Consider the following 207,263-nt stretch of genomic DNA (forward strand, 5'->3'; position numbering starts at 1 on the left):
CTAACCCTCACCGTGATGTATTAGGAAGTGGAGGCCTTGGGAAGTGATTAGGTCATAGGGGCAGGGTCCTTAGGAATGAGATTGGTGCCCTAATAAAAGAGGCCGGAGAGAGACCCCTTTCCACTTCCACCTTTTGAAGACACAGCCAGAAGGTGCCCTCTGTGAACCAGAAAGCAGGCCCTCACCAGACATTAAATCTGCTGGTCTGGATCTTGGATTTCCCGACCTTCAGAACTGTGGGAAATAAATGTATATTGCCTATAAGCTACCCAGTTTATGATAGTTTGTTACAGAAACCCAAACAGACTAAAAGAGAAAATGATTTACTTATCCAAGCTCACTCATGTCTAGGAACAAAATCCAGAAATCCTGGCTCTTACACTTTATCTGGAAAAGCACCAGGCCAAAGAATCCTTGCAGGTCAGAACAAGGATCTCTGAGGAAAAAAAAAAAAAAATTAAGGGGGGTGGGGGAAGAATATTTGCAGGGACTGGCTTATGTAAACTATGGAGAAAACCAGGTATCATCTGGTTCCTAAATAATTCCTGTAGCCCTTATAGTAAACAATTAATAACATAAAGATAAATTATTTCCTGCAGTTTTTCAACTTAGGGAAATGTTCCTGTGAAGGACTCACTTGCTGGAATTGAGAAGCTGTCTTGGCACTCTCTAGGATAAATTTGAAAGTGTCTTAGTGGCTGGCACTGTTCCTGCAACATTGTCCCCTCTAGGCTTGCATATAGAAGTCACAGTGTGGCTGGGGATTATTTATGAAAGTATGAACTCTTATCTGAAGAGGTAGCCTGGCAACCAATTTATTTGAATGGATCACCCATAGTAAATGACTAACCTCTGGGTAGTCAAAAGGTGTCACCCAAAGGAATGCCCTTGGTCTCCAGGGAAAATGCTATAAATCTTAAGACTTTGAGTCATGAGGCCTCATGGCCAGGTGTGGTACCCTTAGAGGGTTAGCCATTGGTAATAAGAAAAGTAGATAGCCAAATGAATTGCTGTGGAGGCAAGGGACGGATCACACTCTTGCCTTTTCTTCTGGTCATTTCAAAGATAGACAAAGTTCATGCCATGGCTACTTAGGGGGCTTGCTTACACCTGATTGTATGATCAGACATCCTTTTGGCTTCACTTCCTTACTTGTACATCCCCATGAATACTTTGGTGCCAACTTCATGCCCCACAAAGCTAATAAAAGGATCCTGCTATGATCAGGGTGTGCCTGGGAATTTATAATTTATACACATGCAATAAACGGCTCTTTATTACCCAATCCAAAGTCATATCCCTTTTCTAAGATAAGCGTAAAAAAGAACCCCATAAAATCAATTAAGGTATCATTGAGTAACTTCTATGTACTGCTCACTGTGTTATTTGAAATAAGGGACAAGGCAAGAATTAGCCCTCAAACAAATAGGCTGGCTGGTTTCTACGGATGCAGAGATTGTAGGCCCCTGATAAAAGCAAGGATTCTAAGAGAGGCATCTCCACAGGAGGGAAAGGAAGAACCTTGGGAAAGCAGGTGGCTGTCCGGAAGGTCAGGAGGGAAGCTGGGTAAGAACTTCGGTTAGAGCCAGAAGAGAGTAGGAGATGAAGATGAGAACAAAAAGGGAAAGTCTTTAAGGATAAGCAGAAAAGAGAAACGAAGACAGTAATTGGAGGAGAAAGAAGAGCCAATTATTTATTTATTTTTTATTTTTTTTTGAGACGGAGTTTTGCTCGGCTCACCGCAACCTCCACTCCCGGGTTCAAGTGATTCTCCTGCCTCAGCCTTCCCGGTAGCTGGGATTACAGGCACGCACCACCACGCCTGGCCAATTTTGTATTTTTAGTAGAGACGGGGTTTCTCCATGTTGGTCAGGCTGGTCTCAAACACCCTACCTCAGGTGATCCGCCCACCTCAGCCTCCCAAAGTGCTGGGATTACAGGCGTGAGCCACAGTGCCCAGCAGCAAAGCCAGTTTTTTAAAGTCACCTTTTAAATAAGAAAACAGAACCAGAGAGAAAGGAAAAAGAGAGGAGAATAGAAGAATTATGAAAATATAAAAAGTGAGTGAACCTGGAACAAGCCAGAAAAGAGGAGAGAAATTTCCCAGAAATTAGCACTACAGTGGGCCAGATAGGGAAAGAATGTCTCACAAAAGCTGAAGTTCTTATGAAATATAAACAAAAATCTTGATATTAAGTCATGTAGACAGCAGAATACAGGAACAGCCAGAAAAGAGCAAAGCGGCTGCTTTCCAGTTTTCACATTTGGACCCTGGGGAGCCCAGGCAAGTTTGGCAATTCTGTGTCTACATGGTGTTAACGCATCTGGGTGACAAGTGAAGAGTTGAGTCAGGCCTCAGGGCACTTGGTCTTTCTGGTGCCAACAACTGGATTCTGGGTGGCTGGCAGACTTAGGGACTGAAAGAGAGGCTGAGTGTTCTGGGGAACCATTTATGCGTTGAAGACAAAGTAATTTCCAGTTCCAGAACGAAATGACTGTGGCTGTCTGCTGTTTCTAGTCCCAGTTATCTACATGTACTTACTCATATCCAAGGCCTTTAGTGGGGGCCTAATATATGCCTCAACTATCTTGCAAAATCCACCCCTTCTAGCTCGCTGAATGAACAGGCTCACCAAAACCTGGTCAACAAATGAAATAGAGTTGGTGGCAGTAATGTGCTCAATGATGGTTTACAAGGTCTTACCACCTGGGTGGCAACTACAGCCCCTTGGGGACAGAGTGAGAGCCAAAACCTGCTTAGAAGGGAGCAGCCCCTCCTGCCTTGGATGGGCAGGCCAACAGCATCAGGGAGAAGAGGTGTCCCAGGTGCCACTGCAGGTGTAAAGCCCCTTCTCCAGCCCAACCTCAGCCCTGGCTACCTCAGCCTAACCTTCCTTGTTTGTCCCTCAAGCCTAACCCAGGCCTGTCTTCAGCACTAGCCACCACCAAACCCACATTCCTACCAGTCACTTCTGTCTATAGACAGGAAGTGGCTGCTGCCACTACTTCTGCCCTTATTGCAGCCACACCCAGGGCTATGCTTTTAACCACGCTATAGGGCTATGATCTTAACCATGCTACAGCATTAAGCTGCCTCTTGAGGAAGTATAAAACCAGGGAAAGGGATAGAGAATGTGCGAGCTTGCTAAGGCTGCCATAACAAAGCACCAGGAACTGAGTAACTTAAATAACAGAAATTTATTTTCTCCCAATTCTGGAGGCCAGAAGTCCAAGATCAGATGTTGGAAGGGTGGGTTTCTTCTGAGGCCTCTCTCCTTGGCTTGTACGTCTCTCTATACTTCACATGGTCTTTCTTATATGCCTGTCTGTGTCCTAATCTCCTCTTGTTAGAAAGACACATTCGTATTAGATTAAGACCTCATTTTAACTTAATTGCCCCCTTAAAGGCCCTGTCTCCAAAAACAGTCACATTCTGAGCTATCCGGGGCTAGGATGGTACTGATATAAATGTTTTTGCAAAGAGAGAGGGACACAATTCATCCCATATCAGAGAAGGGCAGGGGAGGAGCTGGCTGTCAGTTCAGCAAGTGTGGTCAGCAGAGATTTCTCCAAGGAGGTGGTATTTGAGCTGAGACCTAAATAAGGAGTAGGGGCAGGCTTGTAAAGATTCAAGAAAGTGGGAATGGCAAGAATAACACTGAGTTGCAACAGGGACCTGTGCCAGCATAGACACCCATGGGGCACCTCCTGCCCACTCCTCTCAGAATCCCTTCCCTGCCATCCTCATAAAGTGGCCCAGCAGCAAAGCTAGCACTTCGTGACCTCTCACCTTAAGTGGAGTTGGGAGAATTGTGGAGTCCTAATTGGGGGCTGGGGGAAGTGGAGAATTGGGCTGGTGGGATCAAGGGAAAGCAAAAAGAGAAAGCAGGCTGGGCGCAGTGGCTCACGCCTGTAATCCTAGCACTTTGGGAGGCGGAGATGTGTGGATCGCTCAGGTCAGGAGTTCGAGAACAGCCTGGCCAACATGGTGAAACCCCATCTCTACTAAAAATACAAAAATTAGCCAGGCATGGTGGCAGGTGCCTGTAGTCCAGCCTGGGCAACAGAGTGAGACTCAGTCTCAAAAAAAAAAAAAAAAACAAAGGCAGATAAGCTATAAGTCTGCCTTTTTGCATGGTCCAGGACACATAGCCCTCTTGCACAAATAACTCACAATCTTCCTGCTCCCAGCTCTCTCCACCCCTTGGGGGGCTCACTGCAACCTTGGCATCATCAGTACTGCACAAAACCCTCTTCAGCACGCAGCACGCGCTCCATCCTATAAAATCCCCAGCAACCCTTTGTCTCCTTTCACTCAGCTTCTCTTTTGCCAGCCTGCCCATTGCTTCCTTGCAACATATTTTTATACTTTTTCTAATAAATCTGCCTTTCTTTACCTACAACTGTCTTGATAAATTCCTTCTACCCCCCACGCCACTGGCCCCAATAGTCACGGCTCACCTGCAACAAGAATCAGAAGGAACTAACGCAGCTGAGTATTTGGTTTCTCTTACCTGAAAGCTTGAGTTTGGGCCCCTGATGGATTGTGAGTCAGTTGGTATGTGTGGCTGCATCTGCACCATGTCAGCCTGGGAGCCATGCACATTCTGCCATGATAAAGGAAGAGTAGAGAAAGCCGGTCTGCGGAGATGAGTTGAGAAGCTGTACAGAGAGAAGGGACAAGACAGAGAGAGTCCTGCAGTATTTAAATTCCTGAGGCCTAGTGTCACGTCTGCATTTGGATTTTGTGTATTGCTTTTGTCCCGACACCCGTCCTCTTTTTTTCCTCAGATTCTAAATCCAAGGAATCCAACCCCAGATTCCCCCAACACTTTTTTTTTTTTTTTTTTTTTTTGGAGACAGGGTCTCACTCTGTTGCCCAGGCTAGAGTGCAGTGGCGCGATCATGGCTCACTGCAGCCTTGACTTCCTGGGCTCAAGTGAATCTCCCATCTCTGCCTCCCGTGTAGCTGGAACTACAAGCACGTGCCACCATGCCGGTTAATTTTTGTATTTTTTGTAGAGATGAGGTTTCACCATGTTGTCCAGGCTGGTCTTGAACTCCTGGGCTCAAGCCATCCATCCACCTCAGCCTCCCAAAGTGCTGAGACTGCAGGCATGAGCCACCGCGTCTGGCCCACCTCCCTTTTTCGCATCCTTTTTCTGCTCAGGCTTGCTGACGCTGGTCTCTGTCACTTGCCACCAAGGAGCCCTCATACAGAATATAGACCCAAATGGGGCCTCGCTGGAGGCCACCTGACTGTGGAGGGCTGGGTCCTGTGTGTGTGCTGGTGGAGACATGAGCCAGAGAGAGCTGACTTTCAGTGTTGTCACCATGGTTACTGCTATTTGACTCATGTTGTAGGATTTCCCCACTGAATCCCACACCGCCGGCTTACAATTCAGGGGGAAGTCTTTCCTGGGAAGCTGGGTTGGGCTGCACCTTCCCTGCGAGGCAGCTCATCCTGGCCCACTGTCAGCTCAGACGTGCCCGGATCCACTGTGTTCTGGCCTCCACCTGTGGCATTCTCCAGGACTGTCATCCTGCCTCCTACCTGTCCCTCTGCAGATTCTGTCCTCTTTTCTCTACACCAAAGTCATACTCTTTTTCTCCCCAAGAACAATAGACTTGCTTATATGGATTTCCTCCAGCCTTTTACTAAAACTGGAATAGTCAAAATCCTCTCTGGGCGCTGCCAGCCTGTTATGTTACAGAGAGCAGAGGGAGGAGGCCAGGGCCGCTATTGATAAGCATCTCCTGCAATGAAGTGGGAGTGTTCACAGCGCAAACTGACCCATGAGGCTTGCCAGGGCTGTGGCAGGGTGGGGTGGAACAGGACTGACAGGCTCCTGTTTCTTCCAGATCTGCACATTGGCAACGTGCCATGCATATTTTCAATATGTCTGCTAGCCAACAACCATAAATATCTCTGTGGAATGAGCTGGGGAGATCTAGTTTGTGCAGAAAATCAGGGAACATGGAGGAGGATTTGCCCCTCTCTGCACTTTTGAAGGGCGTGCCATGTGCTTCTGCCAAGGGCAGAACCAAGGTTGCAAACTTCACAGAGAAGCTAAGAGACGTGTAGTTAGGTCTGGCTGTTTACTATAAACTGTGGAAGTCTATTGACTACAAATGCACAATCTAAATCATAGCAAGAGCATGAGGCAGGTAGTTTTCAGAAAAGAGCTAATTCTTTCTCATCCAGGTTGCAAGTCAGAGCTCTCCAAATGCCTCGTTATCATTAGCAGCAATCATGAAATCTTCAGCACTACTGGCCCCTGGTACCTTTGAGAGTAAAGGTCAGAGGTCTTACAATCAAGTAAGAAGTTTCTGTTTGTTCTATACCTAGCACAGAATTACAGATGGGGGAGGAACTAGGCCATATAGGCCATAAAAAGTGCAATTTATGTTTATAGAGATGAGAATGAGCACGATTACATTTAAGTTAACATGAGCCCTTTCTAGGGGCAAAGGAAAAGTCAGAGCTGGGTAACTGATTCCTGGAGATGTACTGGTATTCAAGAAAGAATTTATCTGCTATGGAGATAGTATTCCAGGAGGTAAACTTTTGTTTATTATCTCCCTTGGAGATAAACAAGTTTCCACTATAACCATTATTAGCACCCAGTGCTCGTTCTGTCTCTGCTGCCAATTCATTCATTCATTCATTCAGTTATTTAACATGTCGTCATTCACACATTATCATATCTACTGTCCTCCAGACTTCTACTCTGGTAGAAGTAGAGGACACAGGCTGGGCGCGGTGGCTCACACCTGTAATGCCAGCATTTTGGGAGGCCAAGGAGGGCGGATCACAAGGTCAGGAGTTCGAGGCCAGTCTGGCCAACATGGTGAAACCCTGTCTCTACTAAAAATACAAAAAAAAAAAAAAAATAGCCAGGTGTGGTGACAAGTGCCTGTTGTCCCAGCTACTAGGGAGGCTGAGGCAGGAGAATCCCTTGAACTTGGGAGACGGAGTTTGCAGTGAGCCAAGATCATGCCACTGCACTCCAGCCTGGCAACAGAGCGAGAGTCTGTCTCAAAAAAAAAAAAAAAGAAAAAGAAGTAGAGGACACAAAAGTAGGAAAGACATGTTCCCTGCCCTCAAGGATCCCCCAACTGTTGGATCAGACATACACATGAACAACTAACCCCAGTGCAATGCAACAACTGCTGGAGTAGAGGAATATTACCTGTGCTATGGAAGGACAACGCAAGGAACACTTCGTTCTTCCTGAGAGTTAGGAAAGGTGGGGCAGGGCCCGTGGAAACAGCCTCACCAAAGCCAATGAGGATTAGGGTGCAGGTGTGGTAGCAATAAGACTGAACATTGACATTCGATTTATCATATGCCCACAGATATTCTGGGCATTTTCTATACTTTAACTCATTTAATGCTCACAACAACCCTATAAGGTAGATCTTCTCATTTTGCTGCTGAGAAAACAGAGGCACAGAGAGTCAAATAACTTAATCAGGGTCACACAACTGGTAAGTGTCAGATTTGGGGTTTGAAACTAGGCAGGAAGGCCTCAAGTCCATGCTGTGAACCACGATGCTCCACTACCTGATCCTGGAACATGCAGGATGTTTGGAGGAATCGGGGGTGCTGTAGTCAAATTTGCAATGGACTTTAATGCCGTGTGCTTTAACCTAGTATGAGAAACTTGCCCTAAAGGGATAATGCAAGGGCTGGATGGGGAAGGGGAAGAGAGACAGAAAGGAGAAGACCAAGAGAGGTTATTGCAACACTCTAAGACAGAACCCAGGGCAGTGGCGATGGGACCCGGAGGAGCTTATCTCCATTTGCTTACTGGTGAAGTTTGCAGCCAGATGGCAAATGCCTGCCATGCCTTCCACCACCCAAGGCAGAGGTGATAACAAATCACGCTACTTTTTCTTGCTGGGGTCAGATGCTGCCTCGGAATCTTTCTCAACACAGTGCTCCAGGCAGCCACTTGCCAATCAGTCACAGCTGGTACATTAGATGAAACCTATTTGTCATCTGTCATTGTGACAGACATTTTCAGGTGGACACAATGGCAGACAGAATGTCCCAATAAGGTGAAAAAAAATGTAGTCGCAGATAGCTTGGAGGTTCTGCTGTGGGTCCCTGAATGGAAAGCCATGCTGTGGATGGTGATGGAGGACAGAGAAAGACTGGGTTGGGAGGGAAAGCCATGAGGTTTGTTTTGCACATCTTCTGATCTGAAGTCCAACAGGGCATTCAAGAATAATGGCTGACATGAAAACATGGGTCTGAGCTCAGGGGAAACTCAAATTGGAGGTGTAGGGGAGAGTGTCATTGAAGGCTTGAAACTCAGTGCCTTCTCCCAGAACGGACAGAAGACAGAGTAGGGCCAAGACTGGAACCTGGGGAACACCAGTCCGTATGTGGTGTAAGGAGAAAGAAGAGAGGCTTGTCTGATGGGGGAAGAACGTTTCCAGGTGGAGGTAGTCAGGGCGTTAGACACAGTGGAGAGATCAGGAGCAACAATGAAGGCTGTGGTGAGGATTCAGTAATGGCGAGGACTTTGTGGCCTGTCCTGAGACAGCATTTTCAGTAGGTTGGAGAAAGCCAGTGGGCACCAACTTACACGGTTTGTTGGCTAAAAAGAAGGTGAGGAAGGTAAGATTATTTGGAGGCAGGGTTAAAAAGGGAAGCCAGAGCATGCTGCTGACTGGGAGGAAGGATCAGGTGAACAGGTTAAGGCTGCAGTTGCAGAGGGACAAGAGGGGTAGGAAGAGATGAGTTAAGAACAAGGAGGATTTCTCCTTGGAAAGAATAGGATTTGTCAGAGTGTCATTTCATATTTATTGGTATGATTCTTACCACTTAATAATAGGGCTCTGTCCTTTTTTGGTCACTCTTTTATCCCCAGTGCCTAGCAAAATACCAGGCACTAAATGAATACATGCCAAATAAAGTGAATAAATGCCAGAACATCTCTTTTTCCTAGATATGAGGGAGTCACCAGGGCCGATGTTCTATTTATTTAGAGACAGGGTCTTTCTCTTTGGCCCAGGCTGGAGTGCAGTGGTGCAATCATAGCTCACTGCAGCCTCAAACTCCTGTGCACCACTTTGCCCAGTCTGCCAATGATCTTGATAGCAGGAGATGGAGAAAATCACCTTTAGCTGGTGAGAAAGAGGGTGGTGGGAACAGGAGTGAAGGAACTGCTATAGTCATAATCAAATTCCCCAGAATTAATATAAAGCCACACCAGAATTTCCACTCTTAAAGGCAAAGTAAGGAAGGGAAGGCCATGGTCATTATTTCCTTTAGAAGGACACACTAGAAGTCATGTGACAGGATTTCTGAAGCTCGGTAATTAATAATAGACAAGTACTTCCATTATAATTTTCTCTTCTTTCAAGAGCTAACACCCAAGATAAACACAAAGTAACTAGCCATAATTTCTAGCATTTCTCCTGGGGGGTGGAAGCTTCCCTAAGATAAATATGTTAAGAGATGTGCTACCTTTTAAAATGCAAGTGTGATCTGGTCTGAAGAAAAAAAAATGTTCCTTCCACTTGTGTCTTTTTTCCCCTTGAGACTTAAAATTTTTTTAACGTTTTTTCCTTTGCTACAAACCTGTAAGGAAACAAAATAACATAGCTGTGTGCCAGGAAACACAATAGTGACAGCTACATCATCACATTCATGCATCTTTGTAATTAAGATGAAATTGATGTGAAAAAAGTATTTTTATTCCTTTAGCAATATTAGAGACTCTGTTATTTTGCCTGCTCCTTCTTGTCGGCTTTTTCTGACAGGTAGGCATTTTTACACATGAAGAATTTCTGGATTCCCAAGTTCTTTAGAGAGCTCTCTCTAACTGCGTCACTCCCTGTTCCTCAGCGTCTCTTCACATTTTCAGCTGTCAGTGAATGCTGGGGCAGGAATCAGTCCACCACCAAGGAGGCAGAACAGGCCACAGGGCTCAGATCTTCTACTTCCAGAAGAAATGGAAGCCCTTTTCTTCTTAAGTGTTGTCAGGGAAGTGCTAACTCCTTAACGCTCTCAAAACAAATTTGAAATTCTTAGAGAAAAGGTCTTAGTAAGGAAATCCAGCAAGGTTTTGCCTCAGACTTCAGTTGGCCTTGTGGGAGGCCCCAGTTTGGGTCCCCCCAAACTCCAAGCTGTAGAAGAAGCAGATTCCAAAGAAATGAGTCCCTCAGATCCATTGTTTCCTAAAACCAAAATCTGGTAAATGTATTCGTATTGTGGGTTAGGTCTCTTTGTTGTTTTAAAAAAGGGCGCTGGCAGTTCCTCATATTATCACAATGGAAATCAAATCATGTGCTTCTGTGTTTGGACATCACAGCACCTCCTATTTCTGACTCTGTGGCTTTAGAGGAGTTTATCATGTGTCCAAGCAAAAGAAGTTCCCTGGGGAATCCCTTCTTTCCCTATTGCTACAGATGAGCATGTCCAAGCATATGCATAGAGGGTGTTCCCCACAGTTCTAATGCATGTGGGGAAACCATAGATATAACTCAAGCCAAATAGCATGGTTTACTGTCGGCTGGGCGGGAAAGGCTTTCCCAACCCAGAAGAGTTGCTTCAGACCAGAACAGAGTCCTGCATCTGAGTGTGAGCCTCTCAGGGCAGATCAAAGCTCCAGGCTCAATTTGAAGTCAAAGGGAGTCTCCTCTGTGGTTGCGCAGGAGGTGGATAGTCTGGCATTAGTCTAAGACATACGTAATAAGCCACAGTTCAGCCCTCTGAGCATCATGACATGGTAGGGGAGATGATGGGGGATGGGGACAAGAGACCAGCCATGGGTGGGGATAGATCCAGTCACCATATCCATAAAGGGCCTCAAATATGGGCTTTTGAGCTATCTGCAAGTGAGTTGTGAACTCAGACACAGAGGTATACCTATAGGAAGGAAAGGCAATATTCATAATACAATTTTAATTTTAAAAATAAATGTTAAAATATACCATAATTTTAAAATGTTGTTTAGCCCTTTGTACTTTAAAAAAAATTTTTTTTGAGATGGAATCTTGCTCTGTTGCCCAGGCTGAAGTACAGTGGTGTGATCTTGGCTCATTGCAACCTCTGCCTCCTAGGTTCAAGCGATTCTTCTGCCTCAGCCTCCCGAGTAGCTGGGATTACAGGCATGTGCCACCATACCCGGCTATTTTTTTTAATTTTTATTTTTAGTAGAGATGGGGTTTCACCATGTTGGCCAGGCTGGTCTTGAACTCCTGACCTCAATTGATCCACCCGCCCCAGCCTCCCAAAGTGCTGGCAGTACAAGCATGAGCTACCGTGCCCGGACCATTTGTACTTTTTTTTTTTTTTTTAGTATACTATGTGCCTCAAAAGTAGAATGGGCCGGCCTTCCCTCTGCTTCTGGGTTAGCAAAGGAGCTTTTAGTGATTGTTAATGAATAAGCAGGACTCATGGATCCCGAATAACCCATGCTCATGGAGAGATTACCAAGGAAGAGTGTTTTACACCCTTTTTCTGGCAGTCAAATGTTCCCTGTTCACCCCAAGAGTATGCTGCTCCAAACAGACCCCAGCCAGCTTCCCCCACCTGTTTCAGGGCTGCTGAAATGACAGTGGGAGCCACACAGATGCAGCAGCTCCAGCCCAGGACTCAGCTTCCTCCTGACACTGCTCCTTGAGGGGACACACTCAGCAACAAGCCCATTGACACGTTGGTGGGAGGGACTGGAACGTTTATGGCATATCTGGAAGAGAGTGTATGAAAAGAAAAACAATAGTGCTGGTTTTGTAACCATGGGACCGGCTCAAACCAATTAACCATTGCCTAAGTTGTTACAGCAACAGCTGAACAGCTGTTAGGGTGTTCAGCCTCACCTTTGACTATGTCACACAGTCAAAATTGCCCTGGTGCGTGCCATGGGAAGAGTTTAACCTCCTCATTGTTAGCACCGCTAGCATAGCAGACTGGCTGCCATGGGGGGCTGGGACTAGTTAGAAATGCCACAAAAGTTTGACCCAACCACCCAGATCCTGGCGATAGAGTTGAATGTTGCCTCCTGTGTCCTTGCCAGTCAACTGGTGATAAGGTTTTTACTTATCTCAAAAGCCATTGCCATAGTATTGGCTTCTCCAGCCCTTGTTGGTAACAGTTTCTTCTGCACCAGAAGGAAGCAAGTCTCATGACTATTCATAGGTAATGTTTCACCACAGTGCTGAGTTCTCACTGCTCCTCAAGGGCTCTAGGATGAAAGACGACAGCACAGTAACGCTGCTGGCTTGCCACTTCACACCGGCACCAGTTGTTGAAGCTGCGTATCAAGGCTTTCATCTAGAAATGCATTTAGGTTAATGAAATCAGAATATTAACATAATTGGCCACAGAGCTCTAGTATTTAGAAGACAATTCGGGCCCAGGACACAAAAAAAGTCACCCATGAAGACAGAGAAGAAAACAGTGTTATCCATGGGATGATAACGACGATAATCCCTTTGCAATTCTACCCAACAAAAACCTGTCAAGGCCTGCTGTGTGCAAGCACTGTGCTAGGTCCCAGGAGGAGACAGAATTTGCATCTGTCCCTTAGAGACCTTGGTGGTAGTTTGGTATCATTCAGAGTTTAGGTTTTGGTGCCAGATGGATGACAAGCAATGGGTTCCCTAGAGTACTTTCTTCTTTTTTTTTTTTTTAATATACTTTAAGTTCTAGGGTACGTGTGCACAACGTGCAGGTTTGTTATACATTTATACATGTGCCATGTTGGTTTGCTGCACCCATTAATTCATCATTTACATCAGGTATTTCTCCTAATACTATCCCTCCCCCCTTCCCCCGCCCAGAGTGCTTTCTAGGGAACCTGTCACACAGCAGGAACTGAGTGAAGAGTAACACCTTTTATTTGCTGTCAGAAGCTCAGCTCTCATCAGCCTCCCAGGGATGGCCTCCTGCTCCCAAGTCCCAGTCCCTGGCTGTGTCCCTGCACTGTGTTCCCGCCAGGCACTCACTGCTCAGGCCTGCCCCTTTTACCTTGACACCGTGTCCCTCCTGCTCTCCAGCACACTCATCTGTAGCCAAAGCCAAGCCTCCCAGATGCTGCCTGCCTGCATTTCTAGAATTCATCCATGGTCTGGCCTGATACTAATTATATCCAGGCTGTGTCCATTTTACTACTGAAGTAACCTCTTATGTCCCCAGCTCCAAGTAAATCAGCCTTCAACCTCACCATGTTTTTTTGGTTTTGTTTTTTTTTGAGACAGGGTCTCACTCTGTCACCGAGGCTGGAGTGCAGTGGTGTGATCTTGGCTCACGGCAACCTCTGCCTCCTGGATTCAAGCAATTCTCCTGCCTCAGCCTCCCGAGTAGCTGGGGTTACAGGTGCCCGCCACCATGCCCAGCTAATTTTTGTATTTTTAGTAGAGACAGGGTTTCACCAGGTTGGCCAGGCTGGTCTCGAACTCCTGACTTCAAATGATCCACCCGCCTCAGGGCTCCCAAAGTGCTGGGATTACAGGCGTGAGCCACCACCCCTGGCTCAACCTCACCTTTGAACATGTCACACCTGCCCAGAAGCTAGCCCTGACTCCCTATGACTTCTAATTTAAGGTAAAATCTCAGCCCAAGGCTCTTGGTTTGGTGTGATCTAGCTCAACCCATCTCAGGTAACACGCCAGCCTTCGTGTCTCTGGCCTTAGTGGACTAATTGCATTCCTCGAGTAAGTTCCTACCTTTCCTTCCTGTGTCCTTTGCTCTTGTTGGACTTTGTTGGGATTTCAACACAGGAAGATAGAGGGAGATGGAGGACTATAGGGAACAACATTAACACAGATAAAGACATGAGATTGCACGGACACCAGAGAGGAGATGTGTTTGGTCATTGATATTGGGTACTTACAATCCCAGAGTCATAGCTCTTATAGATAAAGAGAACTAAATGGACCATCTGGTCTACCCCTGGCTTCCAGGCTAGGGAAGTATTTTTATTACCATGCAATATATTAGACCACCAAGACCTGGACAGGTTAAATGGCATAATTGGAGGTAAGGAGAGAAATGTTTAGACAGACAACTTGGGGTCATCCCATAGAAGACTTTTGATGCCAGGTTAAACTTGTACTCAATTCAGTGGATGCCAGAGATAATTGAAAGCTTTCCCTGGAGCAGTGGCATAATCGAAGCTGTGCTTTGAAGCAGTGTTTTCAAACTGTGGGATATGACCCATTATTGAGCCACAAAGTCAGTTTAGTGGATCATGAATAGAATGCAGTATTGCTTTGTGAGTTTTGTGTGTGTGTATTGGGTTGTAAGGTAAAATATAGTTCTTGGCTGGGAACAGTGGCTCATGCCTGTAATGCTGGCACTTTGGGAGGATCGCTTGAGTTCAGGAGTTTGAGACCAGCCTGGGCAACATAGCGAGACCTCATCTCTACTAAAAATAAAAATAAAAAATTAGCCGGATGTGGTGGTACACACCTGTAGTCCCAGCAACTGGAGACGATCACTTGAACCTGGGATGTGAAGGCTGTGGTGAGCTGTGATTGTGAGCCGTGATCATGCCACTGCACTCCATCCTAGGCAACAGAGCAAGACACTGTCTCAAGTATATGTATATGTTTCTTATTATGAGTCATGGTCAAAAAGGCTGGACAGCTCCAGCTTTAGCCAGGAATGGTGGTCCATGCCTATAAGTCCCAGCACTTTGGGAGGCCAAGGTGGGCAGATCACTTGAGCTCAGGAGTTCCAGACCAGCCTGAGCAACATGGCGAAATCCCGTCTCTACAAAAAATTAGCCAGGCATGGTGGTGTGTGCCTGTAGTCCCAGCTACTTGGGAGGCTGAGTCTGGAGAATGGCTTGAGCCTGGGAGGTCGAGGCTGCAGTGAGCCGTGCCACTGCACTCCAGCCCAGGTGACAGAGTGAGACCTTGTCTAAAAAAGTCTCAAAAAAGAAAAAGAAAGAAACAAGAAAGCTCCAGCTTTAGAGAGATTCATCTGAATGAGGGTGTAGAAGAGCCTGGGGGTCGAGTTAGGAGACTCCTGTCACAGCCCAAGGGGGAGGAAGGAAGGTCTGAATGGGAAGAAGAAGCCAGGGGAAGGGAAAGGAAGGAGTGGGCATGAGGGATTGGCGGGGGTAAGAGTGTCAGGATGTGGGCGCTCAGGGAGAGGGAAGCATCAATTAGGCATGACTAAAAGTCACACCTGGGTGCTTGAGGAAATGTTAGTGTCTACAGCCAAGGGAAGAAGCCAAGGAAAGTTCAGAGAAGGTGCTGGTTTGAGGATCATCTCAAAAGACTGACGGAAGGACACACAGCAATTATCAAGTACTAGATCTGTTGAGGTCCCATCAGGAGACAGAATCCACTCAGATGGCTTCAATGAAGAGTCCTAAGTGGGAGGGGCTTGGTGGCTCATGCCTGTAATCCCAGCACATTGGGAGGCTGAGGTGGGTAGATCACCTGAGGTCAGGAGTTCGAGACCAGCCTGGCCAACATGGTGAAACCCCATCTCTACTAAAAATAAAAAAATTAGCTGGGCGTGGTGGTAGGTGCCTGTAATCCCAGCTACTTGGGAGGCTGAGGCAGGAGAATCGCTTGAACCCAGGAGGCAGAGGTTGCAGTGAGCTGAGATCACGCCACTGCACTCCAGCCTGGGCGACAGTGCAAGACTCCATCTCAAAATAAATAAATAAATAAAATAAAAAGAGTCCTGAGTGAAGGGAGGATTTCCAGAGCTATAGGCAGGTTGAAGAGAACCAGCCTGGGATCATGATGCCCTCAGAGGCTAACCACAGTAGGAAGCTCTTCCTCTCAGATTCCCTTGGGCCTCAAGCTTGCAGGACAGCCCTTCCCCACCTTCCCATCCACTCCCCCATCCCCAAACCAGCACACAACCGCTATTTGGCTTGTCACCATCACTATTTCTCTTGCTACTATTGTTTCTATCTTCACCATCACCCTTACCCATGCCAAGGGCTTTATACGCATTCTCATTTAAACATTTTTACCTCAAGAGTTGTTGGGCTGGGAGTGGTGGCTCATGCCTGTAATCCCAGCACTTTGAGAGGCTGAGGCAGGTGGATCACTTGAGGTCAGGAGTTCAAGACCAGCCTGGCAAACATGGTGAAACCCCATCCCCACAAAAATACAAAAGTTAGCCAGATGCTATGGTGCATGCCTGTGGTCCCAGGTACTCTGGTGGCTGAGGCAGGAGAATCGCTTGTCCGGGAGGCGGAGGTTGCAGTGAGCCAGGGTGGTGCCACTGCACTCCAACCTGGGTGACACAGTGAGATTCCGTCTCAAAAAAAAAAAAGAGTTGGTATCATGCCAGACCCCTATTAACTCCAGTAGGGATGGCATCAGGTTCAAGAGGCTGAAGAAGAGACCCAAAGCCAATAGATGAGACACGGGGTTTATTGAGAGGAACTTATACAGGGTGGTCCAGTGGCAGCAGGCTGGGCCAGAGAAGCACCAGCACCTACAAAAAGCATGCAGTTTCTATAGTGTTTTCATTTAGTACCCTTCCCCTAACAACCTCCACCTGGCAACCTTCATTTAACCCAAAACGAAGGTCCTTGATCCCCCGCACAGCCCATTCCACAGGATGGCCCAGGCTCTCAGATGTTCCTCATAGATAAAATATAATGATGCCAGGCGCAGTGGCTCACACTTGTAATCCCAGCACTTTGGGTGGCCGAGGCAGGCAGATCACTTGAGGTCAGGAGTTCAAGACCAGCCTGGCCAACATAGCAAAACCCTGTCTCTACTAAAAATACAAAAATTAGCCAGGCCTGGTGGTGCACACCTGTAGCCCCAGCTACTGAGGAGGCTGAGGTAGGAGAATGGCTTGAACCCAGGAGGCAGAGGTTGCAGCCTGGGTGACAGAGCAAGACTCTGTCTCAAAAAAAAAAAAAAAAGATATAATGAATCTTTGGGTTGGCCGCACTGGGAACTCTGAACACACATTCAGGTGCATCTGCCATACAGGGTCATTCTCAGGGTAGGCTTAAGTTATTGCTGTCAGGTGCATCTGCCATGAACAGGTGCATCTACCATACGCCCCACCCCAGCACGCCCTTGAATGGCTCTCATAGTCTCATCACATTCCCTGGGGCCAGGTATACAGAGGAGCACTGGCACCAGTGCAGCAGCAACACAAACCAGCACAACAAAAAGAACAGCGAATACAATAGAAAGTTCTCCCAAGCTCTTGGGAGCCCATCTTGGATGTGCCACAGCAAGACCCTGGTGGAGGAGGGGGCGGCTCTTTGTAGGCTCAACAGTCCATTTTGTCCTGAAGAGAAGCCACCATCTGTGCCCAGTTGGACCGTTGCTTGTGCTGTGAGCTCAGCCTCTATGGCTGCTTGGAGCATGGTCAGAAGCGGCCAGCCAACTACAGCTGCCACAGCTCAAGAATCTGAGCCTTGCTCAGTCAGATCTACCTGCTGCAACTACCCTTCCAGACCTTTCAGTGTTTTCAGGGCATCCCTGTACTCACACATTAGGCCCGATCCATGAAGGATAGCGGCTCTCGGGCCCCATATAGACATGGACAGCCAACCTAGGATTTCCTCCCGCAGATCTCCCCTTTCCCAATCTCATCATCTGCGGCTTTTCTCCCACCTCCTGCTGGGCTCACCACCTATCATACTGGACCCCATTAACTCCAGTAGGTCAGGATGTTACTTTTGGGACTAGAAAAAAATTAAAAATTTAAAATATTTTAAAAATTAGAAAAAAAAAAAAAAAAAACTTCCAGTAGGGATGGTACCATGTCTGAGAGGCCAAAGAAGAGACCCAGCGAATGAGACATAGGGTTATTTTTTTGTTCTTTTTCTTTCTTTTTTTTCACTAGAGATGGGCCTTGCTATATTGCCCAGGCTTCTTTCAATCTCCTGGGCTCAAGGGATCCTCCTGCCTCAGCCTCCCAACGTGCTGGGATTATAAGCAGGAGCCACTGCACACAGCCAACATAGAGTTTATTGAAGGGCATTTACATACAGAGTGGTCTGATGGAGGTGAGCTGGACAGGAGAATTGCCACTGCTTGTAAAAATGCATGCAGTTGGCCAGGCGTGGTGGCTCATGCCTGTAATCCCAGCACTTTGGGAGGTCAAGGGGGGAGGATCACAAGGTCAGGAGTGCGAGACCATCATAGCTAACACGGTGAAACCCCGTCTCTACTAAAAATATAAAAAATTAGCCGGGCGCAGTGGTAGGCGCCTGTAGTCCCAGCTACTTGGGAGGCTGAGGCAGGAGAATGGCATGGACCTGGGAGGCAGAGCTTGCAGTGAGCCAAGATCAGGCCACTGCACTCCAGCCTGGGCGACAGAGCGAGACTCTGTCTCCAAAAAAAAAAAAAGCATGCAGTTTATATGGCATTTTCACTTAACACCCTCCCCCTAACAACTACCACCTGGCAACCTTCACTTAAACCAACACAAAGGGCGTTGATCCCCTCTACAGCATTCCGTGGGCAGGACAAGAGCTCAGATGTTCCCTATAGATAAGGAATGAATCTCTGAGTTGGCATGCTTGCGACTCAGAATACACATTCAGGTGCCTCTGCCATACAGTGTCATTCTCAGGGAATGTTTAGGTTATTACTCTCAGGCGTGTCTCCCATACACAGATGTATCTACCATATAGTTGGTCCTGTCTTTTTTTTTTTTTTTTTTTTTGAGACAAGATCTTGCTCTTTCACCCAGGCTGGAGTGCAGTGGTGTGACCATAGCTCACTGCAGCCTTGAATTTCTGGGCTCAGGCGACCTTCTCACCTCAGCCTCCTAAGTAGCTAGGACGACAGGTATGTGCCACCACACCTGGATAATTTTTTATATTTTTTGTAGAGACAGGGGGTCTCGCCATGTTGCTGAGGCTGATCTCAAACTCTCGGCCTCAAGTGATCCATCCACCTCAACCTCCCAAAGTGCTGGGATTACAGGCAAGAGCCACTGCTTCCGGGTAAGAGCTAGTCCTGTCATTATTACAACTTTACAAACAAAGAAATTGAAATTGGACTGGGCACAGTGGCTCATGCCTGTAATCCCAACACTTTGGGAGGCTGAGGCAGGTGGATCACCTGAGGTCAGGAGGTGGCTCACGCCTGTAATCCCAGCACTTTGGGAGGCCAGGGTGGGCGATGGCTTGAGCCCAGGGCTTCAAGACCAGCTTGGGCAACATGGTGAAACCCCATCTCTACAAAAAATACAAAACTTAGCCAGGTGTAGTGGTGCACACGTGTATCTCAGCTACTTGGGAGGCTAAGGTGGGAGGATCCCTTGATTCCAGGAGGTGGAGGTTGCAGTGAGCTGAGATCACGCCACTGCACTCCAGCCTGGGTGACAGAGTGAGATCCTGTCTCAAAACAAACAAGCAAAACAAACAAACAAACAAACAAAAAACCTTGGCCAAGTTCACAGTTAGTAAATGACAAAGTTGGAATATGAAGCCAGGCATCTTCTTGATCACTCCTAATCACTATAGTGTACTACTAATTACCAAGAAATAGACAATAACAAAGGTAGCAAATAACAAGACAGGTAACCAAGCATAGTCATCAGTGATGTCGCATACTGTGAGTGGGACCAAGCCTCTCATGATCCCGCTTCCCTAATTTCTTCTTAGAAGCACTAGTGGGACTCGGCTGGAAGCTGTGGCTTATGCCAGTAATCCCAACACTTTGGGAGGCCAAGGCAGGAGGATCATGAGGTCAGGAGTTCGAGACCAGCCTGGCCAACATAGTGAAGCCCTGTCTCTACTAAAAATACAAAAATTAGCTGGGCATGGTGGCACGCCCTGTAGTCCCATATGCTCAGGAGGCTGAGGCAACAGAATTGCTTGAACCTGGGAGGCGGAAGTTGCAGTGAGCCGAGATGGTGCCACTGCACTCCAGCGTGGGTAACAGAGTGAGACTCCGTCTCAAAAAAAAAAAAAAGAAGCCTGGGGTGAAATTGGATTACCCTAGTTGTGGACCTTGTGCCCAGCAGCCTCTTTCAGAACCTCCTCCCCAGTGTTCATGTGGTTAGGGACTCTTCTACTCAGCAGTTGCTTTAAGTAAAGACAGGCTGCTGTCTGGTGACTCATCTGGGGCCTCAGGAGGCTGCATGGATGGCAAGCTGCCCTCTGCTCCCTTGTTCCTCTCCCCTAGCCCTCCTCCGTGGAAGTCCTGCCAGGAAGTCCATGGTTCAGCTCACGTCTCTGCTCAGGTGCCTCTGGCATGTGTTACCTAACTAGGGCTAAGGCTGGTTCTATCCTACTTCAGACAGTCCAAACAACTCTGAACCTCATTTTCCAGCAGCTGAGTGGCCCTAGGACCCAGGGCCTGTGGGCCTTCTCCTGTGCCTCCACCCGCCCACGCTGACCACCGTCCTATAAGTCAGAAGCAACCACTCCCACCCCCGCTCCCCGCCTCTCAGTAGGTCTCTTCTCACGGCAGAAGGCCCCAGTGGCCTGCTCCACTCAGGGATCCAAGCCTGTGGAGGATTGAGCCAGAGCTCCCCGGCTCACGCCTGCAGCCTCGTGCTGCTGCCTGATGACTCATCCTCATGCCCATGACTTCCTCCCACGCTTTATTTCGGGAAATTACTTTGGAGAATGACCTCGATTTTTTTTTTAAACAATAGAGAAATACTTTTCGTCTATAGGGAACAAGCGACAATCCCCAATGCTATTAACTGCCCCGACCCCTGCAAAAGAGGCTTTATAAAACCAGGCTAACAAGGCCAAGGAAGGGGCAAATAGGGCTGTCCTGGTGAAAGTGGAAGAACGTTAACCATTTTGCTTCAAATAGAATAGGAAAGGAACAAGGGCAGTCAAGAAGAATGTAAACCTGAGAGAAATTGCATGTTAAGAGAAGCTCATCCAGCTACTTGAAGCGTCATCAAGTCTCTATGCCCAGACAAATTATGTCCTTGAGTGTGGGCTGCAAATTTTTTAATAGTGTAACTTTTTCAGATAAATCTTAGAAGAACTCTAATTAAAAAATACCGGCCAGGCACGGGTGGCTTACGCCTGTAATCCCGGCACTTTGGGAGGCCGAGGTGGGTGGATCACCTGAGGTAGCGAGTTCAAGACCAGCCTGGCCAACATGGTGAAACCCTATCTATACTAAAAATACAAAAATTAGCTGGGCGTGGTGACGCACGTCTGTAATCCCAGCTACTCAGGAGGCTGAGGCAGGAGAATCGCTTGAACCCGCGAGGTGGAGGTTGCAGTGAGCCGATCGCGCCACTGCACTCCAGCCTAGGGGACAGAGCGAGACTCCGTCTAAAAAAATAAAAATAAAAATACCAAAGAGTCCGGGAGCAGTGGCTCATGCCTATGATCCCAGCACTTTGGGAGGCTGAGGCTGGCAGATCGCTTGAGGCCAGGAGTTCCAGACTGGCCTGGGCAACATGGCGAGACCCCACATCTACAAAAACACAAGAATTACCTGGGTGTGGTGGTGGGCGCCTGTAATCCCAGTTACTGGGGAGGATGAGACAGGAGAATCACTTGAACCAGGAGGCAGAGATTGTAGTGAGCTGAGATCAAGCCACTGCACTCCAGCCTGGGCAACAGAGTGAGACTCTGTCTCAAAAAGCAATAAAAGATAAAAACACAAAAGAAATAATTTATGAATCTACATTTAAGTTAAAATTCATTTAGCATTCACTTCTCATAAAGTCAATCTATGAGAAAAATTACCATTTTGATGAACACCAAAATTTGAAATAACACAGGCATAACCACTGCAATCTTTTATCAAGCTCAGCATTTAATTTACTTCATATTGTTTTAGTTGCAAAAGATAAACAAATATTTAAAAACTGCCTGCCTTGTCATCTCTCTCATCTTTAAACTGATCCAATTTGGAAAAGGAAGACCAGAACATTTTTTAACTTTCAAAGTGAATTATTAAGACTATTGAAGCTGGATGCCATGGCTTATGCCTGTAATCCAAACACTTTGGGAGGCCAAGCAAGAGAATCACTTGAGTCCAGAAGTTTGAGATCAGCCTAGGCAACATAGTGATACTTTGTGCAAAAAAGTTTATAAATTAGCTGGATGTGGTACTTGGGAGGCTGAGGTACTTGACCTCACTTGAGCCTGGGAGGTGGAGGCTGCAGGCTGCAGTGAGCCTAGATCGTGCCACTGCATTCCAGCCTGGGTGACCAAGGAAGACCTTGTCTCAAAAAAAAAAGACTATTAAATTTCTTGTCCTAAATAAAAAGTTGGACACAAAACACAAAATACCCAAAACTTTTCATAAGCAGTAGAGCCTCAGGGTGGGTTACACATCACTCGTGAATACACAACTGAGGCATGACAAGAATATGAACCAAAAATCCTGAGCCTTGTGCAGCAGTTGTCTTCTCAGGAACATTGTTGCAGGAACAGATAGAAAAGGCCAGGGCAGACCCATAACCTTCCTAATCAGTGGCACAACTCAGTAATTTTTGGTGACAGAAGTCAGAATAGTAACAAGAGGCGGTGCTTGTGACTTGGAATGGACACAAGGAAACTTTCCAGAGTGTTGGACCCTGTCTGTATCTTGTTATGCGTAGTGATTATATGGAGTATATATGTGGGAAAATTCATGAACTATACACTTAAGAATTGTGCATTCTGCTGTAGATTAATTATACTTCAATGTCCTGTTAGCTGAAAGAGGCAGTGAAAGAGAGAGGGACAGAGAGAGAGGCAGGGAGGAAAAGAGGAAGGGCCCAGAAAGCTTCAATCCAAGATTTGCTCAAAAGACTGCCAGCAAAAGTTATGTGCCAGCATTATTATAATTTGGTACCTAGCACAGCAACACATTGTGTTTTTAATTATAGGTTTTTAAATTTTTTTATTTTCATTTTTATTTTGTTTATTTTTTTGAGACGGAGTCTCTTAAGCCTCCCAGGTTCAAGTGATTCTCCTGCCTCAGCCTCCCAAGTAGCTGGGATTATAGGTGTCTGCCACCATGCCTGGCTAATTTTTGTATTTTTTTTTTTTAGTAGAGAGGGATTTCACCATGTTGGCCAGGCTGGTCTCAAACTCCTGACCTCAAGTGATCCACCCGCCTTGGCCTCCCCAAGTACTGGGATTACAGGCATCAACCACCGGGTTAAAGAAAAAAAAAAAAAATTTAATGGAGGCTGGGTGCAGTGGCTTACTCCTGTAATCCCAGCACTTCGGGAGGCTGAGGCAGGAGGATCACTTGAGCCCAAGAGTTCGAGACCAGCCTGGCCAATATAGTGAGACCCCCATCTCTAGTTTTAAAAAATAAAAATAATAGAGATAGGGACTCCCTACATTGCTCAGGCTGGTCCTGAACTCCTGGGCTCAAGTAATCCTCCCACCTCAGCCTCCCAAGGTGTTGGGATTATAGGCATGAGCCACCATACCTAGGCTGTTTTTAATTATAGTTAAAAAAATTTTTTTTAATGAAACCCAAGTATATTTAAATATAAAATTCAAATCAAATATATTAAAAAATGAAATTCAAATCACCATTGACCTCACAATCCCTCCTGGCAGTCTTCAAGAAATCATGGAAAACTGAAGAAGTAGTAGGTGACCAGGGATGAACAAATGACCTTAATGTCAAACCAGTGTCAAGCACAGCATGCCTGGTCCCATGGAGAACACACAGGCTTGATAAGTAGGTACCAACCTAAGTTCACATCCTAACTCTGCCAGTTACCTGAGGTCCTGCAACTAGCACCTTGCCAAATCCACAGCCCTAGTTGCCTCGTCTGTAAAACGGGTACAAGGCCATCTGCCTCAGAGTTGGTGGCAGATTGAGAAGATAGCTAAAGTGTTCAGTACAGTTAGCCAGCCCCCAGCCAAATATTAGGTTTCTTTTCTGCTCTATTCCATAATGCTATACAATATGCTGGATTTAGAGAGGATATGCCTGCCTTCAGGAAGGCATGCCTTGTGACTGTTTTTCCAGAGGCAAAGATGAATTTTTATCTCACCATCCACAACCACACCTGGCCCTCCTTGCTTGAATGAGACATTCCAGATGTCAATGATACCATACACAGGCCCCTGATAGAAACATTCCATACAACTGGAGGTGCTAGCCATCCTTGCCTTGTAGAGAAAATGATCAGAATGTGAGTGCAGCAGGCCAGTCACCCTATCTCCTGCTTCCACCACTATAGGAGCAGAACATAAATGTGTCGAAGAAGGGAAGGAGCTGCTCTTGCCTTGCTGGGTTTCTCCTTCCTTCTCTTTTCTGTCGCTCCCAGCCCAGCTCAGGAAGCAGGAGAAAAATAACCAAAGGCAAGAAGACAGAAAGCAGCTATTTCCCCATACTTTGACCACAGGAGTGAAAACAAGTGTCTCATTGCTAATTAAATGTCAGGTTGGTGATGTCCTGGTGGGGTGGTGTGTACACTTTGGGGACAGGTGTGGCTGTCACACCAAGGTGTTAGTCTCAGTGTTCTTCAGCGGAAGCTCCCCACCTTGATCTGTCAGAAGCATTTACTCATAGGGACCAGAATTTAGGTCCAGGGCCCAGTGTCCCCTTTCAGATCATGACCTCAAAGAAATGGTTTTGAGCTCCAAGGAAAACAAGCCAGGCTACCAAGACTTCTCTGTGAGTCTTCAGGTGCCAGGAAGCCTTCCTCTCAGGTGCTGCTGATCTCTAATAACCTGGATTTCGTCTTCCAGTTTCAGAGATCTAAACCACTCATGCCCTGAAAATATCTCAATTCCAAAGCATTCCTCTTTGCCTGGGTAAACTGGGGTATAAACGGCTACTTTCTGCTTCGATAAATTCTGTTCAGCTAGGAATTCAAAGACACCAGAAACTTGGAAAAGACTTGCTGAGAAGTCACTGCCCCATCACTTTTTCCTGATCTTAAGGGTCAGCCCAGGGCTAAACTGACCCTGTGTAGCACTGACTGGCCTTGTGTTCTGGCACTGGCGCTGCATTCACCTTTTATTTCACGCTCACAGAGTAGGGAATGCTTCTGTGAACCGGCCTTGAAAAAGCTTTACAGAATCCACAGTCTAGATGTTCTCTGCCTGTCCTGTTTGCCTGTTATGTTTCAAGAATGTGACCCAACAGCCTCCACACCCAGATGACTCAGCCCTAGCTTTTTTTTTTTTTTTTTTGAGATGGAGTCTCGCTCTGTCGCCCAGGCTGGAGTGCAGTGGCGCGATCTCGGCTCACTGCAAGCTCCGCCTCCCGGGTTCACGCCATTCTCCTGCCTCAGCCTCCCGAGTAGCTGGGACTACAGGCGCCCGCCAACACGCCCGGCTAATTTTTTGTATTTTTAGTAGAGACAGGGTTTCACCGTGGTCTCGATCTCCTGACCTCGTGATTCGCCCGCCTCGGCCTCCCAAAGTGCTGGGATTACAAGCGTGAGCCACCGCGCCCGGCCGACTCAGCCCTAGCTTTAACGAGTGTTTTTCAGGCCTTTCTGGGGCAGGGCCTCTTCAGTCATGTCGGCCAGGTGCTCCCCAGGCCAGCACTGCCCCGCCCCTGCGTGAGCCGGGATGGGAGTTTGGAAACTGCTCCCCATAGGCGGCCGGAGAGGAACGTGAATCTTTGTCTGTTTCACTCCTCAGCAGCTCACTCTTGGTCCCAGGAGGAAAACAAGAAGGTTAACCAGGCACAACCCGGAGGTGTAAGTCAGAGGTTAGGAAAAACGTATGTAGTGGGATTGGTTTTAGAGCTGGCCACCTGGCCTCCTGTTGCTTTGAGAAAAAGACAGGTTGATAGCAACTAGGGGTTGTGTGAAGAAGCCTGTCTTTTAGCTAATTGGCCTTTGATGTGTGGGACATTCAAGTTGCTCAAAAAACAAAGCCAAAAAATCAATAATTGTTAAGCTTCTGGGGGTAAAATGGAAGAAATAAATAATATTTAGCAACTCAGATTCTCAGAGACTGGCTAAAAAAGAGATGGAGGAGAAAAAGAGATTCCTGTGTTCTAGAGCCATGACAAAACTGGATAAACAGCCTCAGAAGAGACATTAATGAATTCTCTTTAAATGTGTGCTCCTCTTTGAAAAGGAATTGCTTAGGGAAGGTGTATGTCTTAATTACTACTCTTACTAAATGGGAAAACTTTAACTGATTCTTGCTCTTTGGTAAAGATGATTAGATGTTAAAAATTCAGGCCTCCTTGCAAAAATGCAAATACATTCCATTTATTAGTGAGCTGTAACAAAAGCAGACTTAAACAATAATAACTTTTATGAAAAGAGATGAAATGCAAGTGCAATCCACACATTCACCAATGATTCTTTGGTTTGCTGCACGTTGTCTGTGAATCATCTAACACGAAACAGCTGTAAGGCCTCTCTGCTCTAAGGACATAATGAGCTCTGCCAGGAACTGCAACCCAGCTTGTGGTCTAGTTGTTGACAGAATTTGCATAATACGTGCTCTTGCCAACCAGGCCTACCCTGCAGGGTTGCTATTCATACCCTCCTGCAGGCCCTGGGTGGACGCATTTTGGGCTGGCTCTGGCCCCAGCAGGAAGCACAGGCCTCCTGGTTGCTCGTGCCAAAGTGTTGCCTGATTCCTGGCCACACTCATAGGTTTGTTTGCTTTGTTGGAGGAGGGCCTTTTAATTTGATATAATTTCAATCTTGCAGAAAAATTACAGGAACAATAGAAGGAATTCCTACAATCTTTTATCCAGAGTCACTGATGGTTGGCATTTTTGTCTTATCATTCTCGATCCATAAATATGTATGTGTGAGATATATATATATATATATGGTGCTCACTGAACCATTTAAGAGTAAATTGTTGGTTGGGCACAGTGGCTCATGGCTGTAATTCCAGCACTTTGGGAGGCCAAGGCAGGAGGATTGCTTGAGGTCATGAGTTTGAGACCAGCCTGGGCAACATAGGGAGACCCTTGTCTTCACCAAAAATAAAGTTAGCTGGACGTGGTGGCATGTGCCTGTGGTCTCAGCTATTCAGGAGGATGAGGTGGGAGGATCACTTAAGCCCAGGAGGTTGAGGTTGCATTGCAGAGTGAGCCATAATCGTGCCACTATACTCCAGCCTGGGCAACAGAGCAAGACCTGCCTCAAAAAAAAAAAGAAAGAGTAACTTGAAAACTTCAGTGTGCTTTTTTTTTCTATTTTTTTGAGATGGAGTCTCACTCTGTCACCCAGGCTGGAGTGCAGTGGTATGATCTCGCCTCACTGCAACCTCTGCTTCCGGGGTTCGAGTGATTATCCTGCCTCAGCCTCCCGAGTAGCTGGGATTACAGGCACGTGCCACCACACCCAGCTAATTTTTTGTATTTTTAGTAGAGATGGGGTTTCACCATGTTAGCCAGGATGGTCTCAGTCACCTGACCTCGTGATCCGCCCTCCTCAGCCTCCCAAAGTGCTGGGACAAAAAAAGACAAAAATGCAAACCATCAGTGACTCTGGATAAAGGATTATAGGAATTCCTTCTATTGTTTTGTAGAGACCCTGTCTCTAAAAAAAAAAAAAAAGTGGGGGGTTCTGGGACAGGGTCTCACTCTGTCATGCAGGCTGGAGTGTAGTAACACAATCCTAGCTCACTGTAACCTCAAACTCCTGGGCTCAAGTGATCCTCCTGCCTCTGCCTCCCAAGGAGCTGGAACTACAGGCACTTGCCACCATGCCTGGTAAAGTTTTACATTTTTTTCCAGAGATGGGGTCTCATTATGTGGCCCAAGCTGGTCTCAAACTCCTGGCCTTAAACAATCCTCCCACTTTGGCCTTCAGTGTGCATTTTCCAAGAACAAAGACACTCTGTTATATTCCCTTACATTTTCTTACATGGTACAGTTAACACAATCAGGAAATTAAGCATTAATACAGTACTACTATCTATCTCATCCATTGCCCTAACAAGGCTCTTACTTTTTTTTCCTGTGTCCAAGATCACACAATAGCATTTTGTTGCCAGGTCTATTTATTTTCCTTCTCCAAGCATCTTACTAGAAGGCACATGATACTGGATATTGGATATTGGTTTATGCCAATATAGTGATGTAAGATTTGATGACTTGATTAAAGTGGTGTCTGCCACTGTGGAGTTATTATTTTTCCTTAGTAACAAATAAGTAATTTGTGGCAGCATACTTTGCAACTGTGTAATTATCCTATTTCTTATCAAACATGTACTCACCAGTCTTAGCATTCATTGATGATTTTCTCCCTTCATCATTCCTTCTATATTTATTAGTTGGCATTCTGTAATGAAGAGATTTCTACCAGGCATAGTGGCTCACACCTGTAATTCTAGCACCTTGAGAGGCCAAGGCAGGAGGATCACTTGAGTTCAAGAGGTTGAGACCAGCCTGGGCAACATAGTGAGACCCTGTCTTTACAAATAATTTAAAACAAAAATTAGCCAAGCATGGTGGTACATGCCTGTAGTCCCAGCTACTCGGGAGGCTAAGGTGGGAGGAACGCTTGAGCCCAGGAGACCAATGCTGCAGTGAGCTATGATTGTGCCACTGCACTCCAACCTGGGCAACAGAATGAGACCCTGTCTCAAAAAAAAAAAAAAATGAAAAAAAATTTAAAAAGAGAGATTTCCCCTCCCTTCCATTTAAAAAAATGCATTTATTTATTTATATCTATATGGATTCTTATTTTATTCAATGGGATAAGGCCCATTACAAATATTATTTATTTTGATACTTAAATTGTTTCAGATTCGGCCAGTTAGGAGTCCTCCAAACTGGCTTCTGAGTCCTTACAACGTCCCATTTTTCTTGGAGCACTTCTTTACATTTTGGCACAAGATGTTTCAGGCTAATCCTCTCCAGCTTTTCCTGCTCCAGCTTTGGAATAAGCCATTTCTCAAAGATCCCTGGTTCTTTTAGTGAAGCATGGTATTTAGAAACCAAGACCTGGGTGCTTAACATGCTCATTCCTGTTGGTGTGTCATTGCTTGTAGGCCCTGTCAGCAGACAGGATTAGGCAATACACACACATATATACACACAGAAATAGCTATAGAGACATAGATGTATATTAGAAAACATGAATTCCTACTGATTAACTCCAGTTCCAATGCAATAAACTTTCCATATTTGTAACTTCTTTCCCCAACAGTGAAAAATCTGGTTCCCCTTAGCCTTAAGCTCAAGAATACACAGAATATAGTTTCAGAATTGCTAGTCCATAGCACTGCTAAAAGTAAACCTAACCAGCGTTCAATTTGCTAACCTTTTTTTTTTTTTTGAGACAAAGTCTTGCTCTTGTAGCCCAGGCTGGAGTGCAATGGTGTGATCTTGGCTCACCACAACCTCTGCCTCCTGGGTTCAAGCAATTCTCCTGCCTCAGCCTCCCGAGTAGCTGGGACTACAGGCGCCTGCCACCATGCCCTGCTAATTTCTTGTATTTTTGTGGGGTTGGGGTTTCACCATGTTGGCTAGGCTGGTCTCAAACTCCTGACCTCAGGTGATCCGCCTGCCTTGGCCTCCCAAAGTACTGGGACTACAGGCATGAGTTATCATGCCTGGCCTGCTCACATTTTTAAAGGTAAAATTTATATATAGAGAAATGCACAAGTCCTAAGTATACAATTCAACAATTTTTTATAAATAGATACACCCTTGTGACTTATACTTTTTTTTTTTTTTTTTTTTGAGACAAGGTCTCATTCTGTGCCCAGGCTGGAGTGTAGTGGTTGACCATGGCTCACTGCGGCCACCACCTTCCAGGCTCAAGTGATCCTATCACCTCAGCCTCCAGAGTAGCGAGGACTACAGGAGCACACCACCACACCCGGCTAATTTTTGTATTTTTTGTAAAGATGGGGTTTCACCATGTTGCCCACACTGGTTTCAAACTCCTAGGCTTAAGCAATATGCCTTGGCCTCCCAAAGTGCTGGGACTACAGACATGAGCCATCACACCTGGCCCATTCTTCTTTCCTTTCTTCTGCTTCTGCTGCTTCTTCTGCTTCTTCTGTTTCTTTTTCTGCTTCTTCTGCTGCTTCTTCCTTCTTCCTTCTTTCTTCCTTTTCTTCTTTCTTTTTTTTTTTTTTTTTGCTAGAGATGAGTTCATGCTATGTTGCCTAGGCTGATCTTGAACTTCTAGACTCAAGCAATCCCTCCTGCCTCAGCTTCCCAAAGTGCTGGGGTTACAGGCACTAGTCATCATGCCCTGCCTAAATCTTGCTTCTTTTTTTTCCAATTTCTTGATGGTTACAGTCCTCTCTTCCAGTGACAGCCAGAGACAGAAGCTGGTGAGGTTTCCTCACGAGGGTTCCTTGTGAGCATGACTGAGATAGACAGGAACCATGTGTCTTCTGGGTGATTAGTAAATGTGAAACCACTCAGCCCACCTAGAAGATGTGGCATGTGGCCAGAGTTGGGAGGACAAAGAGAGAAGGTAGGTGGGCTCCTATGCACCCTGAAATGCTTATGAATGACTCTCAGTAGTGCAAACGCAAGACCTCTGGTGCACGGTAGAAACTATGGTTCCTTAGAACCAGAAAGTTACACCCAGGTTAATATTTAGATAACAGTGGGGTTGTAATAGCTTATTTTCCAGGCCCCCTAATGAAAAGGGTCAGTGTGGTTCAATCATGAGAGCTTCTGAAAAGGCTCTTTGACATTAAGGCACTTAGCTCTGCTCTTCATGTTGGCCCTTGATGATGTTAACAGTTTAATAAGCAGTTGCTTGTTCTGTCTGTGGCTTTAGTGTGCTTGAATTCCTCCCAACAAGGCTAAAAGCTTCTTGAGGGAGGTGACAGTATCATGCATTTTTCTGTTTTCCTACCTTGTCTGGTGACCAGGAAATGTCTAGTAGATACTTCCAAATTGAATTGAGTCTTCTTAGTCACCTTGGCAAGTTCTTGTTTCTATTGTATCTGACTTCCTAGTGAGTAGGCACTCACACTGGCTGAATACATCATAAACCAATTCCACTAAATTTTTGCTAATCAAATTGTTAGCCCTTTCAGGAATCTGTGTTTTAGAAGATGACAATAATGAATGAGGGATGCTTACTAATCCAAGTAGAATTGGCCCAATAGTGGAATTACAGGCAATAGGGAGCTGGGGGGAGAAGGACTTTGATGAGCAGGGGGCTCCTTGCTGCCTCACCAGTCATGCCACATCACCTGTGTCACTCTTCCCTGAGGTCACAGAATGTTGGGCCATAAAGGGATCATTATCTTTTTCTGATGGACCTCTTTTGCTCTCCTGACTCTTCTCTTTCCTATTCAATTTTAGTTTGTTTCCTTTGTTCCAACAGCAAATTGTTAGCACCTTCTTCTGAAGAGCCCTGTAGACACCAGCATCTCTTGCCAGGATCTCCTAGTGCAAACCCTCTAAGCTTTCTGCTTTTATCCCCTCTAGCAAGACTATGCAGACACTAGCAGGCAGGCAACCAGGGCCTCTGTAGGGCTGGGGTCCCCTCCACAACAGGCCAGATTCATTCCAGAATTTGGTTCCAACTCTGTAGATCCTAGATTTGCTCAGCTCCTCAGTGGTGTGGGTTCTGCCTCTGCCTGCCTTCCTCTGCTGCCCTGACCCTGGTCAAGCCCTCACTGACTCTTACCTAGATTATTTTAACACCTACTTCCTAATGAGTCTACCTGCTGCTGGCTGTGGTAAGATGTAAAACTATTCGGCCATGATCCCAAATTTATGATTAGCCTCCTACTGGGGCCACCACTGGCCCCACTACTCCTTGAGAGGTATGTGCAATTGACAAGTCTAGGGAAACAGACCATTTAGTACCCCACTTAGAACTCCACCCAAACAAGCTAGAATGGGCCACAGCTGAACTTGGTCAGCGGGCGGGCGGAGGGAGGGTCTTATTTGGATCCAAAGCTAATGGTTGTCTCGCAACCTTGGCTTCAATTAGAATCATCTGGGGGACTTTAAAAACTACCAACATTTCATGATGAAATTTTGCTGTGTTAAAACAAATTTTTGAAAAACAAAATAAATAGGGCTGGGTGCGGTGGCTCACACCTGTAATCCCAGCACTTTGAGAGGTCGAGACAGGCAGATTACTTGAGGTCAGGAGTTCGAGACCAGCTGGCCAACATGGTGAAACCCTATCTCTACTAAAAATACAAAATAAATTAGCCTGGCATGGTGGTGGACACCTGTAATCCCAGCTACTGTGGAGGCTGAGGCACAAGAATTGCTTGAACCCGGGAGGCAGAGGTTGCAGTGTGCTGAGATCATGCCATTGCACTCCAGCCTGGGCAACAGAGTGATACTCCATCTCAAAAAAGTAAAATAAAGTAAAAATAAATAAATAATAAATACCAATGATCAGCCCCTACTCCCCAAGTTTTGACTTAGATTATTAGACTGGGATGAGGTCTAAGCATGCTTATTATTTATTTATTTATTTATTTATTTATTTATTTATTTGAGGCAGAATCTCGCTGTGTCGCCCAAGCTCAATCTCGGCTCGCTGCCACCTCCATCTCCTGGTTTCGAGCAATCCTGCCTCGGCCTCCTGAGTAGCTGGGACTACAGGCACACGCCACCATGCCCAGCTAATTTTTGTATTTTTAGTAGAGACAGGATTCACTATGTTGGCCAGGCTGATCTCAAACTCCTGACTTCGTGATCCGCCCACCTCGGCCTCCCAAAGTGCTGGGATTATAGGCATGAGCCACCGCACCCGGCCTATTCTTTCCTTTGAAATGAACTTTCATAAAAGCACAAAAACACTTAAGTCCAAAAAAAAAAAAGATTACAAGTTCATTATCAGTATATTTTATGTAGTATTACAAATTTCCATTACAGTTTTAATTGCTGCAAAATGTCCAATGTAGTAAGCATCTGCCATTTGTTGGTTTAATTTGTTTCCAATTTTTAGCAATTATAAGAAGAATCATAATGAGAGCAACTGTCACACACATTTTCTTTAAAAAATATTTCCTTAGGAAAAATTCCCAGAAGTTTTATTGCTGAACAAAATAGTATGAAAATATTTTTGGCTGGGCAAGGGGGCTCATGCCTATAATCCCAGCACTTTGGGAGGCTGAGGTGGAAGGATTGCTTGAGGCCAGGAGTTCAAGACCAGCCTGGCCCAACATGGTGAAACCCCATCCCTAGAAAAAAAAAAAAAAAAAATTAGCAGGGCATCATGGCATGTGACTGCAGTCCCAGCTACTCAGGAGGCTGAGTTAGGAGGGTTGCTTGACCCTGGGAGGTCGAGGCTGCAGTGAGCCATGATCATGCCACTGTACTTCGGCCTAAGTGATGGAGCTAGACCCTATCTCAAAAAAAAAAATTAAAAAACATTTTAGACTTTGGTATTGTCAAATTGCTTTTCAAAGGGTTCTTAACCAATTTACACTCATTCCAGAATAAAAGAAACGTTCTATTTATCCAGAATTGGATATTTGCTAAAATAACAAAACATTTGTTCTGTACTACAGTGTATATGTCTATACACTAAGCAGCATAAATGACATCTCGGTTAACAATGAACTACATATATGATGGTTGTCCCATAAGATTATAATGGAGCTGAAAAATTTCTATTGCCTAGTGTCGTCATAGTTATTGTAATGTAGTAACATGACACATTACCTTTTCTATGTTTAGATGTGTTTAGATACACAAATACCATTGTGTTAAGATTGCCTGCAGGGTTCAGTACAGTAACATGCCGTATAGGTTTATAGCTTAGGAGCAAGAATAGGCTTTATAGTGTATCCTAGCTGTGTGGTAGGCTATATCATCTAAGTTTGTGTAAATAAACTCTGTGATGTTCATCTAATCACAAAATCACCTAACAATGCATTTCTCAAAACACATCCCTGTCTCTTATAAGTGATGCATGACTATGCGTGAGGTTTACGTATTCTTTAAAAGCTCCCCAGGCAATTCTAAGGAGGAGTCTGGGTAGAAAACAAGTGGTCTCCACTGGAAGTTAGCCAAATTATTGTAGCCTCTTTTCCTCAGCTCCTGGAGATCTTTTGCTCTGATAGCAAAAGGCACAGGAAGAGAACCTCAAGGAAGGCTGGGCGAGGTGGCACATGCCTGTAATCCCAACATTTTGGGAGGCTGAGGAAGGAGGATCACTTGCATCGGGAGTTTGAGGTCTCACTATGTTGCCTAGTGACATCATAGCTATTGTAATATAGTGGCACAACACGTTACCACGTACCACCTCACCTGGCTAATTTTTTATTTTTTGTAGACACAGGGTCTCACTGCGTGCCTGTAGTGCCAGCTACTCAGGAGACTGAGGTGGGAGGATCTCTTGAGCCCAAGAGGTCGAGGTGGCAGTGGCCCGTGATTGCACCACTGTACTGTGAGTATCTCAAAAACAAAACAAAACAAAACAAAAAACAAGGAAATGGGCACTAAGGGAAAGAAGGGGTTTCTTCTTAAGGTCTAGGGCCAAGCCAAGCCAAGCCATCCTCTCTGAGTTTTCCTAGGGAGGGGTTCTTCTCTAGCTGCCTGGGTTTGGAAAGAGACCCAGGAAAGGGAAAACAAAACAAGAAAAGGACATGCGGTGCATGGTCGGGAGCTTAGATCCTCTCACCCAGCTTGCAGTCTGCTTTCCAGCCCTTGGCCCTGACTCCCAGAAGCCTCTGGCTGTGCTAACATCCCCATCAAATGTGCCTCCATGCCTCCTCCATACTTCATCCCCATAGTTTTTACGGGGAAGCACTATTGGTGCATCCTAAATAACATAGAAATAAATATGGCAAAATTGGAAAGTTCCCCTCACCAACCCCCACTTCCACTCCCTTGCCCAGAAATAACCTGATAATAGTTTAGTGTGTATCCTTCAAGACCTTTCTCCCCCTCCTCCTCCCCCTCCTCCTTCCCCTCCTCCTCCTCCTCACTTTTCCTAGACATTTTTCTATCAGCTTATCAAGTCTAACATGTGAAATAGTGTGTGCCTGTGTGTGCATACAAATTGTTTTAATCCATATGTGGGATCATGCTATATGTAGTTTTCTGCAACTTGCCTTTATCATTAACAACATAGCATAGACTTCTTTCCATGGTAGTTAATATAGAGCTGCCTCATTTCTTTTCACGGCTGTGTGATAATCCATGGTATATGATTATATATACTTTTTTTTTTTTTTGAGACAGAGTCTCACTCTGTTGCCCAAGCTGGAGTTCAGTGGTGTGATCTCGGCTCACTGCAACCTCCGCCTCGCAGGTTCAAGTGATTCTCCTCCTGCCTCAGCCTCCGGAGTAGTTGGGACTACAGGTGCATGCCACCATGCCCAGCTAATTTTTGTATTTTAGTAGAAACGGGGTTTCACCATGTTGGCCAGGTTGGTCTCGAACTCCTGACCTTAAGTGATCCACCTGCCTCAGCCTCCTAAAGTGCTAGGATTACAGGTGTGAGCCACCGCACCAGCTGATTATATGTAATTTAACACTTCCTGTTGCTGGATGTTTTCGTTCTCTTTTCTCTTTGATGACAATGCTATAATGAACACCTTTGTATATGTCTTTGTGCCATCTACCTGGCTTTGAGTATTGCCACTGCAGAAAATTCCTGATGTTTGGCCCCAATTAAGCAAGCAGACCCCAAGGTGTCTCTGCTGCCCCCAGGACTCCTTGAGACTCTGGCAGAACAGCAACCTGCCTCAGTTCCCACACTGTGATCCTGCACTTGTGGTTGAAAATGTACCTGTGGCACAGCCGGCCAGAGATCTGAAAACCGCCCCCTGCCCCATCATGGACAGGTGCAAAAATTACAGACACATATCCCGTGTCCCTGTGACCACTGGGAGGAAAGAAAGAGGGTCAACTCCTCTGAAAGCAATCTAGCTGGAGAAAGTGTGCAAGTGGATTTCTAGCAATGTTTTTCAGGATTTTTACTCTTTTGCTTGTGGGATGGGAGAGAATGAGTGAGATGGAGGATACGAGGAGCTCAAGTGGCAGTAGCAGTCCAAGTCAGCAGAGGGAATGAGGGAGTGTGTATGTGTATGTGTGTGTATGTGCGTATGTTTTGTGTATATGTGCATGTGTGTGTATTATGTGTGTATGTGTGCATGCGTGTGTGCATATGTGTGTGAATGTCTATGTATACGTGCATGTGTATGTGTGTGTATATGTGCGTATGTGTGTACGTGTGCGGGTGTGTGTGCATGTGCACGCGTGTGTATATGTGTGTGTATGCGTCTTTTTCATGTGTGTGTGTGGTGTGTAGCCATGAACAGAGACAGCCAACCCCTGAAGGAATATGTTGTACTTTTGTCCTTTAATGTTGTCAAGTCTGCTGGTCCCGCAAAAGCAGTAAGAGCTAATGAGAAGCAGGTGTACTTGGGGAAACAGGAAATCTGGTTCCATTTATGACTTCACTGCGGCCTGCCATGGAGTTTTGAGCAGTTTTAGTTTGCAGCTCCGTTTCTCATCTCTGTCTTCTCTGGAGGTACCATCTGCACCGTTAGGATGCAGGAGTTGGCTTTCTTGCTTTTCCTGAAAATAGTACTAGTGCCGTTGGCTGTTAAAAGTGGGATATGGGCCAGGTGCGATGGCTCACACCTGTAATCCCAACACTTTGGGCGGCTCACACGGAAGGACTGCTTGAGCCCAGGAGTTCAAGACCAGCCTGGGCAACATAGTGCGACCTTGTGTCTACAAAAGAATTTACAACTTAGCCGGGTGTGGTGGCATGCACCTGTAGTCCCAGCTATTCAAGAGCGCAGGAGGTCGAGACTGTAGTGAGTTCTGAGCTTTGCCGTTTGTGTGAGATGTTTGCTGTATCTGGCCTGCCCATTTAGAAACTGTCTTCTTCCTTACTTTCTGGACACACAGAAAGAGCATATGTTTGTAGTATTAAAGGCAGAGGATGAACTTCCTGTGTGGCAGCTCTCCCGAAATGTATGCTTGCACTCAAAATGCAATGGCAGATGTTGAGCTGCTCTCACAACCTTTCAGAAAGTCTTCAGGGAACGCTGGTGTGCTCTCTGTCAGAGCGTAACAGTAAACAAGGCTGCTGCTCCTTTAAGCAGGGATGAGCTAAGTTTTGGTAGTATTAAAGTCGGCTCATGTAAAAGTAATTTGTGTAAACAAATCAGGATTTAAAACAACTTTTTATTGAAGTGTAACATATATACATCAAATAGCACACCTCGTCAGTGTACAGCTTCGTGAATTTTTACAAAGTGAACTCATTACATAAGCCAAGAAGTAGAACACTAGCGGCACCCTAGCCAACACCCTCATTCCCCTCCCAGTTACTAGTCCTGTGGGTGATAACCACTCACCTACATTCTAAAAAAAAATTTTTTTTTTTTTTGAGATGAAGTCTTGCTCTGTTGCCCAGGCTGGAGTGCAGTGGCACAATCTCAGCTCACTGCAACTTCTGCCTCCTAGGTTCAAGCGATTCTCCTGCCTCAGCCTCCCAAGTAGTTAGGACCATTGGCACATGCCACCACGTCCGGCTAATTTTTGTATTGTTAGTAGAGACAGTGTTTCGCCATGTTGGCCAGGCTGGTTTGAACTCCTGACCTCAGGTGATCCTCCCACCTCGGCCTCCCAAAGTGTAAATTCTAAAACTTTATATTAATTTTGCCTGCTTTTGAACTTTATGTATAATATATTTGTGGAATTTATTCACATTGCACATAGATCTTGTTATTTATTCTCATTACTATATGGCATTCCATTATATAAATATACTGTGTGTTTATCCATTCTATGTGGATGGAATTTGAAGTTTTCTTCAGTTTGGGCTATTACAAATTATGAACTATCTTGTACCTGTCTTTTGGTGCTCGTGTGCATGCATTTCTGTTGGTCAGATTCCTAAAAGTAGAACTTCTGTGTCACAGTGTAGGCATACAGTCAGTTGGTGGACGTCGGGAATCGCAGAGTGTGAGAGTTAGGAACATGTTTTTGATAGGAGAAAGAACACAAAGCTAAAATCAGGCCCCAGGCTTCTGGTCCCCTCCCAGGGTTGGCTTACAGGAAAGCCAAAGCAAACCACCTACCCTCTGTGTCTCCTCAACTGTAAATTGGAAATAATTAGTAGCTGCTCTGTTCCTTGTGGGATGGGACAACCTTCCGCAAAGACTCACACTGCACAAATGTAGGCTGTCATTAAAACAGAAGCAGAGGAGGAGGGAGATTTTAATGATTAATGAGAACTAAAGAATAACTATACTTATGTGAATTTCCACCTCCAATTTAAGAATCCACAGATTAGATGAACTGCTGTGGTAGGCGGCAGTGTATTGCCAGAGGGGCCTGCAGTATTATTCTCTCAAATCACAACACAAAGTGCAACCTTCCAAACCTGTCCTCTCTATTTTATTACAAGATTCCTCAGCTATCTGGAGGTCCAGGGTTCCTCTCAGTTTCTTCTCTCAATCTCTAAATACCCCAACTTCCTTCTTCCCCCAGCATCAGCCTGCGTTTGCCTGATCTGGAAAAACTGGGCTCTGCCTTGTTGGACCAGATATAACACACTAGGAAAGCCAAAGGATAAAATCATTCCATGTCTTCTTCTTATTATGTTTAACTTTTTTTAAAAGATGGGGTCTCACTATGTTGCTCAGACTGGTCTTGAACTCCTGGGCTCAAGCAATCCTCCCACCTTGGCCTCTCAAAGTGCATGAATTACAGGTGTGAGCCACTGCGCCCTGCCCTTCTTGCATTATTGAACATAAACGTTAAGTATTGCCAATGAGGTGCTTTGGTCCCACAGTGATACTAAAATCTCACAGGCATTTATTCTATCAAAGGTTGTGCTAAGCTAAATGAGAGGCTGTAAAAAATAATAATTAGGCCGAGGCAGGCAGATCAACTGAGGTCGGGAGTTCAAGACCAGCCTAACTAACATGGAGAAACCCTGTCTCTACTAAAATACAAAATTAGCTGGGCATGGTGGTGCATGCCGGTAATTCCAGCTACTCAGGAGGCTGAAGTGGGATAATTGCTTGAACCCGGGAGGCAGAGGTTGCTGTGAGCCAAGATTGCGTCATTGTACTCCAACCTGGGCGACAAGAGCGAAATTCCATGTCAAAAAAAAAAGTAATTAATTGAAAGTAGTGTCCAAATCTCATCCATCCTATTGGTTTCCACGTACGTAGTCATACAAGTAGGAGGCAGTGCCCTCTTCTGACCAATGCTACACTTGCATGGCTGTGGCTAAAGGATTGCCAACTCATGAGACTGGTTTTTCACTTGCGGCAGGCTCATCTTGGGGTTATTATCAGTCTTGAGTGAATCACATTTGAGGATTCATCCTCCCCTTTCTCTTCCAAGAAGAAAAATGAAATCTATGACGCCTGATTTTATGCATCAACATGGCTAGGCTAGGGTGCCCAGTCGTTTGGTCAAACACTAGTCTAGATGTTGCTGAGAAGATACTGTTTTTTTTGTTTGTTTGCTTTTTGTTTTTTTGAGATGGAGTCTCGCTCTGTTGCCAGGCTGGGGTGCAGTGGCATGATCTCAGTTCATTGCAACCTCCACCTCCTGGATTCAAGCAATTCTCCTGCCTCAGCCTCCTGAGTAGCTGGGTCTACAGGCGTGTGCCATCACACCTGGCTAATTTTTTTTTTTTTTTTTTTTGTATTTTTAGTAGAGACGGGGTTTCACCCTATTGGCCAGGATGGTCTGGATCTCTTGACCTCATGATACACCTGCCTTGGCCTCCCAAAGTGCTGGTATTACAGGCATGAGCCACCGCGCCTGGCTGAAGATATTGTTTTAGATGTGATGAATATTTAAATCAGTAGACTCTGAGTAAAGCAAATTACCCTTTATAATGTGGGTTGGCTTCATCCACTAAGTTGAAGGCCTTAAGAACAAAGACTGAGGTTTCCTGGAAAAAAATCCATTCTGCCTCAAGACTGAAATATAGAAACCCTACCTGAGTTTCCAGAGGGAAGATTTTGAATTTAAGATGGCAACACTAACTTTTCCCTGAATTTCTGGCAAGCTGGCCTGCTCTGCAGATTCCAGACTTACCAGTTTGCACAACTGGGTTAGTCAATTCCTTAAAATAAATCTGACTCTGTGTGTGTGTGTATCCCTATATGTTCAGTTTCTCTGGAGAACCCTAACTGATACAAAACCCAACTCCAAAACCTATTTTGTGTCAGTGACATCATATTTAAATAACTATCAAGGGACCTGATGTATAGCAGTTGACCTTCTGGGTTCCAGTTTAAGTCCCAGCCCTACCCCACTTACTAGTTTCATGAACTTTTACTTAATCATGCTTAGTCTTGGTTTCTTCATTTGTGTAAGGGAGAAAATGGTAGCATTTGGCCAGGCACAGTGGCTCACACCTGTAATCCCAACACTTTGGGAGGCTGAGGGAGGCGGATTGCTCAAGCTCAGGAATTCGAGACCTGCCTGGGCAACATGGCGAAACCCCATCTCTACAAAAAATACAAAAATTAGCTGGGCATGGTGGCACAATGCCTGTAGTCCCAGCTACTCAGGAGACTGAGGCGGGAGAACCACTTGAGCCCAGGAGGTGGAGGCTGCAGTGAGCCGTTTTTGTGGTACAGCACTCCAGCCTGGGTGACAAAGTGAGACCCTGTCTCAAAAAAAGAAAAAAAAAAATAGTATTTGCTGAATAGGCTGTTGTAAAGATTAAACAAGAAAACACGTCCACTTAGAATAGTATCTCACTCAGAGTAGGTAGTCAATGAAAGTTAGTAGTTACTAAAATTATTGTGGGAAGCTGTCACAGAAGGGTAATTTACAAAGTGAGGAAAGCTAGCTAGTTTAGTTCACTTTCCTCCCCCACATTTCTCTCCCAAAACTCTCAGGTACAGACACAGGCAGCATCTGTTTTTCACTACAACCTATTCCTGGGGTATATTATAAATGTATATCACACATTTCTTCTAAAGTGTCCTATCTCTTCCCATAGGAATCAATCAAATTTAAAAGTTGGTTTCCAAGACTATACTTTTAGGGATCATTTCTATAGTTTTTTACTAGAGAAGTTTCTCTGAAAGTGTAGAGCAAAAAAAAAAGGGTTCCAAATTCCAAATCGAGGACAAAATCATCAACAAAAGCATTATTATGTCGCAAAGGCAACTTCAGTACATCTTGGTAGTCATTTAAAACAATAAAGTTTTTTGTTGTTGTTGTTTTGTTTTGTTTTGAGACAGAGTCACTCTGTCACCCAGGCTGGAGTTCAGTGGCGTGATCTCGGCTCACAGCAAGCTCCGCCTCTTGGTAAGAGGTGAAGCCAGCTGAGCTTCTGGGTGGGGTGGGGACTTGGAGAACGTTTGTGTCTAACTAAAGGATTGTAAATGCACCAATCGGCGCTCTGTGTCTAGCTAAACGATTGTAAACACACCAATCAGCACTCTAAAATGGACCAGTCAGCACTCTGTAAAATGGACCAATCAGCAGGATGTGGGCGTGGCCAAATAAGGGAATAAAAGCTGGCCACCCAAGTCGGCAGTGGCAACCCGCTTGGCTTCCCTTCCATGCTGCGGAAGCTTTGTTCTTTTTGTTCTTCACAATAAATTTTGCTGCTGCTCACTCTTTAGGTCTGCACTACCATTGTGAGCTGTAACACTCACTGTGAAGGTCTGCAAAGGTCTGCGGCTTCACTCCTGAAGTCAGCAAGACCACGAACCCACCAGAAAGAAGAAATTCCAGACACATCTGAACATCTGAAGGAACAAACTCCGGACACACCATCTTTAAGAACTGTAACACTCACCATGAGGGTCTGTGGCTTCATTCTTGAAGTCAGAGAGACTGAGAACCCATGGGAAGGAACCAATTCCGGACGCACTGGGTTCACGCCATTCTCCTGCCTCAGCCTCCCGAGTAGCTGGGACTACAGGTGCCCGCCCACCATGCCCGGGTAATTTTTTGTATTTTTAGTACAGACGGGGTTTCACCGTGTTAGCCAGGATGGTCTCGATCTCCTGACCTCGTGATCCACCCGCCTCGGCTTCCCAAAGTGCTGAGATTACAGGTGTGAGCCACCGTGCCCGGCCTTTTTTTAAGTCTTAATATGGGGATTTCCATAAAACGTAATCCGTACTCCACAATGCAACTTTTTATAATCAATAAAATTGGCAGGTTTGTTTGCTTCCTAACAATTTAGAAGGACTTAGAGAAAATTTGGCTGGTCAAAACCTATTTTTACATCTAGCCAAATGGTTATCTCTAGATGAAGGGATTTGGGTTAATTTATATTTTCTTTTTCTTTTTTCTTTTTCTTTTTTTTTTTTTTTTTTGAGATGGAGTCTTGCTCTGTCACCCAGGCTGGAGTGCAGTGGCATGATCTCGGCTCACTGCAAGCTCCGCCTCCTGGGTTCACGCCATTCTCCTGTCTCAGCCCCCCCAGCAGCTGGGACAACAGGCGCACGCCACCGTGCCCAGCTAAATTTTTTTTGTATTTTTAGTAGAGAAGGAGTTTCACTGTGTTAGCCAGGATGATCTCAATCTCCTGACCTCGCGATCCGCCCGCCTCCGCCTCCCAAAGTGCTGGGATTACAGGCGTGAGCCACCGTGCCTGGCCATTTATATTTTCTTTTTTCTTTTCGTTTAATTCAGCAATGCACCAGAAGGACTGAAGAGACTCACTGGTTGGCCAGGCATGGTGACTCATGTCTGAAATCCCAGTACTTCAGGAAGCCAAGGAGGGTGGATTGCTTGAGCCCAGAAGTTCGAGACCAGGCTGGGCAAAATGGCAAAACCCTGTCTCTACAAAAAATTAGGTGTGGTGCCACACACCTGTGGTCCCAGCTACTCGGGAGGCTGAGGTAATAGGCTCACTAGAACCTGGGAGGTTGAGGCTGCAGTGAGCCAAGATCGTGCCACTGTACTCCAGCCTGAGTGGCAGAGCAAGACCCTATCTCAAAAATAAATTTTAAAAAAGATTATATACTCACTACTAAGGTTTATTATAGCAAAGTATACATAGCAAAAGCAGCAGGAAAAAGACGTGCATCAGCAGGGTCCAGAGAGGTTCAACACAGGTTTCCAATGTTTTTCGTTGTCTGAGGCCACACAGGAGTACTCGCTGTCTCGAGCAGTTAACTACAGGGACATGTGTGGAATGTCTTTGCCCGTGAAAGCCTGTCTGAATCTCAGAGTCCAAGGCTTTTATGAGGAGCTGGTAATGTAAGTATATCCTGCTATGCAATTAGCCATGGCAAGCAAAACTCAGGACCCTAACAATGAAACCTCAATCTTGGTGTTTACGGAAAGCAACCTGACAAACCAGTATGGCATGGTTCGATGCTCCAGTTGTATATAACAAAATCACCAATCAATAACACAAAGAACTCTCTAAGGACTATATTCCCAGTGATAGGCCATGGGCTAATCATGGATCCCTTGGAGACCAGCAAGGTTATGCAACCTGACCTGCTGTGTTAACTCTTTCCTCACAGTCTGTATTTTCTAAAATGTCTATAATTAACCTATATTACTTTTATAATCAGAAAAGTAACTATTAACATAAAGGCATCCAAACATAATGATTTTCTTTTTAGTTATTTAATGATGCTGCTTTGTAAGCTCAGTACATTTTCCTGTAGTCAGCAGAGCTGCTAAGGGTATAGTCACTCTACTAGACATTTCATAGATGCCCATCAGAGCCTTTATATGCTTTGGGAAAAACCATAAAAACAGGCATGAAAGCATATGAAACCTAGGAGGAACCACAGCAACATCTAGTTCCACTTCCCCATCTTAGAGATGAGGAAATGGGAATTCTGAACAGTGAAAGCACTCTCCCCAGGTTCTAAACCTTAGGGCTTTCAATTAAAAACCTGTCTTGGAATTGCTGAAATGTTTCTTCAGTTGCTTCTGAATGTCTTTACCATGGGCAGAAAAAGCTGGAGCCCTGAGTGATGAGCTCACCTGGACCAAGCACACATAGTTTGTCCTCCTTCAGTCTGGATAGTGACTTCCCTTCCTCCCACTGCCCCCGTGGCCTGACAGAATCCCACGTCAAGAGCATTGCCAGTGCTATTGGGTCAGTGTTCCAGCTTGGAACCTAACAAGAGGATAGGTTCATCTTCACTAAATTTTCCTTTTCTTTCACCTTCATTTACTCTCTTGTAAGTTGCAGGGAGGTGCAAATTCCTTTTAGGTCTCCCAGAACCAGGTCTTACAGTGGTTATGACTTTAAGTAGTAAAGTCAAATGGTCCAGGATTTGAATCCTGTTGTTGCATCTACTTGTATGATTTGGCTTATGTGATTTGAGTGAGTTACTTGGGGAAGTTACTTAATAAAAATAGTAGTACCTTCCTCCTGAGGTTACTGGGAAGATGAATGTCTTTCATGTAATAACTCTCAACTAGCATAGGGCTTGGCATATAGTAAATGTTCAATAAATATGAGCTATTATTTTTTAAATAGATGCTCCATTTATTTTGGAAAACTCTATTCTCTGATTTTTAAGACCATTTTATTGAAGTAATTGACATGCAGTATAAAGTGAACACGTTTAAAGTATAGAATATCATGTTTTGACGTGTATACACCCATGAAACTATCACCATAATCAAGTTAATGAACATATCCATAACCCCTACAAGTTTTCTTTTTCTTCTCTTTTTTTTTTTTGAGATGGAGTCTCGCTATGTTGCCCAGGTTGGAGTGCAGTGGTACAATCTCTGCACACTGCAACCTCCACCTCCTGGGTTCAAGTGATTCTCCTGCTTCAGCCTCCCAAGTAGCTGGGATTACAGGCACCTGCCACCATGCCCAGCTAATTTTTTTTTTTTTTCTGAGGCGGAGTCTCGCTCTGTCACCCAGGTTGGAGTGCAGTGGTACGATCTTGACCCACTGCAATGTCCACCTCCCGGGTTCAAGTGATTCTCCTGCCTCAGCCTCCCAAGTAGCTAGGATTACAGGTGTCTGCCACCATGCCCGGCTAATTTTTTTTTTTTTTTTTTTGAGACGGAGTCTCACTCTGTTGCCCAGGCTGGAGTGCAGTGGCCTGATCTTGGCTCACTGCAAGCTCCACCTCCCAGGTTCATGCCATTCTCCTGCCTCAGCCTCCCGAGTAGCTGGGACTACAGGCACCTGCCACCACGCCTGGCTAATTTTTTGTATTTTTAGTAGAGACAGGGTTTCACCTTGTTAGCCAGGATGGTCTCGATCTCCTGACCTCGTGATCTGCCCACTTGGTCTCCCAAAGTGCTGGGATTACAGGCATGAGCCACTGCACCCGGCCCTAATTTTGTATTTTTAGTAGAGATGGGGTTTCGCTATGTTGGTCAGGCTGGACTTGAACTCCTGACCTCAGGTGATCCACCCACCTCGACCTCCCAAAGTGCTGAGGTTACAGGCATGAGCCACCGTGCCCGGCCAAAGTTTTCTTATACCTGTTTATAATCCCCTTCTTTGTCCTCAGGTAACACTATCTACTATCTGTTTCTACAGATTAGCTTACATTTCCTAGAATCTTACTTATATAATTGGAATTAATATAGTATATACCCTTCTTTTGGCTTTCTTTATTCAGCTATGTTGTGAGATTCATTCATGTTGTTTAGAGTATCAGTTACTAAGTAGTATTCCATTGTTTGGCTATATCAAAATTTGTTTGCCCACTTACCTATTAATGGACATTTTGCGCTGTTTCCAGTTCGGAGATATTAGATATAAAACTTCTATAAACATTTATATATAAGTCTTTGTATGGACATACACAAATGATCTCTGATTTAACATTGATTCGACTTACGATTTTTCAACTTTACAATGGTGGGAAAGCAATATGCATTCAGTAGAAACTGTCCTTCAAGTACTCATACATTCATTCTGGTTTTCACTTTCAGTACAGTATTCAATAATTTACATAAGATATTCAACATTTTATTGTGAAATAGGCTTTGTATTAGATGATTTTGCCCAACTGTAGGCTAATGTAAGTGTTCTAAGCACATTTAAGGTAGGCAAGACTAAGCTATGGTGTTTGGTAGGTTAGGTGTATTAAATGCATTTTCAACTTACAATATTTTCAATTTATGATGGGTTTATTGGGATGTAACCACATTGTAAGTCGAAGACCATTGCTACTTATATTCCTCCTGGGAGTAGAATGAGTGGGTCATTAGGTAGGTATATGTTTAACTTTTTAAGAAACTGACAAATTGTTTTCCAATTGGTTGTACCATTTTACATTCCCACCAGTAGTGTATGAGAATTCCGTTGTCTACATCCTCACCAACAGTTGGAACAGTCGACGTTTTTAATTAAATTAATTTTATTTATTTATTTATTCATTTTTATTATTTTATTTTATTTTTTTGAGACAGGAGTCTCGCTCTGTCACCCAGGCTGGAGTGCAATGGTGCGATCATGGCTCACTGCAGCCTCAACTTCCCAGTCTCAAGTGATCCTCCCACCTCAGGTTCCCAAGTAGCTGGAACTACAGGCACATGCCACCACACCAGACTAAGTTTTTCTATTTTCTGTAGAGACAAGATCTCACTATGTTGCCCAGGCTGGTCTCGAAATTTTGGGCTCAAGTGATCCTCCCACCTTGGCCTCCCTAAGTGCTGAGATGACAGGCGTGAACTACTGTGCCCAGTTCTGTTTTTAATTGTACACATTCTAGTAAGTGTGTAGTGGTATCTGTTTGTGTTTTTAATTTGAATTTCTCTCATGACCAATGATGTTGAGCAATTTTAATGTGCTTATTGACCAATGTGTCTTTTTGATGTAATGTCTGCCCTAATCATTTGCACATTTTTAATTGGGGAATTTTTTTTCTTATTGTTGTTTTGTGACTTCATTCCATATTCTATACAAGTCCTTTATTAGATATGTGGTTTGCCAATAGTCCTTCCCAGTCTGTAACTTTATCATGCTCTTAACAGTGTCTTTCAAAGAACAAAAATTCTCAATTGCAAGTGAAGTGCAATTTATCATTTTTTTTTATCGATTGTGCTTTTGTTGTTCTAAGGTCATAAAGATTTTCTCTTGTATTTTCTTCTAGAAGTTTTATAGTTCTAGGTTTTACATTTAGGTCTATAATACATTTTTAGTTTTTGTACATGGTATGAGGTATGGATCAAAGCTAATATTTTTGCCTATGGATAGCCAGTGTTTTAGCATTGTTAAAAAGACTATCCTTTATAAAATCACTTTTGCACTTTTGTTGAAAATTAATTTACCATATATGCGGTATTTTTACACTCTTTTTTCCCCAATGATTCATTTGTCTATCTTCATACCAATACTATAACGTCTTGATAACTGTAACTTTATAATAAGTTTTGAAGTCAGGAAATGTATTTTAAAACTTTTTCTTTTTTTGCAAAGTTGTTTAGCTATTCCAGGTCTTTTGCATTTCCAAATTATTAATAATTTTAAAATCAGCTTGTTGATTTTTACACAAAAACCTGCTGAGGTTTTGATTAGCATAACATTGAATCCAGATGCAAATTTGGGGAGAAATGACATTTTAACAATGATGAATCTTCTGATCCATAAATATGGACTATCTCTTCATTTAATGAGATCTTTTAAATTTCTCACAGCTATGTTTTATAGTTTTCAGTGTACAGAACTTGCATGTCATTTTTTAGTTTTATTGCTATGCATTTGACATTTTTGGTATTAGTGTAAGTGGCATTGTTTTAAATTTCAATTTCCAATTGTTTGCTAGTACACAGAAATACAACTGCTGGGCACGGTGGGTCGTGCCTGTAATCCCACATCTTTGGGAGGCCAAGGTGGGTGGATCATCTGAGATCAGGAGTTCGAGACCAGTCTGGCCAACGTGGTGAAATGCCTGTCCCCACTAAAAATATAAAAATTAGCCAGGCATTGTGGCACACTCCTGTAATCCCAGCTACTCCTGAGGCTGAGGCATGAGAATCCTTTGAACCCAGGAGGCTGAGGTTGCAGTGAGCCAAGATTGCACCACTGCACTCCAGTGTGGGTGACAGAGTGAGACTCCATTTCAAAAAAAAGAAAAAGAAAAGAAATACAACTGGTTTTTTTATATTGAACTTATATCCAGCAACCTTGCTAAACTCACTTTTTAGTTCTGGTGGCTGTTTTTGTAGATGCCATGGGATTTTCTGAATAATCATGTCATCTATGAATAGACAGCTTTACTCCTTCCTTTCCAGTCTGGTTGTCTGTTGTTTCTTTTTCTTGCCTTATTGCGCTGGCTCAAACCAGCACAGTGTTTAGAGGTGATGAAAGCAGACATCCTTGCCTTGTTCCTGATTCTACGGGAAAAGCACTGTCTTTCACCATATAGTATGATGTTAGCTTTAGATATCCTATAACAGGCTGAAGAAATACCCTTCTGTTTCTAGTTTGCTGAGAGGTTGGTTGTTTGGTTGGTTTTTGGGTTTTTTATAAATCAGTAGTTGATGCTGGATTTTTTCAAATGTTTTCCTGCATCTATTGAGATCATTATTTTTTCTTTTTTAGTCTGTAATATGGTGAACTATATAGATTGATTTTTTAACGACTTTATTAAGATATAACACATGTGGCATAAAGTTCACCCTTTTAAAGTATATAATTCAGTGGTTTGTACACAAGTCACAGAGTTGTGCATATATCATCGCTGTCAAATCCCATAACATTTTCATTTCCCTGAAAGAAACTCTGAACCCTTAGAAGTCATTTCCCATTTTCTTCTCTCTCCCCATGCCCTGGCAGCCACCAACCCACCTCTATAGATTTGACTATTCTGAACATTTTATATACATAGAATCGCACTATATGCAGCCTTTTGTGACTGGTTTCTTTCACTTAGCATAATGTTTTCAAGGTGCACCAAGTTATAGCATGTATCAGAATTTCATGTCCATTTATGGCTGAATAATATTCCATTGATGGGAATACCATATTTTGTTTATCCATCAGTTGATGGACATTTAGGTTGTTTCTACTTTTTGGCTGTTATGGACAATGCTGCTATCAACATTTGTGCACAGGTGTTTGTGTGGACATATATTTTCATTTTTCTTGGATGTATATCCCTAGGAGTAGAATTGCTGGTCATACAGTAACTTTATGTTTAACCTTGTGAGGGACTTCCAGGCCAGTGATGAGGTTCAAGCAAGGGAAGGAGGAGGTTCTGGGTCAATGGTACATATTTGCTCTATTGGAGAGAAGCAATTGGCCAAAATTGTAGCTTGTCATTAGTCTGTTGAACAGCCATGGATTTTCATTACTTGGGCAGAGAACACATGAAGCCAGGCTAGGTATCACCAATGGGTGACCATATTAAAGACTTGTGAATATTGGTATTTAATGTATCACTATTTAGTGCCCAGGTCCCCCTTATGTATGTTTATTACCACGTGTACTCTTGGTTCTCCCAGCTCTTTTCATCTATGTTTAACCCACACATTTTCTATATGCTAATTACTGATTTATGCTTGATATCTTATGAGTTCATCCCATTTCTTCTATGAAATAATTGAATATTTTGAAACTATATATCAAATGCATATTAAACCCTTCCCCTCTGTTATTCATTTCTCTATGACACCACACTTACTTTGCACACAATGCTGAATAAATGTTAAATAAAAAATAAGCAGGGTCGGACCTGTAATCCCAGCACTTTGGGAGGCTGAGGCAGGAAGATTGCTTGAGCCCAGGAGTTTGAGACTAGCCTGGGCAACATGACAAACACCCATCTCTACTTTTTTTTTTTTTTTTTTTTTTTTTTTGAGACGGAGTCTCGCTCTTTCACCCAGGCTGGAGTGCAGTGGCGCGATCTCGGCTCACTGCCGGCTCCGCCCCCTGGGGTTCACGCCATTCTCCTGCCTCAGCCTCCCGCGTAGCTGGGACTACAGGCGCCTGCCACCTCGCCCGGCTAATTTTTTGTATTTTTAGTAGAGACGGGGTTTCACCGTGTTAGCCAGGATGGTCTCGATCTCCTGACCTTGTGATCCGCCCACCTCGGCCTCCCAAAGTGCTGGGATTACAGGCGTGAGCCACCGCGCCCGGCACATCTCTACTAAAAATACAAAAATTAGCTGGACATGGTGGCACACACTTGTGGTCCCAGCTACTTGGGAAGCTGAGGTGGGAGGATCACCCAAGCCTGGGAGGCGGAGGTTGCAGTGAGCTGAGATTGTGCCACTGCACTCCAGCCTAGGCGACAGAGTGAGACTTTGTCTCAAAAAAATAATAAAATAAAAATGAGCAATAATCTCAGGTAGTCTTGCCATAGAAATAAGCAGTTATTCAAACAAAAGTTTCCTGTGATTAAGTACTTGGGAAATACTGTTTTGTTGTTGTTGTTGTTGTTTTTACTATAGGACTTGCTAGCCCCTTAATGTACTAATGTGGTGGTACTTCTTCATGAATGGATTTCACATTCAGCATCCTCAAACTTACCGATCCGTGGAACCCTTTACTCAGGGTGCAGCTCTAGAAATTGGTGTTGTATAAAATACATCTTGGGAAATGCTGCCTTGGGGATTGCTCTGTGCAAGGCCTTGGAAGTATAGCTGTTTACTACAGCAGCCATAGACCGAACAGCTGAACTGAAATTCCTCTGGGTACCTTTTATAAAGTATAAACATCCCACTTTTCTGGTTTGTTTTTTTTGTTTTTTGTTTTTTGTCTCACTCTGTCGCCCAGGCTGGGGTGCAGTGGAGTGATCTTGGCTCACTGCAACCTCCGCCTCCCAGGTTCAAGCAATTCTCCTGCCTCAGCTTCCCAAGTTGCTGGGACTACAGGCACATGCCGCCACGCCTGACTAATTTTTTGTATTTTAGTAGAGACGGGGTTTCACCATGTTGCCCAGGCTGGTCTCGAACTCCTGAGCTCAGGCAATCCACCTACCTCTGCCTCCCAAAGTGCTAGGGTTACAGGCATAAGCCACTGTGCCCAGCCTATTTTTTAAAACAATAATAAGAAGCAAGATAGGGAAATTGAAGTGACTTGGGGTATGAGCTGACTAAATTATGCAATCAAGGGTTTTTCTAATTTCTCCTTTTGAGTAAATATAGGAATAATATCCCATCCCCTAAACAGGACAGTGCTGAGACTAATTCTTTGACCAATATTAGGCACGTTGAAAGATATTAGGTTCATAAAAAGGAGACTTCAGGTGAGCCGTGGTGGCTCACACCTGTAATCCCAGCACTTTGGGAGGCCGAGGTGGTTGGATCACCTGAGGTCAGGAGTTCCAGACCAGCCTAGCCAACATGGTGAAACACTGTCTCTATTAAAAATACAAAAATTAGCCAGATGTGGAGGCACATGCCTGTAATCCCAGCTACTCGGGAGGCTGAGGCAGAAGAATCACTTGAACTCAGGAGGAGGAGGTTGCAGTGAGCCGAGATCGCACCATTGCACTCCAGCCGGGGTGACAAGAGCAAAACTCTGTCTCAAAAAAAAAAACCAGAAAGACTTCCTCTTCCACCTGGCTGGAAAAATATGCCTAATAGAACACCAGGGAACCCAAATCTCTGTGCAAAGCATCTCCCTCATGTGGTTAGCCTGGAGAGCCAAGGGATCCTAAAACTTAAAACTGAGTTTATTGGAGCTCTCTGTATTGTAGATGGGAGAACAGCTAACTTAATCTAGTAGACAGAATATAGGGACAGAAACAGAGCCAATCATAGGTCTCCTACCCTATCATGCTCCATTTCACATCCTCTGGCCCCAACACTATCAACATGTAGGCAGGTATTGCTGCCCCTGACCCGTACCGTCCTGCACACAGGATTGTCTCTCCCCCTTGCCTTTTTGCAGTCTCTTCTTGCACCCTTCCCTAAGCATATCTCCAGCCTGAATCCTGCTCAGCCTTCAAATTTCAGCTCAAATGTCATTTCCTCTGGTGACCTTTCCTTGACTCCAGAATACTGGGTTATACATTATTTCTCCATCGCTTATTACAAATGTAATTTATATTATTTAGTGATTGTCTCTTCCACTAGCTTGTAAAGTACACAAGGGCAGAAACCATTTACCTTGTTCAGTATTGAATTTCCAGGATGTGGCACAGAATAAGTAGTCAAAAAAATACCAGTTAGTGGCTCAGACCAGTAGCCCCAGCTTCTCAGGAGGCTGAGGTGGGAGGGCGTATCGCTTGAGCCAGGGAGTTTGAGGCTGCAGTGTTCTATGATCGAACCACTGCACTCCAGCCTGGGTGACAGGGCAAGACCTTGTCCCCAAAAAATAATAATAAAATAAATGGGCCCGGCACAGTGGCTCACACCTGTAATCCCAGCACTTTGGGAGGCTGAGGCAGGCAGATTACGAGGTCAAGAGATCGAGTCCATCCTGGCCAACATGGTGAAACCCCATCTCTACTAAAAATACAAAAATTAGCTGGGCATGGTGGTACGCACCTGTAGTCCCAGCTACTTGGGAGGCTGAGGCAGGAGAATTGCTTGAACCCGGGAGGCAGATGTTGCAGTGAGCTGAGATTGCACCACTGCACTCCAGCCTGGAGACGGAGTGAGACTCCATCTAATAAAATAAAATAAATAAATAAAAAATAAATAGGACGGGTGCAGTGGCTCACACCTGTAATCCCAACACTTTGGGAGGCTGAGGCGGGCAGATCACCTGAGGTCAGGGGTTTGAGACCAGCCTGGCCAACATGGTGAAACTCCATCTCTACTAAAAATACAAAAATTAGTCAGGTGTGGTGGCAGGCGCCTGTGTAATCCCAGCTACTCGGGAGGCTGAGGCAGGAGAATTGCTTGAATCCGGGAGGCAGAGGTTGCAGTGAGTTAAGATTGTGCCACTGCAATCCGTCCTGGGTGACAAAGTGAGATTCCATCTCAAAAAAAATAAATAAAAATAAGTCATAAATACATACATACCACTAAGTTGAACGACTGAAACCTAGGTGCTAAACTCATTTATCTTAGGCCTATTCTTTTTTTTTTTTTCTTTTTTTTTTGAGACGGAGTCTCGCTCTGTCGCCCAGGCTGGAGTGCAGTGGCGTCATCTCTGCTCCCTGGAAGCTCCACCTCCTGGGTTCATGCCATTCTCATGCCTCAGCCTCCCGAGTAGCTGGGACTACAGGTGCCCGCCACCATGCCCGGCTAATTTTTTTGTATTTTTAGTAGAGACGGGGTTTCACTGTGTTAGCCAGGATGGTCTCGATCTCCTGACCTCGTGATCTGCCCGCCTCAGCCTCCCAAAGTGCTGGGATTACAGGCGTGAGCCACCGCACCCGGCCTATCTTAGGCCTGTTCTATCTTTCTTTGTCCTAGGAGAAAATCTTATCAACTCCTTTGTCCAAAGCTCAAATCCCTCGAGACTCATTCGAGGAAGGCTTCTCTTGCCGATTCTCTAGTCAGAGTAGTTGTTGGCCTTCATGGACACAGGCTAGTCTCTCATGTAATCCCAAATGAGCTGGGAAAAGCTGTGCTCTTTTAGAATATGAGACATTCAGAGTTGCTAGTGGGCCTGAAACTCTGTAATGAATAGCTCATGTGTACTCCCAAAACCCAGCAAGAAGGAACAGTGCAGCTGTGGGCAGCAAACAAGCAAGTTGTGTTCGCAGGTATGTGGCTGACGTCAGTGCGGATAACTCATGAAAGCTGTTCCAGGGTGGAGCTGTTCTCTGGAATGTTGGGAACACAGCTACTCAGAGGTACAATTTTTTTTTTTTTTTTAAGTCAAAAATGCATTTAATACACCCAACCTGGAAAACACATAGCTTGATTAGCCTACATTAAACATGTTCAAAACACTTACATTAGCCTGCAGTTGGGCAAAATCATCTAACACAAAGCTTATTTTACAATAAAGTGTTGAATGTCTCATGTGATTTATAGAATACTGTAATGAAAGTGGAAACAGAATGGCTGTATGGGTATTTAAATTAGGGTTTCTACTGAATGAGCATTGCTTTCACACCATTATAAAGTGGAAAAATCTTAAGTTGACCCATCATCATAAGTTCAGGACCGTCTGTCCAATAAGAACAAATAAGGCCGGGCGCGGTGGCTCACGCTTGTAATCCCAGCACTTTGGGAGGCCGAGGCGGGCGGATCATGAGGTCAGGAGATCGAGACCACGGTGAAACCCCATCTCTACTAAAAAATACAAAAAATTAGCCGGGCGTGGTGGCAGGCGCCTGAAGTCCCAGCTACTCGGAGAGGCTGAGGCAGGAGAATGGCGTGAACCCGGGAGGCGGAGCTTGCAGTGAGCCGAGACTGCGCCACTGCACTCCAGCCTGGGTGACAGAGCAAGATTCCGTCTCAAAAACAAACAAAAAAAAGAACAAATAAAACCACATTATAGGCTGGATGCAGTGGCTCACTCCTGTAATCCCAGCACTCTGGAAGGCCGAGGCAGGTAGATCACCTGAGGTCAGGAGTTCAAGACCAGCCTGGCTAACATGGCAAAACCCCGTCTCTGCTAAAATCAGCCAGGTGCAGTGTCATGTGCCTGTAGTCCAAGCTACCTGGGAGGCTAAGGCAGAAGAATCACCTAAACCTGGGAGGAGGAGGTTGCAGTGAGTCGAGATGAGATCGCACCACTGCACTCCAGCCTGGGCAACAGAGTGATACTCTGTCTCAAAAAATATATACATATATAAAACCACATTATATAATAACAATAAATAATTCACATTTGTTAATATCACCATTAATCTCATCAGAATTTTTATTTTTTAGTACAGCATAATTTTTTTTTTTTTTTAATTTAGACATAGGGTCTTGCTCTGTCCCCCAGGATGGAGTGTAGTGGCACTATCATAGCTCACTGCAGCCTCCAATACCATGGATCAAGTGATCCTTCCACCTCAGCCTCATGTCTCAGCGTTGCCTGTAGCTGAAACTACAGGCGCACAGCACTGTGCTCAGCTTATTTTGTTATTTTTTGTAGAGATGGGGTCTCAATTTGTTGCCTAGGCTGGACTTGAACTTTTGGTCTCAAGCCATCCTCCCACATTGGCCCCTTAAAGTGCTGGGATTATAGGCATAAGCCACCGTGCCCAGCCCAGAAAATTCTTTTTTTTTTTTTTTTTTTTAATTAATTTTTGCATACAAAAACAATAAACATTTTCTAAAAATACATACAAACAAAAAGATGCGTATCAAACATATTAGGAAGGTTGCACATGGGAAGTCGGGGAATAGAAATGGGGGGTGGGAGTTAAAATAAATGAGAGAGGGACTTTATATGGATCAGTGATAATAACTCAATCCTCTATTTGACAAAGAAGAGGGAGAAGGAAGAGGAAGAAAAATAAAGTGGGATAAAGGATCAGAAAGGGAAGAAAATAGAAAAAATTAGAGTATGACTCCAGGGTAGACCTGTTTTGTTGTCATTGAGTTGGTTGGTTGGTTTGTCTGTTGTATTCTTCATGTTTTGCCAAGTTGGCCAGACTGGTCTTGAACTCCTAGCCCGAAGTGATCAACCCGCCTCGCCCCCCAGAGTGCCGGGACCACAGGCGTGAGCCACCACGTCCAGCCCCCACATTGCTTCTGGCCTCCGTGGTAGACCTCCCAGACGGGGCGGCCAGGCAGAGGAGCTCCTCACTTGTACCCAGACACAGGGCGGCCGGGCAGAGGAGCTCCTCACTTCCCAGACGGGGCGGCCAGGCAGAGACGCTCCTCACTTCTTCCCAGACGATAGGTGGCCGGGCAGAGGCGCTCCTCACTTCCGGGCAGAGGCGCTCCTCAGTTCCCAGACGGGGCAGCCGGGCAGAGGCGCTCCTCACTTCTTCCCGGACGGGGTGGCCAGGCAGAGGCGCTCCTCACTTCTTCCCGGACGGGGCGGCCGGGTAGAGGCGCTCCTCACTTCTTCCCGGACGGGGCGGCCGGGCACAGGCGCTCCTCACTTCCTCCCGGACGGGGCGGCCGGGCAGAGGCGCTCCTCACCTCCCAGACGATGGGAGGCCAGGCAGAGGCGCTCCTCACTTCCCAGACGATGGGTGGCCGGGCAGAGGCGCTCCTCAGAGGTACAATTGTGACACTGGAATTCCTCCCCAGACGGGGCGCCTGCCTGCCCTTCATCTCTTGCCGAAACTCACTCACATACCCAGGTCTGGGGCTTGCGATTTTCCTAATCCATCCCCAAGGTGAGCTGCTTTCAAACAGGGTGTGGAATTGATTTGGAAATATGGCCAGGTGCAAAGTAGCATGAGGTGAGGAGACAGATGTTCTTTTGGACTCTCTTTCTCCGAGACAGGTCTTTTTCTGAAGAGCCTTAAAATATTAATGGTGCCCTGCATGATAAAGGGGAAAGAGCATGGCTCTGCACTCCACAGGCTGTGAATTTTTACCCCTTGCTTACGTTGTTGTGAGGACACAGTGTGAGTAAAGGCCTTGGGTAAGGGGCGGGGCTTATAGGGCATTGCTAAGGGAGAAAACAGAAAACAAAGCATGTGGGTGACTGTCTGAGACATCACTAGTGTTCAACAAATGGTAGCTGTTTCACTATTAGGTGCTCCTCGGGTGTACTCAGAGCAATCCGTGCCTGCTGCATCAGTAACATCACACCAGATGAAAATGGCCTGCTTATTTTTCTGTTTCTTCTGCTAAACTGTAACACTCTTGTAGGCCCAATACCTAGAAAAATGCCTTTCAGCTCCCATGATAAGGTCATATCTGATGTCAGGTGCCAACTGCTTCACATGGATGACTTCATTTAATTCTCGTAACCCTGTGGAGTTAGGCGTGAGTGTAATCCTCATTTTATTTTATTTTTTATTTTTTTGTGTGGAGTTTCATTCTTGTTGCCCAGGCTGGAGTGCAATGGTGTGATCTTGGCTCACCGCAACCTCCACCTCCTGGGTTCAAGTGATGCTCTCACCTCAGCCTCCCGGGTAGCTGGGATTACAGGCGCCCACCACCACGCCTAGCTAATTTTTGTATTTTTTAGCAGAGACAGGGTTTCACCGTGTTGGCCAGACTGGTCTCAAACTCCTGACCTCAGGTGATCTGCCCGCCTTGGCCTCCCAAAGTGCTGGGATTACAGGCGTGAGCCATCACGCCTGGCCCTCATTTTATAGCTGAATAAGCGAAGGCACCACAAGGTTAAGTAATTCAGCCAGCGTGATCTATGTAGTAAGCAGTGGAGTCAGGATTTAAACACAGCTGGCCAGGTTCCAGAACCTGTGCTCTTTACCTCTGTTTTTGTTTGTTTGTTTTCTTTTTCTTTCTTTTTTTTTTTGAGACAGAGTCTTGCTGTGTCGCCCAGGCTGGAGTGCAGTAGCACTAGCTCGGCTCACTGCAACCTCCGCCTCCCAGGTTCAAGCAATTCTTCTGTCTCAGCCTCCCAAGTAGCTGGCACTACAGGCATGCACCACCACGCCCAGCTAATTTTTGTACTTTTAGTAGAGATGAGGTTTCATCATGTTAGCCAGGCTGGTCTCAAACTCCTGACCTCAAGTGATCCTCCCACCTCGGCCTCCCAAAATGCTGGGATTACAGGTGTGAGACACCATGCCCAGCCTGCTCTCTACCTCTGTACTACGCTGCATCTGTCCTCACTCTAATTATATTTTCCTCATTTTTCTCCCTAATAGCACAGTGAAAAATACCATCCCTATTGTCTTCCATATTCATGGGGCTATCTTTATTCTACGGTTCTCGTTGTACTGGCTCAACACAATGCCTTACACAATCGAATGCTTGACAATCGCCTCCCCATTGGTGCAGAGCTGGGTCTGGCATGCTGGGTTTATGACCCAGTTATGCTCTTTCACAAAAACATTTCTAGATGCCATTGTCAGACAGGACACTAAACTGAGTGGACTACTGGGAAGACCCTTTTATGCTCTTGTGTTCTAAATGACAGCCCTGTTTCCTAAAGTAATTGAGATTTTCAGTTATCAGCATAAAAGGAAACCGTGGATGCTAGGCACAGCCTCGTGCTACTGTTACATGCCTCAGACATCAGTCACCACTGAAGTTAGACCTGTCTACCTCTCTCAAAGACAGTCTGAAGGCCGGGCGCGGTGGCTCACGCTTGTAATCCCAGCACTTTGGGAGGCCGAGGCGGGCGAATCACGAGGTCAGGAGATCGAGACCACGGTGAAACCCCATCTCTACTAAAAATATAAAAAATTAGCCGGGCGTGGTGGCGGGCGCCTGTAGTCCCAGCTACTCGGAGAGGCTGAGGCAGGAGAATGGCGTGAACCCGGGAGGCGGAGCTTGCAGTGAGCCGAGATTGGGCCACTGCACTCCAGCCTGGGCGACAGAGCGAGACTCCGTCTCAAGGAAAAAAAAAAAAAAAAACACAATCTGAGTGAAACTGGAGTTTTCTTTCAATATTAGGTGCTCAGGTCCCATATGCTTTTAAAAACATGTAAATTATATATGCAAGAGAATGACATACATTTGGAGTTAAATAAGTCAAATGAATACTCATGTATAGCCACCATCCCACTCAACTCAATAGAATATTACCAGAATCTCAGGCTAAGCGCAGTGGCTCACGCCTGCAATATCCCAGCACTTTGGGAGGCCGAGCTGGGTGGATCACTTGAGCCCAGGAGTTCGAGACCAGCCTGGGCCACATGGTGAAAACCTGTCTCTACAAAAAAAAATCAGCTGGGCCTAGTGGTACATGCCTGTAGTCCCAGCTACCAGAGAGGCTGAGGTGGGAGGATTGCTTGAGGGGAGGTCAAGCCTGCAGTAAGCTGTGGGTGCGCCACTGCACTCCAGCCTGGGCGACAGGGCAAGACTCTATCTCAAAAAATAAAAAAAAAGTGTGTGCTTGTGTGTGTATATATATGTGTATGTGTTTATATATATATCCAGAATCTATCCTCTCCCCACTGTGTCCTTCTCCCACTCCTCCCCTTGGCAATGCTAACATGCTTTTCATTATAAAGTATTAGTTGTTTGAAAGCGATAATTTTTCTGATGACTACTGTATATCAGATGTGATTCCTAAGTACTTTATGTTATAAAAGGTGCTAGCAGCAAAAGAATATTCAAACTTGTATTTTGAAGTTTCATTTTCAACGTGAACTGATACTGTCAGTGAGCTGCTTTCTATTCTAACTTTACAACCACAGTGCTGCAGCATAATAGTGTGCTGAGAACAGATGTGTCATTAAATTGTCGATGTGCAAAATTTTGCCACAAATTGGGGACATGTACTTCTGTGGCAGTGACTGCCAGCATGTTAAGATGACCGGTGCTGCAGATGGGGAAGAGCAGATGCAAACAGCAGGAGTGAAGAGGTGACTGTAACATGAAGCCAGGGCCACAGATAGATTGTTTCCTGCAACATGTAAGAACTTTGCTGTGTAACTATGTGAGAGAACTTGGCCATGGCAGCAGATGCTCTCCTCAAACACCCTGATGAATACTAGTGTGGTCACACCTGAAGCATTTAATCCTTACAGGAGAGCCACAAGTTCTAGTATTCAAAAATGCACCTCAAGCACCAAAAAGTTGGCAACTCTTACTCGGCCACTAGATATTTCTGAAATGATTTAACAAGTTTTTGCTATTTCCCTGCCATTCAAGTATCGTATGAAATAATAATTTCACTGTCCCGTAGTCCCTCTTTACTGTGAATTAGAAACAAAACGTGTATGTCACCCCAGGGTTGGAGGAAATGAAATGTAATTCTATTACATATTTGGTAATATTTGTATGCAGCAGCCAGAGACCCTCCAAAATTGGACATAAGCCAGGCGCGGTGGCTCCTGCCTGTAATCCCAGAACTTTGGGAGGCCGAGGCAGGAGGATTGCTTGAAGCCAGGAGTTCAAGACAAGCCTGGAAAACATAGCAAGACCCCATCTCTAAAATAAAATAAAATGGACGTAATTTTTGGTACTACTCAGTTTGTAAGGGGATTAAGTTGGGGGAAAAACTTAGGGCTTTAAGGGAAATTGCTTTCTGACTTGGGAGGGAAAAAGACATAATTTTGGCTACGTGGCAGAAACCTTTGGAGAGATGTCCAGAAAAGTAGAAAGCCCTGTTCCAACCCTCTTTCTCTATCTAGCTCCTCTATCTTAGAAGACATGACTCCCTGTTCCAAGACTGGAACGTGCTTGCTTCTTGCCGTTGGGACTTACTGAAGATAATGTAGCTACAATTCAGTGACTTGGATATGGTTCTTCACCTTTATAAGATGCAGTATGAGTAGTACCCTAAAAAATATAGTCATCTCTCAGTATCCACAGGGGACTGGTTCCAGGACCCTCCTGGGATACCAAAATCCACAGGTGCTCAGGTTGCTGATATTAAATGGTGTGGTATTTGCCTGTAAACTACGCACATCCTCCCTTATACTTTAAATCATATCTAGATTACTTAGAATACCTAATACAATGTGAATGCTAGCACAGAGTTGCTATATTGTATTTTACATTTTGTATTATTTATTGTTGTTTTCCTTCGAAATATTTTCCGCCTGAGGTTGGTTGAATCCCCAGATGCAGAACCCACAGATACAAGTGGCCGACTGTTTGTGGATGAAGGGGTAACTTCTACAGTAAAACATGCTTTTTAGGACAAGTTTTTTCTCTGAGGAAATAAAATCTTCACTGGTACTCTTTTTTTTTGTTATATTTAGGACAACTATGTGACTTATCACAAACATCAGGACACTTTTGCGGATGCAAAGGAGGTGCTTTAATAATTATACCTGGAGGCCGGGCGTGGTGGCTCACGCCTGTAATCCCAGCACTTTGGGAGGCCAAGGTGGGTGGATCACCTGAGGTCAGGAGTTCGAGACCAGCCTGGCCAACATGGTGAAACCCCATCTCTACTAAAAATACAAAAATCAGCCGGGTGTGGTGGCAGGTGCTTGTAATCCCAGCTACTTGGGAGGCTGAGGCAGGAGAATCGCTTGAACCCAGGAGGCGGAGGTTGCAGTGAGCCGAGATCACGCCATTGCATTTCAGCCTGGGGGCCAAAAGTGAACTCTGTCTCAAAAAAAAAAAAAAAAATTATACCTGGCAAACAGAAACCGGAATGTTTCCAGGCCATATATCCAACTGGGATGTATAACCATTTGCTTAGAGCACAAGGTTGGTGGTTGATAAATATTAGGATCACATTGTGTACTCCCTGCTCCCCCCGCCATGTGAAGTAAGAGCTAATCGCAGTGTAACATTTAATCCTTAACGTCGATCATCTAATTTTTATTTTTTTGAGACAGGGTCTTACTCTGTCACTCAGGCATGGTGCCATCATAGCTCACTGCTACCTCTGCTTCTTGGGCTCATGTGATCCTCCCGCCTTAGCCTCCCAAGTAGCTAGGATTATAGGCATGAGCCACCACGCCTGGGTGATACTCTGATTTTTAAAAAAGGAATATTCATATAGAGATACTATATTAGATGTGCATTGTTTGGGGTATGCTAACATACCCAGTGGATCTCTGGCTAGAGGGAATGAAGAATGTTTTTTCCCTCATGGTACTTTGAGCATTATTATGTTTATAGGTAAGGGAAGTGAGCACAGGAAGCTAATCAATTGCCGTAAATCACACACCAGAGCTGAGCTCAAAGCTCAAAATAAAAACTCTAAAAATAAATTCACGACCCAACACTGATTTAAAAAGAAAAGTAAAAAATAAAAATACAAACTCTGCCTTGTGAATCCCCAGCAATTGTGTTGCTCGCTGAACCATGAAGGGCTGTCCTTTAGAATTTGATCACAGATGCATCGGAGGTGGAGACTTATTACCACATTTCAGACGAGAAATCTTATGTTGGGAAGCTGCTTTTCCTAGTTCGCACAAGTCCTCTTCATCCCACTTCTATAAAAAGCCCAAGTAAGAGTCCTAATCATTAGTCATGCAGTTTAGTCTTTTTGTAGATTTGAGCATTCAAGAAAGGATGCAGGTGATTCATTAAGCTTAGTACTTGGGGTTTTTGTGTGTTGCAGTAACTAAGCAACAGTTAAGGTATTTTAACTTAGCATGTCCTGCATTGGCACGTTTAAAAAAAGAACTGTCACGCTGTGCTTGGCAGAACTTCACTCTGACTCTTCCACACTCTGTGCAGTTCCTGTACATCTTGGCTGCCCATCCACTGCTAACAGAGACCTCTTCTGTCTCAGCTGCTCTGACAGCCTTAACCTAGTGTGTGCCACTGCAGAGTAGCTGGATATCCATGTCTCCAATGACTGGTAACTGCAAAGGCTGGACCTGGAACTAGTGGTTTGATCATCCACTACCTTAATTCTCTCATTCACATTTTAAACCCACTCTTAACTGCTACACCTTTCAACATTTGCCTTTATGAAAACACAACTCAAGTTCTAGGTTAGCACTTGAAGACTGTGATTATTCACAAAACCATGCATTTCATGGTTTTGTGAATAATCACAGCTTTTTTTTTTTTTTTGTGAATAATCATTAGCTTTTTTTTTTTTTTTTTAACTGAATATCCAATGAAACTCACTAAATGAAGTGTGAGAGGTCTGCTACATAACATTCAATTTAGATAGATTTGATTGTCCAGAAACAGTTTTGGAAGAACTGCAGTACTAGATGCCTGAGCAAAAAAATAGAACCTAGTGGATAAACTCTAAGCCTTAATAACAGAAGCACTGGTTCATTATTTATGTGGTATGACTCTGAGAATTTAACCTCTAGACAGGATCTTGCTCTGTCGTCCAGGCTGGAGTGCAGCGTAGCCTCTAACTCTGGGGCTCAAGTGATTCTGCCACCTTGGCCTCCTGAGTAGCTGGGACTAGAGGCACACGCCGCCACACCTGGCTAATTCTTCAATTTTGGCTTGTGGAGATGGGGTCTTGCCATCTTGTCCAGGCTGGTCTCAAACTCCTGGCTTCAAATGATCGATCCTCCTGCCTTGGCCTTTCAAAGTGTTGTTGGGATTACACAGGCATGAGTCACTGCCTATCTCTTTTAAACTTGGTTTTCTGGCCAGGCGCGGTGGCTCACGCTTGTAATCCCAGCACTTTGGGAGGCCAAGGTGGGTGGATCATGAGGTCAGGAGATCGAGACCATGGTGAAACCCCGTCTCTACTAAAAAATACAAAAAATTAGCCGGGTGTGGTGGCGGGCGCCTGTAGTCCCAGCTACTTGGAGAGGCTGAGGCAGGGGAATGGCGTGAACCCGGGAGGCGGAGCTTGCAGTGAGCCAAGATTGCACCACTGCACTCCAGCCTGGGCGACAGAGCGAGACTCCGTCTCAAAAAAAAAAAACAACTTGGTTTTCTTATCTCTAAAGTGGCTTTTAAATCTACATATTTTTAAGGAAAGCTAGACTAAATGACCCTTAAATAAAACGACAAGCTCTGACATAAAACATAATCAGAGCAAAACTTAAAATGTTCTATTTCTTCTTTTCTTACGTAAAACTAAGTATGGCTTAGAATCTCATATGACCCGATTCTATTATACTTGGGAACCTTTGACTATGATCTAAATAAACCTCAAGTAGCAGACATGGTCATTTATACTGGTAGTTTTTTAAAATTTAAAAGCAGCAAATCTGTCCCCTTCCTGAAGCAACTTATCAGTAAGGAAAATACACAAAGTGCAGAGTGGAACTGCTCTAGGGAAAGCAGGGAGAGACTAAGCATTATAAGCTCTACTTACTTGATCCTCTCCTCAGCACTGGGAAAATCAATTTTCCCAAATGAGAGAAAAAAGTTTAAGTGCCACGAGGGCCAGGCATGGTGGCTCAAGCCTGTAATCCCAGCACTTTGGGAGGCTGAGGCAGGCAGATCACCTGAGGTCAGGAGTTTGAGACCTGCCTGGCCAACATGGCAAAACCCCATCTCTAGTAAAAATACAAAAACTAGCTAGGACTGATGGCGTGCACCTGTAATTCCAACTACTCGGGAGGCTGAGGCAGGAGAATTGCTTGAACTCAGGAGGCGGAGGTTGCAGTGAGCCGAGATTGCATCACTGCACTCCAGCCTGGGTGACAGAGTGAGACTGTCTCAAAAATATGTAAAAGCAACAGGAATAAGCTCTATGAGATGACCCAAATCCTCTTCTGGCACTAGAATTCTATTGCATGCCTTATTTAAAATAAGTGAGCTACTATTTAGAATTCTATTTTGCTTTAGAGATCAGTTGCAAAAGGATTGGTGCTAAGAGTATTAATACGGTGATAAAAAAGGACTTGCCTGGGTCAGGTAACCCACGATAGCATGTTTGTCAGAGCAATGTCATCCCACAACAGGAAAAAGAAACTGGCCCTGCTCCAGAATGGTCTTATTCTTTCACCATCCATTTCGTAACTCCACTTTAGGTGAATATTTTCATGGGATATTGAATAACATCAAAAACAATTTAAAATTTTACAGCTGCATTTTGTCCAATCATAAGGCAAAACGCAGAAACTCCTTCCAAAAGCAGCACTGCAAAGTATTCATTCATTCATTGCCCTACTGAAATTGGGAGTTCCAAGGAATGCCAGCAAAACCTCCTGTGGGAAAATGGTAAATTCCAAGTTTAATAATGTGACCCTCACTAAATGCGTAGCAGTTAATGATAAAAGTAGAACTATCTTTCATAACAGAAAGTAAGGGAGTGAGGGGAGTAGGGACAGACAGAGAAAGTTCCCTGACTTCATATTATCGTATATACAGATAATCTGGTTACAAAGAGTAGCCTAGCCCTGAAAGAAGAGAAAATCGCCACAATGGACACCATGTTGCTGAGAGGGTTTGCAGAGGAAGGGTGCTTTCCAGACATCCTTAGTGAAGGCAGGTCACATGCAAAGAGGTATCTCAGGCCCTTTTTTCTTCCTTTTTGACAACAAATTTGCAGTTAATTAGGCTCTGGACTTGCTCAGAGAAGCCCAGAATTGGGCCTAAAGAATAAAATAACATGAAAAATCTGTGAAACCATGAAAATACATTTTTTTAAAAAAAGTTTCCAGGTATAATACACAAAAGCAAACAAGTTTATCTTAAAAAATATCAAGTATCACATCCATAGCCTATTCCTAATTATAATTACTTCTTAAAGCAACATTTGTCTTTGTTTACAAATACAGCAGCAGGTGATAAAACCTAGTATCTCAAACTGATTGCTTGCAATTTATAATACAAACAAATGTATATGTCTCAAATCACATTTTAGGCAGTTTAACTTAAAATGCATAGACAATTACACACATTAAATTTGTCATTACTGTCAGTGAAAAATCACAATTTCAAGAAGAAAATTACCACAAACTTTCATAGAGCACACATAAGAAGTCAAGTTTACTTAATGGCAACAAGTCAGTATCCGCTAATCAGTGACAGGCAGTGAAAGTGCCTTTATCCAGGGGTAAAGTGAAGAGGCAAACTATCCTGTTACTTTGCACACTTGAATTGTTGCGCTGATCAGCACTACAATCTTGAAAAACATTAAATTCTTAAAAAAAAAAAAAAGGTATGCCACATGTCGCCCTTTAAGATGCCCAAAGGCTGGTTACAATCTCCACCAGCAGCAATCCTAACACATTTATCTAAACTAATAATGAATGGGTGTGCTAACGAATTCTGTAATGTTAGACTATGAGTCCCTCAAGGACAGGGATTCCCTTATAGCTGGCAAAGAACCTGGATCAAGGACATATTATCTACTGAATAAATGACTCAGATGTTTTCGATAGCCAGAAGCTTGCCTGGCATTTACAAAATACTGATTATTTTGTTGGCAATTTGTTTTACTTGGCAGAATTCTGAAAATAAAAAGTGTCTTCAATACTAAATATTGCTTTATTAAAATCAAAGTCTTCCCTGAACGCCACCTACAACTTTCTATGCATAGTACAATATATCAGTGTGATTCATCTGAATTTAGGCTTATGCTTTTGAAAAACTTGAATGTCTGTGCTTAAGTTTTACTTCCAGGCTTTCTAACCTTGGCAGTTGATAAAGCTAGCTTCTATCATTCAGGGTGAGAAAATTGAGACATTGGCACTTACTGTTTTGAAGTGTAGGCAATTGACTGATATTCAACCTAGGCACAGTCTTAACAAAAACTCTGAGTAGAGCTTTTTTCATCTACACAAAGTTTCAAAAGCTGTATATTTGAGTACCACAGGTAGCACTAATTATTTGTGAGGTAATCATGGGCAAATTGATTGGTTTTTTAGAAAATATCCCAATAGTCCATTGTGGTGGTGGGACTGACTGAGGCAAAATATATACTTTTCTCTGCCCTATTACTATTCTCTGCTGAAGACAACCAACAGTAAAATGGACAAAGCAGTCAGTACTTGGGTAATTAAAAAATGTATTCTCTATTTCTGAATAATCAATATATTACTTTACACAAAATAGGGCTGAGTCAGAGCTGTAAATGGTGTCTTCAAAAGCATGAAAAGATGAGAAGGCGGCAGGCTGGGACAGACAAGCCAAGGTCTTTGAAGTGCTCCACTTGATTCTTGAGAACCGGGTGTGAATGAGGACCTAAGGTCTATGTTTTAATTTTTGTCTTTTTGGTTTCAACATTTCAAAACCTAAGATTCCAACTCCAGAAACAGTATTCCTGAACACATCTCAACTATTTCCATTAGATTTTATTTGAAAATTCTTCCTCTGAAGCCCAAATGTCAGCATATTCTATAATCTGTATCCCCCTCAAGACCAAATATACTTGCTAACAAGCAGTCTTTTCCATAAATCAATTTCAGCCTAGCATGTCTTGTTTTGAAAGCAACATTATTCCCTTTTAAAAAGGAAAAAAAGGTCACGTGTGGTGGCTCACACCTGTAATCTCAGCACTTTGGGAGACTGAGGCAGGCGGATCACGAGGTCAGGAGTTTCAGAACACCCTGGCCAACATGGTGAAACCCCCGTCTCTACTAAAAATTACAAAAATGGGTGTGATGGCGGGCACCTGTAATCCCAGCTACTTGGGAGGCTGAGGCAGGAGAATCGTTTGAACCCAGAGGCAGAGGTTGCAGCGAGCCAAGATCACACCATTGCACTCCAGCCTGGGTGACAGGGCAAGACTGTCTCCGAAAAAAAAAAAAAAAAAGGAAAAAAGCCTTTCTCGATGCTGCTCCCCATTTCTCCACTAAAACTCCTGCTTTTCTTAACTCCACACTGAACCAACCTGAAATACTTTTTGGCCCAGAATGCCAACAAGAATTGAAGAAAAGATGCTTTACAAAAATAACAATATGAAAGCAAATTCTATTATCCCTTTTATCTCCATTCTTACATTAAAAAAAAAAAAAAAATTGGCCAGACATGGTGGCTCACGCCTGTAATCCCAGCACTTTGGGAAGCCGAGGCGGGCGGATCACGAGGTCAGGAGATCGAGACCATCCTGGCTAACAAAGTGAAACCCCATCTCTAATAAAAATACAAAAAAATATATAATTAGCCAGGCATGGTGGTGGGCGCCTGTAGTCCCAGCTACTTGGGAGGCTGAGGCAGAATGGCGTGAACCTGGGAGGTGGAGCTTGCAGTGAACCAAGACAGCACCACTGCACTCCAGCATGGGCGACAGAGCAAGACTCTGTCTCAAAAAAAAAAAAAAAAAAAACTCCCCGAAATACCAGTTGTAAAGTCCTTGAAAACAAAGGGAGTACAATAGTAGTATGATTTAGGGCACACTAGACAGTATGGGTCACTAGCAAAATTATTATACTTATTGGGAGTAGTAATCCCAAATTGTGTTCATGGCCCTTCAAATCCTTTAGCAACAGATTTTCTCCCAAAATCAATGGACTTCATAATTATAGATTCCCAAACCTGCTATCTCTTCTTCCTAGTCAAATTATATTTGCTGTAGTGTTAAACTAAATACTGCTAATTTGTCAGCTTATCCCAATGTAGGACAGCCAAGATAACTGTAAGGAGAGCTATCTTTGCAGCCATCTCACTTTTCACATTACTTTATCCCTCCATGGTTAACTGACATTTTGATATTGATAATTCAAGCCAAGGCTACCTGCCTTGTAGACTGGGGGCTACTTTGACAACAGAGTTCAACAGTATTGTAGATAGCTAACACCTGTCCTTCAAGCGCAGTGAAAGAAAAAGCTAACAACGCAGTCTGAAAATATCTTAATTAGTTTCTACTTTCTCATTTCTAAAAGCTTGAATCTATCATCCAGTTAACATAAGGGAGGATTAAACACTGAATGTTCCTCTCAAAGGTAACCATTTTGCTTTCTTAAAAGGAGGTAGCTATCAAACCAAAAAACTGGCAGCATTTGGCATTCTTGATGTTTTAATTAGAGCAGAAATAAACTACTAAATATTTTATTTCTAAGCAAAACAGAGCTCCAGCATAAATCCTGTTTGTCTGAGAAATTCACAATACATTTTAGAAATCCAATGGATACATTCAAACTGTTATCTAATAAATAACAAGGTCAGGTCTACCCCAAATCTAAGAATCTGATTTAAACATAAGGTGCCAAAAAACTACTAGGGCTTTTTTTTGGTGGTTATAAACAATACTTAATATTTAAGCAACACAGTCACACTGCTTTAAACTTAGTTGCAGAGATCTACAATTTATTATTATTTTCAGTGTTAGAGCTAGAGGGTAATTTTTTCAAAGATGGCACTCAGCTCCACTTATTTACCTGTCAACAAACACAGAACTGAACTGTTAGCCATAAGCACTTTACAAACAGACTCAGGAAACTATGCAGTAGACAATGACATAGCTTAACCAGACTCTGAAAAACAGATACATATTTTGATTCACACTTGTACAAAGAGAACAGTCATGTCTGCATGACTTAAGGTTCTCTAAACACAACTGTTATGTTTTAGACCCCTAGAGTGTGCCAGTTTACCACATCAGGGAGGAATCAAGGAATGTGCTCCTTCTAAAGAACCAAGGGCAAGTGGGGTGGGGGTGGCTACAGGGAACGCTCTGGGCAAAAGAGCTGCCTCAGGTTTTTGTGGGAATGAAAATTAATTGTTGCAATTAAGCAATTCCTAGGGTTTATCTAGTTTGAGGTTCAAAACAAAGGAGAGAATTATTTCCTTCCTCGAGCTCTTCCCAAAGCAATATGCACATCTCATATCAAATCTCAAGTAGTACAAAGAGATAATCAATTATCTAAAAATTTAATTTACATACATGCTGGCCTGGATTAAAAACAAAAAAAGTTAGTTTCCATAAATAGCAGACTTTAGTGCTGTATGACCCAATGACTAAAAATAAAACCAGGAAGTTTTTACTAAAAGCTCAAGGATAAAAATGAACACTGGCTGGGTATTGAACTCCACATGTGACAATAATTACTGACAGTTTAAAAATGTATATCCAAAATACAACCTCAAGAGGACCAGGTTTATTTGTCCAACAGAGCAGTTCAAAATGTTGAGGCATCATTTGTTTGGATTACGATGGGTTATTCTTAAAGTTTATTTATTTAGAAGGGGAAGTGATTATAGAAAAATACTTGAAATAATTTGCCAATGAAGTTGCAGATTCTAACAATAATCCACATCTTAGATTTTTAAGTGTGTAGTTTCATAGTTTAAACAAATTCTGTCAAAGAGCTATTCAATATACTTTATCACTTTAACTTTCCATGAAAACCAAATAAAAATCACATCTGAATGATTTACTTCTATGCTTTTATCTGATTGTATACATATGATGTACTACACATCCAAGTACAAGAGGCAGTTATCTTCTCTGAGAGGTGCAAGAGTTGTTCTTTCATGAATGCCCTCTAATAGTGAAACCAGCAATTTTTATATATGCATTCATGTGCATATATATGTACTTCAAAAAGCAAAGCGTCATCTCTTCGTCCATTGTTAACTTAATGGTAAGACTGCAACAGAAAAAAGAAAAAGTCAACTTCTAGATTTTGCAAATGGAGTTTATTAACTCCTTACTGTGGCTTAAAGTAAATTTATTGCTTAATAAATCCAAACAGCGAGTCTTGTCATTTACTCTGGTGTACACTTTGCAAAATAAATATTTTTAGATAATATATATAGCAACAAATTACACTAATACAAGGAGGAAGTTTTGGGGGTACTTTAAAGATTTCCTTTATAGCTGGATTGGATGTTTGACTAATCTAATCAGAGATCTGACTAGTTATTTGCGTATTAAGAGTTAACAGATTTTTTTTTTTTTTCTTGGCTGGGCGCGGTGGCTCAGGCCTGTAATCCCAGCACTTTGGGAGGCTGAAGCAGGCGGATCACTTGAGGTCAGGAGTTCAAGACCAGCCTGGCCAACATGGTGAAACTCCATCTCTACTAAAAATACAAAAATGAGCCGGTGTGGTGGCGCACGCTGGTAATCCCAGCTACTCAGGAGAATCGCTTGAACCTGAGAGGTAGAGATTGCAGCGAGCCGAGAGACTGCATTCTTGACTGGGTGACAGAGCAAGACTGTCTCAAAAAAAAAAAAAAAAAAAAAGTTAACAGATTTTTTTCCTAAGGAAAATCTTTTTTTTTTTTTTGAGACGGAGTCTTGCTCTGTCGCCCAGGCTGGAGTGCAGTGGCGCAATCTCGGCTCACTGCAAGCTCCGCCTCCCAGGTTCACGCTATTCTCCTGCCTCAGCCTGAGTAGCTGGGACTACAGGCGCCCGCCACCACGCCCGGCTAATTTTTTGTATTTTTAGTAGAGACAGGGTTTCACCATGGTCTCGATCTCCCGACCTTGTGATCTGCCTGCCTCGGCCTCCCAAAGTGCTGGGATTACAAGCGTGAGCCACCGCGCCCGGCCTCTAAGGAAAATCTTTACTCTGCGTTTGGATACTCGCTTGGCTTACCTCACAGGGGAAGTGGGGTACTTTTCCATTCAGTTATGTGACCAAGGCAGGCTCCTCAACTAAGATGTTAACCCCACTCTGGCTTGTCTGACAGTAAAGCATAAAGCGTTACATGTAACTGACAATAAAGAATAGGGGTGTAATCTTGAGCTCGAGAACTGCTTGAAAGATGAACAACATTATCTACTTATTGCCTTGGATTCTCTAAAAATCTACCTCTATCAAGCTAGGCAGGTAGAGACTGCTTTTACTGAACTGTACTTTAGTGTGATGCTATAAAACAATACTGAGAAATAATAATAATAAAACAAAAAGCCCAATGAAATGAATCTCAGAGTTTACCTAATGCTATTGAGGACACTGCTTACTACATTACGAAGTCTTTGGGGGATCTTTGGAAAATTTTTCTTTTTAGCACAAGGAATACTTAAAACAGTGCTTTCATCCTTTTAAATGCTTTACCTGAAGGTTTGAAATTTACTCATTTAATATACACACACCCTCTTTTAAAAACTTAAAGGCCTTCTTAATCTTCCATCCAAAACTGGGGAGAAACAATCTTTCAGTTGTGCTATGTACAATTAGTACACTTTAAATAACAAATTGAACACTCACATGGGGGCCACCAGGCATTGGTGGAGCACCAGAAGGTCCTGAAGGCACTTGGAAAGGATTACTGGGAGTAGGATAGAGTCCTGGTGTGGGATACGATCCTGTAGGGGCAGGATATGGTGCTGGTGGTCCCCAGGCTCCTGGTGGAACGGTGCCCCATGGAACAGGTGGTGCTGCCCCAGGGGCTTGGGGAGGAGGAGGAGCGGGATATGGGCCTGGAGATGGATATGGCATATTAGGAGTAGGATACTGCCCTCCCATTCCTGGCGCCCAAGGTCCAGAAGACATGGATCCCCATGGACCTAAAGGACCAGCTGCAGCTGGATCTGTGGGTGCACCATATGGTCTGGGTAGCTCTGGAAAGGGCATATTTGGTGTAGGATATGGCCCTGTGGGGCCAGGGCCTGGCACAGTTGGGGCTGGATAAGGACCACCAGGTGGGGGACATGATGGTCCGGAAGGAGGAAAGGGTGCTGGGGGTCCTGGAGGTGGTCCTGTGGGAGGCACGGAGGGATACATTCCTGTTGGTGCTGGTCCAAAAGGCACAGTGGAGGGTGTTGCACTTGGTGGGAGTCCAGATGGCACTGAAGATGGAGCACTCGGATTATTCCAAGGGTTGGAGCCTGGCCAGCCTTGAGGAGGTTGGCCAGGTTTTGTATTGCTCACAGCAGAGGTTTTGGCAGGGGAGTGTTCAGGTAGTGCATCTGCCAACTGGAATACAAAACAGATACGTCTTATCTAGGGAAAAGTTATACCAAACACCATTATAAACCCAGAGAATAGTAACCTATAGGGCCAGGGATTATAAACCTCAAGAATATCTTCAAAAGCTAAGCTAGTCATTTAAAAAATACTCTATTTAACATAAACCTTGATATGTTACTTTGCATATCAACTTTACAGTGCAAATTCTTCAGAGAAACTCGTTTTCTAAATACAACTAATCATATTGTGCTTCATTTCTCTGCTGTATTAATATAACAAAGTACAGTAATTAAGAAGATAGAATTAACAGTCAAAATATGGATTTGAATCCTGGCTTAATCTCAAAGGAGCTACATACTCTGAGATAGAGCCTCTTCAGTTTCAAAAACTGTTTTAGGGTTAACTTGAGGCTTAAATATGATAGTTCATGTAGTACACTTTAACAGAGTGCCTGGTATACAATAATTTCTTTTTTTTTTTTGAGACGGAGTCTTGCTCTGTCACCCAGGCTGGAGTGCAGTGGCGCAATCTCGGCTCACTGCAAGCTCCGCCTCCCGGGTTCACGCCATTCTCCTGCCTCAGCCTCTCTGAGTAGCTGGGACTACAGGCACCCGCCACCACGCCTGGCTAATTTTTTTGTATCTTTAGTAGAGACAGGGTTTCACCCTCGATCTCCTGACCTCGTGATCCTCCCGCCTCGGCCTCCCAAAGTGCTGGGATTACAAGCGTGAGCCACTGTGCCCGGCCTAATAATTTCTAATAAATGTTGGCTATTAATACTATCAGGGTAAAAGAGAACAACAGAAGTAACATCTTCAATTTTCATTTAAGGATTCATCAAGAAATATAGGAAACATTTCCAAACATGCTATTATCTCAGTAAACTAAGGCAAATCACCTATCAAAATCTCTTTCCTACCCCCAAAGCCAAGAATCACAAAAAGCATCTCTTTTATTTATTTATAGACAGTCTCACTCTGTTGCCCAGGCAGGAGTGCAATGGCACGATCATGGCTCACTGCAGCCTGAAACTCTTGGGGTCAAGGGATCCTCCCAAGTAGCTAGGACTACAGGTGCATGCCATCATGCCTGGTTAAAGCATCTCTTTTAAGTGAAAAGATTTATGTAGCCATGTTGTTTTTCTTAAGAGATGAAAAACTTATCACAGATAAACTGATCAACTTACCGAAAATTCATCAGACATTTTCCTAAAAAAAGAAAAGAAATGAAGGAAGAAAGAAAAATTTCAAATCAGCGTTCACCATTTCTTAAATATTCCTTAAGGAACTTTCTATGCATACATTATTATTACTTAAACGGAATCTTATTTATGTAATGGGTTTTTCTTTACATAGGAAAGTTTTCCATAATAGTTCATACAGCTCTATTAACTTCATCTCTTTTAATGGCTGCACATCATACAAAAATGAATTGCAATTTAATTTACATTCTTTTTGTAGCAGTGTAAGTTGTTTCAAGTATGATACAGTGAACATCTCTGAACACTTCTTTGTTCGTGTGTGAGAATCTATCACCAGGAAAAAGCACTGGACATGGAATTTAGAGTCAACAGATAAATTTATCTAAAATCCATTTGAAAAGTCCATGCCAATTTACACTCATTTCTCTAACTCCTCTTTTACCACTGGATATTATTAAATTTATTGTTTATAATGACAATAGGTATTAAAAATTAGCGTCTTATTTTAACTTACATTTCCTTGTCTTTTCTTTTGGAGACAGGGTCTCATTCTGTCACCCAGGCTGGAGTGCAGTGGCGAGATAGATCACAGCTCACTGCAATCTTGACCTCCTGGGCTCAAGTCATCTTCTTGCCTCAGTCTCCCTAATGGCCGGTACTACAGGTGTGTGCCATCATGTCCAGCAAATTTCTTAAAATTTTTTGTAGAGACAGGTGTCTCACTATGTTGCCCAGACCTGGTCTCAAACTCCTGGGCTCGAGGGACCCTCCTGCCTCAGCCTCCCAAAGTATTGGGATTACAGGCACGAGCCACTGTGTGTACTCCCAAATTTAAATTTGTTGATGTCCTGGAGTACTTTTACCAATTTTTAAATTGAAGTATAATTAGCACTCAACAAAATGCAGAGATCTTAAGTGTTCAGATTAACAAGCTCTGATAATTGTATACGCCCCTATAACCACCCCAAGATACGGAACATTTCTCACTCCAGAAAGTTTACTCATGCTCTTTTCCAATCAACTGCCTTGCCTCATGGCAGTCAACTTTTGACTTAATTTTGCTTGTTCTTTGACTTTATATAAATAAAAGACTGTATGTACTCTTTGCCTTTGATCATTTTATTACACAGTAGCACATCTTTTTCTCTCACTGCTTTCTAAGGTACTAAGGAGACTAGCTTTCATATATGAGATTGAAATTTTTTGGCCGGGCGCAGTGGCTCATGCCTGTAATCCCAGCACTTTGGGAGGCCGAGGCAGGCGGATCATGAGGTCAGGAGATCGAGACCATCCTGGTTAACATGGTGAAACCCCATCTCTACTAAAAATACAAAAAAACAATTAGCCCAGTGTGGTGGTGGGTGCCTGTAGTCCCAGCTACTTGGGAGGCTGAGGCAGGGGAATGGAGAATGGCGTTAACCCGGGAGGCGGAGCTTGCAGTGAGCTGAGATTGCACCACTGCACTCCAGCCTGGACAACAGAGCGAGACACAGTCTCAAAAAAAATAAAATAAAAAATTTCTCCCAAATTCCTTTTTTCTGTAGATCTCTTAAATGGCATATTTTGGTAATACAAAAGTTTAAAATTTCATGTCATCAAATCTATCAATCTTTTCCTATACGTGGCTTCTGGATTTTGTGATATATTTACAAAGGCCTTCCCTACTCTGCCTTGCTTTCATATAGTATTTTTATGGTTTAACTTCTTGTTTAAAATCTTTAAATTCTTCCAAACAAAAATTACCAACTATCGGCCGGGCGCGGTGGCTCACGCTTGTAATCCCAGCACTTTGGGAGGCCGAGGCGGGCGGATCACGAGGTCAGGAGATCGAGACCACGGTGAAACCCCGTCTCTACTAAAAATACAAAAAATTAGCCGGGCGCGGTGGCGGGCGCCTGTAGTCCCAGCTACTCGGAGAGGCTGAGGCAGGAGAATGGCGTGAACCCGGGAGGCGGAGCTTGCAGTGAGCCGAGATCGCGCCACTGCACTCTAGCCTGGGCGATAGAGTGAGACTCCGTCTCAAAAAAAAAAAAAAAAAAAAAAAAAAAAAAAAAAAAAAAAAAAAAAAAAAAAAAAAAAAAAAAATTACCAACTATCTATCTTTTCTCAGCTAATTGGACAAGCTACCTTTCCTACACTCTACTGCTGCCATTTATAACTAGCATCTATCCAATATTTACCATGAAACATGGAACATGGTGGTATACTGTGCACCACCTCACTTGGTAGCTCCAGAACCCAGATACAAACTTTATTTTCACCCCCAGTTTACAGCTGGAGAAGAGGAAGCTTGGCAAGTTAACTTGTTTAAGGTCCCAGAGCTAATGACAAGGAGAGAAGCAGTTCAAACCCAGTATGACTCTAGAGCTTAGGCTCTTAGTAAGCAGGCTATAGAGCTTCCTTCATTTCCCACCGATATTGTGGACTTTATTCTCTTCTTTTTGAGACAGAGTCTTGCTTTGTTCCCCAGCCAGAGTGCAGTGGCACCATCATAAGCTCACTGCAGACTCGACCTTCTGGGCTCAATCGATCCTGCCCAGCTAGTTTTTTTGTAGAGATGGAGTTTCACCATGTTGCCCAGAGTGGTCTTGAACTCCGGAGCTCAAGTCATCTGCCTGCCTTGGCCTCCCAAAGTGTTGGGATTACAGGGGTGAGACACTGTGCCCAGTGACTTTATTCTTTTCTACTGGTCTGCAACTGTACCATTCCATTTTAATTACAGAAGCTTTATATTTTAAATAAACATTAATGTGGTTCACCCTAGTCTTTTTTTTTTTCAGATTTTCCTGTCTATGTATTTTTATTTTTTCCAGATCATTAAAAAAAAAATTAATCTGTTAGCATTCTGTTGGAAATGTATTATATTTACAGATTAATCTAGGGGAACATCTATTTAAAATGTCAAATCATCTCGTCGAAGAACAAGGTATAGCATAGTCCCTCGGTACCTGAGGGAGATTGGTTCTAGGACCCCTGTAGATACTCAAATCCCAGGATGCTCAAGTACCTGATGTAAAATGGTGTAGTATTTGCATATAACCTATGCACATCCTCCTGTATAAATCATCTCTATATTATTTATAATACTTAAAAGTGTGAGCACTATGTAATTATATTAACTTATATTTTCTATTGTTATTTTTATTGTGTTTTCCCCAAGTATTTTTTTTTTTTTTTTTTGAGACAGGGTCTCACTCTGTTGCCCAGGCTGGACTGCAACAGCATGTCAGCTCACTGCAACCTCCGTCTCCTGGGTTCAAGAGATTCTCCTGCCTCAGCCTCCTGAGTAACTGGGATTATAGGCACGCGCCACCATGACCGGCTAATTTTTTGTATTTTTAATACAGACAGGGTTTCACCACGTTGGCCAGGCTGCTCTTGAACTCCTGGCCTCAAGTGATCTGCCAGCCTCAGCCTCCCAAAGTGCTGAGATTACAGGCATGAGCCACGGCACCCGGCTCCCTGAATATTTTCTACCCGCAAATGCAGACACAGAGGACTGTTTAGTTCCTGTCCTTTTCATGTAGTTTATTTTCTTAATCAGATCTCCTCTATACATTTCTTTTAAGGGATTTCTGTTAAATTTTTCCCTGTGGTTGTAAATAGGCTCTTCCACTGTATTTTCTAATTGATCGTTCATATATGGGACAGGGTTTTAAAATTTTAGTCTACACCAGGTCCTTGAAAGATGTTTCATTCAACTTTGTTTTGTTAAAATGTTGATGAGAAGAAAAAACAAAAAGTCTCAGCTGAGGTCACTGTCTGTGTGAAGCTGGCTCATTCTCCCATCTTTATGGGTCTTCTCCAAGTACTCCAGTTTCCTTCCATATCCCAAAGATGCATGTGAATGGATGTGTCTACACGGCCCAGTCTGTGAGTGTGGGTGAGAGCACCCTGTGCTGGGATGGCGTCCAGTTCAAGGCTGGTTCCCAACTTGAACTCTGAATTGATAAGAAAGGCTCCAGCCATTGAGACTCTGAACTGGAATAGGGAGGCAAATAATTACCTTTTTATTATTCTTTCTTAAATGTATACACAGCTCACATTCATTTCAATTTTTTTTTGAGACAGGGTCTTGCTCTGTCACCCAGGCTGGAGTGCAGTGGTGTGATCACAGCTCACTGCAACCTCAACCTCCCAGGCTCCAGTGGATCCTCCCACCTTAGCCTTTTTTGAGTAGCTGGGACCACAGGCATGCTAATTTTTAAAATTTTTAGTAGAAATCATTTAATTTTTTTTTTTTTTTTTGAGATGGAGTCTCGCACTGTTGCCAGTCTGGAGTGCAATGGCGCAATCTTGGTTCACTGCAGCCTCCGCCTCCTCGGTTCAAGCGATTCTCGTGCTTCAGTCTCCTGAGTAGCTGGGACTACAGGTGCGTGCCACTACACCCACTAATTTTTGTATTTTTAATAGAGACGGGGTTTCACCATGTTGGCCAGGATGGTCTCCATCTCTTGACCTTGTAATCCGCCCACCTTGGCCTCCCAAAGTGCTGGGATTACAGGCATGAGCCACGGCACCCCGCCCATTTAAATGTTTAATACTACAAGTGTTTTGGGTTTTATTTAAAAGTTTAGTGATGTTTTTGTTACCAGAAACATGCCATAGGAATTTAACTCTTCTTTATATTAATTAACCTAGGGTAGGAAGCATCATTACTGAATTATTTTATTCTTCAAAGTTTCTCACTTGATTCTCTGGGATTTCCAGATAAATATGCCATTTGCAAAAAATAATTTTCCTTCTCTAATATTTATGCATTTTTTCTCTTTGCACCTGCTAGGACTTAAATAATGAAATGTTAAGGAGTGATAGTGGGCACAGAGGTCTTGCTCCAACTCTCCAATGCTTCTAATGTTTAAGTATGATTCCCATTTTTAGTTTGAGATTTTAAAAAATTACATTATTTTTAATTTATGCCTATGCTATTATTTATTCCTATTCTGTTAATAAAGAAAGCAAGAAGACATTAAATTCCCTCAAAAGACTTTTCAGTATCTAATGAATTGATCTCATGCTTTTCCTCCTTTGACCTATCAATACAGTATTAAGACAGAGCCACCTTTGTATTCTTAGCATCTTATTTCTAATTATGATTTGGTTATCATGAGGAAAGGACAAGAACACGAAGGACAAGAACCCAAGCCTATCCCAACTGCTATATCCTTTTTATTCAGAATATCAAAAAACACGGCTGGATGCGGTGGCTCACGCCTGTAATCCCAGCATTTTGGGGGGCCGAGGAGGGTGGATCACTTAGTCAGGAGATCGAGACCACCCTGGCTAACACAGAGAAACCCCATCTCTACTAAAAATACAAAAAATTAGCCAGGCATGGTGGCGGGTGCCTGTGGTCTGAGCTACTCAGGAGGCTGAGGCAGGAGAATGGCGTGAAGCCAGGAGGCGGAGCGTGCAGTGAGCTGAGATCAAGCCACTGCACTCCAGCCTGGGTGACAGTGCAAACTCCGTCTCAAAAAAAAAAAAAAAAAAAAAAAAAACCACATACAACCCATTCCCATGTTAAGGTTTAACATCAATCATATCACACAATAAAATTTTTAGGACTAACAGTGTAAAAAATATATGGTAAGTTGTAAGGCTAACATGCTTTTTAAACAGGGTTAGCCTTTCTGAAATAGAAAATGATTTTGTATCAAAGTTAATTCTGGAGTTGAGAATCAAAGTGAACCAAATGGTCTTGACTGTTCAGGTTTTCACAATTATACAGTTACCTAGTCATAGAATTACATAAATTATTCTACAAGTTAATAATATTCAACTGATTCACAATACTACTGCAAAACTTTAAAGTTCAAAATCCAAGTCTGGAAGATAGGGGAGGTGCTAGAATCTTGTGATTAAAAAACGAAGCCCTAAGCATAGGAATTAGTAACAAGTTCTGTTCTATGGCACTGTCTTAGTAAAGTGACCAGCTCTCCATTCCTAGAATAAACAGCATTCATGTTAGGGTGATCCCCCCTTATCCGTGGTTTTAGTTACCTGAGGTCTGAACATATTAAATGAAAAATTCCAGAAATAAACAATTCGTAAGTTTTTTGTTCTGTTTTGTTTTTCGCTCTGCCACCCAGGCTGAAGTGCAGTGGTATGATCTCGACTCACTGCAACCTCCGCCTCCCAGGTTTAAGTGATTCTCCTACCTGAGCCTCTCAAGTAGCTGGGATTACAAGCACGTGCCACCACGCCCGGCTAATTTTTAATTTTTGGTAGAGACAGGGTTTCACCATGTTGGCCAGGCTGGTCTCGAACTGCTGGCCTCAAGTAATCCGCCCACCTCAGTCTCCCAAAGTGCTGGGATTAGGCATGAACCACTGCACCTGGCCAATTTCTAAATTTTAAATGGGGCAAGAGCGTGTTCTGAGTAGCAAAATGAAAGTTTGCACCCTCCTGCCTAGGACGTGAATCATCCCTTTGTCCAGTGTATCCATGCTGTATACGCTATCAGCCCGTCTTGGTTATTAGATCGAAAATACATGGTATACTTAGGCTTCGGCAGTGTACATAGACTTCAGTTTCAGGGATTGATTGGGGAGTCTTGCCATGTGTCCCCCTAGGATAAGGAGGAACAACTATAATTGGAAGCATTCCAATTTGCTCCTTGGAGAATACTTTCATTAGAAAAGGTGAAAAACAGCTGGGTAGGGTGGCTCATGCCTGTAATCCCAGCACTTTGGGAGGCCGAGGCGGGTGGATCACGAGGTCAGGAGATCGAGACCATCCTGGCTAACATGGTGAAACCCCGTCTCTACTAAAAAATACAAAAAATTAGCCGGGTGTGGTGGCACGCGCCTGTAATCCCAACTACTCGGGGGGCTGAGGCAGGAGAATGGCGTGAACCCGGGAGGCGGAGCTTGCAGTGAGCCGAGATGGTGCCACTGCACTCCAGCCTGGGCCAGAGTGAGACTCCGTCTCAAAAAAAAAAAAAAAAAAAAAAAAAAAAAAAAAAGAAAAGGTGAAAAACAGAGTTGGACATGGACGTTTCAATATGAGGAGAGTTGCAGAACATAAAAAGTTTAGGTTTTCTAAAAAGCTATTCTAAGCTGTGCTTGGTAGTGTGCACCTGTAATCCCAGCTTCTCAGGAGGCTGAAGTGGGAAGACAGCTTGAGGCCAGTAGTTAAGAGACCAGCCTGGGCAATATAGTGAGACTCTGTCTCAAAAAGAAAAAAAATAAAAATATAAAGCTATTCCAAAATATCTGAATCACCGCTAATTATTAAGATGAGGCCAATGTAACCTTGAACTCACAAAAAAAATTTATACTCAAGAAAGGCTTTCTTTTTTTTCTTTTTGGAATAATCTAAAGCTATTATTTCCAAAACTTTGTTACCATTTTATAGCATGATCCACCCATCATCTGAAAAATAATTATTTTTATTCTCCGAACAGCAAGAATAGTAATTTTAAAACAGTATAAAATGTCTTTTGACATACACTAGAAAAGTAAAACATAACATTTTTGGAAACTCTCATGGCTGTTAGGGTAAAAATCATGGGTCAGGGAGGAGGGTGGTTAAGAGAGTTGAACTCCATGAATTACTAGTGGAGTTCATGGATATTTCAGACAGCCTTCAAATTGTGATGGAGTGATAAACAGTATGGGACTATACAGTGATGAAACCTGGACATCAATCCTTTTGACGGTATCTTTTGACAAAAAAACTTCTCAATAAGAGACCATTTTCCATCTGTAGAAGTTATAATTCCTGTCCACTGCATAGAAAATAGTAACACACTTAATCTATAAAGTGCTATATACATGTCAGATATTTGTTAGGCGAAATTAAGCGAAATCAGAATTTTTGGGTTGATTTGTTTCGTATGGGGGGGATGATATGTATCCTACTGAAAATACAAATTAATGTCCGGGCGCGCTGGCTCAAGCCTGTAATCCCAGCACTTTGGGAGGCAGAGGTGGGTGGATTACTTGAGGCCAGGAATTCAAGACCAGCCTGGCCAACATGGTAAAACCCTATCTCAACTAAAAATACAGAAAATTAGCTGGGCGTGGTGGCAGGCACCTGTAATCCCAGCTACTTCGGTAGGCTGAGGCAGGAGAATCACTTGAACCTGGGAGGCGGAGCTTGCAGTAAGCGACTCTGTCTCCAAAAAAAAAAAAAAAGAAAACATAAATTATAAATTAGAATACATGCTAGTTTTTAGTATTGGCTCATTTATCTGATTATGTTCCATTTTATACATTTGGGCAACTCAAAAACAGGGGTTTTGAAATGCTCAAAAATCAAAGCAAATGCTCATTAGAGCATTCTGCATTTTGGATGTTCAACTGGTGCAATATAAAAAAAATCCAAAATCTGAAACACTTCTGGTCCCAAGCATTTGGGATAAGGGATATGCAACCTGCAATATTTCTTGGCATTTAGTTATATACTTATTGGAACATACGTGCTGGCCTTTAGAGAAATTACAGTATTACATGGAGATTCCTGAGATGTGCTGTCTTTTGCAGTCCATAAGGACCATAAGGAAAGAGCTGGGAGTATAGGGCGGTGAAATGGGCCCTAGGGAAAGAAGAGCAGTTAGTGTAAAAACTGGGAGAATCTGTGGGGAGGTATAAGCAGTTCAGATGGGTTAGAATATAGCAAGAAAGGGAAGGATGAAAGTCTTAGCAGAGAGACCTTAGACGAGGGTTTGAATTATTTCACTAAGAGTCGGCTCATCGGAATGAACCTGACTATAAAGAACAGGCCATACTATTTGTAAAAGGCACGCAGTTTAAAAAAAAAAAAAAAAAAAACCAGGCCAGTAATGTTGCGAGAAACTAAATGGGACTCTGTCCAATCAAGTGCCTAACATAGTGCTTGGGTGGAAAACAAATACCAAATTCTCTTTTCTTTGTATGTGGACATCTAGCTTATAGGTAAAAGAGTAAACGTTAAAGTATGATTATCTAGCTATAACTGCAGCTCTTCACTGGTTGGTTTCGGCCACAGTTGACAAGTCCAACTCTCCAAACTTGAGGCAAAGGAAGATCAGAATCGTACCCACATCATAGATTTGCTGTAAAACTTACATAATAAATCTCTTAGTCACTGCCTGGAATATAGCAAAGCCTCAACCAATAATAGTTTTTATGATGCCTACTTTTAGGTTCATAAATCTTTATCTGCCCTTCTCAATCCAGAGACCTCTGAAAAAATAAACTTTCCCAAGTTTGGCACAAAACTTACATGGTGGCAAAATGTGACTTGAAGCTATTTATAGTTTCTATTCGCCCCCACTTAGAATGAATGTTCACATCTATTGCTGCAAATATTAATGTTGGATTATGGGGTGCCCCACTCTACTGGGGGTGTTATCTCTCGTGTAACATGTTGTCTTTCTAAAAAGATGAAGATAAAATCCAAGTATTTTTGAATTCAAAACACACTAGCTTCAAAAGTTTCAGCTAAGAGACTGGGGATGGATTTTACCCATTCCGCCTGGAGAGAGGAAAAGAACATTCCAATATTTGCAATCCACTCCAAGTTTCTGAGGCAAACTCGCTTTGCATTGTGGGCTCAGAGATGCTAGCATGAAAAATTTCTATTCTTCCCCCAAAGAACACCAGTGAACAAAGAACTTATGAAATGTTTCTGAAGGCTACCTTTGCCTGTAATGAGGGTTCGTTTTCAAAACAGACCTTTACAACTCCCAGGTGTGTATTTCTGTAGTAGTAAAACTAAAAAAAAATTTTTCGGTCGAGTGAGTCTGGCTTCATGCTTTAACACTGGAATCTTTACCTATTAAAAGCTGTACTCTTGCTTTTCAAGGTAAAGAGGAAAACGGTCCAGCTATGCATACGCTATCGCAGGTATGTGCTCCTCAGTCTTAAAAAAGGAGATCACAGAATTCTGCCCTTCTCGTGGTTTGCCCTGGGTATTCATCTAATGTATCCGTGAGCAATTCCTCTATTAAGTCATAACCAGAACGTTGTCACACTGCGGATTAACAAGCGCCCGAGATTCTTGTAAGAATCTTTTCAGGCCTTTCCCTTTTTATTAAAAATTAATGAATGAGTGTAATAGGGTGGGGGTAGAGGGGAAATCGGGGCCAAGGGGCGCGAGGCCGGCAGTCGTTTAGGGACGCACGAACAAAGGGAGTCCGGGATCAACCGGAGCGAACCGGCCTCCGAGCGGGTCGCGCCCGCCGGGAAGGGGTGGGGGAGGGGCCGGCCCGCGCCCGCCCCGCCCCGCAGCCAGGCCTGACGTCAGGCGCCCAGAAACCCGTCGGGCGCGACGTCAGCGGCCTCCGACACCTTCTCCCTGGGGGGCGATCCCCAGGCAGCCCGCAGCGTGGAGGAAGGCGACCCAGGAAAACGCTTAGCCCCGGTCCCAGGCAGGCGACCACGGCCCGAGCACTGGACGTGACTCGATGCACCTCGGTCACTGCGCCCGCTTCCCGCTTGGCCGCGCCCGCGGGCTCCGCAACCCCAGCTCCCCGATTCCCCTTCACGACTCCCACTAGTACCGAAGCAGCCTCACCCGGCAATATCCGAGACCGCAGTAGGGTCTAGAAGCGGCGATGGGTCCGAGGGACTGGGCCCTGAAGACGCGGGCGCAGCCTGACGGCAGCTAGAGCAGCGGCGGCAACAGCACCAGCAGCGCGCGGCTCCTCCTGGCGCCGGAACAGGAAGCGCCGAGCTCACCGCCCCCGCCCGCTCTCCCCCACCCCTCAGGCCGCGCCGCGTGCGCCTCCCGCAGGCCCCTGGCTGTACTGCGGCCCGCCAGGCCTAGGGGGATGGGCTCCACCTGGCGCCGTCCCCGGGCCGCTTTCCCCTGGTGGGCGGGCTGAAAGCTCCCAGAGTTTCCGCAGTTCCGAGGACTCGGAGGAAACGCCAGTGGCCGCCGATGTTCACGGCTTCCCGGCGGAAATTGCTAACTTGTCTTGAGTTGCTTGAAGGCTGATTCTGGATTCCCTTTGCTCAGCGGTTTTTACAGCTAGGCCTCGAAGGGGTATGGGCATGGACGCGGTCTGATTTCGGCCTGACCCGAGGACTCAGATCCTCGGGCCAAAAGTGGGGAGAGGGAAAAGATTAATACAGGAAAGGGAAGACGTTTGCAAATAGTTTGACAAATTGATATTTGCTGTATTTGTAGATTTTTCCTCATCAGTGCCTCTTCTCCCATGTTCTTTTTTGTTGTTTTTGAGATGGGGCCTCTGTCACACACGCTGGAGTGCAGTGGCGCGATCTCGGCTCACTGCAACCTCTGCCTGCTGGTCTCAAGCGATCCTCCCATCTTAGCCTCCGAGTAGCTGAGACTGCAGGCATGTGCCACCACATCCGGCTGATTTTTGTGTTTTTGGTAGAGATGGGGTCTCACCCTGCTAGCCTCGAGCGATCCGCCCGCTTCGGACTCCCAAAGAGCTGGTATTACAGGCGTGAGCCACCGCGCCCAGCCGCAATCTTCATTTCTGAATAAACATTACCTCCTGTGTCAGGCACAGAGGACATGACCCCAGTCAAGGAACCTACTAACTAGCAAAGAAGATGTCGTGATAATTATATGGTGTGCAAAATATATACATATATGCAATATACTTTTTTTTTTGAGATGTTGTCTCGCTCTGTCGCCAGGCTGGAGTGCAGTGGCGCGGCGCGGTCTCGGCTTACTGCAACCTCCGCCTCCCGGGTTCAAGCGATTCTCCTGCCTCAGCCTCCCAAGTAAGCGGGACTACAGGCGCGCGCTACGTTGCCCAGCTAATTTTTGTATTTAGAGAAGCGGTTTCACCATGTTGGCCAGGATGGTCTCGATCTCTTGACCTTGTGATCCGCCCGCCTCGGCCTCCCAAAGTGCTGGGATTACAGGCGTGAGCCACTGTGCCTGGCCAATATACATTTTTTAACATATAAAAAATATCCTAAAAGTATGTGGTACACTTACATCTTGCTTTGTGTAAGGCATTAGTCAGTGGGTGGCCATTTAACTATGAACTTGTTTAAAGGAAGACATCACTGGATGTTTTCCACAGCACACACAATTCTCACACTGAAAAAGGGGCAACAGAGGAACTTCAAATACCTAAGCCGAGAGTCTTATTTTTGGGTAAGGGCACACAGGCCTATGGAAAATTACACGACTGGTGTGGACCTAGCCTGTCCTCACTGGTGACAGTGAATCAGCAGTGCCTTGAGCCATGCTGAAACCAGAAGCAACAAGAAATCAGTAATCTGGTCAGGTTTGATTTGAAATTTGGTATCTTGCTCATCATAGGCTTTTTTGCATCAATTCAGATATTACAATATTGCACCAAAACATTGTCTTCCTTAGTCTTATAGTCAAATATTTGTCCCCAAGTGCCTCACCTTACCCTAGTCCTGGCGCTGTGTACCAGTAATGGATGGCCTCCAACTTTTCGTTGCCTGCCATCAGCCAGTAGCTGAGCACATAGGGTCTAGATCTAGGCCATTCCTGTCCCTGTGGGCTTGTCTACAGGCAACCTTTGCTTGGGACCCAAGTCCTCATCTAGCAGTCTGAAGATGCACTGAAGTCCGAAGCCCCCCTACCCAATCCTTCCTTCTTGGTGTCAGACTTTCAGTGTGGTATGAAGAATTCCCCACCTTCTGCTCCCTTCTCCTTTATCTTTCTAGGTGTTTCACTCCAAATAAATCTCTTGCACCTCTAATCACATCTTGGCATCTGCTTCTGGAAGACCCAAACACAAAAAAACTAAAAGGAGTGTATTATAAATTAGAAAATATGTAAGAATATGGATTTCTCTTTTTCAGATTCTAAGTTGAATGTGTGAAGTAAAGACATATGTTTTTAAAATAAAACACAAAGCCTTTGGATTTTACATAGGAAGTTTTAATTAAGTAGAAATGAAAATTTATCCAGATCAATTTATTTGAACTTACATCCAAGAAGAAACATTCAACTTAAGGATTAGAAATAAAAGTGGCAATCGTCTACTTCTTTCGTGGTAAGGAATAGATCATACAAGCCTGACTGACGAGAGTAATAGCTTTGTGAAAACTGTATATTCGAGTACATGTGAACTCATACTTGGCTTATACAGAATTTATTCAATTCTAGCAAAGTCAGCATAATTTAAATAAACCTCCTTGAGTTTTACACCATGGCTCTCCAGTCTGAAAGCTTATATTTGATTATAACCATGGCAAAAGTGATTATCTTTATTTTCTGAAAACGTAATCAACTTTTAAAGTAAGTTAGGCAAACATCAGTTTTACACAGACCATATGAAGGGTAGGAGGAAACTGCAATTGTTCCTCTAATTGCAGAGCCTAAACCATAAATTCAAATTGTACTGTTATCTCTACTGTTAAAACAAGTCAAGAAAGTCTTTTACAGTCTAAGAGAAGTGAATGTAATTATGCAGCATCCACTACAAAGATATTTTGAAAACCTATCATCACATTAGTACTCAATGGCTGTACAGCAATTATTTTAAAGTATGCTCCCAGGGTCACCTCTTGCTGAAGAATTAACTTCCAGGAAGTCGAGTTACAAATATCACCTACATTTTATAGGAAATAAAGGCAAAGATTTAGGACTGAGTCATCTGTTCAAAATTAGAAAGTAAATAAAAAAATAGACTTTGGCTTTATTTGAAAATCCCTTTCTATTGGGTTATATCCATTAATCTACATTTCAACTTCCAAGCCAATCTATTTTAAAAAGTTACCTCCATTTTGTGTCCAATATCTTACTGTATTAGAATAGTACAGGTAGACTCTTGCACTGCTCATTTCTAGTAGGCCATTAATAAAGAAAAGAAAAACCTTTGTGCTTTCTGTTCTTTCCTTAAATTACAAATGTAAAACTGACTTTTTTTCCCCCAAAGTAGAAACAGTAGTTTGCTTGACTAAAAATCTTCTGTTCACTTGGGCATTACATTACCTAACATTACACAGGCTATTTTGCTTTTAAACATTGTTTTCCTCGTGTTGTCTCCAGGAATCTCTTATAATTTTGTCTACTTTCCTGTGAAATTTGCTTTACCAAAATGAATGCGTAAGCTGTTTATTGGATTCTGACAATAGCTAAAAGTGACAATAAATATTTTAATGAAAAGTAAGTATAAGAATTAGATCTTGGCCGGGCACAGTGGCTCACACCTGTAATCCCAGCACTTTGGGAGGCCGAGGCAGGTGGTCACCTGAGGTCAGGAGTTCGAGACCAGCCTGGCCAACATAGTGAAACCCCGTCTCTACTAAAAATACAAAAATTAGCTGGGCGTGGTGGCACACGCCTGTCATCTCAGCTACTTGGGAGCTGAGGTAGGAGAATTGCTGGAACCTGGAAGGCAGAGGTTGCAGTGAACCGAGATTGCGCCATTGCACTCTAGCCTGGGCTGACAACAGCGAGACTCTGTCTCAAAAAAAAAAAGAGATCTCAAGGTTTTTGTTTCATAGGAAGGAAGCTCTCTATTGCGTGGATCTATAAAATGATCCAAACTTCAGAGACAGGAAGCTGATAACTGGATTTATCTTCTTAATGGCTTTGGCTCATGAATAAATGATAATGGCTTATGAGTTTTTCTTCTAAAAAGAAATGGAATTTGTATACTGATAGGAGTCCTACTTGCCACATTTGTTCTACTTATTAAGGGATTTCTAATTACTGAGACATTCTTTATATTATTTATAATAAGAAGTCAAAACTTTAACTGAAAGCCATTCTTTGACCACAGTTGGCCATTAGCTGAAATTCAGGAAAGAGCACAGGTTTGATCACCAAATCAATAAATCTAGCCACAGGCTGACTAAAAGCTTCCTTTAATCTTCTTCCTATTAGGTCTTCCTTTAAATTAAACCATTCCCTTCATGAATTATTTAAGTGAATGGCATGGTTATAGAAAGATCACATATAACTCTATACAAAAATGCTAAAGGAACCTTAAAAAGTCCATTCAGCATACTTCAGGAATTATACTATGAATCAAGATGCTGTAGGCTTAGAAAAAAATGGGAGTGGGAGTATGTCCTGTAAAGCTTCAGAGAAAAATAGAAAAGTCAAGTTTATTTCCTGATTAGCCCAGGATGATTCCCAAAGCGCAGTTAAGTGTCTGGTCCAGACTAGCTATTAGCGATTAAGTAGTTTCTTTTCACTGTCAAGGCTTTTCCCTGAGGTAATGCCTAAATTCCTAATTTTAATATTTGATCTTATTTCTCTTAGCTCCATCCTCTCTCCTCAATAAGCTCCCCACATTTTCACCATGCTAAATGCTTTCTCAACTCTGGAATTTACACTTGTCAAATCTTCCCTTTGTTCAACAGTTACAAAATTTTAGACAAATTTATACATTCCCACATTGTTCCTCTCAAAATTTACTCATTTATATAGTGCAATCAATATATTATTTACATTTTATATAGGTTAGTTTCTGAATACTGTATGTTCTTCCAAATGTATCCTTACAAAGACACAGAGGAAGGGGGTAACCTTTCTGAATTCCAATTCCTTAATGTTTTTTTAAAAAATTATTACTCTTTTCTTTTCCCTTAAACAATTCCCTTCCCAAGTCTTTATATATCTACTTTCCAAACTTCTTTTCACTGTAGCAAATACCAAAGGAAAAAAAAAAATCATTTCAGAGTCAATGAATCTCCTCCCTCCTCTCATTTATTAGATCATCTACTTCAAGGCTACATATGTGGTAGTACTAAATTTTTAAGTGTTAACAGCTGTTAATACTTTGAAGTTGAAAAAATAAAAATGCCAGAGAAAACATATCACAAGCAATCAGTTTGAATTATATGAAAAGGTACTTAGATCTTGACATTCATATAAATACTAATTTTAACACTATAAAAGACAACATAATTATATATCATTTTTCTTTATAAAACTACCCCTTAACAGAATATTTGTAAGCTAGTCATCCCTTAGGTTTTTCTGTACTGATAAAAAGTTATTTTTAAAAGAAAAATATTTAAAATAATTGTTTCACAGAAACAGAAAATCTTATCAAATTCTGATAAAAAACTATAATCATGGGTACTCTTACCACACTATTTTCTTTCACCAAAGATGGATATTTAGGAAGTGGTATATTGGTTAATAAGATAAGCTTCTCAGTGATCTACAAAAGCGCCACAATAAAGATGAGGTAGTATGAGACTTTTCTAACCTTGTAAAAGGTAAACATCGTCTTTAGAAGAGATATTTATCCTGACATTGGTGTTATGATATCCTGAGCCTCATCACTGCTAAGAGGTGCCATTTTTGTAGCTACATCTCATTGAGACTAAGACAATCTTGAGATCACTGAGGAAAAAAAAATGCTAAAAGATAACGGTAATAGAGATTTTCCTTATTTAATTTTGTCATAATTACTAAAAAATTATTTTAAAGCTATTATGGAAAAATGCCATTTTCACGTTAACAGAACTGCAAGATAGGGAAATGCTACTCACATAAAAGCAACAATAATGAAGAAATATTTGTTCTAACTTGGAAGTTTATGAGTCAAATTTCTTTCAATCCAGGTAGAAGCAGTTTCCTAATATAGCTAAACTAGCATCAAGAAATCAGTTATGATATTAAAAATGTCAATGTGTACAAAGGGTTAGACAGTTCACCAGAAGAAAAATTGTCTATCTACATTTATTATTCATTGATTCTTTAAAAAAAAGAAGATAGGATACCACTCCATTTATTTTTACTAGTTACCTTGGGCTAAAGATGTTTCTAAAAACGTTGCCCTGTTTCTGGGACAGTAAATTTAAAATATCGCTCCTTTTGTCCAGTACTGTTCTGTATGGTGTAAGTCATGTAGCTGTCAAAAGGCTTTCTTTTTTTTGAAGCCACATGAAAGACTAAGTTAATTCTGAAGATAGGGATAATTATTTGGATCTTGTGGATCAAAAACAATATTAAGCTTCCTGAATACTGAGCTCCATGTTTATTTCTTGAATCTTTCTTCAAATTCAACTTAAAATAATGAAAAACTACTTAGGTACTCTTTGGTTACCAGTGGAAATTTGTGGCTGCTTATACATCGTGGAATTTCCCCAAAGTAACAGCTCAGAGTTTCTATAAAAGGGCTAAGTAGAAGCAACAGTTCATAAGCTAATACAGAAAAACCCCACAATTACTTTAGCACTTTAGTAACTACTAGCTATTAATAGTGTCATCATTATTTTCAAAGCTTCCAATGAGAAAGGAACAAGATTTATGTTTTGAAGATGGTTTAGCTCTTGCAGGTTGAGAGAAAGACCTATTCAGGAATGACAAATGATCCAGCCACATTGTAGAAGAGTAAGTGCACCTCCAGAATGATATGTTTCCATTTGATTCTCATTGACCAGATGAATCAAATTTAGTAATCCTGCTTTAGAGTTAATATTTAAAATAAAAATACATCAAGTTTGACTTGGTTTTGTTACCTTTAACATCCCCATTAGTAAGTTACAAAAGTCAGTAACATTAGATGAATGGTGAATTACAACATTCAGCTTTACTGAAGAATGTCAAACTCAATGAAAAGGGGGACGGAGAACTATATTTTATATATAATACTACTAATGGCATAAATTAACAAAATATTTTACATGTAGGAAAGGACATAAGATTACTTTTAAAGAAAAGTATGAAATACACATTATTCAAATGTGTTTGCAATGCCTACCAAATTTCAAATGTGCCTGGATCACGTATAAATTAAGGAAAGAAAAAATGTAAGTATACAACCTACACAGTAAAAACAAAAACCAAACACCTGGTTAAAAATATCTATTTAAGCTCTAGTGTATAACCTTAAACAATTTGTGTATCATTAAAAAAATGGATTTATAAGTAAAATTTAGGGCAGAGATTTATTTTGGACACCACTGCCTTCGTAAAAAATTCAAAGTGGCATAATAAGAAAAATAAAATATTAAAAGAAAAAATATATATTATCATTCCCATGTTCCTATCCTGTTACTAGCATTGCTGTTCTGGTGCATCAATCCTGAGTACTCTAACTTTTGATTTATAATGATATTCCTTCAGATATAATTTCATAGAAGAAGGAATTGGAAGGGCATCGATGCCATCGTAAGTTGTACAGTTACAAATAACTGTTCTGCATATATGCTGCAGGGAAAAAGGGAAAGTCCGAATTAAGGGAGTGGACAGAAGTGGTTCAAAGAACATACAGGCGCTTGGGTCCTTATAATGTTCTAGGAGCCCAGTAATGTCAGGAGAATGGAAGACACAGGGGTCATGTGCATCAAAGCTAAAGTTGTGATTCCACTGTTCAATTCTAGCATGAAGAGAACGACTATAGCGTCTAAAACTAACAGAGAATAAATAGTCTTCCTGTGCTGAGTCTCGAAGTAAAAAGGTACCCTCTGGTTTTCCTTCCAGTAGTGCTTCGGCTGCATATTTATCCATCACTCCCCAGTAACATGGGTTGTTATTGATCTGAAGGAGATCTGGTACAAGACAGTGGACATAATCAATCTGCGTGTGGTATTTAGGAGGTGTTTCCAACTGCAGGATTTCATCATCCAATTCCCATTTGGGTTTGTTTCTTTTTCTGGAACTTGTGCAAAGTGTTAGAATTTCATCATCGGAATCCATATCACTATCTTCTATACTGTTATTTGAAACCAGGTTCATCACAGAGCCAGTCATAGGACCTTCTCTACACAAAACACTGTCGGTGGTTATGACACAGGGCTGAACATTGGTATGTGAGAAACAGTTTATATTTTCTTCCATATTTCTTCGTTTTAGCTGACCATCCCTCAATTCAGTCTGAGACAAGTCTGTGCTTACCCATTCATCTGATTTGGAATTTATAGGAGCAGTGTGTCGTTTAATAAAATGCCATCTAAAGGCTAAATCTGATCGAGGTGGGAAAGGACACTTATCTAACATGAGTTCACTGATATGAATTTTCCTTTTAGATGGAAGCCCTGAAGAGTGCCGACTACTACAATTCTTTATTGGAAAACATTGCCCCACGGCATCTTGCAGTTTCTGTTTAAGAGATCGGCCTAAAAATCGATGCCCACAGGAATGATCTAAGTCCAACTCAATGGATGAACAGCTGTGCTTCCTTTCTTGGTGCCTTAAAGACACTTCAGTTTTCTCTATACCATTCACTGTTTCAGCATCTGAATAACTCTCACTCTTTTTTGACCAAGATAACTTCTTTCCACTCCACACATAACCGTCTTTTCTGTCGGCACTTCTGCTCCGACTAGTTTTGGGCCTTACATCTACGTTTTTACTAATATTTTCATTATTTTCTGCCATGTTAACAAATTATCCACAAATTCTAATGTTATAAATACTGCTTTTTCAATTTTTCCAGCAGGAAGTTTCTTCTGGGCACTTTCTGGATGTATCTAAAGAAAACAAAAAAAAGTCATTAACCATTTGTCATCTACCTTGTCTAGTTTACATATTAAGCTTCTATTAGACACAGAGGGAAAAGCACAGTTAGTACATGAAAAAGAGATGTTGGAAGGGAGTCCCAAGACACTTTGTTCCCACTTAAATAAAATGCTACATATTATATAATATACATGATAACTTAATAGTGCCATAGAGTGAAGAGTGAGTTCCTTTCTCAAAGCTAATTTTCAGTGTGGATTAGAAAACGCCAAGCCTCCTCTATCAACCATAATAAATGCTCAAATGTGAATAGTTTCTAGTCTTGAAGTATATCTTATGCTCATCTCTCCTTACCATAGTTTTCTTATTTCACAGCAGACCAGTGAATTATTTGTAGGAGACAGACACAAATCTATGAGCTGGTATTTGAGAACTACTACCCTACATAGTTCCTTCACCTTCTTCTCCCTATTTCCTTCCCTACTGATTAAAATATGAACAATTTTAAGTTGTAAAGCTGTAAGAATTTATTAAATAAACAATCACCATTGAACAGCAAAAATGCCCAGTAAGCATTCCCAACACAGTGTTTTAAACTCACTTCAATAATTGGTCAACTTTACCATTAGTCTAGGCAATTTTTAGAAAATACAAAATTGAATAAAAATTTGCCATTTTAAACACATACTGCTTTGTATTTTGATCATTTGAAAACGAGCAGATAAATTTCTACAAGGCCTTTCCTCTGAAGGCCTTTCCTCTTTCTACTGCCTTTCCTCTGAAGTTGGTAAAACATACTAGAATTTGCAATGTAGAATACCGAGTTTCATGAAGACTAATGATAGTGATTGTTTGTAAATGGAATTTACTTAAGTATTCTTATGTGGAATGAGATTTAGGGTTGCCAGGCGCGGTGGCTCACGCCTGTAATACTAGCACTTTGGGAGGCCGAGGCGGGCAGATTACCTGAGGTCAGGAGTTCATGACCAGCCTGGCCAACACAGTGAAACCCCGTCTCTACTAAAAATACAAAAAATTAGCCAGGTGCAGTGGTGCACGCCTGTAATCCCAGCTACTCGGGAGGCTGAGGCAGGAGAATCACTTGAACCCAGGAGGAGGAGGTTGTGGTGAACCAAGATCGTGCCACAGCACTCCAGCCTGGGGGACAGAGCGAGACTTCATCTCAAAAAAAAAAAAAAAAAAAAAAAAGTAGATTTAGGGTTGGCTGGGCACGGTGGCTCACACCTGTAATCCCAGCTCTTTGGGAGACTGAGGCAGGTGGATCCTGAGGTCAGGAGTTCGAGACCAGCCCGGCCAACATGGTGACACCCTGTCTCTATTAAAAATACAAAAATTAGCCAGGCACAGTGATGGGTGGGTGCCTGTAATCCCAGCTACTCAGGAGGCTGAGGAGAACTGCTTGAACCCGGGAGGCAGAGGTTGCAGTGGGCTGAGATCGCACCTCTGCACTCCAGCCTGGGTGACAGAGCAAAACTCTGTCTTAGAGAAAACAACAACAAAAAAAGATTTAGGCCAGGAACTTGGGGAAGGGGTCCTATAATCTCAAATATTTTACAAATGAAAAATAAATTTTGCAACAAAAAAATGAGTCATACTCAACAGTCTGATATGATTGTCTGATTATGTCACAGCAAAATTTAAAAATCCCAACAGTCAAGTAAATGTCTACAGACCCTTGAATCCATTTTCAAAGTAGTGGGATTTGAAACAAGAATCTATATTAGAAAATATGACTGGCAAGTGTTTAAAAGTATGAACTAATAGTAAAGACTTGCCATATAAGGAACTCCATTTCTAAGGCCAGGTGCAGTGGCTCATGCCTGTAATCTCTGCACTTTGGGAGGCCAAGGTGGGTGGATCACCTGCGCTGAGTTTGGGACCAGCCTGGGGAACATGGCAAAACCCTGTCTCAAACAAAAATACAAAAAATTAGCTGGGTGTGGTGGCGCACGCCTGTGGTCTCAGCTACACAGGAGCCTGAAGTGGGAAGATCGCATGAGCCTGGGAAGCAGAGGTTGCAGTGAGCCGTGATCGTGTCACTGCACTCCAGTCTGAGTGACAGAGTGAGACCCCAGTTCCAAAAAAAAAAAAAAAAAACCATCTGGTGATTATGGTTATTATGGTCAGCTCTCCATATCCATGGGTTCTCCATCCTCAGATTCAACAAATTGTAGATCGAAAATATTCGAGGAAAAAATCCCCAATAAATTAAAAGCAATACAGTATAATAACTTTTTTTTTTTTTCTCGCTCTGTCACCCAGGCTGGAGTGCAGTGGCGTGATCTCGACTCACTGCAAGCTCTGTCTCCTGGGTACATGCCATTCTCCTGCCTCAGCTTCCCGAGTAGCTGGGACTACAGGCGCCCGCCCCCACACCTGGCTAATTTTTTGTATTTTTAGAAGAGATGGGGTTTCACCGTGTTAGCCAGGATAGTCTCGATCTCCTGACCTTGTGATCTGCCCGCCTCGACCTTCCAAAGTGCTGGGATTACAGGCGTGAGCCACCGCGCCCAGCCTATAATAACTCTCTATATAGCATTTACATTGTAGTATTATATAAGTCATCTAGAAATGATGAAAAGTGTTTGGGAGGGCATGTGTAGGTTATATGCTAATATTACTCCATTTTATTTTAAGGGATTTGAGCATCAATGGACTTTGGTATCTGCAGAGGTCCTAGAACCAATCTCCCTTGGATACGCAGAGACAACTGTATTTTGATTTAGTGTGCTCAATGATATATAACCATTTAAGATCTTTAGGGAAAAGTATTTCTTATCTAATTTTGAAAGAAACTTCATCACTTAGCACAGCCAAAATTGTATTCAACTGCCTGCTTTGGCTGTTCATTGACTAAATTCCATTGAACAAAAATTAGAAGCAACAAGATGGACTGAAGAATATGAAGAGTCATTTATTAATAAGGTTTGAAGTGCTTGGTACTTTTATTTACTAAATGAACTTCACTTCTGAGTGTGACCTCTAGTCTCGTCTCCTTGCTACTAAATTGTGGCATTTCTTCCTTCACTTCCATATGAGAGCAAAGCTCTCTACCTGTGTTCTTTTTTTCTTTTTCTTTTTTGAGACGGAGTCTTGCTCTGTTGCCTGGGCTGGAGTGCAGTGGCACGATCTTGCTTACTGCAAGCTCGACCTCCTGGGTTCACGTCATTCTCCTGCCTCAGCCTCCAGAATGGCTGGGACTACAGGTGCCCACCACCACGCCCGGCTAATTTTTTTTTTTTGTATTTTTAGTAGGGACGAGGTTTCACCGTGTTAGCCAGGATGGTCTCGATCTCCTGACCTCGTGGTCCGCCCACCTCAGCCTCCTAAAGTGGTGGGATTACAGGCATAAGCCACTGCGCCTGGCGTCTACCTGTGTTCTTGATGACATTCTCACCTTTACCAAGGCCCTACTTCAATTTCTCTTTCAAACTTCTTGCTACCTTCAAAAACAACTAAGTCTGCTTATAAAATGTTTCAGTGATTATTATAATGCTTTCTTAGTCATAACTGTTCCCACTTCTACTAAATTTATTTTATTTTTTTAAGACAGGGTCTCTATCGCCCAGGCTGGAGTGCAGTGGTGGGATCATGGCTTGTTGCAGCCTCGACCTCCCAGGCTCAAGTGACTCTCCTGCCTCAGCCTCTGGAGTAGCAGAGAATACAGGCACGTGCCACCATGCCAGACTAATTTTTAAATTTTTTTTGTAGAGACAGAGTCTCCCTAGGTTGCCCAGCCTGGTCTTGAACTCCTGGGCTCAAGTGAAAGTGCTGGGATTACAGGCATGAGCCACTGAGCCCGGCCCTAAATTTCTCAATGAGTAGTGTAACTTAATTTCCCCTCAAGATGAAATCAGCTTTTTGGTTTTTTCTCATTATAAAACAAAAATTACTCCAGTCAGAAAATGGCTGAGTAAAAATCTTTTTGCCCCATCCTTCTCTCAGAAGTCAGTCCAAACAAGAAAATATGAGAAATAAAATCATAAACCTCTTCTTCAATGAAATGAACAGATATCTATAACCTGAGTCATAAAATAGAAGTACAGAAAATGAATGAACTGACTCAGCAGCAGAGATGCAGGTGACAGACATCAGGCACAGAGGTAACAGATAAGACGCAAGCCAACAGAACAGGTAAAATTCAGGACCCACAGGCACTGGGTGCTACAGAAAGTGTTGGTGGAGAACAGGGTGGAACATGGGGAGATAAGTTGAAATTCTGCCTAACAGCGGGTAGATTTCTCAGTTTCTTATCCACATTTAGAGGAGATGGGACATTTATTATTTGAAGAAACTGAACTAGGTGGGCTCAGGACTTTAAATACCAGACACAGCAGAGGGTAGAGGGGAAGATTGGGCCTAAAAACCAGAAACAAAGTAAAAGTTCCTTGTTCTCTTCTGCCATCCAGCTCCCAGAACTCCAGCAGATAGATTTATACCTCCGTAACAGAAGAGTGGCAGATACTTTCCTGGAGAAAGAGAATGGCCAAAGAGAAAAGACCTATCAAAGCTGATAGCTGGGAATCCTCCAATAAAAAGCTAGAAGACCACCCAAGCATACAGTGAAGCACACACATCCACAGGCCGTGGCTACTCACACACAGCTTCCAGGCAGCATAGCTGTACACTCTAAAGTATGAAAGAACATTCCTGGGTTATCAGACTTGATATGGTTTGCCTGTGTCCCACCCAAATTTCACTTTGAATTGCAATAATCCCTACGGGTCAAGGGCACAGCCAGGTGGAGATAATTGAATCATGAGGGCAGTTTCCCCCATACTGTTCTCATGGTAATAAGTCTCTCGAGATCTGATGGTTTTATAAATGGGAGTTCCCCTGCACAAAGTCTCTTGCTTGCCACCATGTAAGATGTGACTTTGCTCCTCATTCACCTTCTGCCATGATTATGAGGCCTCCCCAGCCATGTGGAACTGTGAGTCAATTATATCTCTTTCCTTTATAAATTACCCAGTCCTGGGTATGTCTTTAATAGCGTGAGAACAGACTAATGTAAGACTTTTGAGGAAAGCTTCTAACATATATGAAATAACAAAATATACAGAATTTGGAGAAAGCAATAACTATGGAAAGAGTAGAAACTAAAATTGACTTATTTCAATTCAAGAAAAGATATTACAACTATGAATAAGTAAGATGGTATAAAAAGGAGGTGGGGGCCAGGCACAGTGGCTCATGCCTGTAATCCCAGCACTTTGGGAGGCTGAGGTGGGAGGATCACCTGAGATCAGGAGTTCGAGAACAGCTTGGCCAACACGGTGAAACCCTGTATCTACTAAAAATACAAAAATTAGCTGGGTGTGGTGGCAGGCACCTGTAATCCCAGCTACTTGGGAGGCTGAGGCAGGAGAATCGCTTGAATCTGGGAGGCAGAGGTTGCAGTGAGCCGAGATTGCACCCCTGCACTCCAGCCTGGTGACAAGAGCGAAACTCCTTCTAAAAAAACAAATTAAAAAATAAAAAAAAAAGAGGTGGGGACAACTAGAATAAGAATTGTTTTGGAAATTAAAAACATGATTGTTAGGCCAGGCACAGTGGCTCATGCCTGTAATCCCAGGACTTTGGGAGGAAGGTGGCTCATGAGGTCAGGAGTTCAAGACCAGCCTGGCCAAGATGGTGAAACCCCGTCTCTACTAAAACTACAAAAATTAGCTGGGCACAGTGGTAGGCACCTGTAGTCCCAGCTACTCGGGAGGCTGAGGCAGGAGAATCGCTTGAACCTGGGTGGTGGAGGCTGTGGTGAGCCAAGATCATGCCACTGCACTGTAGCCTGGGAGACAGAGTAAGACTCCGTCTCAAAAAAAAAAAGATTGCTAAAATAATTTTTTTTTTTAATTGAGACAGAGTCTCACTCTGTCACCCAGGCTGGAATACAGTGGCATGATCTCAGCTCACCGCAACCTCTGTCTCCCAGGGCTCAAGTGATCCTTCCGCCTCAGCCTCCCAAGTAACTGGGACTACAGGTGCATGCCACCATGCCTGGCTAATTTTTGTATTTTTTTGTAGAGATGGGGTTCTGCCATATTATCTAGGCTGGTCTCAAACTCCTGGGCTCAAGTGATCTGCCCACCTTGGCTCCCAAAGTGCTTGGATTTCAGGCGTGAGCCACTGCACCTGGCCTGAAATAAAATATTCAATAGAAAAGTTCGTGGGTATGCTTAGGAACTAATATAGCAAATAGGAAAAAATGGTTAACTAGATAGAAAAGACAAGAAAATTAGAGATTAATATAGGCATTTCACAGAAAACAACAACAAAATGGACGGGAGAAATTATTAAAGAAACTATATTAGAAAATTTCCCAGGAATGGCCGGGTGTGGTAGCTCAAGCCTGTAATCCCAGCACTTTGGGAGGCCAAGGCAGGTGGATCACCTGAGGTCAGGAGTTCTAGACCAGCCTGGCCAACATGATAAAACCCCGTCTCTACTAAAAATACAAAAATTACCTGGGTGTGGGGACAGGCGCCTGTAATCCCAGCTACTCGGGGGGCTGAGGCAGGAGAATCACTTGAACCCCGGAGGCAGAGGTTGCAGTGAGCCAAGATCACACCATTGCATTCCACCCTCGGGGACAAGAACGAGACTGTCTCAAAAAAAAAAAAGGGTTAGAAAATGTCCCAGGACTAAAGGACAGGAACCTCCATATTGAAAGAGCCCATTCAACATCAAAGTACATTATTCTAATTTTAGGAGCCTAGAGATAAAGAGGAGATACTAAGTCTTTCTGAGAAGGAAAATTCATGCTCACAATGGAAAACCCAAACTAGGCATAAAGTTACAAGGAAAAAGTAAATATATCCATTATCCCACCACCCAGCAGTAACCACTTTAACATTCTCACTATCTCTATATATGTATATGGATGGCAAGGATGCATTCCCACAGCATAGTGGCGGCAGGCATTAGAAACATGGTTTGAGTCCATAAGAAGGAATGTGACTTTAATATTTTGCTAATGTGCTCGTGTCCGCATTTTTTTTTTCTTTAAATCATAGCCATATGGTAAATTTTCTATTTTGTTATGGTTCTCTTTTTGATGGGCATGCAGTGGGTGTTTCTTGGAAATGGCCAATTTTTATTAAAATATTTCTGGAAGGAAAAAAAAAGAAACATGGTTTGAGTCCAGTTTCTGTTTTGTGCTAGCCATATAACCTTGAAACATCAGTGCATTCACAAGTAAAATGGAGGTACTAATGCTATCTATTTCACTGGGCTGTTGGGGATAAAATAATGCATGTATTCAGCTCAGGTCCTAAATGTATTAAGTACTCAATATATGTTAACATATATGTTCATTTTTTTCTTTTTGTTTTAAAAAGAAACAAAGATCACATATGTTGTTTTGTTAAAGAACCTAAGCCAGTCTTACTGGCTTTACAGTTTTCTTCATAATGAAGAAATCACAGAATACCTCTGTCTCTAGTGCAGTGTTACTACAAGGTAAAGAGATTTTCATGAGCAAATATAATTTTCAGGAGGAAAACTAATGTTTCAAAGTGAAAAAGGATCCATATGTCAGATACAGGTGAAACTCAATAGACCATGAAGTTACAGAACAATTTGATGTCTTCCCCCAAAGAACAAGTTTACATGCTAACAAAACAGGTTTTCTTTTGCAAGGCTCCCAACTTGTATGTTACAGGTACCAGTCAATCAAGTGTGTTTGGATTTTAGGTTAACTGTTTTTACGTGTGCTAATGCTGTAGCTGTCCATAAAATAAAGTGAAAAATATCACTGCTGTAGTTGAGTTTTCCACATGTTCACCTATACTTAAAGAGCTAATGCAGGCCGGGCACGGTGGCTCACGTCTGTAATCCAGTACTTTGGGAGGCCGAGGTGGGTGGATCATCTGAGGTCAGGTGTTCGAGACCAGCCTGGCCAACATGGCAAAATCCCGTCTCTACTAAAAACACAAAAATTAGCTGGGTGTGGTGGCGTGCACCTGTAGTCCCAGCTACTTGGGAGGCTGAGGCAGGAGAATGGCTTGAACCTGGGAGGCGGCAATTGCAGTGAGCCAAGATTGTGCCATTGCACTCCAGCCTGGGCGACAGAGCGAGACTCCATCTCAAGGGGAAAAAAAAAAAAAAAAAGAGTTAATGCAATGAAAACTTTTTTTTTTTTTTTTTTGAGATGAAGTCTCACTCTGTCGCCCAGGCTGGAGTGCAGTGGCGCAACCTCTGCTGCTCAGGTGCAAGCAATTCTCCTGCCTCAGCCTCCCGAGTAGCTGGGATTACAGGCAACTGCCACCGTGCCTGGCTAATTTTTGTAATTTTTTTTAGTAGAGATGGGGTTTCGCCATCTTGGCCAGGCTGGTCTTGAACTCCTGACCTTGTGATCCACCTGCCTCAGCCTCCCAAAGTGCTGAGATTACAGGCCTGAGTCACCGCGACCGGCCTGAAAACTTTCTGATTAGTTACTGTTTTGTATCTATCTCAGAATTAGAGCTTTATATAAATTTTGCTTAGCTATTCTTTTGCTAGAGAACTGTTAAGTTCATGCTCAAGAAGTCCTACTTTTATAAAATGTTATTTTTTGCCCCATCAATATATGATCCAGAATGTCATCAGATATTTTAGTCTTCAAAGTTAGAAGAAAATTTTTCTATTTATATTTGTTGAAAACATACAAAAACTAATATTAGTATAAATATGGTTGATAATGTTACCATCATGCACTGTCAGATGGTCATTTGTCTGTGCTGTTCCTAAGAGAAGAATGGGAGTTCCAAAAAGCTGAAAAGTTATGGCAGCCAGCCCTCTCCATTTCTTTATTAACTTTCAGTGTACTGTTTATATCTTTTTGTTTGTTTTTGAGACAGGGTCTCACTATCACCCAGGCTGGAGTGCAGTGGTGCGATCTCGGCTCACCGCAACCTCTGCCTCCCAGGTTCAAGTGATTCTCCTGCCTCAGCCTCCCCAGTAGCTGGGATTACTGACATGTGCCACCATGCCTGGCTAATTTTTGTATTTTTAGTAGAGACAGGGTTTCACCATGTTGGCCAGGCTGGTGTCGAACTCCTCGACCTCAAATGATCCACCCGCCTCGGCCTTCCAAAGTGCTGGAATTACAGGCACGAGCCACCGTGCCCGGCTTTATTGTTTATATCTTACTAGAATATTTCGTGGATTGTATTATTTTAAATAAGAGAATCTTTAAAATACTTTGTAATGAGACATGACCATAGAAGTTTTATAACATGCAAAGTCTGCTAATTATCTTAAGGCAAAGTACTTACATAAGTTGTTGAACTTGTAAGAGGAGTTGTGCATTTTTCTTTTACAAAATAACAAGTGTTCTAAATTTCATAACCATTACTGAAATAACAAGTGGCTCTCAGAAGCTACTTAGCAGATAGATATATTTTTTAAAAACACATACATTTAATCATTCACTTTTCGGCATAGGTAACATCTTAATTACTGAGAAAGTAACTGCTTAAAAAATAACTGTGTGCTATGGAGGGATCTTATTAGAAAAAAGATATTTAGAATTTCTTTCACCATTATTTGATTCTGTTACAAAAAAATGAGAAGATATCAAACTTTCATGTCTTTATACTTAAACACATATAAAGAGAATTTCCTAATCTCTTCCAGAAGCTTCTTTGAACCAAAATTCTAAAATATAAAAAAAAATCATATTGCTTTCAATAAAAATAACTATTAATTTTAGTGAGAGAAAAATTATTTTTATTGTTATGAAGACTAAAGATGAGTTTTTTGAAATTGTGCTTTCGTATCTTGTCCATACATGTAAAATCTGAATGTAAAAAAAAGTGTAGGGTTCTGAATCCGAACAAGTTGTTCCAGATAGCCTATCATTAATTCTTAAAATTTTATAAAAACTTTGTATAGGGCCGGGCGCGGTGGCTCACGCCTGTAATCCCAGCACTTTGGGAGGCCAAGGTGGGTGGATCACGAGGTCAAGAGATTGAGACCATCCTGGCTAACACGGTGAAACCCCGTCTCTACTAAAAATACAAAAAATTAGCCGGGCGTGGTGGCGGGCGCCTGCAGTCCCAGCTACTCAGGAGGCTGAGGCAAGAGAATGGCACGAATCCAGAAGGCGGAGCTTGCAGTGAGCCGAGATCGTGCCACTGCACTCTAGCCTGGGCGAGACTCCGTCTCAAAAAAAAAAAAAAAAACGAAAACAAACTTTGTATAAATGAGGTAGAAGAAGAAATGATAAGGTGGCTTTACCAACAATTTTATGTGACACAGAAATCAAAGATGATAGTTTGAAAGACGGTGACAAATCAAAGATCTTTGACTGTAGCTGCAAAGAAGCTTTTTAAAAAGGTGAAAGAATCACTCGGGAGAAGGCTGCTTTGGCTCTTGATTCAATAATTAATTTTTTATGAAGGCAGCTATGTTACATTGCCCTAGGGAGTACAGAATGACATCTTTTTTTTTTTAAGTCATATTTCTTGATGAGCAAAAAGCAAATGTTTAAAAAGCAAGTTTACATAAAAGCCTTCTCAAGAAAACAAGTACCCAGATTCTGCCACTATTTGGTCCCAGGTTCTACCACAAATTACAATGACAACAATAACAGAATGAGTGCCCATTATGTCAATTTTCATTACAAAATATTTAAATAACATTTAGTAATACTGACTAAGGCTGAGAAAGTGATTTTAATTCAAAATTTCTACAGAAAACAATTCAAATCCAATAATTAAAAGGATAAGCTTCATTTATCTGGAAATTAATTAGTATCCTCTATGATGTAGGATAACAGCATTATTGTATACGTTAATTATTCATTAAACTACTTATGTCTACAATGCTGACATACATCTAAGACCGCAATTAATGTAAATACTAAATAGAAATAAACTTGATCCTATAAAGAATAATTCAGTATACTACATTAATAATTCACAAATATATTATTATTCTGGTAGTAATTAAGCCTGGAGACTTTCCCTACCAAATTCATGATTCCAAAGTTTACCTGCCACCATGTGCCCAAAAACTCCTTGAAAGCATTCTGATCATAGTCTGTGATATTTGAGTTGGATTCTGTAGAAACACTTAGGCTCCACAAACAGAAGTCATTGGAGAGCAGACAACAGATGAACTCCTTGGAATGTTAAGAAAAAAATCTGAAAACGGGTTTGTTTGTATGGGAAAATATCTGACCTAAAAAACAAATGTTTTTCTCATTACAGAAGCAATACAGGTTCATTTTCCAGTAAACATTTTAAAGTATCTCCTTTTTTCATGCTACTGAGCCAGGGCTCATGGGACTTAATGGCAATTTTCTAAAAAAGAATCATTGATTTGGTAGCACTACACCCTCCTTTCCCTTTCTCCCCACTTTTTCCACGCTTTCCTAATTATAGTTTGCTTATGTCACTTTTCCCCACTCTGTACTCTCGTGGACACTAGTTCTGAAAGATGTTAACACATATTCTCGAGAAAAAAAGGTTCTCTTGTCAAGTAAGTTTGTGAAATGCTTCTTCTCTCAAAGATTACAGTGCATAGTTAGCAAACGTTCCCAGGAGATCCTTCAGTAAAGAAATCTGCATAAGCCATAGCTTCCTGTCTTTACTTTGCCACAAATCCTTTTGTGGAAGAAAGTTTGAGGAAACATTAATGGGCTAATCTGTTAACATCAGTGTACATTCCCTAAGCTCATTAGCTAAAGATAAGGAGAGAGGTCTAGGAACCCATCACCGAAGAGGCTAATCTAGAGTGAAGAAAGCAGAAACTACGAACTGGCAGTACCTGAACGTCTAAAAGCAGAAGGAAGATTAACAGAATTTAAGAAACAGAATATTTAAGATATAATACTGAACCATTTTATGGAATAAATTAGATTGAACAGATTTATTTTTTCTTCCAATCTGTAATTTGTTATGATAAAAACAATATATGCTCATTGTATAATACATGGACCATTCAGAAAAGTTTAAAAAGGAGGGGAAAAAAAGCTATAATTCCATTATCTAAAAGCAAGCAATTTTGACATTTTGGCTTATTTCCTTGAATTCTTTTTTCTTGTGAGACCAATTAAGCATAAAGAGAAAATTTTAAAGTTTTAAAGATCTGTAAAAAATTAACAACCTACACTGTTTTTCACTATACCATATTTGAAAATAAACATGGTGAAGATGAAATAGCATGAGCTGCTGAACTGTCAAATGTGGGCTACAATTCAGACTTTGCCACTCACTAGGTATGTTACCTGGTTTAAAAAAATCTAATTTAGCTTAAGTTCTCCCACTGTAAAATCTGGATAATGCCAGCTACCTCATGTTTTTACTGCCAGGAGTAAAAGGTATGAAAACAACATACACTGAACTTAATGAAAACAAATATTAACTGCTTCCTAGTATTACTCAGAACTTTTCATATTAGAAGTACATTTCTAAAAATGACAGGTGGGAACTTTTTTTAAAGAACACTTTTTTTTTAAGAAAAAGGAGAGGGGAAACAAAGGCTACATGTAAGGCTAGAAAATCTGCACAAAAACGTGCCTCAGAAATCTGAAATCAAGGAGGCTCTTCTATTTCTGAAATATCACAAAGCACTTTATATTATTCCTGATGTTAAATATATTATTTTAAAAAAGTTTTAAATTCTTTAAAACAAAAAAACTGTCGTTTTTTAGAAGCTAACTTAGTAAATAGATTTAAATAGAAACAGGCAAAGATTTTATAAGATTGTACTATATTTTCTTCACTGCTTTATAACAAATACAGATGCTTACATTTAAGGTTGGGTAACAAGTTTTACATACAAATTAGTAAAAGGTGACTCTAGACTTTACGTTTTACTAAATTCTAAGTTTTGTGGTAACAGCTATGATTTGGAGAATCAGTGCAGTAGACTACCTTGGACTAGGTGAAAGACCTGGGTTCTATTTCTAGCTCTGACATTTCGCAAGTGTATGACTAGATAAAGACTAGATAAATCACAACTTTTCTTAGATAAAGACTAGATAAATCACAACTTTTCTTAGATAAAGACTAGATAAATCACAACTTTTCTTAGATAAAGACTAGATAAATCACAACTTTTCTTAGTTTTTCTATCTATATAACACTGATTATCTCATCTTGCTGTAGTAAGGATCTAGTGTTAATGTAATACAAGAATCAAATACTGGCTGTCTTTAGCCAGAGGAACTGGGTGGCTGGGAGTATGAGTAGGAGGAGGACTTTTACTGTATTGCCTTTTATACCATATTAAGTATACATACAGACAAGTACTATTTACCCCAAAATTAAATAGGCTAGTAAGTTTCAGCACGCATTTGGAAATATAAAAATCTTCACATTTCTAAAGTGCCTTCTATGTTTCTTTTTTCAATCCTTTGGTCTCCTTGGCTATTGTTAACACTCTTCTAGCCTTACCTTTCACAAGATTAATCATTTTTACACCAAGTACATATTTTACTAGAAAATAATTTTTTAAACTCCTTCCATAAGCCAATACTGATATATCCTTTTAGATAAACCCTGTAAGATCACATGATTTTATATAGGTAATACCATCATCGGTAGAATGCCAAGGTACCCATGTTTTCTCACCCAATTGCCCTTGGGAGCAAAAATATTTGTGAGTCTAAGGGTGGTATGAGTTTTTACAACACAGCAAAGCTAACTAACCATCACTGCAATTGAATCTGTGACTTTGGCATCATTTTCAGTCAGTTCATTTAGCCACCCACACCTATGAGATAAGCACTGTTAATGATAAATAACTACATTTGTTAAATTTTTGATACTCATATCAGTGACACAGCTACACGGATTTCTTTTTAAAAAACTATGTTATTTTAACTAACTAGACAATTTTGCTAATATTTAAGTTACACATCTTTCATTACTGCACTATCATCTTGACCATATTGTTTGAATGTCTATTTCCCTCAGCAAGACCATAAACTCACTGAAGGTATTACAATTTGTAGCCATTTGACTGAAACAAATGGAATTGTGAAAACATGATACTAGCAAAAACAAGAGTACATTTTTTAATATTTGAAAAATTTACTGGATAATTATTTAAACAAAAAACACTAAATACCCACCCAAAGTACCCCTTTAATAACATGAGATATTAGTAACAATTACTTTTATACATCCATGAGTATCTCCTATATACTCTAACAATGCGACGGAGGTAGGTGTCATCTCCATTTTAGAGATGAGGAATTCAATTTTCAGTAAAGGAACATATTCAAGGTCACACAATGTGTCAGTTAGAATTAAAACCCAGGACTGTTGAACTCGGAGGCTCAAGCTTTTACCATACATGCGAAATCTGCAAAGAAAATTGTTCTTTAACCTATGAATCAAATGGCTTGATTGATAAGAGAAAAAGACAGATGTGTGGACACCAATCATAGTCTCATGGGTATTACAGATATTATAGTGAAGGCATTTTGTGGCTATAACTTGTTCCAATTTGCAGATTCTTCTTATGCTGAGCTCTGAATAGTACTAACCAGAAATCTCACCACGCTTTATTCAACATAGAGACGAATATTATGAGAGTTCATCTTGAACTCTATGTACTCTAGCCAATGATATTAAGTTACTTGAACGAAAAAATTTATAAGCCAGTCTATCCAAAGAACAAATGATCTCCCAAAAAAATTAGGTCACTCAGAAAGCATCATCTCTGGTACCACTGCTCTTTCGGGAGATAAACAGTGGGTTATTTTTCCACAAATCCCAAGTTGTTTTTAAGCCAATCATTCTTCCTCTTCATTCATATACAAACCTCAGCGTCTAGCAAGGCTATCTGGAGCTCTAGTACTAAAAACAACGCCTCACACAATGCCACACACGGTAAGAACACGACGGTTTGCCTATGTGCTTGCAACTTTTCACAATGGAACTAGATTGAAAAAAAACAATAGGGAAACCTCTTCAACAGAAAAACGTCTCAGGTAATAAAATAAATGTGATTGATACTGGAAGGTAGCACAAAAACGCAGAAAAATTCTCAAAGATAAGTACAAATGAAAGGGTATCATTCTGAAGGTTTTCATCAGAGGCTGGTGTACCAATATGGAGAATGTGAAGATACAAGAAAAGCATAAACTTAAACTTAGTGGCCAAGAATTGAGCAGATATTGCATGGATCAAATGTGAGTACTCAAGACTACTAAGTTATAACTCTTCTTTAGGTTCTAAATATTCACTTCAGTAAACTTTAGGTGGGATCTGAATAGAGAACACAAGTTACTTTCTTCATAACGGATATATAGAGTCGCAACGAATAAGCATTAATGTATACTCCATACCTTCAGGTACCAAGAGAACCAACCGGAACAGAAATTAAGTCATTCCTCCTTTATCTCTACAGAAGCGACAAGGTGAGGGCACGAAGGATGCCAAGATTAGAGGCTCTAAAAGATCTCGCCTTCTTTTCTAGAGAAGATGCTCAAAGATCTGTCTGCTAACTGGGCCCCAAGAAGAGACCGGATCCTTTTAGGGATCCGGATATTGTTTCATGGGAGGAGAGCCTGGAGGGCAGGAACGAGACCCCGGCCTGCGAGGCCAGGCAGCGGCCACCCTTCCCCCACTCACCTCCCAGAGCGCAGCTTAACTGGGGTTGTCCGAGTAACTGCTGCCATCACCATCGCCATCAGTCTGGGCGCTTGCTTAAGTGGAGAGGGGAGGCCCAACCACTCCTGCACCTCGTGTAGGTCTTACAAAGCAGATGCTTTTCTGCCACCCCCAATCCCGCTTCGGCGTTCCGGTCCCATCCCAGCCCTCACGGTCATCGCCTCCGCCGGTTCCCTGGGCGCCGCCACCACTTCCGTGTTCAGCTCCCTCCCTTCCTCCCTCACTTGCCCGGGCAACCGGCTAATTTCCACGCGGAGGGCGCCGCCGCTGACGCCACCACCCGGCGACCTCTGTCGGGACCTGCGCTGGGCGTGGGCGGGTCGGCGCAGGCGCAGTGTGGTGAGCGAGCCGAAGCGCGGGAAGCTGCTGTTGTGGAGCCTCAGTCGCGGAGGCTCGGTCACCCGGGTGAGTCCCCACTCTGGCTGCCTGCGCCCACCAAGGAGATGCGTGTTCGTTTTCCGACTTATTGTCTGACAGACCTTCTGCCTTATCCTGCTGGTGTCACTCGGGTGGGGGAAACCGGGCTGCGGAGAACGGGCCCTAGAGGAGACTAAGCTCTTTTCCTATCCCTAGCCTCGCTGCTTTTCTGTCTTTTGAAATAATAAGACTGGCTTTTATAAAACATTTTCAGGTAGGTAAAGGAAAAGATGCCTGCCACACGGAAGCCAATGAGATATGGGCATACAGAGGGACACACGGAGGTCTGTTTTGATGATTCTGGGAGGTAAGATTCTTTGAGAAACAGAACGTTTCAGGTGCAAATGTTAAAACATTTATCCTTAAACATTATATATGCAGTCAGCTGAAAATGACTCATGCGGATAGAGAGGAATAATGTTGAAATCTAAAATGGCACACATATTTCTTTAGATTTATTGTTTGATTCGGGCCGTCATGGTAGTTTTAGTATATCGACAAAGTTATAATCGTACTTCCAGAGAAGTTGGAAAGATGCGAGCTTCTCCCCATGTATTTTCCCCTTCCCTGCGTCTTACATTATTAATTTTGTCAGATCACTAGATACTGCCTACTTGTCAAATTCGGTGGTCCGTTCTGTTTGGAATGGTATCCTTCCATGGCTTTAGTGATGCTATTTCCTTTTTTGCTTATTTTTTTTTTTAACTTTTTGACGGCTTAAAAAATTTTTTTCCTCTGTTTGATTCCTAAACTATAATATTTTCCTAGGGTTATTCTGGTCCCTTTTATCTTTCCAAGTCCCATTCTTATGCACTACTTCTTGATTGCACGGCTTCCCCTGTCGCTCCTATGTTGATTGATTCATTGAAAAAGTATCTGTGTGTCTCTTTTGCTGGAGACTAGAGATAGAATAGAGCGAACCAGACACAGTCTTTTCCTCCGTTGAGCTTAAGGTCTTTTTTGGATTGACAGGCATTGAACACAAATTAATCACAAAAATAAATGTGTATTTAGAAATAGTAATATGTGCAGTCATAAACATGTATGAGGAGAAGCTCATCTAGTTAAAGGAGTCAGGGAAGGCTTCTTTGAAGAAGTGTTTCTTGAGACGCCATCTGAAGACGGAGCAGGCATTAGGCAGTATAAAGAGATGAGTGGTGGTGGCGGTGGGGTGGTGATGTTGGCATAGTAAGCAGAGGCAATACTGTGTGTAAAGACCCAACGGGGCCAGCGATCATGGTATGCTCAAAGAACTGAAAGAAAACTAGCCTTGCTAAAATGTGGAGAGTGATGCAGAGTTTAGTGAGAGATGAATCTGTGAAGTTAGGCAATGGATGTCCTGTCCAAGACCTTCTGGACTTTATTAAGTAATCTCGTTTTATCCTAAAAGCACTGAGAAGGTATTAAAGGCTTGAAGCAGAGAGATGTGATCAGATTTGTTTTTGAGAAAATGCATGGAGGATGAATTGGAAAAGGAGCACTCATGGATGCAGAAAGACTGTTAGAAGATACCTGTGTTAGTTTGGGTAAGTGTGATAGAAGCTTGGACTAGAGTAAACATGGGTGTGTAGAAAAGAGGATGCATTCAGGAAATATTTAAAAAGATAAAGTCAACAGGATGCATCAGATATTAAGGATGGGGAAAGAGACGACAGGGATAACGTCTACATTTCTGGATGTTACAGTTGAGAAAGTGATGCTTCCACTTGTAAATAACAGGAACACTTGAAGAAGGGCGTATTTCGGAGGTAAAGCTGTGGGTAGAGATTGAGTTTGCGCTTGGATGTGATTATTGTAGGATTTCTTTGAGATATTCAACTAGAAGGATAAAGTAGACAGTTGGATAAATGGGTCTCAAGCTCAGAGAAAAATGTGAGCTAGAGATAGAAATATACAATTGACCGTTGACATGAATTTGAACTGTGTATGTCTACTTATACATGGATTTTTTTCAATACACATATTAGAAAATTTTTGGCAGTTGCTAACAATTTGAAAAAACTAGCAGACGAACCATGTAGCCTAGAAATATGGAAAAATTAAGAAAAAGTATGTCATGAGTGCATAAAATATATGTAGATACTAGTGTATTTTATCATTTACTACCATAAAATATACAGAAATCTATTATAAAAAGTTAAAATATACAAAAACTTACGCACACAAACATTTCCAAACCATCCGCAGTCAAGAGAAATGTAAACAAACATAAAGATGCAGTGTTAAATCCTCACTACATAAAATTAACTGTAGTATATACTGTATTACTGTAATAATTTCATAGCCACCTCCTGTTGCTATTTTGGTAAGCTTAAGTGTTGTATCTGCTTAAAACACTGTATGAGGTTGTATCTGCTTAAAATACTGTATGATGCTCATGAGCAGTTTGTCTCTCCAGTAAATTGCCTATCCCAGTAAAAAGACATCTCTGGTGGTTCTCATATATTTTTCATCATGTTTAGTCCAATACTGTAAACGTTGAATAACACCATGGGAATCATATGAAGTGCCACTAGTGATGCTGGACATACTCCTAAGAAGCAGACAAAAGTCATGACATTAAGAGAGATAGTTGAATTGCCTGATATGTACTGTAGATTGAGGTCTGCAGCTGCGGTTGCTCACTATTTCAAGATAAATGAATCCAGTGTAAGGACCACTGTGAAAAGGAAATTTGAGACACTGTTACTGCAGCTATGCCAGCAGGCATGAAAACCTTGCACTTTTTGTGAAATAACTTTATCTTGTATTGAAAACGCAGCTTTTATGTGGGTATAGGATTGCAATAGAAAGGCATAGCTATAGACTCTAATGTGGTTCCAGAAAAAGTGAAGTCATTATCTGACAACTCAAAGTGAAAGGAAGGTGAAGGATCTAAAGCTGGAAAGTTTAATACCAGCAGAGGATAGTTTGATAATATCAGAAAGAGATTTGGCTTAGAAAATGTCAAGATGGCCGGGTGTGATGGCTCACGCCTGTAATCCCAGCATTTTGGGAGGCCAAGGTGGGTGGATCACCTGAGGTCAGAGCATGTCCAACATGGTGAAACCCTGTCTCTTTTTTTTTTTTTTTTTTTTTTTTTTTTTTTGAGACGGAGTCTCGCTCTGTCACCCAGGCTGGAGTGCAGTGGCGCGATCTCGGCTCACTGCAAGCTCCGCCTCCCGGGTTCACGCCATTCTCCTGCCTCAGCCTCTCCGAGTAGCTGGGACTACAGGCTCCCGCCACCACGCCCGGCTAATTTTTTTGTATTTTTAGTAGAGACGGGGTTTCTTTTTTTTTTTTTTTTTTTTTTTTTTTTGAGACGGAGTCTCGCTCTGTCACCCAGGCTGGAGTGCAGTGGCGCGATCTCGGCTCACTGCAAGCTCCGCCTCCCGGGTTCACGCCATTCTCCTGCCTCAGCCTCTCCGAGTAGCTGGGACTACAGGCTCCCGCCACCACGCCCGGCTAATTTTTTTGTATTTTTAGTAGAGACGGGGTTTCTTTTTTTTTTTTTTTTTTTTTTTTTTTTTTTTTTTTTGAGACGGAGTCTTGCTGTGTCACCCAGGCTGGAGTGCAGTGGCGCGATCTCGGCTCACTGCAAGCTCCGCCTCCCGGGTTCAGGCCATTCTCCCGCCTCAGCCTCCCGAGGAGCTGGGACTACAGGCGCCCGCCAACACGCCCGGCTAATTTTTTGTATTTTTAGTAGAGACAGGGTTTCACCGTGTTAGCCAGGATGGTCTCGATCTCCTGACCTCGTGATCCGCCCGCCTCGGCCTCCCAAAGTGCTGGGATTACAGGCTTGAGCCACCGCGCCCGGCCTCAAGAGACGGGGTTTCACCGTGGTCTCGATCTCCTGACCTCGTGATCCGCCCGCCTCGGCCTCCCAAAGTGCTGGGATTACAAGCGTGAGCCACCGCGCCCGGCATGAAACCCTGTCTCTACTAAAAATGCAAAAAATTAGCCAGGCACAGTGGCAGGCACCTGTAATCCCAGCTACTCAGGAGGCTGAGGCAGGAGAATCACTTGAACCTGAGAGGTGGAGATTGCAGTGAGCCAAGATTATGCCATTGCACTCCAGCCTGGGGATCAAGAGCGAAACTCTGTCTCCAAAAAAAAAAAAACAGAAAAAGAGAAAGAAAAGGTCAAGATGGCAGTAGAATCAGCTTCTGCTGACCAAGAGACAGCAGACAGATTCCCAGACACTATTAAGAAAATCATTGAGGAGAAAGGACATCTGCCTGAACAGGTTTTTTGTTTGTTTGTTTTGTTTTTTTGAGATGGAGTCTGGCTCTGTCTTCCCAGCTGGAGTGCAGTGGCGCCTTCTTGGCTCACTGCAACCTCCGCCTCCTGGGTTCAAGCAATTCTTCTACCTCAACCTCCTGAGTAGCTGGGATTACAGGCATGCACCACCACACCCAGCTAATTTTTATATTTTTAGTAGAGATTGGGTTTTGCCATGTTGGCCAGGCTGGTGAACAGGTTTTTAATGTAGACTAAAGTGCCCTATTCTGTGGGGGTTAAAATGCCACAAAGGACATTTATTAGTAAGGAAGGGAAGTGAGCACCAATATTTAAGGCAGGAAGGCTAATGTTTGGTGCAAATACAATCAAATTTATGATCAGAACTGCTATTATTTATAAAGTTACTAACCCCCAGGCCTTGAAGGGAAAAGATAAACACCAGTCTCTTAGTTGTATAACAAAAAGACCTAGACAATGAGAACATTTTTTTCTGGATTGGTTTCACTGATGCTTTGTGCCTGAAGTCAGAAAGTACCTTGCTAGTAAGGGACTGCCTTTAAAATTCTTTTAATGTTGGGCAATGCCCGTGGCCACCCAGAACCCTATAAGTTCAATACTGAACATGTCAAAGTGGTGTACTTGCCCCCAAACCCAATGTCTCGAATTCAACCCCTAGATTAGGAGTTCATACAGACCTTTACAGGCTCATTACATAAGCTAATCTATGGAAAGGATTGTCATTGCTATGGAAGAGAACCCCAGTAGAGAGAACATCCTAAAAGTCTGGAAGGATTATACCATTGAAGATGCCATCATTGTTACAGAAAAAGCTCTGAAGGCCATCAAGCCTGAAACAATAAATTCCTGCTGTAGAAAACTGTGTCCAGACGTTGTGCATGACTTAAGATTGATAGCAGAGCCAGTCAAGGAAATCATGAAGGAGATTGTGGGTGTGGCAAAAAAGATAGGGAGCGAAGGAATTTCAAGATATAGTCCTTGGAGACATTCAAGAGGTAGCAGACATGGTTGGGCATGGTGGCTCACACCTGTAATCCCAGCACTTTGGGAGGCCCAGGCAGATGGATCACTTGAGGTCAGGAGTTTGAGACCAGCCTGGCCAACATGATGGGACCCCAGTCTCTACCAAAAACATAAAAAATTGGCTGGGTATGGTGGCACACACCTCTAATCCCACACGCCACCTTCTCTCGGGAGGTGGAGGTTGCAGTGAGCCGAGATTGTGCCGCTGCACATTCCAGGCTGGCCAATAAAGCAAAACTCTGTCTCCAAAAAAAAAAAAAAAAAAGAAAAGCTAATAGACACTAAACCGAAGAGTTAGAAGAAGACAATTTGATAGAAATGAGTGCTTCCAAACTACTGCCAAGTGATAAAGAAGAAGATGTAGAAGAAGCAGTGCCAGAAAACAAATTGACTTTAGGCAATCTGGCAGAAGGGTTCTGATTATTCAGGACTGCTTTTGACTTATTTTACAAAGTAGACTTTTCTATGTTATGAGCACTGAAACTAAAGGAAATGGTGGAAGAAGGATTGGTACTGTATAGAAACATTTTTAGAGAAATTAAAAAGGAAAAGAGTCAGACGGAAATTATGATGTGTTTTTATAAAATCACACCAAGTATGCCTGCCTCGCCTGCCTCCTCTACTTCCTCCCCCTCTTCCACCTCTGAGACAGTAAGACCAACTCCTCTTCCTGTTCCCCGTCAGACTTCTCAATGTGAAGACGATAAGGATGAAGACCTTTATGATTATCTACTTTCACTTAATGAATAGTAAATATATTTTCTCCTCTTTATGATTTTCCTGATATATTTTTTCTCTATATTACTCTATTGTACAGATACAGTATATAATACATACACAAAATGTGTTAATTGTTTATGTTATCAGTAAGGCTTCTACTCAACAGTAGGCTATTAGTAAAGTTTTAGGATAATCAAAACTTATATGTGGATTTTTGACCGTTTAGGGTTGGAATCCATAACGCCCATGTTGTTCAAGGGTCACCTTTACATCTTTAGCTGATACCTTCCAGAGTTCAGGATTGAGGTTCTGGCTACGAATATAAATGTGAGAATTGTCCTTATAAACATAGTATTTATTACTGTGAACTTGGATGAAGTCACCTAGGGAAGGAGTAAATATAGGTAAGAAAAGAGGTTCAAGGGTTCTCCAAAATATTTAGAGATGAAGTTAAAGAGGATCCAGCTAAGGAGACTAAGAAAGAGTAGCTGGAAAAGTAGAGAACTAAAAGACAAGAAGGATGTTTAGAAGCCAAATGAAGTGTTTGAGGAACAGGAAATAATAGACTCTGTCAAATGCTCCTGGTGGGTCAGGTTGAAGACTGAGAATTCACCATTAGATTAGCAATGTGGAGGCCATTGGCAAGTTTTATGGAGTGATAAGAAGGAAAACCTTGAAGTGGATTCAAGATAATGGAAGGGGAGGAATTTGAATTAGTGAGGTTGACACTACATGGTTTTGATTTTGTCTCTAGTACCAGAGGGGTATAGAAAGAAATCAGTCACTACTTAAGAGGGCTGAAGAGGAAGCAGTGACCCCAGAAGAATGACCAGAAAGAAAGCTGAGTATATAGAGATTTTGCTGCCTCACCATGAACCTCATGAGACTCAAGAGTCAAGGAGAGGTGGTCAGATTAGGGAAGGAATGTTGCTGTCAGGATAGAGTTGAGGTAGTAAGAAATGCGTTGGTAATCATTGACTCCTTGAGGTTATGTCATAAAGCGGATGAAGTCTTGATATAATTAATCTTCATGCCCAGACAGTGATAGCGGATTTCTTTTTTTTGAGATGGAGTCTAGCTCTGTTGCCCAGGCTGGAGTGCAATGGCATGATCTTGGCTCACTGTAACATCCGCCTCCTGGGTTCAAGCGGTTCTCACTGCTCAGCCTCCCAAGTAGCTGGGATCACAGATGCCCTACACGACAGCTGGCTAATTTTTGTATTTTTAGTAGAGACGGGGTTTCGTCATGTTGGTCAGGCTGTTCTTGAACTCCTGACCTCAATTGATCCACCGGCCTTGGCCTCCCAAAGTGCTGGGTTTACAGGCATGAGCCACCACACCCAGCCTTACTCTTTATTATTTTAAAGTAAATCTCATACATCTTAAAACTAAAATCTGGTTTCTTGGGTGTAGAACGTAGTAGAACAAAGCTTTAGCAAGAGTCGTGAATCAAAAAAGAGAAGGCACAAATAAAATAATATTAGAGATAAAAAAGGTACAATAAAGGCTTCAAAATATGTGAATACATTGACACCCTTATGCCAGTAGTTTTGAAAATTTGAAACAAAGGTATAATTTTCTAGGAATATGTAAATTAACTTACCCAGTTTACCCAAGAAAAAAATAAAAGTATTTATTTACATTGATTATCCAAACATTAAACATATGATCTAAATGTTAACATATGTAGGATGATCATTTCTAGTACATATTTATGTGCTTTAATCAGTTTCTTAGCCTGTCTGTCCCATGGTATTGCTGATATTTTTCTGAAAAATAAATTTTTAATACGGTGTTATTTTAATTTTTCTCATAAAATTAGCTGTAGCCTTGTTTAGAGTTGCATTTTATGCTGAATAAATTTGAAGTTAGATCTTCAATTCTTTTTTCTTTTCTTTTTTTTTTTTTGTTTTTTTTGAGTCAGAGTTTCACTCTTGTTGCCCAGGCTGGAGTGCAGTGGTACCATCTTGGCCCACTGCAACCTCTGCCTCCTGGGTTCAAGCGATTCTCCTGCCTCAGCCTCCCAAGTAGCTGAGATTACAGGCATGCACTATCATGCCTGGATAATTTAGTATCTTTAGTAGAGATGGGGTTTCTCCATTGTTGGTCAGGCTGGTCTCGAATTCCGACCTCAGGTGATCCGCCAGTTTCAGCCTCCCAAAGTGCTGGGATTACAGGTGTGAGCCACCATGCCTGGCCTAGACTATAACATTTTTTAATGAGAAAAATATTAGGTTCTAAGGTACTTGGCAGGCTCAGAGCAAATTCTACTAGCTGGGAGAGTCATAATTTTTAGGAATTTGTTTTAATTGAAATGGGTAAATACTGCAGCCTCAGTATTTTTATAGGTTCTGCCTTTTTATCTCCTTTCAGGGTACCCTTCTTCAATAATAGGGTCTTCACTGTTTTTAAGGACAAAATTCATCAAGTTGTCTATGATTCTTTTGGATGTTTCACAGATTTTAAGCCTACTCTTCTATTTCATTCTGGCATAGAACATAAATTTATACAATTTAAAATAGGAGTTCTATCAAAAGATTCTTCTCACAAGTCAAGATATTCCAAAGTACAGTTACAGAATTTTAAAATGAAATCATTCACCATTTCAGCTTTTCATGTACAATTTGTTCAATTCTTAATTGCTTTTGTAGGGATAAATTTCAGTGTCTTCCTGTGCATAAGTTTTGTTTTCATGAATTGCATTTCACTAAAAGCTTCAAAAGCTTAAGTTTAATGCTTTGATTAAAGATGTCTGTTTTCAACTAAATGCAACTAAGATTTAGAGGACTTGTTTCTAATAACAATAATACCATTATTACAGTAGGACACTTAGGTTGTTTTACAGGGTCTCCCTTCAAAGGCTTAAAGATTTTTAAAAACCTAATCACTCCAAGCAGAGGGAGAAAGTATGTCCTGCAATGCTAGTATTTTTTGTGTATTTAATTAACATTGGTTTGTGTGCTGCTGAGATGGAAGGATTGCTTGAGCCCAGGAGGTCAAGGCTGCAGTGAGCCGTGGTAGGGCCACTGCACTCCAGCCTGGGCAACAAAAACAGAAACAAAACATGTTTTTTTCAAAAATTCTGTTGTTCAGCAATTCTAGATATAAATAAAATCTGAAAATTTGACGAGTATGGCTTCTTTTTTGTTGGTATGTTATCTTGCAGCTCATTTGGATAGAATCATGAATTGTAATTCCAAATTCAAGTACTTTTGTGTTTCACAGATTTCCTAATATAGTAAGAACATTGATTTTTCTGGCTGGGTGCAGGCTTACGTCTGTAATTCCAGCCCTTTGGAAGGCTGAGGTAGGCGTATCACTTGAGGTCAGGAGTTCGAGACCAGCCTGGCCAACATGGTGAAACCCCATCTCTACTGAAAATACAAAATTTAGCCAGGTGTGGGTGGCGTGTGCCTGTAATACTAGCTACTTGGGAGGCTGAGGCAGGAGAATCACTTGAACCTGGAAAGTGGAGGTTGCAGTGACCCGAGATGGTGCCACTGCACTCCAGCCTGGGCAACAGAGCAAGACCCTGTTTCAAAAAGAAAAAAAATATTGATTTTTCCTACAGCACTGTAGAAAACAAAATTAATATGTAGTTATTTGATTCAATAAAGGATAAAACCATTTAGAAGAATGTTTAGACTACTCTAAAAGCACTTCTTTCACAGGACTGCTTAACTCTATTTCCTGCCAAAATTTGTATTTGTATTACTGTAAAAATTAAGAATTTTATTATTAATGTTAAACTTTTCAAATAAATTTAGGTAGAATCCCCAATGATGTCAGATATTTCACTTTCGGCAGAATGAACTTCCAGAAGATTTACTTTGTTTCCATGAACTGAAGAGTAAACTAAACTATTATTGGAATTAATATGGGTGATTTTCTATTTAAAACTCCTGATGACATTGATATAATACTTTTATCATTTAACTGAAAGTTCTTTTGCTGTCTATGGCCATACCACCCTGAACACACCTGATTTCATCTGAAAGTTCTTTTGATAATGGAGACAACCCATTAACAGTCACTTCGCTTTTTATGCTTGCACCAGAAAACTTGGAATGAAAAATGAACAAAATTATTTTAGAACAATTGTCATTTCTTTTAATGCTGCACTGTCCAATACAGTAGCTACTAGCCACATGCAGTTATGTAGATTTAAATCAGTTACGGTTAACTTCATTAAAAAGTCAGTCTGTCACATTAGCCACATTTCAATTGCTCAGTACCAGGTATAGACCATTTTCATCATCTCAGAAAGTTGTTTTGGAGAGCACTGAGTTCTTAGGAAGAATCATGCTTCACAAGATATAAACTTACCTTCTGCAGGAGTAGAATCACAGTTTTTAGGCAGCCTTCTCAAGATAACTAACTTGAATAGGTAACTGATGCTTCTTCGGGACTTTTTTCTCTTCTAATTTTCCTGTGGTTGGTGTTATCACTATAGTATCACGATAGCCCCGTGGTAAATGTCAACTAACATTTTATTCAAACTATATTTTCATTATCAACTTTCCTGAGAAGAAGAAATTTAGTATTTAATCTTTTATTAAATATGTACGTGATACACTTTTTTAGCTCATTGCCACTGAAAGGGTTGTATTGGTTTTTATTTTTTTCCCAAAATTTAAAAAGCATAGCAATCAATAAAATTAATATGTAGTTAGTTATTTGATACAATGAAGGACAAAACCATTTAGAAAAACATTCAGACTACTCTAAAAGCTCTTTAGAAGACTGCTTAACTCTATTTTCTGCCTTTATTTCTTATTAATTCCACTATAATTTTCCATTGGTCCCACCAACTGGCACCTGTAACTTTGTACATCTCCTCCAGTGCATCTGCTGATACACCAAGAAGCCCATCGGGGCTGGGTGTGGTGGCTCATGCCTATAATGCCAGCACTTTGAGAGGCCGAGGTGGGTGGATCACCTGAGGTCAGGAGTTTGAGACCAGCCTGTCTGACATGGTGAAACCCTGTCTCTACTAAAAACACAAAGGTTAGCTGGGTGTGGTGACGCACACCTGCAGTCCCAGCTACTTGGGAGGCTGAGGCAGGAGAATCACTTGAACCCAGGGGGCAGAGGTTGCAGTGAGCTGTGATAGTACCACTGCACTTCAGCCTGGGTGACAGAGTGAGACTGTCTCAAAAAAAAAAAAAAAAAAAAATTCCATCAGAACAAAAACGTGAAATACTTCTCTCATCACTATTGGGACTGAAAGAAGTAGCTATCCCTAGGGTCTTATGCCTGAATCCATTCAGTTTTTTATTGAATGCCTCACATGTTGTTCCCGAAAGGATTTGTTAGTTACATTGCATCAGGAAAGGGTAGGAAAAGGGGAGATAGATTAACACTAGTCATTTTACAGATTTAACCATGTGTTATGTGTGTTACATTACTAAATGAGACCATGGCAGAAGCTGGAAGTACAAAGAAGAGGTCTGCCAAACCCACCCTAGCCTTTTTTTTTTTTTTTTTTTGGAGACAGTGTCGTGCTCTGTTTCCCAGGCTACAGTAGTGCGGTCTCGGCTCACTGCATCCTCTGCTTCCTGGGTTCAAACGATTCTCATGACTCAGCCTCTGGAGTAGCTGGGATTACAGGTGTGCACACCACCATGTCTGACTAATGTTTGTATTTTTAGTAGAGTCGGGGTTTTGTCATGTTGGTCAGGCTCCACCCTAGCCAATTTTGATGCAACTAATACTAATATGTTTTAAAGTGAAAATTCCTGGACAAATGCCAGGCCAATTGGACACATAAACCAGGAGTATCCCAGGCAAACTGAGACTTGTGGTCCTCCTATCTACTCCCTGTAGAAGGGAGCCTAACGACCTTACTCTGGCATTAAGTTATTCTAAATAGGTGACCTAGACTTCATTTTCCTTTTCCTTTCCTGGCTTGTCTGCTCCAGGTAAACTCCCCCGTGCTATATTAACTATATCTTGGTTCATGTGGTTTTCTCTGGAACTGCCCTTGTCACCAGTCTTAGCATATCTAGTCCTACTTGTTCTTTGACTTCCCAGTGTAAATACCATCTTTCTTATGAACCTTTTTGATTTTCCCAGGTGAGAATTAATCTTTTTCTTTTGAACATCCACAGCTCTTTATATAGATTTTTTTTGCTATTGTATGTTATTTTTCTATTTTATTATATACATTATATTTTGTGTTTTTATTTGTTTTCTTGTATGTGTGTAGATAGGGCACATACTAAATGAGTAAAAGCGTTTGGAAGATGAGAAGTTTAAAACAAGTTATGATAGATACAGATGGCTATTTGAAACCCGTTTGGATAGTTGAGCTCACACATCTATTCATTTATTAATTCAACAAACATTTATTAAGGTTTCTGTCAGAGACCGTTTGGTGCTAGGGATACAATGGTGGGCAAGGAAGACACGGTCCCTATTGTTGCAGATTATATACGCATCTTTCTTACATTCTTACAAATAAATAATTTTATGCTGGCCAAGCATGGTGACTCATGTCTGTAATCCCTTGACTTTGGGAGGCCAAGGCAGGCAGATCCCTTGAGCCCAGGAGCTCAAGACCAGCCTGGGCAATGTAGGGAGACCCTGTCTCTACAAAAAATAAACAAATTAGCCAGGCATGGTGGCATGCGCCTGTAGTCCCAGCTACCTGGGGAGCTGAAGTGGGTTGATCACTTGAGCCAGGGAGGCAGAGGGTGTAGAGAGCTATAATCATGCTACTGCCTAGGCAACAGAATGAGACCCTGCCTCAAAATTTTATAATTTTATGCCAAAGAAGAACTAGAGTATTAAACTCATCTTTTATTTTATAGAAGGAAATTAGCACTTTATTTTTAAGGTTTATGTGTATAAAATGAGAAAAAAATACTGGCTAATGTCTTCATTTTATGAAAAAGTGGTAAATATAGAGGTAGCATTCCACAAAACTAATGTGTATGAAACTAGGTGACTTTTTTTTTTTCTTTGAGATAGAGTCTTGCTCTGTTGCCCAGGCTGGAGTGCAGTGGTGCCATCATGGTTCACTGCAGCCTTGCCCTCCCAGGCTCAAGTGATTTTCCCACTGCAGCCTCCCAAGTAGCTGGTACTACAGGTACACATAACCATGCCTGGCTAATTTTTTAATTTTTTGTAGAGACTAGGTCTCTCTGTATTATCCAGGCTAGTCTTGAACTCCTGGCCTCAAGCAATCCTCCCACCTTGTATTCCCAAAGTGCTAGCATTATAGGTATGAGACACCATGCCCGATGACTTTAATTTGTGTCTTTTCTTCACAGTTTTATTGTGACTTGTGGAAGTGATGGTGATGTGAGGATTTGGGAAGACTTGGATGATGATGATCCTAAGTTCATTAATGTTGGAGAAAAGGCATATTCGTGTGCTTTGAAGGTAGTAAAAACAGTTACATCAATTGATACGAAATGATACTGGCATGTGATTTTTATGCTTGAGTGAAAAAATACTTTTGCGGGCCAGGTGCAGTGGCTCATGCCTGTAATCCTAGCACTTTGGGAGGCCGAGGCGGGCAGATCACGAGGTCAGGAGATCGAGACCATCTTGGCTAACATGGTGAAACCCCGTCTCTACTGAAAATACAAAAAATTGGCCGGGCATGGTGGCGGGTGCCTGTAGTCCCAGCTACTCGGGAGGCTGAGGCAGGAGAATGGTGTGAACCCGGGAGGCCGAGCTTGCAGCAAGCCGAGATCGCGCCACTGCACTCCAGCCTGGACGACAGAGCGAGACTCCGTCTCAAAAAATAAAAAAAATGCCGAGCGCGGTGGCTCACACTTGTAATCCCAGCACTAAGGGAGGCCGAGGCGGGCAGATCACGAGGTCAGGAGATCGAGACCACTGTGAAACCCCGTCTCTACTAAAAATACAAAAAATTAGCCGGGCGTGGTGGCGGGCACCTGTAGTCCCAGCTACTCGGAGAGGCTGAGGCAGGAGAATTGCGTGAAACCGGGAGGCGGGGCTAGCAGTGAGCCGAGATCGCGCCACTGCACTCCAGCCTGGGGGACAGAGCGAGACTCCATATCAAAAAAAAAAAGTATATATATATGTGTGTGTATATATGTACACATATGTACATATGTACACGTATGCATATATATACACGTATGCATATATGTACACGTATACATATATGAACACGTATGTATATATGTACACGTATGTATATATGTACACGTATGTATATGTATATATCCAAAATATGTATATATACACATTTTTTTGAATATAGATATACCTTTGTTTATCTCATGAAATATTTTAAAATGCATGATAATGCCGTAACTTGCCCTAGCAGTTTTTTTTGAGATGGGTTGTGAAAAATATTTTTGAATATAGATATACCTTTTTTTATCTCATGAAATAATATTTTAAAATGCATGATAATGCCATAACTTGCCCCACCAATTTTTTTTTTTTTTTTTTTTTTTTAAACGGGGTCTTGCCATGTTGCTCAGACTGGTCTCAAACTCCTGGGCTCAAGCAGTCCTCCCAGTTCAGCCTCCTGGGCAGCTAGGACTGTAGGTGCATGCCACCATACTTGACAACCCCAAAATTTTAAAGGTAAACTGAGTGGTTTATTAAAAGTGATTAATGGACATGAATGGTGAACCAATTAAAATAAATGCAGGAAAATAATACTTCCAAGAAAGGTTTAAATGTTCCCTTTTTTCCTTTAAGGGAAAACTCAGTGGTGTTTTTAGCTCACTACTGTGGTTTCAATGTGTCCCCCTAAAAGCATGTGTTGGAAACTTAATCCCCAACCTAACAGTGGTGGGAGGTGGGGTCTACTGAGAAGTAATGAGACCATGAGGGCTCTGGCCTCATGATTGGATTGATGCCACCATCTCAGGAGTGGGTTCATCATAAAAGGGTGAGTTTGGTCCTCTTGCTCTCCCTCTCGCCCTCTCTTTACCCTTCTAAGATGGGATGATGCATAAGAAGACCCTTGCCAGATGCCAACCCCTCAATCTTGTAGTGTCCAACCTTCAGAATCATGAGACAATAAATTTCTGTTCATTATAAATTACCCAGTCTGTGGTATTCTTATAGCAGTACAGAACAGACTAAAACACCTACTGATTCAGATAACTTAAGGAATTGTTCTAGAAAAAGGGAATGTTTCATTAACATTCCCAATATATATTCATATATGTTTCTGATGTTTTGTGTAAGGCAAATGTGGGAATGAGATGTAGGTTACTTGGAGAAAGAAGACTTATTCAGAAGGACTTTGGAAATTAAGTATCTATAAACCCCTAAGCTTTTTATTTGTGATGACTTTTAACTTGAGTGTATTGTGTTTAGGTAGAAAAATCTTTCCACAGAATTCATATTTTTTCCAAACCCAGGTGCATTTAAGGTAGATAAGATGGTGTTTAGATATTCTTTTTAAAATGATCATATATAATTGGAAAATGCATTCCCAGAAGAAAAAACATAAATGACCAACATACATTAAATATAAGCTAAATCTTACTAGTAAGCAAAGAAGTGCAAATTTTAAAATTGGATTTTTTTTCCCCATAAGATTGGCAAGGATGAAAAATATTGCTAATCCCAGTAATAGTGAAGGTTTTGAGAAGTAAGTATTATCATACACAGTGGCTGGATATATAAGTGAGAAACTTTTTTTTTTAGAGCAAATTGATACTGTGTATTAAAATTAGAATGTACACAGTGATTTCTGGCTATTTTCAAGTTTATGTGGAAAAGGATAGTAAAAGCACAATTCATAACAATAGCAAACGTTAAAAACAATAGAAGAGTCTTTCAATTGAGAAGTTTTATAAATTTTGATAGACCCATATAATGGAATACTATACAGCCGTTATAAAAGTAGGGTATCTATTTTCATCAGAAAATATATTTATAATAAGTTGAAAATAAGTTTATAATAAGTCAAAAAATGAGATTCAGTACAGTTAATATAGTATAGTTTTATGTTTGTTAAACTAAATAAATACATATTATACACACACACACACACACAAACACACACATGAATATAACAAAATTAAGAAGACAACCCCAAAATGTTAATGGAGATTAATTCATAAAATAAGGAACTCAGCCTCTGCTCAGGATACTTTTTTTTTTTTTTTTTTGAGACGGAGTTTCACTCTTGTTGCCTAGGCTGGAGTGCAATGGCGCGGTCTCAGCTCATTGTAACCGCTGCCTCCCGGGTTCAAGTGATTCTTCTGCCTCAGCCTCCCACACAGCTGGCTGCGCGCCCCCATGCCTGGCTAAATTTTTTGTAATTTTAGTAGAGATGGGATTTCACCATGTTGGCTAGGCTGGTCTCGAACTCCTGACCTCACGTGATCCACCCACCGCAGCCTCCCAAAGTGCTGGGATTACAGGTGTGAACCACCACACCCAGCCCCAATACTTTCATATTGTCATTTTTTTCTGTTCAGGGAGCATGTACTGGCTTTGTATATGAAAAAGACTGTAAAGGAGAAAAAAGTAAACATGGTCTTATATTAGTTTACTAAGGCTGCTGTAACAAATTGCCACAAACTTGGTGGCTTAAAACAACAGAAAGTTATCTCACAGTTCAGAAGGCAGGAAGTCTGAAATCAAGGTGTCGTCATGGTTGGCTCTTCCCAAGGCTCTGAGGGAGAATATGTTCCATTCCTATCTTCTGGGTTCTGGTGGTGTGGCAATTCTCAACATTACTTGCCTTGTAGGTATATCACTGCAGTCTCTGGCATGGATTCTGCATTTAGACTTTACTCTAAAAAGACCTGTAATGATTTTGTTGTGGAAACATAGGGCAGTGGCCACTGTGGCCATGCCTTCTGATGCCTTCTCATTTTTTTTTTTTTTTTTTTTTTTTGAGACGGAGTCTCGCTCTGTTGCCCAGGCTGGAGTGCAGTGGTGCAATCTCGGCTCACTGCAAGCTCCGCCTCCCGGGTTCACGCCATTCTCCTGCCTCAGCCTCTCCGAGTAGCTGGGACTACAGGCGCCCGCCACCACGCCCGGCTAATTTTTTGTATTTTTAGTAGAGACGGGGTTTCACCGTGGTCTCGATCTCCTTACCTCGTGATCCGCCCGCCTCGGCCTCCCAAAGTGCTGGGATTACAAGCGTGAGCCACCGCGCCCGGCGCCTTCTCCTCATTTTGAGACTAGCTCTGTTTTTTCTGAAAAGCTCTCTTGAGTCTCCTTCATTTTTATAACACTTAGGATCCATAGAAGTACTATTCAAACATTTTTCTTACCAGAAGTAAAAGAAAAATTAGAGGCTAAAAGATAGGCTGCTGAAGTTAGAATTTTTCTAAAGCTAGCAAATTTTTCTTGCTAATGCACATTCTAGCAAAGTTGTACATTTAGTGATAATTTTTCTCTTGATATGAACTAGATTTTTAAGGTTTTTTGTTTTTTACCGGATTTTTAACTATGGAGAGACTCCCAGTCATTTGGATTTGTTTTGCTAATGTTTCTTACCTTAACTTTTCTTTTAGAATGGAAAATTGGTCACTGCAGTTTCTAATAATACTATTCAAGTCCACACGTTTCCTGAAGGAGTTCCAGATGGTATACTGACTCGCTTCACTACAAATGCAAACCATGTGGTCTTTAATGGGGATGGTACTAAAATTGCTGCTGGATCTAGGTAAGGCTCTTTGACATCAGAAAAGGAAATAATGTTAGAACAAAAGGCCTTGTTTATTTGTTTCAGGGTAATGTTTTCAGGACTGTGACTTAATTTTTTTTTTTTTTTTGAGACGGAGTCTTGCACTGTCACCCAGGCTGGAGTGCAGTGGCGCGATCTCGGCTCACTGCAAGCTCCGCCTCCTGGGTTCACGCCATTCTCCTGCCTCTCCGAGTAGCTGGGACTACTGGCGCCCGCCACCACGCCCGGCTAATTTTTTGTATTTTTTTGGTAGAGACGGGGTTTCACCGTGGTCTCGATCTCCTGACCTCGTGATCCGCCCGCCTCGGCCTCCCAAAGTGCTGGGATTACAAGCGTGAGCCACCGCGCCCGGCCTGACTTAATTTTTTGTTGTTTGTTGTTTCTTCATATATTCTTTTGTCTAGTAAAGATTTTTGAGGACAAACTTGGGCTTCTTTTTGAATTGAAATATATTGCTTTGGCCGGGTGTGGTGGCTCATGCCTGTAATCCCAGCACTTTGGGAGGCCAAGGCGGGCAGATCACCTGAGCTCAGGAGTTCAAGACCAGCCTGGCCAACATGGCAAAACCCCGTCTCTACTAATACAAAAAATTAGCTGGGTGTGGTGGCGGGTGCCTGTAATCCCAGCTACTCGGGAAGCTGAGGCAGGAGAATCACTTGAACCCAGGAGGCAGAGGTTGTAGTGAACCAAGATGGTGCCACTGTACTCCAGCCTAGGCGACAGAGTGAGACTCTGTCTCAAAAAAAAAAAAAGGAAAGAAATATACTGCTCTGCAGATGGCCTGTTTTGTGATACTGAAAGCATAGCTTGATGCAAAATTTTAAAAAATTATTTTAGGGCTGGCATGGTGGCTCATGCCTGTAATCCCAGCCCTTTGGGAGGCCAAGGTGGGCAGATCACCTGAGGTCAGGAGTTCAAGACCAGCCTGGCCAACACAGTAAAACCTCATCTCTATTAAAAATACAAAAATGAGCTGGGCGTAGTAGCGGGCGCCTATAATCCTGGCTACTTGGGAGGCTGAGGCAGGAGAATTGCTTGAACCCGGGAGACGGAGGTTGCAGTGAGCTGAGATCACGCCATTGCATTCCAGCCTGGGCGACAAGAGTGAAACTCCGTCTCAAAAAAAAAAAAATTATTTTACTTAGAACTTGGACTGTACAGTCAGAATATTTTGGAGTTTCTTTTGATGCTTCTTTGTCATAGCAAAATAATATAGTTGGTTGAATTGCTGAGGTGAAGTGAAAGGTATAGTACTTTTAAAAATGGTTGTAGCTATAATTAGATTAGCAAATAATAGAAGCTTGAGATGTAACTAAAGAAGCCATTTAGGAAGTGTTTGTATTTTAGCATAATGGGAAATCTTGACTTGTGTTTTCATCGTATTTATAGAGCAAAACTAAAAGGTAAGCCATTAAATTTGGGTGCCAAATTTTATAAGTTGCTATAAAGATTTTGTGATTTTGAAATACTTGGACAGGCATGGTGGCTCACGCCTGTAATCCCAGCACTTTGGGAGGCTGAGGTGGGCGGATCACGAGGTCGGGAGTTCAAGACCAGCCTGACCAGCATGGTGAAACCCCATCTCTACTAAAAATACAAAAATTAGCTGGGCATGGTGGTGCACACCTGTAATCCCAGCTACTCGGGAGGCTGAGGCAGGAGAATCGCTTGAACCCGGGAGGTGGAGGTTGCAGTTGAGATCACACCACTACACTCCAGCCTGGGTGACAGAGCAAGACTCTGTCTCAAAAAAAAAAAAAAAAAGAAAAAAAGAAATATTTGGGTCATAGCTTTTAGGAGAGGCCTTTGTGTTAGCATTTATTCATTTGTGTTACTCTTTTTGTTCTTAGTGATTTTCTAGTCAAAATTGTGGATGTGATGGATAGCAGCCAACAGAAAACATTTCGAGGACATGATGCCCCTGTTTTAAGTCTTTCCTTTGATCCTAAGGACATCTTTCTGGTAATTACTTTTTCCTTCTCTTTTTGTGTTTTTCCTGAATATGTTTAAAAATTGTATTTCCTACTAACTCTCTAAAAAATTTTCTGCTAACTCTAACTTTTCAACCTTTGTTTTATTCAGTAAGAGAGTTAGCAGGAAATTCACCCAGTTGAAAAAAGGGCTTTTTGATTTAATTAATTGAACCACTTTCCATGTAGTATTATGGCTATGACTATAGAGAAATGTATTGTTTATTCCTGCAGGCATCAGCTAGTTGTGATGGATCTGTCAGAGTGTGGCAAATTTCAGATCAGGTAAACTCAGCAATTTAAATTTAAAGTTTTTTGCCCATTTCTGTAATAAATTGTTATATGTTGTATTACTGGGCCAAATTGATAATTGCTTTTCTTTGGAATTTGTTTCTTTGGTACCATTAAATACTATTTTTGTGATCCAAGTCCACAGTATTCTAGTGCCAAATAAATACGTTGAAGACTAATTGCATTTTTACCTAATCACAAGGGGAATGATAATCTTATATTTAACTTTTTAAGTTTTGTAAATGAAGGGAATAAATTCAGTTATTTTATATTTACAACGTAATGACCATGCGTTGGGCCTTGGGTTAGATGGTTGGGGATAAAAAATTATGGGTCACACTTGATTTGGAGAGTCACATATACAATTTATTCAAATGCAGCCTAATAAAGGTTTTAAAGGAGGTACGAAATAAGGTGTTCTCCAGATTGACAGAGGGAACAGTTAAGTCTGCCCAAGGCAATCAGAGATGGCTTGGCATTTCTAGAGAGAATATGAATGTAGTTGACTAGAGAAATATCCTCCACAAATATGCCTTAATATCCACAGTTCCTTCCCTTCATTCTTGAGCTATTTAAAAGAAGTGACTTTGACACTTTAACATTTTATAGTAGACCTTTGAAGTTTTATTTCTGTAGTCATTCTAAGAATTTCACATAATGGGGTTTTGTGTATGTGTGTATGATTATTCAATGAGTATATCATTTGTTTATTCTGCACAGAAAGTACTCTAGTTATTTAAGATTTGTACTCTTCATACCTTTGAAGGACTTAAAAGCAGTTTAGGTATATCAGGTATTATTATAATTAAGGTGCATTAAGTTGCATTTTTCTGAGATACATATTAATTTGAAGAAACCTTTAAATATATTCAGTTCTGCATATATTTTGGGGGGGAATTTTCATAAAGGAAAGAAATTTTCTTTTTTTTACCAATTAGACATGTGCTATTAGTTGGCCACTGCTACAAAAATGCAACGATGTGATAAATGCAAAATCAATCTGCAGACTTGCTTGGCAGCCAAAAAGTGGGAAGGTAAGTGATTCTTATTTTTCTTTTTTTCTTTTTTTTTTTTTTTTTTTTATTAGAGACGGAGTCTCACTCTGTCTCCCACACTGGAGTGCAGTGGCGCGATCTCAGCTCACTGCAACCTCTGCCTCCCAGGTTCTAGAAATTCTCCTGCCTCAGCCTCCCGAGTAGCTGGGATTACAGGTGCACGCTGCCATGCCTGGCTAATTTTTTGTATTTTTAGTAGAGAGGAGGTTTCATCGTGTTTCCCAGGCTGGTCTCGAACTCCTGAGCTCAGGCAATCCACGTGCCTCGGCCTCCCAAAATGCTAGGATTACAGGCGTGAGCCACCGTGCCTGGCATGATTCTTATTTTTGACCTTCGTTTTATTCAGTCCTTTTCAACTGTGAGTGTAAGAATAATTTTTTAAATTACTTTTTAAAATTTTGGATTATAAATTTTAGAGTACCAAGCCAAATAATTAGTATTGAAATGCTTTAAGAAACATTTGAACTTTTTCAAGATTCATTTTGAAGTATAAATTTTGCATGAATGAAATAATTTTATCTTTTTCTTCACATTCATGCTTAATGGAACAACTCTGGAGACAGTCTTATTATGTCCAGTCTCACTGTTAGTACCTAACATTTTGGAGGTACTAACTGATACAGTTAGACAACAGAAAGATATAAGAAATTTGAAAGGAAGAAAGAGAATGTTCATTATTTGCAAATGAAATGTTTGTATATGAGTAAATCCCAAGAAAATCAACTGGGGAAGAAAATCATTACTAATAAGAAAATTTAGTAAGGTAACTGGAAGCAAAATTGTTTGTCTACAGGATTGTTAAATACAGGATTGTTATCCTGCATACAAACAATAGCCATTTAGAAAGCATGTAGGAAAAATAATGCATTTACTTTTAAATTGAAAAAGGTACAGTAACAGGTTAAATGTACAAGAAATGTGAAAGATCTATATAAAGAAAATTTTAACATGCTACCAAGAGAAGTAAGACTTGGATGAATAGAAACATATATTCTTAGAAAGGAATTATTTGATATAAATAAAGCTATCAATTCTTCCCTAAATTAATCTATAGTTTTGATAACATTCACATATAAAACAACAGGCTATGTGTGGTGGCTCACGCCTGTAATCCCAGCACTTTGGGAGGCTGAGGCAGGAGGACTGCTTGAGCTCAGGAGTTTGACACCAGCCTGGGCAACATAGCAAGACCTCATCTCCACAAAAAATGAAAACTAGCCAGGTGTGGTGGCATATTCCTGTAGTCCCATCTACTTGGGAGGCTGAGGCAGGAGTATCACTTAAGCCCAGGAGATAAAGGCTGCAGTGGGCTATGATCTTGTCACTGTACTCCCAGCCTAGGCAACAGAGCAAAACCCTGCCTCAAAAATAAAATGTCTCATCTGAAGGCTCTAAGGAAAAAAAAAGAAAACAAAATAAAATAAAGTACCAATAAGATGTCTAGGAGGACCAAATTGAGCTGATTCTAAAGCCCATGAGGGCTTTCCGTACTACCCAGAGAAGGGTCCTTATGATGTTGTTCTGGATTCCCATTGTAACTTAAAGGGAAACTTTCACAATGTCTAGAACCTCGATGTCCTGCACATGAAGGAGGAGGATGTCCTTAAGTTCCTTGCAGCAGGATCCCACTTAGGTAGCACCAGCTTTGTCTTCCAGATGGAACAGTATATCTATAAAAGTAAAAGTGTCGGCATCTACATCATAAATCTGAAGAGGACCTGGGAGAAGCTTCTGGGAGCTTGTGCCATTGTTGCTGTTGAAAACCCTGTCAATGTCGGTATCATATCATCCAGGAATACTGGTCTGAGGGCCATGCTAAAGTTTGCTGCTGCCACTGGAGTCACTCCAATTGCCGGCTATTTCACTCTTGGAACTTTCACTAACCAGATCCAGGCAGCCTTTTAGGAGCCACAGCTTCTTATGGTGACTAATCCCAGTGCTGATCACCAGCCTCTCACAGAGGCATCTTATGTTAAACTACGTACCATTGCTCTGTGTCACACAGATTTTCCTCTGTGCCATGTGGACACTACCATCCCATGCAACAGCAAGGGAGCTCACTCACTGGGATTGATGTGGTGGATGCCAATCCAGGAAGTTCGCATGCATGGCATCATTTCCTGTGGGAGGTCATGCCTGAACTCTACTTCTACAGAGTTCCAGAAGAGATTGAAAAAGAAGAGCAGCCTGCTGCTATAAAGGCCGTGACCAAGGAGGAATTTTAGGGTGAATGGACTGCTCCAGCTCCTGAGTTCGGTGCTCCTCAACCTGAGGTTGCAGACTGGTCTGATGGTGTGCAGGTGCCCTCTGTGCCTATTTAGCAATTCCCTCCTGAAAACTGGAGTGCTCAGCCTGCCACAGAAGACTGGTCTGCGGCTCCCCACTGCTCAGACCTCTGAATGCGTAGAAACAACCACTGAGTGATCTTAAGCTGTTCTTGCACAGCCTCTTAAGCAACATGGAAATAAGGTTGATGAAAAATAAACATTGGGTCGGGCTCGCTGGCTCATGCCCATAATCCCAGCACTTTGGGAGGCTGAGGCAGGTCGATCAGTTGAGGCCAGGAGTTCAAGACCAGCCTGGGCAACATGGCGAAACCCTGTCTCTACTAAAAATATAGAAATTAACTGGGCACGGTGGCACATGCCTGTAATCCCAGCTACTTGGGAGTCTCAGGCATAAGAATTACTTGAACCCGGGAGGCGGAGGTTGCAGTGAGCCGAGATTGCAATACTGCACTCTAGCCCAGGTGATAGAGCGAGACTCTATCTCAAAAAAAGAAAATAAACATTATTTCTAAAAAAAAAAAGGGAAAGTCCATGTGGAAAATGAAAAGTTTTGAAAAAGAAAAGTGATGCAAATAATCTAATTCAATCAGATAATAAAACATAAAGTTATGAGAATTAAAAGTTTGCTATTGAGTTATGAATAGACACATACCTGTTAAAGAGATAAATAGACCCAAATGTATATGGAAAGTTAGTGTATATAAAGGTAGAGAAAAGGAGATTTAGCAAATGCATTAGCACAAGGATATGAATACCAGGAAGTGGGAATCTTTGAAGCTTTCTTCCACATGATGAGTCTATATATAGGTATTTACTATATTATTATTTCAACTTTTCTATTCTTTTGAAAATTTTCAGGAAATTAATAAAGTAGATAGTATAAAAGTAAATAGTTTTGCATGATACAAAATATTACAGTCACAGTACAAATGACAAACTGGGGAAGAAAGTTTGAAACAATAAAACAGAGCTAATTTCCATAGTATGCAAAGTATTCTTACAAATCAATAAAAACCCATTAGAAAGATGAGCAAAGACGTGAGCAGACAGTGTACATAAAAAATATACGGTTGGTGGCCGGGCACAGTGGCTCACACCTATAATCCCAGCACTCTGGGAGGCTGAGGCTGGTGGATCCCCTGAGGTCAGGAGTTCGAGACCAGCCTGGCCAACATGATAAGACCCCGTCTCTACTGAAAATACAAAAATTAGCCAGGCATGGTGGTGTGCACCTGTAGTCCCAGCTACTTGGGAAGCTGAGGCAGGAGAATTGCTTGAACCTGGGAGGCGGAGGTTGCAGTGAGCCGAGATAGCACTACTCTCCAGCCTGGGCAACTATATATATATAAATATATAGTTTGTTTTTCTTTCTTTTGTGTATATATATGTATATACACAATTGGCTTTTAAAATTATTTTTTCTTTCCTTTTTTTTTGAAACATGGTCTCACTCTGTTGCCCAGGCTGGAGTGCAGCGGCATGATCACGATTCACTGCAACCTCTGCCTCCTGGACTCAGTTCATCCTCCCACCTCAGCCCCCCACCCGAGTAGCTGGGACTAGAGGCACGCACCCACAATGGCTAGCTAATTTTTTTATTTTTTGTAGAGACAGGGTCTCATTATGTTGCTCAGGCTAGTCTCAAACTCGTGAGCTCTAGTATCTGCCTGTCTCAGCCTCCCAAAGTGCTGAGATTATAGGCCTGAGCTATCACACCCAGCCCATGTGAACTTTTAAGTGTACATTCTAGATTAAAGTGATAATTGAAATGTAGTATGTATTTTTTTTTCTTTGCTTACAAAAAAATCTAATTTAAAAATTATTTAAAATAAAGTTTTTATGTTACTAATCCTTTTTTGGATAATCATGGAAAGAATACACAGTTTTATTTTTTCTACTAATCAGTTTCTTTAGCATAATGCATGAGAAGATACATTTCTTGTTTTTCAAGATATTTGAAGGATTCTGTCTTTATTTTCCTCCAACAAATTGGAGGAATTTTTAAATTAGAAGGGCCTAGATTCCTTAAGAAGTAGTACTGAAGGTCAGGCATGGTGTCTCATGCTGTAATCTCAGCACTTTGGGAGGCTGAGGCAGAAGGATCACTTGAGGCCAGAGTTCAGCATCAGCTTGAGCAACACAGCGAGACCCCATCTCTACAAAAAAACAGGAAAAAAATTAGTTGGGCTGTAGTCCTAGCTATCTGGGAGGCTGAAGCAGGAGGATCTTTGACTCCAGGAGTTTCAGGCTCAGTGAGCTATGATCACACCACTGCACTCCAGCCTGGGTGACAGAGCAAGACTTTCTCTTGGGGGAAAAAAAGTAATCATATTAAAAGTACTAGTAATTACAAGTTCTCCATTTTTTGGGTGCAAGCAATAGAGTGATCACCTTTATTTTTTTCTCTTCCCATGACAAATTATCACCTATTTTTTGCTTATTGAAATTTTAAGTAATGTTCTGAGTTTCGTTAGTTGCCAATTAAAATACAGATTTGTGCCTGGCACAGTGGTGTATGCCTGTAGTCCCAGCTACTTAGGAGGCTAAGCCAGGAAGATCCCTTGAACCCAGGAGTTAGAGACCAACGTGGGCAACATAGTGAGACACTGTCTCTTAAAAACAGAAACAATAAAAACTAATTTGCTTTTATGTCTTGTAAATTTATCTGAATGAATTTTGTGGCTTTTTCCCTCTTCAAATTCAATTTAATGTAAACTTTTGTTTAAGTTGTTTATCTTTTCTAATAGTTACTGGCAATTCCTGTGGAAAAATCTGTTAAGCTATATAGAAGAGAATCTTGGAGTCATCAATTTGATCTTTCAGATAATTTCATCTCTCAGGTAGGTTTTATAAAGTGACACTTTCAGTGGGCTGTAAGGAGCAGTTAATGCATAGTTTGCCTGAATACAGTTGCCGTTAAATATTATTGGAATGGAAAACAACTCCTGGCTGTTGTATGTGGTCCATCTTCTAACAGCTCATCCTTTCTTCATTTGATCAATAACTGGATACCAAATAGGTCTTTGTTATAAGAAGTCAGATTTAACCCTTGCATAGTATTAGAACAAGTTATTCTAAAATTATCAGTAGTTAGCCTTTATTGTTAAGTGAGTTTCACTGAGGCTTGTGATCATGGACTCTGAAATTTTAGAGCAAGAAAGGTTGTTGGTCTGTTTTCTCTTTCTCTTACATGCACAGATATTTACAGTAAGGAAACGTAAGCCCAGTAGGTCAGCAATGGCTTACTAAAGTTCACTTCACTTACTAGTTTTCTTCATCTTGATTGTGAATGCTAAGAGGATGTCTTGAATTGTGTCTCTTTCTAGGATAATAACATTTTTTAGGTTTTGCTTTGAAAATTGTGCCAGTGGCTGGGCACAGTGGCTCATGCCTGTAATCCCAGCACTTTGAGAGGCTGAGGCAGGAGGATTGCTTGAGGCCAGGAATCCGAAACCAACCTGAGCAACAAAAGAAGACTCCACCTCTACAAAAAAAACACTAAAAAATTAGCCAGTTGTGGTGGTACATGCCTGTAGCCCTAGCTACCTGGGAGGCTGAGGCAGGAAGATCGCTTGAGCTTAAGAGTTGAAAGTTACAGTGAGTAATGATGATGCCACTGCACTGCAGCCTAGGTGACAGAGCAAGACCCTGACTCTAAAAATAAAATAAAATTGTACCAGTATAATTTTTTCATGATAAAGTAATAGCTGGTAGTGATACTTGAATGTTATTGAAAAATAAGGTTAGAAAATAAGCACACTTTGTCTTGTATCAAATATAATTAGAAATAATGTAGAACAGGGATATAAAAATTTGAATTTGGTTGATTGCCCTCCAAATTCTTGAAAAAAAGTGAAAAAATTGAATTGGTAATAAAATGGGTATTTAGTTTGAAATTTTACAAAATCATTATTTATTAACTGTTTTTCTTTACAGACCCTCAATATAGTAACCTGGTCACCCTGTGGGCAATATTTAGCTGCAGGTAGTATTAATGGTCTAATTATAGTTTGGAATGTGGAAACCAAAGACTGCATGGAAAGGTATGATTTAGTGTATCTTTTGTCTCTTCTTTGCTCATCTCATTAGTTTTGAATTTTTTATTTTGAAACATTTCAAATTTGCCATCAGATTGTCAGAATGAAAATATAATTAAATTTATATTATTTATAAATTATTGTCAAAAGTCATTTATTCTTTCCTAACTAAAATTTACCTAAAGAAATGTACAGTTTATATTTTTCTTGACAGTATTTTTAGAACCTGCTTTTTAATTTGTAGGGTGAAACATGAGAAAGGTTATGCAATTTGTGGTCTGGCATGGCATCCTACTTGTGGTCAAATATCATATACTGATGCGGAAGGAAATCTAGGGCTTCTAGAGAATGTTTGTGACCCCAGTGGAAAGACATCAAGCAGTAAGGTAAAAAGGAGTATGGTACAACAGTTTCTTCAAAATGTTTCTGTGATCATATGGATTTGGAAGACATCACAAACTGCCTTACTTTCTTGGAAAATTACCTTTCGTGTTACTATAGTAGATGCTGAGTAGTAATCTATAGTAAGAAAACTTCTTACTTGTTCAACCTGATGTCTCCCAAGTGTATTTTACTAAGAAACTTTTTTCTCTCCATATAATGCCTTTCCAAGGAATACCTTTCATTAAATACTGTTTTGTATCAGGTCTCAGTTTGGTCTACAAACTATTTCTACTCTGAATTAGCCTTAACTCTTAGAACTACCTATACACCTCCTCTGCATAGTCAAGCAGCTTTACTGAGCAACTTTAAACAGGCCACCTTGTTTTATACCTTCTTGATTTTGTTCGTTATTCACCCTACCTGGCAGATGTACCTATTTATATTCAAGTCTTAGTTTAGACTTCCGGTTACAGATTGCAGACTTAATACATGCATTTATATCTGTCCCTTCTGAAACCCCCACAAAAACTATACTAAAGGCATTTTCTTAAATGCATAATCTCATAAGGTTAAAGGAGACAGTTGAAGGGATGATTATAAAAATAATTTTGAGCCCTGCTGCAGTGGCTCACACCTGTAATCCCAACACTTTGGGAGGATTGCTTGAGCCCAGGAGTTTGAGATCAGCCTGGGCAACATGGTGGGATCCCATCTCCACAAAAAATAAAAAAATAAAAATTAGGCAAGTGTGGTGGTGTGTGCCTGTAGTTTCGTGCTCCTACTCAGGAGGCTGAGGTGGGAGGATCACTAGAGTCCAGGAGGTTGAGGCTACAGCAAGCCGTAATTGTGCCACTGCACTCCAGCCTGGATGACAGTGAGACCCCATCTAAAAAATAAAAAAAAAGTGGAGGCTAGAAAATAGAAGGATGATGAGAAACTCACTTCATCTTCTCAAAAAGTTGAATTCTAAAACTGTAGTTTCTGGAAGCTGAGGTGCTACTCAGTTTGCCTCACTGAATCCCCAGAGATTCAGAATTTGGTAGCACTAGGTGCTTTTAAAAGTGGGGCTGAAAACAGGAGAGGTGATTTAATAAGCACGTAGAGTCCTCTAGTCTCAACATCTGTGTTCAAAGCTGGGTACCTGCCCTCCCCCATCTTCACATGCATTCTGGCAGAATGTTGGAGATTTGTTTTTTTAGAAAAGATGAAATAGACTGTCTTTGGTCTAGGGACACTGGTTACAGTTGAGTGGTCTTGGGTAAGGGGGAAATACTGTGCTGAAAACAGAGGATTAAATGAAAGATTAGATACTTGAATGTTGAAATGACCATCTCCCTTCTGCTAGGTTCCCAGAACATTGTCAGCCAGTCTTATGCGTTTCAGGCAGGAGATTGGAAAAATCATCTTTGGGGAATTTGTCTAAGAGAAAAGATGTAAAGAGAGAATTTCTTAACTCTAGGGAAAACAAAAAGTTGTAAAAGAAAGGAAAAGTGATCATAATATACTATATGTGTAAAAAGATAGGAATAATGCCAACCACTTGGGGTTATTGGGAGGATTAAGTGAATTATATATAGTTAGAACAGTGTCTAGCACACTTCATAGGTTTGGCATACTTTATAAGTGTTGGCTATTATTTTTATTATTCAGCCATGAATAGCATTTACATGATCTTAATAACCTAAATACTGTATATTGATTCAACCACAAGGAGTATATATCTATGTATATTGGGAGAATTGGGGTCGGAGAATAGTGTACATGCAAGCATGGCAGTTGGGGTGGTTGTGAAAGGGTACCAGATCCTTATCTTCCATAGATGGAAGTTAATAGGATCTATTAAACACAGTGATTAAAAGTGAAAAAAAATTCTACTAGAATATGATTTACAGGTATGGAAGAAGTAGCAAAGAAACAACAAAAAGAGCTGGAAAGATTTATTCTGTAGAGAAGTAAGTTGGGGCTGTGGAGAGGGCTGTTTTCATAGCATGCCTTGTAAAACTGCCCAACTAATATGTATGTATGTGTAACATTGGTAAAAACAAAAAGTGAATTAAGAAAAAAAAATTTGGCTGGGCACGGTGGCTCACGGCTGTAATCCCAGCACTTTGGGAGGCCGAGGCCAGTGGATCACCTGAGGTCAAGAGTTCAAGACCAGCCTGGCCAACATGACGAAACCCCGTCTCTACTAAAAATACAAAAATTAGCTGGGCTAATTTCACACCTGTGAACATTTTATCGCCTTCATCATAAATATGAGGCACAGTCCCCCATTAAAAAATTTTTTTTTCTTTGAGACAAAGTCTCCTTCTGTTGCCCAGGCTGGAGTGCAATGGTGGCTCCCCGCAACCTCCGCCTCCTGGGTTGAAGCGATTCTCTTGCCTCAGCCTCCCAAGTAGCTAGGATAACAGGCACCCACCACCACGTCCAGCTAATTTTTTGTATTTTTAATAGAGATGGGGTTTCACCATGTTGGCCAGGCTGGTCTTGAATTCCTGACCTCAAGTGATTCACCCGCCGTGGCCCAAAGTGCTAGAATTACAGGCATGGGCTGCCGCGTCTGGCCTCCCCATTTTTTTTTTTTTTTTTTGAGACGGAGTTTCGCTCTTGTTGCCCATGCTGAAGTGCAATGGCCCGATCTCAGCTCACTGCAACCTCCGCTTCCCGGGTTCAAGTGATTCTCCTGCCTCAGCCTCCTGAGTAGCTGGGATTACAGGCTTGTGCCACCACGCCTGGCTAATTTTTGCATTTTTAGTAGAGACAGAGTTTCACTGTGTTAGCCAGGATGGTCTCAATCTCCTGACCTGGTGATCTGCCCACCTCGGCCTCCCAAAGTGCTGGGATTACAGGCATGAGCCACCATGCCCGGCCTCCCCATTTTTTTTAATAAGAAAATCCAAAAACAGTTTTTTGTCAGCTTGAGTACATAAACTTTTAGGACTATAAATGGAATGGTTAAATATCTTCTTATAGCACTTAGTTATTAATTTACTCATATCAAGTATTTTTCAATGTATGGATTTAGAAACACTTTTTCATCTCATTTTATTAAACATCAGTTTTCAGAGCACAATTATGTTTACTTCCATTTAAAAGGTTTATGAGGATCTGGGTATGGTGGCTAATGCCTACAATCCCATCACTTTTGGAGGCCGAGGTGGATTTACCACCTGAGGTCAGGAGTTCAAGAACAGCCTGGCCAACATGGTGAAACCCCGTCTCTACTGAAAATACAAAAATTAGCCAGGTGTGGTTGTGTAGGCCTGTAAACCCAGGTACTCAAGGAGGCTGAGGCAGAAGAATCACTTGAGCCTGGGAGACGGAGTTTGCAGTGAGCCAAGATCACCTCACTGCACTCCAGCCTGGGTGACAGGGTGAGACTCTGTGTCAAAAAAAAAAAAAAAAAAATGCTGGGCGCTGTGGCTCACGTCTGTAATCCCAGCACTTTGGGAGTCCGAGGCGGGTGGATCACGAGGTCAAGAGATCGAGACCATCCTGGCCAACATGGTGAAACCCCATCTGTACTAAAAATACAAAAATTAGCTGGGCGCAGTGGCATGCGCCTGTAGTCCCAGCTACTTGGGAGACTGAGGCAGGAGAATCGCTTGAACCCGGGAGGCAGAGGTTGCAGTGAGCCGAGATCGCACCACTGCACTCTAGCCTGGCGACAGAGTAAGACTCCACTCTGTCGAAAAATAAATAAATAAATGAAAATAAATAAATGAAAATAAAAGGTTTATGATATAATACTTTTTAATCTGTTAATGGTGTTCTCATTAGACTTTTATGCCAAACTATAAATTTCCATTGGCTTAACATTTGTACAGTTTTTATTCATCCTATAGGAGTAACTTGGGATCTTTGCAGTGTATTTGGTTACCATTTCACTTTTTAAAATGATCTAAAAATTTATTTATTTTGAGACAGGGTCTCACTCTGTCACCCAGGCTGGAGTGCAGTGGTGAGATCATGGCTCACTGCAGCCCTGACCCTCCAGGTTCGGGTGACCCTCCTACCTCAGCCTCCCAGGTAGCTGGGACTATAGACACATGCCACCATGCCTGGCTAATTTTTTGTGGAGATGAGGTTTCATCATGTTTTCCAGGCTGGTCTCAAACTCCTGAGCTCAAGCCATCCACCTGCTTTGGCTTCCCAAAGTGCTGAGATTACAGGTGTGAGCCACCATGCCAGGGCTTCATGTAGAATTTCTTTGCCTTCTTTGTTTTTCTATTGGTTCTATCACTTTATTTTTATGAGTATCAAAACACTAACTTTAACTGAGATAATATAAAGAAAATGTATCTTATGCAGTATCTTGTTCAAAATAAAAGTAAATGAGAGACTGTCTTACAATATGAGAGACTTTATAGGGACTTTATCATATTAATGTGACTTCTCTTCTGGGGAATGACTTCTGAGGAATAAAATCTTATTTTATATTTTGGCATATACAGTATTTGTTTACATGTCAGTCCCTATACTCCCATCCCATCCGCAGATTACAAGACATTTGAAATAAGGACTGGGTCTTATTGTGTAAATATAAATACAATTCCCATAAATACATTTACTAATTATTCTTATCTGTTCAGTGAGTTTGCTGCTTGGTAGAATTTATAGGTGCATATTAAAAGTTTACCTTTTTAGGCCGGGCGCGGTGGCTCAAGCCTGTAATCCCAGCACTTTGGGAGGCCGAGGCGGGCGGATCACGAGGTCAGGAGATCGAGACCATCCTGGCTAACACGGTGAAACCCCGTCTCTACTAAAAATACAAAAAAATTAGCCGGGCGTGTTGGCAGTCGCCTGTAGTCCCAGCTACTCGGAAGGCTGAGGCAGGAGAATGGCGTAAACCCGGGAGGCGGAGCTTGCAGTGAGCCGAGATCGCGCCACCGCACTCTAGCCTGGGGGACAGAACCAGACTTCGTCTCAAAAAAAAAAAAAAAAAAAAAGTTTACCTTTTTAGTAACTGAGTTTTTCTAAATCATTCACTTTTACTTTATAATTTGTATTAATTTGTTCAAGGTATCTAGCAGAGTGGAAAAGGATTACAATGATCTTTTTGATGGAGATGATATGAGTAATGCTGGCGATTTTCTAAATGACAATGCAGTCGAGATCCCTTCTTTTTCAAAAGGGATTATAAATGATGATGAGGATGATGAAGACCTCATGATGGCTTCAGGTCGTCCTAGACAGCGAAGTCACATCCTAGAAGATGATGAAAACTCAGTTGGTAAGAATTTGACTTTGTGCATGTGATTACCCTGTTGATTAATATTTTGGATTTTTTATTAACACTGTTAAAGTCATTATTGAATTTGTAGAATGTAGCTAAAGTGGTGCTTAGAGAAAACTTTATAGCATTAAATGACTTTGTTAAAAAAGGTTTCAAATCTATAATCCAAGCTTCTGCTATGGCAGACTAGAAAAAGAGAAAACTAAACCCCAAGCAAATAGAAGGAAGGAAATAATACAGAGCAAAATTCAATAAAATTGACAACAGAAAACCTATAGAGAAAGTCAATGAGACCAAAAGCTGGTTCTTTGAAAAGATCAATGAGGCCGGGCACGGTGGCTCACGTCTATAATCCCAGCACTTTGGGAGGCTGAAATGGGCAGATCACTTGAGGTCAGGAGTTCAAGACCAGCCTGGCCAACATGGTGAAACCCTGTCTCTACAAAAATACAAAAATTAGCTGGGTGTGGTGGCGCATGCCTGTAATCCCAGCTACTCAGGAGACTGAGGCAGGAGACTGAAGCAGGAGACTCACTTGAACCCAGGAGGTGGAGGTTGCAGTGAGCCGAGATTGCGTCACTGCACGCCAGCCTGGGCAACAGAGCAAGACTCCATCTCAAAAGAAAAGAAAAGATCAATAAAATTAATCAATATCTATCGTGGTTGATCAATAAAGAGAAGACACAAATTACTAACATAGAGAATGAAAGAGAGGTGGGCTATCACTATGGATCTGTTGATTTGTGCTATCCAATATGTAGTAGCCACTAGCCACATGTAGCTGTTGAGCACTTGAAATGTGGTTAGTTCAAATTGAGATATATTATGAGTGCAACCGGATTTTTTTTTTTTTTTTTTTTGAGGCAGAGTCTCACTCTGTCACCCAGGCTGGAGTGCCGTGGTGTGATTTTGGCTCACTGCAACCTCCGCCTCCTGGATTCAAGTGATTCTTGTGCCTCAGTCTCCTGAGTAGCTGGGATTACAAGCGTGCGCCACCATGCCTGGCTAATTTTTGTATTTTTAGTAGAGATAGGGTTTCACCATGGAGTGCAACCAGATTTTGAAGACAATATGAATAAAAGAATGTAAAAATCTTGGGAAATTTTTTATATTGAGTACATGTTGAAATGATAATATATATTTTAAATGCACTATATTATTAAAATTATGGCTGTTTCTATTTACTTTTTAAACACAGCTATTAGAAAATTTAAAAGCTGTAACTCACAATATATGTCTGTATGGCAGTGCTACTATTAATATCAAAGGCATAATGGCAATATTATGAATAACTTTGTGCCCATAAATTTAACAACTTAAATGAAATAGATGAATTTTCTGAAAGACACAAAGTACCACTGCTAACTCAAGAAGTAATAGATAACCTGAATAGTATTGTATCTATTAAAAAAATTGAGATTGTAATTTAAAATCTTCAAATAGAGTGCTTATTGTAACAACTTACATGCTACAATAACACTTGAACATTATCAAGTAAAATGCCAATGTGCAGTGCTATGCTGTGCTGTTTAAAGTCATACAGAGTTTATAGAACAGTAGTCCTCAAATGTTTTGGTCTCAGTAGCCTTTATACTCTAAAAAATTTTGAGGACCCTTCTGAGAGCATTTATTTATATAGAGTTACATCTATTGTCATTTGCATATTAGAAATAAAAATTCAGAAATTTAAAAATATTTATTCACTTAAAAATAACATTAATAAACTCATGTAAACATGAATAGTACTTTTTTATTAAAAACAAAAAAAAATTAGTGAGAACAGTGGCATTGCAATCTTTGTAATGTCTGTCATAGAGGACAGCTGGATTCTCTCATCTGCTTTTCTGGATTAAGTCTATTGCCATACATTGTTCTTGTTTGAAGTGTATAAAGAAAATTTGGCCTCACATAAATATGTAATTTGAAAAGGGAGAGAAGTATTTTAAGAAATCTTTTAATGGCATATTCAATTAATTGTGGATATTCTTTGATGTTGCACCAAGACTCAGAAGATGATCGTTTCCTAAAGATTACTTGCAAAGTGTAATCTGAAAACTTTGATGAACTCTTACAGCTCTGTTATGTTAAAGTTCATTGGTCTGATGGTGGCTCACACCTGTAATCCCAGCACTTTGGGAGGCCCAGGCAGGATGATTGCTTGAGGCCAGGAGATCAAGACCAGCCAGGACAACACAGTGAGACCTCCTCTCTACAAAAAACTTTAAAAATTAGCCAGGTGTGGTGACGTGTGCCTGTAGTCCCACCTACTTGGGAGGCTGAGTTAGGAGGATCTCTTGAGCCTGAGAGGTCGAGGCTGCAGTGAGCCATGATTGCAACAGTGGGCTCCAGGCAGGGCAACAGAACAAGACCCTGTCTCAGAAAAAAACAAAACAAAATCAAAAAATTCATTGGTCTGACTTGAATGTTGAATGGATTTTTTAAAATCATGTTTAATTTTGTAGCATATGAATTGATAATATCAGTTCACTGAAGTTTATAGATCTTCTTTATATTGACACTTTTCATTATCTAATATAAATTATTTATTTTTGTTTTAAATATGTTGTTTTTAATTAATTTTTGTTTTTAGAGATAGCATCTTGCTCTGTCACCTAGCCTGGAGTGCAGTGGTATCATCACACCTCACTATTACCTTGAACTCCTGGGCTCAAGCAGTTCTCCCACTCAGCCTTCCAGGTAGCTAGGACTACAGATGCATGCCACCATGCCCATCTAATTTTTTATTTTTTATAGAGATGGAATCTTGCTTTGTTGCCCGGGCTGGTCTTGAAATCCTGGCCTCAAGTGATATTCCCTCCCCAGTCTCCCAAAGTGCTGGAATTAGAAGCGTGAGTCACAGCACCTGGCTGTAAATTATATCTGCTAGTGTTGTTTCCAATCTCATCAGCAGTTTCTAAGTATTAGAAAGTCGTGAAGCTCATAATGGCAAATAGAAGCTTTCCAATATCTTAATTTTTAATTGAAAGCTCAAATTTCTTTTTTTTATTTTTTGAGAGGGAGTCTTGCTCTGTCACCCAGCCTAGAGTGCAGTGGCGTGATCTCGGTTCACTGCAACCTCTGCCCTCTGGGTACAAGTGATTCTCCTGCCTCAGCCTCCCGAGTAGGTGGGATTATAGGTGCCCGCCACCATGCCTGGCTAATTTTTGTATTTTAGTAGAGACGGGGTTTCACTACGTAGGTCAATCTGGTCTCGAACTCCTGACCTCAAATGATCTACCCACCTTGGCCTCCCAAAGTGCTGGGATTACAAGTGTGAGCCACTGTGCCCAGCTCTTTTTTTTTGAGATGGAGTCTCCTGGGTTCAAGCGATTCTCCTGTGTCAGCCTCCCGAGTAGCTGGGATTACAGGCATGTGCCACCATGCCTGGCTAATTTTTGTATTTTCAGTAGAGACAGAGTTTTACCATGTTGGCCAGGCTGGTCAACGTGGAACTGCCAACCTTAAGTGATCTGCCTGCCTCGGCCTCCCAAAGTGCTGGGATTACAGGTGTGAGCCACCACGCCTGGCCTGAAAGCTCAAATGTTATCATTGGCAACAAATTCTGCCAGTTATTTTTTCTTAATTGACAGGCTCGCTTCATTCATTTACAAGAAAATGTTTGCCAAAGATCCAATTCTGCATAACCATAGTTTATCTGGCATTTGTTTTTTAAGTAAAAGTAGTGTTCTATGAAAAAAAATCACTTAGTTCAGCTTACAATTCAAACAATTGCATAAGTGCTTTTTCTCAAGACAACCATCACACTTCTCATTTAAGCACACAGAACTTTAAAAAAAAAATCTGTATAAGCGTCAAGATTTAATAAAATTAATATTTTTACTGCTAGTGAGTAGTGGTTAACAATGTAGTAACGACTAATACAATTAGGTGCCACTGCCTTGATTGGTGCTAAGGCACCAGGAATTTTACCCACCATTGCTTTTGCACCATCACTGCATCTCTTTAACACAGTGAAAGAGGCAAATAGCATGTCAGTGTCATTGAATATGAATGAAAAAGTTACTAGATTCCATAGTGCTTTCCTTTTTCCAAATTCATTGGTATTCGTGATTCCCTTAATTGTGATCCTTTGTGTTGTAGATATTTCAATGCTGAAAACTGGTTCTAGTCTTCTCAAAGAGGAGGAGGAAGATGGTCAAGAAGGCAGCATTCACAATCTACCACTTGTAACATCCCAAAGGCCATTTTATGATGGACCCATGCCAACTCCCCAGCAAAAGCCATTTCAGTCAGGTTCTACACCCTTGCATCTCACTCACAGATTCATGGTAAGACTTGGATCTACACTTAACTTCTTAGTAGGTTTTCAGCACTTTTTTCTTACTATAGTTAATTTTTTTGGATAAAACATATTTTTTAAAACTTTGATTAAGTAGCCTGGAGCACTTTGGTTGATTACAGTTTTGTGGTTGGTTTATTTTATGGTTAGCTCACAGTTTTAATCTTGTTTCAACCTTATTGAAAATGACATTAAATAAAATTCTGCTTTCCAAAATGACATTAAATGAACATAAGTAAATATTACTATCTTGCAGTAATTCTTGGCAATACTTTCAAACCTTATTCTTCGTAGTCATTGTTATATAGAAGATTATACTGACTCCAAAACACTAGTAAGGAGGTGCTTTCTTAGAAGGCAACTACTGCCGGGCGCGGTGGCTCATGCTTGTAATCCCAGCACTTTGGGAGGCCGAGGTGGGCGGATCACGAGGTCAGGAGATCGAGACCACGATGAAACCCCGTCTCTACTAAAAATACAAAAAAAAAAAAAAAATTAGCCGGGCGTGGTGGTGGGCGCATGTAGTCCCAGCTACTCGGAGAGGCTGAGGCAGGAGAATGGCATGAACCCGGGAGACGGAGCTTGCAGTGAGCCGAGATTGCGCCACTGCGCTCCAGCCTGGGCGACAGAGCGAGACTCCGTCTCAAAAAAAAAAAAAAAAAGAAAGCAACTAAACTACTAGTAAAATATATAAGAAGGTGGTAAGTACTATGGGGGGAAAAAGTCTGCCCCTTTTCTTCACCACCCACCAGAATGTAAGCTACACAAGGATAAAGATTTTTGTTTTGTTTACTGATATGTTCTTAGGATTTGGAACAAGGTATGATACAGTACACATTAAATATATATTTCATGAATAGACAAAATGAATATATTGGCTTTTTGCCTTAGATTTGAGTTCTTTTTTTTTTGTTTGTTTTTGAGATGGAGTCTCGCTCTGTTGCCCAGGCTGGAGTGCAGTGGTGCGATCTCGGCTCACTGCAAGCTCTGCGTCCCAGGTTCACGCCATTCTCCTGCCTCAGCCTCCCGAGCAGCTGGGATGACAGGCTCCCGCCACCACGCCCAGCTAATTTTTGTATTTTTAGTAGAGACGGGATTTCACCGTGTTAGCCAGGATGGTCTCGATCTCCTGACCTCGTGATCCGCCCTCCTCGACTTCCCAAAGTGCTGGGATTACAGGCATGAGCCACTGCGCCTGGCCTGAGTTCTTAAAAAGTTTAGTATTTCTATGTTGGTTATATGACGTTTTCCACTCTGAGGATTTTGCCTTTTTTAAAGTATAGGCCTGGCATAAATTTGAAGAGTATAGGCCTGGCATAAATTTTTATGTAAAGATTAAGGGTGGTGATTAATATTAATAAAACTTTTTATTGCTATCAGTAGTCATCAAGTCATAGGTCTTAATTTTTTTATTAGTGTCAATATTTTATTTATAGTTAAATAAAATATTGGCACTAATTTTATTAGAAACTCTAGGGCCTAGTGTGAGCCTATAATGGACATCAGTGGAAGATAAGTTTTCCAAGTGGTATCAATTTATGTTGCCTCTGCCGGGTGTGGTGGCTCACGCCTATAATCCCAGCACTTTGGGAGGCCAAGGTGGGTGGGTCACTTGAGGGTAGGAGTTGGAGACCAGCCTGGCCAACGTGGTGAAACACCCTATCTCTACTAAAAAAATACAGAAATTAGCTGGACCTGGTGGCATGCACCTGTAACCACAGCTACACAGGAGGCTGAGGGAGGAGAATCGCTTGAATCCAGGAGGCAGAGGTTGTGGTGAGCCGAGATCATGCCACTGCACTCCAGCTTGGGTGACAGAGCAAAACTCTGTCTCCAAAAAAAAAAAAAAATTATGTTTTCATAAAATGTATGTATTTATCATAGAATAACTAGTTAGAACAGGAAAAAAGTCTGTTATTTGCATTCATATTTGTAATAAAACTCAATTTTTGAAATGTTCCTTTTGAGAAATTTAATGGTTTGGTTGTTCAAAGGACAACTGTAATGTACTTTTAAAGTAACAGTCATGTAATTTATTTTTAAATATTATTAAATACTCCATTTGCTAATTAGTAAGTATATATGTATCTTATTCTCGCCAAGGAAATAATAAGTAATTGTAGCTCTGGTATTATAACTCCTGTCAGAAACTATTTAGAGATAGATGAGATGTAGTAGCTCCCCAAACCTAAATCTTAATACAAATTTAATTGTAATATTTGTTAATTTGTACTATCGTGGCTTACTGATTCTAGGAGCTTCAGTTTTTCTCAGACTTATATTTAATCTTACCTGTTTGTAGGTGTGGAACTCTATTGGAATTATTCGCTGCTATAATGATGAGCAGGACAATGCCATAGATGTGGAGTTCCATGATACCTCCATACACCATGCAACACACTTATCAAACACTTTGAATTATACAATAGCAGATCTTTCCCACGAAGCTATTTTGTTGGCATGTGGAAGCACTGATGAACTAGCAAGGTAAACTCAAGATTATTAGGAAGAATTTGGCACTGTTAAGCTGTTAGATACAGTTGTTGAAATTAAAGACAAAAGGTTAATAAAACAAAATTTATTTTTTGTAATATGAAATTTCAGAAGAGTTTGGTACAAACACCAGCACACCCAAAATACCTCAGAGCACATGTCTGTTTTTGCCATAATGATTCCCTCATTACATGCTCTAACTACATAGCAAAATGACATGGCATGGTTAGTAATGCAAGAGATGGGATTTTTTTTTTTATATTGTTAAGTACTTTTTTTTTACTATTATAAGAGTAATATACATTCATTGTAAAGAAAAAAAAACCCGTATACAGTATAGAAGTTTCAGAAAATGAAAACTCCTCCCAGAATTCTACTCTCAGATATAACTGCTATTAACAATTTGATATGTATCCTTCCAGATTTCTTTCTATTTGAACCTCCCTTATTTTAATTTACTTTATTGAGATGTAATTTACTTACAATAAAATGCACCCGTTTGCTGAGTTGACAAAGGTGTATATACACAGATAACCCCGGCCACAATCAAAATACAGAATGTTCTTTATCACCCGAAAATGTTTTCTTATATTTCTTTGCAGTTAGTTCAACTCTAGCCTTGGCCAACTATTAGTCTAGATTTTTGTCACTATGTCTTTATCATCCAAAAATGTTTTCTTATATCCCTTTGCAGTTAATTCAGCCCGAGCCTTGGCCAACTATTAATCAACGTTTTTGTCACGATGGATTAGATTTAAAATCTCTCTTCGAGAAAGGAAAAAAAAAAACAGAAAAACAAACCAAAAAATGTACTAGTCACTCCTTTGCTTTTTCTACTTAATATTTTTTGGATGTTTACATGTTTTGATAAGTAGGTAGGTAAATAAATAGGTAGATAGATGTCAAGAAAAAAATTATGATGGGAAAGCAGTGGGTGCAGAATGTTTTTCTTTTTAAAAGAAAAGAAGCCGGGCGCGGTGGCTCACGCTTGTAATCCCAGCACTTTGGGAGGCCGAGGCGGGCGGATCACGAGGTCAGGAGATCAAGACCACGGTGAAACCCCGTCTCTACTAAAAATACAAAAAATTCGCCGGGCGTGGTGGCAGGCGCCTGTAGTCCCAGCTACTCGGAGAGGCTGAGGCAGGAGAATGGCGTGAACCCGGGAGGCGGAGCTTGCAGTGAGCCGAGATTGCGCCACTGCACTCCAGCCTGGGCGACAGAGCGAGACTCCGTCTCAAAAAAAAAAAAAAGAAAAGAAAAGAAAATATGTTTTTAGCTTTTTGTTAATCAAGAGATTGCCCTCTCTTGATCCCTTCTTCAGCTGATTATAGTACTGATACGCTTCATGGATTTTACTATCTTCTGTGTGACTTGAAATTTGTATCCTTCAGGCTGGGCACGGTGGCTCAAGCCTGTAATCCCGGCACTTTGGGAGGCCGAGGCAGACAGATGACCTGAGGTCAAGAGTTTGAGACCAGCCTGACCAACATGGTGAAACTGTGTCTCTATTAAAAATGCAAAAATTAACCAGGTGCCGTGGCACCCACCTGTAGTCCCAGCTACTCAGGAGGCTGAGGCAAGAGACAGGAGAATTGCTTGAACCCGGGAGGTGGAGGTTGCAGTGAGCAGAGATCACGCCACTGTACTCCAGCCTGGGTGACAGAGCAAAACTCCATTTCAAAAAAAAAAAAAAAAATTTGTATTTAATATAACTTACATATATGTATGTGCAAAGAAAAAAGGCTGGAAATATATCAGTATAGTTCATTTTAAGGGTATTTCATAATTACTTTTTTAAAGCAACTTCTTATACTAGCATATAGGAAGTAAACTATTTGGTTTTGTTGTTGAATATCATGATTACTTATATATATATATATGTAAATATCATATGAAAGTTTGATTGTTTCTGTCTTGTTTTAATTTTTAGCAAGCTTCACTGCCTGCACTTTAGTTCTTGGGATTCAAGCAAAGAGTGGATAATAGACTTGCCTCAGAATGAGGATATTGAAGCCATATGTCTTGGTCAAGGATGGGCTGCTGCCGCTACTAGTGCCCTGCTTCTTCGATTGTTTACTATTGGAGGGGTTCAAAAAGAGGTATTCAGCCTTGCTGGACCTGTGGTGTCAATGGCAGGACATGGAGAACAGCTTTTCATTGTTTATCACAGAGGTAGATTTTTTTCAGTCTTTTATGACTTGAAGTAAAATGGAAATTACTTGAGCTTTTTTGCTGTTTTTGTTACTCCTTTTGTCTTGGATTATATACTTCCTTTTGAATCAGTGTAATCTTTAAATGTAGAGAATTTTGTTGTGTTCACTAGCAGCAATAAAAATGAAAATGTTTTCTTAATAGAACTGTATTATAGAGAGAATTCCAAGGTGGAATTTGGTTAATTACTTCCATGTCTAAATCTTACCATTTGGCAAGCACGACCAGAGAACTTTCAGCGTTGAAATTCCACAAAAATAACTCCTAGTAGGAAGGGCCAAAGCAACTGTGAATGTGACACTTTTTAAAAGCTGCTGCCTCCTTTTTCCTCCCCTCATGTCTTTCTTCAGTCCCCATCACTATGCTAAGACTGGTCTTATCAAGGTAACTGATAATCTCTGTGTTTTTTAAAAAAAAATTCCATTGAAAATACCTTCTTCTCATGACTTCTGTGACATCACACTTTCAATATTTTTCCTCACTGGCAGCTCCCTTTTTACTTTTTTGTTGGCTCTACCTTTTAGCTGAAGTGTATCCCCTTTTTCTTTACTACTCTCTAGGTCAGGGTCTTTCAGTCTTTTTGTCTGCTTTGCCACAGTAAGAAATAGATTCATAGATTCTGGACCAGGTGTGGTGGCTCACACCTGTAATCTTAGCACTTTGGGAGGCGAGGCGGGAGGGTTGCTTTAGCCCAGGAGTTCAAGACAAGCCTGGATAACAATAGCAAGCCCCTGTTTCTGTTTTAAAAAAGAAAAACAGAAGAAAAGAAATATATTCTATATAACTGTTCTGTAAATATCTGCAAATGTAACTGAAATAAAAGTCTCCTGGACAATATTTACTCTGATTTCAGTTTAAATTTTTTTATTTCATTTTTTAAAATGCTAGTTGCAAATTAAAATTGATTCCATGACTCATAGGTCAAAAAATGCAGTTTGAGAAAACACCCTGGGGAATTTTATCATAACCCATGGCTTTAAATGCATCTCAGTGTCTATGACTTTTAAGTTGATAGCACCAACCCTACCGTTTCCTTGTGTCTCCAGACTTACACATCCAGTTGCCCACTTGAAATCTATTCAGAGTTTGGACAGACATTTCAGACTTAATTTGCTCACAACAAACACTGATTTTTTTTCCTTCCAAGCTTTCTTCGTACGTAGTTTCCCCATCTTAGTAAGTGGCTTACTAACAATCTAGTGGCTGAAGCCAAAAATGTAAAAACAACCTCGATTCTTCTCTTTCCATTTCCCCTGCATCAACTCCAACAGTAAAATTATATCATCATGTCAATTCTATGGAATAACACATTCTAAATTTGTCTCTTCATTTCTTCCGCTAATACAACCTAGATGTCATCTCTTGGACTGTCATAGTAGCCTCCTAACTAGTCTTTTAGCTTCAGTTCTTGCCTTCCACAGTCCATTCTCCACACAGCAGCCTAGGTGATCTTTTAAAAATATAGATCACGCTCCTCTTCTCAAATCCCTCTGACTTTCCTTCACTTTTAGAATCAAAGTCAAACCTCTGATAGCTGTCAAGGTGATCTACTGATCCCGTATAATCTGACCTTTGCCTGCCTCTCCAACCTCATCTCTTACTGTTGTTTCTCATTACCATGTTCTGGCCATACTGCCTCTTTGTGTTCTTCGAGCCCTCCATTCTTCCTACCTTAGGACTTTGCATTAGCTGTTCCCTCCATCCACTTTCGTGTTCCTTCCCCTAATGTTTGCGTGGCGGGCTCCAGCTTGCAGTTCATGTCTCAGCTTAAACTTTACTTTCTGAGAGGCCACTTTTGACTAACCAGTCCAACAAACCACTCTGACATTCTGTATCACATTGTTTTAACTTTGTGATAACTTTTTTTGTTCATTTTGTGTTTTTTAATTTGTCTTCTACCTGAAATTTGAATTTAATAAGAGCAGTGACTTTGTTTATTGCTGTAGCCCCAGTATCTAGGCCAATGCTGGTGTGTAGTAAGCTCTCTGTAAATGTCTTGAGTGAATAAATGCCCATTTATAAGGACTTTATGTGAAGAGTCCATGTAACATCTTACTGTGTTTCTAATACCTGAATGATGCCTCACTTAGATGGGTTATTCATAAAAAGTAGTGCTAGTCAGTCTAGTAATTTACCACAAAATCAATTCACACAAAATAATTTAGACTGCATTATAGTTGGATAACCTTTGACGCCTGATTTATATTTACATTTTCTCATTAGGTACAGGATTTGATGGGGATCAGTGCCTTGGAGTTCAACTGCTAGAGCTGGGGAAAAAGAAAAAACAAATTTTGCATGGTGACCCTCTTCCTCTTACAAGGAAATCCTACCTTTCATGGATTGGGTTTTCAGCTGAAGGCAAGATAAATTTGTTTAAAAAAAACAAGTATAATATAAAGTGTTAGATATTCTTCAAGAAGAAAATTATTTCATTGTTTTATTCCTAATTAATTTCTTTAAGAATAAATTATCTTTATATTTTAAATTTCTATTTTAATATGTTGGCAGAAGTGGGAGCTGCAATCTTTAGGCAAGGTAGCCATTGTTTTATGTATGAGATCTTGTTTTTATTTTTATGTTCTTTTAAAACAGGGTCTGGCTCTGTTGTCCAGGCTGGAGTGTAGTGGCATGATCTCAGCTCACTGCAACCTCCACCTCCTGGGCTTAAGCCATCTTCCTACCTCAGTCTCCTTAGTAGCTGGGACTACAGGCATGTGCCACCATGCCTAGCTAATTTTTGTATTTTTGGTAGAGACAGGGTTTTGCCATGTTGCCCAGGCTGGTCTCAAAACTCTTAGGAACAAGTGATCCACCCACCTTGGCCTCCTAAAGTGCTGGGATTACAGGCATGAGCCACTGCACGCAGCTAAGATCTCTCTTCATGAGAATTCTCATTAGAAAACTTATAAAGAGGGAAATATATTTTTCTGAAAGTTTATTAAATAGCAAGGAGGTGATACAAATCAATAATAAGTTGTGTCTTTTCCAGCAGATCATACACAAAACTTAGAATTTTCTAGAGCTTCACTGTTTACTACAATAACTAGTATGTGTATCTGTTGAGCACCTGAAATATGGCTGCGATGTGCTTGTTATGTATAAAATACTCTCTGGATTTTGAAGACTTAGCATGAAAAAAATATAAAAATCAACAATTTTTTTACGTTGATTACATGTTAAATGATAAGATTTGAGATATCTTCGATGAAATAAAATGTATTATTAACATTAACTTCATCCTTTTTTTCTTTTAAAAAAATTTTTTTTTTGGCTGGGCATGGTGGCTCATGCCTATAATCCCAGCAGTCTGGGAGGCTGAGGCAGGAGGATCGCTTGAGTCCAGGAGTTTAAGACCAGACTGGGCAACATAGCGAGATCCCATCTCTATTTATTTATTTATTTTTTTTAAAGGAATAAATTAGGAGTCTTGCTCTGTTGCCCAGGCTGGAGTGCAATGATGTGATCTCGGCTTACTGCAACCTCTGCCTGCCAGGTTCAAGCAATTCTCCTGCTTCAGACTTCTGAGTAGCTGGGATTACAGGCTTGCATCACCACACCCGGCTAATTTTTGTATTTTTAATAGAGACAGGGTTTTACCATGCTGGCCAGGCTGGTCTTGAACTCCTGACCTCAGGTGATCCACCCACCTTGACCTCCTGAAGTGCTGGGATTACAGGCGTGAGCCACCGCCCCCAGCCTAAATTTTTTCACTTAACTTTTTTTTGTTGCTCAGATACATGGTATGTAGCCATTTTTCTTTTTTAATGTGGCACTAGGAAATTTAAAATTACACTGTGGCTTACATGATATTTCTTTTGGTTAAGTGCTATTTTAGACCAAATTCTAAAGGCTTGTGACAGATTATTTGAAAGACACTGAGGAGTACCTTATTTTATTTGTTTTTGTGTTTGTGGTTTTTTTGACGCAGAGTTTCACTCTGTCATCCAGGCTGGACTGCAGTGATGTGATCTCAGATCACTACAACCTCTGTCTTCTGGGTTCAAGTGATTCTCATACCTCAGCCTCCCGAGTATCTGGGACTACAGGCATGTGCCACCATGCCTGGCTAATTTTGTATTTTTAGTAGAGATGGGGTTTTGCCATGTTGGCTAGGCTGGTTTCGAACTCCTGGCCTCAGGTGATCCACCTGCCTCAGCCTCTCAAAGTGCTGGGATTACAGGAGTGAGCCACTGCACCTGGCCCAGGAGTACCTTATTTTAAATCACCTGTCAACCCTGTCTCATGGGGACTTAAATATTTCTCTTTTTGGAGATTCATGTTCTTCATTTACATTGCTGGAAATTTCACTTTGTCTTTAAAATATCAACCATTTCTAAATGTGTTTTCTGTTAGTCATTCAGGCTTTAATAATATGAACCATTGATAACTTCCATTTGTATAGATTTTTTTCTCCCAAGTACCAATTAGATCCAGACCCTGCGGAAACTAATGTTTGCAGAGTAAGGGGGGTATGAAGCCACAGATAAGAAAAGGGATAATCAGGTAATTTGCCACAGATTTCCTGAGTTGGAAGCAGAATAGGTGGAAAACAAGAATGCTTCCCTGTTTTACTAGGTAAGAATTGCTTACCTAGTAGTTGGGGACAGAATAGTGACAAGGCCAACAAAAAGAAGAGAGAGGAAGAAGAGTACTAAAGATAAATTTCGTAAAGATCACCTTGTATCAGATTTTGGTCATTTTTCTAAATGTTTCTCAAGTGGGAGCCTTCTGATTCATGTTTAATTTTTTACTAAAATTGGCTTTAAAATTATTATCAGCCGGGCGCGGTGGCTCACGCCTGTAATCCCAGCACTTTGGGAGGCTGAGGCGGGTGGATCACAAGGTCAGGAGATTGAGACCATCCTGGCTAACACGGTGAAACCCCATCTCCACTAAAAATACAAAAAAAAAACATTAGCCGGGCGTGGTGGCAGGTGCCTGTAGTCCCAGCTACTCGGGAGGCTGAGGCAGGAGAATGGCTTGAACCCGGGAAGCGGAGCTTGCAGTGAGCCGAGATCGTGCCACTGCACTCCAGCCTGGGTACAGAGCAAGACTCCATCTCGGAAAAAAAAAAAAAAAAAAAATAAATAAATAAATAAATAAATAAATAAATAAAATTATTATTATCTTCCAGCAGGTGGCATAGTTTTCACTGAAACTCAGTTTTTTCACTTTATTTGTGTAAATTTTAGTCATATCAAATCCAATTTTTTTTCTTTTTTCAGTTAGGTCTTTATATGGTTAGTGAAATTTTACAGTAATAATCTTAGATTATTTGCTTCTGTTTTGTGTTTTGCCTTTGAAAGCAAAGTTGAATCCTTGGTATGTATAATACATTTGAAATAGGGTTTCTTTAACAACATGTAGCTATGTCTCCAAGTGATTTCTTTTTCTGTTGGTGTTTAGGTACCCCTTGTTACGTGGATTCAGAAGGAATTGTTCGAATGCTTAACAGAGGACTTGGTAATACATGGACTCCTATATGTAATACAAGAGAGCACTGCAAAGGAAAATCTGATCACTACTGGGTGGTTGGTATCCATGAAAATCCCCAGCAACTAAGGTGGGCTATTAAAAGAAGTCTAAAGTTGACTCTTTTTTAAAAGTATTTTGAAATTCTTTTTATGAGTCCCTTTAAGTGTATTTGTCTTTTATCTTAGTCCAATTACTTGCTTTCCATGGTCACTAAATTAGGAATTTGTTCATATTCACTCTGAAGTTTTCAGTCACTTGCTTTACTTGAAACATATTGAACAAAATAGAAATAATTAGGGTGACCTTACCATCATTTCAGCCACACAGGGAGAGGAATTCTGGTTAAACATGGCATTTCACCTTTTATTATTGTCTTTTATTTTAATAAAATAATAATAAATATAAAAGTAAAAGTGAAAATAAAACTGAATATATATTCAATTGAGAATTGAAATATACAATTAAGCTGTTTTTTGAGATGTTTTGCTTAATTGTTGTAATAGGAGGAAGGACTAATAGAAGACGGAGTCTCGCTGTGTTGCCTAGGCTGGAGTGTAGTGGCATGATCTCGGCTCACTGCAAGCTCCACCTCTGGGGATCACACCATTCTCCTGCCTCAGCCTCCCCAGTAGCTGGGATTATAGGTGCGCACCACCATGCCTGGCTGATTTTTTTGTATTTTTAGTAGAGACGGGGTTTCACCGTGTTAGCCAGGGTAGTTTCGATCTCCTGACCTCGTGATCCGCCCGCCTCGGCCCCCCAAAGTGCTGGGATTACAGGCATGAGCCACCGCGCCCAGCTGAATTTTTTTTTTTTTTTTTGATATGGAGTCTCACTCTGTCACCCAGGCTGGAGTGCAGTGGCGTGATCTCGGTTCACTACAACCTCCGCTTCTTGAGTTCAAGCAATTCTTCTACCTCAGCCTCCCCAGTAGCTGAGATTACATAGGCATGTGCCACCATGCCCACCTAATTTTTGTATTTTTAGTAGAGATGGGGTTTCACCATGTTGGCCAGGCTGGTGTTGAACTCTTGACCTCAAGTGATCCACCCAAAGTGCTGGGATTATAGGCATGAGCCACCGTACCTGCTCCTGGACTAATAGTAATTTATGTTGATTCGTGTGCACATTAAAGTTTGGGAAGTACTGCTGCTGGCACATGTAAGAAATGATACATTGGCTGGGTGTGGCAAGGGATTTCTTTTTGGGGTGATGAAAATGTTCAGAAATTAGTGGTGATAGATGCACAATTCTGTGAATATACAAAAAAACCACTGAATTATGTACTCTTTTTTTTTTTTTTTTTTTTGAAACAGAGTCGCACTCTGTCACCCAGGCTGGAGTACAGTGGCCCGATTATGTCTCACTTCAGGCTCACTTCAGTGACATCCTGGGCTCAAGCGATCCTCCCACCTTAGCCTCCCAAGTAGCTGGGACTACAGGCACGCACCACCACGGACCCAGCTACTTTTTGTAGAGACAGGGTTTCACCATGTTGCCTAGGCTGGTCTCAAATTCCTGGGCTCAAGGGATCTTCCCACCTCAGCCTCCCAAAGTGTTGGGATTACAGGCGTGAGCCACCGTGCCTGGCTGAATTGTATACTTACCATATGATATGGCTGGTACATTCTCTGTGAACTCAATATTATGTGAATCATATCTTGACAAAGCTATTAAAAAGGATGAGGACACTATATAATGATACAGAAAAATCTGCAAGATGTGTTAAGTGAAATAAATACCATTTGTGTAAAAGTGGGGAAAGAATAAGAATATGTAGTTGTATTTGCTTTACATACGCAAAAGAATTCCTAGAAGAATAAAAAGGAAACTAACAATAATAGTTACCTCACGGAGAGAAACTCAGTGGATAGTATAGGAAACTTTTCTCTATTCATTTTTATACTTTTTGAGCATGTAAATTCAGCACGTAACTTTGAATCACTAGTTCAAAAGATAAATAAATTGAATTTTTAAACAAAGCAATTCAATAAACTAAATCAGATAAGGCCAGAAGTTAAGTTCAAGAAGACTTCTTAATTTGGCTACATGGAGGTTAACGGTGACTCTGATAAAAGTGATAAAATGTTAAATTCCAGATTGGGGTAGGCATGGGAGGTAAAGAAATGAAAGTAGAATATGTGGATAACTCTTACCAAGAAATTTGACTATTGGGCCAGGCAAGGTGGCTCACGCCTGTAATCCCAACACTTTGGGAGCCCAAGGCGGGAGGAATGCTGGAGGCCAGGAGTTTGAGAATAGCCTGGGCAACATAGTGAGACCCAGTTTCAACAAAAAAAATTTTTTTAATTACCCAGCCATGATGGCTCGTGCCTATAGTCTCTGCTGCTTGAGAGGCTGAGAGGGGAGGATCACTTGAGCCCAGAAGGTTGAGGTCACAGTGAGCCATGATCACGCCTCTACACTCCTGCCTAGGCGACAGAGAACCTATCTCAAAAAAAAAGAAGAACTTTGGTGTGAAGAGAAGCAAAGATTTGGGGTGGCGCCTAAAGGAGGATAAAAAGTCTTTGAAGGGATTTTTTTAGCTTAGGTGACTCTATAGCATTTTTGTAATCTTTTGGCAATGAATTTAGTAAAGAAGATAAGATTGATAGTTTAAAAGAAGGTGCCAACGAAAGGAATGAAAAAAGAAAAAAAAAGTAGTAGCTTTTAGATCACCTGTCTAAAATAGGAAAATAGACATTTTATCAGTTGTGGAAGGGAAAAAAATAGGCACAAATGCAGATAGATTTGGTAGCCGAAAGGTAACAAATTCCTATCTTCTGTTTTTGGCTTCTGTTTTGTTGGCAGATCATGAAGCAGAATTCATTTATTTCTGGAGACAGTGGTTGGCATTGTGGGATGTTTGAGAGGAAAAGACATAGTCTCAGAGGATGCAAAATTGAATTAGCAGAGAACTACAGAGGAATTGGTGGTTATTTCTGTGTGTTTTGCCTTTACAGTTGTAATCACTGAATATTACATTCTAAATATTGACATATTTAGTATCAGAAGAAGTATATTCATTAACTTTTTTTTTTTTTTTTTTTTAGAGCCAGGGTATCACTCATTTGCCCATGCTGGAGTGCAGTGGTGCAATCAGCTCACTGCAGCCTTGAATTCCTGGGCTCAAGTGATCCTCGCACCTCAGTCTCCTGAGTAGGTGGAACTACAGGCACAGGCTACCACACCTGGCTAATTTTTAAAAATATTTTGTAAAGATGGGGTCTCACCATCTTGCCCAGATTGATCTCAAATTCCTGGCCTCAACTGATCCTCTTGCATCAGCCTTCCAAAGTGCTAAGATTATAGATATAAGCCAGATGCCAAGCCACATTCATTATTTTTAGTAGTTCTTATAGTGTAGGTTGTTCTCAGGGATTTCTTGCATGTCCATTTTCAGGAATCTAGTTAGTTTAGTAATTTAAATTAAAGAATTCACAGTGTATCTTAATAGTAGGTTAAAGTTTGAACCTATGAGGATTTTTACTATTCTGCCTAATGCTTATTCAAGTAAGATTATTCATTTTGTTAGTGAATGTCATTATCTTAAAGAGGTATATGAAGTTATTTATTTGCAGCATATGAAATTAGTCATCTGCAATGAATAATTTTGCTTCTTCATTTCATTTAATATTACAAGTATTTCATCAGTTGCAGTTTTTACACCCTTAGTAATTTATCCAGCTGGCTTTTTTTTTCTTACATGCTTTTTTTTTCCCCCACACAACCCTTTGGAACACATTTTTTACCTGCTTTTTATTTAAGATTTGTAAAGAATTTTAACTTGTTAAAAACTACGATCATTACAGCTGTTAACATTTAACTGTTATATTCAATAATGGATAAAGAAATAATGGACTCTAAATTACAGCTTTTACACTTAGAAGGATTTTAGAAACCATCTATACTAGTAGCTCCTGACATTTTCAAATATAAGAGCCCTTTTTATTTATTTATTTATTTAGAAACAGGGTCTCTCTATATTATCCAGGCTGGACTTGAACAAGAGTCCTTTTTAAATGTTGAACAGTTCATACCTCCAAATAATAGTAGCTCTAATAGCTCTATATTTAGTATCAGCTAATAAAGAATATTTCTTTATTGAGACACAGTCTCGCTATGTTCCCTAGGCTTTTCTTGAACTAACCTTGAGTGATCCTCCCACCTTGGCCTCCCAAAGTGCTGGGATTACAGGCATGATAACATAAGCTTCTGTAGACCTGAAAATTTTATTTTAATATAAAATTGTATTTACAAATCACATTATCTGCATACATGTGAAAATTTTAGTATGTAAAGTGGAAACTATTTTTGTATTTGGTCTACAGACAATTCATGGTGCTTGTGTGCGTTCCTAGACCCTTTATAATAGCTCAGCAGCCCTACAGGAATAAAAGAATGGGAACTACCAATTTCTTTTGGTCTATTTGCTGTCTCTCTTCACCCCCAGCACTTCTCCCCAATTTTTACATATGAGAAAACTAAGGTCCAAAAAGATTAAAGTAATTTGGTAGAGAGTACACATCTATTTATTGGCAAAAAAAACCCTTATTTTTTTTGTATTAAAATATAGGAACAAAAGGAGTTAGTTGATAAGTAGATTGAAAGAATAAATACTTCTGCTATAAAGAACAGCTTGTAGAATAATTGAATTACTGAGGGGAATCTTATACAGTAGGCATTTGAAGCACTGAGAAGATACACTAAAAAGTCTGTTGATAGAAATGTATTTATTTGTATATTATGTGATAAATTGATAACTGCAGAATGTTTTCATATTTTCATATTTTCCTGGCTTTATGCTGGAATAATAAACTTGAATATTTTTCTTTTTTTTTTTGGTACACCCTTGTAGAACATTTATTTATTTATTTATTTATTTTTTGGTATATAGCCTTAAATATTTTTCAAAGATTGGAAGCTACACTTCTCAGTATGGCTTACTGTACTTTTCATACCAGTTTTGCTTAACATATTGGCATATTTAGAGGTGATTCATTTCCTTTCTGTGGATAGCAGTACATGGAAGTTCAGGGAATAAAATTCTGCAATCAGTTTTTTAGTAGCCTGCTGTTGTGTTTGAAGAGCCTTACCTATTCTGGCTAGCAAGAAATTCATCTTTGGCCAGGCTTTGTGGCTCACAGCTGTAACCCCAACACATCAGGAGGCCAAAGCATAGGGATCGCTTGAGGCCAGGAGTTTGAGACTAGCCTGAGCAACATAGAGAGACCCTGCCAGGCATGGTGGTACATGCCTGTAGTCTCAGCTGCTCGGGAGGCTGAGTTAATGGTATGACTTGAACTCAGGAGTTCAAGGTTATACAGCCCCTGCACCCCAACCTGCGTGACAGAAGGAGACCTGGTCTCTAAAATAAAAAGTAAAGAAATTCATCTTTATATTTATTTGCATTTTTAATGCCTCTGTTTGCTCTTATTGTTTGTGGTAAAGATAGCAAATCACATGCTTCTCTGGAAAGGCAATGTGGCCTAGTGGTCCAGAGCTCGAGCTCTCGAGTCACACTGCCTGCTTGTGGTATCCTGGCGGAAATCCTCGTTCAGTAGCCCTGGTTCTGTGCCACTGTTTCCTCATCTCTAAAACCACAGCGTACCCATTTCACAGAATTTCTGTGAAGATGGAAGTGACTTAGTGATGCCTCTTTCTTTATTCTTTTCACTTTAAATGCATTTTCTAACCCAACTCAGTAGTATTTACGCTTTCTTTTTGTTCAGAGATCCTTTAAAAGAAAGTACATTTTGTGAAAAATAATTTTTAAAAATTTATTTGAGAGCCTGCCACAGCAGTGCACACCTGAATACCAGCTACTTAAAAGACAGGGGCAGGAGGATCACTTGAGTCCAGGAGTTTGCAGACAGCCTGGACAACAGCAAAACCCCGTCTCTTTAAAAAAAAAAAAAAAAAAAAAAGCATTAATTTAAGTCAATATAAAATTTTCCTATTTTCCTTTAATTATGAATATGAGGCTGGGTGCGGTGGCTCACGCCTGTAATCCCAGCACCTTGGGAGGGCAAGGCAGGCAGATCACCTGAGGTCAGGAGTTTGAGACTAGCCTGGCCAACATGGTGAAACCCTGTCTCTACTAAAAATACAAAAATTAGCCAGGCCTGGTGGTGGATGCCTGTAATCCCAGCTACTTGGGAGGCTGAGGCAAGAGAATCGCTTCAACCCGGGAGGTAGAGGTTGCAGTGAACCGAGATTGCGCCACTGTACTCCAGCCTGGGCAACAGAGTGAAACTCTGTCTCAAAAAAAAAAAAAAAATTATGAATATGAGAAATTACTGATCTGTATTGGTGTCATCCCTACCCCCTTTTGAGTTGAACTTCGGTTTGCCAAGTATCGTTTCTTCTAAAGATTTTTTCATGACACTACTGGTTAATACGTAACCGAGAGTTAATAAATTTTGCTGTGTTGCAGTCTAATTTGCTCTCTACCAACAGAGACCTTCTTTCTTTTTCTGTTTAGTTTTTCAAAACTCTTAAGAGTTATTTAATGTGCTTGAAAACTAGACATTTTTCCTAGTTGTGTTCACTGAATTAGCATTTATTATAGTACCGACTAGATGTGCTATACCACACAAAGATAAATGAGGCTGTGGCCTGGAAGAGGTTGGCTTGTAAAGTCATTATGCTACTCCCAAATAAGTGCTTTAAAAGAGATGTGAGCAAAGTCCCCTCAAATGCAGAAGACAGTCCTGTCCAACACAGAAGAGAAAGCAAAACTTGCTGGCTGGGGCAAGGTTAATCTGGACACTGGACCTAGTTTTCTCCAGTTTGGCATTTTTATTTATTTTTTTGAGACAGAGTCTCATTCTGTCACCCAGGCTAGGGTACAGTGGCACAATCTCATCTCACTGCAACCTCCGCCTTCTGGGTTCAAGTGATTCTTGTGCCTCAGCCTCCCAAGTAGCTGGGATTACAGGCGTGTGCCACCATGCCCAGCTAATTTTCTGTATTTTTAGTAGAGACAGCGTTTTGCCAGGTTGCCCAGGCTGGTCTCGATCTCCAGAGCTCAGGTGATCTGCCGGCCTTGGCTCCCAAAGTGCTGGGATATTACAGGCGTGAGCCACCACGCCTGATTATTTTGGCATTTTTAAACTCTTTCTTTAATATAACAAAAGAAAAAAAAACAGGTTTTGTGGTCAATTTGAAAACAAATTGAAGTAATTTTTTTTTTTTTTTTGAGGCAGAATCTCTGTTGCCCAGACTGGAGTGCAGTGGCGTGACAGCTCACTGCAACTTCTGCCTCCTAGGCTCAAGCGATCCTCCGTCCTCTGCCTTCCAAGTAGCTAAAGCTACAGGTCCATGCTGCCATGCCTAGCAAATTTTTTGTATTTTTTGTATTTTTTTGTAGATATGAGGTTTTGCTATGTTGCCCGAGCTGGTCTTGAGCTCCTGAACTCAAGCGATCTGCCTATCTCAGCCTCCCTATGTACTGGGATTACAGGCATGAGCCACTGTGCCCTGCCACTTTTGTCTTTTTAGTAAACCAGGTTTTTCATTTTTTTTTTTAATTCCTCTTCCAGATGGTTTATGCACATAGTTTCCAGGAAACTCTGTCGTCGTCAAAACCCACCAAATTAGCAGTTTAAATGTGTGTGTTTTTTCCTTGAATTCTTCTATGATGGGGATATTTAACAGAGAAAACATCTTTTTGGTTGAAGTCTCTAAAGCTAAGTAAAGGATTAAAAAAATGCGAATTGGTGCTCTGCTTTGATGTAAATGTGGCTTAGAAAGTAACTTAATAAAATCCTATTCAGTATTTCCTTTTTCTTTGTGATAATTGCTTACTATGTGTAAATCAATAAAATGAGCTGTAAAATGTTTTTAAACAGGACATTTTATAAAAAAATGTTTAGGCAATTAACATTTCTCCCAGTGTTTTTCTAATTTTGTTAATGTACATGTATATGTACTTGGACTAATCTTTTGTGAATGCACATGCTCTTTTTCATTTTGCATGACTAGTAAAGTAGTGATTCTTGTAAATAGAGATTTATGACAGAATTGCCACAAGATTATTTCAAACTTGAGGTATTCACACTGCCACCTCATACTGTGTGGTGAAAACTAGATTTTTTATAAAATCATAAAAGGAGAGAAGAAATGAAATTGTATGTTCAAAAAAATTGGAACCCTAAAAACATTTGTATTTTTATTGTATAGTCAGAAAAAAAAAGAAGGGAGGGTATTTGAATCTCACAAGAAAGAGGCCTCAGTAGTTTGGAAAAGAATACTAGACATTGCCACTTACTTGTTTTCTAATTACTCTAGTGGGCATTTGATAATACTGGAAGATATTTATAAAATTTTTAAACCCTAGGATCTAGCTTCTACTTAGTATCTCCCTTCAAGAATGTCCTGATTAAAAGGCTATACTATAAATTAAGTGGATGATTATTAGTAAGCATTCAAAAAGAGATTTCGTCTTTTTAAATGACTTTATGAAAATATGAAATTTGCCTGTGGTATTTATAGTGTGCAGTCATGGTTTTCCAGTGCTTTTCTAATAAATAAATTGGAGTACATAAGTTGAAAGAGTTCTCTATATATAAATCATTCTGTGATTAATTAATGCTTTTTAATAAATCGGTTGCAAGAGCACTACTCATGATGGGCGTGTTTGAATGCCTTATATAGCCTACTCAGAACAGGTTTAGACAGTCTTTGCCCATTGACCTATTACCATATTTATCAGAGTAGATATAGATTATAGTCTTTCTAATGATAGTGGATGTTCTGCTTCACTCTGACCCATATCTAATAAACACTTAACCTATATTAGGCATTTCACCATCTTTCTCTCCCTCTCTTTTGGAATGGAGTCTTGCCATGTTGCCCAAGCTGGTCTCCTGGCTTAAGTGATATCCTTCTGTCTCAGCCTCCTGAATATCTGGAATTACAAGTGCCCACTACCATGCCTGACTTTTTTCTCTTTTTTGACAGTTTATACCAACAGTACTAAGAATTGCCAAACTGATGGATGAAAGTGAATATGCTTCATTGGCTTTTTTTTTTTGTGACAGTCTTGCTTTGTTGCCCAGGCTGGAGTGCAGTAGCGCAATTTCCCAGGTTCAAGAGATTCTCGTGCTTCACCCTCCCGAGTAGCTGGGATTACAGGCGTTCACCACCACACCCAGCTAATTTTTGTATTTTTAGTAGAGATGGGTTTTCGCCACATTGGCCAGGCTGGTCTTGAGCTCCTGGCCTCAAGTGATCTGCCTGCCTCACCCCTCAAAGTGCTGGGATTACAGACACGAGCCACCATATCTGGCCAACTTTTTTTTTTTTTTTTTTTTATGAGACTGAGTCTCGCTCTGTCACCCAGGCTGGAGTGCAGTGGTGCGATCTCGGCTCACTGCAAACTCTGCCTCCCAGGTTCACACAGTTCTCCTGCCTCAGCCTCCTGAGTAGCTGGGACTACAGGCACCAATCACCACGCCTGGCTAATTTTTTTTTATATTTTTAGTAGAGATGGGGTTTCACTGTGTTAGCCAGGATGGTCTCAATTTCCTGACCTCGTGATCCGCCCGCCTCGGCCTCCCAAAGTGCTGGGATTATATGTCTTGCCATGTTGCCCAGGCTGGTCTGAAACTACTGAGTTCAAGCGATCCACCCACCTCAGCCTCCCAAAGTTCTGGGATTATGGATGTGACCCACCATTCCCAGCCTTGTATGTCTTCTTTTGAAAAGTGTCTGTTCATGTCCTTTGCCCACTTTTTAATGAGGATATTTGTTTTTTGCTGCTTTTTAAGTTCCTTATAGACTCTGGATATCAGATCTTTGCTGGATGCATAGCTTGTGAACATTTTCTTGCATTCTGTAGGATGTCTTTTTTTTTTTTTTTTTTTTTTGAGGCAGAGTCTCACTCTGTCACCGAGGCTACAGTGCGGTGATGAGATGAGATCATGGCCCACTGCAGCCTCGACTTTCTGGGCTCAGTGATCCACCTCAGGATCTGCAAATGTCTTTCCATTTGTTTGTGTCATCTATGGTTTCTTTCAACAGTGTTTTGTAGTTCTTGTAGAGATCTTTCACCTCCTTGGTTAGATATATCCTAGGTATTTTGTGTGTGTGCATATGGCTATTATAAATGGGATTGCGCAGGACTACAGGCACATGCCACCACACCTGGATAATTTTTTAATTTTTTTGTAGAGATAGGTCTCCCTTTGTTGCCCAGGCTGGTCCCAAACTCCTGGATTACTCCTCAAGTAATCCTCCTGCCTTGGCCTCCCAAAGTGCTGGGATTACAGATGTGAGCCATTGCACCCGACCTGTTTACTCTTGGTAGTTTCTTTTGCTGCGCAGAAGCTCTTTGGTTTTAATTAGGTCCCACTTGTCAATTTTTGTTTTTGTTGCAATTGCTTTTGTGGACTTAGTCATGAAGTATTTACCAAGGCCACTCTCCTGAAGGGTATTTGCTAGGGTTTCTTCTGGGATTTTTATAGTCTGAGGTCTTACATTTAAGTGTTTAATCCATCTTGAGTTAATTTTTGCATATGATGATAGTTAAGGGTCCAGTTTCATTCTGCATGTGGTTAGCCAGTTATCTCAGCACCATTTATTGAGTAGGGATTCCTTTCCCAGTTCCTTGTTTTTGTCAGCTTTCTCAAAGATCAGTTGGTTGTAGGTGTGTGGCTTTATTTCTGTGTTCCCTATTCTGTTCCATTGGTCTATGTTTCTGTTTGTGCACCAGTGCCATGTTCTTTTTCACTAGCCTTGAAGTAGAGTTTGATGTTGGGTAATGTGATGCCTCCAGCTTTGTTCTTTTTGTTTTAGATAGCTTTGGCTATTTGGACTCTTTTTTGGTTCCATATGAATTTTAGAATAGTTTTTTCTAATTCTGTGAAAAATGACATTGGTAATTTGATAGGAATAGTGTTGAATCTATAGATTGCTTTGGAGGGTATGGTCTTTTTCTTTCTTCTTTCTTTCTTTTTTTTTTTGGTGCTGTGACTTCGATGCAAACCAAGGTTGCTGTGGACACAGTACGGTCATGTTAATGATATTAATTCTTCTAATCCATGAGCATGGAATGTGTTTCCATTTGTTTGTGTTATTTGTGATTTCTTTCAACAGTGTTTTGTAGTTCTTGTAGAGATCTTTCACCTCCTTGGTTAGATATATTCCTAGGTATTTTACGTATGTGTATGACTATTGTAAATGGGATTGCATACTTGATTTTACTCTCACCTCGACCATTATTGGTGTATAAAAATGCCAATGATTTTTGTATATTGATTTTGTATCCTGAAACTTTACCGAAGTCTTTTGTCTTAACTAGGAGCCCTTTAGCAATTCTAGGTATAGAGTCATATAGTCAGCGGAGAGATAACTTGACTTCTTTTCCTATTTTGTCATCTTACTTGATTGTTCTGGCTAAGATTTTCAGTACTCTGTTAAATATGAGTGAAAAGAGCGGCCAACCTTGTCTTATTCCAGTTCTTAAGGGTAATGCTTCCAGCTTTTGACCATTCATGTGATGTTGTCTGTGGGTTTGCCATAGATGGCTCTTATTATTTTGAGTTATGTTCCTTCGATGCCTAGTTTGTTGAAGGTCTTTATTATGAAAGGATGTTGAATTTTATTGAAAGCTTTTTCTGCATCTTTTGAGATGATCATGTGGTTTTTGTTTTTAATTGTTGATGTAGTGAATTGCATATATTGATTTGCGTATGTTGAACCAACCTTGCATCCCAGAAATAAAACCTACTGGTTGTGATGTATTAACTTCCTGAAGTACTGCTGGATTTGGTTTGCTAGTGTTTTGTTGAGGATTTTTATATCTGTGTTCATCAAGGATATTGGCCTGTAGTTTCTTTTTTTGATGTGTCTTTGCCGGATTTTGGTATCAGGATAATGCTGGCTTTATAGAGTGATTTGGAGAGGAGTTGATTTTTTGGAATATTTTCAGTAGGACTGGTACCAGTTCTTCTTTGTGCATCTAGAATTCAGCTGTGATTTCTCTGGTCCAGGGCTTTTTTTGGTTGATAGGTTTTTTATTTATTACTGATTCAGTTTTGGAACTCATTATTGGTTTGTTCAGAATTTGTTTTTTCTGAGTCAATCTTGGGAAGTTTTATGTTTCCAGGAATTTATCCATTTCCTCTAGATTTTCTTTGCTGTGCAGAAGCTCTTTAGTCTAGGTCCCACTTGTCAATTTTGGTTTTTCTTGCAATTGCTTTTGAGGACTTTCTCTTTCTCTCTCTCTTTTTTTTTTTTTTTTCTTGAAACAGGGTCTTACCGCTGGGCGCGGTGGCTCACGCCTGTAATCCCAGCACTTTGGGAGGCCTAGGCGGGCGGATCACAAGGTCAGGAGATCGAGACCATGGTGAAACCCCGTCTCTACTGAAAGTACAAAAAATTAGCTGGGCGTGGTGGCGGGCACCTGTAGTCCCAGCTACTCAGGAGGCTGAGGCAGGAGAATTGTGTGAACCCAGAATGCAGAGCTTGCAGTGAGCCGAGATCGTACCACTGCACTCCAGCCTGGGCCACAAAGTAAGACTCCATCTCAAAAATAAATAAATAAATAAATAGAAACAAGGTCTTACCCAGGCTGGAGTGCAGTAGCATGATCATGGCTCACTGCAGCCTCAACCTCCCAGGCTCAATTAATCTTCCCATCTCAGTCTCCTGAGCAGCTGGAACTACAGATACACACCACCACGCCTGGCTAATTTTTAAAAAATTTTGTAGCAATTGGGTCTCATTTTGTTGCCCAGGGTGGTGTCAAACTTCTGACCTCAAGTGATTCTCCCACCTTTGTCTCCAAAAGTATTGGGATTAGAGGTGTGAGCCCATTTCCTCTAAATTTTCTGGTTTGTGCACATAGAAGTGTTCATAATAGTCTCTGAGGATCTTTGTATTTCTGTGGAATCAGTTGTAATGTCACCTTTGCCATTTTCTGATTGTGCCTATATGGAGCTTCTCTCTTCTTTGTTAATCTAGCTAGGAGTTTATCGATCTTGTTTATCCTTTCAAAAAATCAATTTTTTTGTTTTATTGATCCTTTGTATGGATTTTTGAGTCTCAATTTTATTTAGTTCTGCAGTTATTTTAGTTATTTCTTTTCTTCTGCTAGCTTTGGGGTTAGTGTGTTCTCGTTTATCTAGTTTCCCTAGATGCAATGTTAGACTGTTAATTTGAGATCTTTCTAACTTGATATAGGCGTTTAGTGCTATAAACTTGCCTCTTAACATTGCTTTTGCTACATCCCATATATTTTGATATGTTGTGTCTGTTTTCATTTATTTCAAAGAATATTTTGATTTCTGCTTTAATTTCATTGTTTATTCAAAAGTCATTCTGGAGTATGTTGTTTACTTTCCATGTAATTTGTGTGGTTCTGAGAGATCCTCAGTATTGATTTCTATTTTTATTTTACTGTGGTCTCAGAATATATGCTTGGTATGATTTCAATTAAAAAAAATTTTTGGAGACTTGCTTTACGGCCAAGCATGTGGTTGACCTTAGAGTATGTTCCATGTGCAGCTTCATCAGCATTTATCTTGGTGATAACATGGATTCCATGACAGGTATTAATGGTACAATTTTTATGTTTTAAAAGTGGTAGTTTACTAAGGAAAATATGAAGAGAGCTGATTTCACTTTTAGTGGTTGTCATTTAATAAAGTGAGATGTGAGGCTGGTCAGGGTGGCTCACGCCTGTAATCCCAACAGTTTGGGAGGCAAAGGCGGGAGGCACACTTTACCCCAGGAGTTCGAGTCCAGCCTGGGCAACATGGCAAAACCCCATCACTACTAAAAATACAAAAGTTAGCCAGGCATGGTGGCACATGTCTGTAGTCCCAGCTACTTGGGAGGCTGAGGTGGGAGGATCGCTTGAACTTGGGAGGTTGGGGCTTCAGTGAGCCGTGATCACACCACTGTACTTTAGCCTGGGCAACACAGTGAGACCCTGTCTCAAAAAAAATAAGTGAGATGTGAGATGGAATTTTTCTATTCTTGAAATGCATGTAGGGATAGTCTTTATGCCTAGTCAAGCCTAAAACACTTTTTGAAAAGAGATATTTGTTACATATAATTAAGGCAGCTATTATAATAATAATATTACTATTCTAAGTTACTAACTTTTGAAAACTTTTTTAATTTTGCAGTTTTTTTTTTTTTTTTTTTTTTTTTTATTTTTTTGAGACGGAGTCTCGCTCTGTCGCCCGGGGTGGAGTGCAGTGGCGCAATCTCGGCTCACTGCAAGCTCCGCCTGCCGGGTTCACGCCATTCTCCTGCCTCAGCCTCTCCGAGTAGCTGGGACTACAGGCGCCCGCCACCACGCCCGGCTAATTTTTTGTATTTTTTTTTAGTAGAGACGGGGTTTCACCGTGGTCTCGATCTCCTGACCTTGTGATCCACCCGCCTCGGCCTCCCAAAGTGCTGGGATTACAAGCGTGAGCCACCGCGCCCGGCCTAATTTTGCAGTTTTTATGACATGTTAGCAAATTTTTATGATGGAACTTTTCTTTACTGACAGGTGCATTCCTTGTAAAGGTTCTCGGTTTCCCCCAACCCTTCCACGCCCTGCTGTTGCTATATTATCCTTTAAGCTTCCTTACTGTCAGATTGCAACAGAGAAAGGACAAATGGAGGTATGTGGAAGTCTTACCTTGACACTTTGAATTTGATAATACAGCACCTGTGATACACACACTTTAAAATTGCCCTGATGGCCAGTATTGAATATTCATTACTGTACAATTACATAAATAGGGGTAGCAGGGAGGGAAGGGGACTGCTTGGGATCACCAGGCCACCTGATTGCCATCACTGCTTCCAGAGACTTTGTCTACAAAGTAAATGGGTGTGACTATCAGAGACCCACTGGGGAAAGACTTACTCTCAGCATGGGGCATGTCCCTAAGAAGAAGTGCCTCCATACATTTTGTGCTATAGCACCTGGCTTGCCTGACCCTAGTCCTAGCCCCGTGTCATCGAAAGTCATTTGAAATCTTGCAATTAGTTATTCTAAATAAGAAACAAATTAGCTTTTAAAAAGCTTGTTTACCAAGTTCTCTGAGCACTAATTATGATAGCTAGGAAACAGTTTTAAATGTTGTATTCCTCCCCAACCACCTTTTTTAAGGATAGGGGAAAAAGTTAAGCTGTAGTATCACACTAGAATTTAAATTGTAAAATAAACTTATAGAAAGGAGGAGTTCAGAACATATTTTATTCAAAAACTGGTATCTTAAGATAAATACTTAATGCTTGCCTCATATTAAGGTGATAGTTGGCCTTAAGCAATTTTCTTCGCTTTTGTAGGAGCAATTTTGGCGTTCAGTTATATTTCACAACCACTTTGATTATTTAGCTAAAAATGGTTATGAATATGAAGAGAACACTAAAAATCAAGCAACAAAAGAGCAACAGGAACTTTTAATGAAAATGCTTGCGGTGAGTAAAATAAATATACTGAAAATGTTAAAGTTAAATGCTTTTCTATAGGTTGAATTTCTTAAAGGTCTGTGCATTAGGACTAAGTCCCACAACCTAAGATTCCTAAGTTTGTTGTTGTTGTTGTTGTTGTTGTTGTTTGTGCGACAGAGTCTCGTTCTGTCGCCCAGGCTGGAGTACAGTGGTACGATCTCGGCTCACTGCAACCTCTGCCTCCTGGGTTCACGCAATTCTCCTGCCTCGGCCTCCTGAGTAGCTAGGATTACAGGCGCACACCACCACGCCTAGCTATTTTTTTTTTTTTTTTTAAATAGAGATGGAGTTTCACTATGTTGGCCAGACTGGTCTCGAACTCCTGACCTCGTGATCCACCCGCCTCAGCCTCCCAAAGTGCTGGGATTACAGGCGTGAGCCACCACACCTGGCCATTCTTAAGTTTTATCTGGTGGTGTTTTCCCTTGTAAAGTTCTGTTTTCTAGTTGGTCTTGCAGTTAATTTTTTTTTTTTTTTTTTTTTTTTTTGATGCAGTTTCGCTCTTGTTTCTCAGGCTGGAGTGCAGTGGTGCAGTCTTGGCTCACTGCAACCTCCACTTCCCAAGTTCAAGTGATTCTGCTGCCTCAACCTTCCGAGTAGGTGGGACTACAGGCGTGTGCCACCATGCCTGGCTAATTTTTGTATTTTTAGTAGAAACGAGGTTTCACCATATTGGTCAGGCTGGTCTTGAACTCCTGACCTCAGGTAATTCACCTGCCTCGGCCTCTGAAAGTGCTGGGATCACAGGCATGAGCCACCGTGCCCAGCCTAAAATACATAAAACATTACCTTGTAGCTAAGATCATGTGCAGGAATAAACATCTCTAGGGCTACTTCCCTTTTGCTTTTGCCCATCAGTCTATGTTTTTTAACAGGCCTTCAAGGTAACTGAGAACCACTGCTCTAGTTTCTGTTATTATTTTACAAAGTTTGAGTGTATACTGTTTTTTAATCTCCAGGGCTGGGCAATCTTAAGAACTTTGATCGGGCTTTTAGATATGCCTGCCTTTTGTCATCCTCTTTGAGTTAGGCAGCTGTGTGTGATGAAAATTTATTTGTGACCAGTGGCCAGGTTTGGTGTCTAGAATATTTAAGTACATTTATCTTTGGAGCAGGGTGTCTTAAAGTTCCTGTGCTTGTGTCCCTACTCAAGGTTGGTTTATGGAAAGGAGTATAGTATCATTTCTTCTCTATTTGTCTTACACTAGACTTTATGCCCCAGAGGGCAGAGACCTGCTCACTGCTGTATGCCAGGCACTGACATGGTGGCTTAACACATAGTAGACCTCAATATTTGTTGACGAGAGTGAATGGTCCAGACTTTTAATTTTAAAATTGGAGAAAAAAGGTTCTTAGAGAAAAGTGGTATATGAGACCACAGAGCAAATTGCCACTCTTGTCTCCAAAAGGTAGTACTCACTACTGTTACCTTTATGCAACATGCCCTTAAGTTTGGTATTAAGAAAACTCAGTTTATTGTAGAATAAGTTTTATTCCTTTTATAAAGTGTTACTTGTGGTCCAGGAACTAGCAGCCTTTTTACTTTGTACAACATATATAAGGAAACATGTTTCATGTATTTGCTATTTAGCCTTAGAGCAGCTTTTCCCTGTGGCAGTGTTTCTCATATCAAAAATACCAGGGGACTCAAATCAAAGATACCAGGGAAGGAGGATATCTTGAGCCCAGGAGTTCAAGGGGATTGGTGAGTTCTTCTTTAGCATTCCTGGCCCCCGGGAAAATGCCTTTAGTTCAGCATAGTCACTGTGGAAACTAAACTATTCCTTTTTATTTCTTTTTTTTTTTTTTTTTGAGACGAAGTCTCGCTCTGTCGCCCAGGCTGGAGTGCGGTGGTGCGATCTCTGCTCACTGCAAGCTCCGCCTCCCAGGTTCATGCCATTCTCCTGCCTCAGCCTCCTGAGTAGCTGGGACTACAGGTGCCTGCCACCATGCCGGCTAATTTTTTGTATTTTTAATAGAGACTGGGTTTCACCGTGTTAGCCAGTATGGTCTCGATCCCCTGACCTTGTGATCCACCCGTCTCAGCCTCCCAAAGTGCTGGGATTACAGGTGTGAGCCACTGTGCCTGGCCTCCTTTTTATTTCTAAATGCCCCCTGAGGCAGTGTACCATCCCGATTAAGAAGTACTGATTATAGATAAATGATACTAAAAATCTTGAAAAGTGCGTGCAGGCAAATATCTAAAGCTTTAGTGCTGATGGATCAGACATGGAATATCTAAGTAAGAAAATAGTTCTAATATGCTATGAATTAGGAGACCTTTAGTAATCTTCAAAATACCAATTTTTCTCAGTTTGTTAGTTTTCTTTTTTGTATTTTTTAGAGACAGGGTCTCACTCTGTTACCCAGGCTAGAGTACAGTGGCAAGATTGTAACTCACTGCAGCCTCAACCTCCTGGGCTCTAGTGAACCTCCTGTCTCAGGCTCGTGTAGATGAGACTACAGGTGCATGCCACCATGCCCAGCTAATTTATTTTTTGTAGTTATAGGGTCTCACTGTGTTGCCCAGGTTAGTCTCAAACTCCTGGCCTCTAGCAGTCCCTCTGCCTTGGCCTTCCAAAGTGCTAGGATTACAGGTGTGAGCCAGCACACCTGGCCCCCTTGATTTTTTTTGTTTTGTTTTTTGAGACAGAGTCTCGCTTTGTTGCCCAGGCTGGAGTGCAGTGGTGCAATCTTGGCTCACTGCAACCTCCACCTCCCAGGTTCAAGCGATTCTCCTGCCTCAGTTTCCCAAGTAGCTGGGATTACAGGTGCACACCACCACTCCTGGCTAATTGTGTTTTTAGTAGAGACGGGGTTTCGCCATTTTGGCCAGGCTGATCTCGAACTCCTCACCTCATGATCCACCCACCTGGGCCTCCCAAAGCACTGGTATTACAGGCGTGAGCCACCGTGCCCAGCCTCCCCCTTGAATTTTTTAAATGAATTTCTTAATTTTCTTGCAATTAGTAGCTTAAAGTGGTATGTAATAGTTCATCAAATCTAAGCCACTGTTTATTGCATAGTACACCATTACTTTATTCACTTAAGCCATGGAGACACAAAAATGCTGCCAAACGGACCCACCATTAATTGTAATTAGTTGTGATTCCAATTTCAGAGATGTTAAAACTTGTAAAAATGTGCATCTTAGAATCAAGGAGATAGAGTACTAGAAAACTATTGTCTCAGTTTTACTAGTAGTGTCAGTATCTTTAAAAAGTTTTTCTTGATGTTATTTGATCTTTTTTTCCCCCCCCTTTTTGGATTAGCTTTCTTGTAAACTGGAGCGAGAATTCCGTTGTGTGGAACTTGCTGATCTAATGACTCAAAATGCTGTGAATTTAGCGATTAAATATGCTTCTCGCTCTCGGAAATTAATACTGGCTCAAAAACTTAGTGAACTGGCTGTAGAGAAGGCAGCTGAATTGACAGCAACCCAGGTGGAAGAGGAAGAAGAAGAAGATTTCAGAAAAAAGCTGAATGCTGGGTAAGAAATAATTCAGTTGTTTGAATTTTCCTTTACTGTCTTGAACGTTAAGTTGGTCTTTGCGGCCGGGCGCGGTGGCTCACGCTTGTAATCCCAGCACTTTCGGAGGCCAAGGCGGGCGGATCACGAGGTCAGGAGATCGAGACCACGGTGAAACCCCGTCTCTACTAAAAATACAAAAAATTAGCCGGGCGTGGTGGCGGGCGCCTGTAGTCCCAGCTACTCGGAGAGGCTGAGGCAGGAGAATGGCGTGAACCCGGGAGGCGGAGGTTGCAGTGAGCCGAGATCGCGCCACTGCACTCCAGCCTGGGTGACAGAGCGAGACTCCGTCTCAAAAAAAAAAAAAAAAGTTGGTCTTTGCATAGCTCTTTATTGAATAATATTATTTTCTCTTAGTTACAGCAATACTGCTACAGAGTGGAGCCAACCAAGGTTCAGAAATCAAGTTGAAGAAGATGCCGAGGACAGTGGAGAAGCTGATGATGAAGAAAAATCAGAAATACATAAGGCTGGTGAGATACATTTTCAAGCCCATAAATGATGAGAACTATCGTGGATGTGGCTTTTCCCATTTTACTTAACTGAGGGAAATTGAATACTCATACTTTTTTTCAGACCTCTTTGCTATCTGGTTGTTGTATATTGAGGATGACTTTATTTTCCCCATTTACATTATATTGCTTTATTTTAATCTGTAGGACAGAACTCGTTTTCCAAAAGTACAAATTCCTCTGATGTTTCAGCTAAGTCAGGTGAGAAATACTTATAAATTTGTAATATCAAGGAAATTTTGCAAGTCGTCTGCAAAGTGACACATCTACACAAATACACCTTAACTCTTAAGGCCATTTTTTGTGTGTGTGTGTTTATGTTTTTGTTTTTTTAATCTCAGATGCTGTTTGTGAAGCTATGGTCATTTAACAAATGTTTATAAAATGCCTATTGTGTATCAGGCATTTTACTTAATGGTGGATACAGAAGTCAAACAGACATGCATGGTTGATCTCTGTTTTAATGCTATTTTAGCCCAGCTGAGAAGACAGATGTTGAAGACAGATCTGGGTATCACTGAGGAAGCATGCAGGATACTGGAGAAACAGTTAAAAGGAATTGAAGGCTGGGCACAGTGGCTCACGCCTGTAATCCCAGCACTTTGGGAGGCCAGAGCGGGCGGATAATGAGGTCAGGAGTTCTAGACTAGCCTGGCCAACATGGTGAAACCCCATCTCTACTAAAAATACAAAAATTAGCTGAGCCTGGTGGTACATGCCTGTAATCCCAGCTACTCGGGAGGCTGAAGCAGGAGAAACACTTGAACTCAGGAGGTGGAGGTTGCAGTGAGCCGAGATTGTGCCATTGCACTCCAGCCTGGGCAATGGAGTGAGACTCCATCTCAAAAAAAAAAAAAAAAAAAGAAAAAAAAGGAGTTGAAAATAGTTGTGTTCAGGGAGTGGGCCTGGGGCATAGCGAAGGTTGGAGTAGGGCACTGCTGGCCCTTTTTTGGTAGGGAGCATAAACCTTATAGTACCATTTGACTTTTTAAACCGTGGACATATGTTACTTTGATTTTAAAAAGTTAACTTAAAAAACATGTAGAATATGAAAAGAGCATATGACACATAGCTGTCATCTAGTCAGTGGTGGAGGATGGGTAGGGACTTCAAGGCAGGCCTCATGGAGTGTTTACAGCAGAGACCTGAAGGATGAATAACAGTCAGCAAGGCAAAGGTGCATGGGAACAGGAGCAGAAGAGAAGCATTTAGGCTTAAGGAACAGTATGTGTGAAGTGAAGGCTGCAAAAGGTGGTGTGAAAAGCTCAGAGAGCAAAGAGAAAGTGGTGCTAAAGGGTTTCAGAGTGATGGGCAGGAGCCAAGTCATGCAGATCTGTGTAGGTCATATTAAGGATTTTGGTCTTTTTTTTTTTTTCTTAATAGAGATGGGGTGTCACTCTGTTGTCCAGGCTGGTCTCAAACTCAAGCAATTTGCGCACCTCCACATCCCAAAGTGTTGGACCTGCAGGTGTGAGCCACCACACCGGGTCAGGATTTTGCTCTTTCTTCTAAGGTCACTGAGAGGCAGTTGTAGGTTTTAAGCAGAGGTATAGCATGGCACAATATGCTGAAGAAGAACAGCTAATACACTACTGGCCAGGTATGATGGCTCACGTCTGTAACCTCAGCATTTTGAGAGGCCAAGGTGGGAAGGATCACTTGAGACCAGACGTTTGAGACCAGCCTTGGGAACAACGAAACCCTATCTCTACAAAAAGTAAATAATAAAAATATTAGCCAGGCATGGTAGTGCACACCTGTAGTCCCAGGTATTTGGGAGGCTGGGGCAGGAGGATATCTTGAGCCCAGGAGTTCGAGGGTGCAGTAGGCTATGTTGCACCACTGCACTCCAGCCTGGGTGACAGAGCAAGACCCTGTATCAAAAAATAAGTAAATAGGCCAGGCGTGGTGGCTCACGCCTGTAATCCCAGCACTTTGGGAGGCCGAGGCAGGTGAAGCACTTGAGGTCAGGAGTTCAACACCAGCCTGGCCAAAATGGTGAAACCACATCTCCACTAAAAATACAAAAAAAAAAATTAGCCGGGCATGGTGGCTCACGCCTGTAATCCCAGCTACTCGGGAGGCTGAGGCAGGAGAATTGCTTGAATCCAGGAGGTGGGGGTTGCAGTAAGTGGAGATCATGCCACTGCACTCCAGCCTAGGTGACAGAGTGAGACTTCATCTAAAATAATAATAATAATAAGAAGAAGTAAATAAAAATTAAAAAATAAAGAGACTACAGGCCGGGCACGGTGGCTCACGCCTGTAATCCCAGCACTTTGGGAGGCCGAGGAGGGTGGATCATGAGGTCAGGAGATTGAGACCATCCTGGAGAACACAGTGAAACCCCGTCTCTACTAAAAATACAAAAAAATTAGCCGGGCATGGTGGCGGGCGCCTGTAATCCCAGCTACTCGGGAGGCTGAGGCAGGAGAATGGCGTGAATCCGGGAGGCGGAGCTTGCAGTGAGGCAAGATCATACCACTGCACTCCAGCCTGGGCTACAGAGCGAGACTCCATCTCAAATAAATAAATAAACAAACAAACTACAGAGGCAGTCCAAGTGAGATCGAATAAGGGCCTGAGCTAGGGTGGTGATGGTGATGTTAGAAAGAATGGGCAGAGTTGGAGAGCTATTTCTGAAGATGATGAAGAGAGTGTAGGAGTTCAGGGTGTAAAGAATGATTCTCAGTTTCTTGTAATAGAAGAAAAACTTAAGCACATTTAAATCTTGAAGGATTTATTTGAACATTCAGTGATTCATGAATCAGGGAGGCACCAAACCGCAAGGGGCTGGCACTCTGCCAGGAGAGACAAAAGGGGAAACTTTTATAAAGTATTTTCAGAAACAAAATAAATAAAACAATTTTTATTGGCTAGATGGAAAGGTTTTTTTGTTTGTTTTTTTGGGGGGGCAGGGCGCGGATACAGGGTATCTTGCTTTGTCACTCAGACTGGAGTAGAGTTGGAGTGCAGTGATGCAGTCCTAGCTCACTACAGCCTTGAACTCGTATGCTCAAGTGATCCTCCTGCCTCACCCTACTGAGTAGCTATGACTACAGTTGTGCACCACCATGCCTGGTTAATTTTTTGTGTGTACTTTTTGTAGAGAGAGGGGCTCGCTTTGTTGCCGAGGCTGGTCTGGAACTCCTGGGCTTAAGTGACCCTCCTGCCTTAGCCTCCCAAAGTTCTGGGATTACAGGCACAAGTGGCCATGCTCAGCTGGAAAGTTCTTTCTTTCCTTCCTTCCTGCCTGCCTCCCTCCATCCCTCCCTCCCTCCCTTCCTCTTTTTTTTTTTTTTTTTTTCCCCAGGGTCTGACTCTATCACTCAGGTTAGAGTGCAGTGGCGTGATTATGGCTCACTGCAGCATCAACCTCCCAGACCCAAGCGATCTTTCCACCTCAGCCTCCCAAGTAGCTGGGACCACAGGCATGTGTCACCATGTCTGACTAGTTTTGTTTTGGTTTGGGTTTTTTGTTGTTTTTTGTTTTTGTAGAGACAAGGTCTCCGTATGTTACCCATGCTAGTCTTAAACTGGGCTCAAGCAGTCTTCCCTCCTCAGCCTCCCAAAGTGCTGGAATTACAGGCTTGAGCCACCATGCCAGGAAAGCTCTTAATTAGAGATTAGTTTGTTAACACTGGCTTGAGTACTTGAGTGAATGATGGTGCCATTTCCTAAGTCAGGAAACACTAGAGAAAAGCACATTTAGAGAGGAAGGTGATGAATTACTGTAAGGTAAGTAGAATGTCGTGAAGACAGATACTTGAATCAGGAACTCAGAGAAGTATTCTTATCAAGAGATACAAAGTGAAAATCATTGGCATAAGTATAGCAATTTAAACCATGGGCATGGGTAAGCAAGCATTGGGGGAGAATGTAAAGCAAGAAGAAAAATGAGCTTAGGCCTAGGGAATCTCCAACATTTGAGCATCAGGTAGAGGAAGAGGAGGAACCAACTATTGGAACACAATGAGTCCACAGGTCCAGAGAGGAAGGAACTAAGTCAGGGAATGCAATATCTCAGAAGTCAAGAGAGGACAAAGTATCAAGAAGAAAGGAACAGTCAGCTACGTGGGATGACATTGATAGAGCAAACAAGGTGACTGAAAGGTATCCACCAGATTTGACCATGTAGAGATCATTGAGGGCCTTAGCAAGAGGAGATTCTGTAGGGTAGTAGAGTTGGAAGTGCTATATTGTATGGAGGAATGTATGGGTGGTGAGGAAATGATAATAGTGTCAACAGCTCTTGGAAAAATTTGGCTGGATGACTGGGCGCGGTGGCTTACGCTTGTAATCCTAGCACTGTGGGAGGCCAAGGCAGACGGATCACCTGAGGTCAGGAGTTCAAGACCAGCCTGGCCAGCATGGTGAAACCCTGTCTCTACTAAAATACAAAAATTAGCCGGGCGTGGTAGCAGGCGCCTGTAATCCCAGCAACTCAGGAGGCTGAGACAGTAGAATCGCCTGAACCTGGGAGGTGGACTTTGCAGTGAGCCGAGATCACACCATTGCCCTCCAGCTTGGGCAACAAGAGCAAGACTCTGTCTCAAAAAAAAAAAAAAAAAAAAAAAATGGCTGGATGGAGGAGGCGAGAGAAAATGGTGACTGGAAGGAATGTGGGGTAGAGAAGGTTTGTTTTTTGTTTCTTTTTAAGTTGGGAAACTTTAGGGGTCAATAAATAGGGAGAAGTCAAAGATGTAGGATGTCAAGAAACTTGATAGGTCAGGTTTTCTGACAAAGCAGGAGGGCATGGGATGCAGAACACAAGTAAAGGGATTACTAACCTTAGATCAGACGAGCCGCCACTCTTCTGCAGTAACAGAAGATAAAGATCTGTATATGGGCTGGGCGCGGTGGCTCACGCCTGTAATCCCAGCACTTTGGGAGGCCAAGGCGGACGGATCACGAGGTCAGGAGATCGAGACCATCCTGGCTAACACCATTCTGGCTAACACGGTGAAACCCCGTCTCTACTAAAAATACAAAAAATTAGCCAGGCGCGGTGGCGGGCGCCTGTAGTCCTAGCTACTCGGGAGGCTGAGGCAGGAGAATGGCGTGAACCCGGGAGGCGAAGCTTGCAGTGAGCCAAAATCGCGCCACTGCACTCCAGCCTGGGCTACAGAGTGAGACTCCATCTCAAAAAAAAAAAAAAAAAAGATTTGTACATACTGAATATGTTTCACAGTGGCACGTTGGGATAGTTCACATTTAATAGCTTTTATTTTGGCTTAGAAGTAGGAAAGAGGATATCTGTTGTTAATAGTTTTGAAAAGTTGCAAAATACATTTGTTTTCATTTAATGGGGATTAAAATATTCTATCTAGTGTTATAGATGTCAGAAGTAATCTATTTTCTACCATTATTAATCAAGGTTTTCTTTTTTATGAAAGGTGCAGTTACCTTCAGCAGCCAAGGACGAGTAAATCCCTTTAAGGTAAACTCTTCCAAGTGATGTTTTATATTATTTAAATACATTTGTATACAAAGAAATATTTCCAAATGATGAGATGACTCTCCCCAGACTTGGAGGCATGAAAGACTGATCTGTGTGGAAACAGAAGAAAGCAGCACTTGGGCTGAGAGTTGTCTTTTCTACTTACCTTCTAAGTACCTACGGTTTTGAAAGATACCTCTGTCTTTCTTGGGGATGTGGTATTTGGGAATATATGTATCATTCTTAATTTGGATTGTACCAAATGTATTTAGTTCTGAAGATGAGATGGCAATACAAACTTAACAGAAATTTCAAGAAAAAATAAATCTCTTGGGATTTTATTTTTCTTCTTTAAACATAAAGTGCTAACACTAGTTTGCTCTTTAGGTATCGGCCAGTTCCAAAGAACCAGCAATGTCAATGAATTCAGCACGTTCAACTAATATTTTAGACAATATGGGCAAATCATCCAAGAAATCCACTGCACTTAATCGAACTACAAATAATGAAAAGTCTCCCATTATAAAGCCTCTGATTCCAAAGCCGAAGCCTAAGCAGGTACTGTTTCAGCTACCTTCATCTGCAGTAAGCAGCATGGGATCTGTTTGTCTTCAGTTTTGTTCACTGTTTGAGATATAGGATAGGAGGTTCTGATTGTTTACAATTGTCTTGCTAGGGAAGTGGGTTCAATTCTGTTTTTGCAGCTGGGCACAGTGGCACACACCTGTAGTCCCAGATACTCAGGAGGCTGAGGTGGGAGGATCACTTGAGCCCAGGAGTTTGAGTCCAGTCTGGGAAACATAAGAGATACCCCATCTTAAAAAAACAAACCCCAAAACAGTTGTGTTTTTGTTTCAGAATCACTCCCTGTTCTGCCTCCTGAGTTGTTACACACTTTGTAGCAGATTCTGACTTCCAAGATCACTATCCTGCTCCCCCTGTCTTTTGAGACAGAGGCTCACTCTGTCACCCAGGCCGGATGGAGTGCAATGTCAGGATCTCAGCTCACTGCAGCCTCTGTCTCCTGGGTTCAAGCAATTCTCATGCCTCAGCCTCCCAAGGAGCTGGGATTATAGGGGCCTGACATCACGCTAGCTAATTTTGGTATTTTTAGTAGAGATGGGGTTTCAGCATGATGGCCAGGCTGGTCTCAAACTCCCAGCCTCAAGTGATCCACCTACCTCAGCCTCCCAAAGTGCTGGTATTACAGGCATGAGCCACTGCACCCAGCCTATCCTGCCCCTCTCCTTGTTTTTACAGATCACTTTTTAAAAATATATATACTCAGACCCCAGAAGCTCAGACATTTATCTGTATTTTTATTAAAATCACCCAGATAGTTCTGATGTATATTCTTATTTAATAGTGGCTGATATTGTACATGGCCCTAATTTTTCCTTGTTCCGAGTCCTGATTTTTCCACTCTGATAAGTATTTGATCCCGGATTTGTCATCGGTAAAATAGATCTATTGCTTATCTTTTCTATTTCATATAATTGTATTCATTTAGAAAACATGGAATTTAGGCCAGGCATGGTGGCAGGTGCCTGTAATCCCAGCTACTCGGGAGGCTGAGGCAGGAGAACCACTTGAACTCGGAGGGTGGAGGTTGCAGTGAGCTGAGATCGCGCCACTGCACTCCAGCCTGGGCAACAGAGTGAGACTCCGTCTCAAAAAACAACAACAACAAAAACACAAAAACATGGAATCTGAAGTGTAGTTTTTTGGTTTTGCATGTGTTTGCCTATTTATTTACAGCTGAGAACTCCAGATTTCACGTGTTAGTATAAGAATTCTCAATAATTATAGATGTTTCTTCACATTTTTCAGAACTTGCTTATAAAACATATAAAATTATAGTAGATGTTATTTGCAGCATTTATGTTTGTTTTTATAGGCATCTGCAGCATCCTATTTCCAGAAAAGAAATTCTCAAACTAATAAAACTGAGGAAGTGAAAGAAGAAAATCTTAAAAATGTATTATCTGAAACCCCAGCTATATGTCCTCCTCAAAACACTGAAAACCAAAGGTCAGTACATAGAGAAATTTAGCATGCAGTGACCAAGTAAAAAGTATACAGTAGCAGCAATACAAAATTATGCAACGCTGTTACTCCTTAATACAAATAATACATTGGCATTGGTAGTGGGCATTCTGGACACTTGTGACTATAAGGAAGCCACAAATATTAATGTCTATTTAGAATATTTATTAAAATATGCTTTAATAAATTGTATATTTTTAAATTGTAGATATATTTTATTGGGACATTATATTTTGTAATTAATTTTTTGTTTTTAAATAGTTTAATGGGGAGAAACAGCAAAAGATACAAAAAGAAGTGTGATAATAAGTAGTTTCATCCAACTAGTTTCTGTCTCCAAAAACAATCACTGCAACAAGTTTCTTGTGGAACTTTCCAAAATTATTCTATTTATGTGCAAATACATGTCTATTTTTTGTTTTACACATTATTCTGTACCTTACTTTTTTAACTTAACAATAGCTTTTGTAGCTTATATTACTATATAAAGAACTTCTTTTTACTGGCTGGGCATGGTGGCTCACGCCTGTAATCCCAGCACTTTGGGAAGCCGAAGCAGGCAGATCACCTGAGGACGGGAGTTCGAGACCAGCCTGACCAACATGGAGAAACCCTGTCTCTACTGAAAATACAAAATTAGCTAGGCGTGGTGGCACATGCCTGTAATCCCAGCAAACCGGAAGGCTGAGGCAGGAGAATCACTTGAACCCGGGACGCAGAGGTTGCAGTGATCTGAGATCACGCCGCTGTACTCCAGCCTGGGCAACAAAAGTGAAACTCTGTCTCAAAAAAAAAACAAAAAACAAAAAACAACAAAAAGAACTTCTTTATACTATAGCAAGGCTATCAGAAAAAGTACATAAACGGATGGATAGAAAAATAAGAGCTTTGCCGGGCTTGGTGGCTCACACCTGTAATCCCAGCACTTTGGGAGGCCGAGGTGGGCGGATCACAAGGTCAGGAGATCGAGACCATCCTGTATAACACGGTGAAACCCTGTCTCTACTAAAAATACAAAAAAATAGCCGGGCGTGGTGGCAGGTGCCTGTAGTCCCAGCTACTCGGGAGGCTGAGGCAGAAGAATGGCGTGAACCGAGGAGGCGGAGTTTGCAGTGAGCCAAGATCGCGCCACTGCAGTCCAGCCTGGGTGACAGAGCGAGACTCCATCTCAAAAAAAAAAAAAAGAAAAAAATAAGAGCTTTAATCTTTGTGTATCCATTGAATAGACATGTCATAGTTCATGTAGTTCTCTACTTGTGGACAAAAGATGGTTACTGGTCTTTTGCTAGTAGAAACCGTACTGCAGTGAATAATTTTATATGGCACGATCTTGGCTCACTGCAACCTCCACCTCCCAGGTTCAAGCGATTCTCCTGCCTCAGCCTCCTGAGTAGCTGGGATTGTAGGCATGCGCCACCACGCCTGGCTAATTTTGTATCTTTTTTTTTTTTAAATACTTTAAGCTCTAGGGTACATGTGCACAACATGCAGGTTTGTTACATATGTACACATGTGCCATGTTGGTGTGCTGCGCTCGTCATTTACATTAGGTATATCTCCTAATGCTATCCCTCCCCTCTCCCCCCACCCCACAACAGGCCCAAGTGTGTGATGTTCCCCTTCCTGTGTCCAAGTGTACTCATTGTTCAATTCCCACCTATGAGTGAGAACATGCTGTGTTTGGTTTTTTTGTCCTTGCGATAGTTTGCTGAGAATGATGGTTTCCAGTTTCATCCATGTCCCTACAAAGGACATGAACTTATCCTTTTTTGTGGCTGTATAGTATTCCATGGTGTATATGTGCCACATTTTCTTAATCCAGTCTAACATTGATGAACATTTGGGTTGGTTCCAAGTCTTTGCTATTGTGAATAGTGCCACAATAAACATACGTGTACATGTGTTTTTGTAGCAGCATGATTTATAATCCTTTGGGTATATACCCAGTAATGGGATGGCTGGGTCAAATGGTATTTCTAGTTCTAGATCCTTGAGGAATTGCCACACTGTCTTCCACAATGGTTGAACTAGTTTACAGTCCCACCAACAGTGTAAAAGTGTTCCTATTTCTCCACATCCTCTCCAGCACCTGTTGTTTCCTGACTTTTTAATGATCGCCATTCTAACTGGTGTGAGATGGAGTCTCATTGTGGTTTTGATTTGCGTTTCTCTGATGGCCAGTGATGATGAGCATTTTTTCATGTGTCTGTTGGCTGCATAAATGTCTTTTTTTGAGAAGTGTCTGTTCATATCCTTTGCCCACTTTTTGATGGGGTTTGTTTTTTTCTTGTAAATTTGTTTGAGTTCTTTGTAGATTCTGGATATTAGCCCTTCGTCAGATGGGTAGATTGCAAAATTTTTTTCCCATTCTGTAGGTTGCCTGTTCACTCTGATGGTAGTTTCTTTTGCTGTGCAGAAGCTCTTTAGTTTAATTAGATCTCATTTGTCAATTTTGGCTTTTGTTGCCATTGCTTTTGGTGTTTTAGACATGAAGTCCTTGCCCATGCCTATATCCTGAATGGTATTGCCTGGGTTTTCTTCTAGGGTTTTTATGGTTTTAGGTCTAACATTTAAGTCTTTAATCCATCTTGAATTAATTTTTGTATAAGGTGTAAGGAAGGGATCCAGTTTCAGCTTTCTACATATGGCTAGCCAGTTTTCCCAGCACCATTTATTAAATAGGGAATCCTTTCCCCATTTCTTGTTTTTGTCAGGTTTGTCAAAAATCAGATGGTTGTAGATGTGTGATATTGTTTCTGAGGGCTCTGTTCTGTTCCATTGGTCTGTATCTCTGTTTTGGTACCAGTACCATGCTGTTTTGTATAGTTTGAAGTCAGGTAGCGTGATGCCTCCAGCTTTGTTCCTTTGGCTTATGAGTGACTTGGCAATGCGGGCTCTTTTTTGGTTCCATATGAACTTTAAAGTAGTTTTTTCCAATTCTGTGAAGAAAGTCACTGGTAGCTTGATGGGGATGCCATTGAATCTATAAATTACCTTGGACAGTATGGCCATTTTCACGATATGGATTCTTCCTATCCATGAGCATGGAATGTTCTTCCATTTGTTTGTGTCCTCTTTTATTTCGTTGAGCAGTGGTTTGTAGTTCTCGTTGAAGAGGTCCTTTACATCCCTTGTAAGTTGGATTCCTAGGTATTTTATACTCTTTGAAGCAATTGTGAATAGGAGTTCACTCATGATTTGGCTCTCTGTTTGTCTGTTATTGGTGTATAAGAATGCTTGCGATTTTTTGCACATTGATTTTGTATCCTGAGACTTTGCTGAAGTTCCCTATCAGCTTAAGGAGATTTTGGGCTGAGACAATGGGGTTTTCTAAATATACAATCATGTCATCTGCAAACAGGTACAATTTGACTTCCTCTTTTCCTAATTGAATACCCTTTATTTCCTTCTCCTGCCTGAGTGCCCTGGCCAGAACTTCCAGCACTATGTTGAATAGGAGTGGTGAGAGAGGGCATCTCTGTCTTGTGCCAGTTTTCAAAGGGAATGCTTCCAGTTTTTGCCCATTCAGTATGATATTGGCTGTGGGTTTGTCATAGATAGCTCTTATTATTTTGAGATACATCCCATCAATACCTAATTTATTGAGAGTTTTTAGCATGAAGCATTGTTGAATTTTTTCAGAGGCCTTTTCTGCATCTATTGAGATAATCATGTGGTTTTAGTCTTTGGTTCTGTTTATATGCTGGATTACGTTTATTGATTTGCGTATGTTGAACTAGCCTTGCATCCCAGGGATGAAGCCCACTTGATCATGGTGGATAAGCTTTGTGAAGTGCTGCTGGATTCGGTTTGCCAGTATTTTATTGAGGATTTTTGCATCGATGTTCATCAGGGACATTGGTCTAAATTTCTCTTTTTTTGTTGTGTCTCTGTCAGGCTTTGGTATCAGGATGATGCTGGCCTCATAAAATGAGTTAGGGAGGATTCCCTCTTTTTATATTGATTGGAATAATTTCAGAAGGAATGGTACCAGCTCCTCCTTGTACCTCTGGTAGAATTCGGCTGTGAATCCATCTGGTCCTGGACTTTTTTTGGTTGGTAGGCTATTAATTATTGGCTCAATTTCAGAGCCTGTTATTGGTCTATTCAGAGATTCAACTTCTTCCTCATTTAGTCTTGGGATGGTGTATGTGTCGAGGAATTTATCCATTTCTTCTAGATTTTCTAGTTTATTTGCGTAGAGGTGTTTATAGTATTCTCTGATGGTAGTTTGTATTTCTGTGCGATCAGTGGTGATATCCCCTTTATCATTTTTTATTGCATCTATTTGATTCTTCTCTCTTTTCTTCTTTATTAGTCTTGCTAGCGGTCTATCAATTTTGTTCATCTTTTCAAAAAACCAGCTTCTAGATTCATTGATTTTTTGAAGGGTTTTTTGTGTCTCTATCTCCTTCAGTTCTGCTCTGATCTTAGATATTTCTTGCCTTCTGCCAGCTTTTGAATGTGTTTGCTTTTGCTTCTCTAGTTCTTTTAATTGTGATGTTAGGGTGTCAATTTTAGATCTTTCCTGCTTTCTCTTGTGGGCATTTAGTGCTATAAATCTCCCTCTACACACTGCTTTAAATGTGTCCCAGAGATTCTGGTATGTTGTGTCTTTGTTCTCACTGGTTTCAAAGAACATCTTTATTTCTGCCTTCATTTCGTTATGTACCCAGTAGTCATTCAGGAGCAGGTTGTTCAGTTTCCATGTGGTTGAGCAGTTTTGGGTGAGTTTCCTAATCCTGAGTTCTAGTTTGATTGCACTGTGGTCTGAGAGACAGTTTGTTATAATTTCTGTTCTTTTACATTTGCTGAGGAGTGCTTTACTTCCAACTATGCGGTCAGTTTTGGAATGAGTGCGATGTGGTGCTGAGAAGAATGTATATTCTGTTGATTTGGGGTAGAGAGTTCTGTAGATGTCTATTAGGTCTGCTTGGTGCAGAGCTGAGTTCAGTTCCTGGATATCCTTGTTAACTTTGTCTCGTTGATCTGTCTAATGTTGACAGTGGGGTGTTAAAGTCTCCCATTATTATTGTGTGGGAGTCTAAGTCTCTTTGTAGGTCTCTAAGGACTTGCTTTATGAATCTGGGTGCTCCTGTATTGGGTGCATATATATTTAGCATAGTTAGCTCTTCTTGTGGAATTGAATTGATCCCTTTACCATTATGTAATGGCCTTCTTTGTCTCTTTTGATCTTTGTTGGTTTAAAGTCTGTTTTATCAGAGACTAGGATTGCAACCCCTGCCTTTTTTTGTTTTCCATTTGCTTGGTAGATCTTCCTCCATCCCTTTATTTTGAGCCTATGTGTGGCTCTGCATGTGAGAATACAGCACACTGATGGGTCTTGACTCTTTATCCAGTTTGCCAGTCTGTGTCTTTTAATTGGAACATTTAGCCCATTTACATTTAAGGTTAATATTGTTATTTGTGAATTTGATCCTGTCATTATGATGTTAGCTGGTTACTTTGCTCATTAGTTGATGCAGTTTCTTCCTTGCCTCGACAGTCTTTACAATTTGGCATGTTTTTGCAGTGGCTGGTACAGGTTGTTCCTTTCCATGTTTAGTGCTTCCTTCAGGAGCTCTTGTAGGGCAGGCATGGTGGTGACAAAATCTCTCATCATTTGCTTGTCTGTAAAGGATTTTATCTCTCCTTCACTTATGAAGCTTAGTTTGGCTGGATATGAAATTCTGGGTTGAAAATTCTTTTCTTTAAGAATGTTGAATATTGGCCCACACTCTCTTCTGGCTTGTAGAGTTTCTGCTGAGAGATCCGTTGTTAGTCCGATGGGCTTCCCTTTGTGGGTAACCCGACCTTTCTCTCTGAACATTTTTTCCTTCATTTCAACTTTGGTGAATCTGACAATTATGTGTCTTGGAGTTGTTATTCTTGAGGAGTATCTTTGTGGCGTTCTCTGTAGTTCCTGAATTTGAATGTTGGCCTGCCTTGCTAGGTTGGGGAAGTTTTCCTGGATGGTATCCTACAGAGTGTTTCCAACTTGGTTCCATTCTCCCCATCACTTTCAGGTACACCAAACAAATGTAGATTTGGTCTTTTCACATAGTCCCATATTTCTTGGAGGCTTTGTTCGGTTTTTTTTACTCTTTTTTCTCTAAACTTCTCTTCTCGCTTCATTTCATTCATTTGATCTTTGATCACTGATACCCTTTCTTCCAGTTGATCGAATCAGCTACTGAAGCTTGTGCATTCATCACGTAGTTCTCGTGCCATGGTTTTCAGCTCCATCCGGTCTTTTGAGGACTTCTCTGCGTTGGTTATTCTAGTTAGCCATTCGTGTAATCTTTTTTCAAGGTTTTTAGCTTCTTTGTGATGCATTCGAACTTCCTCTTTTAGCTCGGAGAGGTTTGATTGTCTGAAGCCTTCTTCTCAACTCGTCAAACTCATTCTCCGTCCAGCTTTGTTCCATTGCTGGTGAGGAGCTGTGTTCCTTTGGAGGGGGAGAGATGCCCTGATTTTTAGAATTTTCAGCTTTTCTGCTCTGTTTTTTCCCCAGTCTTTGTGGTTTTATCTATCTTTGGTCTTTGATGATGGTGACATACAGGTGGGGTTTTGGTGTGGATGTCCTTTCTGTTTGTTAGTTTTCCTTTTAACAGTCAGGACCCTCAGGTGCAAGTCTGTTGGAGTTTGCTGGAGGTCCACTCCAGACCCTGTTTGCCTGGGTATCAGCAGCAGAGGCTGCAGAACAGCGAAAATTGCTGAACAGCAAATGTTGCTGCCTGGTCATTCCTCTGGAAGCCTCGTCTCGGAGGGGTACCCGGCCATGTGAGGTGTCAGTCTGCCTCTACTGGGGGGTGCCTCCCAGTTAGGCTACTTGGGGGTCAGGGACCCACCTGAGGAGGCAGTCTGTCCATTCTCAGGTCTCAAACTCTGTGCTGGGAGAACCACTACTCTCTTCAAAGCTGTCAGACAGGGACATTTAAGCCTGCGGAGGTTTCTGCTGCCTTTGTTCAGCTATGCCCTGCCCCCAGAGGTGGAGTCTACAGAATCAGGCAGGCCTCCTTGAGCTGCAGTGGGCTCCACCCAGTTCGAGCTTCCTGGCCGAGGCTGCCGCCTTGTAGTTCAATCTCAGACTGCTGTGCTAGCAATGAGTGAGGCTCCGTGGGTGTGGGACCCTCCGAGCCAGGAGTGGGATATAATCTGCTGGTGTGCCATTTGCTAAGACCATTGGAAAAGCACAGTATTAGGGTGGGAGTGACCCGATTTTCCAGGTGCCATCTGTTGCAGCTTTGCTTGGCTGGGAAAGGGAATTCCCTGACCCCTTGCGCTTCCCGGGTGAGGCGATGCCTAGCCCTGCTTCGGCTCACACTCGGTGTGCCACACTCACTGTCCTGCACCCACTGTCCGACAAGCCCCAGTGAGATGAACCCGGTACCTCAGTTGGAAATGCAGAAATCACCCTTCTTCTGCATCGCTCATGCTAGGAGCTGTAGACTGAAGCTGTTCCTATTCAGCCATCTTGGAACCGCTTAATTTTGTATCTTTAGTAGAGACAAGGTTTCTCCTTGTTGGTCAGGCTGGTCTCGAACTCCTGATCTCAGGTGGTCTGCCCACCTTGGCCTCCCAAAGTGCTGGGATTACAGGTGTGAGCCACCACTCCTGGACTTATTTTTAATATCTCCGTTAAATTTGAAAAGTCACAATTTTGGCCTGGCACAGTGGCTCATGCCTGTAATCCCAGCACTTTGGGAGGCTGAGGTGGGCGGATCACTTGAGGTTAAGAGTTCGAGACCAGCCTGGCCAATATGGTGAAACCCGATCTCTATTAAAAATACAAAAGTTTGCCAGGTATGGTGGCTCGTGCCTGTAATCCCAGCTACTCGGGAGGCTGAGGCAGGAGAATTGCTTGAACCCAGGAGACGGAGGCTGCAGTGAGCCAAGATTGCGCCACTGCACTCCAGCCTGGGCAACAGAGTGAGACTCCATCTCAGAAAAAAACAAAAAGAAAAGAATAGTCACAATTTCATTTTTACCATAATATATCTCATTTTTCTCATTCTGAGCAGTCCAGGGAGAAAAATAATAATAAAATATAGTATACCTTATTTTCTTAATAACTTTATGTTAACCAGTTTAATTTGAGGGAGTGGCTGTGGTTTTCACATTTCCTGTTTTGTTCTGAATTTAATTTAGTTCTTAAACAGTGAAAATTTTATTTAAGAAAATTGATAGGCCAGGCATAGTGGCTCATGCCTTTTTTTCAGCCTAACACTTTTTTTTTTTCTTTTTGCTCTTGTTGCCCAGACTTCAATGCAATGACGCAATCTTGGCTCACTGCAACCTCTGCCTCTGGGTTCAAGTGATTCTCCTGCCTCAGCCTCCTGAGTAGCTGGGATTACAGGCATGCGCCACTATGCCTGACTAATTTTGTATTTTTAGTAGAGATGAGGTTTCTCCATGTTGATCAGGCTGGTCTTGAACTCCTGACCTCAGGTGATCCACCTGCCTTGGCCTCCCAAAGCACAGGGATTACAGGTGTGAGCCACCACGCCTGGCCCGCCTAACACTTTTTTTTGAGACAGTCTTGCTCTGTCACCAAGGCTGGAGTGCACTGGTGCAATCTCAGCTCACTGCAACCTCCACCTCCTGGGTTCAAGCGATTCTTATGCCTCACCCTCCTGAGTAGCTGGGATTACAGGTGTGTGCCACCATGCCCGCTAATTTTGTTATTTTTTGGTAGTGATGGAGTTTTGCCACGTTGGCCAGGCTGGTCTCAAACTCTTGGCCTCAAGCAGTTTGCCCATCTCAGCTTCCCAAAGTGCTGGGATTACAGGTGTGAGCCACCGTACCTGGCCAAGCCTAACACTTTGGAAGGCCAATGTGGTCAGATAGCTTCAGCCCAGGAGATTGGAACCAGCCTGGGCAATGTAGGGAGACCGCATCTCTACCAAGAGTTTTAAAATCAGCCAGGTGTGTGTGGTGGCACGTGCCTGTAGTCCCAGCTACTTGGGAGTCTGAGGCGGGAGGATTGCTTGAGCCCAAGAATTTGAGGTGGCAGTGAGCTGATTATACCACTGCACTCCAGCCTGGGCGACAAAGCAAGACCCTGTCTCTTAAAACAACAACAAAGAAGATTGATAATTTAATTTTTCATACTATCATTTGGTTATACAGAAAACTTACTTTTGAAATTTGAAGGAATTACCACTATTGAAACTAATATTTTTGTCACAGATGTTGATATACTAAATCAGAAATGTCCAATTTTAGCCAGGTGGCTGTGCACTCTTGTAGTCCCAGCCACTCAGAAGGTTGAGGCAGAAGGGTTGCTTAAGCCCAGAAGTTCGAGGCCAGCCTGGGCAACATAGTGAGACTCACGTCTCTTTAAAAAACAAAGAAAGAAAGAAATGTTCAGTTTTGGTTTTCTTTTTAAAAATAGCTGTTTAGAAGCAGAAGATTGCAGGCTGTTAGGTAGACTTGTGACATTGCCTCAAATTTCATTAAAATGGGTCTTCATTAATTTTTGGAAATTCAAGAACCTTTGTTATACCTTGATTTTTACTTGTTTTGATTTGTTCTGTTGTGAGATTACTTAAAATTTGCATATTTTCAGAAATTGGGCAAGTGGTTATGGTCATACTAGTAATTTTTTAATAAAATTTTTTTTTAACCTTAAACTTAAAAAGTTTAGACTTGTTATTTAGGATTCATTTAGGTTCAGCCTAGTGAGGGGCATATAGCTGGTGGGTTAAACATAAGAGACTCTGGGCCAGGCACAGTGGCTCACGCTTGTAATCCCAGCACTTTGGGAGGCCGAGGCGAGTGGATCATGAGGTCAGGATTTCGAGACCCACCTGGCCAATATGGTGAAACCCTGTCTTTACTAAAAATACAAAAATTAGCTGGGTGTGGTGCCTGTAGTCCCAGCTGTTTGGGAGGCTGAGGCAGGAGAATCACTTGAACCTGGAAGGTGGAGGTTGCAGTGAGCCAATATGGAGCCACTGTACTCCAGCATAGGGGAAAGAGCGAGACTCCATCTCTACAAAAAAACATAGACTTTGGAGTGAAATTGCCCGGTTGTTGAATCCCAGGTCTGAGTTTTACTGTTTGTGTAACCTGGGATAAGTTATTTCACCTCTCTGAGCCTCCCTTTTCTCACTTACGGAATGGAGATAATAATTGTATCTATCTCATAGTGTTATTGTCATTTAAATGAGGTACTATACTTAAAGCTTTTAGAGTAGTGCCTAGTAGACAGTAAGTGATCAGTAAATGTTAAATATTTGCATTAAACCTTCGCTTGTGTGACTTACAGACAATTTGTGTCATGATTCATGGAATCTAATGAAATGTACAAATGTGCTGTGTCCGTGCTTCACCTAATGCTGATGCAGGTCAGCTCTGAGAGCAGGGGTGAGGCGATGGGAAAGGGGCTTGAGAATAGTCATGAGGGATTCAAATAGCTGGTTTGGGGAAATAGAAAAAGAGCCTACCAAGGACATGTGGTAGGCTGCAAGGGCTAAGTGAGGTTGGAGACCTTGAGCCTGTCAACATTCATTAAAAAGTTGAAAGTACATAGTTCATGGTTGCTACACTTGGAAAATACAAATATGAGTGATCCTTTTGAATTGACCTTACAAAGGATTTTCCAGTTCATTGATCCTGCAGTCTCCAGGCAGTTTAAAGTAATATGAAGCCGGGCACGGTGACTTATGCCTGTAATCCCAGCAGTTTGGGAAGCCAAGGCGGGCAGATCACGTGAGGTCAGGAGTTTGAGACCAGCCTGACCAACATGGTGAAACTCCATACAAAAAATTAGCCGGGCCTGGTGGTGCATGTCTGTAATCCCAGCTACTTGGGAGGCTGAGGCAGGAGAATCGCTTGAACCCAGGAGGCGGAGGTTGCAGTGAGCTGAGATCGCACCATTGCACTCCAGCCTGGGTGACAGAGTGAGACTCCGTCTCCACAAAAAAAAAAAAGTAATATGAATTAACAAGTATAACTGTGTCGTCCTTACTTTATATAAGAGATGTCAAAGACTTATGATTGATTACTAACTTAAAATCATGAGGCACTTTAAACTCTGTCTTAAGTATAAAATGTTTTCACATAATTGTGATTTTAGGCCAAAGACCGGGTTCCAGATGTGGTTAGAAGAAAATAGAAGTAATATTTTGTCTGACAATCCTGACTTTTCAGATGAAGCAGACATAATAAAAGAAGGAATGATTCGATTTAGAGTATTGTCAACTGAAGAAAGAAAGGTAAGGATAATTGTGCCGAGATTGAGATCTTAGTGAATTCCCAGATTTAAAAAATTCTTACAGAAATGCCTTTTGGCCGGGTATGGTGTCTTATGCCTGTAATCCTAGCACATTGGGAGGTCGATGCGGATCACTTGAGCTCAGGAGTTCGTGACCAGCCTGGGCAACATAGTGAGACCTCGTCTCTAATAATAATAATGATAACAACAACAATGATAATAACGATCATGACAACTAAAAAAAAAAGGAAAAGCCTTTTTCTGTTTTTGGAAATTGAATACATCCAGCAAACTTTTGAAAGAGGAAAGTAAGTGCAGATATATGGTAATATGGATATGTAGTAATTATTATGTAATGGTGATGGGTTTTTTGTTTTGTTTTTGTTTGAGGCAGGTCTTGTTCTTTCACCCAGGCAGGAGTGTCATGGTGTGATCACGGCTCACTGCCACCTCGACCTCCTGGGCACAAGCAATTGTCCCCCCCCCTTTTTTTTTTTTTCTTTTTTTTTTTTTTTGTAGAGACACCTCTCACTGTGTTGCCCAGGCTGGATGGTTAATTTTTTGACAGTTTACTGTTTTAATCTCTATAAGTTCCTGTATGTTTTAAGTTAGGAGAATACCCCAAGAAAAGATACATTTGTTAAAAATCAAAAGTGTCAAGCTGAGTTCATTGGCTCAAGCCTATAATCCTAGCACTTTGGGAGGCCAAGGCAGGAGGATCTCTTGAGCCCAGGAGTTTGAAACCAGCCTAGGCAACATAGTGATACACCATCTCTACAGAAAATTTAAAAATTAGCCTGGCATGGTGGTACACACCTGTAGTCCCAGTTACTCAGGAGGCTGAGGTGGGAAGATCACTTACTTGAGCCCAGGAGGTCAAGGCTGCAGTGAGCTGTGATTGTGCCACTGCACTCCAGCATGGATGACAGAGTGAGACCGTGTCTCTAGGGGGAAAAAAAAATTAATAAGTAAAAATGAGTTCACATTTTTTGAATACTACTTTAGGGTTCTTACAAGCAGAATTTTTAAAAATTGTATCTACTTACACATTAAATACTACATGAGGGCGGGCACGGTGGCTCACGCTTGTAATCCCAGCACTTTGGGAGGCCGAGGCGGGCGGATCACGAGGTCAGGAGATCGAGACCACGGTGAAACCCTGTCTCTACTAAAAATATAAAAAAAATCAGCCGGGCGTGGTGGCGGGCGCCTGTAGTCCCAGCTACTCGGAGAGGCTGAGGCAGGAGAATGGCGTGAACCCGGGAGGCGGAGCTTGCAGTGAGCCGAGATTGCGCCACTGCACTCCAGCCTGGGCGGCAGAGCGGGACTCCGCCTCAAAAAAAAAAAAAAAAAAAAAACTACATGAGACTATTCCTTTTGGGAAAAAGACTGGTGTTCTGTTCCAGCCTTTCACATGGAAATTAGGACAGGTGGCTGGCATGCTTCTTATGAACTTCTGCCATGTGAAGGAAGGAAGGCACAATCTCTGTTAGAAGCAGAAGGAATGTGTGTGGTGTACCAGTTAAATCCTCAGGTTTCACTTCCCCAGGAATGGCAGGGCGCAGCACAGTCACCTAGTAACATAGATGCTTGCTTTGGTAAATTGGGTTTTATGAAAAAGGTGTTGCTGCCGGGCGCGGTGGCTGACGCTTGTAATCCCAGCACTTTGGGAGGCCGAGGCGGGCGGATCACAAGGTCAGGAGATCGAGACCACAGTGAAACCCCGTCTCTACTAAAAATACAAAAAATTAGCCGGGCGTGGTGGCGGGCGCCTGTAGTCCCAGCTACTCGGAGAGGCTGAGGCAGGAGAATGGCGTCAACCCGGGAGGCGGAGCTTGCAGTGAGCCGAGATCGCGCCACTGCACTCCAGCCTGGGTGACAGAGCGAGACTCCGTCTCAAAAAAAAAAAAAAAAAAAAGAAAAAGGTGTTGCGTAACGAGGAAGCCAGAAACTGGTTTAAACACCTTTAGCATCATTTAGAACCTCATTTACAATTTTATGTTTCTCATTTGTTGTTCAATAAAATGGCATCTAAATAAATAAGACCTTACACTGCAAAAGAGGAAGAGACTTGGCAAAGGCTGTGATTGTGCTTTTGAATACTTAAAAATGTAATCAATATTTTTAAGGTAAACCCTAAACATTTACTTAAATCCAGTTTGTTAATGTGAGAAATTCTACAGCTTGAAGAGCCCTTGAAATGGCCAGGGAAATAAAGTAGGAGTGGGGAACTATTATAGATTAAAAGAGATTTAAGAGACAGATGAAATGAATGGAACTTGTCTGGCTCTTGCTGAGTGAATAAAAACCAAACCCCAAAGAATATATACTCATTTATATAACATTCCTGAAATAACAACATGATCCGGATGGAGAATAGAGTAGTGGTTGCCAGGGGTTGGAGTCGGAGTTGGGGCTTGAGGAAGAGGTTCTGTATTTTGACTGTGGTGGTAAACAAACAAACCCACAATAAAATTAAATATATACATACACGCAAATGAGTAGAAGTAAAATGGGATTGTTTCAATGTCAGTTCCCTATAGTTGTGATTGTTGGGCTATAGTTTTGCAAAATGTTACCACTGGGGAAAACTGGGTCAAGACTGCACAGGATCTTTCTGTATTATTTCATACAACTGCATGTGAAACTGCAATTATCTTAGAATAACAAGTTTCATTTTTTTAAATTTTTTATTTATTTATTTTTTGAGACGGAGTCTTGCTCTTGCCCAGGCTGGAGTGCAGTGGCACGATCTCAGCTCACTGCAAGCTCTGCCTCCCAGGTTCTCACCAGTCTCCTGCCTCAGCCTCCTAAGTAGCTGGGACTACAGGCGCCTGCTACCATGCCCGGCTAATTTTTTTTGTATTTTTAGTAGAGACGGGGTTTCACTGTGTTAGCCAGGATGGTCTCCATCTCCTGACCCCGTGATCCGCCCACCTTGGCCTCCCAAAGTGCTGGGATTACAGGCATGAGCCACCGCACCTGGCCAAAAGTTTCATTTTTAAATAGTACTGCAATTATAGTATTTTGCAACTAATATGATTAATATAAGCAAAGCTTAGATTGAGATATAAAAGTAGTGTAAATGTTTAATGTGCTCTGCATTTAAGTAATAAAAGATTTGTTAACAATGAAAACACTTAATTCAAGTGCTAATTATTCTGCTTTATATATAAAAATATTACCTGGAAAAGTAAATAAATCATTTACTTCTTATTTGTTATTTCCTAAAAATCTTTTCTTTTCACCCCTGCTATTTTACAAAGGCATGGGCTAACAAAGCCAAAGGAGAAACGGCAAGTGATGGAGCTGAAGCAAAGAAGCGAAAACGTGTGGTTGATGAAAGCGATGAAACAGAAAACCAGGAAGAAAAAGCAAAAGAGAATCTCAATTTGCCTAAAAAGCAGAAACCTTTAGATTTTTCTACAAATCAGAAGCTATCAGCTTTTGCATTTAAGCAGGAGTAAAAGAAGAAAGTGACCCTAGGAAAGTAATGGATTTTTTTTACTCATCTTTGAATATAGACTTGAGTCTTTGGGAAATTCATTATATATTTTTTAAAGAGTTTGAAGCAACTGTTTGTCTTTATAAGATAATGTAGTAATTATATTGGTGTAGGTAACAGGGCATATGTAAAAACTATCATCTTTGCAGATTACTCTGCCTCCAAATGTAGGGCCTTTCAGAGATGCATTGTGATTGTAATTACTGAGTTGAAGCTACAACCAATTTGAATTTGTTTCTTAACCTTGAAAAATCATTCAAGCCAAGGTATTAAAACCTTTGTGCATTAATACCTTCTAGGGGTTTGGTTCATTTGGTTTTTGTCATGTACAAAGAAGGACAATAGTCCTCTTCCCAAGTGTGTTAGCATAGACTTCTCTATATGTTTCTACTAGACCTAGGGGATGACGTCTTTTAATAATACTGACCCTAAGCATGTAAATAATCTTGTAGGTGAGACTTTTGTGTTTCGGAAATTTCTTCCTATGTGGCTTTCAGTTGTCTGTTTGTGTAGCCTGGATTTTTTTGAGATAAATGAAACTTTCTCATTTGTATATTTGGCTTGATATGGTCTTAATATTATCTTTCCACGAAATGGATATATTTCTAGAAAATATATCTTATATTTACTACCATGATTTCTACCACCACCCCCATCTTGCTCTGCATTATACACAGTAGAGAAGAACTGAAGACACTGCTGTGACAGTATTGCAGTCCAAGGGCATCATGTGCTTCTGGCGGGATAAGACCTTATCCCTGGTTATCAACATCAACAGTACTTTCCTGAGCAGGACTTTGAAGCCTTGATAAGAAAGCAAAGTTACAGAAAGTATTTAACTCTTATTTTATATTGAACAAACAAGGTTTAATCATGTCATACATTTTTGGTTATTCCAAGCAGAGACTAATACAAATGCAGCCACATAAAGGCAGTGTACGGGGGGTGGGAGGGAAGGAAACAATCACATAAAATCAGCTGACTAAAAATTGAGGATAGTTAATAGGTTGAAAGGGAAAAAGTATGTTGAAAATTTAGACATAAATGAGCCAAGAATATTCGTTATCTCGTGATGATTAAAGTTAGGAAGACATACATTTTTGATTTTTTAATTAGTAGCTGCTATCAGAGACATTATAGCACAGTAGTTATGAGTACAGATTCCAAAGCCAGATTACCTAGGTTCGAAGACCCACTTCTCTACCTGCTACTAATAGTTGGGTCATGTTGGGCTGGTGACCCAAATTCTAGCCTTCATTCACTCATCTGTAAAATGGATATAATGATAGTACCTACTTTATAGGTTGTTATGAGAATTAAATGAAATGAAAGCACTTAGTTTCTGACACATAGTAATCTTTTACATAAATGTTAGTTACTATTCTGATAATGATGATGCTGTTGGTTATTTCGTCTTGCTTTGTCATTAGGTTTGATTCTGAATACTATATAAACTAATTTTGATTTCAAGATCTTAAGTAAAGGTTTATTTATAGTACATTGGAAAGCATATTTGTAGACATGTATTTTGTTTTTGGTTCCTCAACTTGCTTTGTATATATTTTATAATACTAGGTTGGTACAAAAGTAAATGCAGTTTCGCCATTTCAGTGGCAACAACCGCGATTACTTTTGTGCCAACCTAATGTTTAAGGATATAATCTGTGTATATTGTATTTCAGATTCATAGCAACCTGATAATACCAAGGATTTACAAAAGGGTTTTTAATTCCCTACTTTTATTTGGCTGAAGGAAGGTTTTTGTATTGACTTGGTTTAACTTACAAATCAGAACTTTGAAACCAAGAAACATTATCCTTATTTCTCTGCTATGTAATAGTAAACCTGTTTTTTTCCAGTGGGTTTTTTTTTTTCCAGAGAATTGGGACTGAATAGTATGAAAGTGAAAATGGAAATAAGTTGAAATATTAATCATCATCATATCAATAATATTGCCTACTCGAGCTTATTGTATACTATAGAAAATTGACATATACTTAATTTTATTCTCTAAAAGCAAAAGCTCCTTCAGAGGAGGTTACTTTACAGATTTATTTCGGAGAGCAAGTGAATAGGCACTGGGGTTATGTGCACCTCTGGGGACTGTGCTATGATCTGTAGCCTCTCGTATCTGTGCAGCAACCTGGGGTGAGTCACTGTCACTAACATGGAACAGATGCTAGGTAGTCCCTTTGGACAAAAGGATGAGGCCCATCCATGTAGAAAGCATCTTAGTCAGTGACTGTCTTATGGGCCCTCTTTGTTTCCCATCTGTTTTATTATCAGAATATATAATTTTCACCCAAGTTTTCATCTTGAATCTCTCAAACCTACAGAAAATTTGAAATTTGACAGTAAGCACCTGTATATCCGTCCTCTAGTTTGTCTTATTGTTGACATTTTATCATGTATGCTTTATAGACAAGATTTTTCCTGAACCATTTGGAATATGCATATACTTCATCCCTCAGTACCCAGCATGTACCCTAAGAACAAAGATTTTCTTGTGCATAATTACAATGCCATAATTACTCCAAAGAAATTTAACAGATGATATTATTACATAGCCTGTATTTTATAATAAAATTTCCCTCATTTTACCCCCAGTTTAGGATCCAATCGAGAATCATGCATTGTATTTAATTATTAGAGGTAAATCCTTTTTTTTTTTTTTTTAAGACAGGGTCTCTGTCACCCAGGCTGAAGTTAAGTGGCACAATCACAACTCACTGTAGCCTTGACCTCCCTGGGCTCAGGTGATCCTCCTGCTTCAGCCCCAAGTAGCTGGCAGTATAGGCAAATGCCACCACACCTGGCTAGTTTTTGTATTTTTTTACATAGGCGGGTTTCACCATGTTGCCCAGGCTGTAGTGCAGTGGCATGATCTTTGTTCACTGCAGCCTCTGCCTTTTGGGTTCAAGTGATTCTTTGGCCTCAGCCTCCTGAGTAGCTTAGATTACAGATGTGTGCCACCATGCCCAGCTAATTTTTGTGTTTTTAGTAGAGACAAGGTTTCACCGTGGTGGCCAGGCTGGTCTCAAACTCCTGACCTCAAATGATCTGCCTGCCTCGGCCTTCCAAAGTGCTCGGATTACAGGTATGAGGCACCACTCCTGGTCCCAAGCTTAGAATTTGAAGGATGGCCTGTGCCAGAATGGATAGAAGGTGGTATTCTGGGATTGACACTAATTTCTACCCACTTTGGGACTGTATTATAAAGGACAAAAACTGATGGAATAGGAAATAAACATAATGGAATAAAAAAAAGCCAAAAGTGGTCTTTTGATAGATTAATGAATTAGAAAAATTATGTCTGCTTCATCTGAAAAGTCAGGATTGTCAGACAAAATATTACTTCTATTTTCTTCTAGCCGCATCTGGAACTCGGTCTTTGGCCTAAAATCACAATTATGTGAAAACATTTTATACTTAAGACAGAGTTTAAGGTGCCTTATGATTTTAAGTTAGTAATCAATCATTTCGATATCAATAGTAATCTTTGATATCTATTATATAAAGTAAGGAAGACAGATACACTTGTTAATATTCATATTACATTGATCAAGATGAGAGAAAAGCACAAAAAATGATCTTAGGAATGAAAAGAGATTTATTAACCACAAATGATACAGATATAAAAAAGAAGCTTGTGGTCAGTTTTGTGTGTCAAATTGGCTAAGCTAGAGTTACCAATATTCAATCAAATACTGACTTATATGTTGTGAAGATATTTTATGGATATTAAAATTCATGATCAGTTGAATTTGAGGAAGAGAGACTATCCTAGATCATCTGTATGAGCCTGATTTAATCAGTTCAAAGGCCATAAAAGCAAAACCAAGGCTCCCCTGAGGAAAAAGAAATTATACCTGTGGGTAGCAACTTCATCTCATGCCCAAGGCTTCTAGCCTGCCAATCCTGAAGGTCTGGCATGTGGATTTAGGGTTTTAGACTTGCTGTGCCGGCCCCCATAATTATGTGAGCCAATTCATTGCAAGAAATCTTATATATATTTCCTACCAGTTCTATTTTTTTGGTTGAACACTGATTCAAGGTATTACAATTTTATGACAACAAATTGGAAAACTTTGATGAAATGAACAGGCACCTACAAAAGCAGCTTATTAAAATTGAGACATTTATGATAACAAAGAATAAAACATTTAGGAATAAATTTAACAAAATAAGTGCAAAACTTACACTTTGAAAACTATAAAACATCATTGAAAGACATAAAGGAAGAACTAAATAAATTGAAAGCCATCTCATGGTTATGGACCAGAAGACAATACTGTTAACATGATAATACTCCCTAAACTTATCTACAGATTCAATGCAATCCCTATCAAAACCACAGCTGGCTTCTTTGCAGAAATTGACAAGCTGGTCCTAAAATTGATATGGAAATTTAAGGGATGCAGAATAGCCAAAACACTCTTGAAAAAGAAGAGTAAGTTGGAGGATTCACACTTTCCACTTTCAAAACTGACTATACAGTGCAGTACTGTCTTTATATGCCATAAGAATAGACATAAAGATGAATGGAATAGAATGGAGAATCCAGAAATAGACCCTCTCATTTACAATTGATTTTTAACAAGAGTGCCAGGAAACTTTAATGGAAGAAGGATAGTCTTTTCCACAAATGGTGCTGGACATCTAGACACATCCCAAAGAAGTTGTAGCCCTACCTCACACCATATAGTGAATCAAGACCTAAATGTAAGAGCTAAAACTATAGTATCCTTAGAAGAAAACAGATGTAAATCTTTGTGGCTTTAAATATGACACCAGAGGTACAATCAACAAGAGAAAAGATGAAGTCGACATCAAACTTAAAAATTTTCATGTTTCAGGGAACACCATCAAGAAAGTGATAGCCAAATACAGTGGCTCACACCTATAATCCCAGCACTTTGAGAACTCTGACGTAGAGATTGCTTGAGCCCAGAAATTCGAGAGCAGCCTGGGCAAGATGGTGAAACTTCGTCTCTACAAAAAAATTGTAAAAATTATCTGGGCATGGTGGTGTATGCCTGTAGTCCCAGCTACTCAGGAGACTGAGGCAGGAGGATGCCTAAAGCCCAGGAATTCGAGGCAGCAGTAAGCTGTGATTGCACCATTGCATTCCAGTGGCCAATAAGCACATGAAAAGATGCTCAATATGTTTAGTTATCAGGAAAATGCAAATCAAAAACCACAAAGAAGCTGGGCACATAAGTACATGCCTGTAGTCCCAGCTACTCAGGCCACTGAGGTGGGAAGATTACTGGAAGCGCGGAGTTCAAGGCCTCAGTGTACTATGATTGCGCCTGTGAATAGTCGTTGTGTTCTAGCCTGGGCAACATGGTGAGACTGTCTCTAAGAAAAAAAAAAAACAGATAACACTTCACACCTGCTACCACTAGGATGGCTATAAGGCCATAATCAGAAAGATGGACAATAACAAATGTTAGTGAGGATACGGAGAAATAGGAACCCTTATAAGTTGCTGGTAGGAATGTAAAATGGTGCCATTACCAGTTCCTCAAAAGGTTAATCAGCAATTCCATAGCTAGCTATAAGCCCAAAATCAATGAAACTGTGTATCCACATGAAAACATACATGAATATTCATACACCGTTTTCCCTGCTAGCTAAAAAGTAGAAACAACCCAAATGTCCACCAACTGATGAATGGATAAATGTTATTTGATAACAAAAAGAAGTGAAGTACTGATACGTGTTATAACATGAATAAACCATAAAAACACTATGATAAGTGAAAGAAGCCTCACAAAAAACCAGGTATTTTAACTTATTTTTCTAAAAAGAAAAATAAACTTATTAAGAGGGATATTTTATTAACAGGGGTGGAGGAAAAAAGAAACACAAAATACTAGTAAGCAAGTAATTGGGGCAATTTATAGAGTGGTGTTCCTAATGGAATATAAAGTTCTGGTCCAGAGAAGTGATTTTTCAATAACTTAGGGGAGCACTGAAACTTGTCAGAAACCTGGAATTCCCTTCATAGCTTTGGGGTTAGGACTGCTAGTAATTTTCCAACATAGGGTGTTCATGTTCAAAGCTTGAGTAAATACTGAGTGCCAGATCAGGTAAGCTAGTGCCAGACATGAAAACAACCTGGTAAGCTATTTAAGACTTAGGAAGCTGGGTGAGGTGGCTCATGCCTGTAACCCTAGCCCTTTGGGAGGCTGAGATGGGCAGATTGCCTGAGCTTAGGAGTTCGAGACCACCCTGGGCAACATGGTGAAACCCCTTCTTTACTAAAATACAAAATGTTAGCTGGGCATGGTGGCACGCACCTGTGGTTCCATCTACTCAGGAGGCTGAGGCACGAGAATTGCTTGAACCTGGGAGGCGGAGGTTGCAGTGAGTGGATATCGTGCCACTCTAGCCTGGGTGACAGAGCAAGACTGTCTCCAAAAAAAAAAAAAAGGAATATTTTGAGAATATGTCATTGTCCCTATAGCAGAGTGGAAGCACTCCAGGCCATACTCCCAAGCCCAAGTCGGCCTTATATAGATGTTAGTCTGCCAGTTCAGGGGAAGAGCCTCAAAATAATTCCCTTTAAAGACAACAAGATTCTCCTTATCCATGAAGCCCTTCCTGTCCTGCTCAGGTGTGGGCAGACCAGGGCTTGTTCATCTTGCCCAGGATCCTGCCCACTTCAGTCCAGAATATACTAGTCTGATTTTTGAAATAGCAATTTAAGCTCGTGGGGGCTGGCAGCCTGGAAGTTTTTACAGGGCTGACCAGCAGGGTAGAAACCAGGAAATCGAGGTCAGAGTTGATGTTGTAGAGTGAAATCAGCAGGGTGGGCTGGCAGGCTGTCTTGAGGCAGGATGGCTAGTGAGGATACCTTCAAACAGAGGACCACATATTTTGATTCCACTTTTATGAAATGTCCAGAATGGGCAAATCTATAGAGACAGAAAGTAGATTGGTGGTTGCCTAGGACTGGGAGTTAGGGGGAAAGTGGGAGTGACTGATAATGAATACAGGGTTTCTTTTTGGAGTGATGAAAATTTTCTAGAATCTGGTTTTAGATAGTGGTAGTTGTTGCATAATTATATGAATTTACTAAAAACCAATGAATTGGCTGGGTGCGATGACACACCTGTAATCCCAGCACTTTGGGAAGCCAAGATGGGTGGATCACCTGAGGTCAGGAGTTTGAGACCAGCCTGGACAACATGGTGAAACTCTGTCTCTACTAATAATACAAAAATTAGTTGGTCGTGGTGGCGCATGCCTGTAATCCCAGCTACTCGGGAGGCTGAGGCAGGAGAATCACTTGAACCCAGGAGGCGGAGGTTGCAGTGAGCGGAGATCGTGCCACTGCACTCCAGCCTGGGTGAGGAGCGAAACTGTCTCAAAAACAATAACAAAAAAACAATGGGCCAGGCATGGTGGCTCACGCCTGTAATCCCAGCACTTTGGGAGGCCGAGGTGGGCGGATCACGAGGTCAACAGATAGAGACCATCCTGGCCAACATGGTGAAACCCCATCTCTACTAAAAATACAAAAATTAGCTGGGCATAGTAGTGCGCACCTGTCGTCCCAACTACTCAGGAGGCTGAAGCAGGAGAATGGCGTGAACCCAGGAGGCGGAGCTTGCAGTGAGCTGAGATCACGCTATTGCACTCCAGCCTGGCGACAGAGCGAGACTCCGTCTCAAAAAAACAAACAAAAAACAAAACAAAACAGAAAAAAATGAATTGTATACTTTAAATGGGTTAAAGTATGGTATATGAATATGGCTCAATAAAGTTATCGTAAAACTCAAGAAAAAATAGATAATCTGAATAGTCTATAACCAATTTTTAAAATTAGTCTATATTTAGAATTCTTTTCAAAAAGAAAACCACCAGGCTAGATGAATTTAAAATTATATCATAATGAAGTAAAATTTACAGTCTTATATAATTATGGAGTATAATTGTCATAATCTTGATATAAAATTTGACAAGGTTAGTTCAAGAAAGAAAAATTATAAACCAATCTCATTCATGAACATGAGATGAAAAATCTTAAGTGAAAGTTTTAGTAGGCCAGATCCAACAATGTATTAAAAAATACTATTCAGCTACCCCATTGGCTTAATCCTAAAAACACAAGATTGGTTTAACAGTAGAAAGTCAGTTAATGCTGATTAAAGCACAAAATTAAAGTGTTCTTTCACAAAAGCATATATCTTGTTCAAAGAGATTTGTGCCATCTGGCTTATTTCTGTCACTTCATGGAATTAATTTTGTATGTCACTAGACCATATCACCCAAGGGCTTATAAACACACTCAAGTATTTTGATAAGGAGGATAGTAATATAAGCATAAATTTAAAATACTCCAAGACTTGTTAAAAAGGGAATAATGCTATTGTTTCTTTACTTGTAAGTTGTATTTTATATATCTATATGCTTGTTTATTTTAGATATGGGGTGTCACTCTGTCACCCACGCTGGGGTGCAGTGGTGCAATCGTAGCTCACTGTAGCCTCGAATTCTTAGGCTCAAGGGATCCTCTCACCTCAGCTTCCCGAGGAGCTGGGACTAGAGGAATTTGCCACCATGCCCAGCTGATTTTTTTTTTTTTTCTCTCTGTCGCCCAGTCTGGAGTGCAGTGGCACAATCTCGGCTCACTGCAAGCTCTGCCTCCTGGGTTCATGCCATTCCCCCGCCTCAGCCTCCCGAGTAGCTGGGACTACAGGTGCCCACCAACATGCCCGGCTAATTTTTTTAATTTATTTTTTATTTTTTAGTAAAGATGGGGTTTCACCGTGTTAGCCAGGATGGTCTCAATCTCCTGACCTCGTGATCCACCCACCTCGGCCTCCCAAAGTGCTGGGATTACAGGCGTGAGCCACCACACCCAGCCACAGCTGATTTTTTAAATCTCTTTATTTTTAATTTTTTTGTAGAGACAGAGTCTCGCCATCTTGCCCAGGCTGGTCTTGAACTCCTGGGCTCAATCAGTCCTCCCACCTCAGCCTCCCAAAGTGTTGGAATTACAGGTGTGAGCCACCATGTCTGACCGTAAATTGTATTTATTTATTATTTTTCCTTTTAAAAAAATTTCCAGCCCTATAAATTAATTTAGTAGATCTCTATCTTCTATTTTTCCTTTAAAAAATTTTTCCAGCCCTGTAAATTAGTTTAGTAGATCTCTATCTTCTGCTTTCTCCTTGCATATTTCTGTCAGAATTTACATGTCTCTTTTGTAATTGTGGATACTTGTTTATCTCACCAAGGGACCTAGGTTTTTGAGAGCAAAAAAACCATGCTGGTGAGGTGATTGGCATAGTCAATACAGTATAAGCTTTGGAGTTTGATAGACTTAGGGTTTATATTTGGCTCTACCACTGGGGATATGTGGCCTTGGGGGACCACTTAACCTCTCGGACTTCCTATTATTTATGATCCTTGTAATAAAAGGGACAATAATTTCCTGCTCAGACCTCCTTCTTAGACAATCTGCACAGTCCACATCTCCAGAAGGATAGCCCACATATCTCTTGCCATCACCTCCTCTGGCCACAGCTGTGCTAGTAGAAGTGCAATTGACCCCAATATTGGGGGATCTAATATCTCTCCCATTTGTCTGGAATTTGGACACAGAAGCCCAATTAGTTCCTCTGCAGAACTAAACTGCATGGTCATGTAGAAGTGATGCCACAGCCACAGCAGAGGAAAGCTAAAGTGGGGAAGGAGAGAGAGCATCACGAGCAGAGAAAACCAATCTAGTGAAAATTGAAAAAGTGGGAAAAAAAATTAAAAACAAACTGAAAAATTATCACCTCAATATTGTCGCAGCTGCTTTTGTGACTCTGATAACAAAAAACCTAGAGAAAGAAGGATGAAGAGTTGGCATTCTAATTCTTGGGGCAGATTAATG

General features: G+C 41.6%; 3 protein-coding genes, 1 long non-coding RNA gene and 1 pseudogene across 11 annotated transcripts; 3 read left to right on the plus strand and 2 right to left on the minus strand.

Moving 5' to 3' along the window:
• The first annotated feature begins 25,473 nt into the window (after window positions 1–25,473).
• On the plus strand, window positions 25,474–41,674 carry LOC134737451 (uncharacterized). Its single transcript, XR_010122356.1, has 3 exons — window positions 25,474–25,572; window positions 34,064–34,177; window positions 41,361–41,674. It is a non-coding gene; the product is annotated as an uncharacterized lncRNA (long non-coding RNA).
• Window positions 40,759–40,840, plus strand: LOC129489098 (uncharacterized; annotated as a pseudogene).
• Window positions 41,675–67,861: 26,187 nt separating the features above from the next.
• MAPK1IP1L (mitogen-activated protein kinase 1 interacting protein 1 like) lies at window positions 67,862–83,591 on the minus strand. Of its 5 annotated transcripts, none has more exons than XM_063645571.1 (5): window positions 83,422–83,579; window positions 73,436–73,612; window positions 72,907–72,928; window positions 71,019–71,726; window positions 67,862–69,452 (listed from the first exon to the last, which is right to left on the minus strand). In XM_063645571.1, coding segments are annotated over exons 2-5 (744 nt in total). In that variant the 5' UTR covers window positions 73,438–73,612; window positions 83,422–83,579; the 3' UTR covers window positions 67,862–69,440. The 5 variants fall into 5 exon arrangements, with proteins under 5 accessions (XP_063501641.1, XP_063501642.1, XP_055145280.1 ...); XM_063645572.1 differs by lacking the exon at window positions 73,436–73,612 and adding an exon at window positions 80,959–81,036; XM_055289305.2 differs by lacking the exon at window positions 73,436–73,612 and having other exon boundaries at window positions 83,422–83,591.
• A 2,133-nt stretch (window positions 83,592–85,724) lies between these two features.
• On the minus strand, window positions 85,725–108,197 carry SOCS4 (suppressor of cytokine signaling 4). 2 transcript variants are annotated; one of them, XM_063645570.1, is made up of 3 exons: window positions 107,826–108,197; window positions 98,721–98,857; window positions 85,725–92,246 (listed from the first exon to the last, which is right to left on the minus strand). In XM_063645570.1, exon 3 carries the CDS (start codon window positions 92,152–92,154, stop codon window positions 90,832–90,834), a length of 1,323 nt encoding a protein of 440 aa, XP_063501640.1. In that variant the 5' UTR covers window positions 92,155–92,246; window positions 98,721–98,857; window positions 107,826–108,197; the 3' UTR covers window positions 85,725–90,831. The 2 variants fall into 2 exon arrangements, with proteins under 2 accessions (XP_063501640.1, XP_055145282.1); XM_055289307.2 differs by lacking the exon at window positions 98,721–98,857 and having other exon boundaries at window positions 107,826–108,177.
• On the plus strand, window positions 108,157–197,921 carry WDHD1 (WD repeat and HMG-box DNA binding protein 1). 3 transcript variants are annotated; one of them, XM_055289308.2, is made up of 26 exons: window positions 108,157–108,269; window positions 108,496–108,588; window positions 121,538–121,649; window positions 125,738–125,889; window positions 127,761–127,872; window positions 128,115–128,165; window positions 129,110–129,205; window positions 134,262–134,354; window positions 135,451–135,557; window positions 135,796–135,937; window positions 140,958–141,168; window positions 145,273–145,460; window positions 147,774–147,958; window positions 149,895–150,136; window positions 152,399–152,536; window positions 155,585–155,741; window positions 170,163–170,277; window positions 170,951–171,082; window positions 174,388–174,605; window positions 175,002–175,117; window positions 175,304–175,357; window positions 180,553–180,596; window positions 180,984–181,154; window positions 182,494–182,627; window positions 193,726–193,864; window positions 197,130–197,921. In XM_055289308.2, exons 2-26 carry the CDS (start codon window positions 108,512–108,514, stop codon window positions 197,328–197,330), a joined length of 3,387 nt encoding a protein of 1,128 aa, XP_055145283.1. In that variant the 5' UTR covers window positions 108,157–108,269; window positions 108,496–108,511; the 3' UTR covers window positions 197,331–197,921. The 3 variants fall into 3 exon arrangements, with proteins under 3 accessions (XP_055145283.1, XP_055145284.1, XP_063501636.1); XM_063645566.1 differs by lacking the exon at window positions 108,157–108,269 and adding an exon at window positions 109,672–109,807 and having other exon boundaries at window positions 108,495–108,588; XM_055289309.2 differs by lacking the exon at window positions 175,304–175,357 and having other exon boundaries at window positions 108,173–108,269.
• Window positions 197,922–207,263: the final 9,342 nt, after the last annotated feature.

This window comes from Symphalangus syndactylus, chromosome 8 (assembly GCF_028878055.3).
Source record: "Symphalangus syndactylus isolate Jambi chromosome 8, NHGRI_mSymSyn1-v2.1_pri, whole genome shotgun sequence".
In the NCBI taxonomy this organism is placed as follows: domain Eukaryota; kingdom Metazoa; phylum Chordata; class Mammalia; order Primates; family Hylobatidae; genus Symphalangus; species Symphalangus syndactylus.

Bases quoted from the DNA above. Each gene is read 5' to 3' on its own strand.
- SOCS4 (XM_063645570.1), bottom strand. From the start codon at position 92,154: ATGGCAGAAAATAATGAAAATATTAGTAAAAACGTAGATGTAAGGCCC.
- WDHD1 (XM_055289308.2), top strand. From the start codon at position 108,512: ATGCCTGCCACACGGAAGCCAATGAGATATGGGCATACAGAGGGACAC. The intron at 134,355-135,450 runs GTAGGTTTTATA...TTTTCTTTACAG, and splicing joins CAGATAATTTCATCTCTCAG to ACCCTCAATATAGTAACCTG. The intron at 135,558-135,795 runs GTATGATTTAGT...TTTAATTTGTAG, and splicing joins ACCAAAGACTGCATGGAAAG to GGTGAAACATGAGAAAGGTT.
- MAPK1IP1L (XM_055289304.2), bottom strand. From the start codon at position 82,739: ATGCATAGCTGGACCGTTTTCCTCTTTACCTTGAAAAGCAAGAGTACA. The intron at 72,929-82,680 runs GTAAAGATTCCA...TTCTTTTTTTAG, and splicing joins AAGAGTACAGCTTTTAATAG to GAAAATGTCTGATGAATTTT. The intron at 71,727-72,906 runs GTAAGTTGATCA...TTTGTATTCCAG, and splicing joins AAATGTCTGATGAATTTTCG to TTGGCAGATGCACTACCTGA.